At 47.5% G+C, this 285,983-nt stretch overlaps 8 protein-coding genes and 3 pseudogenes across 21 annotated transcripts; 5 read left to right on the top strand and 6 right to left on the bottom strand.

Moving 5' to 3' along the window:
• Positions 1–95,006: 95,006 nt before the first annotated feature.
• On the top strand, positions 95,007–173,910 carry SLC2A1 (solute carrier family 2 member 1). 7 transcript variants are annotated; one of them, XR_013827874.1, is made up of 14 exons: positions 95,007–95,272; positions 106,749–106,844; positions 117,997–118,157; positions 118,311–118,551; positions 119,207–119,369; positions 119,456–119,643; positions 119,903–120,007; positions 120,439–120,540; positions 121,742–121,945; positions 122,302–125,558; positions 127,120–127,209; positions 134,920–135,000; positions 168,504–168,615; positions 173,776–173,910. XR_013827874.1 is itself a non-coding variant. In XM_079918866.1 (10 exons), the coding sequence occupies exons 1-10, from the start codon at positions 95,255–95,257 to the stop codon at positions 122,500–122,502; spliced, it is 1,479 nt and encodes a 492-aa protein (XP_079774992.1). In that variant the 5' UTR covers positions 95,007–95,254; the 3' UTR covers positions 122,503–125,795. The 7 variants fall into 7 exon arrangements, 1 of the variants encoding a protein (XP_079774992.1); XR_013827876.1 differs by having other exon boundaries at positions 122,302–125,595; XR_013827873.1 differs by lacking the exon at positions 134,920–135,000 and having other exon boundaries at positions 168,534–168,615.
• LOC307193023 (protein BEX3-like) lies at positions 128,436–128,746 on the top strand (annotated as a pseudogene). Its single transcript has one exon. The product of its transcript is annotated as a protein BEX3-like (transcript).
• ZNF691 (zinc finger protein 691) lies at positions 139,348–179,202 on the bottom strand. Of its 2 annotated transcripts, XR_013827879.1 has the most exons (3): positions 179,146–179,202; positions 143,667–143,726; positions 139,348–139,462 (listed from the first exon to the last, which is right to left on the bottom strand). XR_013827879.1 is itself a non-coding variant. In XM_079918899.1 (2 exons), the coding sequence occupies exon 2, from the start codon at positions 174,876–174,878 to the stop codon at positions 174,021–174,023; it is 858 nt and encodes a 285-aa protein (XP_079775025.1). In that variant the 5' UTR covers positions 174,879–174,887; positions 179,146–179,193; the 3' UTR covers positions 174,007–174,020. The 2 variants fall into 2 exon arrangements, 1 of the variants encoding a protein (XP_079775025.1); XM_079918899.1 differs by lacking the exons at positions 139,348–139,462; positions 143,667–143,726 and adding an exon at positions 174,007–174,887 and having other exon boundaries at positions 179,146–179,193.
• Positions 179,203–182,511: 3,309 nt separating this feature from the next.
• Positions 182,512–190,661, bottom strand: ERMAP (erythroblast membrane associated protein (Scianna blood group); the record flags this gene model as incomplete). Its single annotated transcript, XM_079933223.1, has 8 exons — positions 182,512–183,708; positions 184,909–184,935; positions 185,043–185,069; positions 185,162–185,182; positions 187,780–187,836; positions 188,838–188,870; positions 189,727–189,843; positions 190,577–190,661. 8 exons carry the CDS (start codon positions 190,659–190,661, stop codon positions 182,984–182,986), a joined length of 1,092 nt encoding a protein of 363 aa, XP_079789349.1. The 3' UTR covers positions 182,512–182,983.
• A 6,467-nt stretch (positions 190,662–197,128) lies between these two features.
• LOC307191817 (adapter SH3BGRL-like) lies at positions 197,129–198,774 on the bottom strand (annotated as a pseudogene). The gene is made up of 2 exons: positions 198,770–198,774; positions 197,129–197,473 (listed from the first exon to the last, which is right to left on the bottom strand). The product of its transcript is annotated as an adapter SH3BGRL-like (transcript).
• Positions 198,775–198,796: 22 nt separating this feature from the next.
• On the bottom strand, positions 198,797–199,462 carry LOC307192259 (peroxiredoxin-1-like; annotated as a pseudogene). Its single transcript has one exon. The product of its transcript is annotated as a peroxiredoxin-1-like (transcript).
• A 15,141-nt stretch (positions 199,463–214,603) lies between these two features.
• Positions 214,604–221,465, top strand: SVBP (small vasohibin binding protein). Of its 3 annotated transcripts, none has more exons than XM_079932959.1 (3): positions 214,604–214,655; positions 215,300–215,474; positions 220,571–221,040. In XM_079932959.1, the coding sequence occupies exons 2-3, from the start codon at positions 215,361–215,363 to the stop codon at positions 220,655–220,657; spliced, it is 201 nt and encodes a 66-aa protein (XP_079789085.1). In that variant the 5' UTR covers positions 214,604–214,655; positions 215,300–215,360; the 3' UTR covers positions 220,658–221,040. The 3 variants fall into 3 exon arrangements, with proteins under 3 accessions (XP_079789085.1, XP_079789086.1, XP_079789084.1); XM_079932960.1 differs by lacking the exon at positions 214,604–214,655 and adding an exon at positions 214,683–214,959 and having other exon boundaries at positions 220,571–221,465; XM_079932958.1 differs by lacking the exon at positions 214,604–214,655 and adding an exon at positions 214,684–215,028 and having other exon boundaries at positions 220,571–221,038.
• Positions 221,466–225,193: 3,728 nt separating this feature from the next.
• Positions 225,194–239,711, bottom strand: TMEM269 (transmembrane protein 269). Its single transcript, XM_079913218.1, has 6 exons — positions 239,213–239,711; positions 234,426–234,564; positions 230,649–230,746; positions 229,811–229,954; positions 228,971–229,171; positions 225,194–226,442 (listed from the first exon to the last, which is right to left on the bottom strand). Exons 2-6 carry the CDS (start codon positions 234,515–234,517, stop codon positions 226,306–226,308), a joined length of 672 nt encoding a protein of 223 aa, XP_079769344.1. The 5' UTR covers positions 234,518–234,564; positions 239,213–239,711; the 3' UTR covers positions 225,194–226,305.
• Position 239,712: 1 nt separating this feature from the next.
• Positions 239,713–253,745, bottom strand: LOC307182101 (uncharacterized protein C1orf50). Its single transcript, XM_079913230.1, has 5 exons — positions 253,610–253,745; positions 253,366–253,481; positions 248,246–248,332; positions 247,613–247,744; positions 239,713–247,248 (listed from the first exon to the last, which is right to left on the bottom strand). Exons 1-5 carry the CDS (start codon positions 253,713–253,715, stop codon positions 247,048–247,050), a joined length of 642 nt encoding a protein of 213 aa, XP_079769356.1. The 5' UTR covers positions 253,716–253,745; the 3' UTR covers positions 239,713–247,047.
• Positions 253,746–254,036: 291 nt separating this feature from the next.
• Positions 254,037–273,306, top strand: P3H1 (prolyl 3-hydroxylase 1). 2 transcript variants are annotated; one of them, XM_079942175.1, is made up of 15 exons: positions 254,037–254,543; positions 259,457–259,609; positions 260,949–261,138; positions 261,352–261,483; positions 262,329–262,468; positions 266,999–267,088; positions 267,394–267,446; positions 267,620–267,741; positions 269,359–269,486; positions 269,653–269,748; positions 270,178–270,328; positions 271,458–271,575; positions 271,957–272,032; positions 272,281–272,421; positions 272,836–273,306. In XM_079942175.1, the coding sequence occupies exons 1-15, from the start codon at positions 254,079–254,081 to the stop codon at positions 272,989–272,991; spliced, it is 2,211 nt and encodes a 736-aa protein (XP_079798301.1). In that variant the 5' UTR covers positions 254,037–254,078; the 3' UTR covers positions 272,992–273,306. The 2 variants fall into 2 exon arrangements, with proteins under 2 accessions (XP_079798301.1, XP_079798302.1); XM_079942176.1 differs by lacking the exon at positions 254,037–254,543 and adding an exon at positions 259,200–259,288.
• A 6,924-nt stretch (positions 273,307–280,230) lies between these two features.
• Positions 280,231–284,783, top strand: CLDN19 (claudin 19; the record flags this gene model as incomplete). The annotated part of the gene is made up of 5 exons (XM_079926368.1): positions 280,231–280,466; positions 281,703–281,867; positions 281,980–282,064; positions 283,857–284,009; positions 284,735–284,783. Exons 1-5 carry the CDS (start codon positions 280,244–280,246, stop codon positions 284,781–284,783), a joined length of 675 nt encoding a protein of 224 aa, XP_079782494.1. The 5' UTR covers positions 280,231–280,243.
• Between the last annotated feature and the right edge of the window lie 1,200 nt (positions 284,784–285,983).

Here is a 285,983-nt window from a genome sequence, read left to right as displayed (position 1 = left end):
CTGAAGCAGCAGGACAGCTGGCATCACAGCCTGGATCGGCTGCAGAGTCCTCTTTTCTCAGGGTTGTAGTCAGAACTGGAAGCCTCCTGAGTCACCTGATTAAGGGTCAAAACAATACTCCCAAGTGTGGTCAATGCTACCATCAAAATACAACCAAGTGTTGTGCCCCTTTCTCAGCGGTAAGAGGAGTGACGAGCAACAGTCTGTCCTTTACTTTAGAAGGAGTGTCTCCTCTAGGGTGGGGGTTGGCCAACAGCTATCCACAGACCAAATATGATCCCCCTCCTATTTTTGTAAATGAAGTTTTATTGGAACACAGCCGCGTCCATTCATTTAACTATTGTCTATGGCTGGTTTCACACTACAATGGCAAAACTGAGCAGTGGTGACGGATGCCTTATGCCCTGCAAAGCCTAAAATATTTATTAAAGATAAAATTTGCCAACTCCTGCTCCAGGATAAGAGGGGCCCCGAAAACTTCACCAAGAGGCAGACCCCCGAACCTTCATGAAGTTTATCTCCCATCAGAGGGCATCTAGAATTCTTGCGGACTATATATAAGACAGAGAAAAGCAGAGTTAATTAACTTGGCCCTGAGGCAACAGAGTAAACATATACCGGTATCTTTGCCATGAGTGCATGTCTGTGTTCAGCTGCAGCCACGCCCTTCTAAGACTGGGAACTGCATTTCCCGGAGTCCCCTTTCCTATGTGCTTCCAGGTTAGAATTTGCCAAATAAGAGAATTCACACAAGATTGGGAAGGTACAGCCAACGTAGAAGCCATTAATCTCTAGCTGTGGTTGCAGCCAAACACAGGAACAGACAAAAGGGTCACAAAACCTTCACACAAGCTCGTGAGAACTGCCCCCTTTACCACTGCAAATTGAGATGCCTGGAGCTTTCCGGAGGTTTCTGAGACTTGCAGTGGTTTCCAGGCAAGCTTTTGGGAACTATGCACTTCACTGCTTGAAGAAGAGATCGCGTGTGTCAGCCTCTCTGGCCTTTAGCCACAGTTTCCTTGATTTCCACTCCCTCAGCTTGGCTGGCTCTTCCCACAGCTGTGTGAGCCCCCAATTCTGTATTAAAGCCTTTATTCCCAGAATACATAGAATTGCTCTGTCTTCCTAACTAAACTCTGAAAGTCATTAGTACTGCCAATGGCTCTGGAATTTGTTTTCCAATCTGTTTAGATGCAAAAGTAGTAATGAACTCACTGATATTGGAAAAAGGGACACTACTACCAGTCCATGGCATGCGGTTACGTAAATTATCACCTGTAATTGGCTAGAGTCGGTGGCCTATAGAAGGCAAGCCTTTGGAAGACCAAGTAGCTGTAATAATGGAAAGTTGCGGAATGCCCCTTCCACAGTGAAGGATAGTTGTTGCGTCTGGCACCTCCAGTCACAAAGAAAGAAGCACAACATCTTTGGATCTGGAAGACAACTGGGCCCGCTGCTACGGCCTATTTGCCGAGTAACCCACAAGGCTGCCACAGGGGGGCAGTGTGGCATCTTGCAAAGTTCTTTGGCTTCAAACAAGTTTGGATGGAGCTCGAGCCTATTTTCTCATATGTAAAATGATCATAAAAAACTTCTTCATAAGGTTATGGTGACTATAAAATGAGCTGAGAAAGCCCTTTAAAGCACACATCCTTGAGTGTTTCCTGAGCCACTTTGCAATCTGGTGCCAATCCAATGACAAAATTTTCATCAGCCCAGAGTAAAATTTGCCCCATAAGGATTGGCAACAATTCTATTTTTTTTTTCTGTTGTGTTGTAACATAGATACAGAAGTGCCCGTAAAACATTAATGCAGGGTTTAAAGAATAATAATAATGCAACGCCCTTCTAACTAGCACTCGAGTCAGAAATAGAACGTGGCCACTTACCCTGCAAAATGACACCAGGATGAGAGGCAGATGGGGGCTGAAATTGATGAAACTTCTACCCAGAGCCCTCTGGGGCACAGCCTCACATCCAGTAAGTTGTGGAAGTGCACTCACTTTCCCTGAACCCCCAAACTCTGAAAGGACGAGTTGGGGTTGTTCCAAGCTCATCCCACCCTTCGGAGACAGGCAGGTTGCCAGCTCTCCTCCCTGAGAGGACAAGTCACATTTAGGACACCAGAGGGCGGCCACTCCCCACAGATGGTGGTGCCTGGGACAACAACAGCTGAACCAAGGGTGCAATGGGCCAGACTCCCAGGGCCCTTCTTTTTTTGTTTAGAGATTCTGTGGCCCACAAAGCCTAACATGATTTATTATCTGGCTTTTTTTTTTTTTATTTTAACATCTTTATTGGAGTATAATTGCTTTACAATGGTGTGTTAGCTTCTGCTGTATAACAAAGTGAATCAGCTACACATATACATATATCCCCATATCTCCTCCCTCTTGCGTCTCCCTCCCACCCTCCCTATCCCACCGCTCTAGGTGGTCACAAAGCACCGAGCTGATCTCCCTGTGCTATGCGGCTGCTTCCCACTCGCTGTCTGTTTTCCCAGGGCGCTTCTTGTCCCTCTTCCTGCTCAGGCCCACACCACACATCAGAATGGTGCAGTGTAAAGATCCATGGTGCTGGTAACTGGGAGACCTGGGCTTGAATCCAACTCTGCCGCTTCCTACCTGTGACCTTGAACAAGTGACCTCACCTCTCCAAGCCACGGTTTCCTCACCTGGAAAAATAAGGTACAAAAATAGTACCTACCTCATAGGGTTGCTGGAATGGCAAGTGAGATCGTGTGGCCCAAATATTGTCCAAATATTCGTTGTTTTTAGGCATCATAACAGTTCATCTAACTGGATTCTCACCAGAGTCCTGGCAGGCAGAGTAGGTAAATGTGATTCTCACTTTTCAGATGAAGAAACTGAGGCGTAAAGCAGTTATCTGACCTGCAGAATCATGATGGTCAGAGTCGTTTGATTTTCTAAGCCTCTCTCTCTACCATTTCACAGTGATGGCAGCTGGCCTGAAGAGACTTGCTCATAATCCGTTTGTGATTCTGGTATTCTGAGATCGACAGAGGGCAAATATATTACCCAAGGCTACATGGTGAGCCAGGGGCCAATCCAGGACTGCATGAGCCAGTCCAGCGGGCTCCTGGTCTGGTGCTCTAGCCACAGCCCCAGACACCCTGATAAGACACAGCCTCATTGTTCTGCCCTGACTGATTGTCAGAGGATCCCATCCTTGTCCTGTCTCCCTGACTAGACTGTGAGCTAAAAGAGAAAAAAAAATAGTCTTAAGGAGTATATATTATTGATACTATGGAAAATCGTCCATGACGTGTTGCTAAACGAAACAAGGGATCTACAAAACAGTAAGTACATGACCCCAGTGTCTATTTCTGTATATCAGCAGAGGAAAAAAGTAGAAGGTCATAATACACAATGGTAAAAATGCTTATCTCTGGGTGGTAGAATTACAGGTTAAGTTTTGTATTTTCCCCTTGTACTTTTGTGCATGCGTTTCTAGGTTTATCCAATAAGCATGTTTTATTTCTGTGATCAAAACAAGTGTGTGTGTGTGTGTGTGTGTGTGTATGTGTGTGTGTATTATACAATTTCAACTGTTCATTTAAAAAAATTGCTACATTAAGAGTTGGAGATCCTGGGCTGTCTTTCACATTAATTTATTGTAACTCTGTGTACGAATGAGCCTCAGTTTCTCTACCTGAAACATAGGGAGGACCCCCCGCCCCCTTTACCCAGAGGCTCGGAGCCTTCCTGGTCTGGCTGCTTCAGGTGGCCCCCTCTTCTCCTCAAGCAAGCTTCCAGGCAGTGTGACACCTGCCTCCATCTCCGCTTCCCCCACTCCATTAATTACTCCCTCACCTCCCTGCAGCTTGCGTTTTGCTCCCTATTCTCCAGGCTGCATTCTGCAGGGGTCCCTGGTGGCCTCCAAGCCCCCCTCTCTCTCTCTCTCTCTCCCCAAGCCCCTCCCCGGGTCCCCAGCATGCAGCTCTCTTGGGCTGCACTCCTCCTTGGAGCCCAGCCTTCCCTTGCCCTCTCTGCCCACAGCTCGCCTCGGTTTCTTTAGCCCTCCGGCTGCTGCTTCTCCCAAGGTGCTGCTTCTCAGCAGGGGGTTGGCTGGGCTCCAAGGCCCCTGTCTCTATCTTTAGCCTCCCTGGGATGACCTCGCCCACACCACGAGCCTATCAAATGGTCCCCACACCCATCGCCAGCCCAGGCCTGGCTCCTGAGCTCCGGGCCTGATAGCAAATCCCCAGGGGGCTCACCCCACACTCAGCACAGCTGAGCCCCTTCTCTCCTCCGTCCCCTCCCACATCTCACTAACCCTCCTCCACTGTCCACTCTGAAGATAGCTTCCCAGGTGCCAGTGACTCGGAGCCTAAAACACAAGTGCTCAGCCCGGACTCTGCCTCTCCTCCTCCCTGGCCACAGAGACTTGTCCCCAGGTCTTGGTCAACTCACCTCTCAAGTACCTCTCTAACCTACCCTCCTCCCCAAACCCTGATGGAGGTCCCTCCCCGCCTCTCACAGTGAAGCCATTCTCAACCTCTCCCTCACATTCCCCAGCACTCAACACGAGTTCTGCCCACCTTCCTGCAACAGCCCAGACCCCCTTGAGCCCTCTGCCTGGGTCCCTTACTCATTCAGGGGACCTCACCATGGACCTCCATACCTCTCATCCACACGACGTCCTTAGAATCCCCACTGGTCTCCCTGCCTTCACTCTCTTTCCCTCCAGCCTGGCCTAAAATATAGGTTATATCATCGTACCATCATAACTATTACTGAGCCCTTAGTATGTGTCAGGCATTGAGGGCTTTACCTGTATTCTCATTTATGCATGTATTCCTTACCACAAGATGAGAAAAGTACCACTGTTATTATCTCCATTTCAGAGATAAGTGAGGTACATAGAGTCTAAGTAGCCCACTCACAGTTATACAGTTAATTATAGTTACTAAAGTCTTGGAACTGGGATTTGAATACACACAGTCTGATCTGACTGCAGAGCACCTGTCTTTAATCACTCTGCTACACTGCTAATTGGCCTCTTCTGCCAGAAACACCTAGCGGATAAAGTCCACACACTTCTGCCTGGCCTCCGGGGCGCCTTAGGCACACCTTTTTCAGTCCCATCACCTACTGTGCCCAACTGGTGCCTCCCAGCTCTCCATCCTGACCGCACTCCTTACCGGCCCACTTCCATATCTCAACCCATGTCTTCTTGCCACCGGCTGCTTGTCTGGCTCGACCCCATCTCCAAATGTCAAAGCCCTCCCATCCTTCAAGGCCATCTCAAAGGCCTCTCCTTCCATGCTGATTAGGCCGAGCTGAAAAGCAGCCATGATGGCGGAAGGGCCGGCAACTGAGAGACAGGAGACCTGAAAACTTGATCCCTGTCCTTCCGGAAGGTACCTGGGGGATCTGGATCCAGGCCTCACTTTCTCCCCGTGTATAAGATGGAGGGAATAGGATGAGGCCATTCTTAGGAGCCTGTCTCACTCTAATAGTCTAGGGCCCTATGCTTTCACGATCCCTGAAATGGGGGTGAAATTGCCCTCTTTAAATCCCTTTAACGTTCACAGAATGGAGAGAATGTCAGGGCTGGGAAGGGCTTCAGAGAAAATATAATCCCACCGCCTCACTTTTCCCCCTCTCCAAGGGATGCTTAGGCCCAGGGAAGGGCGGAGGCCCGGCTAGCCATCTGGGGAGTGGTGGGAGGGAGGCCATGCTCTCTGCTTAATGGAAGACCCATCTCGGCAGGTCCCCAGCCCTGCAGAGAAGAGTGGGAGGAGCCTGGGAGGGCAAAAGCTGCCGAGCCAGGCTCTGGGCCGGTTTGGCCAGCCCATCCCCAGGAGGCCTCAGTAGTTTTCCATAACCAGCAGGCCCGCAGCCCAGTACGTGTGCTCCCCTCGCCCCTCGCCCCTCACATTCCTCAGCACACTTAGGCAGCAAAGTGGCATTCGGGGCCCTGATGCGGCGGGGGGGGGCCGGGAGGGAGGCCCACACACAAAGACTCACTGATACCAGTAAAGCCACAAACACGCAGACCCAGAGAGATAACATAGATCCAGATGAAGCAAAAGGGATCACACACAAACAACACACGCAGAAACAATATGCCTGTCCCGCCAGACAGGCTCATTCTCAGAGGCACACGCACATAAGACCGTCACACAGAGATATGCAGCCCGTGCGCAGACACACACAGGCACGTTCACCCCGGGAGACTCCCGTGCACACTCGGCAAACACCCCACCCCCAGCCCCTGCCATCCTCCCTCCTCCCCTGGCCCCCCACACTGCCTGTCTAGATCAAACATTAGTCAAGGAAAGGGGGGAAAATCCTGAGCTGCCCCAGTCCTGGGAGATAGGACAGGGGCTGGACAAAACCCAGGGCCTAGCCAGGCTCCCCCTGCACTAAGAAGGTGCCACGTTTTAATTCCAAAGAATCCACCGGACAATCCCCATCCCGTTCCCAGAGGCCAGGGTGAGGCTGTTCTAGAGCATCACCCCTCCATGACCCTTCCTCCAGCCTCTCAGATTCCAGCTTTGTCCCCAGCTGTTAAGGGCAGAGCAGAGGGGCACTCAGCAGGCATCCCCCTGGTTCATTTCCCTCCAAGCCCCTCTCCATCCCCACACCTGTCTCCCTCACTCTGATGTCTCCCCACTTCAGCCCCACATCCGTCCTCCAGGAGATTAACTCCACACTTTCACTGGGTCCACCACACTCAGGAACCCAGAAACACAACTCCTTGACCAGATGGACCCAGGGGCTTACACCCTCCCCAGAACCTCCCATGGGATGTTCCATGACTACCTGGTGGCCAGGGGGTCCAGCAGGGGGACTGCATACACATAGCGCCCCGCGTTGAGTCAGCAGAGGTGGCTTCAGTCCCCCCCTCACTCCACCTGTCTGGGAACCTTGGACAGGTGGCTTCAACTCTCTGAGCCTCAGTTCCCTCATTTATAAAATGGGGATCGCGATGCCGCCCAGCTCTCACCATGTATGTAGTTTATCACGGGGGCTTAATTTAGATTCCTGGTTTTAACCAAGAAATGGGCTAAGACTACTGCTCACTACCGCGAGCCTCAGTCTCCCTGTCTGGGAAGTGCGGTGACTCTTGTTACCCTCAGGGAGCGAAATACCCTGTCCGGAGCAGACGGCCTCTGGGCGGGGGCGCCGCCACTAGATTCCGCTCCCCTGGCGCCCACCTCACCCCCGGCCCCACTCGACCCGGTTCCCACGCCGCCGGGCCCCAGCCGGCGCGGGCTGTCAGCCGGAAGGGATTTGGGATCAGCTGCGTCGGCACAGAGGCCGCCTTGTCCCGGTGGGGACCCGAGGCCGCGGTGGGGCCGCGCGGTCACGTTGCTCGGCGGCTGCGGTGCCAGCGGCCACCCGCCCCCGCCCGACCTGGGGCCGCTTCAAGGGCCGGCGCCGGATTTCCTGGCCCCGCGCCCAGCGCCCCGCGGGCTGTTTGGGGGGCGCGCGGCGCGGAATCTGCTGGGCCTCGCAGGGCGCACGGTTTCCGCCCAGCGCTGGGGGCGGCTGGAGGGGGCTGCCGCGCACTCCCCGCCCGTCCGCTCCCACCCCGCCCACCAGCAGGCAGCAGCCAAAGCCCACTCCTCAAGCTGGACCCCCAGCCCTCCCTGCAAAGGGCGTGGGCCTCGCCTCCTGCCCCCTCCTCATCCCAGGCATCCCGAAGGACGACCACAGATTTCCCCCAGAAAAAGCCCTGGAACCTGGGAAAGCCTCTCGGGATGAGCTCATCCGAAGATGGATTGGGGGCGGAAGGGACGGAGCGGGCAGGGGGGGTCTGTTAGGTGTTGGGACCAGCTCCGGGTGTTCTGGGTCAGGCTGCTGGGATACAATCAGGGTGTTCTGTGTCTGAGTTGGAAGTCAATCAGATGTCATCTGGTCCCGTGTTGGGATCTCGTTGTTCAGAGTTCAGGTGTCGGGACCCTCTCTGGGTGCTCTCCTCTAGATGTTGGGACCTTCACTCAGTTTCTGGATGGAGTTGTAGGGATCCACTCAGGCAAAGTTTGCAATGGAAGCTGGTCCAGAGGTACCTGGTCCAGGTGTGGGGATTGTTTCTCTGGGTTCAGAGTCTGGGTGTGGTGTTCCTCTCCAGGTCAGGTTGTTGGAGCCTTTCCTGGTGTGTCTTGGAAGCCCATCTAGTACCTGTGGTCCAGTGTTGGTGATCTTCTCTGGGTGTCAAGGATCTGAGTTTGGCACCTGCCCAGGCAGATTAGGTCCAAGTGTGAGTAGCTGCTCTAGATGAATGTTTAGCCCCAGAGCCTTCCATTGGCCTGAAGACACACATCACGGCTCACCATCTGCCCCAGTTCATCAAGAACCCTGTGGGACCAGCTAAAGGAGGGCCCGTGGCAGCTCAGCTTGACACCCCTCTTCAGAACCCAGGAATTAAGGGCAGACCCTAAACTCCAGTTGGGAAGCAGAGTGACTGCACTCTGCCCAGAGGCACATCCTTATCCTTTCCCTTCTCTACCTTCATTTCCTCACCAAGAAATGGAAGATTGGATCTGATGTTCTCCAAGGTCCCCTACACCACCCTCTTCCTGTCGTCCCCTACACACACACATATACACACACACACACACACACACACACACACACTCACACACACACGTTGCTCATTCCCATCACTCCACATTTGTTCACACTGGTCTTCCCATCCAGAAGGCTCTCCTTTCTCTTTCCAGCCTCTACAAGTCCCTCCAGCCTGCTTCCTGCTAGAAAACCTTCCTTACCCCCGCCCCGCTTTCGAGCCTGACTCTCCTGGCTCTCTCCATCTGGCTGGGAGCTCTCTGAGGGCAGGGCCCTGTCTGTTCCTGGCCCTCCACTCTGAAGCCTCATTCTAGATGGGCATGGGGCTCAGGGGTTCACACTCAGCTCAGCCACCATCCCAGGTTGGCAGTTGACCCTCTAAGAAGAAGAAGAATTTCTTTAGTCTCTAATACCCCGAATAGTGGGGTGGGCACTAAGCGGATTTAGGAGGCCTGTCTCCTGCGCACACCAATCCTCCTTTCCAGGCCACTGCGCCCATGTGACAGTCTGGGGCAGCCCTCAGAATCACGTGGGTCCAGGTGGGTAGCTGGAAATTGACTGCCCAGCTCTACCTCTCCTGGGTGGCTGTGTCCCAAGCAGTCAGAAACCTCAGAGGGCAGGAGTGATCTAGATCAATTACTCTGTTTTCCAGACCAACCTGCACAGTCAAGCATGTGAGCATGGCCGTCCACGTGCACACACGCATATCCACACAGACATGCACACACACACATGCATGCACACATGCATCTCTCGCAGAGGGAACTCAGCCAGATTCCAAGCTAGACCCATTGCAAACAATATTTCCTAGTCCTCACAGCAGCCCTGTAAGAATCACTAGCATCTGCAGACGAGGAAACTGAGGCTCAGAGAGGGGAAGGGACTAAGCTGAGACCACATAACTGTTAAACGTGGAATCAGAATTCAAAGCCATGCCCTTTGCACAGCACCACTCTGCTGCTGCGCGTGCGCACACACACAGGTGCACACACAACGTTCACACACTTGTGCTCAACTCCTAAACTGGTCACTGAATATCAAAGCTAGAAGGGAACTTAAGAGATATCTTGTCTATGCCACCCCATTTTACAGAAGGAGGGGAAGGGATTTATTTAAGTTTTCAACACATTTAGGAAATGGCAGAACCAGGACTCAAATTCACATCTCTGCTGTCACACAGAGTCACGTGTACACACATCCACACACCACACAGCTTACCCAGAAACTGTTACACACAAACCCATGAATGTACACATGGACACAGACAGCCGTTCCCACCCGCATCCCCAGCTGGTGTGTCTACCTGCACACATGGCACTGCACACGTCCACTCATTACACGCACATGGTCATATGTGGTCACACACAGCACACACTCACCTACACTCATCACACATGATCCTTTCACTCGTCTGTCTACTCACACACACGTACTCACACACCCACGTTCTCTCACTTTCATACTCACATGCACCACCCTCCTGCTGCAGAAGAGATGAGCTGACCCGGATCAGGGACCCTGCGCAGCTAAGGCTAGACCCTGGGGTGGGAGTTACGCGCTGAGCCTTTAAGAGGGGGCGCCTGAACCAGCATGGTGTTGCACGGCTGCACCCCGGCATCGTCATCAGCAACCCTGGCAAGTGTGTGCTGCCAGCAGTTCCCCACAGGCCCAGGCAACTCGCCCTGGCCAAACCCAGCAGGTTGCCCCAGAAAGTGCCAAGTCACAGGCCAGGAGGGGCCTGGCCGGGCCAGGCAGTACTGGTCCCAGCTTGAGAGCTAGTATTTGTCTTCTGCCTGGGGACGCTCCTCCCTGAAAGGGCCAGACCCTGAGTCATGAGGCCTCTTCCAACACCCACTGAAGTTGAGGATCAAGGCGCCAGGATTTGGGGGCAAAGCACCCAGAGCTGCTAATGGGATTTACCAAAGTTGGTAAGCCAACTAATGTATGTATCTAATACAGACTAATCCCAAAGCCTAGCCCGTGAACAGTGACACCTGTCAGAGTCCTCTAACAGATGCGCTGAGCTGGACGGACCAGACACGTAAACAAATAATTACAATGCCAGGATGGGGGGCTATAACACAGAGACAGACACAGCATGTGGGAGCTCAGAGCAGGGAGCAGCCGCCCTGGACCAGAGGCGGGGCCGCTTGATCTGGGTCTGGAGTGGTGAGTTGGAGTTCCCCAAGATGCTTTCCAGATGGAAAATTGTGTTTCAGAGAACAGAGGCCAGCATGGGTGAAATAAGGAGTGGAGGGTGGACTTGAGGTACAGGAAATGAGGCAAATTGGAGTCAGCTCTTCAACACATATTTATCAATACTTACCACATGCTAGATTATGACACATAAAATATACAAGCCTCTCTCGAAGAGCTTATGCTCAAGGGTCCCAAATCAAGTGCTTTCTGGTGCCAAGAAGGTGGTGTAGATGGACGAAATGGTACAGTGTAAATGATGGTGGCGGGAGGGGAGTGTGTGTCTAATGGGAGCATTCCTGTCCTGTCAAAAGCATTTCTGTTCAAGAGTATGCGTCAGTCGAAAAAACTGATTTGTGGATGCGTTCAGATGATAGATCGGGAATTGGAAGGAAGCCTTACATGTAGAGAGGAGTTTGAGCCTGACCCTGTAGATGGACCTAAAACCCACGGGAGGTTCTTGCCATGAAAAGACATTTGTCAGAGGGGCCTCCCAGAGATGCTCTCACACTGTGGTCACTGGACAAAAAGGGGCTGCGTTCCTGTTACCCAAGACCCTGACGACAGGGACAACTTCTGCTTTGCCCCATCACAACCGCTTCCTGGCAAGGGCCACTGTGTCCTCACGTGAACCTTCATCTTCAGTCCTTCCTCCTACCCCTGCCGAAAATCCTCCTTTTTCTTCCCACATCATGCATAGAAAAACTGACTAGGTTGAGTCCTCCCACATTTCTCTCTCTGACCCAAGGCCCTCACAAAAGGACACACACACACACACACACACACACACACACACACACACACACCCCTCTGTAAGGCCAGGGGCTTAGACTAGTTGACCCGGGAATGATTCTCTGTGTGTTCCACCTCACGGAAATGTCAGAAGGGCCTGAAAGATGAAAATGCCTGAGTTGCCGTCCTGGTTCCCCTGAAGTTCCTTGGGGAGACTGGGGGCTAGATTGACATCCAGGCAAAAGCCGGGAGCCTGAGCCTGGGCTTCAGATGCAGCTCTGCCGGTGCCCAGGGAAGGAGGGCAGCGTGGCCAGGTACCCAGCACAGCCTTTCCCCTCCCTGACACACATGCAGACCCCAGATGCTTGGCGGTGGAGCCTGGGAGCTGCGCTGGGCACATATTGGCAACCCTCACCAGCCGCAGCCTCCCTCCTGGACCCTCATTAAATTATTCCGCCCCACTGGTCCCAGGCTCAGACTGCCTTTGATGTGCACCGTTCACCTTCTGAGGCCAAGGCCAGACCCCTCACACCAGGCCAGGCTAATGGGCTCTGACAGCTTCCCTGGGGCCCCAGGAGGGCAGGACACCAAGGCCCACTCTCATGCCCACAGGACACATGCTCAGACCCATGGGCAGCCAGAGATTCCCACACTTACATGCAAGTGTGAGATTCTCTCACACACACGCACACACACGCACACTCACCGAGTCCTAGTGGGACTGGCCCTGTGGCACAGACATGTGCGCCCTGGCACACTCGAGCACACAGCCCTCGTGCACTCCTGTGGTCTCCACGCTCACCACGCGGCACGGCTCTCACGTGAGGCTCCCGTGCCTTCTTGCTTGCCCCTTGTCGGCCTTCTCACTGACCTCCTCACCTTCCTCAACTTTCAGAGGTCATAACATTGTGACTGCGAACCCAGACAGCCTGGCTTCAGTTCTTAGGGATCCCATCTACAAGCTGTGACTGTGGGCAAGTTACTAACCTCTCTGGGACTCCATTTCCTTTCCTGTCAAAGGGGAATGATAATGGTGTCTTCCTAGGGTTCTTGTGTGGCTTAAAATAGGTTCTGTACTTAACCACTTCAACAGTGCCTGGCACATAATAACTCAACAAACAGCTCTTGCCTCTGGCCTCTTCCCTTTCATATCCTTTGCCTCAGCCATAACAAAACCATGAAGTTTCCTAAACCTGCTGAGCTGCTACATGCTTCTGACCCTTTACCTAGGGTGTTCCTTCTATTGGAAACACCTCTGCCCCATTTCTCTCCCTGCATCTACCTGGTGAGCTCCTACTCAACTGTTAAAACCCTACGCTGGGGGCTCTGCCCTCCACCAGCAGAACTGATCTCTGACTCTTTTGCAACCCACCCCTGCCCTGAATGGCCCATTTCCTAGACTGCGAGACCCTTGAGAACATGGGGCCTGATGAAAGTCATCTCTTCAATCCTGTTCCCGGCACTGGACAAGGATTAACACGAGCATCAGTGATACGTGAAGGAGAAAATTGTGCTACATCATAATGAGAGCGTAAGAGGCCCTCGTGCAACTGATTATGAAAGATTATGGAAACTCTGTAGCCTAAAGGCCTGATGGAAGCAATCATAACATCCCTGTAATGACAGCTGACTTTACAGAATGGGAAATTCGGGCAAGCTCAGCATTAAGGGCTTTCTGCTTAACGCTTCAGTAATGCTGTGAGGCTGTGCTGGTGATACATCTATCGCTCGGGGGAATGAATGAGGGAAGCATGTGGATGCTTCTAATGGAATACTATGCAGGAGCAAGAAGGAACAGAGCAATCTACGTAGAGGAACCTGGACAGACCTCAAAATCACGGTGTTGAGTAAGAAAATTAGGGACCAGAAAGATTTACTGCACAGGACTATTTTTTTGTGTGTGGTACACGGGCCTCTCACTGTTGTGGCCTCTCCTGTTGCGGAGCACAGGCTCCGGACACACAGGCTCAGCGGCCATGGCTCACGGGCCCAGCCGCTCCACAGCATGTGGGATCCTCCCGGACCGGGGCACGAACCCGTGTCCCCCGCATCGGCAGGCGGACTCTCAACCACTGCGCCACCAGGGAAGCCCCACAGTACTATTTTTGTAAATGAACCCCCCAAATGCATATTTTATAAAGATAAACACATTTTAAGGACATAGTTTTAAAAAATACATATTGGAGTGGATTCCTGGATTGGGGAAGGGAGTAAGGAATAGGAACGGAAATCTGGGAAGAGGGGACAAATTAAACTGGCACAGAGGACTCAACTCTGTGCATCTGAAGGCCAATGAAACGGGGGAAAAAAAGTTAGATCCATGGGAGTGTGTCATTTTTGTCTCTTTTACAGCTGAGAAAATAAACTATTCATACAGTTGATTTTTTTTTCCTTTTTTTCCTCCGCCCTTTTATTTAGCTGTTGATTTTATGGTACCTAAATAGCATCACTGTCGACAGTTTTCCTCAATGTAAAGTTTGATTTTCATGTTATGCTTTCTCTCCCTCTCCCTCTCAATCCCCCTCTTCCTCTCTTGCTCTCACTCTCAGAATCATTCACTGAAGCCCTGATTGAAGCCTGAACTAGATTCTCTCTGAGACAAAGGCAGACCCCACGACCTCCATGTCCTGTAGAGAAATGAATGAATGAATGAGTGAATGAATGAATGAACAAATGAGGAAGTGAAGGAAGAGAAACAGAGAGGGAAGTAGGGATGAAGGAATGAGAAAAGATTCCTCAGAAGCCTCAGCATGGGAGGACTCTCCTAGACTATTCTCTTCCTTTCTCCACCCCATCCTGGGCATGAGCTGGGGCTGGGGCAGGGGGGGAGGAGGGCAAAGGGCTAGAAACTAGATGGCTGATCTCCTCAAACGCCCCCATCACAAGGAAGAGGAGTTGCTTCCAGGAGGCAGCTGGCGCTGGCACAAGGTCCTGGAGCCGCAGGCTAGCATCCATCGCTCTAGGGATCCAAAATCCCACATGACATGAGCCCCCTGCTCCGGGAGGGACCCTGGGACTGGCTCTTATACTAACAACAAGGACAGTAACAACTAACGTCTTCACCTGTTTACTCCTTTTCCATTCTCTTATCAAGCATGCGCATTCAGGATTATCTCCATTCTGCTGGTGAGAAAACTGAGACCCCGAGAACTTAAGGGTCGCTTAAAGTGACTCAACTCTCAGTATAGTAAGAGCAAGCACTTTCTGAATGCCCGCTCCATGCCAGCACCTCAAGCACTTTGTAAGCCGTAACTCATCTGATCTCACCGCAGCCTATGAGCTGCACGGTCATTGCCCCCATCTCACAAACGGTGAGCCAAGACGCAGAGAGGGCAAGTGACTGTCCCAAAGTCACACAGTGACTGCGTGGGGGACCTGGAAATTGAGGTTAGACGGTCTGGTTCCAGGGCTTCCTCTCCTCCCTCCCAGGCTGTGCTGCCTTTTGTACAGCAGAGCTGGGATTTGAACGCAGGGTAAACCAGCCATGTGGAGTGGGTGAGGGGGTGGGGGGTAGGGTAACTAGATTCCTTGACACCTGGGGACCCAGTCAAATGAGGGCCCACTGGGAATGAGGTCAAGGACACCCTGCTGGGGCCCCCGATTCTGCCCACAGCCTCCCCAAGGGCCCCTAAGCCCAGGGAGATGGGAGAGGCGATCTCCCTCCCCCTTTCCCAGCCAGAGCTGAGTGAGCTAATCCCAGGAGAAGACACATTAGTCAAGGAGAATCAGCCCCAGCCTGCTCTGCTGAGTCAGCAGGAAGTAGAGCCCTTGTTCTGCCAGCTACGTGAGTCCCTGCACGGCCACTACGGCTGCCTGCCCGCCTGTCTGGTGCGGCCCCCACCACGGGCATGCCCTCATGTGCCTGTTTCCTGCTGACCTGCCCACTAGAGTACTCTCCGGCTCAGCAATCCTGGGCCTCCCTCCCTGCCCACTTTTCTAGCAACAGACTTGTTTCCCCGCTCCATCCCCACTGGCCCCAAAAGACAGCCAACTAATCTGGCACAGACAGCTAATCCTCGCCAGAACTGCAGCAAGTGGGACGGAGGGCTTTGGGGGAATGTACTGAGCCTTTTCCCCACATCCTGCACACGGTCAGCTCCAGAGAGGAGAGCTGCGGGCAGCACATGTAATCTAGGGGTCATTGCCAGAAGTGATACCACTCTCAGTGTAATCACAGGCAACGTGGTCATCACCCCTGTCTCCACTAACACCCTCCCTATTACTGCCACTATCACTGGGACCACCATCATCATCACCACAGCTGTCAGCCTGACAGCAAGGCTACTGTTAAGTTCACCACTGACGCCAGCACCCGTACCACCACCGCTTACTTCCATCAGTTAGTTCTACCAACTAAGACAGGCAGGTGTCACCAACACCATCAAAAACAGTACTGCCACTAGCACTGGCACCAATACCGCTACCATCATCACCAACACAAGGCATCAGTAAAATCATTTTGACCAACACCTCCACCATTCTTATACCAACCCCACTGTCACTGTCACCACCATCCAAGACAATTGTCATTTTGCCACCAAAACTATGACCACCATTTGCAACACTGACACCACCCTCGCCTTTACCGCTATCACCACTACCGACGTCATTACGACCACCACCATCACTATCACTCTTACCACTACCATAATCAATACCACCCTCACGGGCTTCCCTGGCGGTCCAGTAGTTAAGACTCTGTGCTTCCACTGCAGGGGGCATGGGTTCAATCCCTGGTCGAGGAACTAAGATCCTGCATGCTGCAAGGCTGAAAAAAAAATAAATAAATAAATACCACCATCACTGTCACCTTAACCACCACCACCATTATGGCTTCCATCATCACCATAACTGTACTCAGCACCTCTAAACTGGACACCACCAACGCCAACACCACCATCATCATCATTGCCACCATAACCGTAAACAATACCAGTGTCACCATAACTTTAATCAACACCACTAAAAATGGTACTACCAACATCTATACCATCATCACTATAATCTCCACAGAGCTGTCAGCAATACCTTCCCCAATATGAACACTCCATCATCCCCGAACTGTCACCACCACCACCGCTCTATTAGGATGAGAAACATTTGCTCTGCACCTGAGCCTGTTTCTATGCCAGGCAGAATGTGAAAAAAACAGTTGGAGGAAAGCAAAGTTCTTCTTATTGTTCTGACTATATAATTATATGCCCACTCACTTCCCATTAATGTCCTCCTCTGAACAGACTTGATTGTTTGCTAAATTGGTCCGTTTAGCGATTCACAGAGGAACAGCCATGCATGCCTGAAAAACACAGGAGTGATTACAGGAGTAACCCCCTACTGTCTGTGACATCAAGAAGTCCAGCTCCTAGCATCACACACCCTTTTCCCTCCGTACCTCTCTCAGACATTCTGGGGCTCTGTAGATAGAGAGCCCCAAGTCTCCAAGGTAGACTTAATCCCTTCGCTTCCCCAACTTCTGTTCTGCTCCTCTAGAGCAGAACAGAATGTTGGAAGAGTGTTAGTCTGAGAGCCCTAGATCCCAGCCTCAGTTTCACCTCTAACTCTGTGTGGCCTCAGCAAACTCACTCCCTTTTCTCTGCCCCAGTTTCCTCACCTGTGAAAGAATGACCTTCAACTCTGGTTCCTGAAAGGTTTTTTGAGCTGAGACACTTCCAGGACAAATTTGAGCCCTTTTTCCAGAAGGTCCCTTCAAATGAGAAAACACAGACTGTCTGTCAAGTCATCTATTGATTCCCCCAGTAGACTCCCCTGGCCAACATGTCCCAGGATCTCCAGAGAGGCATCCTCAAGCCCTGAGATGCTGCTGCCTAGGCAGTGTGGGGTGTGAAGAGTTAAACGGTCAGGGCTGTGCGTGAGCAAGCGTCTCAGATGAAAGGCTGGTCCCCGAGAACGCCATGAGGCTGTTGTGGTTGGCAGGCTGGGGCAATGGGGCCAGGCTAGGTCCCGAAGGAAACCCCCTCCTGGTCTCACCAGAACAAAGTGGTGTTTTACGAAAACGCCATTGTTCTTGGGCAAGTCTTTCTCATCTCAACATAAACCAGGAAGCAGTGCTTCCTTTCCTTGGGCGAGACCCCAAGGTCCCCCCACCGGTAGGAGTGGGGGGAGAAGAACAGAGTTTTTCCTGCCTGCAATGATCTACCACAAAGCCCCTGCCCAGCTATCTCCAAGGCTCCCCGAGGCTGGTATGTGTGTATGAGCGTGCAGGGCATGGGCGCATGTGCGTGTATGATGGGGTGAGGAGTGCAGAAGCAGAGAGGCACCTAGCCCAGTATCTTGCCTCCAAAGAGAACTCTGTAGCAGGAGCCAGACTATGAAAGAGGTGTCCCTGCCCATCCATCTCCCCACACCCCTGTGCCACTGAGGCTTTCTTCTGTGCCCACCAACATGGCAATCTTGTTTCTGCCTGTGGCCTTTGCACATGCTGTTCCCTCTGCCTGGAACTCTCTGCCCTTCACACACTTGCTCCTTCTCATCACTTTGGTCTCTATTCTAACATCAGTGAATGTATAACTGTTGAATTACTAGCTCAGTGTCTGCCTTTCCTGACTCCATGAGGTCAAGGATGAAGAATTACATCCATCTTGCTCGTTGCTGCATCCCCAGCGCCTGGCACAGGATAACCCCTGTGTGTGTGTGTGTGTGTGTGTGTGTGTGTGTGTGTCCCCACCTCCACTGCACCACTCAGCCCCATATAGAAAACAGGTTACAGCAGTCTCTCAGGCAAGGAAACCATTTCCCTTCTCAAGCTGGAAAATCAGAAGCTTTCAGCCCTTGGAGAGCAAGCATCCTGGCCAAAGGCTCCACTTTCTTGAAGGGGAAACTGAAGCTTAGAGCCTGGAAGGTCCTGGCCAGAGGCCCATGGTTGGTCAGTGGAATTCCTGAGCTAGGCTCCAGGTCTCCTGATGCCAAAGTTACCAGACAGGACCTATCACCTGCTTCCCAAGCTTGGCCACATCCTGGTGCTAATTCTCTCACCTCTTCAGATACAAGACCTGGCTCCTGCCACAGTTGAACTGTGCCCAACCTGCTTTCCCCACCTCCCTGAGAACTGACTTATTGAAGGCCCAAAGAAAGAAATCCCTCCATGGGGCTCGGAAACTTCTTCCTCACCACCATCACCCCCGAACTTTCCATCTCTCACGTTTAGCAAGGGACAGGTGAGGGCTTCCCTGGTGGCACAGTGGTTAAGAATCCATCTGCCAATGCAGGGGATACAGGTTCAAGCCCTGGTCTGAGAAGATCCCACATGTCGCGGAGCAACTAAACCCGTGCACCACAACTACTGAGCCTGCGCTCTAGAGCCCGCGAGCCACAACTACTGATACCCGCACGCCTAGAGCCCACGCTCTGCAGCAAGAGAAGCCACCGCAATGAGAAGCCTATGCATCGCCGCAACTAGAGAAAGCCCACGCACAGCAACGAAGACCCAACACAGCCAAAAATAAACAAATAAAATAAATAAATAAAAAAAGAGGGAGAGGGGTGAATCACCCTCTGGGCATCCCTAGTGGCCAAGGAAGCAGGGTTCCGGCTTTAAACTTCCATTTAGAAGTTCCCTTTAAACTTCATTTTTTCTTTCTTGCAATTAATATTTCTGCTTTTGTTTCTATAGCTTTTGCTTGAATCAGCAAGGCTCATTCACTTAAATCTTTGTGGATAAATAGAGAAGGAGTGTTAATACCTCCTTGAAGGAGTTGATGGGAAGATGAAATGGGATGCTGTCCCTAGCACAAGTAGATGCTTGATTAATACCAGATCCTTTCAGCAGTCTAAAGAGCTATGTAAAGGCAAAGAGTTACTTTGTAGGCAAGGAGTATTTACAGATTGTTCCTTTTAAAAATGTGTGTTTAGGCCTTCTGAGGAAAGGAGGCAAAGTCCCTTTTAAGAAGTATTCCCTGAGTGGGCTAGGCTGGGAATGGTTAGCTTTTTTCTATTCTTTGCAAAATAATGTATACTCCCAGGTAGGACGTGAAAGCAAGCGAACGAAGTGGAGATGAACAGGTGAACAGAGTTGATACTCATACCAGTTCCCAAAGAGACAAAGAAACAGAGGAGGGAGCTTGCTGTGTTCATTCCATTCCTTTGAGGCTCCTACATTTATCTCTTAACCCAGGCTGGTGGAGAGGACACAAACAGATGTATTTTGTGCCTCCAGGCAAGAGCAAGATAGGGAACAGATAAAATTCCACCCAAAGAAATTAAGATAAGCAGCTAGTAAGGGATTTAACCCCCCTGGGGTGGGAAAGAGAGAGAGGAGAAGAGGCCTCTCCCAGCTCAAGTGCCTCTCAGAAAACCAAACAAAGAACTCATTGCCCTGATTTCTCACCCTGGGAAGGGAGAGCAGTTAGATTCCAGCCCTGGAACAAGAAGGGGTTAATAACCCTAGAATTTCACATAGAGATGCAGCCTAACCTGGACTGTGGCTATGCGTTTGCGGCCACAAGCTGAAGGGTGCTTGTGATTCTTTCAAGTCAAATTAAAACTAGTGGGGCATCTCTTTAGGCTGTGCTGTTGGAAAATTCCAGTTCCATGACGAGTGGGAAGGTCTTCCCTGTTCTAAGGATGCACAAGAGTCTGGAAGGCTTAGGTTGTGTCCAGAAAACCAGGGAACGACCCTTGGAGCTCCTCGTCGCCCAAAGTGTGGTCTGAGGGCCAGCCACATCAGAGTCCATGGGAACCTGTTAGAAATGCAGAATCTCAGGATCCACTTCAGAGAATCAGAATCTGTGTTATATCGAGATTCCCAGGTGATTCACAGGCACATTAATATTTGAAAAACCCTGCAGACCACCCCCACATACCCCTCGACGGCTGACAGCACTGTGGCTTTGGTGGATGGAAGGAGCGTGGATGCCTGGGGTTCGGCCTCCCTAAGGGAGTCACACAGCAGACACTACCCTCCAGAATTCTGCCAGTTCCTCATTCCTCCCAGGACCTACCCAACCACCTCCCTTTTGTCCCTCCTTCCCTGTCTTTCATCACAACTCCCTCCATAATCTCAGGCTTTCCATCAACAAAAGTCTGAAAGACCAGTTGTCTACAGGGGACTTCTAACTGCAGCTTCCGCAACACCCCCTGAGGTGATGCAGCACAAAGGCAGGGCTCTCTGCCCTCTGCCTGGGATGCAGGATGGCAGGATGGGGAGAAGAAAAACCAGCCACCGACACAAATAACAGCACAATCTGTTATCCTGCCACCCTTGTAATTCTTTAACTCTTACTCTCAATTATAGCTGGATTTAAGAGCGCAAAACAAAGGCTTATGCTGTAATTTTAATGGACTTGTTTTTATAGGAAAAAAATGAGTCCCAGAATCCTAGAAATGATTACTTCTAAGACTCACAGGGATTTAATGAGCTCCTAGTTTAAAGATTAAAAAAAAAATTTTAGCATCAGTGGAACGTGTCTCCTGCCCTTCTTCCAAAATAAACCACTTGGGGAATCCCACTGTATAAAACAGAAATGGAACTGCTATAGTTGTCAGGTGGGGGGCACAGAACCCCAGCTGGATGGTTTCCTCTCCAGCCCCACAGCAGCCCTTGCAGTGGGGTGAGCAGACCCCAGGCTCAGCGGAACATGGGGTGTAAAACCAACCTCAGCCCGCCCCCACTCAACACTGGAAGTTGCCTCATGGCTCCCCTTCTCCCACCTCTGCTCACTCACTTCCAGAGAGAAGTCTCACAGGCAGCTGGACCCAATGCCCAGAGGTACCCAAGACTGGAATACACTTCCTACGTGATACCCAAATTCACTTCCCTGTCACTTTCACCCAGAAGTCCCAGTTCTACCTAGGGGACTGCAAGGAACAGGTCCAGTTCCTCTTTCACATGATGTACAGAGCATATCTCTCCTGGAGTCTCCTATCCAGATGAAACAGGTGCTTAAACCTATGATAAATGGCTAAATGGATGAAGAAACCAAGAAATAACCAAATAGGGGAGTGGATAGGAGGCAGAAAAGGAAGGAAGAGGAAGAAGAGCTGAATGGAATACCCTGCCCATTCTCTTCCGGACATGCTATAGCTTGAAAACAGCTCTCTTAAAAAGTGATATGTGTAAAAAAAGTATAGCTTTTGGAATCAAACACAATACTCCAGAAAGACCTTAACCTGGTGTTTTTCAAACGATGGGTGGTGACCCATGTAAATAGTAAAAATCAGCTTAATGGTTCTCAACCATCATTTTGCTGAATGAAACAACAGAATAGAATAGAACAAAAAATATGATAGTTCATCAACCAGCACTAAGGTTAGGAATTGTTTGGAAAACTTTTTTTCCAGCTATACCTACACATGTATGTAGGTATGTATGTATATATATGTAGGAATGTGTGTACTGGGTCTTGATGCAGAATGTATTTCTTACTGTGGGTCACAAGTCAAAAATAAAATGAAAACCAATGCTCTAACTCTATGAATGAGGCACCACAATTATCCCCATTTTCAGGTAAAAAAAAAAAAGAGACACAGATCAGTTATTAACTTGCCTAAGGTCACCCAACCAGTAAATGGCAGAGCTGAGACTGGAACAGGATGGGAGGGTGGGGGTAGGAGGCAGTCTGCCCCCAGAGCATGAACTTAGAACCTCTCCACTCCATGGCCTCCCGAATAGAAACAGCCTTGCCATGGAGGCAGTGGGAGGACAGTGCAGGACCAGTCTTGGGACCCGGCACCTAGCAGGGTTTTCCTCCCACACATTAGACTCGCATTCTCTTCCTCTGCACAGGGCACACAGAGACAGCCACCAGCGAGCTTTAGTGGAAGGACCATATGCTCTGGCTCATAAAAGAGGAAGAATCCCATCCAACAGAATCACTGTTATTCTTCTACCCTGGGCAGAGGGCTTCAACCAGCCATGAGAAGGCTGAACGACCCTAAGATCTGGTCCCTATTTCTCCACTGACCCGCAAAAATATGTGTGAGAGGCACTTCAAAAGCCTCATCAGGGCTTCCCTGGTGGCGCAGTGGTTGAGAGTCCACCTGCCGATGCAGGGGAAACGGGTTCGTGCCCCGGTCCAGGAAGATCCCACATGCCGCGGAGCGGCTGGGCCCGTGAGCCATGGCCGCTGAGCCTGCGCGTCCAGAGCCTGTGCTCCGCAACAGAAGAGGCCACAACAGTGAGAGGCCCGCGTACCGCAAAAAAAAAAACAAAAAACCCTCATCAACAGCAAAATTGACCTTGGTGCTACTGGTGCCTGACAAGGAAATCAGCCTCTCCATAATCCATGTCACATATTCTAAGGGATTCTTGATATTTTAGTCCTATGGGCGAAATAAAACTTTCTAGGTCCTAACTGCTATATTGGACAAATACTATCACTGTCTCTCAAATGTAGGTTACCAACATTCATCACCTCAGCACGTCTCATCTTTCTCACTCGGTGTCCCAGGGCTCCTCCTCCATCACCGACCACGAGACAAATTCTGGCAGCACTTGAGTCTCCTCTGCTATAAAGGGAAGCTTATAATTTTGGTATGTAAGGGACTGTGGTGACCCTGGCTGATGAACCCTCTCTTTTCTTCCTCAATGCAGCTCTTTTTTTTTAGATTTATTATTTACTTATTTTTGGCTGCATTTGGTCTTAGTTGCGGCATGCGGGATCTTTGTTGAGACATGCAGGATCTTTCGTTGCGGCGTGCAGGCTTCTCTCTAGTTGCGGTGTGCCTCTCTAGTTGTGGCGTGTGGGTTTTCTCTTCTCTAGTTGTGGCACTCAGGCTCCAGAGCACGTGGGCTCTGTAGTTTTGCGGCACATAGGCTCTCTAGTTGAGGCACATGGGCTCTCTAGTAGTAGCACGCAGGCTTAGCTGCCTGGCGGCATGTGGGATCTTAGTTCCCCGACCAGGAATGCAACCCGTGTCACCTGCATTGTAAGGTGGATTCTTTACCACTGGACCACCAGTGAAGTCCCCTCAATGCAGTTCTTATAACAGCAAAGTCTTATTTTAAAATTCCGTGTCTGTGGTCCTTTTCCCACAACATGCTCTGATCACCCTTCCTACAGGGAAAGTCTGTAGAGTGAGGCATGCCTTGACCTACGTGAACCCGTCTTGGCTCCCAATAATCCCTGCTTAGAAAAGGAACTTCTGGAATTTTGCCTAGGATTATCATAAGCTCAATGTACCATATTTTTCCCATGCTCAAATTGAGGCAGCATTTTTTTGAATTCCTTCCTGGAAACTCTCACCTCCCCAGAAGGGCCCCTGGAATGACCCATCTCTGCCCAGAGGGGCCGTGAACAAAGCAAAGGAAGCTGGGGGTAGCTAAGTCTTTTAACTTACTGTTAGCCAGGATTGTTCTACTTCTCGGTTTAAAGAGTGTTTTCCACCATAGAGAAGGCAGGGTCCATTGGGTTATGTTCTGTTCTATAACATTCTGTTCTGTTCTATAAACATTAAGCCTGTGCCTTCTTTTTTCTCTCTTGCTCTGAACAGGGTTCAGAAAGTCTCTTCCATCTCCTTTAGGTCTCAGTGGTTCAGGAAGATGGGACTCAGTTACACCTAGGAAGGGTTTATCCTTTCCATGGTCCAAGTCCAAAACCTGGGGCTTGTCTGAGGAGCCAGAGCAAGGGAGGAGTGGTGGACAAAGCAGGGATCTGGCCAAGGTATGGTCCGCAGGTGCGAGGACACATCAGTCATTACCAAGGGGAGATGCAGACCTGCATCAAGGAAAGTGCATGAGCTTTGGAGCCACACAGGCCTGGATGGACAATTCTGGAAAACAATTCTTCCCTCTCAGAATTGCTGGGAGGGTTAAACGAGATCATGTTTGTTAACCCTACGTGTCTGGCACGTAGTAAGGATTTAATAAATTGCAGTCGATCTTGATATCATTACTTTTGCTGTGATCCAAAGAGCTCTGGTAGGGACTTCCCTGGTGGCGCAGTGGTTAAGAATTCTCCGCCAATGCAGGGGACACGGGTTCGAGCCCTGGTCCGGAAAGATCCCACATGCCATGGAGCAACTAAGCCCGTGTGCCACAACTACTGAGCCTGAGCTCTTAGCCCGCAGGCCACAACGACTGAGCCTGTGTACCACAACTACTGAGGCTGTGCTCTGCAGCAAGAGAAGCCCCTGCAATGAGAAGTCCGTGCACTGCAACAAAGAGTAGCCCCCACTCGCCGCAACTAGAGAAAGCCCACTCGCAGCAACGAAGACCCAATGTAGCCAAAAATAAATAAATAAATTTATTTAAAAAAAAAAAAGAGCTCTGGTAATCCCAAACACTCCAGAGAGCCTTCAGGGCCTACCATGACTTTCCTGACCCCAGGAGGTCCTCCAGCTGCCTCTCCAGCACATAAACATCACAAGCCAGAGCAGGCCAGATTCACTGTGGCCCTTTGCTAAATTTCAGCCCTGATAGCTGAGTGCCTGGCCTCCTTCTGAGAATTAGAGGAGGCAGGTATTCTGGGGGGTGGGAACGAGGGGGCAGAGAGAGAATGGGTGGTCTTGGAAATGGAGACTTTTCCTCAATAGCTCATTGGCAGTTACTGTCAGAGAATCTGTCCCTGAGGGATTCTGGCTGGGCCTGTACTATGGAGGGAAAAGAGCAGGCATGCAGTGTGGAAGAGAAAGAGAGAGGAATCAGAGAGATGATAAAGGTGAGGCCTCTTCAGGAGGCACAGAGACCAAAGCTCCATGACCCGTCAGTGCAGAAGCTGGGATTGCAACCCAGGTGTGTCTGACTTTAAGCCTATGCCCTTTTGACTTCCAGAGGCTGTTCAAGGGGAAGGTGTGGCCTTCCAATGGGGTCTGAGAACAACTCTCTCACTTTCCAGATCCATCAAATGGACACTGAAAGCCCAGGTTACCTGGTGTGATCCCAGATCCTGAAAGTTACTCAGGCTGCTGTCAGACTGTGATGCAAAACTGACAAAGTCCAGCCAACACAATGGGGAGGTCCCGAGCAAAGACTGCCCATCAGAAGAGTCCCACACTGGGTAGAAAGGGCCAGATCCTAGGACCCACATGCTTCTCATTGGCTGGGAGCTGCCCAGAGAATATGGCCTTGGCCTGAAGTCTCTGCAGCTGGAAGCTGTCACCTCCTGCTCCCCTCACAGATGAAGGGCAAGTTCTTCACTGAAGGGAGGTCTGGGGGGTGCACCTTCAAGACTCCCACAGTCCACCTATTCCCTGCAGGGATGCACTTCTCCAAGCTTCCAGTGGACCACTCTTCTTGAAGGGAGGAGACCTGGAAGAGGGAGGTTAGTGGGACAAACTTCAGCGCCCATCACTGCAGCTGATCTTGGAGCTTCAACTGGTGCTCATCATCTCCCTCCTCCAGTATCCATTCTGAACCCCCTCCTCTTCCCTGAGATGTCACCTTGACAGGTCAGATGATGTGACCCAAGCCCTCGATCCTCGTCCCAGGGCTTGCCTTGCGATTCTTCTTCTGGGGCTTGCTGCAAACTTCACTCCACACCTTCTTCTGCACTGGCATCTCCCAAACCAAGATCGGCTGATCCCAAACCAAGTGGCAGGGCTGCTTGTACTGCAGCCTGGACTTGCTGCACAGCCCTTCCCAGCTCTGGGTCCCACTCAAACCTGGGAGCCTTTCCTGTCACCATGTATATGGACTGGAGCAGTAACCCTAGACATGGAACGTGTGCCTCCAGAACCGAAAAAATCTAACTGGCACTGTGTTTCCTTCATGGTGGCAAAAGCAAAATGCAGCCATTCATGAATCTTCTCAAGGCTTATCTCCCACTCTCTATAGCACATGTGTCTTATCAAAGCCTCCAGCGTGCTAGCCACCTCTTGCTCATCCTCCTGGTTACAATAATGTCATCAATATCACGGGTTCCTTTGATGTTCTGCGGGATGTCCAGGTGGTCTACAACTATTTGGACTATATTGTGACAAGGAGCAAAAGAATTAACATGGCCCTGGGATAAAACTACGAATGTATATTCTTGTCTATCCCATGTGAATGTGACCTGTTTCTGATCTTCTTTCCTGATTGGGATAGAAAATAACACATTTACCAAGTCAACAGTGGCACACCATGAACCTGAAGTCATCTTAATCTGCTCTAGCAAAGACCCTAGATGAGCATGGCAGTTGCATTTGGGGCTACTATTCAGTAGAACTTCCAGTTGTCTACAGTCACACTCTAGGATACATCCAGTTTCTGTAAGGACCAGACTGGTAAACAGAGATATCATAGGGACCACCACTCCTAAATCTTGAGATCCTCACCGATAGCATTAATATCTGCCACATCCCCTAGGATAAAATACTGGTTTTGATTTACTATCTTGGTGGGGAATGGAGTGTGGAGAACAGAGAGTGGAGAGGGAAAGAGAGAAATGAGGATGGATTCAGGGGCTTCTACTTGGTCTTCTCCACTATTACCCCACAGGTCAAGGACCCAATGTACATATTACTCTATCTGTCAAGTAAGTCAACCCCAATAATACATTCAGAGATCAGAGAAATGAGTGCTTAGTGGTCTCACATCCCAGTGTGTCTACTGTAAGCTGGACCCTGGACAGGACTCCATTATTACTTGGCCCTCATATATAGGTACATAATGACACTTCAGGTTTCTGGGTATCAATGTCAAATCACACTCTGGGTCCAATAGTCCCAGAAATATCCGGGTATGCCTATTTCCACAGTAGACAGACTCTGAGCAAAAGGCCATCAGTCTCTTTGGGGAAGGACTGGGAAGATGCTTAGAGGATATGCTTACTGTGATATAGCACAGTCTTTCCTCCTGGAGGAAAGCCACTGGAGAGACAGGTTCTCCCTTCTACTAACATAAAGATCTAAACTCTGGATCACATCCAAGAATTGGGCAAGGGATTGTGACATTTTATTGGGGCAACCACCCTAAACCTGCTGCTTAAACATTCTTGCTTTCTTTTGATGATACCCTCATTGATTACCCATCTATTTTGCCTGTAGGGCAACTTATTCTATTAACCATCTCCACTGTTCTCTGCAGGTCAAGTTCCGTTGGCTGCCACCCTAACTTTGCCAGTTTAACAATAATTGTGACCTCCTGGGTTTTGTAGGAGCCATAATCCCCATTGCTACCAAGAGGCCAAGCTCTATGACAGTCATCTTCTACCATCACCTCCTCTTAAAAAGGAGAGAACCACCATTGAGCTTAGTGACACTGGTGCCCTCTCACCAACACAACCCAATGAACTTGGTGAGTAATGTCTTCTCTGAGCCTTCCTAAGGACTATTATCCTCTGATGGGTCTTTTGACCTCACGTAATATACTCATTCTAGCACACCTGCTTCCCTGACACTTTTAATCCCTTTCTCCTCCATTTGCCATGGCAACTCAGGCATTTCAACTTTGCTTGGCACACACCACCATTTTCTCCAAGTTGCTAGGAGCTTCCCAAGCAGCAAGTTCGCACTGTCCCCTCAGATCCTTGCCAGAGGGTTAAATCCCATATCCCCAAGTAAATAAACTCCCCTTTCCCAGTTGTCTGGGATCCCTTGATCCAGCACCCTTAAAATACAGTCTACGGTATAATTCTTATAGTTCTTCTGGAGTATAGTCCCTTTCCTCCAATGTAAGACTCTGGCTGGGTCATGATGCAACTTAGTTCTGATTATCAGCCTGGCAGCCAGGAAAGGAGATGGGGGCAGACTCTGGAGAAGACCCCTATTGCCGGGTAGGGGAGAAGCGTCTTCAGTGCCTTCCTGCATGCGGGGAGTGCTATCTCTTATTAGAGAGGAGTGGGCCACCTCTGCATGCTCTGATAGTGCAGAGTCTGGGGAGCCAAAATATACAGGTGTCCCCATTTCATGTGTCAGGTTCCAGTTTTTCCCAGCCAGGCTCCTGACCTTAGCATAGAGACTTGCCTCAACTGAGCATTCTTCATCTTTGAAACTCCATACTATTCAATCCTGATTTGGATCATAAACTTTTTCTGCCCTCCCTCTGCAGGAAATAAAGACTCATTTGTAAACCACCCAAAAGCATCTTCACACTTAGTTTTTGCTTTTTAAGTGCCCTCCGCTTTTCATGATCTCTCTGAAGGGTCAATATAACTTATGTAACTTAATACAACCAATTAATTCCATTGTCTTTATATGCATTGTCCCCTGTGCTTTTCAAACACCCACATTGTTGTATGGCCAGGATGGTTCCCTCAACTGGAACATTCTCCCAAGTCATTACGAATGAAAGTTTTAGCAACTGAGCTGCCATCTTGTACCAAGGACTATCGTGCCTCACGTACCCCTGGGGACGGGTTCTTCACTGACAGCTGGGCAGCAAGCGACCCAGTAAATAAATCCATCTTATTTCCTGTGCCAGGTTTGTTCCTTCAGGAAGCACGCACCATGATGGAGTAAGGAGTACAAAATACTTAATGGGAGACAATGTCTATGAAAGATGAAGGGAGAAGAAGAGGATTAGGCCTTCTGATTGTGATGCAGATCTGATAAAGCTTCTTCCCACTGGTTGAGAGCTGCCTGGGGAAAGCATGGCTCCCCAAAAGTGCTGCAGAAAGAGGGGGTCCACTAACTGCACTCCTGGTAGCTTGTCATGGGTTGAACTATGTCTCCGAACCCCCTAATAGGGATGTGTTGAAGTCCTAACCCCCTGAATGTGACCTTATTTGGAAATAGTGTTGTTGCAGATGTAATTAGTTAAGAGGTCACTTTGGAGTAGGGTGGGCCCCTAATCCAATATCTTTAGTGTCCTTCTAAGAAGAAGGCCATATGAAGACAGAGGAACACAAGAAGAACACCACATGAAGATGGAGGATGGAGTAATGCAACCACAAGCCAAGGAATGCCTGAGGCTACCAGAAGCTAAGAGAGAGGCATGGAACAGATCCTTCCCTCACACCTTCAGAGCAGCATGGCCCTGCTGATCCCTTGATTTCAGACTTCTAGACTCCAGAACTATGAAAAAATAGATTACTGTTTTTTAAGCCACCCAGTCTGTGGTACTTTGTTATGGCAGCCCCAGGAAACTCATTCACAGCTGACTAGCAAGTTATCTTTTGAAGGTAGAGCTGAGTGGTGCACCTCCATGGTTGACACAAATCTTAAACTGGCTCCAGAGCCCACATTCTTTACCTTCCCTGGAGGCCCATGAACTGGGGAGGGAGAAGGTCAAGGCCCCATGCTTTCCTTTGGAAGTCCTCCCACCACGACCTCTGCTCCACACTGGTCCTCGGCTGTGTGGACTCAAAGACTGGGGTGATGGAGACTTAGGGCAGCCCCCCTGGACAAGAGAGCCAAGGCTCTAGGAGACCTGAGCCCCATCTAGGCCACAGCAGCTCATCTGGCCCCATCACTTGGGTGACAGGGAAAGAACTTGATCTGCCACCTCTCACCTTGGGGCTTCCATATCCTGGGAAGATGGCCCCCAGGTCCTCTGAAGCTGGAGACACTCATGTGGGGAGGGGAAGGGGGTGCAGAAATGCCCCGTTCCAAGCCCCACACCTCTAGGGAAGAGCTTGCTGCAGTCTCTCAGCCTACATACATGTATATTTCTGGGGAGGGAGGTTTAGAGTTTTCAAAGATGTCTCTGACCAACCCTCCAAATGTAGGAATCAAACCTTCCTCTCAACCAACATCTCTTCTGAGCTCTGCACTTGACTCACTGACTTCCTCCCCTCCCTACAGCCCCAGAGACCTGCCCTTTGGTGACACCGTGGGGCCAGGTTCCATTTTCCTCCAAAGAAGACCTTGGCCACAAGGCTTGCCCCGTGCCTTTGGAGGTCTCCACAGACAAAACTCCATCCACTTGAGGTCTCAAGGGGGTGGAAGTGCCAAGTGACTGAAATGGGCAGCTTCTGCAACTGGAAAAGACTGACATGCCTTGAGTTGCCTTTGGGGATAGTTTTTAAGAAATGGGTCCCTGGTGGCGCAGTGGTTGAGAGTCTGCCTGCCGATGCAGGGGACACGGGTTCGTGCCCCGGTCCGGGAAGATCCCACATGCTGCGGAGCGGCTGGGCCCGTGAGCCATGACCGCTGAGCCTGCGCGTCCGGAGCCTGTTGCTTCGCAACGGGAGAGGCCACAGCAGTGAGAGGCCCGCGTACAGCAAAAAAAAAAAAAAAGAAAAGAAATGGAGAAGGAAGCCCCCACGTCCTGAGTTCCCAGTCTGTGCCAGGCCTGGTGCGAGTCCTTTGCCTTCTGCAGTGCCATGTTATTGGCCCCATTTTGTAAGTCAGAAGTCATGGGCTCAAAGAGAAGAGAATAGCCCAAGGCCACCCGATGACAGAGTGGTGAGGTTGGACCTGACGCAGATCTCCTGCTTCCTAGCTTGCCAGCATGCTGCCCTCTCTGGAATCATCTATATGGAGAAAAGGATGGAACTCTGCAATGATTCATCTCCCAATCTGATTCAAATAGAATCAAGTTTTTCGTAAAGTTCTTTGGATGCATGTGCCAAACTTGTTTTTCCAGTGTCGGGGAAAGCTGTTAGAAAGACTTTGACATGGGCAGAAAAGATTACTGGGTGTCTTGTCTGCAGTCGTCTTCCAGGCTGTTGTCACATTTTATTATCCTTGAGATAGTCTACAACTCTCTAAGTAGTGGAAAATGGATAATAAGGCAAATTATTCTTTTCCATGGAAATGCAAATGAATTGCATCCAGTGGAATGCGTTGATGATTGCCCCATGGATAAACCAATTTTGTAAATATTTTTAAATATATCAGCATTCTTATAATCTATATATGTAAGGTTCTCTTACTTCTCCTTTGAGCCAGTGGTAGCATCTTACTGGTTCCTTCATTCATCAGTGGGATAACCGACACATGTCCATTACATAATTGTAAGTGGCTAGGAAATTCGTACTTACTGGGTGACTTGGCCTCTTGACGCGAATCTGCTACTCATCACCTGAAGTGTGATAAGGTACAAGAAGCTAGACTTTGTATTACCCGGAACTTGCTTTCTAAGACCTCTTCCAGAGTTCATAAAGAGACACTCTTTTCCTTTTTGTTCTTTTATTTTTGTTACTATTTCCTGTCTTATTATTATTTTGTGTGTGTGTGTGGTACACGGGGCTCTCACTGTTGTGGCCTCTCCCGTTGCGGAGCACAGGCTCCGGATGCGCAGGCTCAGTGGCCATGGATCACGGGCCCAGCAGTTCCGCGGCATGTGGGATCTTCCCGGACCGGGGCACGAACCCGTGTCCCCTGCATTGGCAGGCGGACTCTCAACAACTGCGCCACCAGGGAAGCCCTCCTGTCTTCTTAATATTTATTCTTGTGTGTATCATAGGAAGGGCCACAAGCACAAGTCTACCTGTGTCCCTTAGTGGAAAGGCATGTGTGCTCGCCAAGGCCACACGGGAGACATTTATTGACACTGTCACCTCCTCTGTTTACTCTCACTCCAAGGACAGACTGTAACCCAGCAGGATGGGAAGGGGCCCGAGATTCAGACTCCTTCTTACACACTTGGGCTCTGATAACAGGAAAGGCTGTTGGAGGCTCCAGAACTGATAACCTCCTGGGCTAGCGGGAGCCAGACATTCCGGGAGCTGGGAGAGCAGATAGCTCTGACCAAGCTGAGGATGCACCAACGTCTGAGAGATGATGCTATTGGTCCCTGATGGTCCCCTGCAGGGACCCAGGCTGAGCTGAGCCCCAGAGCAGGAAGGAAGTCATCCTGAAAGGCAAAGTTCAGGATGGTTCCCCAGAGCTGTGGTCTCCAAACCTCTTTGATCTCATACCATTACTGGTTAAAAATAATCTAAGCATGCTGTTTCAAACATGTGTGCGTTTTATTTTGAAATATTGTATTTGTTTTCCTCTATGTTAAATAGCAGTAAAGCTTAATGAGTTTTTTGTTATGAAAAAAATGCATATAAAGAGAAGTTCTTCCTGCAGCCCAGAGAACTGTCTTGCCCTCCCTTTGAGTCCACACTGCCCTGGATCAAGCCCATCTTCACAGCACAGGACAGAGTGGAGCACGTAGGGAGCTTATAGCTAGCTCTACCACTGAAGACTTAGGACAAGCTGTGTCTCCTCTCTGGACCTGAGTTCCCCCATCTGTTTAAAATCAGGATTATAATACGTGTCACTGTCATGCCTCCCTTACAGAAACACCAGTTTATGTGGAAAATGTGAAGTACTATAATTATCTGCTGTGAGGTGTCATTTCCAGGAGCCTGAAATACTCATGCTTTTTGTTTTTGTTTTTTTTTAACAGCAGACCGACAAGAATCTGGGCAAGAATGAAAGCTCAGGTCTAAACAAGGAATACCCCCTGAGGGTAACACCTGGATGGTATAAACTCACCAGAGCAAAGCTGCACTAAATTACCACAAAGAGATCCTCTTCCAAGGGGGAGGGAATCCTGGAGGGGACAAAGGGATGTAATCAGGGCCCCAAAGTAAATGTAGTTGACTTCCCTTCTTTGCCTCCAGAAATAACTAAAATTTGTACTGATACTATTTGCTGAAAGTAATAATAGTAACTACTATTTACTGGGCACTCAGGATTCTAAGCGTTTTGCATGTATTATTTCATCTTGTTTTTGAAATTGTACCAGGGGTAAAGCATGATTATCCCAGTTTATCTGTGGGGAGCCTGAGACTCGGAGACATGAAGTAAGTTGGCCAGAGTCATCTGGCTGCCAAGTCTTAGACCCAGGTCCTCTGGCCCCAAGGCTCCCTTCACCACCACACTCCAGCACGCCATGCTGCCTCCTTTCCTGAGCACCTCCATCTTTGGCGAGACGTGGATGATTCCCTTCTGTCAGTTTCCCTTCAGACTTTCCCTTAGAGATGGGGGCCAGGTGGGCCACCAGCAGCTACGGAAAGACCCTGGGACCAAGGAAGGCTACCAGCAGCCCCAAGGCTGGCAGAGCCACGTTCACGGCCACTATAGAGCTTGCAGCTGGGGGGCATTTAAACTCGCACCCCGCTTGGGAACTCCAGCCCCGTGGTTGGCTGGTGGGTTAGAGAAGGCAGAAGCTGCTGCGATTGTTAGGAGCACCGTCCTTGGAATCAGCCTGAGGTTTGAATCCCAGCCCTGCCACTTAGTCACTGTGCCTTTCTAAGCAAGCAGCTTTATCTCTGGGAGCCTTGGTTTCCCTATCGTAGGATAACACCTGCCTCACGATTGCTTTACAATTCATTCTTTTATTCATTCAACGATAATAGGTTGAACAATTTGAAATTGCTGATGTTTAATCATTTTCTTACAGAAACAGCCATTTCGTACAGTTCAACTCTAGTATTTCTTGAGCTCTCTATCAGTCAGGGTTCTACAGAGAAACAGAACCAATAGGTTTGAGACAGAGAGAGAGAGATAGCTTTTCAGCTACTGGCAAATTCCCCTTCTTTTAACGGGCTGGCAAATCTGAAATCTGTAGGGCAGGCTAGAAGTCTGAAAACTCAGGTAAGAATTGACATTGAGGTCTTGAGTCCAAATTTTGCAGGATGGCAGGCGGGAAACTCAGGCAGCGTTTCTACGTGACAGTCTTGAGGAGAATTACTGCTTCGGGAAACCTCAGTCTTTGCTCTTAAGGCCATTGGATGAGGCCCATCCACTCATTATGAAGCGTAATCGGCTTTACTTAGACTCAGCTGATCGAAAATATGAATCATATCTACAGACACCTTCACAGCAACATCTAGATGTGCATTTGACCTGTACACCATGGCCTAGCCAAGTTGACAGAAAATTAACTTTGCAGGGCTTCTCTGGTGGCGCAAGTGGTTGAGAATCCGCCTGCCAATTCAGGGGACACGGGTTCGATCCCTGGTCCGGGAAGATCCCACATGCCGCGGAGCAACTAAGCTCGTGTGCCACAACTACTGAGCCTGTGCTCTAGAGCCCGTGAGCCACAACTACTGAGCCCGTGTGCCACAACTACTGAAGCCCACGCGCCTAGAGCCCGTGCTCCACAATGAGAGAAGCCACTGCGATGAGAGGCCCACGCACCGCAACAAAGAGTAGCCCCCGCTCACCGCAACTAGAGAAAGCCCGTGCACAGCAACGAAGACCCAACACAGACAAAAATAAATAAATAAAATAAATTAAAAAAAAAAAATTAACTTTGCAAGTGCCAACTATGTACCAGGCTCTGTTGGAGGCGCAGGGGGTCCGTGAGTGGATAAAACTGACAGCAGTGCCTGACTCAGTGTAGCTTAACGTTCTAGTCGAGAGACAGAGAGTCAATAACCAGCACAATAAATAAGTAACCGTGTATTATGTTAAGCGGGAAAAAAGGGGGCTATGGGGGATGAAAGCTCAGGGGGCTGGCAGGCACGGCCTGCAGGGTGGTCAGGGGAAGGTGGGTCTCACTGGGAGCCATGGCGTGAAGGAGTGAGGGGTCAGCCACGCCAGAGCCTTCTGGGCAGAGGGACACGTCAGTGTGGAGATGTTAAGGCCAGAGCATGCCTGGTGTGTTCTGGAAAGGAGACCAGGGTAGCTGGAGTGGAGCAAGCGATGAGGAGGGAGAGTGACAGGAGGTGAGTTCAGGGAGGTCCTGTGGGGTCTTATAGGTCATTGTCAAGTGAGAAAATGAGGATTAACTCAGAGACACATGCATGTCACGTACCCAGCCCAGTGTCTGGCCTAGGTGACCTAGGTCCTTGAGTGCAGCCCAGTGGACTCTTGAGTTAGCGCTTTTTCCTCCCCTCCTCTTGAATTCTGTGTCCTGGGCTCCACATTTTACCCACTTCATTCCTAAACAGATATTTTGGGAACCAGCGGACCACCATGACAGCCTGCAGGTCCCACAGCACCTGCCGTATACGTGAGAGAGCTGGACCCACCGTGAGAGGAGGCCAGAAATACCCTGGGTGAGCCCGGCTGAAAAGGGGCTGGCCCGAGACATACGGTCCACTTCCCCCACTGGCATCCCAGCCCTGACCTATCTGCCCAGGCCCGTCTGCAGCCCCAGCCAGCTCTGTCCCGGGCTTTGTTCCTGAGTTTCCAAGGCCCCTCTTCCTGCCAAACAAAGCCCCCAGCCCCCGCCTGCCGCCCAACAGGCACCTGGGGCCTCCGGGCCTGGGAATCAAAGCCTGTTTTGCAAAGGAGGCCCTGTGTTTGGAGAAACACCCATCCCCTGCTGCCCAGCCCTTCAAAGAGCTCGCATTGTTCTGCGCTGAGAAGGCGCCTCCTGACGCGAGGGCCGGGCCGGGGCTGACGCGGGTGGACCTCTGATCTCAGGCCAGGCCCTCCACACCACTCAGGGGGGATGCAGGGGCCAAGCCAGGCGCGGTTTGTCTCATGGCACTGTGCCCCTCTCCTCTCCTCTGCCCACCTGAGCCCCCATCCCTGGCTTCCCCGCCGCGGCCAGGACCCGGTGGCCCAGGCCCTTCCACCACCTGCCTAGACAGCAAGGTGGGCCGAGAGAGGCATCAGGACAAGAACTGAGGTGGGCCCCACAGGAGTGCGCCAGGGCGAGCGTGTCAGATGCTATGTGAAAAATGCCCTCATTTCACAGATTGCGAGACCGAGGCCAGAGAGGAGATGGAACTGGACCTGGGGCCCAGCTCCAGCTGGGGAAGACTGGACTTCACTCCACACCCTTAGTAATGAGAGGTCCAGGTCAAAACACAGACCTTCTGACCCAAAGCCAGGTGCTCTTTTTTTTTTAAAGAAATATTTCATATGTACTTTTTTTTTTCCCAACCAGCATTGTTTTACAATTACAGTTACAACTTAACTTCAGGTAGAAGTAAACTTAAATGCTCTTAACAGCGAGTGGAGGTCACAGAGCTAGCAGTGGGGCCCAGGCGGGTCCTGATCACTCACTCGGCCCTTGGAGGCACTCTCCTGTGCCTGCTTTCCTTCTCCTGCCATCATCACACAGCCCAGAGGTGGCCGTGGGGCCTCTTAGCCTCACCCCTGCCTTCCTGAGGTCTCTCGAGGCACAGAGAGGGTAAGTCATCTGCCCAAGGTCATACAGGAAGCCAGGGACAAGTCATAACTCAGACCCCCATCTCAGGGGCTACTTCCATATTCTTCTTTTCTCCAGCTACACTGGTGAAGCGGTGGCGTCCCTTTGCCACAGTGTCCCCAGTACCAATGTTGACTTTGCGTCCAGGATACTGACTAAGATGGATGGCTCTGCAATCAGACAGACTTGGGGTCCAGCCAAGGCCCCTTCACTGCAGAGGCAAACTACTTAAAGCAAACTACCTGCTCATTCTGAGCCTCGGTTTCCTCCTCTGTCAAACAGGAATGATGACAGCCCACAACTTAGAGGCTATTGTGAAGATTAACTTTGGGGGGAGGAAACATGTGAAAAGCCCTTAGCACATGATAAGTAATAAACGCTCAATAAGTGTTATCATGATCATTATTATTACTCCTACTTTCACTATTTGGAGCAGAGGGAAAATGAGGGGCCAGGGGAAGGTGTGGCATTGTCTCTTTGTGTGAGCTCTTCCTAAAGCAAACAGCAACGGCCTCTTCCTGTTGGGCTAAAGGGAGAGGGAAGGGCCACGCAGGGCGGGGGGAGGGGATGCTGCTGGGAGAGACTTCTGATCTCCAGCCTGGGATTCTCGTATTTCACCTCCTTGGCCTTCTGGGTCCCCGAGTGTGATATTTTGACAGTCAGGATATTGCTGTCCTGGTCATCTTCCTCAAGTGTCTAATGACTATAGAGATCACTTCCAGCCCCAGATTCCTGGAAAATTCCACAAGACTATTTGGGGAGGTAGTATGACAGAGTAAAAACTATGGTGACACCTTGAGCAAGCCACTTCTGAGACTTGCTTGAGAGACCGGCAAGCACGGCAGTTAAGGGTGCCAATCCCAGCCCTGCCATTTGCTCATTGTGAGAACTTGGGTAAGTCCCTCAGCCTCTGTAGGACTCAAGTTTCCTTCCACCAAACAAGGACAACAATATCTATGCGATAGTATGATTTAGAATATTCTATATGCCATATTTGCTGGACCCGAAATGGTGCAAGGTGACATTATCCAAAATTATGCAAAATGCCCACTGTAGCGTGTGGTACCTTACAGATGCTAAACAAATTCTAGTTCCCTTCGGAGGCAGAGTTTAGACTCTCTTAAACTTGTGTCAATGGGCAGGTCATTCCAGCTATTTGTTAGGTGATTCCTCATCTACAAATTGGAGCTAAACATAACTTCCTTACACTATTAATAAGGATAGTTGCCATTTGTTGATGACATACTACGTGCCAGGCATTCTCTGTGCTCGGCACTTTTCATATATTAACTCACATCGTCTTCTTGGCAAGTTCGTAAAAAGGTATTCTTATCCCCAGTTTACAAATGGGAAAACTGAAGAGTTTCCCTAACAGGCAGCCTGACTGACCTCAGAGCCCTGCTTTCCACCACCACACACACCACCCACCGCTCAGCACCTGCAGGGTAGGTCAAAGAGGGGCTTGTGTGTAAAGTAACACACGGCATCCATCAGTGCTAGTGCCCTTCTGGGCTTGCTAAGAGCCATATCAAATACTGGGGGACAGTGCTAGCAATACAAATATCGAGAGGGATTTTTTAATGTTTGTTTCTTAAATGATAAAAGATTTGCCTATGGAATATTCATACAATGCAATACCACACAAATAGTAAAATCTAAAGATGTCTTAGAAGAATTTGCAATGACATGGAGAGACATCCACAATATTACAAAGTGAAAAGAAAAATAAGACCGGTTCCCAAACAATAGGAAATTCCCAAAACAATGGATGTTGAAATGCGGTTGCTTAGAAGAACGCCTGGAAGGATCAATACGGCAAGTTATGAACACCAGTGGGTATGGCTGGACGGTAGGATTGCATGGGGTTGTTATTTTTTTCTTTTTGAGCAGCTGTATTTTCGAATTGTTTTTCTAGAAGCAACATATATTTCTTTTATAATTTAAAAATATTTACAAATGCAAGATGAATAGTGACTTAGGTCTACCAGTACAAAAAAAAAAAAAAAGGACTGATCTTTATTCTCTTACATTCATTTAGTCACTCAATAAATATTCAAGTATGTACTATGTGCTTCTGTTCAGCAGCAAGTTCAGCTGGTCCAGAATAACACTGCTGTGAAGGAGTAGATGGTGGGAAGCACTGGGAAAAGGGGTGCCGGAGCCCACATAGGGACTGGTCTCGTGCTGTAAAGGACACATGCCTTCCTTGTGACAGCCCAGCGAGCCTGCGCTTTTTCCTCCGCCGTGATGTAGCCCCCTGTCTATTCAAGGGAATCAGGCCTCCCTCCTGAATGACTCCTTGAGAGGGAGATACGGGAGCTCATACCACATGGGAAAGGACAAAGAACAAACATCTGCTGAGGACCTTTCACCATGCTGGGGACTTTCATGCCACCCAATGAGTCCTCCCATCCACTTTGCATCTCCATTTTTGCAGATGAGGACACTGAAGCTCAGAGAAGCAAAGTTGCTTGTCCAAGGAGACCATCTAGTCAATGAATGAGCTGGAATTTGAATCTAGCTCCTTCTGACTGAGACATCATCATCCTTCTACTGCAGGACCCACTGTCTCCCTCACTTCTCCTTCACCATCGTCAATATTCTGGACACCATGTGCTGGTGCCCTGCTAAGGGCATTGTCTCAGCGATCGATGTTCTCATTTACTCTTGCCCTGAGGTAGAAGCAGGAAGGAGGTGGTATTTACCAGTGATGAATCCCAGGCTCAGACAGGTTTCTGCCTGCCTGGTCACACAGCTCTGGAGTGGAGGAACTGAGATTTGCAATCTGTCCTTCTGGGTTCCAGAGCTCTGGTCCTGAGCACCCTCACTGCCTGCCTCTCCTCCTATCTTAGGTTAGACTCATCTGAACAGCATGGAGCACTTTGGGGGTAGCATTAGGGAACATAAACAAGTGTCAGCTCTTCTTTTCCTTTTCCTTGCTTTTTACAACATTTGAGGAGTCTGTAATGTGGAAAGATAAATTAGGTAGAGGAGTACAGCAAGAGGGAAGATGTAGGAGGAATGTTTGACAATTTGTCAAGCTGCAAGAATCAACACCCCATTCTTTGATAGAAAAAATTCAGTTTCTGAAAAATGAGCATGGAAGCATGGTGGGGAAAGAGAATGGAGAAAAGGCTTGAAACCAAGTTCTTGGAAGTACAGTTAAAGGAACTGGAAATGCTTAACCTGGAGAAAAGTAGTTTTGATCATTCAACTAACAAATACGTGACAGGCTTTTTTTCTGGGGCAAGAATTGTGTAAGGTGTGAGGACATGCAAATAAACAAGACAGACATGGCCTCTGTCCCTGTGGAAACCTAAAATGGATGGGATGGTCAAGGTCTCTGCCTGCAAATATCTGAAGGGGTATTGGGAAGAGTGAATGGCCTTGTTCTGTGGGGTCCAGAGACAGAGCATGGATTGTTGTGTGGATGCCCTGATGGGCAGATTTCCTCCCTGAAGATGGAGGAACTTACCCGTAGGCAGAGCTCTTCCAAGATGGATGGCTGCCTCAGGGAAGTAGTAAGCTCCCTGGCACAAGGGGAAAGAAGGTGTGAGCACTTTGAGAGGATATGGAAGAGGGACTGTTTTTGTCTGCTCAAGCTGCCAGAAAAAAATACCACTGAGTGGCTTAAATGATAGACATTTATTTATCACTGTTCTGGAGGCTGAGAAGTCAAAGATCAATGTGCCAGCCAATTTGGTTTCTGGTGAGCCCTTTTTTCCTGATTTGCAGATGGTGACTGTCTCACTGTGTTCTCAGATGGCCTTTCCTTAACGCATGTGCAGAAAGGGGTGGTGGGGGAGGGAGACAGAGCTCTGATTCTTGTGTCTCTTCTCATCAGGGCACTAATCCCATCATGAGGACCCCACCCTCATGACCTCATCTAACCCTAATTACCTCCCAAAGGCCTCATCTTCAAATATCATCACCTTGGGGGGTTAGGGCTTCAATATATGAATTGGGGGGGAGGCACACAAATATTCAATCTATAACAGGGGTCTCAGCATGAACAGGGCAGCTGGACTAGTTCACTGCAGAGAGCTCTTCTATACTTAGTTCTGTGTTTCTGTGGAAGTTGAGGGCAATATGGGCCCTGTGCTGAGGGTCAGGTGTGACTCAGGCAGCTGGAATTGGGCAGGATGAGAAAAGCAAACAGAATACCTGGGTGGTTCACCAATTATCACCCCTCTCTGCTCTGGGAGTAGAGATGCAAAGACGAGCAAAACCACTACTTGTGGTAACACAACACTCCCTCTTGTAGTATTAACTTTTTCATCTGATAAAGAGGGTGTCATCACACCCGAAAACCTATTGTGCAATGAGGATAAAGTAGGGAAATGTATGGTACAGCTCAGCACAGAGCTCGACACATAAGCACTCAGTGGTTGTGAGCTGCCATTTATGATTTCTTATAATAATTAGAACGAGTGTCTGCCATGGGGTTTCAACCAGGGTAGGGAACATATAGGAACACAGACGAGGAGATTATGGTGTAGGGTGTCCCTCTACCTCAGAGGGTGCTTAATTCTCACAAGTACCCCTCCTGGAGTAGGAATCAGGGAAGGCTTCTTGGTGGAAGGGATAATTTGAGCTGAAACATGAAGAAAGATTGAAAAAGTTGAGGGGGTTGGGGTCAGGTTATTGAGAACTAAAGGATTTTTAAAAATTTTTTTAAAAAAAAGACAGACTGTTGGGCTAACTGGAGAAAGAAAATGGCTCAGGTGGCCACATACGTATATTCACTCATTCACCTGCTCAATAATTCACCACTTCCCACGTCCCCACCTGCCACAACTACAATGCCCTCAGCTCTAAAAATCACAACTCGGACATCCCGCCCTCTGACCACAGTTCCACTCTCCCACCACATGTACTGCACAGGTCCCCTCCACCTGTTCTTCATCACACAGGCATCTCCAGCCACTGGCCCTCTTTGTTCTTCCAGTCCTTCACCCTCTTCTTCCTCATGTCTTTCTCCTTCCCCTCCCCCCAGCTGCTCACAACCACTTTTCTACTGTTTATTATGAGTCTGACTTTTTTGTTTTGTTCTGTTTTTAGATTCCACGTATAAGTGATATTGTGGAATATTTGTCTTTCTCTGACTTATTTCACTTAACATAATGCCCTCAAGGACCATCCATGTCATCACAAATGGCAGGATTTCTTTCTTTTTCATAGCTGAATCATATTCCATTGTATATATACCATATCTTCTTTATCCATTCATCCATTGACAGGCACTTAGGTTGTTTCTGTATCTTCGTTATTGTAAATAATGCTGCAATGAACACAGGAGTGAAGATATCTCTTCGAGATCTTGTTTTCATTTCCTTTGGATATATACCCAGAAGTGGAATTGCTGGATTTCCTTTGGATATATACCCAGAAGTGGAATTGCTGGATCATATGGTAGTTCTATTCTTAATTTTTTGAGAAACCTCCATATTATTTTCCACAGTGGTTGCACCAATTTACATTCTCATCAACAGTGGACAAGAGTTCCCTTTTCTCCACTTCCTCACCAACGCTTGTTACTTCTTATCTACTTGACAGATAGAGTCTAACACTTATGAGTCATGTCCTTCTTTATTACAGCTCACCGTCAAGGTCCGAAATTTCAATAACAGTCTTGCTAATGCCATGAATTCTCTTGCCCCTCTGTCTTTAGATCTCATTGGTTGAGCAAACCCCTCCCTATCTTTTCCTGTGGCTTCCTCTGCCCAGCAGCCGAACACTGCTGAGAACTGCACACCACAGGGCAGAGGCCTTCCCTGTAACTCTGGGACCCTCATATCAAATGGGCCTTGAACACTGCCCATAAACAACCACCGTCTAATGGCCACTTCAAACCTTCACCATGCTCCTGAAACCTGCTTCCTCATCCTCAGTGGTGACTCCACCTTCTACCTGACAGAGAAAGAAAACACTATTCCTTATCTTCACACACACACATACACACACACACACACACACGCGCACACACACACACACACACACACACACATGCAAGCCTACACCCATCCTCTTCACTTTCCCCTCTATTTCAGCACAGGAGCTGACATTCTCATCAAAGCCCAGTTCTCCACCTGGGTTTTGGTGCCCTGCCTTCCCCTTTCTTGGGGACCTAGTATTTCTTATTATCCTTTCTTTCTCTTGGATTTTCTAACTTTACTTCTCCATCACATCTTTCCTGTTAGCCTTTAAACACGTTCAAATCACCTTGCTAAACAAAAACAAAAGCCAACTCCCTCAACCTCACATCTTCTCCAGCAACCACTCTCTGTGTTTCTAACCTCTACCACAGACCTCTGTCTCCACTTTCGCAGCTCCACTCACCTTTCCTGACAGCTTCAGCGAGGTATAACTGATGTACAATAAGCTGTACATATTGAAAGTGTACAACTTGGTAAGTTTCGCCATATGTCTACACCCATGAAACCACCACCACGATGAAGATAATGAATACCTCCATCACCCCCATGAGTCTCTTTGTGCCCCTTTACAAGCTTCCTGCTCCATCACTCACTGAAAATGCTCTTGATAAAGGTACTTGTGAGCTGTATCTCACCAGATCCAATGAAGAATGGTAATTGCTCCTTAGACATCTCAGAAATACCTCAAATACAACCCATCCAAAACCTGACTCATGAGCTTATTCCCCCAAACCTGCTCCTATTCTGGTAGCACCAGTCAAGTGCTAGTGTGAGGCAGGAATCTAGAAGTGTCCTCGACACACTTGGACAATGCTGCATTTCACGTCCTCAGTTATCTCTGTCCCCTCCTCTCCATCTCCATCATCACTGCCTTAGCCCAAAACTCCTTCCTCAGTCCCGCACCATAGCAAGGGTCTCCCAAGAGCCAACTCTATCCACGTTGGTGCACACACTTCACCTCCCAGCTGCAGCCAGAAGGATCCTTTTTGAAAGCCAGAATGATCATGTGATCCCCACCCCCACTTAAAATACAGACAAAGACGAAAATCCATAACACAACCTACAAGGCTTGCAAGGTCTGGCCTCTCCTTTCCTCTGCACCCCCACCTTACCCCACGCCCTCTCGGTCCCTGAGTTCTCACCACACTGGCCTCTGTTCAGTCCCTTTAATTTACTGGGATTCACCCTATCACAGAGCTTTGCATATGTTGTTTCTTGTCGGGAACTCTTCTCGTTCATCCTGGCACAATTATCACCTCCTCAGGAAAGCCCTCCTTGATGCCCCTAAGTCGGCTAAATTATCTTGTCATATCTTCACTTAGCATTCTGTACCTATCTCTGTAATATGTGCCACTTGGGTGTGACTTGATTATCTGTCTGCATATCTGTTTCCCTTACAATGTCATTTCCCTCACTAAAGTCTTAGGCAAGGGAGGGGCTCTCTCTTTGCTCACCATGGTATTCCCGATGCCTGACCTGGTGGACCCAGTCTCCAGCATTAGCAAGAAAAATGTGTTAAATTAATGAGTATCTACTGTGTGCCATGCTCTTCTGTATGTTTGATTGCATTCAATCCTCACAACAACCTTGCAGGTGGATATTTTGCTCTTTATAGTTGAGGTCATTGAGGCTCAGAGAAGCTAAGAAACTTAGCCATGGTCACACAGTGGGAAGTGACTGAGCCTGAGCAAGAACCAGGTCTGTCCAACTCCAAGTCAGAGTCCTCGTCAGTTTCCCCAGCTGCCTGGAAGGGGGGAAACATTCTCATATCCACTCCCACACTTGGAGGGCCTGTGCATACCAGCTGCATTATCTCCATTCATCTTCAGAATCAGTCTCAGGTGGGTGTTCTAGCCTTTTCTAAATGCAGTAATTGAGGTACAGAAAGGTTATGTGAACGGCCCAAAATTACTCAGCAAAACAGCATACCTGGGCTTCTAACTCAGGGTAGCAGGGCTCTTTTCACTGCACCAGACACGACAGAACAGGCAAGGGAAAGCATAGCCAGGATGGAGTACCCGTAACCTCCCACTGAAGGACAAAACTGGCTTCTGGGCCTCTTCTCTGGTTCACACTTGCCAACTTGAGTCATCTTGGCTTTGAGAAATACTCATGCCTAGAATTGCTCTGTTGACCCAAGGCATCAGAGAGTTTCCAGTCGATGGGGAAGCAAAGGTAGGAGCCATGCCCCATCCCTGGTGCCAACTCAAGCCATGCCCCATCCCTGGTGCCAACTCAAGCCATGCCCCATCCCTGGTGCCCAGTGTCAAGACAGGAGGTGGCAGCACAATCCTGGAGCTGACCTTCCACCTCCACTTAAAAATAAACCGTCTGGTCTTAGGGTGGCTTTTCAAGGACAGCCTGTGTCAGCCATCACCCTCCCTCCAGGGTACAGTGTGGAAGCACAGGGCAGGTGGGGCCCTGACTGACAGCAGTAGGTGCCCACGGGGTCTGGACAGAATCAGCCACGTTCCAGCTGGAGTAGAACCAAGAACCCTTGGGCAGTGGAGCTGCTTGGGCCTGAGCCTCCTTGCCCGCCCTCTGGTAGGCAGGAGAGGCACGTCAGCTGCAGCGGCCTGCACTAAGGGTGGGGTTCCTAGGAAGGTTTCCCTTGCCAGCAGATGACAAAACCGCAATCGGAATGGTGGGATGGACATTCTGCACACCGGGGCCTCCCTGTGGAGGACCCACTAATGCCACCATGGTTTCCTTTGCTCATGCCTTAATACAAGAGATAACCAAGGACATTTCTCCAAAGAAGACAAACAGATGGCCAAAAGGCACATGAAAAGCGGCTCAACATCACTAATTATTAGAGAAATGCAAATCAAAACTACAGTGAGGTATCACCTCACACCTGTCAGAATGGGCATCATCAGAAAATCTACAAACAACGAATGCTGGAGACGGTGTGGAGAAAAGGGAACCCTCTAGCACTGTTGGTGGGAATGTAAATTGGTACAGCCACTGTGGAGAACAGTGTGGAGGTTCCTTAAAAAACTAAAAACAGAGCTACCATACGATACTGCAATCTCACTCCTGGGCATATACTCAGAGAAAATCATAACTGGAAAAGATGCATGGACCCCAATGTTCATAGCAGCACTATTTACAATAGCCAAGACATAGAAACAACCTAAATGTCCATCGATGGATGAATGGATAAAGAAGATGTGAGATACATATATACATACACACGATGGAATATTACTCAGTCATAAAAGAAAGAATGGAATAATGTCATTGTAGCAACATGGATGGACCTAGAGATGATCATACTAAGTGAAGTAAGTCAGACAGAGAAAGACAAATATCATATGATATCACATATGGGGAATCTATAAAAAAGATACAAATGAACTTATTTACAAAACAGAAATAGACTAACAGACAGAAAACAAACTTGTGGTTACCAGTGGTGGTGGAGGGAGTGGGATAAATTAGGAGTTTGGGATTAAAATATACACACTACTGTATATAAAATAGATAACCAACAAGGACCTACTGTATAGCATAGGGGACTCTACTCAGTATCTTGTAATAACCTATAATGGAGGAGAATGTGAAATATTTTTTAAAAAAGAGATAACCAGATAGAGCGATGCTTCTCAAATTATTTACAATGTACCTCAGACCTATCTTTTTGTACTACCACACTTGGATTTCAAATTGCTGCAAAATGTTTCTAAATGCTTACTCAGAACGTTGATACTTAACTCACAATGGACTGGTAACAAAGAGTGTGCAGACCAGCATATTCTATGGACCACATTTTGAGTAGCACTGGGATAGAGGACCCATTATGGGCTAAGATCTGGAGGGGGAGTGCAGGGGGAGACCCAGGAAGGAGAAAGACCGTGTTCGCTGCCCTAGAGGAGCACAGGTTACAGAGAGAGACACCTGGGTTCAAATTCTGCCATACCAGGGACTTCCCTGGTGGCGCGGTGGTTAAGAATCCGCCTGCCAGTGCAGGGGACATGGGTTCGAGCCCTGGTCTGGGAAGATTCCACATGCCGTGGAGCAACTAAGCCCGCAAGCCACAACTACTGAGGCTGCGTGCCACAACTACTGAAGCCTGTGCGCCCTAGAGCCCGTGCTCCACAAGAGAAGCGACCGCAGTGAGAAGCCCGCGCACCACAACTAAGAGTAGCCCCCGCTCGCCGCAGCTAGAGAAAGCCCGCGCGCAGCAACAAAGACCCAACGCAGCCAAAAATAAATAAATTTATTTTAAAAAAAATATTCTGCCATACCAGATACTAGTATAACCTTTGGCAAGGCACTTCTGTTTTGCTGAGCCTCAGTTTCTTTACCTGGAGAATGGGGGTGGGGGTCATAGTATAGAAGATATCTGTTGCTTCTTTCTGTTCAGTGTCTGGACAAAGATAACATCTGACTTCCCTTTGGGTTTGGGTGGGCTTACCTTTTCTCTTGGTTTCGGAGCTGGGTACATAACCTGTGTGACCAGTTAGCAGGTTCAATCACCCTACGTACAATATGCTTGGTCCAGAGATGGGCACATACCCCAACCGAGTCACTGAAAGTCTATCTTGCTGGATGTGTTAAGGGAGAAATGCTCTTTTTTTTTTTTTTTTTTTTTTGCGTTACACGGGCCTCTCACTGTTGTGGCCTCTCCCGTTGTGGAGCACAGGCTCCAGATGCGCAGGCTCAGCGGCCACGGCTTACAGGCTCAGCCGCTCCGCGGCATGTGGGATCTTCCCGGACCGGGGCACGAACCCGTGTCCCCTGCATCGGCAAGAGGACTCTCAACTGCTGCGCCACCAGGGAAGCCCGAGAAATGCTCTTTTTGTGTGGGCTGCTAAGCGCAAAGAAAGCCCTTCTAAAAATGAAGCCAATACAGAAGAAAGCTGAGCCTAAAGCTGGAGAGAAAGGCTCCTGATAATAGTGTTTGAATGCCTGGACCCAGATGAGCTTCCAACGCCCCCTCCTCTCCTTCTCCCAGTTACGGTCTTTGGTCAGACTCCACTGGCTCTCCTTCTCCTCTCTGACCTCCCTGCTGACATGTGCGTCCAGGATGGGAAATGTCCGAGAATGCAATTTGGGTCAAGTGGTAGGGACAAGCTTTGTGTCATGTCTCTGGACCTTGGCCTTCTCATCTGTCCAGTGGGGATGCTGTCTGTCTCAGACTCTCGAAGTTCTCTCCAGAACTTGGCACACTCATGAGCAAACATCCTTTAGAAGCTAAAAGGCTGAGTCTTGACCCAGGACTGTTGCTGGCATTTTACTTATTTCCCTGAGACCGTTATGACATGTGCAGGTAGATGGAGTGTAGAGAAAGAGCTTTGTCAAAAAGATCTGATCTCCACTTATTGTGTGCGACGCCGTGTGTGCCCATGATTCAGCCTCCCTAAGTCTTTGTTTCCCCACGTATAAAATGGAATAATAATAGTACCTACCTGCCAGTACGTCTGTGAGAGACAAGTGATAATGTAGACAAAGCACACGGCACATAGTAGGTGCTTTAAAATGGACTTGATAATTTTTTAAGGACACCAAATGTAGGTGAAACTCAGCTAACTAATTCAGGAACGATTTCTGGTGTGTTCAGTACCATGTTCCTCTTTTGATGCTTCCTGAACAAGACATGTCCTGAAGGTGTTACTATTCCTATGAGACAGAGCATCGTCTTGATAACCTCCTCTCTTTCCCCTGCTCCACTCCAACCCAATCAGTTACCAAATTCTGTCCATTTAGCCTCTGCAACACCCTTTCACCAGGCCAGCTCCTCCCGTCCATCTTCCTCTTCCCTCTCCCCTGCAGCGCATTGTGGGGCTGGCAGCAGCTTTGAGCAGCAGCCCCTGAAGTTCAGAAAATTCCCATGGCTTGCCATTTCCTAACAAGTAAACAGCAAATCTCTAGTAGGGACTGCAGGGGTCCCACGAACTCTTTTCAGCTTTTCTTTCTACAGCAGGTGCTACTGGTACCCCACCTGTATCCCCTCAGTGCATCTTGAACATCGCCTGCAGATTTGGCGAGGAGCTCCTGTACACACTGGTAGTGTCCTACGTCAAGCACCCACACCTCTTTGCCCAAAAGCTTTCTTTTGGCAGCAGGAACAGTCTCAACCATCTGAGCAGGATCACGGGACTGATCAGATTTGATAGACAAATACTCCAGCTTCCTCATGCCTCCGTAGGACACTTCTTTTTTTTGTTGTTTTTTTTCTGTGGCTACACTTCGCGGCTTGCAGGGTCTTAGTTCCCCAACCAGGGATTGAACCTGGGCCCTCAGCAGTGAAAGCGCTGAATCCTAATGACTGGACTGCCAGGGAAGTCCTGGGGACATCCTCTCAAATACAGTACTGACACCTAAATCCTAAATCAGCAACAGCTCTGGAGGGTACCCAAGTTAGAACACTTTCAAAGCTCAAGTCCCATCACACCATTTCATGCACCCTAAACTCTAGCCAACTTAAACTATAAACTAGATGCCCCATACATTCACCCTTCCATGTGTTTCTTCTTTCTGGGCCTGTTACCTAGAAGCGCTTCTTGCTTTCCATGGCTGTCATCCCCTATCTATTTTTCAAGAACCAGCTCGGGTTTCATTGATTCTATGATAAGCACAAAGAGTGATTGCTTAACCCTTTGAACTCAGGAGCAGTCTCTCAGGTCCCTCGGGATGCAATTTGCCCTCCAGGTCTCTTGACCATGTGGCGTCTAGGGACCATTTTCCCGCCACCCCCCCCACCCCCTACCCCCACTGCCCCACTTTCGTTCAGTGGCTTACTCCATGGCCACAACTAGACCTTATCATCACCCAGAATGGCTCAGTCTCTGGGATCTTCAACTCCAGGTCCCCAGGGTGACCACAGACACTTCTCACCCTCTTGCTTCAGAGGCATCTGCTCTAGGAGGTTATCAAGCTCTCCAATCTCCTTTTCCCTGTCTCTTGGCTCCTCCAAGCCACACCTACCCTACCAACCCCACAAGGCTTTCCCCAAACTCACCAGTCCCTTGGCCCCTTCCACCCCTCCAATTGTACAAAACACAGCTCTGGGTCAGTTCACCCCTCAGCCTTTTTGGCTCCCTCTCCACCAGTGGCCTGAGAAGAAGGGCAAAGTCGTTAAGGGCACCCACAGGAATTATCAGGGTTGGAATCTTGGCTCTACTACATGCTCGTTGTGTAAGCTTGATCAAATTACATAAGTTTTTGGTCTGCAGGCTCCTCATCTGTAAAAGAGAAAAATAATAAAACATACTGTTCAGGTGGAGGGTTCAATTTTTTAAATTATTTATTTATTTTTGGCTGTGTTGGGTCTTCGTTTCTGTGCGAGGGCTTTCTCCAGTTGCGGCTAGCAGGGGCCACTCTTCATCGCAGTGCGTGGGCCTCTCACTATCACGGCTTCTCTTGTTGCGGAGCACAGGCTCCAGACGCGCAGGCTCAGTAGTTGCAGCTCACGGGTCTAGTTGCTCCGCAGCATGTGGGATCTTCCCAGACCAGGGCTCGAACCCATGTCCCCTGCATTGGCAGGCAGATTCTCAACCAGTGTGCCACCAGGGAAGCCCCGAGGGTTCAAGTTTTAAATGCCAGAGACATGGCAAACCCTCAGTATCTGGTTACATGTTGACATTGCTTTTATTACTGCACATCTACTTCATTGTGTTGGGGAATTCAGTGAAGTAATACATGTAAGGCACTTAAACCTGTGCCCGGCACAGGGTAGGTACTCCATAAGGTTGGGGGCTCTTATCATTACTGAATTAGCTTCTTGGACTGCCTATAAGTCACCACAGCTGAGGGGTTTATAACCACAGCAGTGTATTGTCTCACAGCTCTCGAGGCCAGAAGTCTGACATTAAGGTGTCTTCAGGGTTGACTCCTTCTGAGCTTCTGCCCAAGAACCCCCTTGCTTCTTATGGCTGCCAGCAATCCTTGAAGTTTCTTGGTTTATGGGTGTATAAGTCCATTCTCTGCCTCTGCAACCTCATGGCCTTCCTTTCTGTACCCCAGCATCATATCTCCCTCTGCCTTCCTCTTGTAAAGATACCTGTCATCATATGTAAGGCCCACCCTAAATCCAGGCTGATCTCATCCTGAGGGCCTTAACTGAATTACATCTGCAAAGACCCTTTTTTCCAAATATGTTCACTTTCATAGGCTCCACAGTTTAGGACTTGGACATATCGTTTCAGGGGCCAGCATTCAAACTTCCACAATGATCATTAAAAATAGTTTCACGGGGGCTTCCCTGGTGGCGCAGCGGTTGAGAGTTCGCCTGCCGATGCAGGGGTCATGGGTTCGTGCCCCGGTCCGGGAAGATCCCACATGCCATGGAGCGACTGGGCCCGTGAGCCATGGCCGCTGAGCCTGCGTGTCCGGAGCCTGTGCTCCACAACGGGAGACGCCACAACAGTGAGAGGCCCGCGTACCGCAAAAAAAAAAGAAAAAAAAAGAGTTTCATGGGAGAGGTGGGAGTGGAAGCCAGATTGCAAAGAAATGAGACAAAGGGCAAAGGGAGAGAAGGGAAAACAGATTTTTTTTTTTAAAGACAAAGGGACGACACTACCCAAAGCAATCTACAGATTCAATGCAATCCCTATCCAACTATCAATGACTTTTTTTTTTCTTTTTTGCGGTACACGGGCCTCTCACTGTCGTGGCATCTCCCGTTGCAGAGCACAGGCTCCGGATGCGCAGGCTCAGCAGCCATGGCTCACGGGCCCAGCCGCTCCGCAGCATGTGGGATCTTCCCGGACCGGGACATGAACCTGTGTCCCCTGCATTGGCAGGTGGACTCCCAACCACTGCGCCACCAGGGAAGCCCTCAATGACATTTTTCACAGAACTAGAACAAAAAATTTCACAATTTGTATGGAAACACAAAAGACCTCGAATAGCCAAAGCAATCTTGAGAAAGAAAAATGGAGCTGGAGGAATCAGGCTCCCTGACTTCAGACTCTACTACAAAGCTACAGTAATCAAGACAGTATGGTACTGGCACAAAAACAGAAATATAGATCAATGGAACAGGATAGAATGCCCAGAGATAAACCCAGGCACATATGGTCACCTTATCTTCGATAAAGGAGGCAAGAATATACAACGGAGAAAAGACAGCCTCTTCAATAAGTGGTGCTGTGAAAACTGGACAGCTACATGTAAAAGAATGAAATTAGATCACTCCCTAACACCATATGCAAAAATAAACTCAAAATGGATTAAAGACCTAAATGTAAGGCCAGACACTATAAAATTCTTAGAGGAAAACACAGGCAGAACACTCTCTGACATAAATCACAGCAAGATCCTTTCTGACCCACCTCCTAGAGAAAGGGAAATAAAACCAAAAATAAACAAATGGGACCTAATTAAACTTAAAAGCTTTTGCACAGCAAAGGAAACCATAAACAAGATGAAAAGACAACCCTCAGAATGGGAGAAAATATTTGGAAATGAAGCAACTGACAAAGGATTAATCTCCAAAATATACAGTTCATACAGCTCAATATCAAAAAAACAAACAACCCAATCCAAAAATGGGCAGAAGACCTAAGCAGACATTTCTCCAAAGAAGATATACAGGCTGCCAACAAACACATGAAAGGATGTTCAACATCACAAATCATTAGAGAAATGCAAATCAAAACTACAATGAGGTAACACCTCACACCGGTCAGAATGGCCATCATCAAAAAATCTACAAACAATGAATGCTGGAGAGGGTGTGGAGAAAAGGGAACCCTCTTACACAGTTGGTGGGAATGTAAATTGATACAGCCACTATGGAGAACAGTATGGAGGTTCCTCAAAAAACTAAAAAATATAACTACCATATGACCCAGCAATCCCACTACTGGGCATATACCCTGAGAAAACCATAATTCAAAAAGAGTCATGTACCACAATGTTCATTGCAGCTCTATTTACAATAGCCAGGACATGGAAGCAACCTAAGTGTCCATCAACAGATGAATGGATAAAGAAGATGTGGCACATATATCCAATGGAATATTACTCAGCCATAAAAAGAAACGAATAGTCATTTGTGGTGAGGTGGATGGACCTAGCGACGGTCATACAGAGTGAAGTAAGTCAGAAAGAGAAAAACAAACACCGTATGCTAACACATATATATGGAATCTAAAAAAAAAAAAAAAAAAAACAATTCTGAAGAACCTAGGGGCAGGACAGAAATAAAGACACAGGCGTAGAGAATGGACTTGAGGACACAGGGAGGGGGAAAGGTAAGCTGGGACAAAGTTGGAGAGTGGCCTGGACATATATACACTACCAAATGTAAAATAGATAGCTAGTGGGAAGCAGCTGCATGGCACAGGGAGATCAGGTTGGTGCTTTGTGTCCACCTAGAGGGGTGGGACAGGGAAAGTGGGAGGGAGATGCAAGAGGGAGAAGATATGGGGATGCATGTATATGTATAGCTGTTTCACTTTGTTATACAGCAGAAACTAACACGCCATTGTAAAGCAATTATACTCCAATAAAGATGTTAAAAATAAATAAATAAAATGGGTAACCAACAAGGACCTACTGTACAGCACAGGGAACTCTGTTCAATATTACATAACAACCTAAATGGGAGAAGAATTTGAGAAAGAAGAGATACATGTATACATATATAAAACTGAATCACTTTGCTGTACACCTGAAACTAACACAACGTGGTTAATCAACTGTTCTCCAATATAAAATAAAAAGTTAAAAAATAAAAAGACGGGGGGGGGGTAAAGAAATGTAGATAATTATTGACAGAGATTTGGTGAAGAAAAAATACAAATAGAGAGGGAGCTGGAGGGGGGCTAAGTAGAAGAGGAATTTTTGTTCCTCTTTTAAAATATGGTAGAAACTTGAGTCGAGGTGGGGGGAGGGGGAAGGATAACAGAGAAAGGGGAAGACCTTGAAGACGCAGGGAAGAGACGGGAGGGACAGTGGAGCAAGGAGCAGGCCCCAGAACAGGGTCACCTTCAACACATCAAGTCTAAACGGATGACTCAGTAAATCCAGGGATGGGTCAGCCACAGACTGACGGCAGCCACAGAACAAGTCAGAACAGACACATCGTTGGAGGAGAAAAGGCTGAGCCAAGGAACCACCAAAGACAAGAGAAAACATAACCAACAAGCCTCTGGAAGAGGCTGAGACTTAAAAGGGCTGAGTCAGAGATCATCCGCTGGGCAGTTGATGGGGCACTTTCTGCAGCTTCTCATCTGAAGCTCTGACTACTGCTGCGGGGGCAGGCAGAATTATGATGCCCCTTGCGTGGAAGAAGAAACTGAGACCCAGAAAGGCCTTAGGGTTACTGAATGACACACAGGTGACTGAGGTTACCAAAGGACACACAGAGCCCCCTGGTGAGGAGGCCGGGAGCCCAGGGAGGGCCTGGGGCATCCTCTATCTGGACACATGAAGAGACACCCTTGAGGCCCCGCCCAGAAGTGGGCACTCTTTTATACAGTCGCCCTTTTTCCACTCTCCTCCCTGGGCTTCTGAGATAGTCTTCCTGGTTTTCTACCTCTTGGATCTTTCTCAAGAGACTTTCCAGAGTACTGCTTCTCCCTCCAACCACTTACAGATCCAAAACTGGATTCACCTTACTCCGCCCCAGACTCCTCCTTCCATGTTCCCTACTTGGTGATTGGCACCACCAGCCACAAATCTGCCTCTGCCTCTCCCCGACATCCTGCCAATCACCAATCGCTGTGTCTTCTGCGTCCTAAGTACCTTGTGAGCCTGCCCGCTCTCTCCATCCCCAGGCCTTGCCGCCCTGTCTTGCCTGAGCCCTGACTGTTGGCCTCCCCAGTCCATCCTCCAGACTGCTACAGCCTGAGTCTCCTAAATCACAATGATGATGTCCTTGCTCAGGCATTTAAAGATGGCTGGCTTCCTACCTCTGTTGGGTAGAGCACAAACTAGCATTCAAAGCCCTTTATGATCTGGCCCCCGCCGGATTCTCCAGCCTCAACAACCCTGAACACATCCCACCCTCCAGCCACACCTACAACTTGCCATTTTTCAAATGTTCCGCACCGTTGTCTAAGGTTATTTCTACTGCCTGGAAGATCCTCCTTCCCACCACCATCTGCCTTAAACCAGCTCAGGTATCTACTCCCGTAAGAAGCCCTCCTGACCCTCCATCCCATGGGGTTAAGCCCTCAATGTGCACTTTTCCCCACTCCTCTTGTCACACTCTCACACTCTACAGTGATTGTTTCCCTGCCTGTCTACCCATCAGATGTGACAGAGATTCCCAGGTGGCCAGGGGAGAGTTCAGGACCTGAAGCATGCTTGTGCTCAGTTACTATTGGCTGGACTGTGTTGATTGTCACAGTGTATACCAATCTACCATACTTTGTCATTTACTTACACATTGCTCTGTTATTGCCACTTTTCCCCACAACGCATAGTCAGCTCAAAACATCCTTAGACAAATGCGGGTTTTTCTCCTTTCCATTATTTACTTGGAATGTATTCCCCAAACTGCTTTTACTTGGCCAAAGGTTATACTTAAGTGTGGCTTTTAATAGGCATTGCCAGATAGTTCTCTAGAAAGATTGTGTTGATACATATCACTACTAAGTGTGTGCATGGATCCCTGCAACACTGTCAGCACTGGGTTTTACTATTTTCATTCATATTTACTACTTTAACAGGTATGATTGGTGATGGTCTCTTCCTTCAAGGAGCCTTCTCTAGTCCTAGAGAGGCAGCTATAATGCCATGACAGAAGGCAGCCAAGGAGACTGTGGGAGCCTAGATGGAGTGGAGGTGAGGTCTAATCCAGGTGGTGAGGTTCAAAGAAAACTTTCTAAAGGAGATGACACCCAACTTGGACCCAGCCAGTTGACGTTTCCTCTCACCTTGCCTTCCACAACATCCTGACCTGCTTTGGCTTTCCCAATCTTTTCTCCACCAGTCTTCATTCATCTCCTGCCATGAGGCTCCCATGTCCAGAGATAGCAAAGTACAACAGCTCAATGGGAATAGATATTTTTCCCATCTCACAAATGAGGAAACAGGTTCACAGGGACCATGCAGCTAGTGAGGGATGGGACTAGAATTTGAACCAAGCCCTATATGATTGTCCCTGGGCCCATGCTCACCCAGCTACCTTCACTGAGAAGGGAGAAGGAGGACACTTCCTGGAAAGACTATGTGCCAGGCCCCATGGAAGCCACTTCTCACCTATCACTCCATTCACAACAGCCCTGCAAGGTAAGAAATACCAGGCAGAATCTACAAAAGAGGAAACTGAAACCCAACAACGACCTTTCCAAGGTCACACAGTGGGGCAAGTCCAGTGGGACCCAGAATGTCCAGGAACATAGACTCTCCCTCCTAGGGAGGGCTCCCCACCCCCACTTCCCTACCACACTCATCTCAGAGGGAGCGACACCAGCTGAACAGTGTGATAGGTTGAATTGTGTTCCCACCAAATTCATATGTTCAAGTCCTAACCCCTCGTCCCTTAGAATGTGACCTTATTTGGAGGTAGGTTCTTTAAAGAGGTAATCAACTTTAATGAGGTCATTAGGGTGGGTCCTAATCCAATATGACTGGTGTCCTTATAAAAAGGAGAAACTTGGACACAGAGACAGATATTCCAAGAGAGAAGGTGAAGTCACACAAGGAGAAACTAGACAAGGAACACCAGAGGCTACCAGCAGCTAAAAGGCCTGGAACAGATCCTGCTCTCACAACCCTGAGAAGGAGTCAACCCTGCCAACACCTTGATTTCAGACGTCTAACTTCCAGACTGTGAAACAACAGATTTTGGGTTTGTTTTGCTTGTTTGTTTTTTTAAGCCACTGTTTGTGGTACTTCGTTACAGCAGCCCCAGGAAATGAACACTAAGAGAAAACTGCTACCCACCCCAAAAAGAAGAGATCCTGAAGATATTTTTGAACACATGATTGTTGTGATTTTTAAATTGCTAATGTTTTTATTATTATTCTATATTTCTACTGAAGAAAATTTAGAAAGGATCAGACAGTATAAATAAGAAAATTAAAACCACATGCCCTCTTTGGAAGTGAATTCTTGGAGGGGGCGGGTACACACATGCCCTCTTATTTTACTGTTTACATTTTATTGAATTTCCTTTTAGTCTCTTTTTGCCCCCTTGCAGTTACTAGAATCTCCTTTGCAAGGCTGCTGTGATGCTTGACTGAGAGACTGGGTGAAGTTCTTAGCACAGGGTAGAGCGCCCAGTCCAGCACTATCTACGGTACATAGAGTGCATATTTATATAGACATTGGATTCATGCTGCTTTATAACTTCCCCTTTTCACTTACCAGCACATCTTGAGTGTTTCCTCATCTCTTTAATGTCCTTCAAGAGCATGATATTTAATTTCTGCACAGCCTCCCACCTGTGAATGTGGCATCATCTATTTACCCAATTCCCTCTCGTTGAATATTTCAGGAATTTCCAATTTTCCCCAGTTATAAATAAGACTGGGATGAAAAAAATCTTTGATTTTAGGGTACATCCTGGAAGTAGAATTGCTAAATCAAAGCATAACTCTTTTAAAAAGCTTTTGTATATAAAATAATGTGCAAAAGTTCCCGCAGAAACGCTGTATAATTTATCTCCTCAGCAGAGAAAAGGGCACTGACTTCCCCACGCTTTACCAACATCTGGTGTTTTCATTATTTTTTTCTCTTGACCAATTCTATAGGTAAGAAAAGCCGGAATCTCCTTTTCATTTGTACTTCGGGATTTCTAACATTTTCATGAGGTTTTTGTATTTCCTCGGTGAATTACGTTAATCATCCTTTGCTTGTGGTGTCCCAGGTCAGTTCCTTTCATTGTTACGGGTTTAGCAGGACTTGAAAGGGCTGCTGCAGATGGGGCCCCGAGCAGCTTCCTCCCCGCCCTTCTCACCCTCCTCTTCCCACATTCCCATCCTCAGAGCTTTCCTCTGCTCCCCAGGGAACCTCTGTCATTCAAACTAGCCCTTGCTTTCCCTGGGAAAGCATCTCTACCACCTTTTGCTGCCTTCCCCCACCCCCACGTCCCACAGCCCAGCACGTTCACCCCTGAAATTCCCCAAGGAGGCCCAAAACCACAGGGGACCCAGACTGAGCCCTAGAGCAAGCATCCCAGCCCTGCTCTGCTCTGGCCTGAACACAAGGAGATGGTGAGCAGTTCAGAGGAACAGTTGTCCCCAGGGGAAGGCCTGGGAGAGCAAGGCAACAGTGTGAGGTGGGAGAAAGCATGCTTTGGATGTCTTTTGGTGTTCGATGTCTTTGTAGCCCAGAGCTCAAACCCCAGGTCAGCCACTGGAAGTCTGTCAACTCACTATCTTGCAGGGTCACAACGAGGGGAAAATGCAACGTGATGTGTACGGCACCAGGCACAAAAGCCGGTTGCGCTGATGACAAACCCCAAGGATCAGGTACTGCTTCTCCGGGAGAGACGGGCCTCGGAAGGGTCCAGTTTGCACTTGCGGCTGGAGAGGGAGCGTATCAGGCAGAAGGCACAGCCTGAACAAAGGCTGGGAGGCCAGAGGTGGGGCTGAGTAGGTCATGTAAATGGAGGGTCTCAGGGCACGGAGGAGGCCCCAGGGTCAGTAGTCGGGGCTGACAGGGAAGCTCGGACCTCAGCTCGGGCCGTGGAGAGGGCCACGCCTGGCTCGGGAAATCTCGGTTTTCCTTCCCACCCGTCTCCAACTTCACTCCTTCACTCCCCCCGGGAAGACACTTGTATGTACGGCGGTCGGGCCCCACCCTGGATCTTGAGGGCAGACGAGCCTCGACCGGAGTGATCAGTGCCCGGGGGGCACCCCGAGGAGAGTGGCTAAAACTGAGAGAGCTTCCCAGAAGCAGCCTTTGAGCCAGGTCTGGGGGTGCGAGTTGGTCAGGCGCTGGGAGGGCGAGGCAAAGCGGGCACTGCGTGCATAAGGGTCGCCTGGACCCCGACTGGCCGGCCAAGCCTGGCTCCGGGGATGGTCTGCGAGCACCACGAGGGTGGTGCGCGGGGGAGGGGCGGGATGCAGCAGGTGCCCAGAGACGCCCGGGAGGCCCCGGGCCGGCGGGGTGGAGGGAGCGGCAGGGGAAGGGAGATGGGGGGAGGGGAGATGGAGGGAGGCCGACGTCTCCCGCCCCGCCCCCGAGGGCTGCAGCACGTAGCTCTCGTCGCTGGTCTGCTGCGTGTCCCGGCAGGTACAAAGGAGGAGCTGCGGCGGAGCGGGGCCTGCCCGCTACCTACCGCGCTGCCCCCCCACCAGCCCCGCCAGGGTTGGGGGGTGCCCCACGGAACGAAGCGGGGGGCGGGGTGGGCAGGAGCCCAAGAGCACACCGTCCGGGCCAGGTTGGTCTCCTCCACCCGCAGCTTTCCCTCCCGCGGCCTCCCCAGGGCCCCTACGGCCCGGGAAGGAGGCGGGGTCCTTGTGTGGCCGACTGGATGTCTGAGGCCCAGACAAAGGGACCGCCCCGGTCCCACAGGGGTGGGGGCGAGGCGACTAGTGAAAGGCACGATCCTGTCTTTTGCAGGAGAGAAGCGAGGCCAGGGCCCCCTTTGTACTTGCCCCGACCTCACCCCCACCCCCAGTGTGAGGATGGGGACTGTGCCCCAGGCCCTCTAAGCGGAATTTGATGTACAAGAGCACTCAAGTACACAAGTCTGCGCTCCGGAATGTCTTATCTAGGAGTCAACCCAGATGGAACTGTCTCCAAGCAGCTCTTTACGCAAGATCGTCCAGTCCACATCAAAGGAAGGGAGAGGCGCCGATAGAGGTTAGAGGGAGACCAAAGCCTTCTCAAGCCATCCGTGGCTCCACCTCTGCACGTACCATGCCCAGAGGATGCCCTCGTGGGCGCTCACAGTCCCGCAAACACACAGGTAGCCCCGCCCGCGCATGCGCCTGGGTGTTGTCCCCACAGACCCATGTTCCCATCTGATTTCACACATGCACGTGTACGTTCGGGCTCCCCAGGAGCCACCCAGATTCTGAAAGTCAAGGAGGGCTACAGAATGAACCCTAGAATGATCCTTTGGGATTATCGCTCCTGTTCACTCCCCAGACCCTCACTTTGTCCTCCATGCAAGGCAATCCTGGGGCAGGTGGGAGAGGAGAATTGGGCCAGGCTAGTTGGAGATCAAAAGCACTTTGGGAGGGAATGTCCTCTGGATGGGAGCGGCTGCCCTCTTCCACCACACCAGCCCAGTGCAGAGGGACCTCCCATCCCCCATCAAAGCAGGCCAGAGGACCACCCAGGATAGGTGTGAAAGCCACAGAAGAACAGGAAGCTAAGAGACTAGGCCCCCTTGCGGTTGTAGGGGAGGCGAGGGAGTGGCTGCCTCACTTCTCTAATCATTACAGTGGGGAAGAGGGCTGTTCCCTGTGATTGGGGCCCCTCCAGTTCTGCCCTTCTGCTTTGGAGCTGATCAGCAGACCGAGGGAGTGGGGCCCTTGTGCTCACATACACACACACACACACTCCCCCCACCCTTGCAACCTGGCCTAGAGCCCCCATTCCTGGAGGAGGAACCCTGGGAGCAGCAGACAGAAGCTCTGAGGCAAGGCGCCACATAGCCTGGTATAGTCTCCCCTCTGTCAGCTAGAGAGGAGTGAGACCAGGCCCCTGCCCTGCGGGTGTCTAGACCATGAGTAATAGGCACGTACACACATGCAGGCGCCGGGCTGCAGCCCAGGTGCTGAGGACTCAGGACCAGTGTTCAGAGAGGGAGGGAAGACCGCCCCCCCATCCAAACAGGCACAGGGCTGAGTACACAGGTACCCTCAATACTATCTGGTGACTGAATGAAAGAACAAATGAGTGGGTGAATTCAGTGGATAAATGAATGAATGTCCGAGGCCATTAATTTATTTGGGTGGAAAAACCTTGGCATGCCCAGGCTGGGACTTTTTGTGGATCGTCACTGGTCTTGCCCTAGTATGTGTCATCACGCCAGCAGGCTACAGCTCCCCCAGGGGCCAGAAAACCCTTTGCTTGAGCCCCAGCCTAAGGCCGGACATTCACAAGGTGGCCAAGCGGTGCTCGCCGCCAATCAAGAATGGGTGTTGATGTGTCCACCTCCCCACCAGACTGAGAACTCTTCACAGGAGTCTTCAGTATCCGGCTCAAATTCCTTCCCATCCTCCACCCCAGTGTCCCCTCCAGTGAAAGGCCAACTGTGCCAAAGGAGAAGGACCTGGAATGAAGGCGGGCCTGGCCACTTCCTGGCTGGGTGGCCTTAGGTAGTCATTTCTCTCTGCGAGCCTTAATTTCCCTGTCTGAAGAATGGAGACAAGATGCCTTCTTTGGAAAATAAAAAAGGCCTTCTTTGCTTTGCTTTACAGGATGTGGGGTCACCTGCAGCACCACCCCTCTCTGAGCACCGTCACTCAGCACCCAGCGTTCTTTGTTCACCTACACACCTCTTAGCCACCACTCCCTTTATATCTGCCTTTGTACCTGAACTTAGCAGTTCCCCAAGGACAGGAATTGGGGCTCCCTCTGTCTCTCTGGGCCCTCTATTGCCCAGCAATGCCCAACACATGGTGAAGCACGTGACAGTGAGTGGAAGAAAAGGGTCCTTGAATGGTAAGTGATGAGTGAAAGCATTTTGTTAATCAGGCAGGGCTGTGCAAATATGAGGGCTTTGGTCATTATGACAGTAATTTAAATCATAGAGGTTCAGGACACGAACATATCTTACAGGTTAACTGAATCCTCCCGTTAGACGGATGAGGAAACTGAGGTCCAGAAAGGACTGCCAGAGATCACTCATGGAGGATGTCCTGCTTGAACCTCAACTAAAAAAAAAAATCTCCTAACTCCCAGGGGAGAAGGGATTTCTCCATGGCCCCTCCCCCAGGCCATTCTCCTCAGACCACGCCCCCTCCCCTGCCGGGCTCAAGCCGGCACAGACACAGGGAAGCCCAGAAGGAAGGGCCCAGTCTTCCTTCCTCCCGTGACTGCCTTCTTCCAGACACCCGAGAGTCATGAGTGTATCTGGGGTTCTTGAGGGCTGAAGATGACGAGGTGCTGCTGTAAAGAAGTTGTGAAGTCTGAGTTTGCACTTCAGTGGAAGGCAGCGGCAGTGACAGCAGCGTGTGGAGGGGAAAACTGGAGGCTTAGCTCGGAAGCTCCCAGTGGAGCCGGGGGCAGTGGAATCAGCATGGACTCCAGAGCCAGGCCAACCTGGTTTTGACTCCTGACTCTGACGCTCAGCTGGGGGGTCACTTGGCAAGTTACTTCATCCACAAGCCTCAGTTCCCCTCACCTGCCATATAGGAATACTAATCTCTACCTGACAATATAGTTGAGATGATTCAATAAGAACATAAGCAGAAGTGTCTGTTATGGACTGAATGTGTCTCCCTAAAATTCCTGTGTTGAAACCCTAACCCCTAGTGGGGCTGTATTTGGAGATGGGACTCTAAGGAAGTATAATAATTAAGGTTAAATGAGATCATAAGGTGGCCCTGATCTGATAAGGATTAGTGTCCTTAAAAGAAAAGACATTAGGGAATTCCCTGGCACTTTTTACTGTGGTTAGGACTCCGTGCTCTCACTGCCGAGGGCCCGGGTTCAATCCCTGGTCAGGGAACTAAGATCCCACAAGCCGTGCCCGTGCGGCCAAAAGAAAAGACACTAGAGAGCCTCCCCTCCACCCCCCGCCCCAAGTGCAAACAGAAGAAAGGCTATGTGGCGGGTGACATGGCAACAAGGCCGCTGTCTACAGCCCAGGCAGAGAGCTCTCACCAGAAACCAACTACACTGGCACGCTGACCTCAGAGATGCAGCCTTCAGAACAGTGAGAAAATTAATTTCTGTGGTTTAAGCCCAAGAGTCTGCAGTCTTTTGTTATGGCGCCCAATGTAATACAATGACTAAATGAGTAGGAGGCCATAATTGTTCTCCCTCTTGACATCTCCAGTTTCCCCTCTGCTCTCAGGATGGAATAAGGAAAGAGCCTGCTGCTCCTTCACCCACAGTTCAGAGGCCACTGGAAGGAAGGTAGTGGTGTCGGGGGGTGAAATTGGTACCCCCAAGATATCCAAATCAAATCCCTGGAACCTGTGAGTGTTCGTGTATCAGGCAAAAGATGTGATTACGGTAAGGATCTTGGGAAGAGGAGCTTATCCTGAATTGTCCAGGTGGGTCCTCAGTGTCATCCCAACTGTTCTTATAAGGGAGAGGCAGAGGGCCGGAGAGAGGAGAAGACATACATACACACAGAAGGAAGCACTAGGACAGTGGGAGATTGGAGCCATGTGGCCACAAGTCAAGGAATGCCTGCAACCACCAGAGGCTGGAAGAGGCCAGAAGCAGATTCTTCCCCAGCGTCTCGGGAGGTAGTGGGGCCCTGCCAACACCTTGCTTTCAGACTTCTGGTCTCCAAAACCGTGAGAATACATGTCTAGTTTTGTAAGCTAACCAGCTTACGGTACAGCAGCCACAGGTAACTAAGATAGGGTTATGGGTCCTGCCTCCAACTCAGCCAGCCCCCTGCCTCTGTACCTTTCATTTCCTAGCCACACCTGGACCTGGACCCCCCAGGCACTCGCCCACTAAGCCCTAAAGCCCAATCCTAAGTGGGATGGGACACCTGCCACCCACAGCGTAGGCTGAGTCACAGCTGCCACCTGAATCCACTGGACTCGGCACCAGTTCTCTGCGCCATCAGACCCCAGTGGGACTGGGAGGTGGTGTGCCTCCCGGGGCCACGTAGGGGTAGTGGGGAAAAAACACTAACTTGGGAAAGTCAGGGGGTCCGTATTTAAATTTTGCCTCTCTATGAACTTGAGCAAGTCACTTGAGCTCTCCAGGCCACAGTTTTCTCATCTGCCGGGGCCTGGATTGAAGTGCGTGATTTTCCTGGGCATGTGCAGTTCTGACTGTGAATAAGCAGAGAAAGGGGCAGGAGGGCTGGGGAGGGAGGAGGAAGGTAATCAGTGCCGAGCGTAAACGTGTTCAATTCTATAAGTGGGGTTTGGGTTTCTCGTGGATTGGACGAGAAGCGGTGTCACACAGGGATTCAAGGCTTGGAAGGAAGGAGCGCTTGGGGTTAGAGGTCTGCATGAGAGGTGTCCATCAAAGGCCCACCCTGTCACACCCCTTTCCAGGGAGGTTGCTCGGTCTCCAACCCCCGCAGCCCAAGTGGGTACATTCGGACCATGGAACTTCGTCTCCTGTGGACAGAACCAACTGGAAGAAGGGGGGACCTGAGGAGAGGGCTGCCCGGCAACCGATGACATGGAGGGAAAAGATGAGATGGGCCACCACATTGTCGTACTTGGGAACTTGAACTGGGAAACATGGGAAAACGTGATAGGAAAATGGAGACAAAGAAGTCACACTATAGAGAAGTGCAGAGATCCAAGCCTGGTCAAGCCAGTGACTGAAAAGAGAAATTAAAAGAAGTGAGTTAGTAGCCAGCAGAATGAGGTGAAGCAAACTGTGATGGTAGTCAAGCCAAGTTAATGTTAAGTCCCATTAACACACTGCGATGTGTTAATGTTGAGCTGTGAAAGTAAAAGTCCATGCACTCCTGCAGCTGGCTGTCCTAAAGGGTTCTAGCACTGGAGGGGAAAGGCCTCAGACTTAGAATTAGTAAGAACTCTATTTATTCAAAGTGCGCTGCAGGGAAGAAGGAAGAAATGCTCACCAGCCAGAATTGAGGACTACCACGCTAGTTTCTTTTCTTTTCTTTTCTTTTTTTCTTTTGTGGGATCTTAGTTCCATGACTAGGGATTGAACCGGGCGAAAGCTCAGAGTTCTAACCATTGGACCACCAGGGAATTCCCAACCATGCTAGTTTCTTAACATATCAAATCTACTGACTTCTAAGCTACTGGGACTGAGTTCAGCAAGGTCACAGGATATAACGTCAATATTCTAAATTCAGTTATATTTCTCTCTACTGCCAATAAGCAATTGGAAACTGAAAATTTTAAAACATCTTTTTAAATAGTATCAAGAAACCATCACAGACTAGGTGATACATTTATCAAGATAGATGCAAGATATGTATATTAGTTATCTATTGCTACATAACAAATTATCCCAAACTGAGTGGTTTAAAACAACATACATTTCCTATCTCAGTTTCCAGGGATCAGAAATTTAGGAGCAGCTTAGCTGCCAGATGGTCTGGCTCAGGGTCTCTCATGAGGTTGCAACCCAGATGTTGGCCAGAGCTGCAGTCATCTGAAGGCTTGATGTGGCTTTTAGCAGGAGGCCTCAGTTTTGCATCACATGAAATGCTCCATAGGACTGTTCACAACATGACAGCCGGCTTCTCCCAGAATGAATGATCCAGGAGAGAAAGGGCAGCCCAATTAGAAAGCCACAGTGCTTTTCATGACCTAGTCACTGAAGTCCCACACTGTCCCTTCTGCTTTATTCTGTTAGAGCAAGTCAAATCACTAAGTCCAGCCCATATTCCAAGAGAGGGAAATTCATCTCCATCTCTGGTAGGGAGGTGTATCAAATAATCTGTGAACTTATTTTTAAAATCACCATAACCAGTGCACTGGAAACAATAAAACATTGCTGAGAGAAATTTTTAAATGGAAAGATAAGGCATGTTGGGCTTCCCTGGTGGCACAGTGGTTAAGAGTCTGTCTGCCAATGCAGGGGACACGGGTTCGAGCCCTGGCCCGGGAAGATCCCACATGCCGCAGAGCAACTAAGCCCATGCGCCACAACTACTGAGCCTGCGCTCTAGAGCCTGCGAGCCACAACTACTGAGCCCACATGCTGCAACTACTGAAGCCTGCGTGCCTAGAGCCCACGCTCCACAACAAGAGAAGCCACCGCAGTGAGAAGTCCGCTCACCGCAACGAAGAGTAGCCCCCACTCGCTGCAACTAGAGAAAGCCTGCGCACAGCAACGAAGACCCAGTGCAGCCAAAAATAAAATAAATAAAAAATAAATAAATGAAAAAACAAAAACTGATGACAAATAAAAAAGAAAGGTAAGGCATGTTCATGGATGGGATGACTCAATATTGTTGAGAAATCACTTCTCAGATTGATCTATAGATTCACTACAATCTCAATAAAACACCAGCAGAATACTTTTACAGAGATTAACAAGCTAACTGCCAAACTTATACGAAAATGATCCTAACATAACCAAAACAATTTTGGTCCTATCATAACCAAAACAATTTTGTCAAGGAAGAACAAAGTTTGAGGATTATGCTACCTGATTTCAAGACAATATAAAGCCACAGTAATCACTTTGATGTAGGCATATTGATGTGTAGGATGTGTAGGATATTGATGTGATATAGGGATAGATATATAAATCAATGGACTAGAACAGAGTCCAGAAACAAACCCACACATATATAGTCAATTCATTTTTTATAAAGGGACCAAGAGAATTCAATGGGGAAAGGATAGTCTTTTCAACAAATGGGGCTGAAACAATTAGGTGTCCATATTCAACAAAACAAATCTCAACCATCATGTCAAATACAAAAATTAACTCAAAATATGTCCAAAAAATCATAGGAGTTAACACTATAAAGTTTCTAGAAGAAATGTAGGAGCAAATTAGTTTTATCTAAGTTTAGGCCACTGTTTCTTAACTTGGGGCAATTTTCCCCAGGGAACATTTGGCAATGTCTGGAGACATTTTTAATTGTCACAACTGGAGGGGTGATGCCACTGAGTTAGTGGGTAAAGGCCAGGAATGCTGCTAAACATTCTACAATACAAAGGACAGCCTCCTACAACAAAACATTTTCTAGTGTAAAATAACAACAGTACCGAAACTGAGAAACCCTGGGCTAAGCAAAGATTTCTTAGATAAGACACAAACGTCAGAAACCATAGAATTTGAAAAACGCAAAGATTAAACTTTACCAAAAAAATAATTTCTGCTCTTTGAAAGACACCATTAAAAAAGCAAAAGGCAAGTCACAGATGGGTGAAAGAATTTGCAAAACATATTTCTGATAAATGACTTTTATCCAGAATATATAAAGAACTCTTACAACTCAAAGTAAGAAGATGAACAGTTTTTTTAATGGGAGAAAGATTTGAACAGATACTTCACCAAAGAAGATGTATGAATGGCCAGTAAGCATACAGAAAGATACAAGTCATTAGAGAAATGCAAACTTAGATCACAATGAAATGCCATTGCACATCTATTAGAATGACTAAAAAATTTTAAAAACTGACCATACCAATGTTGGCAAGGATGTGGAGAAACTGGAAGTCTCATAAGCTGCTGGTGGAGATGTAAAATGGCACAACTTTGGAAAACAGTTGCTTGTAAAGATAAATACACACTTACAACCCAGTAATCCCATTCCTAGGTATTTACCCAAGACATACTTACCAAGAGAGGTATTTACCTAAAGACTTACAAGTGGATGTTCATAGCAACTTTATTCATGATAGCCAAAAACTGAAAGTAACCTGAACGCCAATTAAGAGATAAATGGGTTAACAATCTGTGGTACATCCATACAGTGGAATTTACTCAGAAATGAAAAGAAACAAACTGCTCAAGAATATGGATGAGGGACTTCCTGGTGTTGCAGTGGCTAAGAATCCGCCTGCCAATGGGGGGACAGGGGACACGGGTTCGAGCCCCGGTCCGGGAAGATCCCACATGCCGCGGAGCAACTAAGCCCGTGCGCCACAACTACTGAGCCCACGCTCTAGAGCCCGCAAGCCACAACTACTGAGCCCGCGTGCCACAACTACTGAAGCCCATGTGCCTAGAGCCTGTGCTCCACAACAAGAGAAGCCACCGCAATGAGAAGCCCATGCACTGCAACGAAGAGTAGCCCCTGCTCTCCACAACTAGAGAAAGCCCGCGCGCAGCAACGAAGACCCAACACAGCCATAAATAAATAAATAAATAATAAATTAATTAATTAATTTAAAAAATGGAAAAAAAAGAAAAAGAATATGGATGAATCTCAAAATCATTATGCGGGGTGAAGGAAGCCAGACACAGAAGAATGCATATGGTATGATTCCATTTATAAGAAATTCCAGGAAATTCAAAATTACAATGACAGATTAGTAGTTGCCAGGGGCTGGGAGGAGAAAGAGGGGACTGACTTCAAAGGGGCACAGGAATATTTTGGGGTGACAGAAATGTTCTGTATCTCAATTGAGGAAGGGGTTACACAGCTACATACATTTCTCAAGACTCATGATATTTTATACTTGAAAGTGAGGAATTTTTATTTCTATAAGTTGTACCTAAACAAAGACTATCTTTTAAAGACTACAGGTTTCGGCTTCCCTGGTGGCGCAGTGGTTGAGAGTCCGCCTGCCGATGCAGGGGACACAGGTTCGTGTCCCGGTCCGGGAAGATCCCACATGCCGCGGAGCGGCTGGGCCCGTGAGCCATGGCCGCTGAGCCTGCGCGTCCGGAGCCTGTGCTCCGCAACCGGAGAGGCCACAACAGTGAGAGGCCCGCGTACCGCAAAAAAAAAAAAAAAAAAAAAAAAACAAGAAAAAACATGGAAAAATAAAAATTATTAGATGTGTGAGGATAGTCAATAATGTACAGGGGTTGATTGAAAGCAATTTAAATTTTTTAATTTTGTCTTCCACAAATATCACAATGTTCGTATAATCATAAGAACCAATCAGAACAGAGTTTGAATTAGATTGGAGTAAATGCTGGGGTGAGGACTCAGTCAGATGACATTTCCTTGGAGAAGTAATTTAACTGCTCTGAGCTTCAGTTTCCTCATATGTAAAACAGAGTTAATAATATAGCATCACCTCACAAGACTATTGTGTGGGTAAAATTTAAAATTCTCTATGGTATTTAGCACACAGTACCTTGGGCATAATAACGCACTCAATGTACACTGGCAGTCAACATGGAGATACAGGGGCAGGGATACTCTGTAAAGACCAGACTGGCCGTGACTGCTCAGAACTGGCATCAGATTTTTAAAACAGTTTCATTGAGGTATAATTAACATTCAATAAAGAGCACATGTTTAAATTATACAATCTGACAAGTTTTATCACACGTATACACACTTGAAACCATTGCCGCCGCCGCCAAGATAACAAACATATCTGTCACCCCCAAAAGTGCCCTCTCACCCCTCTACCACCCTCCATCCCAGGGAACCCTTCGTCTGCCTTCTGTCACTGTAGATTAGGTCTCATTTCCTAGAATTTCTTATGAATGGAGTCATGCACATTACTTACTCTCTCTTTTTTGCTTGTTTTTTTGGTCTGACTTCTTTCATTCACCTTCTTTTGAGATCCATCTATGTTGTTGCGTAGATGAACAGTTCCTTCTTTTTCACTGCTGAGAAGTACCCCATTATATAGATATATCACAATGTGTTTATCCAGTCACCTGTTGGTGGACATGAGGATCGTTTCCAAGTTTTGGTTATTACAAATAGAGCTTTCATTTACCAGTCTTTGGGTGGACATTTGCTTTCATGCGTCTTGGGGAAATACCCACGAGTGGGATTGCTGAGGTGTAATGTTAGTATATATCTTTACAAGAAACTTCCTGGCAGTAAATGTGTTGTTCCAAGTGTGGAGTTCCCTTGGAGAGGGGTGGGAGGCTGGGTGGAGGTCAGAGTCAGGGGTCTCTCACACCCCCTCCCCACCTTCTCAAGCTCTCTGTTCAAATCTGGTATTCCAAAAGGGCCTCTCCCTGCATAATGACACCCTGTCCCCATATGGGGGTGGGCATCAGAATCTCCTGGGGAGCTTTAAACATGGTCCCACCTGAAACCTACTACTGAAAATATTGCCTGGTGAGGCCAGGTATCTGTGTTTTTTTAAAATGTCTCAGGTGATTCTGCCATGTAAAACGGCAAAGGAACTCCCCACCTACTGGAATGAGTTTAAACCCCCAGGCAAAGCATTCTGCACCCAATGCCCCCCCACCCTGCCCCAGAAGCCTCATGCCTTGCCCCTCACCCCAGACATGCAGCCTAATGAAAAGGCTCCGTATTCCCAGACATGCTCAGGCTCTCTCACCGTCAAGCTTCCACTCATCTCTCTACCTTCCCCGTTCTCTACCCAGGGAACTTGTACACGTCCTTTGAGACCCAGAAAAGGCCACTCCCCCACTACCCCAAGCCTTCTACACCCATCCCCCAGCCAGGCAGAAATTTTGTTTTCCTCCTGAGTCTCACAGCACCACCCCCACCTATATCATAGCATCTGTCACTCACTCTGCCCTGTAATTACTGTCAGCCCTCCAGTCCACGGACTCTGCATCCACAGCTCAATCTACAGCGGCTCAAAAATATTAGAACATAAAAATTCCAGAAAACTCTAAAAGGCAAAACATGAATTTGTCATACGCTGACAACTATTTACATAGCATTTGCATTGTATGAGGTATTATAAATAACCTAGAGATGATTTAAAGTATACGGGAGGATTGCCAATAAGTTATGTGCAAATACTATGCTATTTTGTATAAGGGACTTGAGCATCCTCTGATTTTGGTATCCGCAGGGCTCCTGGAACCAATCCCCTGCGGATACCAAGGGACGACTGTATCTAATAATACCCTGCCAGACAGTTTGCATCAGCAGCCTTGCTTAAGCTTTCTAGGAAACCGTTGAGGTAGGTCATGGTGAGGATGATGCAAAGACTGATTAGGTGAAAAGTCTGCTACAGTCCTTCTGCATATGCTGCTAGACCCTTAAATCCTCACAACAGACAGACGAGGTAGGAACTGTTATTATCAGGCCCATGTTACAAATGAGGAAACTGAGGCCCAGAGAGGTAAGTGGTAGAGCCAGGATCTAACTCAGGAAATGCTCCAGCCCTTTTACAGATAAGGACACTGACACTCAGGGAAATAATTTGCCCAAATTCAACATTTTCTTAAGTAGCACAGTCACAATTTGCACCCAGGAGCCGCTGATCCTACAAGGTCCTTGTTTAAACCTTCTACTTAGTAATCCACAGGCCAAGCCCTTCTTTTTTCCTGGTCCTGGGACAAGGATTGTTTCCAGTTTGGGACTATTACAAATAGGGTTGTTATGAATATTCATGCACAAGTTTTTATAATGCTTTCAATTCTCTTGGGTAAATAACTGGAAGAGGAATGGCTGAATCACATGGTAGGTATACATTTAACTTTTTAAGAATCTGTTTTTCCAAAGTGGTCAAACCATTCCACACTCCCACCAACAACATCTGAGAGTTCCAGTTGCTCCACATCTTCACCAACACCTGGTATGGTCAGTCTTTTTGATTCTAGCCACTCTAAAAGATCTGTAGTGGTATAATATTATACTTTAATTTGCATTTTCCTAATGACTATGATATTGAGTTTCTTTCCACGTATTTATTAGCAACCATATATTTTCTTTGGTGAAGTGTCTGTTCAAATCTTTGCCCGTATTTTAATTTTCGTTTTCTTAGTGCTGATTTGAGAGAGTTCTTTATGTATTCTGCAAACAAGTCTCTTGCCAGATATGTAGTCTTTGTTCTCCCAGTTGTGGCTTACCTTTTCATTTTCTTAACAATGTCTTTCAAGTGATAAGTTTTCATTTTGATAAGGCAAATTTATCAATTTTTTTATGGATGGTGCTAATTTATCTCAGCGATAGTTTACCATTTTTAGTGTATAGATCTTACATATATTTTGTCAGATTTCTCCCTAAATATTTCATATTTTTGACGCCGCTGAAATTTTTTAAATTTCGATTTCAGACTGTTCGTTGCTAATGTGTAGAAATATAATTGTTTCATATATTGATCTTATAGCCTACATTGTTGCTAAACTCACTTATTAGTTCTAGTGCCTTTTTTGTAGATTCCATAGGATTTTCTACAAACGTAATCATATTGTCTGTAAAGATAGTTTCACTTCTTCCTTTCCAATCTTAGTTGCTTTTTTTTTTTTTTTAAATATTATTGTACTAGCTATTTGGCTGTTCAAAGTTGTTCCACAGTTCACTAAAATCTTGGGGATTTTTTTAAAGTATTTTTTCTTTCTGTGTCTCATTTTGCATACTTTCTATAACTATGTCTTCGAGCTTACCGATCTTTTCTTCTGCAACGACTGATCTGCCATTATTTCCATCCACTGTATTATTTATCTCAGACATTGTAGTTTCCATCTCTAGAAGTTTTATTTGGATCTTTTTTAAAATTAAAAAAAAGTTTTTAATTTAAAATTAGAAGTGCCGCTTTTTTGTTTTTAAGTTGATTCATGTCTCTACATAGGCAACCTTTCTTCCGGTTAAACATATAAAATACATCTGTAACAACTATTTTAATGTTATTATCTATCAATTCTACCATCAGTGTTGCTTCTGGGTCAGTATCAATTGATTGATTGTCTGTTCATTATGGATGGTGTTTTCCTGCTTCTTTGCATGCCTAGTAATTATTGATTGGATGCCAGAATCTTACCTGTTTGGGTTCTGTATAGTTTTCTATTTCTATAAATAATCTTGAGTTTTATTCTTGGAAGTAATTAAGTTACTTGGAAACAATTTCATCTTTTTGATAGGTGGGACCAGAAATGTGTTTCGTTAGGGTTACTTTTTCCCCAGCACTCAGCCTAGACCCTTCTTAGTACTCTAATTGATGTCCCTTGAATTATGAGACTTTCCACTCTGGCTATCAGGCTGTGAGGAACAGGCTCTATTTCTCAGGCTTGTGTGAGCCCTGAGCACTATGCCCTCTTATCCTTTTGGGTGGGTCTCTCTGCAGCCTCAGATAATTTCTAGTTGATTAATACTCTGCTGAAGGGTGGAGGGGTACCCGCTGCAGATCTCCTGGGCCCTCATTCTTGCAGGCTCTCTCCCTACAAACTCTAGCCTCTCTGGCATCCCCCAGGTTCTCAGTTATGTCTCCTTTATTCAGGAGACTGTCAGGCTCTGCCTGAATTCCCCTACCCCTGTGCCATGGCCTGGCAACTTTCTCCAAGCAGTATGATCACTGTTTGTCATTGCCTGATGTGCAATGTCTTGAGTGCCATTTTGTGTGTGTGTGTGGGGGGGGGTCTTTTGTTGTTGTTATTTCAGATGGGAAGGTAAATCTAGTCTCTGTTACTGCATCTTAATCAGAAGCAGAAATTCCTGTCATCAGAGTTGGCACTGGAATTGGTCATGGTTGGCTCTGAGCTGCATCTAGGAGGTTTTTCCTCTCTTACACCACGTGGCACAGCTGGCCCCAGGGAAGGGCTGATCCTAGTGTGCTCTCAAGCTCTCAGGCACTGGGTGCCAACCAGAGCAGTAGCCAGGAAGAGGAGGTAACCAGTATGCCCCATGGGAAGTCGAGCTGGGCTATTTCATTATAACTTTGTCAACAAAATGATTCCGCACTGAGGTTCCAATGCCTTCTCCTCCTTCTGCCATCCCAGCTGGAGTCTCTGACAGCTCTGACCTCTCCTCTGGTTACTGGCCAGGGCTGGAAGGGGTTGGCACCTGCAGCCTCCCAGCTGGCAACATTAACTACTACCTAGCAACAACAGTAAGAATTTCCTTTTTTAAAGCAACTGCCATTTTCCTGACCCTGGGCTACTTAGTAAGAACCGGAGGCTGGAGGACGTAAAGTGACTCCGCTAAGGTCACATAGCTAGAAGGGGCAGAATCACGGTTTAGCACTTACCTCCAGAGACCTGGTGTCTTGCCTGCCCGGAAAGAGCCTCCATTTTGGCCCGGGCTCCTGTGTCTAGTTCTGACTTGCGTCTGCCTCTGGGCCTGAAGCCCTATCTGGAACCTGCTTAGTTATAGGAGGTGACATGGGGGGAGATGGGTGGGACACACACTGGCTTTGTAATCAAACAGACCCAAGTTCAAATCCTACTTCTAATGGTGTGAACTTGAGGGAGTCACGTACTCTTGCTAAGCCACAGGGATCGCTACTACAAAATCAAATAACGGTATTACTTCACAGTATTGAGGTGAGGATTAAATGAGATATTTCTAAAAAGTACTTACCACACCATTGTAAAGCAATTATACCCCAATAAAGATGTTAAAAAAAAAAATCCTCCACAACTTGTTCACAAAAACAAAAAAATAAAATAATAAAATAAATAAATAAATAAAAAGTACTTACTGGAGTTCCCTGGTGGTCTAGTGGTTAGGATTCGGTGCTTTCACTGCTGTGGCCTGGGTTCAATCCCTGGTCAGGGAACTGAGACCCCGCAAGCCCGGGGGCGTGGCCAAAAAAAAAAGTTTCCAGTCCAGCGTGCAAAGAGCTTGGAAGTCATCGCTCCATACTAAAAACAAGTTAAAAAGCTGGATAAACTTTGAAAAATCAACAACTCTTCTTAGAGTTGTTAGAGAAGTGAGGTCACAGGGCAAAGCACTGCACTGAAAATTGGAGAGACAGACAGGTGAATGCAGAGATTCACAATCTGCCGCAGTAGAAACCTATGTGTAGACACTTCCACAAAACTAGCACAGGATGGGAAAAGCTGAGCTGTCACTGAAGAACTGCTGAAGACTCCGTGCAGACACGGAGAGTTTAAAAGCCCAGGTGGGGGCCCAAACACAGGGGGACCCCACATGTTTGTGAATTTTACCTCCGGAGCTCTGCCCCTCTGCTTCTGGCAAGGGCAAGGGAAAAGGAACATTCTGCTCTCCTTAACAAGACCTGCCCTCGGGAGAAACTATTTGACCAATGCCTAACCTATTGGAGTTTTATCAGAGCCCAACCTACATGGAAGGGCAATACCCAACTCCAGCCCCCTCCAGCCATCCTATCCTGTCCCACCTAAGGGGAGAAAACTGAGAAGCACTTATGAAGTTCACAGGCCAGGGGTGCAGGTTCTCTAAAAGACAGAGACCTAACCATAGGGCTACAGAATGCCTCTCATCCCCCATACCTTTACCGCCATATCACTAAAGGTCTATGTACTGGAGTGCCCTCTACCCAGCACATCATATCCGGCTTTCAATAAATAATTACAAGGCATACTAAAAGGCAAACACAGTTTGAAGACACAGAGCAAGCATCAAAACCAGACTCGGACATGGCAGGGATGTTGGAATTATCAGACTGGGAATTTAAAACAACTATGGTCAATAGATTAAGAGCTCTAATGGAAAAAGTAGACAGCATACAAGAACAGATGGGCAGGGAATTCCCTGGTGGTCCAGTGGTTAGGACTCCACACTCTCACTGTCCAGGGCCCAGGTTCAACCCCTGGTCGGGGAACTAAGCTCCCACAGCATGGCTAAAAAAAACAAAAAAAGCAAAAAAACCAGATGGGCAATGTACACAGAGTTGGAATTCCTAAGAACAAAATTTGGAATTCCAAAAACAAAAGAACAATGCTAGAAATCAAAAACACTATAACAAAAATGAAGAATGCCTTTGATGGGCTCATTAGTAGACCAGGCACAGCTGAGGAAAGAATCTCTGAGCTTGAGGATATTTCAATAGAAACTTTCAAAACTGAAAAGCAAAAAGAAAAGACTGGGGAAAAAATGGGACAGAATAGCCAAGAACTATGAGACAACTACAGAAGGTGTAACATACATGTACTGGGAATACCTGAAGGAGAAGAAGAGAAAGAAGCAGAAGCAACATGTGAAGGAATAATGACAGAGAATTTTCCCAAATTGTCAGACACGAAACCACAGATCCAGGAAGCTCAGAGGACACCAAGCAGAATAACACCGCCCCACCCAAAAAACAACAACCCTGCACCTATTATGTTCAAACCACAGAAAATCAAAGATAAAGAAAAAACCTTGAAAGAAGCCAGAGGAAAACAACATCTCATCTGTAGGGGAGCAAAGACAAGAATTACATCCAAATTCTCCTCAGAAACCAGGCAGGCAAGAAGAGAATGAGGTGAAACTGAGTGCTGAGAGAAAAAAACCACAAACTAGAATCTGTATCCTGTGAAATTTCCTTCAAAGTGAAGGAGAAATAAAGCCTTCCTTAGACAAACAAAAATTGAGAGACTTTGTTACCAGTAGACCTGCCTTGCAAGAAATATTAAAATAACTTCAGAGAAAAGGAAAATGATGATAGGTCAGAAATTTGGTTCTGCATTAAAAAAGGAAGAGTATCAGAGAAGGAATAAGTGATGGTAAAATAATCATAAATTTAATTTTTTTAAATTGATCTTAACAGATAAAAGTTTCAAAATAATAACAGCAACAATGTGTCTGATGATGATAACATGTGTATATGAGATGAATGATGGCAACGATACAAGGGATGGGGAGGAAGAATTAGAAATATTTGTTATTATAAGACACTTGCACTACTGTAAAGCAGAATAGTGTTAGTTGAAAGTAGACCTGGATTAGTTGTAAATGTACATTGCAAACTCTAGGGCAACCACTAAGAATATTTTTAAAAATTATAATTGATATGTTAAGAAAGTAGAAAAAAATGGAATCATATAAAATGTTCAACTGAAACAATAAAAGGCAGAAAAAGAGTGGAAGACAAAAATAGGAACAAAGAACAGGGCAATGAATAAAAAACAGTAACAAATATGGTAGATATTAATCCAACTATATCAATAGTCACTTTAACATCAATGGTCTAAATATACCAATTAAGAGACAGAGATTGTGAGAGTAGATCAAAAAACAAGACCTAACTATATGTTGCCTTCAAGAAACCCACTTTAAATATAAAGATACGTGTAGATTAAAAGTAAATGGATATGTTTCCTTGGTGGTGCAGTGGTTAAGAATCCGCCTGCCAATGCAGGGGACACAGGTTCGAGCCCTGGTCCGGGAAGATCCCACATGCTGCAGAGCAACTAAGCCAGTGCGCCACAACTACTGAGCCTGTGCTCTAGAGCCCGCGAACCACAACTACTGAAGCCTGTGTGCCTAGAGCCCGTGCTCCGCAGCGAGAGGCCACAGCAACGAGAAGCCCGCGCACCGCAATGAAGAGTAGCCCCCGCTCGCCACAGCTAGAGAAAGCCCGTGTGCAGCAACGAAGACCCAACGCAGCCAAAAATAAAAAATAAATAAATTTTTTAAAAAAAAGTAAATGGATAGAGGAAGATATTCTATGCTCACCCTAATCAAAAGTAAGCTCGAGCAGCTATATTGATTTCAGACAGAGCTAACTTTAGAGCAAGGAAAGTTATCAGGGTTAAAGAGGGGCATTACATTGTGATAAAGAAGTCAACTCTCCAAGAAAACATAATAATCTTTTTTTTTTTTTGCGGTACTCGGGCCTCTCACTGTTGTGGCGTCTCCCGTTGCGGAGCACAGGCTCTGGACGCGCAGGCTCAGCAGCCATGGCTCACGGGCCCAGCCGCTCCGCGGCATGTGGGATCTTCCCGGACCAGGGCACGAACCCGTGTCCCCTGCCTCGGCAGGCGGACTCTCAACCACTGCGCCACCAGGGAAGCACCACAATAATCTTTAATGTGTATGCACCTAAAGAGCATCAAAATACATGAGGCAAAAACTGATAGCGCTGCAAAGAGGAATAGATGAATCCACTATTACAGCTGGAGACTTAACATCCCTCCATCAGAAATGGATGGATCCAGCAGGCAGAGAACCAGTAAGGACACAGTTGAACTCAATAGCACCATCAATCAGCTGGATATAATTGACATCTATCAACTGCTTCATCCAACAAGAGAAGAATGCACAGAATACACATTCTTCCCAAACTCACATGGAAAATTCACCAAGACAGACCACATCCTACCCCATAAAACATACCTTCACAAATTTAAAACAGTAGAAGTCATACAAGATCTCCTCTCAGACCACAGGGGGATTAAACTAGCAATCAGTAACAGAAAGCTGGGAGGGAAGTCCCAAATTACTTGGGGATTAAACAACACACTTCTAAATAACGCATGGGTCAAACAAGAAATCTTAAGAGAAATTTAAAAATATTTTGAAATAAATGAAAATACAACTTATCAATACATGGTAGCCATCGCCATTATCCTCATTCTCTGGCTGCAGCCCTGCCCCAATCATAGCTGAGCTCACCATGATTATCACGCACCGGATCACTCAGGTCCCAGCTCTCAGGTCTAGCTAGTACACTGCATCTTGGTCTTCCCAATTGTCATTGCTCTAAAAACTCGGCACACCTTGAGCTGGAGTCCACCTGTGTTATCACAGGTACAGAAGAAAGTTAATTAGGGACATCCTTATTGCAAGCATTTCTACAGGCAGCTGATGTCGTAATCTAACAATGGAATGGGCCACCTGGTCAGAGAGTGAGAGCTGTGTTTCAGTAGAGACGGCCCAGCAGTCAGAACAGCTGCCAGCCACGCTGTTATAGAGGAGATGCCTGCACCGAATAAGGTGTGGACTGCAGGACCCTCTATGGTTCCTTCCAACCACAAGATGTGGCAGATTCTAAAATTCTCCATGAGTCTCAGAATTTACAATCCTTGGGCTAGATTATTCCAAGATTCTTCTTCTAAGATTATTTGATTTTAAAGTTCTCTGAGTCTTGGGTTTCATAAGTGATACTAATGTGATGAGGTATACAAAAATTATTACCTAACACATGGCCCAGAAGTCCTTTTGGGAAGAGAAGGAACTATCTTTGTGGAGGAAATGATTTGATAAGGGTAGAGACCCCATAGAGAGCCTGGACTCCTGAGGAATGAACTGGAAGGGAGAGAGGGAGTGGGGTGGGGGGGAGATGTAAGGTGGGGAAAGGGAGTACATGACCCATCGTTCTCTCTAGATGCCAGTAGGCTGTGCTCCATGAGATGTGCTCCTTCTCTGGAGCATTCCAAAACCTCTGTAAAGTCTACTCTCAGGAATGCTTGGGAGGAGTGATTTTGGTTTTTATATGAAATCCAAATAAAAGTGTGAGTTTCATCACATTCAATTCAGTGTGGTTCAGGACAAAGCCAGCATGGTTTGCTGGGGGAAGAGAGTATGGGGGTTAGTGTGAACCCCTGACACTTAGCAGGCTTCTCTGGAGAAAGTGGGGCCTCCCTGTGCGGTGGGGCAGGCATCTAGGGGTCAAACGGCATCTAGGGGACTCCGTTCCTATCAAAGTCTATGTGGATGGCTCTCTCTAGAGCCATATAGGGCACAACCCGAGCAACTGAATGTGACAGCCCTGGCCTGAGGCATTAGAGGAAATTTCACCTCCATCTGAGAGAACAAGGAGACCCACCCAGCTAATATTCAGGCTCTATGTTTTCTTTAGGTTCTATTCTTAAGGTTGTAAGATCCTAGGGTTCTATGACTCCAAGAATCTAAGAGTATAACAGTTTTATAATTCGAAGGCAACAACCACTACCACCACAGCCGATGCTACTGTGTTACCACATGCCAGGCACTGTGCCAGGCACTTTACCTGTATTATCTCAATTAATCCTCAAAATCTATGACATACACATTATTCTCTCCATTTTGCAGATGTGGAAACTGAGGCACAGAGAGGTAAGTCATCAGTCCCAGATCACAAAGGCAGGACTGAAGCCAAGTATTCTGACCGTGGAGGCTCCTTACCTGTGCCCTCTACTGCTGGCATTCCTTCAAGCATCTTTGTCCCTCACAACCCTTTTGCCTATGAGCTGAGCGTCTTTCCAGCTCAGGCCCCAGAGATCTGGAAAACAGACCTGAGATCTGAGATGTGTTGAGTTGAGCTGGGTCCTGTTGAGTTGTGTTGTTATGTTACAGTAGGTTGTGCTGTGTTTAGTGTGTTTGTCTGCCTCCATTGTACTTTGACAGGACAAAGACTGGATCTGATTCAGTCCAGGGACTGGCACACTGTGGGTGCTTAAACAAATGCCTATAGTACAAGTGACTAATTGGCCAAGCGGGCTCTAGGTAGTGAGCTCTTCCGGCCATACACCCTGAGATCATCATCCTGTGATTGTATCCTGAGGGGGGCTGGCGAGGTGGGCACACTCCCAAAGGCACCTGAGCAGGTGAGGCCAAGCCAGAATTCATCCTCAAAGAACCTTGGAACCAGGGGTAGGCCAGATCCGTGAAGACTTCGGGTCCCTAGGCCAGGAGTAGATGGTAGCTGGAGAGTCTGAGGGGAGCCTTATGTGAGGGGGCCAGGCATGGGCAGGAAGACAGCCCCAGGTGCCCCCATAGTCCATCTTCACAGGTAGCCAGAGAAGGGAGGTGGTCCGGGAAATAAAGGTGCTGGAGCCAGGCATCCTCTGCTGCTTTGACTTGTAGCTTCTTCTCCCTTCAGGACCAGGGCACCATCGGACAGCCAGCCTGGCTCATGGGAACTCTTCTCTAGGGCTGGACCTGGCCCTGACTCCTATGTGTGGACTGGGGTCCTGCTGTGGACCTCTTAAGTCTCTAGACACAACCCAGCTGCATCTGCTGACCTTGAGCCTGCTCAAGCCCAAAGCCCAGGAGCTCTTGGAGTTCCTGCCTGCCTCAGCCTCTCTTTGACCTCGAGCCCTGGAAATGCCCAGCTGCCCTGAGTGGGGCCAGCTCTGCAGCCCATCTGCCCCGTGCCCACCTCAGTTCGTGCACCCAGAGGTGCTCACACCTGCTGAGCCACCTGCCCTTGCCTCGGCTGCTCTTCCCTGGACTATGTCGGGTCCTCTTCACTGGCTGCTCTGTCCGGCCTCTCCTTCTCCAGCCCATTCACCCACATCAGCTTCTGAGATGCAGATCTGAACGTGTCCCTCCCCCGCTCACAATCTTCCAATGGCTCCCCATTGCCTATGGCAGAAAGCTCTAGTCCCTTAGCCCGGCATTCAAGGCCCTTCATGGATGGCCCCTCTGAGTTCTCCAGCCTCCACTTCCTCCGTCCCTTGACCCTTCCCGGTGCCGGAGTCATTGCAAACATCACTCCTTTACACGTGCTGTTCTCACTGCTTGGCACGCTCTCCTGCTCATTCATCAAGGATCAGTCTTGCCTTCGTTCCTCCCTGGGTTTATAGCAGCCTGCGCACAGCTCCACAGTGGCCATAATCACCTTGTATCAGTATTAGAGCTCTTTGCCTGTGTTTGTTTCCCTACCCGGTGGGAGCTCCATGTGAGGCCCGATTGCGCCTGCAGCTTCATCCTCATCGTCTGGCACGTGGTACCTACGTGCTGAACGAATGAGGGAAGACATGAATGGATGGCAGTGAGTGACAGTGACAGCCGCAGCACCCACACTGGTGACGGTGAGGGTGGGGCTGGGGTGGGCAAGGGATGATGATGAAACAGAAGAACAGAACAAAAGCGTGAAGCCACAAGGAGACGGCTCCGAGACAGAGGCAAGGAAGTTGCCGCAACACGGTTCTAACTCTATCTCTCTGCATGGGTCCATCCTGTACCGGAGCTGCGTGCTCTGAAATCCTGGGAATCCCTGTCATTTCCTCCTGTTTGTTATTTCTGCTGCCCCTGTGAGGAAATGCTCTGCAAGTTGCTCAGGCCTTACCCAAGACTGTTGCCTTCTCTGTGGGCGGGGGGTGAGGTGAGGGCTGCCCAGATCACCCCCTCTCCTGAGCACCAGGACCCTCCTGGCAGGGGGTATACCAGGGATGGCCTGGGAGTTGGGCAGGCAAGGCCTGAGCCACCTGGGACAGGAGACTGGGCCTGTGAGACGAGGGGAACCAGGAAGCCAAGGGGCCTGGAGGATGGACCACTGCTGCTGCTGTTTGAGCCCCCGGGGGGGTTTCCTGTCCCAGCTCTCTTGTGCTCAGCCACATTCCCAGTGCACTCCAGGCTAGCCGGCTGGGGGAGTCAGGACTGATGGAAGGTTCTCTAGGGGGGCACGGGGCGTCCACTTCATTCACCCTGTACCTCCATGATCCGGCACCATGCCTGGAAAATGGCAGGGTGGGGAGCTAAAAAACTGCATTGGATGGATGGACAGATGGACGGATGGACAGATGGGCAGATGGGCGGAGAGAAAGAAGGTTGTCCTTCCTGGAGCTAGAGGGCTATAGGGCAGTAGCATCTCTAGGGTCCAGCCCTGGTGGCAAATGTGACCATCAAAGTGTGGACTTCCTTGGAAAGGGGTGGGAGGCTGGGGGTCAGAGTCAGGGGTCTCTTACACCCCCTTCCCATCTTCTCAAGCTCTCTGCTCAAAGCTGGTATTCCAATAGGGCCCCTCCCTGCATAAAGACACCCTGTCCCCATACGTGGGTGGGCATCAGAATCCCCTGGGGCGCTTTAAACAGTATAGAGTCCTGGGTCCCAGCTAAGGCCTGCTACTTAGAATATTGCCAGCTGGGACCATGGATTCTGTTTGGTTTTTGTTTCGTTTTGTTTGGCCACGCCACCTGGTTTGCGGGATCTTAGTTCCCCGACCAGGAATAGAACCCCGGGGCCCTCAGCAGTGAAAGCACGGAGTCCTAACCACTGGACTGCCAGGGAATTCCCGGATTCTGTGCTTTTTAAATGTCTCAGGTGATTCTTCCATGTAGACAGGCATAGGAACTCCCCACCTACTGGAGTGAGTTTAAACCCCCAGGCAAGGCGTTCTGCAGCCAGCACCTACCCCCTCCCCCAGGCAGCCTCATGCCTTGCCCCTCACCCCAGACACGAAGCCTAATGAAAAGGCTCCGCGTTCCCAGACATGCTCAGGCTCTCTCACCACCAAGCTTTCACTCAAGTTCATCTCTCTGCCTTTCCCCTCCTCCACCTGAGAACTTCTACACGTCCTTCCTTCGAGGCTCAGAAAATGCCACTTCTCCCAGGAAGCCTTCCACACCTATCTTCCAGCCAGGCAGAACTTTCATCTTCCTGAGCCTCACAGCACCTCCTACCATCTACATCGTAGCACCTGTCACTCTGCCCTGTAATTACAGTCGGCCCTCCAATCCACGGGCTCCGCATCCATGGCTCAACCAATAGCGGATCAAAAATATTCTGGAAAGAAAACGGCAGAAAGTCCCATAAAGCAAAATTTGCCACATGCTGGCAACTATTTACATAGCATTTATATTGTGCTAGGTATTATAAGTAATCTAGAGATGATGTACAACATGTGGTAAGATGTGTGTAAGTCATATGCAAATACTATGCCACTTTACATAAGGGACTTGAGCATCTTCCGATCTGGGTATCCACAGGGCTCCGGGAACCAATCTCCTGTGGATACCAAGGGGCGATGTATCTAATAACACCTCTGCCAGACAGTTTGCATCAGCAGCCTTGTTTAAGCTTCCCAGGAAGCCTTTGAGGTAGACGATGCTGCTGCTGATGATAGCAAAGACTGATTAGGTGAAAAGCTTGGAAGCCTACGAATGCTGCTACACCCATAAATCTTCACAATGACTGGGTGAGGTAGGTACCATTATTATCAGGCCCATCTCACACATGAGGAAACTGAGGTCCAGAGAGGTGAATTCACTTGCCCTGGGTCACACTGATAAGTGGTAGAGCCAGGATCTAACTTAGGGAACGTTCCAGCCCTTTTACAGATAAGGACACTGACGCTCAGGGAAATATTTGCCCAAACACACCATTCTCATAAGCAGCACAATTATAATTTGCACCCAGGAGTCTTTGACCCAGAGCTCCACATTCTCACATGGCCCCAGTTTAAAACTTCCACTAAGCAATCCGCAGACCATGCCCCATTTGCTGGCCTGTTCCAGGCTCCCTTCCTCTTCTCACAACCCCCCAGAGACCTGCCCTCTCCTCTTCGCAGACTGGCATGCCCTCTGATCTCACTTCTACCCAGACTGCCCCACCTTGAGTTCCCTGGGAGGAACACCCAGCCCTTGCGGAGGTCACAACTCAGCTGGTAGGCAAAGGTCCCGCCCTGCTGGCAAGTTTTTCCCTGCAACTTCCCCATCCGCATTCCAGACGGAGCAGGCTGAGGCAGTAGGGGGAGCAAGCCCCCTCCTCCCCCTGGGCCTCAGTTTCTCCATCTGTTGGGCAGACAATAGCAGGGCTGAAAGGAGGCTCTGGTGATCCTGGGGTAAAAGGCTTCGTAAACACTGGTGGTCCAGCCCTGACTGCCTCACTCCCGAGTCCTGGTTAGGAGGGTGGCGTCCCCTGTCGGCCTGGAATCCACCTCCGCCGCCCTGGCGGTTACCTGCCCTCCTCACGTCCCTGCGCCCCTGCTAAAGAACAGGATCACAACCAGAGCAAATACAGGGTGCTTCACAGAGTAATAGCTCCATAAGTAAACAGCAGCCGTTATTAAATGAAGGGCCTTGCCTCTCTCTGTGGAGAGAGCAGACCAAAGCCGAAGTAGAGCTGTGCAGTCAGGCACCTTCCTGGAGAACCTGATGGGAAACTTGGCTCTCCGAGGTCGGTCCCCAGCGCAGCCATCCCACCCACTGAGCATGACTCTAACCATCCAGAGGGTGACGGCAGGTTGTAACGGCAGCTGTTTTGGACACACGCTGCAGAACTCTTTCACATGCCCTTTTCTCCTCCACTCCTTTACAAAGCCTGTAAAAGGAGCTGGCGTGGGCTTTGGCTCCAGGCTGACCTGAGCTCATTTCCAGCTCTGCCACTTATTGGCCGCACGATCTTGGGAAAGTTATTTCTCTCCTCTGAGCCTCACTCTGCCTCATCTGAAAAGTGGGCACGATACTCCCAACCTTTTGAGGGTGCTGTGAGAGTTACAAGGATCAGGCACAGAGGAAATACATAATAATCCTCATCGCTCTGTTACCCCCACGTTCTAGATGAAGCAACTGAGGCTCAGAAAAGCTCTATTGTCTGTTCCACAGCTAGTGAGAAGCAGGGCTGACTCTGAGTCCAGGACACCTGCTTCCACACAGGAAGCTGTCCCCCAGTTCATGAATTTGTGAGGCCAGGAGGTATGCCTCTGGTTGCTCAAGACCAAGGACCGATCTCAGGATCCTGCTTTATACGCCTCACCTTACAACCGTCATTAGTCATAGCTGGCCAGGTTCCAGGCCTCAACATCAGGCCCTCCGGAGTGGGTCAGAGTGGACAGGGTCAGAGTCAAGATGGACTTGGCGGTCATGGCAGGTGGGGCCGTGTGCCCTGTGCACACCGGAAGACCCGCAGACACAGGACACGAAAGCAGCGGGCTTGTCCCAATCGATCCACACTGTGAGGACACGGTGACCTCATCTCCACAGCCAGGAGCTCAGCTGCCAGCCCTGAGTTCCTTTTAACAGCCTGAGTCAGCGGGCAGAGACACACCGCAGAGCACTGCCTTCTCCCTGCTGATTTATTAGGGCGCTTTCCCAGAGCAAGATAACAACTCTTCTTAAGCATCTGGCTCTGGGCAACTTACTTTTAATTTTCACCCTTTGAAGACAAAGATGAGATACCATTTCTCACCCATCCAACTGACAAAGATTAAAAAGATAAACCACATCCAGGATTGACCAGAGGATCGTGAAAAGGGTAGGTCCCTTTACAGCCGGTAGAAATGCAACAAGTAAATACTATGTTTTTGAAGGGCGATTTGGCAAAGTTTTAAAAATTCCCGTCTCCTTCGACTCTGACTCTGCAATCCCTCTCCTACAAGGATTTGTACCTAGTTTTTGGTACAAAGTTGATCTTCACTGTGTTGTTTATAACTGTTCCCAAATGAAAGCCACCTAAGTATTCATCAGTAGGGGATTGGTTGAATCAATGATGGGCTATCAGTCAGCCATTAAAAATCAGGCTGGGAAGAATATTTACTCAAAGAGAAAATGCTCATTATAGATTAAGAGACCAAGCAAGTCATATCCAGAATGATTTGCATTGATATGAGCAGGCTTGATAAGTTTTTCCACACCTGGGCTTGTTCTTGAGAAATTCTCCCATGTGGCCCCAGCCGCCATGTTGTAAGGAAGCCCAGGCTACCCTGCTGGAGACAGAGGAGGATGCAACACCATGTGTGGAGAATGGCCCCAGCCAAGTACCCCATCGAATGCAACTGCATAAATAACCTCAGCTGCATCACGAGGAACAGAACTGCCCAATCCCCCAAATCAAGAGAAATACATCATTGCTGTTTAAAGCCACTAAGTTTTGGAGTGGTTATTCGGCAGCAGTAGACAGCTGAAACACCCTGAAACACCTAAACACCCTGAAAGCTCCTAGATTTTCAGAACGTGTACAGACCATTAGTGCAGAAGCACCTGTGTCTCAGCACCCAGCCTGCTGTGCAAATCTTGGAGGGAGAGCCTTGGATGACCCCAATGGCTGAACCTCTACTGCTGGCCAGTCATCGTGCAGCTTTCACAAGCACCATCATGTACTAGGTGCTTAATAAATATTTATTGAATAAGTGAATAAATGTCTTAGTTAACACACACTGCAGCCCTGGGTGGTAAAAGTGATCATTTTATTATTGCTCAACTGACACTCATTCATTAGAGAAAAATGCAGGTATTTCAAAAGAAGAAATGAAAAATTACCCCTAATTCTACTACCCGTAATTTCAATGAACATTTAGCATCTATGTATGGAAATTCAATTACATTACATATGCATATTTACTTTTTAAAATGTGATAAACATACTGTGTTGTAACCCATTTTTTCAATTCAAAACTATCTTGACTCCCTTTCCATGTCAATGACCATATATCTCTGTTCCACATTTTTAACGGGTGCATGTGTTTGCACCCTCCTCCACCCCACCCTCACAACAGATATGAGCCCTGCCAGCCTTGTTCGTTTTCTATGACCCCACCGCCTAACCACAGCCAATAGGACCCAGGACAAACATCTCACCCAAACTGGGCCAATCCGCTTCTCTCTTCTAGAAATTTGGAATCCAGACCAGGAGAGAGTCAAGTCAGCCTTGAAGTGGTCCCAGGTAAATGCTGGCATTGTGTGGTGGTTACAGGCTACCACGAGGAGCAGAACATGCCTGTCTGTGAAGGGAAAGAGACATAAAGCAAGAATGAGGGATGTAGACCGTCCTGGTGGCACTCTACTAGGTCCCAAGCTTCGTCAGCATCTGACTGCACCCCTGCCACTGTTTGCCGGATACCTCTGTTGCCTTTAATGAAGTCACCTTTATTGGCTGAAGTTGGCTTAAATATATTGATACTGGCAACCAAAAAATTTCTAGCAATGATTACTCTAAGGAAATAAGACAGATGGGACTCTCAGCCACAAGGCCAGGCCTCTGGGAACCAATAAAAAGAACACCCAAGGGCTTCCCTGGTGGCGCAGTGGTTGAGAGTCCGCCTGCCGATGCAGGGGACACGGGTTCGTGCCCCGGTCTGGGAAGATCCCACATGCCGCGGAGCGGCTGGGCCCGTGAGCCATGGCCGCTGAGCCTGCGCGTCTGGAGCCTGTGCTCCGTGACGGGAGAGGCCACAGCAGTGAGAGGCCCGCATACCGCAGGAAAAAAAAAAAAAAAAAAAAAAAAGAACACCCAAGACAGAAGACTAGTGCCCCAGCACCTTCTATAAGCCACTTTCCAATACTGGGTACACAGGCTGGAATGCCAGCTGTTTGAGGGGAGTGCTCTAGAGCCAAGCAGTCAGGGCCCTCCCTCGATGACACGGCCCCCACCTTCCAGCCTCAACAGCAAACGTCTGTTGGGCACCTGCCACGTGCAGGGCACTGTGCGAGAGGCATAGATGCACACGATGTATAAAGTTCCGTGTGTGACTTTAGGCAAGTCATATTCGCCTCTCTAGGCCTCAGTCTTCTCATCTGTAAATGTGTTGAAAAGCACAATTCTAACGTCTTTCCAGCTCTCACACCTACCAGTCTAAGCCAGGGTCCCAGCCCCAGCATGCCAGGAAGAGGGCATATATAACAAGCTCTAGCAGGGGCATTGAACTTTCCAAACACCTCCCTATCCGCTGTCTCCTGTGAGCCTGCCAACAGTTCTGCAAGGCCGAACTTATTAGGCCAATCTTAGGGATGTGGAAATGGGAGAGGCAGAGAGGTTAAGCAACCTGCCTGAGGGTACACAGCTGTTGAACAGAAGCGCTGAAACTTCAATCCAAGCCCCAGCCAACTGCCCACTGGGAGAAGGATCAAATTACCCTTGACATTGGTTATCACAGTTTTGTTGTTGTTGTTGTTATCACAGTTTAAAGACAAGGACAGGGCTTCCCTAGTGGCGCAGTGGTTGAGAGTCTGCCTGCCGATGCAGGGGACACGGGTTCGTGCCCCGGTCCGGGAAGATCCCACATGCCGCGGGGCGGCTGGGCCCATGAGCCACGGCCGCTGAGCCTGCACGTCCGGAGCCTGTGCTCCACAACGGGAGAGGCCACAACAGTGAGAGGCCCGCGTACCGCAAAAAAAATAAAAATAAAAAAATAAAGACAAGGACAGTTTAAATGAGGCACCTAGAGTAGTCAAATGCAAAGAGACAGAAAGTGGAATGGTAGCTGCCAGGGGCTGGGGACAGGGGGAGTGGAGAGTTATTGCTTAACGGGTAAGGACTTTCGGTTTGGAAAGATGAAAAAGTTCCAGAAATGGATGGTGGTGATGGTTGCACAACAGTGTGAATATATGTAACGCCACTGAACTACTACGCACTTAAAAATGGTTAAAATGGTAAATTTCATGTTATGTGCATTTTATCACAATTTTTTAAAATGAGGACACTGAAGGGCTTCCCTGGTGGCGCAGTGGTTGAGAGTCCGCCTGCCGATGCAGGGGACACGGGTTCGTGCCCCGGTCCGGAAAGATCCCACATGCCGCGGAGCAGCTGGGCCCGTGAGCCATGGCCGCTGAGCCTGCGCGTCCGGAGCCTGTGCTCCGCAACGGGAGAGGCCGCAACAGTGAGAGGCCCGTGTACCGCAAAAAAAAAAAAAAAAAAAAAATGAGGACACTGAGGTCTAGCACTTATTATGACAAGGCTTCTCAACCCAGAGCTAGAAAGGTCTTGGAAGTCACCTGCTGCAACCCCTTCATTATGAAACTGAAGATACAGAGGCTTAGAAAGGGACAGTGACTTGCCTGAAGTCACCCAGCAAACCCGTAACTGCCCAGAGTGGAGTAGAACCACTGCCTTCTGAGTCCAGGGATGTCCACCTCCAGTGCTTTCCCTTTCTTAAGAGCTAAACTGCCGTGGGTTTCAAGCTTCAGTGAGGAAGGGAGGGCTTCTCCAGGCTTTCAGTGTCTCACTTTCCATCTTCTAAAGGGTGAGTCAGCTCCGGTATAATGCGGTGAGTCAGCCGGCTCCTCCGTGATGAATGTACATGTGACTGCCAGGTGGCATCCAGGTGGGGCTGGGAGTGGGGGAAGTGGGAGCAGCCGGATGCCGACTGGGCCATGGCCGCTCACTCAGGAGGTGAGGTCTGTGCTTTCTTTTGGCTCCAAATTGCTGCATAGTGGTATCTGGAGGTTAAGAGGTCCAGGTCTCACACCTTCTATTTGCTACCCAATTCCTCCTTTGGTGTGACCTCAAGCAAATGGCTTTAACCTTGGTGTGCCTCGGTCTCCTCACCTGTCCAATGGGCACATGAATAAATCTGGTCTTGACCTCCACACAAGGTGTGGGGAGGACCCAAGGAATGACACTGAGAAGGTGTTTTGCACAGTTAAAAAGTTGTACCAGCATAAACGGCATTGTTATTTCACTTCTCGGGAGAAATAAAGTTCTAAGAACAAAACAGAGCCCAGCCAGGCTATTTATTTGCTTTACCCATCAGTCCTTGGACTTCTTAGGGTCTGAGAGCCTCTGGTCTCCTTGCTCTTCCCCAGGGCGCCAACCTTAACGGAAGGCATACTGTGGACTAGGCCCAGGGACAAGCCACTGAACCCTCCCCAGAGCCCCACAAGGTCAAGATTATTCTGAGCCCCATTTTACAGAGAGAAAAGAGAGGCTCACAAAGAAGAAGCAACTCATCAAAGATGACGCCACAGGAAGGGTAGAGCTGGGCCCTAAAGCCAGACTTGTGGACTATTCCGGCACTGGTCCTCTCTGTGGGCTCAAGGAGGAAAGTTCCTGGGGTCTGCATCAGGTCCCCTGCTTCCAACAATACACGGAAATCGAAAGAGGTCGATCCCTGCCACCCTAAAGTAAATCAGGCTTTGAGAACGTGAAACACTGGAAAGAGTAACAATCGTTACCATTTTTCAAGAATGTATTATACGCCAGTCACCTGACAGTCATCTTCTCACTTCCTATTCTCACTAAATCTTTGAGGTAAGTACGGATATTATTCCCATTTTACAGGTGGGGAAATTGAGATTCAGAAAGACTGAGCAATAAGCCCAAAGACACACAGCTAGCAGATCTGCCTCCCCAGCCTGTGTTCCACCCACCGTATATCACTGCCGGCCTCCTCACTCATTCGTTCTTTGCTTCATTCATTTATTAAACATTTAGAGCCTCTTTTCTGTGCTCTAAGTAACTCGCTGGACAGAGGGAAGACAGGGATGCCTGAGCCCCTACCCCAAGGAGGTCATTATTGGGAGGAAAGATACGGCTCAAATAACTGTAATCTCAGCGGTAAAGAGCCAGGCCCTGGTGCACTGCTCGTGCTGGTGCTGGGCCAGGTGACTGAGCAGGTGCTACAGGTCAGAGTTTTTGTTTATTTTTTTAAATCAAGGTGCTAGGACTCATACCTACTACCTGTGTGATCTTGGGCAAATCACTTCACTTCCCTAAGTCTCAGTTTTCTCTTTTAGAAAATGGAGAGAAAAAGACTCATCTCACTGAGGTCTTGTGGGGATTAAACTAACTGGAAGAAGCCAGGTACCATTTTGGGTGCTGGGGGTGCTGGAAGAAGCAGACAGCGGTCATTCCCTTGCAACCACAGAAAGAATTTTTTTAAGTAAAAAAAATTTTTTTTAATTGAAGCCTAACATGCACACAGGGAAGTGTAAAAACTGGAATTGTCCAGCCCAATGAGTTTTCACAAACTGAACGCACACGTGTCACCAGCACTCTGATTACAAAACATCACCAGCAGGGGCAGGACTAGGACATGGCAAGTGAGACACTCACCTCCTGGGTAAAATTTAAGGGGGTACCGAAAAGCTCAGCCGTCAGGATAAATAACGTTTTAATGCAATATTTTAAAAAAATCAAAACTAATGCAAGAAAATGCATGATGACAAAATATTAAACTTTTAGATAAAGACAGGATTAGTAACAATGCTGTGTTGGGTCACATTAAGGCTCAGGGCAAAAGGGAAATATCAGTAATATTGATCCTGCCTCATCTGCCTCACCTTGGTCCCAGCCCTGATTACCAGACCTCCTGAGGGTCATTCCTCCCCCCAAGGGTAACTAATACCCAGACTTCTAATCCTATAAATAAGTTTTGCCTGTTTTTGAACTTTGCACACATGAAATCACACTCCTTTGCATATGGCTTCTTTCACACAACATTGTGTCTGTGAGCTGTAGCCACGTTGTTGTGTGCCAGGGAAAGATGCTTAAACAAGGAAATGGCCATGTGCTGGCTGGATGTTTGAGAGGGACCATGGAGGTGGCAGGTGGGAGGAAGAATGAGCAGAGCTAGCACAGGACCAGTGGAACGGAGAGAAGGGGATGGAGTCCAGTGCTATTTTGGAAGGGCAGAGTCCACAGGATTGGTTGGATATTGGGGATGAGGGAGAGAGAAGAGTCAAGGAAGATGCCAGATCTCTGACTTGGGCTATTTGGTGGATAGAGGAACCGTCTCTGCAGTGGGGGACCAGGAGGGATGCGAGAGGATAATGAGTTTAGACTTAAACATGGTGAAGGCCAGGTACCTGTGGGGCATTCAGAGGGCTGTCCTGGAGGCAGCTGGACAGACAAGCCCGGTGCGGGAGAGAATTGGGGGAAGGAAGTGTTCCCTCAATATCCCCCAGCATCGGGCGAGCAGGTGGTGGCCCTGATGAAAGCGTGTGCAGAGGGCCGGGGAGGGGCTTGTGAAAGGATAAAGGAGGGAAGCTGAAAAGTTCTTTGAGAGCAGGTGGTATGAACTGGTGCGCAAATCAGAATGAAAATATTAAACATACAAAACTGTCCTCCCTGGCCCATCAGGACTTTCAGGAGTCCAACACAGTGTGTACCTGCAGCCTGTGAGGATCGGGGTTGCAGAATATCCTGCGGATCAGGGGCTCTCCAATCCCAGTCCCTGCCAGCTCCACTTGCATCAGCGGCAGCTGACTCAGCAAAGCCTTTTCTGCTGGCTGCCAGAGACACTTGCCTTTAAAGGCAAAAAAAAAAAAAAAAAAAAAGCGCCTTTCCCCGGGCACCCCTTACTCACTCCAGACTCGGGAGCTGCTGCTACCAACCCCTACCCCCTCACCCCGCCCCGCCCCGCCCCCAGCGCGCACAGCGAGCCCAGCGCGGCTGGGGTCCCGGAGCGTGCGAGCGTGCGCACAGGCACGCACCAGGCCGCCGGCATCCGCCTGGCCACCTGGCACCGCCCCGCCAGTCCCAGGGAGCTCTTTTCCTCCGACTGGCTAGGGCTAGAGCTGCTTGGAATCTAAAAGTCCGAGTTCCTTCCTGGGCTAAAGCAGCCTCCAGGGAACAAAGCTGCCAGTGTGAGAGCAGCTTGGGGAGGTGGGCACTTGGTCCTTCCAAGCGGAGCCCAAGGGCTCCACCCCAGCCTCCTCACACTTCCCTTTAAAGCCTCGGGATAGGGAAGGCTTGAGAGGAGGCTGAGACTTCCTCAGGTCCTTCCCCGCTCAAAAACCCTCCATGGCTCCCCACTGCCCACTGAATAAAGCCCTAACTCCTATACCTGGCATTTGACCCCTCCTCAGGTTCTGCTCCCATCAAATTCCCCCTAACTTCATCTCTTCTTGCTCCCAATCCCCTGCACTCCCGCCGCAGGGGCTGCTTAGCCTGGCTCTCTGGCTTAAGCTGCACTTCCATGAGCCCGCTCTGGGCATTCGCTCTCTCTTCCCAGGCATCCCAAACTTCCAGGCTCACTTCCTTAGGCTTTCTCTGGTGCTTCCTCTCTGGTTGCAGTTAAATCCGGTTGCCCAGGACTCAGCCATCCAAAAACTAAACTAGCCCACCTGTGACTCTAATATCTGATCAGTGTCAATAGCTTCTGATGAATTTACCTCTATACTGTACCCTCCAGGGATCATAAAGCTTTTACACAAAGAACATCTAGAAATGCAATTTCAAGCAGTTAATGGGAGTCTGTTGGGGCAGGTATGATGGGGTAGGGCAAAGGTAAAGCTGTTTTTCTAGCCACTCTGCTCTGTCTTCAAGTCCCACCCTGACCATAGGAAGGGGGTTTGATTGGACTTCTGACATCATGAATTAGTACTGTTTATTTGGATAAACTTTTACACACAATCCGTTTTTCCTCTGGCCAAGTCAGGAGGGGATTGTTACACCCATTTTACAGATGTGAGTCTTGAGGCTCAGAAAAGAGAAAGGATTTGCTTGGTGATGTTTAACAAGTAAATAGCAGAGCTGGGACTCAGGAGTCCAAATCCAGGGCTCCACCATCAGTCTCTGAGTGTGGTCTAGAGATTCTTTCTCCCCTTCAGCAGTCACTCTCTGCCTGTCTACTGTCTTTGCACATGTTCTTCCCCTTGCCAAGGATGGCCTTCCCTCTGACCCACCTGATGAACTCATATTCAGCCTTCTAAACCCTGCTCAGCCTGCCCTCTCCCTTTTCTGAAGCTCTCTCCACTCCCTCTCCTTCCTCTGTGGTACAAGTTCTCTCCCATACACTTTTTTTTTTTTTTTTTTGCGGTTCGCGGGCCTCTCACTGTTGTGGCCTCTCCCGTTGCAGAGCACAGGCTCCAGACGCGCAGGCTCAGCGGCCATGGCTCACGGGCCCAGCCGCTCCGCAGCATGTGGGATCTTCCCGGACCAGGGCACGAACCCGTGTCCCCTGCATCGGCAGGCGGACTCTCAACCACTGTGCCACCAGGGAAGCCCCTCCCATACACATTCTTAACCATGCACACCCAACTTGGTACTGTTGCTGTGCATCTCGCCGCTTCATCCTCTCCGGTTTGGGGGCTCCATAAGGCTAGCAACAGGCTTGCCTGCCTCTGTCCCTGGGGAAGTGGCGAGCACAGGACTGGCCTGGAGAAGGAAAGGGAGCCTGATGGTGAGTATGCCCCATGAGCTGGGTGGGGTGTACCCACAGCTGGGAGGAGACATATGCAGTAGACTGGATGTGCTCGGAAACAGGGAGCGATGGAGAGACTTTGAGCAGGGACGTGGCAAAACCCAAAAAGTACTCAAGGGAACACTGGTGTTGGCAGGAAACAGGCAGACTAGCTGCTCATATGTTCATTCATTCCTGCCTTCTTCCTTCACCCCTGTGTCTCAGCTACAGAAGCCATCCTCGAGATGCTCAGTCTGGAGGGAGACAGAAAGGACAGCAGCACACTAAGAAGCATCGAAGGGTAAAGGAGAGAACAAGCTCTTGGAGGACTCAGGGACACTTCCTGGAAGGGGCCCCATTCTAGGGGTGCTTTGTGCCGTCAGAAGCATTTTGGCTTGGTGAGGTGGAGGTGGAGGGAGTCAGGCAGAAGAAACAATCTGAGCAAAGGTACAGATGTGGAAAGTGCTGGTGTGAGGGGTGAGGCTGAGCCTGTAAACTGCTGCCCCGAGGGCCTTGCTAGCCAGGCTGGACCTTGCTGCCTCTACGGCAACGGGGGACATACGAACAGGAGAGTGAGGGTCAGCACTAGAGGACATGAGGCCAGAGGCACTGGAGGCCCTGCAGACAGAAGGAAGGGAAGGAGGATGAGGTGGTACAGAAGGTGAAATCAACAGGACTCAGGGGCCCTTGGCACCAGATGAGGAGAGGGGTGGCCCTAAGCTTTCCAGGCTGAGCAGCTGGGAGACCGCAGAAATAGGAGCCATGGGCAGGGGTGTGCCCAGAAGGGGCAGGCCTTCCCTTCCAGGGCTTCTCGGTCAGCCAGGGTGCCCCCTCCCAAGGCCAGCACTGGACCCACAGCCCAGACAGAGGACTCCAGGGGTCATGGGGTCAGCTCAGGCTCCTCCTTCCCAACAGAAAGTAGCCCCTCCCTGGGCCCCTCCATAGGGAAAGGGACCCTCAAACTAACCTCAGGATTTTGTCCAGACCTTTGGACTGGGGGGTCTTTCCTTTCACCGTGTCTCGAGTAAGACACGGGTCTAGAAGAAGAAACGAGGTGAAATCAGATGAAATAAGGTGAAATAATACCACTACCACTAAAGGGGGACTTACCGCGAGTTAAGCCTGTGCTAAGTATTTCACGAGTTTATCTGGACATTGTATCTCTCATGATAGCACATGAAGTTGGTGGTCATGTTCATTCCGTTTAACCCAGAAGAAAGCTGAGCCTCATAGGCCACCACCTTGCCTAGGATCACTCGAGGACTGGTCTACAGTGGAGCTGGTTCGAATCCAAGTTCTCCTATGTTCCTACCATTCATATTTTTCACACTTACCTGTCACCATAGAGTCACATGTACTGTCAGGAGTGGAGAAAGGCTTCACAAAGGGGGTGATATTAAAGTGCAAAGAAGAGGTGGGCATAGATTTCCAGGCAGAGGGCCCAGCCTGTGCTAAAGCAAGGCTTGGCTTACAAACAGGAATGTGGGGATGGAGAGGGGAAGGGAGAAAATCGCGGAGCGAGACCTCCTGTAGTCTAACAAATACTTAAATACCACTTACCACGTAACAGAAGCTGTTCTAAACACTTTACAAATATTAACTCACTTAATCTTCATAACAAACCTATGAGGTGGTTCTATCAGTACAGCTAGTTTCCCGAAGTTATCCGGTGGCGGAGTGAGGACTCCAGTCCTTGCTCTTAAGCGCTACCCTTTGCCGCTCCTATTTTGTCTCACAGCCGGTACGAGCTCCTCCATTTTGCTACAGGCTGCCGAGGCTCAGAGAGGTGCGCACACTTGCTGAGGGTCACACAGCGAGGGAACTCCCGGGACCCAGAGAGCAGGGGAGACGCTCAGCCACAGCGAGGTGCCCGCGGGGCTCCCTCCCGCCCCACTACCCCGGCCCTGGCCCCCTCCCCGCGGAGCCCCGCCCCGGACGTGCCCCAGTCCCCGCCCCCAAGGCTCTGCCCACCCCTCCTCCCCCCCCCGCACCCCAGCCGCGCCAGCCAATGGCTGGGGTCCTATAAACGAGAACGTCCCAGCGCTCAGAGGTAACCCCAGCGAGCGTTCAGATCGTGGGCCGCAGGTCCCAGGAGCGAGCTCGCTAGGGAGCGGGAGGCCAAGCGACCAGAGTCAGAGTCAGAGTCGTAGTCGGAGTCTCGGGACCGGAGCCGGAGCCTGATCCGCAGAGTGCAGCCCGCCCGCCCGTCGCCGCCCGCGCACCCGGCGCTGCCAGAGCCTCCGGCGCAGCGCGGCCATGGAGCCCAGCAGCAAGGTGAGTCGCGCGCCCGCGGGCCCTCCCCACCTGGAACAAAGGCGCGGACCCCCGGTCACCCCTCCGCTGGCCTAGGCCTCCCCGGGCCTCCCCGGCGGCCCGGACGCTCTGTGAGCCCGTGGCCGGCGGCGCGCCTCTCAGAGCCATGCTCGGCGCGGGCCTGGAGCGCAGCGCCCTGCCGCTGCCGGGGACTTGGGCGGGGATGGGGTCGGGATCTGGCGGGCGCGTGGGCGCCGCGTGCGTTGTTGGCGCCCGCAGCGAGCAGCTGGCTTCCTTCCGGGGGCGCCGCGCCGTCCACGCGTCCCGGCAGGGCCGGGGGACCCAGGGCCCGGGCGCGGCACGTCGCTCACGATCTCCTCCTCAGCGGCCCTGCTCCGACTTCTCCCGGGGCGGGGGAGAGGGCCCGAGCGCGGCGCCCATTGGCTGAGCCGGCCGAGCCCCCGGCCGGGCCCCGGCCCGGGCGCTTGGAGGAGGAGGGACCCGCCCCCGCTCGGCCGGCTCGGAACAGATGCTCCCTTTTCCTGGGCGCCACGCTGGGCGCGCGGCCTGGTGTTGGGCGTTTTCCGCGGCCTCGCGCAGTCCCCGCGCCGGTCCTCCGGGGTTCCAAGGCGGAGGGCACTCTCTTAAGGCCCGGGCTCCAACCCCAGGGTGCCTGGCTACAGGGTTGAGGCGAAAAACCTGACTTCCGAGGCCCTTCTTTCCGCGTAGTGCAGGCCCCAGAGCTTTTGCCAAGACCCGGGGAGATGTGCTCTGAGGTGGCACGTTTCCCTGATCGGGCGGAGCTGGTGAGGGCCGGACGGAGAGAGTACCCCAGGGGCCGCCGCCGCGATCCCGGGGGGGCCGAGGGTCGGGAAGGGGCCCCTGGCTGGAGTGGAGTGGGAGTAGCGCGCGCCAGGGAGCTGAGGGACGCAGGACTGAATAGATGAGGACTCTCCCTTCCCCTGGGAGCAAGCAACTGCCTAGATAAGATCTCTTTTTTTCATCTGTAAACGGGCTTGTCCTACGGGGGATCTTTGTGACTTTCCCAGAACGGTTCCTTTCCAACAAATATCTATTGGGCCCCACCTTGTGTGTTGTAGGGCATTGTTTCTTTCCTCCCTCCCTTCCTCCCCTTTCTATAGAATATTTTCAAGTGACTTTTTTCTTTGAAATTCGGCAGGGAAGGCACGAGGATGTCTGTTTTTCCACCTGGCATGGGGGCTTAGCACTGAACTCTGCACTGCCCTTCCTATGGGCTGTGGAGGTGTCCGGTGGAACTGAACAAGGTCTTGGCTGGGCGGAGAGGTGCGTGACAGCGACGCCAGGCTGTACCCTCAGCGGGAAAAGGTTCCTTTATGCCTGATGAATCCAAACAACTTTTGCTTCACCACCCTGCCCTGGCCTGAAGAGAGACCCTGAGCCCAAAACACATTTCCTGACAGTCATAGGTGAGCCGTTATGCTGGGATATAACAAAATAAAAATAAAATGAGAAGCTATTTTAGCTAGTGGTGAGAACGTTGCCACTGCAAAGCTTAAATATTTGCTGTGTTACCTCAGGGCTCTGGCAGGTCACTTAACTTCTCTGGGCCTCAGTTTCACTGTCTGTAAGAGAGGGAAAACTTTTTTCACTCCTGCAAGGGTAAGAAATGTCTGTTCAGCATGTGATGCAGGACCTGGGTGTTCATCTGTTGAGTGGAGAAGTGAGTATTTTGAGAGGAGACAGAAAAGTGGAGGAGAAAGTCAACAGTCACTTGTAGTTCACTAGGCTCTGGGCTCAAATGCTTTTCAGTGTCACTGACCCTCCATATATAGCTCTGCTGGTTCAGGGGCCTAGAGCTCGGAGAAGGGAAGTAACTTACCTGAAGTCACACAGCTAGTAAGTGGCTGAATTGGATTTGAACCCAGGCCAGTCAGAAAGGGCTTTCAGTCTACACTATCCCTTTTCACCATAGACTTTCTTGAATTTTGAGCTGAGGGGAGAGAGTTTGCCTAACTTCAGGGGTGCCCATGTGCCAGCCAGTTCTGTAGCAGGTAGGTGCCTTTTCATGCAGTATCCTCCAAACTTTTGATTGCCGGCTCCATCAATAAATAATTTTGGAGCACCTCCTTCCCAGTGCTTTATCTGTATTTATAAATTCATGTATGTGCACTGTTATAATAATAGATTATATGCCTACATAAAGTAGAAATTTCAAAAGACAAATACAGATAACAGTTATAGTAAAAACATTTTATTTTTTATTTTATTTTTTTGCTAAACTTTCTCTGGATCATCCTGTATACATTCTAGAAAAAAGCCCTTCCCTTTGGAGCTGCTGATTCGATCAGCAAGCCCAGCCCTTTTGTGCAAAAGGTTAAACTGAGGCCTGGAGAAGTTATATCACTTGCCCAAGGTCTTAAAACCAGGTGTGTCTAGTTCTGAAGTTCCTTCGGCTATGTTCCTCCTCATCTCCGCAGTTGACTCAGCTGACTTTCCTGCTTTCTGTCGTGCTCCTCTGTGGCTCACTGTGCTGATTTTAACTGAGTAGGAAGTAGGGAGGAGACAGGTTGAAGACCCTCCTGTCCCAGCCAGCGCTTTGCTCATGCTCCGTCCTGGGCAGCAGATGAGGGTGAGCCCTGCCCCCAGATGTCTCACCCAGCCCTTTGTGAAGAACTCCCGACTAGTCCCTCCTAGCACCCCAGTCATGCCCCAGGACTCTGCCACTCCGCCCTCCAGACAAAGGAGAAATGAGAAATCCGTGGGGTTCCTCAGCCCCTCAGTGGTACGGAAGAGCATAGGCTTTTGAAGTCCTGCATTTGTGGTTTTGAATTCCAGCTTAGCTCAGTTGCCACGTCTGCAGAATGATGTCATTTTTGTCATTAGAGTGTCTGTAAGAATTCAGAAATAAATGTGTCTATCTGTCCCCATGGATGCTCCATAAATATCCCTTGCTTCTCTGGCTTCCCATGATGCACTGCACCTACTGGGCCCCAGGTGACCTGCTACCTGGGTTGCAGCCTCTGTCCAGAAGTCTGGCATTTGGGCAACATGAGCTTTTGGGGAGTCCCAGGATGCTCGGGCTATATCGCTTGGTTGGGTAAATCATTAAAGTTTCTGCTGGCTAGTTCTCCAGTAGGGGTTTTGTCAGGAAGCTGGTTTGCAGAGTAGCCCATGGGTGAGAGTGCCAGGCCCAGAGATGGGACAACTGATGTGGCTACCCTGCCCCCCGCCCCCGTGAGGGTGATAACAAGTCATGATGACATCACAGTCCAATGGAAAATGACTTTTCCAAGGTCACATACTAGCCTCCCACCACAAAACACCTGCTAGCCTTTCTAGGATGGCATAAGAGGATAAAAGAAAGTCCCCAGCAGGAAGGGACCTTCCAGTGCATGTCCCAACCCTGTTTGACAAATAGGGAACTGAGGCCAGAGAAGGAAAGAGGCTTAGCCAAGATAAGGCTGTCACAAAAAATTTGAGATGTTCTTCAGTATTGTTTTTAAAGAACATGTTTTTTTCTGCACACCCCTGTCCTATGTGCCACCTTCCACTCACCCCAAATGAGCAGGAGTTCCCCGACTCCCAGACTTTCCAGCCACTTTCTGGGTACAGTCTAATAGTTGGATTAGATATAATTTGACAACTGAAAGCCTTCTGTGAATGGAAACAAAACACATCCTCATAAAACTATGACCTGGGGGAAGTGGCCTTCCTCAGAGCCTCGGTTTTCTTCCCCGTAAAATGGAGGCTCACTCCGCAAGGTAGTTGTGGCGACCGCCCAGTGCCCTCAAGCAGGGTGGCGGCTATTTTCAGTGGAAGGACCCTCTGCACGTCCAGTTTGGGTGTACGGACATCGTCGACATCTCCATGATGATCCCTGTCCCATGCTGGGCCATTCCGGGACCAACCCTACCTGGCCTGGAGCTGGGTCAACCCCCAATCCCCCTGTAATCAGCTTGTGACTTCAAGGAGCTCAGCTTTACCCAGTGCCTCCTGGTCACAGGATGTCAGGGCCTAGAGCTCTGCTCCAGCTCCAAGGGTACAGGCATCCAGTTCTCTCCCCCTCCCACCCTAGCTGGCAGAGCTGGGGAGGCCTGGGACAAAGGGGAAGCATGCAGTGTTGGCTTGGGACCTGCAACCTCACCCCTCCCCCACCTCACTCCTGGGCGGAGCCGCTCAGTTTGGTAACCTGCGTCCCAGAATGGTAGAGGTTGAGAAGGCTCCTGGTTGGACCTATGGGCTCAGAGAGGCTGTGCCTAGGCCTGGTCACCAAAACAAACCTCCAGTTGTTACCGGCCTCTTCCGTGGGAGGCATGGAGTGGAGCCTAAGGCTCTGCCATCCAGCCTCCAGGCCAGGGAGGGAGTAGCTCAGTAGCTAATGCATAAACATTGGGGTTTTGCAGTAACGGAGCAGGGCTCCCAGACCTTGAACTCGTGCAGAATGAGGGCAGTGTTCACCCTTTCTAAGACTTCAGCACCACCACCTTGCTGGCTTTTGCCTCCCCAGGGCCTTGGTACCCTGGAAGGGGAGAGAGCTGTCGCCAGACCCCAGCTTAACGAGCCTTTGGCTACTGAGGCCTCTGCTGGACAGGACATCTGCCCAGAGCGCCTAGCCCAGAGTTCACCCCCACTATTTTGGCACTGGGGAGTGAGGAGGAAAGGGCTCCACCAGAAACATCTCTACCATTTGACCTCAGACCAGCCACAGCTCCTGTTGGAGCTAATTTCCTCAACTGTAACAGGGATAATACCTGCCTCTCTAGGTCAGGTTGCAGGGGTTTTTTTTTAAATTACAGAAGTACTGTAATGGAGCCAACTGTAGAGAAGCATGCAAAGGAGGAGAGTAAACATCTTCTCCCAGTTGTAATGGTTTGGTGTTTACCCTCACAGACCTCTTTTTGTGCATGTGTGTATGTGTGCCTATAAATGGAATTCAGTGTAATCGGATCACGCTTTCTACATAGTTCCGTGCGGCCCAGTGCAGCCCATCCTGTTCACCCACCAATACGTGCAGTGTTTCTCTCTGCACATATAAGGAAGTGCCATTATACAAGTTCATTATCTCCTCCTTCCGTACGCAAAATGTACATTCTATACGTTGTTTAGTACTTTGCTTTTTTACCCGGCACTCTTTTCGTATCAAGTACATACAGATGTGTTGCATTCTTTCCAATAGCTGCATAATATTCCATCACAAAATGTCCCACCGTGATTAAGAATTAAGTGATTGTCCTCGTCACTGTCTCTCTTCATACCACTCACCACCTGATGTATTTTAGGTGTTTTTTCCTCTATCCTTCCACCCTACCCGCCGCTGCCAGCCCCCAACTAAAATATCAAGTTCCATGAAGCAGGGATTCGGTTGAGTTTATTGCTGAATCTCCATTGACTAGAATAGCGTTGGGAACATGCACTCAGGTATTGTCCTTCCTTAGTAATATAATTTCTTATTCTTAGGAAGCCTCTCTTATGGAGAACAGGAGGTCTTAGGGGAAGAGAATTTTTCAAGGTCACACAAGTGGGGTACTTAAACTTGTCTGCTGAGAGTGTTGAGGACCTTTACATATTCCCATGGTCTTATCAAATTAATCTTATCATAGTCAAATTGGTGCCCACCTCTCCACTGAATGGGTACCTCTCTGGGGTGTCAGCTTCTCCAGATGCCCGGGTGCTGACTGACTCTCAGGGAGTCATTTGTTTGCATTTAACACCTTTTTGGAAGACGATTTGGTTTTGCCTGGAAGGCTTTGAAAAGTCCTGTGCAGCTCGTGTGTTGGGTTTGCACTTGGCAATTCAGAGCACCTGGAGCTTAAAGCAGAGATGGGCAAATTTTTTCTGTAATGGGCTAAATTGTAAGTAAATACCATCGGCTCTGTGGGCCATACAGTCTGCTGTTGTAGCACAAAGGCAGCCATAAACAATATAGACTTCTGGTCCCCAAAGGAATGGGGGACAGTTTGGCTGTGTTCCAATCAAATGTTATTAATGGAAACTGAAATTTGATTTTTTTTTTTTTTTTTTTTTTTTTTGCCGAGCCACACGGCTTGTGGGGTCTTAGTTCCCCAACCAGGGATTGAACCTCAGGCCCACGGCAGTGAAAGCACTGAGCCCTAACCACTGGACTGCCAGGGAACTCCCCTGAAATTTAAATTTAATACAATTTTCATGTATCACAATATATTAGCCTTCTTTTTTTTTTTTTTTCCCCCAGCCACTTAAAAATGTAAAACCCATTCTTAGCTGGCAGGCTGGATTTGGCCACGGACCATAGTTGACCAACCTGGTCTTAGAGCAAAATCTACCCAAGCGACCGAGAGGTTTCTGAGCTTGGGCCTGGGCTGTCCTGGCTCAAACTGGGCAAGGCCCAGCGAGTTGCTGGAATGGAATTTGACCTACATAGGAAGGAAGGAGCAGATAGAAACCTTGCTTCCTTTGGGGACCAGTACCCGGAAGCAGGGGAGGACGTGAGCAGGAAGGGTTTGGCAGCAGAGACCCCTCAGTTTGAAGCTTCCAGCAGCCGAAGGCCTCCTGATCATCCGCCTTTTCCTCTCTGAGTCTCCCATTTTCTCATCCGTGAAGTGGGAGCCATCTCTCCCCCAGAGCCTGGTGATGGTGGTTAAATCAGGATGTGGATGCAGCCCCTGGCATGTTGCCTAGGGCCTGCCCGGTGCTGCTGGTGCTGATAAAAGCGGCAGCTCCCTCTCCTCCCTGCTTTTAAAGACTGATGAGCACCTTCTGCCTCCAGGGCCACTGCGGGGTGCAGGGGAGGCTCAGCCATGCAGAAGTCCTGACATCACTGGAGGACTTGAAGAAGATGGCTGGGAGGAGTAAATGCCTGAGGTCACCTGAAGGTCAGGCGCCACATGGTTATTACTCTTCTTCTTGAAAAGACCTGACAGGCTGGAAGAGTTCAGAGGGTAAAATGCCTTGTCCAGGAATCCAAAGAACTCAAGTCCCAGAATTAGCTTTTGTTTGCCGAGTATCCTGGGCCCCTACCCTCTGACCTTAGGCTCCCCATCCATCGCATGAGGGTATTACAGCAATTCTGCAGTTTCTTGCGCTTCTTTTTTCATCTCTCAGAATTTTGTTCAAATGAAATCTTAGAAAATTAAAGTAAAAAATAAAAAAATAAAAAGGGAGCTGTCACGGATCCCATAAACCCCTGCTCCACCCTGCTTAGAACTGGGGACCACGCAGTTACAAGGTCCTTGTCCCATGCTCCAGTGCACCCAGGGCTACTCAGGAGCTGTGGGAGGAGGAAAGGATGTGAGTGACATCTGGCTCATCCCGGCTCCAGGACCCTCCTCCCATTGGGAGTAACCTACCTCTGAATGGCGTGGCCACATGCCCTCCCTCCGCCAGTACTGACTGGTAGAGCCCGGAGCTGGAGTACATGCCAGGGAAAGGCCCGGCCCACGGACGCAAGTTGAAAGGCCACGCACGGTGCTTGGCAAGTTACATGACCTGGCTAGGCCACCCGGCATCCCCGTGTGTGGGAGGAGAGGTTCTGAAGCCAACATTTCATCAGTGGCTTTCTGGGAGGAGGAGAGCTCTAAGTGGGCCTCAAGACCCCCAGAATTGGGATGGGGTGGTGAGGGGTGAGGGCATGAGAGCCTCCTCGTGCAGGACCCCGAGCCCAAGCGCTTGCTGAACTGAGAGGCCTGGGGCACCCCTAGGAGAATCAGGATTTGAACTCGGGTCAGAGGTCTTTCCTCCACAGCCCTGTGGGTTGGGGTGGGGGCCTGGAGAGTTACTTTTAGGCTGTTTCCAGCTCTCAGAGCTGATGTTCCAGTACTCATCAGGGGTTTGCTACATGGCCGAGTTCAAATCTGTTAGGATGAACACTGTTCTCAGAGAACAGATACATGCAGAGCCAGTTTTGCCCAAAAAGTTAATTTCAGAAGTGACAGGTTTGCTTTGTATAAATATTCAGCGCTGCGCCCTACTCTGGGCACCCTAGGTACCATTCTTAAGGAGTTCCCAGTGTGGTGGGTGGACAGCAGATGGGTATTCCCAACTGCTTGGAGCAGAAGCTGGAGACTGTAGAGCACACAGCAAGGGCAAAGGCCTGGAACAGCACGGGATGTTCTAGGAGGTAGCCCCATCCCCAGGGGTGGTGATGGGTGGCCATGGTCCCAGATTCTAGACTCTCCCTTGCTCCTCCACCCCTATAAAAGGCTTCCACAAGAAAGCTGTGAGCTGTGGGGCTTGTACCCCTTCTTTAAGGCATCACCAACGAGTCCATCAGCTTGGCACGTAAATATATACATGTTGAATGAATGGACTTACCGCCTTTCAGTTCCAGCCACGGGACTGGTGGAGGCAGATGGTACCATGGGGACTTCCCATCCCTCCTTGATTCAGCGAACACCTGTCGAGTGAACCCTGCTGGCTCCATGATGCAGAGCTTGACAGCAAGCTTTAAGGGAAGGCACTCTTATCCCCATTTCTTATGCGAAGAAACTGAGACCCAGAGTCAGGGCTACCACATATCTCAACTCCAAGGTGAGGGAAGCAGCTCGATGCCTTTCAGCCTGGGTCTTCAGATTCCAAGTCCTGTCGTGAGCACGCTGGGTGCGGTGGGGGTGAGAGGTGGTGGGTGCCTCTTGCCTACCCAGGAGCGGGGGCCATGCTTCTCCCCTGGATCTAGCATCCAGCCACACTGAGCACCCCGTTAGATCCGGCCTTGCAGGGCCCCCCCTTCTTCCCCCTGCACGTACTGTTCTGTCTACCTGGAATGCAGTCTTGCCACCGCTTCTCCACTTGGCAGACTCCCTGCATGTCCTTCACGGCCCAACTCCAGTGTCACCTCCCAGGAACCCACCTTTGATTGACTGTCCCAGGCAAAATTACAAGTCTGTCCCTGCAGGGCTCCCGCAGCGCACCAGCTGAAGCTCGGACCACACTAGCCTCCCCTTCCCAGTGGACCTGATGCCTCTTCCTTGATGTCAGGACCAGGGCCCAGGGCGCGAGTCACTGAGCCTTTTAGTAGTTCCTGACGCAGCAGCCTGCCTGGGTGGATGTGGATGTAACCCAGCCGGTGGGTGGGCAGGTTTTCTAAAGCAGAGTTTGACCTTGACCTGCCAAGTGGCAAAGTCCAGCAGAGGGCTTTGTCCTTGGCTCCCAGCAGCCCCCGCTCTCAGAGGCACAGCTGCTCAGCAGGGCCCCAAGACTGACTTCAGAGGCCCAGAGACCCCTGGCACACCAGAGCCAGACTGGAGACAGGGCTGTAGTAACAGTACTGCCGCCCAGCAGAGCCCCTTCTGCGAGGGCATTCGTGCAAGGGCACGATTTTTACCAGAGCCGCATATCATCTGTATCATTTTTCACTTCTATTTTTATTTAAATTGCTGTGTTCTAAATAATATGAAACCACAGGGCTTGTAAAAAATATTTTGAATAGGTGATACATTCATGTGGTTCAAAATTCAAAAACGTACAAAGGGATATAAAATGAAAATTCTCCCTTCAACCCTGCCTCTGCCACCCAGATCCCCAAGGTACACTGTTACCTTTCTTGTGCATTCTTTTAAGGAAGTAGATGTGTATATTCTCCCCCATCCTAGCCTTTTTTTTTTTTTTCCCTCCCACACAAAAGGTAGCATACAACACGCTGTTCTGAAGCTTTGCTTTTTACTTAATATAACTTGGGGAGTATGCCAAATCAGTACCTAAAGAGCTTTCTTTGTTAAGTACTCCATTATATAGCTATGCCACATTTTTTCAAATCCTAGGTTTGCATTGCTAGTTTTCTATTTATTCGAGTGTGTACTAGAATAATATATACCTTGTATACCATTAGTATCAGACGATGGCCAACCTCAAGGCCAACCCTGAGCCGTGACACCTGTGACTCACCAGGCAGAAAGCCCCCACGTGGGGGTTCAACAGCCGCTGTCGTGCCGTCCTTGTGACCTCCTCTTACTTAATCCCAGTGGTCACCCGAGGAGTTGGGCTTGGCCGGGGCCCACCAGAGGAGGCCTGTCAGGTGCTCACCACCCACTCGGAACCAACAGCCTTGGGTCTGAAGGCTCCCTAAGGAGTTGGGAGGGAGGCTCTGAGGGGTGCTGGGCAGGGTGGGCTGTGACAGACAGGATTTACAGGGAGTGTAGCCCGCTGGGAGGAAAGGCCCAGCGTCTAGGATGAATGTCCAGAGTCTGGCCAGGAAGGAGCCCGTGGGAAGGAAGGATCCAGCTCTCCCTTGACAAGGAAAGGGCTCTGAACTCCTGCTGGCTGAAACCTTACTCTCAGCCTCTGACGTGAGAACCTTAGCTTTCGCAATCGATGGCCTGACGGCTTCTAGAGAATGAAAAGAACATACTAGGAATGTGTCTGATTAACAGCTAAGCCCAGCGCTATCTGTGAGGATCTCGAAGTCAGGGCTGCTTCTGGGTCCTGGGGGGAGGGGGGGAGACCAAGGCCATCGCCAAGCTGAGGCTCTCCCCTCCACAGGTAGGTGCGGCTCAGGATCTGTGCCTCCACCCCTCCCCTCCAGTGCCCAGCCTTGTGTGGTGCACCTGGTGAATGCCCGCCCATCATTTCTTTGGCATCCCTCCCCCCGGGCCCCGTTCTTTCGGTCAGTTAAGGGCCTGCCTTAACTGTCATACATCTTGGCGTCTTCATTTTAAAAGAAAACAAAAGTCCTCTCCCTAGCAAGGCACCTTGCTCTCCCCGGGCCCTCCTGCCTGCTGGCCTCCTCCCTCCCTGCTGCCTCCGGCCCTTGGCTTCCAGGTGACAGAACCCACTGCCCTTTTTCTCCCCCAGCCCTCTGCCCATTGGAAACACCTCGACCCAGCACTCTTACTCACCTTGTGTCGTGTACTTTTCCAAAGCACATTCCTGGCTGGTATGTCATCTGTGTCCTAACAACCCTGGGAAGCTCGTGGTCTGGGGATGGTTGCCCCGAGCTTCAGCCTGGCTCTCTGCAGACCCCTGAGTAAGCTGGAACTTGTCTCTGCCTCAGTATGTACCCTGTGAATGGAGGCGAGGGTTTGCAGACAAGCAACCAGACGGGCCGGGAGGAGTGGGGAAGGGGACTCACCTGCTGGAATTCGCAGAGCAAGGAGGCAGGTGGGCTGGAATTAGAAGCCGGCATCTTGGGCTCCAAATCCAGGGCACTTTGCCCATCCATGCCGCTCCTCCCACGTAACTGGGCCCCCCTTGCCTTGGTTCCTGGGCCTCCCAGCCAGAGAGGCTGGAGCCACCTCAAGCCCAGGCATGGCTTCAACAGGGGAATGAGACCCCGGAGAAGGCCAAGCCCTGGCTACAGAGAGGGGGAAGACCCTAATTACCCTCTCTCCCCAGGAATGAGTCTGGCCAGCCCGGTGTCTAGAAGTTGGCAGGGCTGGTTTGGGCACCTGAGGTCAGGAAGTGGCCAGGTTTCTTCAGAGAAGGGCTGGTGTGGTGCCAGGAGTCAGGCAAGCTATCTGAACAAGGGAACCTGCCAGCCCAGGCCCTGCCCTCTAGTCACCTGGGCCTGGCGTGCCTCCAACAGTGTGGGCTTTTCTCTCTGCAGAAGCTGACGGGCCGCCTCATGCTGGCCGTGGGAGGGGCAGTGCTCGGCTCCCTGCAGTTTGGCTACAACACTGGAGTCATCAATGCCCCCCAGAAGGTGAGTGCTGTGCTGTCCTAGGCTTCTCGAGACCAGAGGGCTCTGCTGTGCACCCCTGCCCCCATCACACACACACACACACACACACACACACACACACACACACACGTGCTCACCCTGCCTCTTGGACATTGGAGTCATTTACATCAACTCACCATCTGCCTTACCAGCCAATATTCTGGCCCTGAATGGGTTAGAGACTCTTAGCTTTGGCCTTGGAACCTTGGGGCCCACAGAACCACGGGGTCTTTATAGGTTACCTTTTTTTTTTTTTTTTTTTTTGTGGTACGCGGGCCTCTCACTGTTGTGGCCTCTCCCGTTGCGGAGCACAGGCTCTGGACGCGCAGGCTCAGCGGCCATGGCTCACAGGCCCAGCCGCTCCACGGCATGTGGGATCTTCCCGGACCGGGGCACGAACCCATGTCCCCTGCATTGGAAGGTGGACTCTCAACCACTGCACCACCAGGGAAGCCCTTTATAGGTCATCTTGACCAACCTCCCACCCGACACAGAAATTTGTAAAAATTGAAGCCGTGTTCGGTGTAGTGATGCTGCATTCGTGCGGCCCTCTGGGGCTACAGAGGGCTTCCGTGGTGCTTTTCTCACCTGATCACACCGAGCCCTAAGGCAGGCAGGCAGCCGTGCCCACTCCTACCCTGCAGGTGTGGGGAATGGCCAGAACCTGCCCAGCATGACCAGCTAGTCAGGGATGGAGCTGGTATACGACACCAGTCTGTCTTGGCGCCCTCCCTGCCAGGTGGTCCCCAAGCCCGTGCTCTCACCCATCCACATGCAGCACACTCCCTTGTAAGGGAGCCCATTCTAGGCTGAAACTGCCTATCTCCCTGGAGGCCCTGGGCCAGGCAAAGCAAAAATGGCGTCTTGCCCTAGGGAACTGGAGGGGTGCAAGTGTGCGCTTATTCCCTTCTCCCCACAGCACAACCCAGATCTGTCCTCACGTGCTCACCAGTGTCGGGACTGGGGGGTGCCCCGGTGAGGGCCTCCAGCGTAGCCAACCCACCGCTCTGGGGAGGAGAGCGGAGGATGGGGGCAGGAAAGGAGACCGTAACGAGCCCCTCCTCTGCGCCAGGCCTGTTGTGTACATTCATAAGGTCGGGCGGTGATTTCCATTTTATACACCCGAAAACCAAGGCCCAGGGCAGGTCAAATGACCAATGGGCTCAAGGTCACATAGTTAGGGGATGGTGGAGTCAGAAGCCAAACTCTGTTGTTTACACAACCTCAGGCTGTCTTCCGGACCAGCCACCTGGTCAGTTTAAAAGTCTCTACCTTCCCGGGCAGGACAAGATGAGAGTGGATTGTCCTGTCAAGGCCACATTCATGGTCCAGACAGGTGAGGCCAGGAAGTGAATGTGGCTGCTTCCCGAGGATTGGGGCCTGTTTGGGGGAGCTGGGCCTCCTCCAAATAGGTGGAGGGTGGCCGTGGGGGCCACACCCGATGCTGGGGAGCAGGTCACCAGAGCGGCCAGGCCTGCTGAGTCATGCTCAGCTGCAGCGGACGTGATGGGGCTTTTCCAAGCTTGTGGGAAATGGCGACCGTGGGCCCATGCTTGAAGCAGTTCCAAGCCCTGCTTCTGCTAAGTGCTCTGAGCAGATCTTGCCAAGGTGTGTGCCTCGGAGCTGGCTTCCTTTGGGAATCCTTACAGATGCAAAGTGTGTACAGTCTTAGAGACAGGGGACACAGTGTCCCCTGACACTTACAGAATCTGACCTCATTGGTCTGGGATGCTGTCTGGGCATCAAAGTTTTAAAGCTCCCCAGTTGATTCTAATGTGCAGCAAAAGATGAGAAGCACTGGATTAAGTGATCACAGGGGTGGTCACGTGACTGTGATCACATAGTGAGTTACGCATGGTGACAGAACTAGGACTCTAAGAACAGGATAGAGGTGTTTTCCGGAAACAGAACAGGGTTGTGGTAAGCAGGGGCCCACAGGTGGGGATAAAATGCCCAGAGGAAAGAAAGTCTGTGTGTCACTAGGGTAAATGGGAGGAGGGAGAAGGATGAGAGGGCGACGAGGTAAGCCAGAAGCTGCCCACAAGGGGCTCTTGTGGTCGGTAGTTTCATCTGCAGAATCTTCAGCCACTGGCAGGGCGTGGCACAGCAAGAATGGGCAGGTGGGCACCAATGCGTAGGCCGAGCTGGGGAGTGTGGACTTCAGAACTCCACTAAAGAGGACAGATAGGATCAGATTTGCATTTTAGGGAAATGATTCAGGCGTCTGGTGCAGTGGGATGGGTCTCAGAATGTGAAACTAGAGACAGGGAAATAGTGAGAAGGCTGCTGCTGTAATAGGGGTAGAAAAAGCAACACTGAATAGGAAGAATGGGCAGGAGCTGATCATCGATTCAGCCTGAGGATGAGAGAGTGGGGTTTAAAACTGGCTTCTAGATTTCTGGTTCGGGCGATGTGGGTCTGGAGGCAGAGCAGGGAGGTGCCGTGGGATATGCAGGAACTGAGGTTTGGTGACACGGCGGGACAAGCACTTGGACACGGGGGTCTGTTTCTTTGGAGGGTAGTCAGTGGGAGAAGACCGATAGGTTGGTCACCGGTATCCATAGTGATAGAGAAGGATCTCCCAGAGGGACTGCAGAGTAAAAAGAGAAGTAAGGGTCAAGCCCTGGAGAGCACACCCACTGACAGAAGATCCTGGGAAGGAGGAGGAGAGCTGGCACCTCTACGCCAGGAGACAAGACCCTTCTGAGCCAGAGGAAGAATGGAAGCGCCTGAGGATGAGCGTCCATGGCCATGTCCTTCGTCCCTAGAGCAGTGCCCGTCCATAGGAACAGGCACTCAGATGTGGACGGAGTGAAGGGATGCTATCTGGTGCTCCGGAGGCTGACCTGGGCAGATCAGCTCCATATTGCCAAAGGCAAAAGACCCTCCGGTGACCCTGCTGTGGCAAAGGCTGTCCAAGTGGAGTCCTGTGGGTAGAGACCTCCCTGCAGTGGGTTGAACAGGGAGAAGGGAGATGGGGGAGAGCAGAGACAGCCCTTCCAAGGGACTCGGTAGAGAAGGAAGAAAGAAGGGTGGTCACCAGAGGGGTTGTCTGGCTAAGGTTTTTTTTAATACGAAGACTTCAGTTTTAAACAGCTTGTAAGGAATCAGCAGAGGAGGAGAGGGTGAAGATAAGGAGGGGGGGGTGGTCCTTCAGGAGGCCGGTGGTGGTGGAGCAGAGGCAAAGGGGTCGCATTTGGCCGGAAGGGACTAAGACACTTCCAAGGGTGCAGTTGTGGACAAACCCAGAGTGATGTTCTCTAATTCTTGGGACTTCCCATCTAATCAGAAACAGGCGAAAGGTGAGAATTACAGTGGAAGATGGGCGGGGCAGCGGGCAGGGGATCCGGGCAGCACAGACGGCCCAGCGGTAAACATTTATAGGAGGATTTGCGGGCACCTGTCCAAAGGTCACTTGGGCAGCCGGCCTCTGAGGACTGAGGTGAGAGACCTGCGTGGCGTTTCCGGGGGCGTGTGCTCAGGCACTCCTCCGCCTGTTTACTCTTGTACTTTACAGACACTTCTCATAAGCCTGGCCATAGTTTTCCCAACCCGGAGCAAACAGGATAAACTTAACAGGTGAAGAGGGGAGAGGACAACACTAGAGGAAGAGATGAAAGCGGGGCTCAGAGCCGACAGCCATGCCTCGGGAGGCACCATAGCCATTGTCCTGGGAGGGCCCAGTGATTGTGCCAACACCGTCACTCAACGTGGACTATGCCAGGCACTGCCCTAGATGGGGGGAGGGATAGAGCCGAGAACACCTCAGGAAGCTGCCTGACACATGGTCAGAGCTGGGCCCTGTCCCTGCCCTCCAGACATTCAACCATCCAGAGTGCAGAGGCGGGGTGGGGAGGGGAGACCCCTTGGGAAGAGCCTCAGTATTATTAACGGAGGGCTTCTCGGTGCTATGGGAACGAAGAGAAAGGAATGACTAATGCTGGGGGTAGGGCTGATGGCAGAGACAGAAGGGGCCTCACGAAGGAGTTAGCAGCTGTGCTAGACCTTGAGGGCAAATCGGCCCCAGAGGGAAGGAGGGGCGGGTATCCCAGGCAATAGGAACGGCTTGTGCAGAGATGCGGTGGCATGAAGTGTTCCACTGATGGGGAATTGCTAACGGCCCGCGCTGACCAGGCCGACCCCCCTTGTCTGTCTAGAGGCACTTCCCTTAGGAAACTGCACTGCGCTGGCCAGGTTGGCCTACTTGCCAATGGAGACTTTGTCCCACTAGAGGTGAGGGTGCCAGTACTGCTGTTAATTACCGGAAGCTTGGTCTCCTCCATAAAACAGGCCCCAAAGGGCTTCCTCTTGGAAGTGGTTAATTAATCATAACATCATCTTAAATGTTTACAAAGCACCTCCTAATAAGTTGCCTCCTCACAGCAGCCCCACAAGGTGGGTGGGGCCGGGCTTATCTTCCCCTCATAAAGGAGGCACCGAGGCTGGGAGAGGTCGCCTGGAGAGTGAGAGGCTGAGTTACAGATGGACGCCAGGCCTCACGCCTGATGACGACATCCCTGCCAGGCCTCTGGCCTCTGCAGGGTAGGAGGGGAGCCCAGTCACACAGAGAGCAGATAAATGAGCAAGGGCGTCCTGACCATCATACTGAGTGGAGAGAACTACCTCTCCCCTCCCCAAACGGCTGAGCTGCCAACAGAGGTGACTAAAGGCCATTGAGGAACCATGAGTTCCCGGCCAAGGGACAGTGTCAGGCATGTCTGAGGCATCCTCAGAAACCAGACCGCTTGGGCTGGAAGGGGCCTGACAGTCCGCAGGCTCAACGTTCCTTGTTTGCCAAAGGAAGAACTTGGTCTAGAGAGCAGGCAAGGTCTGCCCAGGACGACCTGCTTGGTGAGTGAAAGTACTGGAGGCAAGATGGGCTTCCCAGCCCAGGCTCCAGGCAGCCTCTCCTTACCTCTGCCTAGATCCCAGAGGGCTCTGGGCCCCCTCTCCCCTTCGCCCATCTCCGCTTATACGGACTCTCACAGCTTACAGCTCACTTGTCACGTGCTAGGCATTGTTCCAAATGCATTAGAAACAATAATTCAATTGTTCCATATAATATAACCCCATTAGGGAGACACCATAATCCCTGTTTTATAAAAAACTAGGGCACAGAGATGTTAAGCAATTAAACCAAGGGCACACAGCTAGTAAGTGGCAGAGCTGGGATTTAAATCCAGGGAGTCTGGCTCCAGTCTACATCCTTGACCACCACAGAAGAAATGGCAGTTACACTTACAGGCACCGAAACACCCTTTTACATGCCAACAACTGCTACCCTGCTGCTCTCTCCTGCTCTTACTTCAAGCTGAGTCACGCACAGACGTCCCAGTTTCCCACGCACAGTTGCACAGCCTCTTACACCACGACACCCTGCCACAGCTCCCTCATCTCTTAAGCCTTTCCGGTTCATGGCCTGTTCATCAATTAGTGACAATGCTTTCTGCCTCCAGCCCTGTGCTGGGACCCAGATGAACCAGACTGTCCCCCTGTTGGAGTTTAGTCTAGAGGGAGCACACAGTGCCTCATAGTTAGCTGTCCGGGGCGGTGATGGAAACAAGGACAGGCTGGTGTAAGCGGACAAGGGGGAGGGAGAGGGTACCTGGCCCATAGAGGAGGGTTTTTCTCAACACCATAGACATTTGTGGCCAGATAGTTCTTTGGCATCACGGAGGCCGTCCCATGCACTGTAGGACGTTTAGCAGCATCCCTGGCCTCTACCCCTGCCAGTGTAACAACCAAAAATGTCTCCAGACGTTGGGGGGGGGAGCAAATTGCCCGTTTGGGAACCACTGCAGTAATGAAGAGGTTATGAAGGCTTTCCAGAGGAGGGATGGCGCGTTCTCTAGAAAGAGACCAACAGCTCACCAGGCAGAAGGCGAAGCAGCAGCAAAGCGAAGGTGCAGAGGTGTGGGGTGCCTGGGCAGCATGGGGGTGTTGCCATGTGGGGTGGGAAGAGACACTTCATCCTGAGGGTGGTGGGGAGACAAGAAAAGCTGTGAGCAGGGGAAATGAAGATCCTTCTGTTTGCAGGGGAGACCCCAAAGGCCAGGGACCAGTGAGGAGGTCAGAGCAAAGGCTTGGAGAGAAGCCCTATCAGGGCTCTTCCAGAAAAGCAGCCAGGGTGGTCCGATCATCTGCTCTGGGGTTGGGGCCCAGCTTCTAGCTCCATCTGGCTGCCTGGGCCTCTTCACCAGGCCCCAGGGAGAGGCCCTGAGGAACCCAGAAGTTATCTGTCCAGCCCCACCTGTAGCATCTGTCTCCGAACTCCCAGCTGACCCTGGGGCGTGGCTGAGTTGCTATGGAGACATACCACCTGGGGCGAGGGGCGGGGGCAGCCCCAGCTGTGGGGGAGGGGTAGGTAGGGAACTGGAAATAGGGGTCAAAGCCAGGCTGAGGGGCTGAACTGGACAAGCTGGCCCTTTCTTCCTCCCGACTGGACCTCGAAGCTTGGGCGGCTGTTTAACCCCTTCATCCCCACAGTATATCTAAGAGAAGAAAGGGTTGAGAGAGAGCTGATTCCCTCTCAGGATGATCTAGAACAGGGGGCCCCAAACCCCGGGCCGGGGACCAGTACGGGGGCCTCACAGCAGGAGGTGAGCGGCGGGCGGGCCGGTCAGCCGCTCCCCACCGCTCGCGTTACTGCCTGAATCACTACTGCCTGAATCACGCCCACTGCCACCCCCGGTCCGTGGAAAAACCCTCTTCCATGAAACCGGCCCCTGGTGCCAAAAAGGTTGGGGCCCGCTGATCTAGGAGACCAGGCCTCTGCAGGGAATATGTGGAGAGCAGCCAGCAATTCCAAAACATATACCCCTTCTCTTGGCAGTGGTCTGGAATTCTAGAACACGGGTTGGCAGGGGGACCAAATCCAGCTAGCAGCCTGTTTTTGTATGGCCTATGAGCCAAGAATGGGTTTTACGTGTTTAAAAGGTTGGGGTGGCGGGGAGGGAGGGAAGGGAAGAAAAATAAGCAGTCATCAACAGACTCTAATATTTTCTATCTAGCCTTTTACATAAATTGTTTATATCAATCCCTGATCCAAACTTTGACTTGTATGCTCCCTGCTGACAGGGGACTCACTAACTGTAACATGGGTAATCTCACCCTCTGAAGCCTAGAAAGCTCTTCTTTCCCCTGAGCTGAAGTCTGTGCCCTGGGGCTCTGCAGACCTGCTGGGTCCCTCGGCCTGGGCAGCCAGCAAGTTCTGAAGATAGAGCTTTACTCCCCAGGGCAAGCCTCTAGTTCCTTCAGGTTCTTTCTTGTACTATAATTCCTAGGTTAATGCTTTGTCTTGCAGTAATTAAAAAATGGAAAACTCTGTCCTTAATGTTCCTCTCAAGGAGATGGCTTCTCTCCTTGAGAGAACAGTGACACAAGGAACAGCTTACTCCATGTGCCAGGCAGTGGGCTCCGCCTCACACCCAGAGCCTCACCACAGACGCTGCCCTGACACAGAGGAAGTCAGAACTTCTGCTCTAGACAGAGAGACGTGTGGTCCTTCAGCCACAGTTACCCAGGCAGGGAAGGGAGGGGGGATGACAGACATGATACAAGCCTCTCCCCACCCTCACCCCCAGGAGAACTGCTGGGATGAGGAATAGCTCTTTACTGGAAACCATTCAGTCCAAGGGATGGCAGCTGCCCAGGGCCATCCTGCTTCTCCAGGCTGGCCCCTACAGTGTCGCCAAGTGAGCCTCTGCCCTAGGTTCAATGAGGGGATGCTTAGAGAAAGAGCTCTAATAGCCCCTCAGCTTCCAACAGCCTGATGCCATGGCTGACCGGGACCTGCCTTTTCTCCCCAGCACGCGGGCACTCACACCGACCCTTGGCAGGGAGAGGGGTTGGGAATGGGCTGGCAAGGGAACAGAGACAAACGGAGAGCTGAGCCTGGTCTGCTTGACGTCCAGGGCTCGACTGCCAAGTCAGGGAATAATGGTGGGAATCGGAATCTGGCTTCGGTGGATGGGAGGAATCAGGAGCAGAATCCAGGTGAGACCTAGGGCAGGTGCTGCGTGAGTAGAGAGGAGGACCGATAAGGAGGTAGGATTTTATGGACAGGACCTGGTGAGTGACTGCATGTGGGGCAGTGGCAGGATCAAGGGTAGCTCCCAGGCTTGTAACCAGAATGTGAGCAAAGAACATTCAGAAGAAGCACGCGTGAGGCCTCGCCTCAGACAGGAGCCGGGGCTGAGGAGGCCGCCAGGAAGCTCGCTGCCGAGACCGGGCCTGTGGGATCCTGTTAAGGGTGCAGAGCAGTAAGGAGGCTCTTCTTCCATGACGGGCACCCAGCCACTGCTGGGTGATGCTCAAGGCAGCGGCTGGGTGGAAGAGGTGACCCCAGAGCTTCTCCCCACGCAGGGTTCTCCTGTTCTCCAGGGACCCACCGCCTTTCCTGGGCCAAGGGCCAGCTTCACCCCCACACAGGGCATGGACCCGAGGGGAGAGGACAAACAGCCCACGCACCGCCCGCAGGAAAGGAAAACCACACTTGGCTTCTTCCCACAAATCTCAAGCACCAGATCAAGAGGCAGGAACCCAGCGGGCAGCCTCGGCTTGGCCACGAAGTGCTGCTGGGCGGTGAAGAGGATGAGCCTGGGGCCAAGGTGGGCGGTGCTGGCTGCTCACCGCGCCTCAACCCCATAAAGTGGTCTAAGCAGCAAGGGGCTCAGGAGCCATAAAGGAGCTAGCCATGGCCAGGGTTTGGCCCCTCTGACTTGTTACCACATGCAGGAGACTTAACTGGGGAGGCTCTGGTAACACCTCACTTAACACATGGTTCCTCAACATCTCCAGCCAGATCCCAAGGAGAGGGTTAAAGACCTCAGCCTCACACCCTTAAACCCATTTAGGTAGTAAGCACTTACTGCCTAAATACTACACGTATTGGCTCTGCGTACAATTCAGGCAAGTTCCATTAGCCGACTTGACAAATTTTAAAACGAGATGTGGAGAGCTCTGTGAGACAAGCATCTGAAACACAGGGGGCAGGGGGTGAGCCTGAGAACTACAGCATGCAAAAATTAAGTGTCATCTGGGGCAAACACCTCTCCTTGCCCCTGCAGAGAGCCCCAAGGACATCAGTGCCCTGGAGCCCTGCTTGTAGGTCTGGTTGCTCTGGGCGGCAGAGTGTGAGGGACAGGAGGGAGAAAGCTTTCCAGCCAGATGATGGGCCCTCCAAGGGGTGAGGGCCATCTATCTGGACAGTTCCCTTATCCAGGACAGCTTGCTCTCTGCAGAGCCTGATAAGTGGAGCATTACTGTTCCCAACCAGTCCTCCTCTGGGGTTGGTTTTGTCCCTTGAAGAACACAAGCACTCTGTGTTTGTTTTGTTGAAATCTGCCTTCTCTGCCCCTGGCAGAAGCAAGGGCTGCTAGGAGGGAAGCCTAAGGCCCTTTCATTGCTCCTCCATCCACTTGCTAGGCCCCCCTGCACCAGCTCTGGGACAGGCCCTGGGGTGAATCCACTGGGGTCCCTGCCCTCAGGGAGGACAGACTCTTGGGACCCTCTGAGCTGGGTCTCAAAAGGTTTCAGCGTGGTAAGGCAGGTGGGCCCTCCAGGAGGAGTAACCGTGGAACTGGGGGAAAGGGTGCATAGGGCAAAAGTAGAGATGCTGGGAGGTGGGACTGATACCTGGCAGGAGCCTTGACTTTGAATTATGGGACGCAGGCTCTGTTAGCCTTTGTCAGTGGCCTGCACTGCCCCTGGGTCAGTACCGGAACGTGGTGGGGTCCCTCAGCTCAGTGGTGGTACCAAGCACCGTGTGAGCACTGCCAAGGGTGTTTCATTAACTTCCCGCAACACTATGGAAGTGGATATTGCTAATGTCATTCAAGATAAAATCATTTGCCTTCGGTCACACTGGAGATGAGTGGTAGAGCTGGGTCTGAACTTGGTTGCGTCCGGGTTCCTCACCCCTGAGCTGTCCAGCTTCCCTGGGACAGACAAGTAGATAACTCAGTGGGCACTCCTGGGACTGTGGGGCTTGGTTCCCCATTTGGCGGTTGCGGCTACCCACAGCCTCCTCTTCTGCTGGACCCCTGGAGCTTGGGAGGGTTATGGAGGGCCAAGAGCAGTGCCAGTGGAGATCGTACTGTATGAGAGGCTGCATATTGCCCGGTGCACACAAACTTGCAGTGGGGAGGGGTGCCAGATGGGTTGGGCTCGCGCGGAGTTGAGTTTGAGCTGCAAGTGGGGAGGGGAAGAGGGGCATGCAGGTTTGTGACTGGCGGAAGTCGGGAATGTTCAGATTATGTGAGCGCGAGCTCGTGTGTGTGATGGCGTGTGTACACAGGAGGCTGTTTCTGGGTACGGTGGGCCTGTGGCTGCGCGTGTTGCTGGGTGGGTCTGGCTTGTCCCGAGGCACTGGGCATGTATCTGCATCACCTGAGAGGAGGGGTGAGTGTGAGCAAGCAGAACCAGTGCTGCCCGCCTGCCACATTCCTGGGCCTGGGCCAGCCAGGCCCTCCCTTTGGTGGGGGCAGGGCTAGCAGGAGGCCTGTTCTAGGACAGGTGTCTCCAGTTCCTGGAACTGCTTCCTTGTCTGTAGCTTTCCCTGTACCGCCCAACTGGGCACCTGAGAGAGGGGACGAGGCCATGGGTCCTTCAGAGGGGAACTCCCAGGCCAGCCGGGGGTGGGTCTCACAAGCATTTGTGTGCAGGTTGCTCACACCAGGCCTGAGTGCAAAGTCAGCCTGCCCTTCCCTTCCTCGAGGGGCCTCTGTCCAGCTGTATTTCCTCCCCAGCAAGGGGGATTGGGGAGGGGCATGCGGGAAGAAGCACTCTCTCTCTGAGCCTCTCTCTGCTATGCCTGAACTTCCACCACTGTTCACTTGCCATCATCCCCAGAAAGTCCTGTTGAGCGCCTGAAACCACGGGGCACTGGAAACCACCCCTGGGGGAGGTGTGAGAGCCGGCGCCACTCTCCCTCGGTGGTGTGGGTGGCTGAGGCCCACAAAAGGGGTGGCACCCGGCGTAAGAAAGCAGCGAGTTTGGGGTTGGGCCTGGTGCTGGGCCCCTGGGCCGCCTCTAGCATCCCGTGATAAAATGGTCCTCTTTGAGGTGGGGGAGTGCAAGGGAGAAGGATGACTGGGTCCTGGCCTCGCCCACCAGGCTGCTTCTGCTCCTGCAGGTGATTGAGGAGTTCTACAACCAGACATGGATCCACCGCTATGGGGAGCGCATCTTGCCCACCACACTGACCACGCTCTGGTCCCTCTCTGTGGCCATCTTCTCCGTGGGGGGCATGATTGGCTCCTTCTCTGTGGGCCTTTTCGTTAACCGTTTTGGCCGGTGAGCAGAAGGGGTCCTGGCCCTGCCCAGGGAGTGGGAGGTGGGGGGCCTTCCCTGGCTGTCCTAGGGTCTACCTATGACCCAGCCCCTGGGGCCTCCGGGGGGTCCAGGGACCTGCCTGACCTGTGACCTCCTCCCCGTCCTGCCCCCCAGGCGGAATTCAATGCTGATGATGAACCTGCTGACCTTTGTGTCCGCTGTGCTCATGGGCTTCTCAAAACTGGCCAAGTCCTTTGAGATGCTGATCCTCGGCCGCTTCGTCATTGGTGTATACTGCGGCCTGACCACTGGCTTTGTGCCCATGTACGTGGGGGAGGTGTCCCCCACGGACCTTCGCGGGGCCCTGGGTACCCTGCACCAGCTGGGCATCGTCGTCGGCATCCTCATCGCCCAGGTAAGCCCCCACCCGTGGCTCCAGTGCCTCAGGTGTGTGTCCTGATTCAACTCCTCACCTGGCCTTCCACAGCCCTGCAAAGGGCAGCCTCGTAGACACATCCTAGGCGCAGGTCCCGAGAACACCGCTCACCATTCTCCCGGGGCCCCCCCGGTGGGAGAGCAAGTCCAGATGCCTGGACCCTTCTCATCCCAGCCCACTCAGCCTCGCGTCCTTTCTTCTCACTGTGGGGATCCAACCACAGGGCAGCCCACTGGTTCCTCAACATGCCGACCCTCTCACACCTCCACGCCTTGATGCTTGTATATATATATGCACTCCCCTCTCTCGAGGCTCTCCCTGCCCCATCCCTAAATCCTCCTGTGGCAAAGTAGCAGCCCCCATCCCCCTGCCAGACATGTCTGTAGCCCTGCCATCTTATCCCCCACTAATGCCGTGATGTAGGTCCTACTTCCCCCTTGTCACAGATGAGGAAACCGAGGTTCAGAGAAGTTAAGCCTCACGTTAGTGGCAGAACTAGACTGAGAACGAGAGCCCTCTCTCGAAAGCAGCAGCTGCCACAAAGCAGGCGAAGAAGGCCCCTGGGTGGATCGGGGCCGCGAGTGGGCCCAGGGCAAGGTGCTCACAGCTGCTGCTCTGGCCCTGCCGCCCCCAGGTGTTTGGCCTGGACTCCATCATGGGCAACCAGGACCTGTGGCCCCTGCTGCTGAGCGTCATCTTCATCCCAGCCCTGCTGCAGTGCATTCTGCTGCCCTTCTGCCCTGAGAGCCCCCGCTTCCTGCTCATCAACCGCAACGAGGAGAACCGGGCCAAGAGCGGTACGGCGGGCCCTGCCCCTCCCCGCCCCCGGCCCCGGCCTCCTCCCTGCTCTGAGCCACCCCCGCCTTCCCTCCGGCCCCCCCAGTGCTGAAGAAGCTGCGCGGGACCTCGGATGTGACCCGCGACCTGCAGGAGATGAAGGAGGAGAGCCGGCAGATGATGCGGGAGAAGAAGGTCACCATCCTGGAGCTGTTCCGCTCGACCGCCTACCGTCAGCCCATCCTCATTGCCGTGGTGCTGCAGCTGTCCCAGCAGCTGTCTGGCATCAATGCTGTGAGTGCCCTCACCCACCCTTTCCTGTGGCCCCAGCCAAACCCTGCAGTCAAGTGTGTGCTGTGGACAGGTCCCACACTTAAAACAACAGACGAGCCCCTGCCAGAGGAGCAGCTGTCCTTTAGAACCAGAACCCATGAGGGCACTGGTGCAGTGTCCCCTTCATTCTTTACTGACCGTGTGTCCTGACCCCACTGGGACAGAGGCCGGGGAAGAGCCACCGCACCTGGCTGAGCTCCGCGAATTCTGTGTCCCGTAGGTTTTCTATTACTCCACAAGCATCTTCGAGAAGGCGGGGGTGCAGCAGCCTGTGTATGCCACCATCGGCTCCGGCATCGTCAACACAGCCTTCACTGTCGTGTCGGTGAGTCTTTTGCATCGTTGCCCACAGCCAGTCGGCAGCTGGGGTCCAGTTTGGGGCCTCAGGGCCTCATGACCAAACAGCAGCCTTTACTGTGAGCCAGGCACGCATCACGGGCTCCCTAAGTGCTCTCTCATTTCATCTTGGACAATTCATCAAGTTCATTACTCTATCAAACAGCTGATGACACTGGCGCTCAGAGAAGTGCAATGGCTGGCCCAAGGCCACAGCCAGAATGCTCAGCTGTCTGGCTCTCGGGGGCCAGCTCGCATTCCCTCAGATCCTGTGTAGTCCCCGAGCTGAGCCCCAGGGAGGAGGCATCCATCTCTGCAGTGCCACGTGGCTTTCCCAGCACTGGGGGCCACCCTCCCGGAGGAAGGGGTATGTTCAGAGGGGCACCAGGCAGGCTGCACTGACATCCTCTCTGCCCACAGCTGTTTGTGGTGGAACGAGCTGGCCGGCGGACGCTGCACCTCATAGGCCTGGCCGGTATGGCAGGCTGTGCGGTGCTCATGACCATCGCGCTGGCGCTGCTGGTGAGTTGCCTTGCTCGGGGGGCCAGGCGGCAGGTGGGGGGAGCTCACGTGGGCATCAGACCCCAAAGTGCCTGTCTCAGCCCCAGGCTGGCGAGCAGCACTGGAGGCCAGGTGTTGGCAGGGGGGGCTGCCCTCGCCCTGGTTCTGCACCCCTCACAATCCCGGGCGTGGGCCTGACCTTCTGCCTCTTAAGGCTGGCTCCTTCCATCCCGCTCCCATCCTGTCTTCAAATGGCTCCTCGCTGCTTGGTGCTTTCTCACCACCGCACCTCCAGCCCCAGACTTCAAGTTCTCTCTCCCCAGGAGCTACTCTGCCTGATACTAAATTTTTCAAAGTCTTCTCTGCATCTTCAATTCATCTTCAGAACAGCCCTAGAAAGTAATGCCCTCCTCACCACAGAGGCGTGGAAACATCCCTCATCTCACTCAGTCCTCACGACGCACAGGTGTAGTTCAGTCAATATTCCCATTTCTCAGGTGAGGAAGCCTCCCCCAGTGAGGTTAGTAAGGTAGCAGATAAAGGACGAAGCCAGGAGTCAACCTCAGGTCTGCTGGCCCCAAGCCCGTGACTGTAATCTCTGTGATGATCCTGTCCCAGGCACTTCACACACAACGCTTGATTGTCCAACACCTGGGCAAGGAAAGCACCAGTGCACTCATTTTACAGCCGAACCAAGGCTTAGAGTGCGGTGATGGCCGAGAGGCCTGGCAATACCGTAGGCAATGAGCAGCTGATCTGGGATCTGGAACGAAGCCCATAGAACTTTTCTACTGCAGCTTCCTCGAGAATGATTATACGTAAAACCACATGCCTGCTCTGTGCCAGTCCCGAGTAGGGCACCTTATAAGCCTTCTGACACCCACCCCCAGGAATGTTCTTCCACATCCTCCTACTGTAAGCAGACTGCTCCACAGCCAGAGCCAGGGGACCCCAGGGACCTCTTCTTAGCGCCTTCCACACGCAACTACATGACCATTCTGGGAGGGCAGACCACACAGGACTTAAACTGTTTTGTTCAGATGAGGAATCCGAGACCCGGCACAGGGTACCTAAGTCACACGGCAAATCCAGGATCAACCCTGGCCTCCTGCTTTCCAGCCTAGAGCTCTTAGGCCTGCCCTGGGCTGCCTTTGCAGTTTGTTTCTTCTGAGGATCCAGCACAGCCCAATCTAACTTTCCTCCCGTCTCTCGTCCTCAACAGGAGCGGCTGCCCTGGATGTCCTACCTGAGCATCGTGGCCATCTTTGGCTTCGTGGCCTTCTTCGAAGTGGGCCCCGGCCCCATCCCATGGTTCATTGTGGCTGAACTCTTCAGCCAGGGCCCTCGTCCAGCTGCCATTGCTGTCGCTGGCTTCTCCAACTGGACCTCAAATTTCATTGTGGGCATGTGCTTCCAGTATGTGGAGGTGAGAACTCCCAGAGTGCCCACACTCAGCATTTCTCTCCTGCATGCAGGACCCCATAGTACTGTGCAAAATGCTGTCCCTACCGTTCTTACGGGAATCATGCTGGGGCTTAGAAGCCCAAGTCACACAGGGTTCTTTCCTTATCTTTGAATTTTCTGTTTTGCTCTGCTGTGGGAAACTGCTCCTATCACATGCCAGCTGCCGCAGAGTCTAATACTAACATCCCAATGCTCCTGGGTTGTCGGTGGGTGTTCCCTTTTTCAGATCAAAGGCCCAGAGGTAAAGTGACTTAGCCAAGGTCCTACGGCCCGATGTAGGGTCAGGTCTCCAACCGAGTGTTTCTGTGTATCTTTCAGCAACTGTGTGGTCCCTATGTCTTCATCATCTTCACCGTGCTCCTGGTTCTGTTCTTCATCTTCACCTACTTCAAAGTTCCCGAGACGAAAGGCAGGACCTTCGATGAGATTGCTTCCGGCTTCCGGCAGGGGGGAGCGAGCCAAAGTGACAAGACACCCGAGGAGCTGTTCCACCCCCTGGGAGCTGATTCACAAGTGTGAGGTGCCCCACACCACCAGCCCGGTCTGCTCCCAGCAGCCCAAGGATCTCTCGGAGCACAGGCAGCTGGATGAGACTTTCAAACTGACAAGATCTCAGCAGAGCTGGGCCTGGGGCTCTTTCCTTCAGCCAGTAGTGATGTCCAGAAGAATATTCAGGACTTTTAATGGCTCCAGGATTTTAACAAGACTGTTGCTCAGATCTATTCAGACAAGCAACAGGTTTTATAATTTTTTTATTACTGATTTTGTTATTATTTTTTTATCAGCCAGAGTCTCCTTTATCCACATCCCTGGCTTCACCCTGAATGGCTCAGTGCCTGAGGGTGGGGACCAAGCCCTGCCTAGACACTTGCCTTCTTTGCCAAGCTAATCTGTAGGGCCGGACCTATGACCCAAGGACACACTAATCGAACTACGAACCATGAGTCTTCTACCCTAAGAGGTGGCTCTGGCCACTCCTTCTGTGGGCCTGGGTCTCCCCACCTAGGGATCAGGCTCCAGGATCAGGCTCCATTAGGATTCGCCCATTCCTGTCTCTTCCTACCCAACCACTCAAATTAATCTTCCCTTGCCTGAGACCAGTTGGGAGCACTGGAGTACAGGGAGGAGAGGGGAAGGGCCAGACTGGGCTGCCAGGTGCTAGTCTCCTTTGCACTGAGGGCCAGACGGTCACCAAGAGAGGAGGGCCATGGGAAACTGAGAACTCACTATTCAAGAAGACGTGAACACTCCTGCCCTGCTGTGTATAGTTGGAAGATATTTATATATATTTTTTGGTTGTCAATATTAAATACAGACACTAAGTTATAGTATATCTGGACAAACCAACTTGTAAATACACCACCTTACTCTGTAACTTACCTAAGCAGATATAAATGGCTGGTTTTTAGAAACATCGTTCTGAAATGCATATGGGTTGAGGGTAGACAGATTTGGATGGGAATGGGAAAGAAGCAACTATTAGAGCGGCTTCAGACTTTTTGACTCCAAGATTCAGTCACTTCCAAGCACCTTTGATCAACACGCTCTACTGCTTAAAAATCTGTTTGATCTCTATTACCTAGAGAAAAATCTAAAAATCTTGGCATTCGAGGCATTCCCATTTTCCTTCATGTAGGATAGCTGGTATTCAAAAAAATGACAGCTATGTGCTGACCTTGATGCTCAGGCATCAAGATAATACGCGTTATCTTGAATGTGAGGTAGGTACTATCTCTGTACAGTTGACAGGCTCAAAGAGGTTAACGTGCCTGAAGTCTCACAGCAAATACGCTAAAACCCCTGCTTTTAACAATTATACTGCAGGAATTGCCTAGTGGTCCAGTGGTTAGGATTCGGCGCTTTCACTGTGGTGGCCCAGGTTCAGTCCCTGGTCAGGGAACTAAGATCCCGCAAGCCGCGTGGCCAAAAAAAAAAAAAATTATACTGCACACCCCCCACCCTATACCCCACTCCTCACCCCAAACCCCCAGCCCCTCCAAAGCAAAATGAACCATGTTCACTGCATGGGCAGAGTGAGCTGTCAAGCTGCCTTCTCCCATCTATTTAATTCAGAATGCCCCCTCTGATCCAGCTTATAGGCTACTGCACACCCTCTAAAGACTTCTAACCGCCTTCTCCCAATCCCTGAATTTCAAGAGCACTTCATTTGTTCCTTTCTTGTGGCACTGTATCTTTTATCACATGTCTTTTATCACCACCTTTATCACAAGTTCCTATTTCCCCCACTAGTCTCAATTTCATGGAAAGAAGTCAATTTGGTTCATCTGGGTCTTCAGTACTAAATACAGTGCTTGGCACAGAGCAGGCACTCAGAAAACAGTTGAAATAAAAGCACCAAGGATATTTGTCCCTAGAGGCTCGGCTGACAAAATCGGGGGGTGGGGTGGATATGCCTGTCGAAGTCTTCATAACTGCACACAGGTTAAACTATAAAATCTGCTTGCCATGAAGCGGGGTTGTACGGAGAGGGTGAGAAGGGAAAACGGGTACATCGTAATTGGCAGTGCCTGTGTGTATTATCATTCGGTACAGAGAATCTGAGGAGTTAGCCATCCCCATCTCACAAATCAGGAGTGAGGCTCGGAGAAGGGTTGTGCCTTGCCTGAGCCTGGGGGCAGGGTGGTTAACCGATGAAGGGCTGGGACCAGGTGCGATGGAGGAGGCCTTATCACATGGCCCCAGCAGGCTTCTGTTGAAAGGAGTTAGCTCTTGCTTCGCAGGGGCCCCGGGAGGGGTAATGCAAAGAGGAGTCAGGGGCCCAGGATGCCAGGTGCGCACTCAGCGCTCTTAAAATCCTATGGTGGCACCCCTGCTGCTGTTCCCACCGGATGGAAGGAAACGGACTAGGGGTGGGGTTGGGGCGGAAGGGGCACGCTAGAGGCCTGAGCTTAAGGATGCAAAGCAGTGGCGCCCGAGGAGGCCCCAAAGCGGGGCGGCGCCCGGTAGCATCCCGGCCCCACCCCAGCCCAGGGCTCCACACCCTGGTCTGAAAATGCCCGAGAACCCACTCCCGGGTTCCCGCCCCTCACAGGGCTTACACCAACGTGCCGGGGGCCACCATTTCCCAAACTGCTAGGTGCACGCAGGCGCCGGAAGACCCGGCCCACCCCCGCCTGGGCCCACAATGCTCCGGGAAGCACAGCTTCCGGTCCCTTGACGCCTTTTCTCTAGGGACTGCAGTCCATCGCGGGTGTAGAAGATTTGGGGCCGGGGAGATCTTCCATCTCTCCCAGACCGTAACAGCGGTGCTCTAGGGCCCCCTCAGCGGTCGCGCACCCACCTGGGTAGCCTCCTTTGCCGACTGGCGGGAGAGGCGGGGCTACGCTGTTTCTCCACCAATCAGAACCGCAGTTTGGGGCTGGTGAGGGGCGGGCCCCAGGCTCCCACCAATCACAGCCTGTCTGCCCTGGGCGGTGGTCCAGGAGCCTCTGAGGGACGCTAAGCATGTCTGTCTTCTGGGAAGTGAGTTTGCTCCAGGAGCTGGCGACCGTGGCTGGGTTAGCGCTTTCATCCTGGAGAATGTAGCTCACCTGGGACACCTTATCGCGCATAAGGTGACGCCTACGGTTTGTGACGAAAAGGGGTAAACAGGTAACGGGGCTGCTCCCAGACTCCCTTCTTTTCCAGTGCTTAGCTCACTGACAGTTTTGTGAGATCCTTTGCATATTTTGGGCTCACAAGTCTCCTCTCTCTGGAAACCTACATCAGGTTCCCCCGCTGGACCCCATACTGTCCTGTATTTCCTCCATCAAAGCCCTCACCACACTGTACAGTTGACTGTTATTCCACCAGTGGGGAGGCAACTGCTAAGTCATTCCTTTGTCGCCGGTTCCCACCACAGACTGAGTGAATTTAGACCTAAAGAAGTTCCACGATCTGAGCTCTTCCACTGCAGTTTTAGGGAGAAAATCCAACAATTCAGAAAGTGTTCTTAATAATGGGGACAGAATATTCATTCTCTTCTGTGAAAACTACATTTTTTTTTTGAAAACTACATTTTAATGCCCTCTTTCTCATTCTATGATTTTTATTTCTTAAGTCACCTACAAATCTGACCCCTTCTGTCCACTTCAATTGCTGACCCTAGTTCAGACCACTCATCATCTCTCTGGGGATCACTGCAGCACCTCCTCACTGTTCTCTCTGCTTCCTGTCTCTTTCCCCTCATTCTCCACACTGCAATCTTGGTGATCTTTCTAAAAGGCAAGTCTAGTCATGTTTCTCTTCTACTTAAACATGGGTTTCCTGGGTCCCCATTTCCCTCAGGATAATGTCCAGCTTTCTTAGCCTGGAAATTCAAGGCCATTTGCAATCAGTTTCTACCTCTCAGATGCAGCCTCCCCTCTCACCCCTGCCCCCCATCCCACTGCAACCATCCTCCAGGCATTGATCACCCTGTCCTCTGACCTCCACATACTCCTTCCCCTGTGGGTCTTTGGGGTTCCCTCCACACAGGCTGTTCTCCCAACTACTCTTGTGTTCCACCAGGTGACCATACCCCATCACAGCCCAAAGAGCTGGCTGAGGAAGCTCCTACTTGGAGGCTGGCTCACCTGTTTCTTGGGACATTGCTGCCAACTAGTGGCTGTTGTGTGAATGTTTAGGTCAGGGCTGGTTTTAACCTCAACCTTTCATGGGTTCAGAGAGAACTGACTGCTTTGCCGATAACTCTTCACTGGGACTATTACAATAAATCCATTTGGTAATTTCATCCCCAGCACCCCAGAATGACTTCCTAAAGCAGTGTCTGAGCACATTACTCTACAGCTTAATGCTCCCCACCGTCTCATGGTAAAGTCCAAATTCCATAACCAAGCAGTCAAGATCTTTCACATTTGGGTCCTTGGAGACCTTATCTCCCAAAATGCTCCATTAACACTCTAAGATCCAGCTAAGCTGATGTACTCAGTGTTCCCTGGACAGCTCCTCACCTAACTATCTAATCTTAAAACTTTTTGTTCAATCTCCTTCTTTCTCCAGGTCTGCCTTTGGTCTCTCCATAAGGCTGTTTGATCTCAAAAAAGACCAAATTAACACTTTCGCTATGAAGCATTTGTTCATTCCTTCAACTGTTACTTAACTGAACACACACTCTTTGCCAAACTTTCTCCTCAGCTGTGTGGTGTCTTGAAAAGAACATGGTTTCTAGAGTCAGACAGAGTTGACTTCAGATCGAGGCTCTGCTACTTAGCTGAATAACCATGGGTAAGTCACTTCACCTTTCTGATCTTCAATTTCCTCATCTGTTGTGATATTAAGATGAAATAAGATAATGTGTGTGTGATGCATGTGTCAGTTAGAGTTACTCCATATTCCCCCTTTCACCCCCTTCATAAAGTCTGGTACTCACCCCCCAGGTTTCTGTGAATTCCCAGGGATCTCTTCCCTTCTCAAGGTCATCTCTGGCTCTGATGGTCGGCATCTCCTAAACCACCTGGTGCAGGGTTCCCAGTGCAAGCTCTTTCCTGTCATGGAACCCATATCTTTTCATTAGTTTCACTTCATTCATTTATTGAGCACCTGCTGGGTGCCAGGCATTGTTCTAGGGCTGGGGATACAGCAGCAAACAAAACAAAGATTTGCCTTCATGGAGCTTACATTCTGGTGGGGAAAACCCAGCAATCAACAATCAACAAACGTATAATAAAGTATCAGATGATGATTTGTGTTATGGGGAAGAAGAGGCAAACCAAAGAATAGAAGATGATGGATGTGAGGGTGAAGTGGGTGGCTTGATTTTAGATGAGATAATTTGAAGGTCTCCCTGGGGGTGTGATATCTGAACAAATGTGAATGAAGTAAGGGAGCAAATCATATGCATAATCTGGGGGAAAGGCTTTTCTAAGCCAAGAGAACAGCAAGTCCAAAGGTACAAAGGCAGGACCATGTCTGGTGTGTTGAAGGACAAGCAAGGAGGCCAGGATGGCTGGACCAGGGCGACAGGGAGATGAGGGCAGAGAGGTGGCAGGATGCTAGATCGTGTAGGGCCTCATATATCACATGAGGACTTTGGGTTTTGTTTTGGGTTTTTTTTTTAATGTAAGAAGAAACTTCCCAGTTTTGGTATTTTGTTTGTGTTCATTATAATATGCAGTTATGCTTAGCAGGTTAGTTATCATAGAGTTAGTGAGCAAATCCACCCTCCTGTGACAGACTTTACAACTTGGAGGGGACCTATATTGCAACACATATAGTTTTCTGTAATGAAAATATATTGTAAGGGGAAAACAACCCATGGAAAATAATTATGAAAACAAACCTCTGACTCTTACAGAAATTTCACTGCCTTTCCCAGTAACGAGTCTTGGAAATTTCTACTGCTCTGCAAGATAGAAATAAGTATAAAGTATAAGTACTAAGTTTCACGGTGGCGCACTTGTGGCGGGAATCGGGAGGAGCAGGAGACAGCAAGGAAGGCCCAGGGAAACGAAGAAATGGAGCAGCCTGTGCAAAAAGGAAAGGAAAACCGCCTTTTGGGAGGGGGCGAAGGCCACCAGCCGGCAGGAAATAATAGACGGGGACAGGCTCGCCAACTTGCCCCTAATTTCTGATGAGCCATACCCAATAGGCAGGTCAAAGATGGGATGGGTGGAGATGGAGATTACATGGAAATGTTCATGAAGAGATGAGCGAAATCAGGAGAAAACTTAGGGAGTTGCAGTTGAGGAATTGTCTACATATCTTTATGGGGGAGCTCTCTAATCACCATGACCATCATGATGAATTCTGCCTTATGCATTGACTCCTGCCATTTTCCATGAGATTAGTACTGTGATTCCCACTGTTGTTCTCTTTTTTCTTGCATTTTCCTGATACACCTTTTCTGATCCATTTGCTGTGAACCTTACGTAATTTCCATGTCAGGTGGGTTCTGTGTTACCAGCTTCTAATTGGAGATTGCCTTGGCACCCAATCTGAGTTTCTGTCAACAAACTCAGATTGAGAGGTTCACCCATTTGCATGGAAAATGTGAAGTTAATAAAGCAATTAAAAAGCAAAAAAAAAAAAAAACCCCAAAAAACAAGAATAAGTATAAATTTAACCTAAACTTTATAAAACCTGGGAAGTAGATATTCTCTGTCCTCCCTCCTTTCTTTCTAAGCAGAGGGTACAAGATCTATTGGTGTTTTGAACTTTCAAAAGCACTTGTGTCAACAGGCTTCAATCAGAGTTTCTCAGAAAGTACCATTGATACTTGTGGCCTAGAGTTTAAAATCTGATTTTAAACGAGGAAACTCAAAGTACTGGGGGCCTATAATTTATTTCCTTAAACCCTACTGCAGACTGTGGTGTAATTATGGCGTGTCTTAGTTCCCCCACCTCCACCCCAGCCTGTTGACCCCCCACCTTGACGTCTGGTTCCCAGTGGTAAACCCTCAAAGAAGCTGAGGGTAGAGGTTAGAAGTGTGGGCTCTGGGGTCATATTGCCCAGGCAAGAATACCCATCACTTTTTGTTTGTTTGTTTTAAAATGAATTTATTAAAGAATAGTCTTAGGAAGGCAACAGTGTTTGATGTGTCATTAAAAAGAAAGTTCTGTTTCTTCATGATGTATAATAAATGTAATGTAAGAGGGTACAGAGTTATAAGCTTCTTTCTACTGGAATTCTCTGATAGTACGGCACAGTGTAGTCATTTCTGCAATGCTAGAATAAATTTTTTAAAAAGTCTCCTATGCTTCTCTTCGAAAAGAGATGAACAATAACAGGATGGCATTAAAAAGCCAGTTTTTTTCTATTCATTCTGTAGTATTGGAGCCAGAATTTTTACCATCGCAGGCTACACTTTTTAAAATTATTTATTTATTTATTTGGCTGCGCCGGGTCTTAGTTGCAGCACATGGGATCTTCATTGCTGCGTGCAGGATCTTTGTTGTGGCATGCAGGATCCTTAGTTGCAGCCTGCGGGATCTATTTTGGTTGCCGCGTGAGGAAACTTTAGTTGCGGCATGCGCAACTCTTAGTTGCGACATGTGGGATCTAGTTCCCTGACCAGGGATCGAACCCGGACCCCCTGCATTGGGAGCACAGAGTCTTAGCCACTTGTCCACCAGAGAGGTCCCACTCACAGGCTACAATTTTCACTTTATCAAGTTCTGTCACCTCTCTGAATTCAACATCATTCAATACAAAAGTCCATACATTATCGCAGAATCTGTAGGTATTTAGAGAGCCCTTCAATCCTGCAGATGATGTTTCAGACGTTTGAAATCTCAGTAACTCTTTAGGGAAGGTAGCCAAACATACACAGGCCTGGAATTGACTCTGTTCCTGACCTTCTGTACCAACACTGAATATATAGCCTTATCAAACTGAAGTAAAACTTGAAGGGCAAGTTGGGGGGTAATCTGTTGAGATTGTATGAGCTCATCGAGGCTCTCCTGAAGACTGTTTCCCAAAGTGGTATTTCTGTGCAACTGATGTGCCATGGCTTAGGAGGGAGAAATTCTTTTTGTTATTCAGGCTTACACTGATGTCCTGTGGAAGAGGCGCTTCCTTGGCTCTCGGAGAGAGCCAAGAGAAGCTGCTCGGCCAGGAGCCCAGCAGGACTACCCTCCCCCCACCTCTCCCATCACCTTCTATTGTCTTTTTACAGAGGTGGGAGTGGAGGCTGACAGAGGACACAGTTAATAACACCTACCCCACAGAACTGTGAGGATTAGGCAAGACCAAGTTGGTATACTCTTAATGTGGTGCTTGATTGTAGAAATGGTAAAAATTAGGAGCTATTTTTATTTTCTGATAACGTTATTTCTCCATCCCTGTCATTTTCTTTGCGCTCTGCTTACTATTGGCCAAGATTATAGCTAGCTAATCTTCCTAACTAAATGCCTACTGAGAAAAAGCCAGGGTGAGTGAGGCTTCTCCCTATCTCTGCTTGGAGGTTACATATATTTATGGCCACAGTGATCCCTGGTAGCCAAGTTTCTATCTTTAATACCAGTAATGGCTAGTATTTAGATAGCGAGTGCTATTTGTCAAGCACTGTCCTAAATCTGTGACATGTATGAATACATTGGATCCTTACAAACATCCTAGGAGGTGGACACTATTATTATTATACCCATTGTATAGATGAGGCAGCTGCACTTGGGCCACCAACACAAACCACACTCTGTAAGTGGCCTCTTATTTCCATTCACACCTATGGGGGGACATGGCCTCTTTTGCAATCAAACCAAGAGAGAAAAACAGTCTTATCTCCCGTTACTCTGCCTGATGAAAAGGCAGTTATTATTTCCACTTATTGCTGAACAAATCAAGACACAAAGAAGTCAAGCAGTTCTTTTCTTGTCATATCATCATCCCTAGGGGCAATGCTATACGCTGTCTGCCAAGCACAGCTGCTTAAGCACATGAAGTGCAATGGGTAAAGACATGATTTTGAAATAGAAAGCACAGCATTTTAATCTAAGTAATGCTGCATATTGACTCTGACCTCTCTTAGACTCAGTTTCTTTATCTATGAAATGATGATAATAAGTGAATCTACATCACAGGTTTGTGAGTATTGAATGAGGAAAGACTTACAGTACGTGGCTCATAGCAAGTGCTCATTCAATGGTTACTATAATCATTTTGTTTGTTTATTTGTTTTTAATTCTTTTTTTTTTTTTGCGGTACGCGGGCCTCTCACTGTTGTGGCCTCTCCTGTTGCGGAGCACAGGCTCCGGACGCACAGGCTCAGCGGCCATGGCTCACGGGCCCAGCCGCTCCGCGGCATGTGGGATCCTCCCAGACCGGGGCACGAACCCGTGTCCCCTGCATCAGCAGGCAGACTCTCAACCACTGCGCCACCAGGGAAGCCCTTTAATTCTTTTTTTAATTGAAGTGTTGTTGTGTTTTATTATTATTGTATTATTATACAGCCAACCTATGCTGGCTCTCTTAAAAACCAATTGGAACAAAAGCAACTTGGTCAAAATCTGTACATTTGTTTGTTCTTTTATTTTGGGGCAATAGGTGCTGGAGCTTGGGCCAAGCTTTAGCCTTTCATTTTATACTTTCAAAAATCATGTCTAACTCTTTGAGACATATTTTCAGAGGCAGGCCCTATTAGGGGTATTTTATATCAGGACATTTATGGAAAAAGGTATATTGTTCTCTGAGTAAACTGAAATAACTCCTCAACCAAGTTGACTTCCTCCACACTCTTCTCATTTCATCCTTCACACTCAGGTCTAGGATTATGGCTCCTCCCTGCTGGATGGCCTTGATGACTGCACACTGCAGAAAGAATACCTAGCCTGCCATTTAAAACTCTGTACTCTCTGGCCTGCTTTTTCTTACACCCTTACCTCTGCTAATACCCCTAGTAATCTGTAACCTTTTTTGATATAAAGTCTATTTTGTCTTTTTGCTCTCTTTTGCTTACTATTTCCATGGAATATCTTTTTCCATCCTTTCACTTTCAATCTACTGTATTTGTGTCTTTGGATCTAAAGTGAGTCTTTTCAGAGGAATGGATAAAGAAGATGTGATACATATGTATAACGGAATATTACTCAGTCATTAAAAAGAATGAAATAATGCCATTTGCAACAACATGGATGGACCTAGAGATTGTCATACTGAGTGAAGTAAGTCAAACAGAGAAAGAGAAATATTGTGTGACATCCCTTATATGCAGAATCTAAAAAGAAATGATACAAATGAACTTACTTACAAAATAGAAACAGACTCACAGACATAGAAAACAAACTTATGGTTACCAAAGGGGAAAGTGGGGGGAGGGATAGTTAGGGAGTCTGGGATGAACATGTACACACTGCTATATTTAAAATGGATAACCAACAAGGACCTTACTGTATAGTACAGGGAACTCTGCTCAATGTTATGTGGCAGCCTGGATGGGAGGGGAGTTTGCGGGAGAATGGATACATGTATATGTATACTCCAATATAAAATAAAAAGTTAAAAAAAATAAAAAATAAATAAAATAAAGTGAGTCTTTTGTAGGCAGCATATAGTTGGATTATGTGTTTTCTATCCATTCTGCCAGTCTCTGTCTTTTGATTAGAGAACTTAATCCATTTACATTTAAAGTAATTCCTGATAAGGAAGGACTTACTTCTGTCATTTTGCTACTTGTTTTCTATATGCTCCACAGCTTTTTGTTCCTCATTTTCTGTGTTACTGTCTTCTTTTGTGTTTAGTTGATTTATTTGTAGCAAAACATTTGCATTCCTTTCTCATTTTCTTTTGTTTATATTCTGTAGTTCTTTTCTTTGTGATTATCATGGGAACTACATTGAACATCCTTAACTTATAACATTCTAATTTTAATTTATAACAACTTAACTTCAATAAGATGCAAAAACTCTGCTCCTTTCCATCTCCATCCCCACCCCTTTTGGTTGTTGATGCCACAGAATTACATCTTTATACACTGTGTGCCCCAAAACATAAACTAATAATTCTTTTAAATTCATTAGTCTCTTAAATTATGTCAAAAATGAAATTTGGAGTTTCAAACCAGTTACAAGACTACTAGCTTTTAGACTAATTAGATTTTTTTCTTTAAATGTATTAGTCTCTTAAATCATGTTGAAAGCAAAATATGCAGTTACAAACCATTGTTACAATAATACTAGCTTTTGTAACTGCCCATGTATTTACTTCCGTTGAGATTTCTATTTCTCTATATGGCTCCAAGTTACTGTTTAATGTCCTTGTATTTCACATTGCAGGACTCCCTTGAGCATTTCTTGCAGATCAAGTATAGATATTGATTTCTTCAGCTTTTGTTTATTGGGGAATGTCTTAATTTCTCCCTCACTTTTGAAGGCCAGTTTTGCCAGATATAGGATTCTGGTTCACAGTTTTTTCCCTTGAACACTTTGAATATGTTGGCCCACTGCCTTCTGGCCTCCAAAGTTTCTCATGAGAAATCTGCCAAAAATCTTATTGAGGCTCACTTTTGTGTGATGATTTGCTTCTTTCCCGCTGCTTTTATATCTCAGTATGAGTCTCTGAGTTCATCTTACCTGGAGTTCATTGAGCTTGTTAGATGTTTATATTCATATTTTTCATCAAATTTGGGAAGTTTTCAAACATTGTTTTCTTCAAATTTTCTCTCTGTCCCTTTCTCTCTCTCGTCATGCTGGGTCTCCTGCAATGCATACAATCAGTCTGCTTGATGTTGTCCCACAGTTCCCTTAAGCTCTGTTCACCCTTTTTTTTTTTTTTTTTGGCGGTACGCGGGCCTCTCACTGCTGTGGCCTCTCCCGTTGCAGAGCACAGGCTCCGGATGTGCAGGCTCAGTGGCCATGGCTCACAGGCCCAGCCGCTCCGCGGCATGTGGGATCTTCCCGGACCAGGGCATGAACCCGTGTCCCCTGCATCGGCAGGCAGACTCTCAACCACTGTGCCACCAGGGAAGCCCTCTGTTCACTTTTCTTTAATCTTTTTTCTTTCTGTTCCTCAGACTTAACAATTTCTATTGTCCTATCTTCAAGTTCACTGATTCTTTCTTCTGCCTGCTCAAATGTGACTTTGAATCTCTCTAGTGAATTTTTCATTTCAGTTATTATAACTTCTGGCTCCAGAATTTCTTTTTGGCTTCTTATTAGGTTTTCTATCTCTTTATTGATATTTCCATTTTGCTCATAGATTACTTTCTTGACTTTCTCTACATCTCCCTTTAGTTCTTTAAGCATCTTTAACACAAGTGTTTTAAGTCTTTTCTAGTAGATTCGCCATCAGGCTTTTTTCAGAGACAGTTTTTGTTGGTTTTTAAAATTATTTTATTTTTTGAATGGGCCATGATATCTTGTTTCTTTGTATGCCTTGTGATTTTTTATTGTTGTTGAAAACTGGGCATTTGAATCTAATAATGTGGTAACTTTGGAAATCATATTCTCTCCCATCCCCAGGACTTGATGGATTTGTTTGTTTGTTTTGTTTTATTGTTGTAGGCTATCTCTGCACCACAGATCAGCCTGAGATGTAAACTTAAGGTCTCCTCAGGTCTTTTCTGGACCTGCATCTTTCCCTGGGTATGTACAGTCACATTCTAATTTTCCCCATATATGCAGTTGTTTTTGAATCTCCTAGTCTTTAATATCTGGGCTCCAAAAGGAGAAAAAAAAAAATGAAGGGCAGGAAAAGGGTGCTGGTCCTTTAAATCACCTGGAAGTCACTTGAACCAGAGGGGGAGTGGCTTGTGACAGTGGGGGAAGATACAACAACAATAGCTGCCCTTCTCTTTGCACCTCTGTGATCAGAAGCGGCAATCAAATGCCATTTACAGCAATATGGATAGACCTAGAGGCTGTCGTACTGAGTAAAGTAAGTCAGACAGAGAAAGACAAGTATCTTATGATATTGCTTATATGTGGAATCTAAAAAAATGGTACAAATAAACTTATTTACAAAACGGAAATAGAGTCACAGACATAGAAAATAAGTGTATGGCTACCAGGGGGAAAAGGGGAGAAGGGATAAACTGGGAGATTGGGATTGACATATACACAGTATTTTTTAAAGATTTTTAAAATATTTATTTATTTATTATTATTTATTTCTGGCTGCATTGGGTCTTCGTTGCTGTGCACTGACTTTCTCTAGTTGCGGCAAGTGGAGGCTACTCTTTGTCGTGGTGTGCAGCCTTCTCATTGCAGTGGTTCTCTTATTGCAGAGCACGGGCTCTAGGTGCGTGGGCTTCACTAGTTGTGGCACGCGGGCTCAGTAGTTGTGGCTCACAGGCTCTAGAGCACAGGCTTAGTAGTTGCTCTGCAGCATGTGGGATCTTCCCGGACCGGGCATGAACCCGCGTCCCCTGCATCGGCAGGCGGACTCCCAACCACTGCGCCACCAGGGAAGCCCCTTATGTGAGTTTTGATAGTTTATATCTTTCAGGGAATTGGCCCATTTCATCTAGATTATTAAATTTGTGGGCATAGAGTTGCTCATATTCCTTTATTATCCTTTTAATGGTCATGGGATCAGATGCCCCCTTTTTCACTTCTGATATTAGAAATTTGTGTCCTCTTTTTTCTCAGTTAGCCTAGCTAGAGGCTTATCAACTTTATTCATCTTTTCAAAGAACCAGCTTTCGGTTTTGATCATTTTCTCTATTGATATCCTGTTTTCAACTTCATTGATTTCTGCTCTAATTTTTATTATTTCTTTTCTTCTGCTTACTTTTGATTTAGTTTTCTCTTCTTTTTCTAAACTTCCAAAGGTAGAGCTTAGATTATTGAGTTTAGAGTTTCCCTCCTTTCTAATATATGTTATTCAGTGCCATCAAAGCACTTCTTTTGCTACATCCCACAAATTTTGATAAGTTGTGTTTTTCATTTAGTTCAAAACATTTAAAAATTTCTCTTGATATCTCTTCTTTGGCCTGTGTGTTGTTTAGAAGTTTTGTGTTATTTAAAGTTTATTTAATACTTTAAATTCCATATATTTTGGGATTATCTAGCCATTTTTCTGTTGCTGATTTCTAGTTTAATTCCACTGTGGTCTGAGAGCACTCACTCTATGATTTCTATTCTACTCCTGAGTGCTCCAAGCCGTGCCAGCTTGGGAGAAGGGCTATTGTGAGTGAAATGAAATGGTTCCTCTTATCTGTTTCAGTGTAGCTGTTCTTGGCTTTTAGTTTGCCTGGGTACTGTGAGTTTCTTCACTGGTTTCTGGAATTCTCATAAAGGCTTTTTGGACTGTCTATTATTGTTACGTCAATGTCTCTGTTGGGGAAGAGAGTCTGAGCTTCTTATTTTACCATCTTGCTGTCATCACTCCTCTTAGTCAGATTAATTTTTGTAAAGAGTACACCTGGAAGCTGAGGATCTTTACATTGATTCCCTGTAAGCTAAATATGCTCACATACCTCTTGGAAAGTTTTTGTGAACCCCCAGGGGTATGCATACCCAGTTTGAAGACAACTTTTCTAGAGGGTCTAGATTAGTATTCCTCTGGCTTCCCTTGGGGTTGTGTTTTCTAACTCTGCTCCTGTTGTGCTGACAGGGTACCAGCTCCCTATTCAGGTTCTCTTCCATCCCCTACCTGGGGCATCTGGGTCAAGGGAACTGTCTGGCAGGCCTTGAGTGATGAGTGATGGGCAGCCGTCCTGGGCCCATATGTAACAGCAGCAGGGTTACCATTTGACCAGGAGGGCAGGCTATTCCCTGTTCACCCTTAAGAAGTTCTCCATGTTTACCTCAGACCCACATACACTGAGAAATGAGTATCATGGTGGGCTGCCTTCTATCACTAGCCTCTCCCTCCAGGAAGGTAGGAGGGGAAAGGAATGAGCTGTTCTCTCATAGAGCCTGAATGGCTCCTTCTCTAGCTCTACTCCTGTTTTCCCCCACTTCCTATGCAAGCCTTGGCTTCTGAATGACCACAGTCAGGTTTTCAGAATGGGTGCAGTTTGATAAAGATGTCCTTCCTCTGAACAGCCAAAGCAAAAAGTGTGATCAACTCTATTTCACAAAGTCTCAAGCTCAGGCACCCTGCACACCCCCGCTCTGGAACTAAGCAGTACCCTTTCCATGTCTGTAGACATGCTGTCTCTGGGACAATGCTCCATTCCTTTGGGTGTCTGGAAGCATGGTCTCTGCTTTGTCTCAATTTGCCCCATATGTCTGTGGTTTTGTGGGTATCTTGTGGCTAGGTTCTTCACACTCTGAAGTGGTGGTTTTAACCCTGAGCCAGGACCTGGGCCTACTCTGGGAGCCTTTTGACCTGCCTACTGCCCAGGCCCCAGGCCTTGGGTATAAGTAACTTGACGGGGGTGCTCAATAAATGGAAACTAAAAACCTTAAACCCAATCAACATTACACTTGATAACCCCAACCCTCTCCAGGACTCAACCCATTACCAAGGGCTATATGGTGGCCCATTCTAACATGGATCTGGGCCGAAACCAAATCACAGTAACCAACACCTTCCATCTGTCTCTTCCTCTAGGCTGGTTGCTCCTTGAAGGCCACTGGAACACTGTCCCCAACAGGAATCAGCCTAACACAAAGAAGTTATCAATAAGTGTCTGGTGAATTTGACTTACCTTCCTTATACTACATAGCTACCACCCACAATACCATAAAAACACTTTCCCATCTTCCTTATTTCTCTTCTGAGGTAACAAACCCAGGCTCCTGTAATCTGGGTTTCATTCATTTACATAAATGCCTGAACAGCTTTTATTTTGGTCACTGATGAAAGGAAAGACAGATATCCCTGCTCTCAAAATGCAATAATGGGCAGAATAAAGGATACACAGTTAAGTTATAGTGTTGTATCGTGATTCCTGGCCAAAAGGAAGAGACTATGTCAGCAGTACATGTGAATGATATAGTGAGGTACTTAAGTAAGAGAGAAGTTTGCCCACTGTAATGGACATCTGTTTTTTCTGACTGTCATCCAATCCCCCTTCTCCAGGACTGCTCCCTCCCTACTCTCAGCCCACGTGTTTGTGGTGGATTTGACGCCACCTCCAACTCTAGGGGTCAACCTGAGACGCCAGGCATGGCCATTTAAAACATCACATTTTCTCGGTCACAGTAATTAGTTCCAGAATAGACCCATGAGCTAATCAGAGTCAGTGAGATGCAATGATTTCTTTGTGGGAACACTGGGAGAGAGGCAGCCACATTTTCCAGCTGTCCTTGAGCCCAGAGGGATAGCACCAGTCATCTTGCACCACAAGAAAGCCTGTGTCTGAATGGACTCAACACAGACTGATGGACAGAGAGAAGCAGGGTTTGAGTCTGTAGCAACCCTGCCTGAAGCCAGAATTTTCTGTCACATGAGCCAGTAAAGTCTCTTTCCTTGAGCTGAAATTGACCGCTTAGCTGTGAAGTCAACCTATAATGCATATGAGCAGACATTGCTTAAGTCACTTCAAAATAGTTTACTTAATTATTCCAAAGTCATTTGACTTTTCAGGAGGTTGATCCATCAGGGAAACCACATGCACACTGGTTAAGAGCACAGGCTTTAAAGCCACACACGCATGGAGTTGATTCCTGTTTTCTTAACCTTTCTGAGCTTCCATTTCTTCATCAGTTAAATGCAGATAATAATAGTGTTGATGTGATTTTTTTTTCATGTCTGAGGGCAGGTTTTGTGAGCACAAAAGACTACAGCATTTTAAGTTCTAAATTAATATTAAATTTTTTCATCTACAAACTCAAAACCTTGGCTTTATTTAAAACTTAAAAGTTCAACTTACAAATATATTATTCTATTTATAAATTGATTATATTTATATAAAAATAATGATTAGGCTTAAGGAGATCTTTTATTATTGTTCGGGTAACTCAGGCAGAACAATTAAACTCTGTTAAACAATTCCATTTTGGGGGGCTTCCCTGGTGGCGCAGTGGTTGAGAGTCCGCCTGCCGATGCAGGGGACGCGGGTTTGTGCCTGCCGTCTGGGAGGATCCCGCATGCCGTGGAGCGGCTGGGCCTGTGAGCCATGGCCGCTGGGCCTGCGCATCTGGAGACTGTGCTCTGAGGCGGGAGAGGCCACAACAGTGAGAGGCCCGGGTATCACAAAAAAAAAAAAAAAAAAACCATTTTAAAATTTATAAAATGTAATTTCATTAAACATTGTAAACTGAATGTAAATTTCATGTATTCTCTTTTCATTTTACACCCATCATATGCCTGCGCAATCAAGTTTCATCTCTGGTGAGCAAATTCTTCCCAAGTACTTAACAAAAATTTGTTACATATATATAAATAACAAATAGATCAGGATTTCTCTGGTGGCGCAGTGGTTAAGAATCCTCCTGCCAGGGCTTCCCTGGTGGCGCAGTGGTTGGGAGTCCGCCTGCCGATGCAGGGGACACGGGTTCGTGCCCCGGTCCGGGAGGATCCCACATGCCGCTGAGCAGCTGGGCCCGTGGGCCATGGCCGCTGGGCCTGCGCGTCTGGAGCCTGTGCTCCACAGTGGGAGAGGCCACAACAGTGAGAGGCCTGCATACCACAAAAAAAAAAAGAATCCTCCTGCCAATGCAGGAAATACAGGTTCAAGCCCTGGTCCGGGAAGATCCCACATGCTACAGAGCAACTAAGCCCATGTGCCACAACTACTGAGCCTGCGCTCTAGAGCCCACAAGCCACAACTACTGAGCCCGTGTGCTGCAGCTACTGAAGCCCATGTGCCTAGAGCCCATGTTCCACAACAAGAAAAGCCACGGCAATGAGAAGCCCGCACATCGCAACGAAGAGTAACCCCCACTTGCTGCAACTAGAGAAAGCCTGCAAGCAGGAACGAAGACCCAAAGCAGCCACAAGTAAATAAATAAATAAATTTTAAAATAAATAAATAACATATAGATCTAGTAGATCTAGTATTCTAATATTATTTACATGGGAATTCCCTGGTGGTCCAGTGGTTAGGACTCTGTGCTCTCATCACCAAGGGCCTGGGTTCAATCCCTGGTCGGGGAGCTAAGATCCCACAAGCTGCACGTCATGGCCAAAAAAAAAATTTTTTTTTAAATAATATTGTTATTGGGCTTCCCTGGTGGTGCAGTGGTTGAGAGTCTACCTGCCGATGCAAGGGATGTGGGTTCGTGCCCCGGTCCGGAACGATCCCACATGCCGTGGAGCGGCTGGGCCCATGAGCCATGGCCGCTGAGCCTGCGCGTCCAGAGCCTGTGCTCCACAACGGGAGAGGCCACAACAGTGAGAGGCCCGCGTACCGCAAAATAAATAAATAAGAATATTATTATTTACAAACAATTAAATTTCCTTACATTTCATAGGTCTAATCTACCAAACTAGGCTAATCTCTTAGATTCTTCAATATGCCATATTATTTCAAAATTACATTTTAAGTACCAAACACATACACACAATTATTTTAAACACAAAAGTATTTTATGTGATAGGTTTGATTTATTTATCATTTCTATATTTATTTATTTATTTGGCTGTGCTGGGTCTTACTTGTGGCATGTGGGATCTTTAGTTGCGGCATGCGAACTCTTAGCTGCAGCATGTGGGATCTAGTTCCCTGACCAGGGATTAAACCTGGGCCCCCTGCATTGGGAGCATGGAGTCTTAGCCATTGGACCACCAGGGAAGTCCCCATTTCTATATTTAATTCTAAGCCTTTTCAGACTTGAAAAGCCACTTACGCACTGAAAAAGAAGTTCTACCATCTCCAGGGATTTCAGATTACTGGGTCAACAATTCACAATCATGATAGAGTTACCATCTAGGGAGGCCACATTGAGGTAACCAGCTTAACAGTTCCTGGCTGTGATATAGTTACCTTCTTAGGAAGGCTGAGATTGACACCTTAAACAAGTCAAGGCTATTGGGTTGACAATTTATTAGCACAATAAGTCATTATCAGTCAGAGATTTGACACCTGAGCTTTGCAGGGTTCAGGATGACTCTATCTGAGCCACATGTGGATACACTGAGACCTTTTTACAGTCTCCACCACAATGTGGGACTTCTAGTCCCTATCCTTCTCCTGGGTTCAAATTACACCCTTCTGTAATTCATCTGCTCAGAGTGTGCAACCTCACCCAGCTTGCAAGAAAGGAAACTTACACCACAATTTGAATTCTTGAGTTCTCTTAAGACATTTTAATGCAATTGTTCTTTAAAAACTACCGAGGCCTTTCCACCCTTCTTCCAAGATTCAGATGTAATTGGTCTGGGTGCACGCTGGGCATCAGGATTTTTCAAAGCTCTCCAAGTGATTCCAGTATGTAGCCAATATCGAGAACCACTGTTACGCCTTCTCCTCTAGCTCTAAAGACATACTAATTTTATTGCATTGGCTCTTGACTACCTCTCATACCTCTCTTTGTCGCAAGTTGTGTTGATGACAGTAAAGTTATAATATAGAAGAGTGATTAAAACTTAAGGGCCTAGAATTAGACTGCTTTGGTTGATCTTGAGCGAATTTCTTACCTTCTCTGTGCCTTAGTGTCACTATCTGTAAGATGGGGATAATAGTTATACCTATCTCCTAGGGTTGTTTTAAAGTAGGATTAAGTGGCATTTATACATGTAATGCTTACTGAACAGCTCCTGCAATATATTAAGTACTCAATACACATTAGCTATTCTTATTATGATTATTTTTATGCAAATGATCATATAATCTGCAAATAAATCTCTTCCTTTCCAATACTTAGAGTTACTCTTTCATTTTCTGGTCTTATTGTGTTGGTCAGGACCTCCAATATCACACTGAACATCAGTGGTGATATAAGTACCCTGCATCCTAATGGTCTACTTCATTACCACTATTAAAGGAAATGCTTCTAAGGTTCATAAGCGTACTTGTACTTTAATGTATGAGGTTTGATGGAGGTTTTGCTACAGATGCTCCTTTTCATATTAAGGAAATTCTTTTCTCACTTTTTAAGAGGCACTGAATTTTATTGTGTGCTTTCCTTGCACTGAGGGCAACAATCATATAGTTTTCCTCCTTTAAGCTATTAAGGTGAATTTCACTTGTTGAAAGGACAGCATTGATCAATGGGGGCGAATTGAGAAGGGGAGTTTATTATATAGCAGGTGGGAAAAGCATCAAGGTTAACTACCAAGAAATAAATTCACTAATAAGTAAATTCAGGAGAAGCTACTCAGATGAGTCAGACCTTATGAAGAGAGAGGAGAAAAACAAAAAGTATGGAATGTTTCCATTTTTGTGACCACAAAAGTGAGGGTTTCAAGAACACAGTGGGTGATTAACCAAGTAAGATTAAAGTTTCTGTAATTTTGCACTGCATATCATTTCTCCCTTGCTGCCCTTGCCTTTTGCCAACTGTAGTAGTGCATTTTTTTTTTAGTTTTTTCTTTTTTCTTTTTCCCTCAACTTTTTATTTTGAAAAATAATCCCCAGAAAAGGTGAACTTATGGTATAATGAATTAATAGCTTATCCATTACCTAGATTCACCAGTTGTTAACGTTTGGCCACATTTTATTTATCTGGGTATCCATCTACGTACTTTTTTCTCTTTTTGCTGAACCATTTGAAATTTCCAGACATGAAGACGCTTTATGCCTGAACACTTCAGCACGTAGTTCTTTAACAAGAACATTCTCCTAAATATCTGCAATACCATTATTACATCCAAGGAATTTAACATTAATATATTTAATATACAGTAACATGGTAAAATTTCATCAATTATCGCCAATTTCCTTTATAACTTTTTTCTTATTTGATCTACGATCCAGTTAAGGATCCCACAGTGCATTTGGTGGTCAAGCCTTTTTAGTATCCTTTTATCTTTATCTTTAATCTAGAACAGTACACATACACATGCATGTATGCAATGCACACACACATAGGTGGTCTTTCATGACTCTACTGGTTTTGAAGAGTCCAGGGAAGTTGTCTTTTAGAATGTCCCACAATCTGGATTTGGTCACCTTCCCCTCAACAATTAGATTCAGGTGAATCACTTTTGGCAAAAATACTATATGTGTGATGATGTGTACTTGCCATCACATCACATCAAGAGGCACATAATGCCAGTTTGCCTTGTTATTGGTGATGGTAAATTTGATAATTTGTTTCAGGTGGTATCCATCAGAATTCTACTTTAAAGTTACCTTTTCCTCTTTATAGTTAATCAGTTAACCTATGGAATGATACTTTGAAACCATGTAAATTTCCTGTTCTGCAGCAATCTTTCACCCAATAGTTTTAGTATATACATTGATGATCCTTACCTGGATCTATTCATTACATGATGGTTGTAAAATTGTGATCTTCTAAGGCAATAATACCACCTGCAAATGAAATAAGTGGAAGTTAGAGATGTTAACTCTACCTTGGGGGAAGATCTGGGGAGGCACCTACAAGGGATTTATGCAGAAGACAAAGACATGATGTCCTGAAAGAAAAACATTATCCTGAGCCTTTACACCCAGGAGAGCTTCTGGGTTCTGGATCCATAAGACAGGTGTTTTCCCTGTCAGCTTCAACCTAGTTAAAGTTAATAAATCATGCAGCTGCACATCTGTTTTATCCGTATGTTGAAATCATTAGCCTTGCTGTATGAACGAACCCCAGACATTCATTCCCTGGTCCTCCATATAATTTGTCCTGGTTCACAGTAACTGTAGTGGCTTACTGCTTGGATTGTTCTCCTTGCCTGTGCTATTTATTGCCTACAAATAAGTAGTGGGACTAGGTTAGGAAGCCAAAAGCACCGACAGTTTTTAATTTTCAAGAATCCTTACATTCCTAGAATAAGCTGTACTCTGGTTGTATGTAATACATTATTTTTAAATTTACTACTAGGTTTAAATTTTATTTAGAATTTTCGCTGCATGTTCACAAATGAGGTTGTCCATTCTACTGCCCTTAAGTGGTCTTGGTATCAGTATTATATTAACCTCTTAAAAATGAGTTGGATAATTTCTCCCCTTTGGAATAACATGTATAAGATAAGAATTATCTGTTCCTTTGAAAGTTTAGTCAAGATTCACCCGTAAAACAGTCTGGCTTTAGGGCTTTTAATGAAAAGAATAGGTAAATAAGTTGTGGCATTTCCCCCCGTACAACAGTATTCATACAATAGAGTGGTGAAAATCAAATGCAGCTTCATGCAATAACATAGATAAATCTCAAAATGATGAAGCCATCATTTTTGTTATATTTGTTTGTTTGTATGTTTTGCTATTATAGGCAATGCAGCTATAAACATTCTTCTACATGTCTCTTGCTGCCCATGTGCAAGAGTTTCTCTAGGAAGTATACCTCATAGTAGAATTCCTAGCTTGTAGAGTGTATGCATTGTTCAACTTATTAAGGTAACGACATACTATTTTCCTAGGGAACTTTTCCAGTTTACACCAATATCAGCAACACGTGAAAGTTCCCTTTAGTCCATATTCTAGCTAACATTCACTATTATCTAACTTTTGCATTTGGTGGCTGTGTAATTGGGTTTTATTATGATTTCAACTTTCATTTCCCTGATTTCAGATGAACTGGAAAATTTTTTCAAATGTTTATGGATTATTTATGCTTTCTCCTAAGTGAAAATACCATTCATTTCTTTGTCCATTTTGCTAGTTGAATTGTCTTTTCTTATTGATGTATCGAAGTAACTTATATAGCCTAGATATTAAATCTTACTCGGTTTTATGTGTTGCAATTATTCTCTCAGTTTGTAGCTTATCTTTTCACTCTCTTTATGTGAATCAAAAATCCTTAATATAAATGTAGTCAAGTTTATTGATTTTCTTCCTTTTGGTGTGCTCTTTTTTGAACATTAAGAAATATTTTCCTAGCTTGCAGTCACAAAGACAATTTCCATACTGTCTTCTCTAATAATTTTCTATTCATATTAAAGTCTTTAATACTCTAGGGGTTGACTTTTATATATATTGTAAGATAGGGATCCAATTTTATTTTCTCCCTAATATATAATCAATTGTCCAAACACCATTTATTTTAGAAAGTCTGGGGTTTGTTTATTTTCTTTTTAATTTTTTTTTGAAATAATTTTAGATTCACGGGTAGTTGCAAAGATGGTGCAGAGGCCCTGTATACCCTTCACCCAGTTTCCCTCAGTGGTTATTGAGTTAGAAAAACCCAGTCTTCCTCCTGTGTTTCTCCTTTACTTTCACACCACTACCACACTCACAACACTTCTGACACCAGATGTGTGCGTGTGGCGGGGGGATAGGTTCCTCACAAGCAATTCTCCGCAACACCAGCTGGTTGTCCTACAGCTTAACTCCATTATGACACAATCAACCTGGAGACGCATCAAATCCCACAGGTTAAGGGCTCATTCCCATGAGTCCTCCCCCCGCACACACATGCTTTAGAGGCCAATGGCAAATAGTAGGACCCCATGATTAGCCACAACTTCTGTCCAACTTAGCTACAAATCGGAGGCTCCCATGACTTCCTCCCCCTTGGATTCCGTTATTTGCTAGAACAGCTCACAGAACTCAGGGAAACACTGACTTAACGTTTACCAGTTTATTAAAAGATATGATAAGGGACACACATGAGCAGCCAGATGAACAGATAGATACATAGGGCGAGGTCTGGGAGGGTCCCAAGCACAGGAGCTTCTGACCCTGTGGAGTTGGGTTGCATCACCCTCCCAGAAGGTGGATGTGTTCACCAAGCTGGAAGCTCCACGAAACCCTTCTGTTGAGATTTTTATGGAGGCTTCCTCATGCAGGCATGATCAATTATTAACTCTATTTTCAGCCTCTGTGGCAGGGGAGGGGGGGGGTGCGGGGGTGGCGGGCCGGATCCCAAGCTTCTTATTATGGCTTGGTCTTTCTGGTGACCAGCCCCCATCTAAGAGCCATCCGGGAGTCCACCCAGAGTCATTTCATTAGAACAAAAGACCCTCCTATCACACAGGAAGTTCCAAGGGATTTAGCACCCTATATCAGGGATGGGGTCAAAGACCAAATATTGGAACAAACGGTGCTCCTAGTGCTCTTATCACTTAGGAAATCACAAGGGTTTTAGGAGCTCTGGGCCAGGAACCAGGGGCAGAGACCAATATATATATTTCCTATTATCTCACAGTTATATCTTACATAATTATAATATACTGTCAAAACCAGGAATATTAACATTGATACTATGTATGTTTTATTTATCACATGTACATATTTGTATAACCACCACCACAATCAAGATACAAAACTACCACAAAGATCTCCCTTGTTCTACTGTTTATAGTTACACACACACAACCTGTCCTCAACGGTGTTTTTATTCTCTTAACAGTGTCTTCCAAAGGTCAGAAGTTTTGAGTTGAAAAGGAAAACAAACAACCCAATAAAAAATGGGCAGATATTCAAACAGACACTTCACCAAAGATGATATATGGGTGATGGACAAATAAGCTCATAAAAAGGTTTTCAATGTTATTAGTCGCTGTGGAAATGAAAATCAAAACCACCATTGTACACTTTTGTAAAACAGTTTGGCAGTTTCTTTACAAGGTAAATATACAGCTACTATCTGATCCAGCCATTCCTGGGTATTTACCCAAGAGAAATGAAAGCATACGTCCACACAAAGACTTCTACAGGAATGTTCATAGTAGCTTTATTTGTAATAGCCAAAAACTGGAAACAATCAGAATGTCCATCCATGGGTGAATGGATAAATACATAAATGTACAGCTATATGACAGAATACAACTCAATAAGTATGAACTATTTATGAACCCTACAGCATGCATGAATCTCAAAATAATTGTGCTGATTGAAAGACAAACAAGAGTACATACTGTATGATTCCATGTATATAAAATTGCAGAAAATGCAAGTGATCTACAATGACCACAGCAGATCCAGTGGTCACGTGGAACCAAGCAGAGGGTGAAGATGAGAGGGGGGATCACAAAGGACATGAAGAAATTTGGGGGATACTGGATGTGTTCACTATCTTGATTGTGGTGATGGCTCTACAGGTGCATATGTGTGCCAAAACTTAACAAATTGTAGACTTTAAATATTGTGTGCTGATTTTACCTCAATAAAGCTGTCAGAAACAAGCAGCCCAGTAAAGATTTATTTCTTACTCATGCTCCATGTGCATCATGAATTGCTAGTAGTATTTTCATTAGCCTCACTCTAGGACCCAGGCTGATGGAGAAGGTACCATCTGGACAGTCCTGATTGCCGTGGTGGAGGAAAACAAGGGCATGTGGCAAAGCACGTGCTAATTCTTAGAGCTTCCACCCAGAAGCAACAAGGCCACACCTAACTTTTGAGGCTTTACTAGGTTCTCATAGCATCAGGATCATTATATGTTTCTGATGAATTATAATTCATCATTATGTGGTCCTTTTTGACCCTAATAATACTTTTTCCCTTATAGTCTGTGATTTCTCATATTAATGTAGCTACACACTGGCTTACTTTTGGTAAGTAATTGCCTGGGATATCTTTTTAAATTACTTTCGATCTTTCTGTATCCGTACATCTTATTTATTTATTTTTTATTGTGGTAAGACCATTTAACATGAGATTTACCCTCTTAAATTTTAAGCTTACAAATGGTATTGTTACCATAGGCACTGTGTTGTACAGGTACTATGTTGTACTGTTGTTACTAAGGCACTATATGTGTCTTTAGAACTTGTTCATCTTGCATGATTGAAACTTTATACCCATTGAACAATACCTCCCATTTCCTTTGCACCTAGTAACCACCATTCTACTCTCTGTTTCTATGAGCTTGACTATTTTAGATAAATGGAATCATGCAGTATTTGTCCTACTGTGACTGGCTTATTTCATCTAGCATAATGTCCTCAAGGTTCATCCATATTATTGCACATGGCAGAATTTTCTTCTTTTTTAAGGCTGATCAGTATTTCACTGTATTATATACTGCATTTTCTTTATCTAGGCTACATTAATGGACACTTAAGTGGTTTCTGCATCTTGGCTATTGTAAAAAATGCTGCAATGAACATAGGAATGTAGATATCTCTTTGAGATCTTTCTTTCAATTATTTTAGATGTATGCCCAGAAATGGGAGTGCTAGATCATATGATAGTTCCATTTTTAATTTTTTGAGGAATCTCTCCACTATTTTCCATAGTGGCTGTACCATTTTTATATTCCCACCAACAGTGTACAGGGGTTCCAATTTCTCCACATTGTCACTTTTTTTTTTATAAATTATTTTATTTAGTTATTTTTGACTGCGTTGAGTCTTCGTTGCTGCATGTGGGCTTTCTCTAGTTTTGGCGAGCGGGCGCTGCTCTTCATTGCGGTGCACGGGCTTCTCATTGTGGTGGCTTCTCTCGTTGTGAAGCACGGGCTCTAGGTGCACAGGCTTCAGTAGTTGCACCATGCAGGCTCAGTAGTTGTGGCTTGCGGGCTCTAGAGCGCAGGCTCAGTAGTTGTGGCACAAGGGCTTAGTTGCTCCATGGCATGTGGGACCTTCCCGGACCAGGGCTTGAACCTGTGTGCCCTGCATTGGCAGGCGGATTCTTAACCACTCTGACACCAGGGAAGCCCCTCATTTTCTTTATTTTATAGTGGCCATTCTAACAGGTGTGAGGTAACATCTCACTGTGGTTTTGATTTGCATTTCCCTGATGATTTGTGCTGTTGAGCACCTTTTCATATACCTGTTGGCCATTTGTATGTCTTCTTTGTAGAAATGTCTATTCAAGTCCATACCCATTTTTTAATTGAGGTTTTGGCATTTTGCAACTGGGCTGTAGGGCTTCCTTATATATTGTGGATATTAACCCCTTATCAGGTATAATGTTTGCAATATTTTCTCCCATTCTGTAGGCTACATTTTCATTTTGTTGATTGTGTCCCTTTGCTGTTCAGAAGCTTTTTAGTTTGATGTGGTCATAGTTGTCTATTTTTGCTTTTGTTGCCTGTGATTTTGGTGTCATATCCAAGAAATTACCAAGACCAATGCCAAGAGGCTTTTCCTCTATGTTTTATTTTAGGAGTTTTACAGTTTCGGGTCTTATATTTAAGTCTTTAATCCATAAGGGTTCAATTTCATTATTTTGTATGTGGATACCCAGTTTTCCAAAACAATTTATTGAGGAAACTATCCTTCCCCATTGTGTATTCTTAGCTCTCTCTTTATAATATTATTACTGAAGTAGAGTTAATTTACAATGTTGTTAGTTGCAGATGTACAGCAAAGTGATTCATACATATATTCATATCATATATATTTTTTCAGATTTTTCCCATTATAGGTTATTACAAGATATTGTACATAGTTTCCTGTGCTATACAGTAGGTCCTTGTTGTTTATCTATTTTATATATAGTAGTATATAACTGTTACTCTCAAACTCCCAATTCATCCCTCCCTCCTCCACTCTGCCCGCTTTGGTAACCATAAATTTGTTTTCTATGTCTGTGAGTCTATTTCTGTTTTGTAAATAAGTTCATTTGTATCATTCTTTTAGATTCCAGATATAAGTGATATCACATGATATTTGTCTTTGTCTGACTTACTTCACTTGGTATGATAATCTCTAGGTCCACCTATATTGCTGCAATGGCCTTATTTCATTCTTTTTATGGCTGAGTAATATTCCAATGAATATATACCACATCTTCTCTATCCATTCATCTGTTGATGGCCATTTAGGTTGCTCCCATGTCTTGGCTATTATAAACAGTACTGCTATGAGCATTGGCATGCATGTATCTCTTCGAATTGGAGTTTTTGTCTTTTCCAGATATATGCCCAGGAGTGGGATTGCCAGATCATATGATATCTTTATTTTTAGTTTTTTGAGGAACCTCCATACTATTTTCCATAGTGGCTGCACCAATTTACATTCCCACCAACAGTGTAGAAGGGTTCCCTTTTCTCCACACCCTCTCCAGCAGTTATTATTTGTAGCCTTTTTGATGATGGCCATTCTGACTGGTGTGAGGTGATACCTCATTGTAGCTTTGATTTGCATTTCTCTAATAATTATCAACGTTGAGCATCTTTTCATGTGCCCATTGGCCATCTGTATGTCTTCTTTGGAGAAACGTCTATTTAGGTCTTCTGCCCATTTATTTATTTATTTATTTTTGCGGTACGCGGGCCTCTCACTGTTGTGGCCTCTCCCGTTGCGGAGCACAGGCTCCGGACACGCAGGCTCAGCAGCCACGGCTCACGGGCCCAGCCGCTCCGCAGCATGTGGGATCTTCCTGGACCGGGGCATGAACCCGTGTCCCCTGCATCAGCAGGTGGACTCTCAACCACTGCACCACCAGGGAAGCCCCACATTTATTTTTTAAATTTTTATTTATGTATTTAGTTTTGGCTGTATTGGGTCTTCGTTGCTGCACGCAGGCTTTCTCTAGTTGCAGTGAGCGGGGGCTACTCTTTGTTGCGGTGCACAGGCTTCTCATTGTGGTGGCTTCTCTTGTTGTGGAGCACAGGCTCTAGGCACGCAGGCTTCAGTAGTTGTGGCACACAGGTTCAGCAGTTGTGGTTTGTGGGCTCTAGAGTGCAGGCTCAGTAGTTGTGGCGCACAGGCTTAGTTGCTCCACGGCATGTGGGATCTTCCCAGACCAGGGCTCGAACCCACGTCCCCTGCACTGGCAGGCAGATTCTTAACCACTGTGGCATGTGGATTCTTAACCACTGCACCACCAGGGAAGTCCCTTCTGCCCACTTTTTGATTGAATTGTTTGGTTTTTTGACATTGAGCTATATAATCTGTCTGTATATTTTGGAAATTGATCCCTTGTCAATTGCATCATTTGCAAATACTTTCTCCCATCTGAGGGTTGTCTTTTCGTTTTGTTTATAGTCTCCTTTGCTGTGCAAAACCTATTCAGTTTAATAAGGTCCCATTTGTTTATTTTTGCTTTTATTTCCATTACTCTAGGAGACAGATTCAAAAAAATATTGCTGTGGTTTATGTCAAAGAGTGTGCTACTTATGTTTTCCTCTAGGAGTTTTATAGTATCCAGTCTTATATTTATGTCTTTCATCCATTTTTAGTTTATTTTTGTATATGGTGTTAGAGCATGTTCTAATTTCATTCTTTTAATGTAGCTGTCCAGTTTTCCCAGCACCACTTACTGAAGAGACTGTCTTTTCTCGAATGGATATTCTTGCTTCCTTTGTCACAGGTTAATTGACCATAAGTGTGTGGGTTTATTTCTGGGCTTTCTATCCTGTTCCATTGATCTATATGTCTATTTTTGTGCCAGTACCATACTGTTTTGATTACTGTTGTTTTGTAATAGGGGAGAAGTCAGGGAGAGTGATTCCTCCAGCTCTGTTCTTCTTTCTCAAGATTGTTTTGGCTATTTGGAGTCTTTCATGTTTCCATAGAAATTTTAAATTATTTGTTCTAGTTATGTGAAAAATGCCATTGGTAATTTGATAGGATTGCATTGAATCCATAGATTGCCTTGGGTAGTATGGTCATTTTAACAATATTGTTTCTTCCAATCCAAGAACACAGTATATCTTTCCATCTGTTTGTGTTGTCTTCAATTTCTTTCATCAGTGTCTTATAGTTTTTGGAGTACAGGTCTTTTGACCACTTAGGTAGGTTTATTCCTGGGTATTTTATTCTTTTCGATACAGTGGTAAATGGATTTGTTTCCTTAATTTGTTTCCTTAATTTGTTTCCTTAATTTCTCTTTCTGATATTTCATTGTTAGTGTATAGAAATGCAGATTCCTGTATGTTAATTTTGTATCTGACAACTTTACCGAATTCACTGATGAGTTCTAGTAGTTTTCTGATGGCATCTTTAGGATTTTCTTTTCTTTCCTTTTTTTTTTTAAATTGAAGTACAGTTGATTTACAATGTTGTGCCAATCTCTGCTGCACAGCAAAGTGACTCAGTTATACACATAGAGACATGCTTTTTATATATTATTTTCCATTATGGTTTATCACAGGATATTGAATATAGTTCCCTGTGCTATACATTAGGACCTTGTTGTTTATCCATTCTAAATGTAATAGTTTGCATGTACCAACCCTAAACTCCCAGTCCATCCCTCTCCCTCCCTCCCTCCCCCTTGGTAACCACAGTCTGTTCTCTGTCTATTTCTGTTTTGTACGTAGGTTCATTTGTGCCATATTTTAGATTCCACATGTAAGTGGTATCATATGGTATTTGTCCTTCTCTTTCTGACTTACTTCACTTAGTATGATAATCTCTAGTTGCATTTAGGATTTTCTATGTATAGTATCATGTCATCTGCAAAGAGCGATAATTTTACTTCTTTTCCAATTTGGATTCCTTTTATTTTCACCTCTGATTGCTGTGGCTAAGACTTCCAAAACTGTCAAATAAGATTGTTGAGAGTGGGCATCCTTGTCTTGTTTCTGATCTTAGAGGGAATGCTTTTGGCTTCTCACCATTGAGTATGATGTTGGCTGTGGGTATTATTGGCTCTCTTGTCAAAGATCAGGTGACTGTATGTGTGTGGGTTTATTTCTAGGCTCTTTATTATGTTCCATTGTTCCATGTGTCTGTCTTTATACCAATACCTTACTATTTGATTACTGTAGCTTTATAATGTATTTTGAAATCAGAAAGTGTGATGCCTCCAGCTTTGTTTTTCTTTCTCAAGATTGCTTTGGCTTTTGGGGATCTTTTGTGGTTCCATGTGAATTTTAGGATTTTTTTTTTTCATTTCTATTTAAAATGTCAGGATTTTGATGGGGAAAGCACTGAATCTGTATATAACTTTGGGTAGTATAGACATCTTTAAAATATTGTCTTCCCCAATACGAACATGGGATGTCTTTCATTTATCAATATTTGCATCTAGTTTCTTTCTGTGATGTTTTGTTTTTTTCAGTGTATAAGTCTTTTGCCTCCTTGGTCAAACTTATTCCTAAGTATTTCATTCTTTTTGATGCTGTTGTAAATGGGATTGTTTTCTTAATTTTCTCTTCAGTTAGTTCATTATTCTAGAAATGCAACTGGTTTTTGTATGCTGATTTTTTAATTCTGCAGCTGTACTGAATTTATTACTTCTAACAGTTTTTACGTGGTCTTCAGAGTTTTCTACATATAAGATCAGTTCATTTGTAAACAGAGATAAATTTACTTCTTCCTTTCTAATGGATGCCTTTTATCTATATCTATCTGTCTTTCTATCTATTGATCTGTCTATCTATCTACCCAGTTTCTCTGGCTAGGACTTCAAGTATATGTTGGATAAAAGTGTTCAGAGTGGGCATCCTTGCCTTGTTCCTAATCTTAGAGGAAAAGCTTTAGTTTTTCATCACTGAGTGTGATGTTCCCTGTGGGCTTTTCATATATGGCCTTTAATATGTTAAGGTACATTCCTTCTATACCTGGTTTGTTGAGTGTTTTTAACAAGATAGGATGTAGAATTTTGTCATATGCTTTTTCTGCATCGAGATGTTCATGTGATTCTTGTCCTTTGTCTATTAGCGGTATATACATTTATTGATTTTCATATATTCAACCATCATGTATCCTGGGGATAAATCCCACTTGGTCATGATGTATATATAATACTTTTGATATGATGTTGAATTCAGTTTCCTGGTATGTTGTTGAGTATTTTTGCATCAAATTCATGAGGGATATTGGACTATAGTTTTCTTATAGTGCCTGTCTGGCTTTAGGATCAGGGTAATGCTGGCCTCATAAAATGAGTTTGGATGTGTTCCTCCCTCTTCAAGTTTTTGAAGAATTTGAGAAAGATTGGTGTTAATTTTTCTTTAAATATTTGGTAGAATTCTCCTTTGAAGCCATCTGGTCTTGGACCTTTTGTTGTTGGGAGCATTTTGATTACAGATTTAATCTCCTTAGTAGTTATTGGTCTGTTCAGATTTTCTGTTTCTTCATGATTCATTCTTGGTACATTGTATGTTTCCATACAATGGAAAGAAAGAATTTATCCATTTCTTTTAGGTTATGCAATTTGGCATATAATTGTTTACAAAAGTCTCATATGAGTCTTCTTATTTCTGTGGCAGAAGTTGCAGTGTCTCCTCTTTTGTTTCTGATTTTTGTTATCTGTGTCCTCTCTTTTTTTCTTACTTAGTGTAGCTAAGGTTTTGTAAGTTTTGTTGCTCTTTTCAAAAACTAACTCTTAGGGACTTCCCCTAAGTGGCACAGTGGTTGAGACTCCATGCTCCCAATGCAGGGGACCAGAGTTCGATCCCTGGTCAGGGAACTAGATCCCACATGCATGCCACAACTAAGAGTTCGCATGCCACAACTAAGAGGCCTGCATGCTGCAACTAAGGAGCCAGCAAGCTGCAACTAAGAAGCCAGTGAGCCACAACTAAGGAGCCCACGTGCTGCAACTAAGGAGCTCACCTGCCACAACTAAGACCCAGCACAACTAAATAAATAAATATTTTTAAAAACTCTTAGTTTTGTTGATTTTTTTCTATTGTTTTCTAATCTCTATTTCATTTATTTCTGCTCTAATCTTTATTAGTTCCTTCCTTCTGATAAGTTTGGGTTTAGTTTTGGGGTTTTTTTTTTTAGTTCCTTAGAGTATAAATTTAGGTTGCTGATTTGAGCTCTTTCTTCTTGTTTAGTATACACATGTTCTGCTATAAACTTCCCTCTTAGTACTGCTTTTCTTCATCCCATGAATTTTGGTATGTTGCATTTTCATTTTGTCTCAAGATATTTTCTGATTTCCCTTATGATTTCTTACTTGACCCATTTGTTGCTCAAGAGTGGTTTGTTTAATTTCCACATATTTGTGAATTTTCCAATTTTCCTTCTGTTACTGATTTCTAGTTGTATTTTATTGTAATCTGAAAAGATACTTGGTATGATTGTTTTGTGGCCTAACATGGTCTATGCTGGAGAATGTTCCATGTGTACTTGAGAAGAATGTGTATTCTGCTGATGTTGAATAGATAGAACATGATAGAATATTCTGTTTATACCTGTTAGGTCTGTTTGGTTTATTGTGTTGATCAGGTCTTCTACTTTCTTATTGATCTATCCATTATCAAAAGTGGGGTATTGAAATATCCTACTATTATTGTGTTACTCTCTATTTCTCTCCTCAGATCTGCCAATGTTTAGTTCATATATTTCAGGGCTCTAATGTTAACTGTATGTATATTTATAATTGTTATATCTTCCTGGTGAATGGACACTTTTATCATTATATAATGTCCTTCTTTGTCTCTTGTGACAGTTTTTAACTAAAGTCTATTCTGTCTGATATAATATGGCCACTTCTACTCTCATTGGGTTTCTATTTGCATGGAATATTTTCCCTTCTTTTCACTTTCAGCCTATGTGTATCTTTACACATAAGATGAATCTCTTGTAGACAGCAAACAATGAGTACAGGGTTTGTTTTTTTTTTAATCCATCCAGCCACTCCATGTCCTTTGATTAGGGATTTGATCCATTTACATTTATTTATTTATTTACTTGGCTGCGTTGGGTCTTCATTGCTGCGCATGGGCTTTCTCTAGTTGTGACGAGCAGGGGGTCTACTCTTTGTTGCAGTGCATGGGCTTCTCACTGCGGTGGCTTTTCTTGTTGTGAAGCATGGGCTTTCGGCGTGCGGGCTTCAGTAGTCGCAGCACGCAGGCTCAGTAGTTGTGGCTCATGGGCTCTAGAGCACAGGCTCAGTAGTTGTGGCACATGGGCTGAGTTGCTCCACAGCATGTGGGATCTTCCCAGACCAGGGCTCGAACCCGTGTCCCCTGCATTGGCAGGTGGATTCTTAACCACTGCACAACCAGAGAAGTCCCTCCATTTACACTTAAAGTAATTACTAAAAGGAAAGGACTTACTATTGCCATTTTGTTCATTGTTTTCTGCCTGTCTTGTGACTATTTTGTCCTCTTTTACTCTCTTTCTGCCTTTCTTGTGTGTTGTTGACTTTTTGCATTGACATTCTTTGATTCCTTTCTCATTTTCTTTTGTGTATCTTCCATAGGTATTTTTTGTGTGCGTGGTTACCATGGGGCTTACACAAAACATCTTATAATAATCTGTTTTAAGCTGATAACAATTTAACTTTAATAGTATATATAAACTCTTTTGAGATTGGATCAAGATGGTGGAGTAGAAGGACGTGTGCTCACTCCCTCTTTCGAGAGCACTGGAATCACAACTAACTGCTGAACAGTCATCAACAGACACTGGAACTCACCAAAAAAGATACCCCACATCCAAAGACAAAGGAGAAGCCACAATGGAATGGTAGGAGGGGCGCAATCACAATAAAATCAAATCCCATAACTGCTGGGTGGGTGACTCACAAACTGGAGAATAATTATACCACCAAAGTCCACCCACTGGAGTGAAGGTTCTGAGCCGCATATCAGGCTTCCCAACCCAGGGGTCTGGCAACGAGAGGAGGAATTACCAGAGAATCAGACTTTGAAGGCTAGCAAAATTTGACTGTAGGACTTCGACAGCACTGAGAGAAACAGAGACTCCACTCTTAGAGGGCACACACAAAGTAGTGTGCACATCAGGACCCAGGGGGAAGGAGCAGTGACCCCATAGGAGACTGAATCAGACCTACCTGCTAGTGTTGGAGGGTCTCCTGCAGAGGCAGGGGGTGGCTGTGGCTCACCGCGGGGACAAGGATACTGGCAGCAGAAGTTCTGGGAAGTACTCCTTGGCAGGAGCCCTCCCAGAGTCCGCCATTAGCCCCACCAAACAGCCTGTAGCCTCCAGTGCTGGGTCGCCTCAGGCCAAACAACCAACAGGGAGGGAACTCAGCCCCACCCATCAGCAGACAAGTGGATTAAAGTTTTACTGAGCTCTGCCCACCAGAGCAACACCCAGCTCTACCCACCACCAGTCCCTCCCATCAGGAAGCTTGCACAAGCCGCTTAAATAACTTCATCCACCAGAGGGCAGACAGCAGAAGCAAGAAGAACTACAGTCCTACAGCCTGTGGAACGAAAAACACATTCACAGAAATACAGACAAAATGAAAAGGCAGAGGACTTTGTACCAGATGAAGGAACAAGATAAAACCACAGAAAAACAACTAAATGAAGTGGAGATAGGCAACCTTCCACAAAAAGGATTCAGAATAATGATACTGAAGTTGATCCAAGACCTCAGAAAAAGAATGGAGGCAAAGATCGAGAAGATGCAAGAAATGTTTAACTAAGACCTAGAAGAATTAAAGAACAAACAAACAGAGATGAACAATACAATAACTGAAATTAAAAATACACTAGAAGGGATCAACAGGAGAATAACTGAGGCAGAAGAATGGATAAATGACCTGGAAGACAGATGGTGGAAATCACTGCCATGGAACAGAATAAAGAAAAAGAAAAAAGAATGAAAAGAAATGAAGACAGTCTAAGAGACCTCTGGGACAACATTAAACACACCAACATTCGCATTATAGGGGTCCCAGAAGGAGAAGAGAGAGAGAGAAAGGACCCGAGAAAATATTTGAAGAGATTATAGTTGAAAACTTCACTAACATGGGAAAGGAAATAGCCACCCAAGTCCCGGAAGCACAGAGAGTCCCAGGCAGGATAAACACAAGGAGAAACATGCCGAGACACATAGTAATCAAATTGACAAAAATTAAAGACAAAGAAAAATTATTAAAAGAAACAAGGGAAAAATGACAAATAACATACAAGGGAACTCCCATAAGGTTAACAGCTGATTTCTCAGGAGAAACTCTACAAGCCAGAAGGGAGTGGCACAATATATTTAAAGTGATGAAAGGGAAGAACCTACAACCAAGATTACTCTACCCAGCAAGGATCTCTCATTCAGATTCAACAGAGAAATCAAAAGCTTTACAGACAAGCAAAACCTAAGAGAATTCACCACCACCAAACCAGCTCTACAACAAACGCTAAAGGAACTTCTCTAAGTGGGAAACACAGAGAAGAAAAGGACCTACAAAACCAAACCCAAAATAATTAAGAAAACAGTAATAGGAACATACATATCGATAATTACCTTAAATATGAATGGATTAAATGCTCCAACCAGAAGACACAGGCTCCCTGAATGGATACAAAGACAAGACCCATCTATATGCTGTCTGCAAAATACCCACTTCAGACCTAGGGACACATACAGACTGAAAGTGAGGGGATGGAAAAAGATATTCCATGCAAATGGAAATCAAAAGAAAGCTGGAGTAGCAATGCTCATATCAGATAAAATACACTTTAAAATAAAGAACGTTACAAGAGACAAGGAAGGACACCACATAGTGATCAAGGGATCAATCCAAGAAGAAGATATAACAGTTATAAATACATATGCACCCAGCATAGGAGCACCTCAATACATAAGGCAAATGCTAACAGCTATAAAAGAGGAAATCAACAGTAACACAATAATAGTGGGGGACTTTAACACCTCATTTACACCAATGGAAAGATCATCCAGCCAGAAAATTAATAAGGAAACACAAGCTTTAAATGACACAACAGACCAGAGAGATTTAATTGATACTATAGGATATTCCATCCAAAAACAGCAGATTACACACTTTCTTCTCAAGTGCACATGGAATATTCTCCAGGATAGATCACATCTTGGGTCACAAATCAAGCCTTAGTAAATTTAAGAAAATTGAAATCATGTCAAGAATCTTTTCTGACCACAACGCTATGAGATTAGAAACCAATTACAGGGAAAGAAAACGTAAAAAACACAAACACATGGAGGCTAAACGATACGTTACTAAATAACCAAGAGATCACAGAAGAAATCAAAGAGGAAATCAAAAATACCCAGAGACTAATGATGACGGAACAAAAACATGACGATCCAAAACCGATGGGATGCAGCAAAAGCAGTTCTAAGAGGGAAGTTTACTGCAATACAGTCCTACCTCAAGAAACAAGAAAAATCTCAAATAAACAATCTAACCTTACACCTAAAGGAATGAGAGAAAGAAGAACAAACAAAACCCCAAGTTAGTAGAAGGAAAGAAATCATAAAGATCAGAGCAGAAATAAATGAAACAGAAACAAAGAAAACAATAGCAAAGATCAATAAAACTAAAAGCTGGTTCTTTGAGAAGACAAACAAAATTGATAAACCTTTAGCAGACTCAACAAGAAAAAGAGGGAGAGGACTCAAATCAATAAAATTAGAAATGAAAAAGAAGAAGTTGCAATGGACCATAGTAATACAAAGCATCATAAGAGACTACTACAAGCAACTCTATGCCAATAAAACAGACAACCTGGAAGAAATGGACAAATTCTTAGAAAGATATAACTTTCCAAGTCTGAACCAGGAAGAAACATAAAATATGAACAGACCAATCAGAAGTAATGAAATCGAAACTGTGATTAAAAATCTTCCAACAAACAAAAGTCCAGGACCAGATGGCTTCACAGGTGAATTCTATCAACATTTAGAGAAGAGCTAACACCCATCCTTTTCAAACTCTTCAAAAAATTGCAGAGGATGGAACACTCGCAAACTCATTCTACGAGGCCACCATCACCCTGATACCAAAACCAGACAAAGATACTACAAAAAAAGAAAATTACAGACCAGTATCACTGATGAATACACATGCAAAAATCCTCAACAGAATAGTAGCAAACGGAATCCAACAACATATTAAAAGGATCATACACCATGATCAATTGGGATTTATCCCAGGGATGCAAGGATTCTTCAATATATGCAAATCAATCAATGTGATACACCATATTAACAAATTGAAGAATAAAAACCATATGATCATCTCAATAGATGCACAAAAAGCTTTTGAGAAAATTCAACCCCCATTTACAATAAAAACTCTCCAGAAAGTGGGCATAGAGGGAACCTACCTCAACATAATAAGGGCCATATACGACAAACCCACAGCAAACATCATTCTCAATGGTGAAAAACTGAAAGCATTTCCTCTAAGATCAGGAAGAAGACAAGGATGTCCACTCTCACCACTATTATTCAACATAGTTTTGGAAGTCCTAGCCACGGCAATCAGAGAAGAAAAAGAAATAAAAGGAATACAAATTGGAAAAGAAGAAGTAAAACTGTCACTGTTTGCAGATGATATACTATACGTAGATAATCCTAGGGATGCCACCAGAAAACAACTAGAGCTAATTGATAAAGTTAATTGTAAAGTTGCTGGATACAAAATTAATGCACAGAAATCTATTGTGTTCCTAAATATTAACAACAAAAGATCAGAAAGAGAAATTAAGGAAACAATCCCATTCACCACTTCAACTAAAACAATAAAATACCTAGGAATAAACCTTCCTAAGGAAGTAAAAGACCTGTACTCAGAAAACTATAAGACACTGATGAAAGGAATCAAAGATGACACAAACAGATGGAGAGATATACCATGTTCTCGGATTGGAAGAATCAATATTGTGAAAATGACTCTACTACCCAAAGCAATCTACAGATTCAATGCAATCCCTATCAAATTACCAATGGCATTTTTTACAGAACTAGAACAAAAAATCTTAAATTTGTATGGAGACACAAAAGACCCCGAATAGCTAAAGCAATCTTGAGGGGAAAAAAACGGAGCTGGAGGAATCAGACTCCCTAACTTCAGACTATACTACAAAGCTACAGTAATCAAGACAATATGGTACTGGCACAAAAACAAAAATATAGATCAATGGAACAGGACAGAAAGCCCAGAGATAAACCCATGCACCTATCAACTAATCTATGACAAAGGAGGTAAGGATATACAGTGGAGAAAAGACAGTCTCTTCAATAAGTGGTGCTAGGAAAACTGGACAGCTACATGTAAAAGAATGAAATTAGAACACTCCCTAACACCATACACAAAAATAAACTCAAAATGCATTAAAGACCTAAATGTCAGACCAGACACAATAAAACTCTTAGAGGAAAACAAAGGAAGAACACTCTTTGACATAAATCACAGCAAGATCTTTTTTGACCCACCTACTAGAGTAATGGAAATAAAAACAAATATAAACAAATGGGACCTAATGAAACTTAAAAGCTTTTGCATAGCAACAGAAACTATAAACAAGATGAAAAGACAACCCTCAGAATGGGAGGAAATATTTGCAAACGAATCAATGGACAAAGGATTAATCTATAAAATTTATAAGCAGCTCATGCAGCTCAATATTAAAAAAAACAAACAACCCAATAAAAAAATGGGCAGAAGACCTAAACAGACATTTCTCCAAAGAAGACATACAGATGAAAAGCTGCTCAACATCACTAACTTTTAGAGAAATGCAAATCAGAACTACAATGTGGTATCACTTCACACCAGTTAGAATGGGCATCATCAGAAAATCTACAAACATCAAATGCTGGAGAGGGTGTGGAGAAAAGGGAACCCTCTTGCACTGTTGGTGGGAATGCAAATTGATACAGCCACTATGGAGAACAGTATGGAGGTTCCTTAAAAAACTATAAGTAGAATTACCATATGACCCAGCAATCCCACTACTGGGCATATACATCCAGAGAAAACCATAATTCAAAAAGACACATGCACCCCAATGCTCATTGCAGCACTATTTACAATAGCCAAGTCATGGAAGCAACCTAAATGCCCATTGACAGACAAATGGATAAAGAAGATGTGGTACATATATACAATGGAATATTACTCAGCCATGAAAAGGAACGAAATTGGGTCATTTGTAGAGACGTGGATGGACCTAGAGACTGTCATACAGAGTACAGTAAGTCAGAAAGGGAAAAACAAATATGGAATATTAATGCATATTATGTGGAATCTAGAAAAATGGTACAGATGAACTCGTTTGCAAGGCAGAAGTAGCAACACAGATATAGAGAACAAACATATGGACACCAAGGGGGGAAAGCAAGGGGGCGGTGGTGGTGGGATGAATTGGGAGATTGGTATTGACATATATACAGTAATATGTATAGAATAGATAACTAAGAAGAACTTGCTGTATAAAAAAATAAAATAAAAATTCAAAAAAAAAAACTCCTTTGCATCTCCCCACCCCTACTTTATACTGATGTCAAATTACATCTGTATATAAATTGTATCCATTAACATAGTTTTATAGTTATAGTTATTTTTATGCTTTTGTCTTTTAAATTCTATACTGAATTAAAAGTGCTTTTCGTAACACCACTACAGTATTATAGTATTTTCTATTTGTCTATATTTTTTATCTTTACCAACAAGCTGTATATTTTTATATGCTTTTTTGTTTCAACTTGCAGACTCCCTTTAGCTTTTCTTTCTTTCTTTTTTTTTTTTTTTTTTTTTTGCGGTATGCGGGCCTCTCACTGTTGTGGCCTCTCCCATTGTGGAGCACAGGCTCCGGAGGCGCAGGCTCAGCGGCCATGGCTCATGGGCCCAGCCGCTCTGCAGCATGTGGGATCTTCCCGGACCGTGGCACGAACCCGTGTCCCCTGCATCGGCAGGCGGACTCTCAACCACTGCACCACCAGGGAAGCCCCCTTTAGCTTTTCTTATAAGGCAGGTCTAGTGGTGATGAATTTCCACAGCTTTTGTTTATCTAAGAAAGTCTTTGTCTTTCATTCTGAAAGACAGTTTTTCCAGATACAGTATTATTGGTTGCAAGGTTTCTTTTTATCTTTCAGCACCTTGAATGTATTATTCCACTCACTTCTGGTTTGTACAGTTTCTCCTAGAAATACATCAGTAATCTTATGGGAGCTACCTTTGTATGTAACAAGTTGCTTTTCTATTGCTGCTTTCAAGATTCTCTCTTTATCTTTGACTTTTGACAGTTTGATTATAATGTGTCTTGGTGTGAGCCCCTTTGGAGTCATCATACTTGGAGTCCTTTGAACATATTCGAATTTGGATGTCTAATTCCTTCCTTGGTTTTGGGGGATTTTTGACCATTACTTCTTCAAATATGCTTTCTGTCCTGTTCTCTCTCTTTTCTCTTTCTGGAACTCCCATAATGCATATATTGGTCTACTCTATGGTGTCCCATAAGTCCCTTAGGCTTTCTTCACTTTTCTTCATTCTTTTTTATTTTTGTTCCTATGACTCTAAATAATTTCAAATGACCTTCTTTGAGTTTGCTGATTCTTTCTTCTGTTTGATCAAGTGTGCTGCTGAACCCCTCTAATAAGTTTTCAATTCACTTACTGTATTCTGCAGCTCCAGAATTTGTTTGGTTCTTTTTTATAGTTTCTGTCTCTTTGTTGATATCCTCATTTGGACGGGCTTCTGTGAGGGGAAGATCTTTAATAATTAACCTGACTAGAGAGTCTGGAGAATCTCTGAAAAATCTCTTTTTTCGTGGATGCGACTTCTCTGAGCTTGTGCAGCTAATTTTCCAATTAGAGAGGTCTGCTGGTTTCTTTTTCAGGTTTCTTTTTCATAATCTCTTGCTCCCTCTGGTGTCTGTCTGTGGTACTGAAAGTTCTCTGGTGCTACAGCGTCAAGCCACCTCACTCAGCAGCATCCCAAACTATGTTGTGCTTAGTGGCATCCGAAGTATTTTGGCTCCCCATCAGTACTGCAAGTCAAGAGAGACAGAAACCAGTCCCTCGGGAAACCCTCTGAAAAGCCAGAATGTTGAATGCATATTCCACTCTTCTTCCCACCCTCACCCCAACCCCTTGAAAAACAACCCAAGTTGAGATGTGCCTGCTTGTGGGTTTCTGGAGTTCTCAAAAAGATATTTTGGTCCATACATTGTTGTTAAGCTGGCGTCTCTGTTGAGGACTGACATTTGGGACGTTCTATTCCACTATCTTGCTGAAATCACTGCCTTATCTCTTTCTTGTAATATGGTATTTTATTTTATCTAAAACAGCATCTAATTTTGGAGATGTTAAAATGTGGAGGAAAAATGACCAATGGCAAGAGTAAGACATCATACATAGTAAGATGAGCCACAGTCTTGTTATGGCAGAAATTCACTCTAAGTATTAGGATGAAAGATTAGGGTGCTGTAATAAAGAGACCAAACAACACAGTGGCTTGGAGTACAAAAAAAGTGTGTTTCTCTGTCATTAACCGTTTTGAAATGTGTATCCAAGTGAATGGGGTAGCATTGCTACATGTTAAATTCAAAAACCCAGTTCTTTTTATCCTGTTGTTCTGCCATCCACTAAGATGCAATATCTGGGACATACTTATACTAAAAATGATTCATTGTTTATCTGAAATTCAGATTTAACTGGGTGCCTTGTGTTTTATCTGGCAAGTCTACACTAGGTTGTAGAGTCTGCAACCTAGATGGTTGTATAGTCTGCAATCATCAAAGCTGGGCTCCTGCAGGTTACAGCTGGTAAAAAGGGGAAAGAAAATGATGTGAAGGCATGCCTGCTTTCCTGAGGGTCTAGCCCCAGGAATGTCATATGCCATTTCTGCTCATTTTCCAGTGGCAAGAACTTAAATTATAGGATTATACCTAACTACAAAGGAGACTAGGAAATGTTAGTTAGTTAAGTGCCCCCAATAAAAAAGGTGAACAGATTTTGGAGGACAACCAGCAGTCTTCATCATAAGAAGTTGATCTTCTGTGTCCTTTATTTCTTCTTTCCCTATCTCTGTATTTTTGCCTTATATTTTAGGGGCTTTTCTTGATGTTATCTCCCAAGTGGTTTCTTGAATATCTTATTTTAGCTATCATATGCTTAATATCCAAAAGTTATTTCTAATTTTCCAGTTGGTCTCTTTCCACTAGCAACCTTTCTTGTTCTATAGAGGTAGTCTCTTCCAAGATCTTCCTGAGGATATCATTAGAGTTTTTAAAGATTCTACTGTGCCAGAGAGCCCAGAAATAAACCCACACCTTTATGGTCAATTAATCTACAACGAAGGAGGTGAGAATATACAATGGGGAAAAGACAGTCTCTTCAATAGGTGGTGCTGGAAAACTGGACAGCTACATGTAAAAGAATGAAATTAGGACATTCTCTCACACCATATGCAAAAATAAACTCAAAATGGATTAAAGACCTAAATGTAAGGGTAGAAACCATAAAACTACTAGAAGAAAACATAAGTAGAACACTCTTTGATATAAATCATAGCAATATTTTTTTGGATCTCCTAAGGCAAAGGAAACAAAAGCAAAAATAAACAAATGGGACCTAATTAAACTTAAAAGCTTTTGCACAGCAAAGGGAACCTCAACAAAATGAAAAGACAACCTACTGAATGGGAGAAGACACTTGCAAATGATATGACCAATAAGGGGTTAATATACAAAATATATAAACAGCTCATACAACTCAATATCAAAAAAACAAACAATGCAATTTCAAAATGGCCAGAAGACCTAAACAGACATTTTTCCAAAGAAGATATACAGATGGCCAACAGGCACATGAAAAGATGTTCAACATCATTACTCATCAAAGAAATTAAAACACAATATCACCTCACACCTGTCAGAAAGGCTATCATCAGAAAGACCACAGATAACAAATGTTGGCGAGCATGTGGAGAACAGGGAACCCTGTACACTGTTGGTGGGAATGTAAATTCGTGCAGCCACTGTGGAAAACAATATGGAGGTTTCTCAAAAAAACTAAAAATAGAACTACCATATGACCCAGCGATTCCACGCCTGGATATATAGCTGAAAAAACAAAAAAAAAAACAAAACAAAACCCCACTAATTCAAAAAGATACATGTACCTCAATGTTTGTAGCAGCATCATTTACAATGGCCAAGGTGTGGAAACAAGTTAAGTGCCCATCAACAGATGAATAGATAAAGAAGATGTGGTATATATATATATATATATATATATATATATATATATATATATATATATATACACACAATGGAATATTAGCCATAAAGAATGAAATTTTGCCATTTGCAGCAACATGGATGGACTCAGAGGGTATTATACTTACTGAAATAAATCAAATACTGTATGTTATCCCTTATATGTGAAATCTAAAAAAATAACACAAATGAATGAATATAACAAAACAGAAGCAGACTCACAGATACAGAAAACAAACTAGCGGTTACCAGTGGGGAGAGGGAAGAGGGAGGGGCAAGATAGGGATAGGGGATTAAGTTACTAACTACTACGTATAAAGTAAATAAGCTACAAGGATATATTGTAGAGCACAGAGAATATAACTAATGTTTTATAATAACTTTAAATGAAGTATAATCTCTAAAAATTCTGAATCACTATGTTGTACACTGGAAACTCATATAATATTATAATCAACTATACCTCAATTTTTAAAAAAAGATTCTACTGTGCCATTACAACTTTCTGTTGTCTAGAGTCACTTATTCTGTTTATCTTGTCTCTCTCTTACGCTTTTAGTTGTCTTTATAATTCTGGTCCTCCTGGTTGCATGTTTATGGAATAACAGACCAACAATCTTAGTAACTGAGCTGGTGTCTTCTGTTGCTGTATATTTCCTCTGTTTCCCTGTATCTGTTTCCCTGAGACAGAACATGAAGGACTTTTGGCAGTAGGGTTTTCTGGCAGGCAGGTAGGGTGAATGTGTGGGTGATTGTTGGGGGAAAGGGTGGGGGGAGGGTTTATAAATGTCACAATAACAAAAGTTTTATTCTGGGATGTCAACACATTAAACACCCTAGATTTCTCCTGGGGACTTACTGGATTTCTATAGAATAAGCCTTCTTGGTTTTGCTGTGTGTGTATGTGTGTGTGTGTTGCTTGTCTGGAAGTAAGTACCAATCACTCTCCATTTTGAAGGTAAAGGGGTTAGGGGGTGACTGGTACAAGCTTCTGCATAGACAGACCTTCTACACACACCCTTGTTTTTAGGTCCACTTTTCATGTCTGTCTCAGCACTTGCTGGTTATGAGTTCAGAGTCTCTCTGGGATCTTGCCAGGAAGACTGGCTTTCACTCCCATTGCCTACCTTCTGGGCTATGGCTTCCTCCACTCTGCTGAGCAACCAGTGTGCTGTCATTTACTTCTAGAAATTTGTTGAAACCTCTACACTTGCCACCCCTCTTCCCTGCCATTCTCTTTGCTGTTATGTGTTTACATTCCTATTCTGTCATTTTAATGAAGGTCTCAAAAGGAAGGGGAAACAACCACTTGTGCTCACACTACTGTCTTGAACTTTAATATGTTTACATGCTTTGCAAATCTTCAAGGGTATTTATTTGTTTGGGTTTTTTACAGCTGCTTTTTTTGGGGTGGGTGTACCACCGTTAAGTGGTGAGACCTTGTTCTGCTGAGCCCCTTGATGTGTTTTTGTATACAAATTAGTATCAGAGGCTGAGGAAAACTAAACAGCTTTTTATAATAGAGTAAAACAACCTGGAATTTCCGTGGCAATCTGGGGGAGAAGGGGTAAGGACAGCGATGGGAAGAAAGAAGAGCAGGGACTTCCCTTGTGGTCCAGTGGGTAAGACTCTGCACTCCCAATGCATGGGACCCGGGTTCAATCCCTGGTTGGGGAACTAGATCCTGCATGCTGCAACTATGAGTCCGCATGTCGCAACTATGAGTTCTCACGCCTTTGCATGCCACAACGAAGCGTGCCGCAACTAAGACCCAGCACAGCCAAAATAAATAAATAAACTTTTTTTTAAAAAAAAAAAGAAGAGCAAGTTAGTCACACACCATGATGTGACCTCTCCCCAAGATTCCCAATCTCTTCAAGGGATTCTAAATGCACAAAATGCTTGGTGTGACAGAACTTCTCAGGGAACCCATGAAGGTGCTTAGTTCTGTGATAAGGCAAATGGGGACAAAACAGATGATGAAATAAAATTCATGTTTTATGGTAAGACAAGAAAAATTAAAATAACATTTTTCTTTTTTCCTCCTCCCTCCCCTTTAGTGTGTGTTGTGCACCTGCACTAACCAGACTTCATTAGGAGATAACATTCCGTCTTAATCTCATCAAGGGTCATGACTCCTTGGGAGATAACGTTCCTTCTTAATCTTGTAAGGGCCCATGATGACCCATGACCCGCTACTTGCTTTGTACACGTAGATCTGGATTGTGTAAACTGTCAATAATACGTCACTTAATGTACAGCCCTCTGTCTCAGAAACCTATATAACTGAGCTTTGACCTCTAATGGGTGGAACAGTTCCCAGAGCTTTCTGAGAGGCTGTTTCCGGGTCATAATACCCAGTTTGGCTCTAATAAAATTTTCCATTTCTTTCTTAGATCGACTGATTAATTTTTTTGTCAACACAGAGAAGGACTGCGCAGACCACAGGAACCTCAGGCAAGAGACCATGAGAGCCTAAGGGCCAGGAATCTGCAGAAATTGTGGCAGGTTTGGACTCTCCCGTGCTGTGGCTTTGGCAAGGCTCTGAGGCAATCAGAGAGCTCTCTGTGGGTTGGGAGGCCCCAGCTGGCACCTGGCTTCTATATACACGTTCCCGACTTACTTGCCCCCTTTAGTTCGTACTCCACACTAGCCTGGTGTTCTTCCTAGAGGGTGAATGCGATCATGCCATCCCTCAGCTTTAAAATTCTCTACTGTCCACAATCTGAAATTCTTTATCCTGGCATCCAACACCCTTCATGACCCGGCCTCCAGCTACGTACCAAGCCTCATCTCCTCCCCACACAGGACGATCTTCACTACCTCAGATGTTTCACCGTTCCCTAAAACACTAAGGCTTCCCTTCCGTCGGAAATAGCCTTCCTCTTCTTTACCTAGTAAACACTTACTCATTCTCCAAGACCAAATTCAATCCCTCTCAGTCTTCTCCCCTGCAGAGTTAGCCATCCCACCTGTGTTCCCCCAACACCTTGTTCAGAAGGGAGTTTCTCTTCCTCTGAGTTCCTTGCAGGAAGGACTGTGTCTTACTCACTTTTGAGGCCCAATGACTAGTACAGGCCAGGTTAGGGCCCTCCCCGGGGCTCCTACAGCACCCGCCCCCCGCCCCCCCCCCCCCCCCCCCCCCCCCCCCCGCACAACTGTAATGACACCTATCATCCTGCCTTGGAACTCTGGGTTTAAGTGCCAATCTCCTGCACTCAAAGGGAGAAACTTGGGAAAACAGAGTAGAAATTACTTTTTTGAGAGGGCAATTTATGCTTATAAAGGAAATCTCCATTTGTTAAGGGTGTCTACCTCGCTGCACTTGGAGGAGGAGATGACTAAATCTTAAGAGAATGTTATCAATGGAGAAGGCAGAGACTTAATCGGCATAACAAACCTTACCTTTGTTTACCCTGCTTTTCCTGGTAACTTCCCATAACTGCCTTCCTCTCCCACCCTCACCTTTCTTTATTTCATATGTGGCTAAAGATGGTTTAGGCCACCTGGGCAAGTTAACTCATTTTCCCTGGGTGTCTCCCAGGTATATGTGAGGTATACACATGAATAAACTTGTTTTTCTCTTGTTAATCTGTCTCTTGTTACAGGGGTCTCAGCCAAGAACTCTGAAGGGTAAAGGGACAGTTATTTTTCACCCCCTACAAGGGGGACAGCTACCTGGGGCCGAGAGGCTCCCCCCCTCCCACCTGTCACTAGCCCGCTACTGCAGGTGAAGGAGCTCTGTGGGCTGTACCCTGGTCCGGCGTCTCAACCCAGGACTTGAGCGCATTATTGGTGGAAATTAAACCCAGGGTGGGAGCCTCAGGCCAGTAGGTTGAGGCCCTGGACAGTGTGCCCGCGCAGGGGGAAGAGAAAGTCCTGCAGCTTCTCAGTCAGATAAGGAGAAAGGAGAGCAAGCCTCGCTTGTCCTCGGGTCCCAAAACACCCTGGGGACAACAGCAGGACTGCACTGCCCTGGAGATGCCCTATGGGGAGGGAGAACACGAAGGAGCTCCACAGGGCTGCAGCTGACCCCTCTGTCCTTGTCCAGACTTCTCCCCAGCAGACCTCACCCGCAGCAGCTTTGCCTTGGCTCTGTACACCCCACCTTTCCCAGGAGCATCAACTCCTAGGCCCAGCCAAACAACCATAAGAGAGACGTGACAGAACTACATCCTTCTGGGACGGGACCGCTCTAAGGAGTAGCGGGAACTGACAGGGAGCGGGGCTCCAGGGAGCAAGGCTTAACGACCATGCGGTCATTAAGAAGGCACTAGTATGAGGCCTGGGTTGGTTACAATCCCAGGTGAGCCACCTAGTAGCCATGTGACCTTAAATGAGCAAGTCGCTTGATCTAACTGAACCTCAATTTCATCATCTGCAAAATGGAAACAATAATTACCTTGCAGAACTGTGAAGATTTAGAAATTAGGCTCAATAGTAAATGCTGTTATAATCACTATTTTCCAATACTCAGACGTGTGTAGGACTGGCTCCAGGCCTCTCTTCCAGGCTCTGACAAAAGCAATCCTGTAATTTGCCTGCACTACTGTACTGTGATAGTGAATGGGAAAGAAGTTATGTTACCCAAACAGTAATGGGTTAATGTCTCCCTGTTGACTAGAGACTGGGGAAATGCCTTGATTCCAAGGAGCGAGTATTGGATGGTAGGCGGCAAGGCCTGTGGGTAAAGGTGCACGTGGGTCCCTCCTTTCATCTGGGATCTCATAGCAGAAGGAACCCAGAACTTTCAGAGCAGAAAGAGACCAGGCATGACTTCCTGTTTCAACAGAAGTTGGGGTCCAGGGGCTCTGCCTATGGCTGTACTGATGTCCCTTGTACCTTTCCTATCACGGGGGAGAAAGTTCAGGGGTCAAGTTCCTCCAGTGCAGAGGGAAGAAAGAGGGCCTGAACATAGGCTACGTGTGCACAGCTTTTCCCTTCTCCCTGCCTACCCCCAGCCTCCCTTCCCTGTTCTGGACCCTGCCGGGCATCCAGTTAAAACTCCCTTAGGTGAGGCGGGGAGAACCTCCTGCTTCCTGACACATAATAGCCACGTGATAAATGTTGGTGGGTGGAACTGAATTGCATGAAGGCCATAAGGTTGATGGGAGGGAAAGGGCTTCATTTGAATTCAGGCTAAGGGCAGGGAGCCTGTGGGTGGTCACCACACCAGGATCAAGTGCCGGGAGTTGACGAGGGCCCCACCCTTCCAGGTTTGCCTGCTGTTGAAACCTGACAGCCACCCCACATCAGAGAACACGGGAGCCACATCTTCACTGTCAGTATTCCTAGTAACTAGGAGGAAGAGAGAGAGGAAGGAAGTGGGGAGGGAGGAAAGAAGGGGAGAGGAAAGGAAGGAAAGAAGGGGAGAGGAAAGGGAGAAGAAAGGGAAGAGGAAAAGGGAATGAAGGAGAAAACAAAGGAAGCTAGCAAAAAAGGAAGTCAGAGGGTGAATAAATGGACTAGTCAGGACTCAATAGCCTGGACCAACACAGAAAACCTAGCCTATGAATTTGGTCAAAAAAGGGCAAATGAGATCGGCCAGCAAGTTATGTCCCAAGATCAAAGCAGGTCCTGGGTCTCACTGGCAGCAGACTCCAAAAGAATCACAGCAGTTGTCACTAAGGCTCTGGGTCTGGAAGGATTACCAAGCTCCCCAGACTGAGAGGAGAACAGCAGACCTAGCTTGGTAATGAGCAAAATGAAGAGCTGGCCTTGGAATCAGAGGCACCTGATTGGAATCCCAGCTCGGCCATTAGGTCAGGTCATTTAACCCCTCAGAATTTCCTTATCTTGACAATGGGGATACTACTACTTTGCAGACTAGTCATGGAGATCAGAAATGATGGTGTATAGTAACTGGCATTCAGTAGGTGTTAGATGGCAACTTTTTAAAGTTTTATTTATTTTGGCAACATGGCATGCGGGATCTTAGTTCTTCAACCAGGGATCGAACCTGTGCCCCCTGCAGTGGAAGCATGGAGTCTTAACCACTGGACCTCCAGGGAAGCCCCTGGCAACTTCTATTATTAGGGAGCAATTCATACATGCAAGTTGGGTGACTATATGTTTAAAATATTTTGTATGGAGATTTTCAAGGAGCAGGAAAATGTATATGAAATAAAAGTGCTTTGTAAGCTGAAAAGGATCCTACAAAATGTCAGGGAATTGTTTGGGAAGTCGTCTTTTATGGTCAGAAAAAATACAGGCTTTGGGTTTGGGTAGAAGTAGGTTAGGTTCCTGACCCTGCCACTGACTTGCCATGTAAGCCTGTTTCTGCATCTGTCAAATGTGGGTAATTCTTACTTCACAGGGTTGTTGTGAGAATAGGATGACGACTGGCATATCCCTTCCTGGGTAGGCGGCAAGATCCCATGTGATAGGTCAGGTCATCAGCAGTGCCAGTCACATTCTGCCAACTGGCTACAAATGAGGAGGGCCCCTCACTCTGGAAGAGCAGGGCTCCAGATTGGCAAGAGAGATAGAGAGGGGTCTTTTGTATTTGTTGGAGGAAATCTGGATGAACACTAAACCTCCATGCAGAAAACACTGAAAACTGCCACGTGGAGCCAGGCCTTCAGAAGGGCAGAAAGCCAGGCACGATCCCTAACTAGCAGTTCAGTTAGGAACTGCACTACTGCTACTAAGGGCAGACCTTAGGTTCATCTTGTCCCACCCTTCACCCCCTATTCCGTCACTGTCATTTTTCCTAGGCACCGAATAAGTGTCAATCAATAATCAATCTAAAGTTGAAAAGGTTCTCATGCTTGGCACTGACATCCCACAGGGCAAAGGGTCCAGGGCTGTATCAAGAGGCCACACTAACTCCCACTTACAGGGAATCACTTGGTCCCAGGCCAGCCCCCTAAGTGGCTCCTCCTTCAGAAGCCAGCAAGGTGAATGTAGTGAAAGAGCATCAGCTCAGAATCAAGGGAGGCCCAGGTCTGAACTCTGGCTCCGCCACATACCTGCTGTGCGACTTCACAGCGAGTGACTTCACCTTTCCTCACTTGCCTCATCTTACTCCCTTGCGGTTGCTTCGACAACTATATGAGATAAAGAATGTGAAAGTGACCTGCAGAATCCAGGGCATAGAGTGCATGCTCAGTTAATATTACTTCCTTCCCTTTCCCCTTCCTCCTCACAGACCTCAGAGTCAGCTGCTTCCTTTTGCTTTTCAGAGCAGCCACCCATTCTTTCTTGGAATTCAACTCCCTTCCGGAGTGGCTGTGGTGCAACCACCTCCCCACTTCTTCGATGCCCCCAAATAAGTACACGGGTCCTTTTCATTAAAGGGTTTTTACTGCTAACCCTGGGGAAACAGATGCACGTTGGGGCGGGGGTGACAAGTCACAAACGGAGGGAGTGTGAGGGTCCCTGGATCATGGCTCCTTGAGGGCTTCCCTTTCATTCCGAAAGTAGGACCTCAGACCTCTTCTCTGGGCCAAGGGGGCCCCTTTCTCCCCTGCTCCTCCCAGCCCAGCTGAGGCACAGCAGGTGGGAACTAGTGGACCACCGCAGTGTGCCCTAAGCGGTCCACATACTATACAGAGGACCTCCAGACAGTGATGCCCACCTCACAGGTACTTCCTCAAAGGCCAGGGGACAGTTGCCCAAATGATATGAGCATGTCCTAAGCCTACCTTATTTCTCTTTCACCCCAAGGAGGTGAAGCCAAGACGGGGTCCTCTGACTTTCTACCACAAGAAATCGGCCTGGAAAAAAAGTGAAGATTTTTACTCAGAGTCCCTTCTCAGGACTTCCTGGAGATCCTGGCTTCAGAGGCAACAGAAAACCATTCTCCAAAGTGGGAGGAAGGGCTTGAGGTCAAGGGGGCAGCAGGAGATCCTAAAGATCTTTCTGCACTAGGTTGGGGTCCCAGGCTCTGCTCTCTCTCTTCCTCGCCCTCTTCAGCTGGAATCTTTCCCAGCCTGCTCTCCCTGGTGAGTTTTCTGGTGGCGGATGAGATTGGAGCTGCGGGAGAAGTGCTTCCCGCACAGCGTGCACCGGTAGGGCTTCTCGCCCCTGTGGGTCCTCTGGTGCGCCCCGAAGTTGGAGATGTCGCTGAAGGTCCGCCCGCACTCGGCACACTCATAGGGCCGCTCACCCGTGTGGGTGCGGTGGTGCACGCCAAAGCTGGAGCTGTTGCTGAAGCTCTTCCCACACTCGCAGCAGATGTAGGGCGCCGGCTCCAGGTGGGTCCGGTAGTGCACGGCCAGCGCCGAGCTCTGGCTGAAGCTCTTGCCGCAGATGTCGCAGCGGAAGGGCCACCTGCCCAGGTGGTCCTGCTGGTGCGTGGTGAGGTCCGAGTGCCGCCGGAAGCTCTCCTCGCAGTTGGGGCACTTATAGTGCTTCTCCTCCAGGTGGATGCGCTCGTGCCGGATGCGGTTGGAGCTTCTCGAGAAGCTCTTGCCACACTCAGAACACTTGTAGGGTTTCTCGCCTGTGTGGATCCGCTGGTGTGTTCTCAGGTTGGAGGTATTATTGAAGGTTTTGCCACACTGGGCACATATAAAGGGCTTCTCATCAGCCTCGTGCCTCGGATGAGCAGAGAGGTCCTCTGGCTCTCCAGCGGGGACAGTGATGTCCTGCGGTGGCTTCTCTGGATAGAGCCCTTGTGGCCCCTCTGGCAGGCTTGCTTGCCCATGCTCTTTCTCCCCATCTGGGATCCAAGAACCCTCTGAGTCATCCACTCTCCATGGCTTATTACCCCGTTCCCCTTCCTCAGGCAGGTGCCGTTCTGGGCTCTGCTCCTTCTCACTGCCCATCTCTGAACCCTGAGAATGAACACAAATGGCCAACACCTTTATTCCTTGGGTCAGGCCAGACCCCAGGGAATCTTTCGTCCTGGTTGAAGGGGTGGGTATACACCATCCCTTTGGAACCATCCATCAGAAATAACCTCAATTAACTGGAATACTCGGATAGAATGCCTTTACTTACTTTCAAGTGACAAACTTCCACAGATATTTAAAGCTACCCACCAGAGCAAAAAGAAGGCCCCAGCTCTGTCCAGCCCCAAAAGATATTTGTATGATTTGCACAATGTCACTTTTCTTAATACCACAGTCTAGACTCGAATTCACCTACAAGTAAAGGAGCTTCCATTTGGGGATGCGTTCGATTTTTCTGCCTAACTGTTAAGTTAACTGAAATTCCCATTATGTTTAATCGTTTCTGAAAAGCCTTCCTTAAAAGTATCCACCTATTTGCCTGTTTTCAAAATGAAGATAACAGAATCTCTAATTCTTGAGGCTCTCCTACTCGTTTACAAGGCCCAGCTTTGAATCCTCTTACGTGTACACTCCTCCCCTTCCCCAGACCTCACCACAGTCTAGCAAATAAAGGCTTAACATCTGGGTCCTCCAAGACCCACTGAGGGCCTAGGCTGTGTCTGTTCTGATTGGTCAGTACCCACTTCCACTCAAACACCACACACAGCAGTGCATACAGACAGTCTCACACAGACTCACACCACACACAGCCATACTCACATACCAACACTCAGCCACTCTCACAACACACATACACATCACGCATTCACACACATACATACCACACACACCCCTCCCACACACAGAGCCACATTCATGGCTATCCAATTACACACCATACACACATCCAGCTATACTCACACACCACACACAGTCTCCCAAACACACATTCCCTGCCCCCCACACACAGAGTGCCCAACACAGGGCCTACTTATGCAAACATCAGCAAATGCTTGCTAAGCTGCACAGACTCCTTTGAGTTCTGACAGCCAAGGACAGGGAATGAGGGGAAGAAAGTACTGATAAGAGGAGAGTGGTAGTTCCTCTGAACCTTGAAGAAGTAACAGCATTTCAAAAGGCAGCATGGGCTGGTGGAGATACTGTACAGAGTGACATGAACAAAGGGATGAGGGAGGGAAGCACAGACTATGATGGGGCATTGATGATAGAAAATGAAAGCTTCATAACTGCTCCAGGTGGGGTCTGGTAATGGAAGGGACACCGACTGAATTTAGGGTTGGATCCCTGTAGTGACACATACAGTCCTTACAACTCTGCAAACTACTCAACCACTCTGAGCCTCAACTTCCACATCACTAAAACTGTGATACCAACAGACACAGCAGGACTTTGTTAGAGAAAATGCCTATAATATGCCCAGTGTAAAGTGTGGCAGTACTAGTCATTCAGTACATGACAGCTGCTACTACAATTGTTGAAGACGCTACATGCTAGCCCTGTGAAGAAGGCAAGTATGAAAAAGATCCCTTACATGCTATTGTCGGGAAACAAAAAAAATTCAATTAAAAAATGGTACAGTACATATAATCTAAAATGTGAAATACGGACAGTACCTTAAATCTTTAAGGAGTGGGAGGTCAGCAAACTTTCTGTAAAGGACCAGAGAGTATATGTTTAGTAAATTTTGGGGGCCATAGGATCTCTGTTGCAGCTACTCAACTCTGCCATTGTATCATAAAGCAGCCATAGAAAATCTGTAAATGATTGGGTGTGTCTGTTTTCATAAAACTTTATTTAAAAGCAGGGCAGGGATAAAGATGTAGACATAGAGAATGGACTTGAGGACACGGGGTGGGACGGGGAAGCTGGGGCGAAGTGAGAGTAGCATTGACATATATACACTACCAAATGTAAAATAGTTAGCCAGTGGGAAGCAGCAACATAGCACAGGGAGATCAGCTCAGTGTTTTGCGGTGACCTAGAGGGTGGGATAAGGAGGATGGGAGGGAGGCTCAAGAGGGAGGGGATATGGGGACATATGTACGCATATGGCTGATTCACTTTGGTGTACAGCAGAAACTAACACAGCATTGTGAAGCAATTATACTCCAATAAAGATCTATTAAAAAAAACAAAAGGAGGTGAAGTATAATTTACCAATCTCTATTAGAGAGTGCTTTTTCAAGAATCTAGATAAGTGATGTGAAAAATAACAGGCTTGCTTCACCTTCAAAAATGTAAAAAAAAATCAGGAACAATTTATTCCGATACTTATTCACTGTCTCCTGACCATCCTTTTAAAAATTACAACCCCTCCAAAAAAATAAATTAAAAAATTACGACCCCTTCCCCTTCACTCAGTCTCCCCTGCCCCACAGCACTTCTCAACTCCTAACAATGTTTTTTATGTCTATTATTTAGTATCGGCCTCCCCCTGCAAAACCTAAGTCCCGTGAGGGCCAGGTTCTTTGCTTTATTCATTAATATAACCCCAACTCCTACAGCAGTGGCAGTCATACCTAGTAGATCCTTAATAAATATCTGCTGAACGAACTGAATGAAGGCTGGGCCTGTCTCCAGAACCCATTTCATGCCTACTTGTGTCTATTCTCACCCACTATTCCTTAACAATCTCCTAATTCCTGCCCACTTCCTCCTTTATGCACCCACAGAATCTTGTACTTGCTTTTACAGTGATTTGCAATTATCTGTTTACATGTCTATTTCCACTATTAGTTTATAAGCAACTTGAGGGCAGGGACTGGGTCATTCTGGCAATCTCTCCAGCACAAGGCCTGGTGCTCAAAACTTTTTTTAAGTACAAGGGAATGGATATGATCTAATTTACTTCCTACCGCTGCCCATCCCACCTAGGGCTCCAACATCTGTCTTTATGCAATGAGCTACATGGCCTCCATTCACTACCAATCCTGCTATCCTGAGAACCCACAATATACCAAGCTGCGACTCTACCCACGGCTGAATGCTGGGTCAAAAAAGAGCAAAAAGATTTAAGATTATAGTCACCACCCTAAAAGAGTTTATGGTACAGTGCAGTGAAATAGGCCATGAACTCCAGAAACTCATACAGTGTAGAAGGTTAAGTTCCAGTGGAAGCAGGGAAATCGTAATTTGCCCAAGGGCACACAGCAAGTGAGTGGCAGAACTGGGAGCCATGCCCATCACTCCAAAGCCAGTGCTTTTAAGCACTACACCAGTATCGGAGGAAGAGGAGAGAAAGAGGGAAGGAAGAAAGGAAAGAAGGAACAGCGCCATGGTAGTTCTGATGACACAGGCATATCTCCCTGAAGAGCTCAGAGATGAGCAGCTTGACGGAAAAGGTGGTCTTTGAGCTACGACTTGCAGGATGGGTGAGCAACGTTGGGACTTAGTGAGATGGGGAGCCCACCATCTACTGAGAAGACAGTGGCAGGTAAAGTAAAGAGGCTCTTACATATTACATTTCAGAGATTTCAGAGGAGAAAGGGGCCCATGGGGCTTGTCTTCCCAGGAGGCTCAGAGGTACAGGGAGGACCAAAGGTGGAAGGGACTGAGGCAGTGGTAAAGGAGCCAAGTCTAAGAAGTTAGCGCCAAGAAGGTGGGGTTGTTGATCACTGATGCTGAAGGCCAAAGGCCTGGGTTAGAGGGAAGAGGCCAAGCTGGAAAGCGGGCTGAAGGGCCTTAGTTCGGGGTCTTTGGGATCAAGTCGAGAGCTGGCGGGGGAGGAAGGGGAGAGAGGAGCTTGGAAAGATCAGGGAAACTGTGTTAAAGAACTGGGAATTGTACAGGGGGGGGTGGATAAGGGGTGAGAGATAGAGAAGGACCAAAAGAGTCAGAGGGTCCGAGGAGACTGGTCAGGGGACCCGGCCCTAGAGGCCGGGTCGTGTGCAGCGGGGCGGAGTCTGAGGGCACGAGCGTTGTAGAGCACAGGAGCTGGGTTCAGGCTTGCCGACGGGCTTGGGGCCGGAGCGGTGGGAGAAAAGAAGCTGACCCCAAATGTATGGTCAGTGGAAGCGGGGCTGGACTACTCAAAGGCCAAGAGAAGGGCGGGAAGGTAGTGGTTTGGGGCCAGCAGTCTGGTCGTGCAGGCCGGGGGAAGGGGTCAGGAGTTAGGGCGGAGGGACCACAGGGGCCCGTTTGCTCCCCACTGGGTCCGGGGAGCAAAGCCACAGCCCCAACTGCCCGGTGAGAGGGAAGGGGCCACGTTTAGAGTTCTCCGCGACGCCATGCGCGCGCCCCCCCCCCCCCCCGCCGCCCCCGTCCCCCCGCAACCGCTACCCCGGGCCCGACGCCGACCAACCTAGCTCCAGCCGTACGCTCAGGGACAGCACCGCCTCGGGTGGCCGGGGGAAGGAGTCGGAACCGGAACCCTGAAAGGATCCGCCCTGCCTCTCCAGGACTGGTTCCTGAGGGTTGCCCTTCCTTGCTATTGGCTATACTGGCTGCCACACGGCAAGAAACTCGGGCAGGACCGCCAGTAAGCTTTGGCCTCGGGCGTGGCCTGCTGGGAGTTGTAGTCCTGTGGAAGATGGTAGCCGCAGAGAAGAAATTTGAGTTTAGAATTTAGTGGTGCAGACTGGATTCCCTCCAAGGTCGTCGGATTTCCTTCTGCGCTCTGGCGTTAAAAGCCCAACGTTCAGGGCCACCGGTCTGGGAAGTTGTAGAATATGTAGAGCTAACTAACCTCCATGACCTCCAAGGGGTCATGAATTCAGAGCTGCTTGTTTACTCTGAGCGGGCGACCGTTGATGGTCCTGTAGACACCCCGCGAAGCCAGAGTCCCGCGCCTCACTGGTGGTAATTTAAAGCCAAAGGATTGTGGAACTGGAAGGGAGTCTATTTATTTATATTGATGTATAGTTGATTTACAATACTGTGTTAGTTTCAGATGTACAGCATAGTGATTTGGGGTAGTTGTTTGCAGATTATATTCCATTATATAGGTTATTACAAGATATTGTGTATAATTCCCCGTATGATATAGTAAATCCCTGTTGCTTATCTATTTTTTGGATACTAGTTTGTATCTGTTAATCCTATACTCCTAATTTGTCCCTCCCCCTGGAAGGGAGTTCAAAGATCAACTAATCCAATACATTTGTCAGAGAAGCTAAATGTTCTCTGTCCAAGGAACCACCTCTGGTTTCCCAAAGCCCCCGCACAGGGTTTTTTCTGAGTGCTGTTTAATTAAACCTGACTGTAGTTCGTCAGTTCAGACACAAGACCACTAAGGCACATCCAGGATTAGGATTTTTTTTCCAGGTTTAACTTAAAAAAAAAAAAGTCTAATTAATCAAATATGTATGCTAAAATTCTACACGCCTCTCATATCTTCAAGGTATTTCAGTGCAAAGAGAAAACGGTATTGTCTTCAGAGCTACATACACTGGATTTATGCTCCCAGTTCTACTACCTAGCCATTTAGAGCATTATTTCCTTATTGTAAGGATTAAATGAGTCAGGACTTCCCTGCTGGTCCAGTGGTGAAGACTCCACGCTTCAGCTGCAGGAGGCATGGGTTCGATCCCTGGTCTGGCCTGCATGGAGTGCACTGCAGCCCCCCAAATAAAGAAGAAGAAGAAAAAGAGTTAACATATGTAATGCTTCTGCCTCCATAAATGTCAGTTCTCTTTCCTGCTGGTAAGTTTCCTTGGGTGCAGCCAATGTGAATAATGTGAATTAGTTTTAAGACTGGGATATTCACAAAAGTATGTTTGAAATTTAATATGGATGAGTGAAATGTAAATACCCCATACACGCTATTACTTTATAAACTGATATAAATGAAATACTGAGAAGGCAGATGCAGAAATAAAGCTGTGGCTTTATTTTTAACTGTGGTTAAAGCTTGCATGGGTGGAATCAGGCTGTTCAAAACCAATCCCATAAGGTGCCCTTCTCTTACCAGCCCAAAGCCTTTCCCCACAACTTCTCATTCACAATGAAAATAAGAGCATGCCAAACAATGAATAACAAACTTTTATTTAAGGACTGTACAAAAGCAAACAAAATATTCCATTCAGGAGCTGTGATGGTTAATTTTACTGGGCCATAGGGTGCCCAGATATTTGGTCAAACATTATTCTGAGTATTTCCTTTAGGGGTTTTTAGATGAGATTAACATTTAAATCGGTAGATTGAATAAAGCAAATTGCTCTCCCTAATGTGGGTGGGCCTGATCCAATCAGTTGAAGGACTAATGGAACCAAATAGCTGACCACCCCCCAAGTAAGAAAGAATTCTTCCTGCCTGACAGCCTTCAGACTGAGTCATCAACCTTTTTCCTACTTTAGACTCAAACTGAAATATTGGTTTTTGGGTCTTAAGCCTGTCAGCCTTTAAACAGGAATTACACCATGGGATCTCCTGGGTCTTGGGCCTTCAGACTTGGATGGGAACTAAACCATTGGCTCACCTGGGCCTCCAACTTGCTGACTAACCCTGCAGATCTTGGGACTTGCCAGCCTCCATAATGGTGTGAACAAATTCCTTATAATAAATAAATATATATATATTCTTCCTGCTGTGTGTGTGTGTGTGTGTGTGTGTGTGTGTGTGTGTGTGTGTGTGCGTCTGTATACACACATATAAAATATATATTCTGGGGCTTCCCTGGTGGCGCAGTGGTTGAGAGTCTGCCTGCCGATGCAGGGGACACGGGTTCGTGCCCCGGTCCGGGAAGATCCCACATGCCGCGGAACGGCTGGGCGCGTGAGCCATGGCCTCTGAGCCTGCGCGTCCGGAGCCTGTGCTCCACAACGGGAGAGGCCACAACAGTGAGAGGCCCGCGTACCACAAAAAAAATAAAATAAAATACATATTCTGTTTCTCTGGAGAACCCTAATACATGCACTAAGAGAACTTCTGACAGACACATAGAGCCACTTTCTGTTGGGCAGAACTGTGCACCCATCTGCAAACTGATAGCCAACATCACCACAGAGAGGTCAGATCACATATGTGGTGTGACTTGAGAGTGATTAGGGTTCTTTCTGAAACCCACACCAAAAAAGCAAGTTCATTATTTTATCCTCACGCCTGGTCTACCAACTTCCTATGTGAGATCAATACTCTCTGATCTAAGAGGCTGTTTGCTCCACAAATAGTCCAGTTTTCCAATATTATGGTCTTATAGAACAAAAGCTTCTGCACTGGTGGTTAAAACTGCCACTTCTTCTAGCTGGGCCTCTCTGAATCCCAGAGGGGATTCAAAAAGGCCAGTGCAACAGATGGCCTAACCCACTGCTGCCTTTTCAAGGCCACACACAGCTGAGCTGCTCTGTTTGAAGCCATACCTCCCAGCTTCCTCCTGAGGTTTTTCAGGATTACGGCTACCACGTTTAAAGTCCCCATACCTGGTTATCACCAGGTTAGCTTTGAAAACATGTACATTAGCACTGAATGTCACCAAACTATGCTGTAAACAGGATCAAGGAAATAGAAAAGGGTGGCTTTTTTTTTTTTTTTAATTCCCCTGGCCTTCTGCCCTATATTCCAGAAGAAAGAAGGAAGAGTGTGTGATCCAAAACATGTTTACTTTTAAAAAGCTGGCTATGGGGGCTAGAGGCCTGAACAGAGAAAAGGAGAAAAGCAGTTCTTGACAGGATAAGTAAGAAGTCACTGGTCATCATAACTTCATGACTACAAGCCTGAGTGCAGGATGAGGCAGGATGAAGTGCTTTTAAACAGCCCCTCGAGTAAAGAGCCCCTGTATCTCAGTGACACACATTCAACACCACCACCTAAACCTAATCTGATTGTTCATTTGGTTTTCCTCCCATCTTTTTGTTTTTTTTTTTTTTTTGCTCACACCACACGGCTTGTGGGATCTTAGTTCCCCAACCAGGGGTTGAACCTGGGCCCTCAGCAGTGAAAGCACGGAGTCCTAACCACCGGACCGCCAGGGAATTCCCATCATTTGGTTTTCAAGAATTCTTCCAGGGCAATGTAAACTTCAAGTCCCCAGAAGGAAGACACGGTTTAGAACTGAGCCCTGGGAGAAAGTTGGTACAAGAGAAACCACAAAGGGGCCTGGGGGAAAGGAGGAGAGATGGTCCAGAATCAGGTGGTTAGGCCAAGAGATTGAAATCCAGGGCACTGGGCTGGAGCATCTGGGGAGCAGGTGATGAGGCTCATCCCTAAAAAGAAGGAACCTTGAGCCCCTGCAGGGCTGGGCCAATGTCAGAGGGCCAGGACAGGATCATATCTGTGAGTGGGAGGAGCTCTTGTGCCTGAGCGGGGAGCAGAAGAGGGTCCACCTGCAGGGCCACGTCTCCATTAGCAAGACCTTTTTCTTCTGGCTTGGGGACAGTTGATTCTTCCGGTTTTTGGAGTTTAGAACAGATGATTAGAGGTGCCATGTTTTTCCCTCCATCATGAAGGCAAGGTTCAAAGAAAGGGCGAAGGGGGCCAGAGAAACTGTGGGTGAAAGTAAAGATGTGGGACTGGTTGGTCACGTTGTAGAAGGAAATGACTCCTGCTTCATAGTCCAGAAAAATCCCCACACAACGCGGGGACTCTTTCAGGCGGAAGGAGGTCTGCGGGGATGTTAGGGCCTCGTACTCATTCTTGCGATTCTGTCGCAGGAGCCAGTGTCCATTGGCGGGCGAGGCGGTGACCTTCCCCTTCCTGCTCACCGACTCACTACACACCCCCAGGGCCCATTTGCTCTTGTCTGCCACAGACACCTCCCAGTAGTGACAGCCAGCTATGAAGTACTCAGAGCCCAGGACACTGACGACGAAGTCAAATCGCTGAGGGTTGTTGGGCACAGGCTGCCTTGTGTCTCCAAGCTTCACACACCTGCGGTCCTCAGACAGGATGAGTTTGGGATGCGCTGTGTCTGGGTCCAGGGTCACAGTCACTGCAGAGAGTCACAGAGATGTGAGGTTTGAGACGGCTAGGTCTCAAGGGATCTTTGAGTAGCTTTGGAGGGAATAATCATCCCTAGGTCTGCAACCACTGTCATCGGCCCATTTTACTTTATGGTGCCCTCACCTTCACATGTCCTGGAACTAAAGAAAACTGTCTTCCAGTCTCCTAGATCTGCTGGTGGTCTGCTAAGTAAAAGAGGAAATGTTTCTCACCCATCTGTGAAGCTGCCTTAATCCTTAGGAAATACTGCCTTTGTCTTTGCTGGTCCAAAGGAATCTAATGCATGATAATAAACAGGCTTTGATGTTAGACCCTGTAGCTAGATAGCATGTTTTGAGTCCCAGCTCTGCCACAAGCTAGTTATGTGACCCTGGGCTTCTTATTCACCTCAAAACCTTAGTTTCTTCATCTGTAAAGAAGGAATAATAGCACCACTGAATAATATGCTGGAGAAGCTGTTGTGCAGATCTGATGAGCTAATGCATGAGATAGTGCCTTGTTCACACAGTGAGTGTGTGACGCTCATTTTCTTAGCTAAAATTATTGCTTATAACTATCATTTTAACATGGTAATATAGAGAGACTTCCCTGGTGGCACAGTGGTTAAGAATCCGCCTGCCAATGCAGGGGGCATGGTTGGATCCCCGGTCCAGGAAGATCCCACATGCCGCGGAGCAGCTAAGCCCGTGTGCCACAACTACTGAGCCTGCACTCTAGAACCCACAAGCCACAACTACTGAGCCTGTGTGCTACAACTACTAAGGCTGCAGAAAAATAAAACACTCATGCATCCAAAAAAAAAAAAAAATACAATGAGGAAATTAACGTGCAAATGAAAAACTCAGAAAAATATTTTGTGAAAAATACGACAAGAGTTAATATAGAAAAAGTCCCCACAAGTCGAAAAGTAGCCAGAATAGGACAGGCGCAGACAAGCCATAAAGATAAAATACAAGTAACCAATGAACTTAAGAAAAATCTCAAAAATCACAGAAAACCCGTAAGAAGAGTAAACCAATTATTTACCAGTGTTCTAAAAGAAGGGAGACTTTCTGAATCAAAGATTTTTTAAATTTGATAAGCAGATAAACAGATTTGGCTTAATTTTTTTTTTTAATTACAGTCTGCCCTCCAAAGGAACAGAGCAATGGGCTCTGAAATGTGGATCCATTAAACTGGTGCAACTTACCAAAGTGTAGCCGGGCCCTTCTCCAGCCTAAAAGACAGAAAAAGGGATTGTTAAAGTAATGGAGAAATGGAGACCTCCTGGTGCAGTTGGAGTGGGGGAAGGTAGAGTGGGGGGACAGGGAGAGTGCACCTCACCTGAGTTTGCTGCAGCTCTCTTTAACTCTACAAAAGAAGAAACAAGGGGAGTGAGCTTTCACTGGAAACATAGAATCAACAGAAGTTGGTATAGAAGTTATAAGAACAGGGGAACTTACTCAGTTCATGCCGGAGTTTCTCTAAAGAATAACAATTTGACAAATCAGAATGAGGGCTTGTACATGCCTGTGATGCTCCAGTCCCATCCCAACCGCATTCCCAGAGCAGATCCCCACTAGCAATACCCTGAACTTTCCCCTGACAGTGTTTCCAACAGCAATGGCTCCCAGCCACGGTCCTGGGGTCCCCAGAGATACTGCAGAGGGTCAGTGAGTCCCTATGGGAGCCAAACCTGACTTGCAGATTGAATCAACAACACATCTCACACATGTAAGTGATGGCAACATAAACGTATGTAGATGTTGTGGGAGAAGAATAAAATATAAGTTCATTTAAAACTATTACTAATTTCCATTAGATTTTCTTATGCGTGTTTTCTCAATGTAAAATCAAATAGACATATCACGTGTCTGAAGATTTGGGGTTGTTGTTGTTATGAAGAGGGTCTCATACATGAACAGGTGGAGAAGCACTGTTCCACATATTCAGCTGAATGAGGATCCATCTACCTTGGATCCCACCGAAGGCAACGTCATGCCTGAGTGATAGAAGTGTCTCCTAGATGTCTTCGCCTATGGAGGGTATCTCTCTTCTTGCTAAAACATTTCCCATTTAGTGACTACATAACAATTGTGCAGGAAAGAGGAGCACAGAATATTTGAGGAAAAAGAGGTTTTAGGGAGCCAGGAAATTCCCCACCCTCATGCTTGAAGTATCCTTGCCCTTGGCCCCTCTCTTCTGCCCCAGGAGGTGAATCTGAGAGTCTCATCATAAAGCAAAGATGTCAGCAGAAGGAGGTTTGTGGCACGGAAGAGGAGCAGAACTTACTGAGGGCTTTATAGAGACGTCCTAAAAAAACAGAGAAACAGGCACGAGTGAGCAGATCCTGCCGCTTTATCCCCAGGGCCCAGGAAGTCTCATCACTCCACCCCTATGCCCCCCAGCCCCCAAACCCCACCCCTGGCTGAAAGAATGATGACAATCCTATCAGCCCCCAATACAGTCACATCCCGCTAAGGGCAGACTGGGGAATTCACCGGTGCTGGTGCCACTTTCCAGATGACCTGGACTACCCTGACTTTGGTTCCTCTTCCCTTCCTTTTGTCTGTCTGGTTTCATTTCCGCTGTTCATATGAGTGTTTCCAATATGTTTGTAACCGAGTGTCCATGAGTGTATGCCTTGCCGCCCTTTTATAACTGTTTATAATATCTATGGTGTAAAACTAGCTGAAGGCCTACCATTGACTTACTGATGTGGGCTGTTATTCTCTACACTAACCTCCCCCCACCCCGCTGAAGTACTGTGGAGAAACACAAATTTGGAGACCCCAGAAGGTCTGGGACATGTGCATATGCTTCTGTGCTTTGGGGGAGTACTTGCAGCCTCTCTGGTAGGGTCATCTGCCCACATTTTCCCCTTAGCACTGGCCCTGCCACAGAGTTGAAATTATACATTTGAGTTCACTGCCAGGCCCTGTGCTAAGGGCTGGGCATATGTTAGGTGTTGGGCATTGGGGCAGTGAAGCTGAATATGATATGGTCCCTAACAAGGTAACGGTTTATTTTTACCATTCCCACTACCAACAGCCTCCATTTAGTGTGTCCTGTTTTTATGACGTAGGCCCTGAATCTGCTCAACAATATGAGGTGCATATAATTATTATTCCCATTTTACAGACTGGTGGTCTGAGGCTCAGAGGGACATGGAAATTTATCCAGATTATCCAGCTGGTAAGTGGCCAAGGAGGCAGGATTCAAACCCAAGTCCCTCTGATTCCTAGTTGGAGGCCTTCCCCACTACACCACACTGTTCCTTCCCTTCTAGGACACGACGGTCATTGTGTCCCTGAGGTGTGCACCCCTATGCTTTAACTAGTCTGGAGCAGATGTGAGGGGGGGAAGGGAGGAGATGCCGAAATCACTGCAGGTGGAGCCATTTCTGAGCCAGTGACTTGTCTTCCCAGCTAGACTTTCAGAGGGCAGAGCCCCACCTGCTTTTTGTACCTGGGATGTCTGTCTTTTACCCTCAGTGGCCCAGAGCAAACATTCAATTAATGAAGACAAAATGGCAATAAGGGAAAGGTTTCAGGCACTGTAGTAGGAGTTGTGTGGGTTTTTTTTTAAGTTGTCTCTTTTAATCCTGAAAATAATCGGGTGAAGAGATCTATTATCCCCATTTTACAGATGAGGAAACCAAAGCTCAGAGCAGTAAACCCAGCCAGCAAGTGGCAGATCTGAGCCAGGTGCTGCTGACTCCAGAGCCTATGCCCCTCCCACTGTATCACACCACCTCTCTCAATGCAAAGATTGTATGGATCCTCCTTTAATACCATTTTAATATATGTTAAGATAGTATATGAATCTTCTTTTTAGGTTATTGGTGGGAAAGCCAATGAAGGAACCTATGAATTTTGACCCCAGGCATCCCTTTGGCCACTGCTACCAACCCTATAACCCCTTGATATTAAAAAATAAATTCCAATGGTATTAACAGAGAATATATGTGTGGGGTGTGTGTGTGTGTGTGCGTGTGTGTATACACATACACCACATATATATTGTATGTATAACAACCACCAGCATTTATGTAGGAGAAAAAATGTTATTTGTTCCTTACCCCTTATCCTATATATATAATTACCTTTTTCTTTTGCATGGTCTGAGAGAAGATTTTCTAGAGGAAGGAAAGTAAAAGAAAATGAGATTCTGTGACATTACCTTGAGGGTCCCTGCTTCCTATTGGGTTTATGGGCTCTTGAACCCGTCCCCCTCTATCTCCACCTCCACCTCCCTGATCCAGGCCCTCATCTCTCTCATTTGGATGCCAGAAAGAGCGGCCCAAATTGCCCCCAAATTCTGTTTTGCTCCCTCTGGTCTCCTCTCAACAGAGCAGCCAGAGAGAGCTTTCTGGAAGCACAATTCTGGTCAGGATAGCCCATTCGCAGCTTCTCCACAGCTCCAAAGAGAAAGACGAAAACCCTTCATGGGATCTGCAAGGCTGCACATGCTGATCCCCGCCTAACTCTGCAGCAGCACCTTCTGCCACCTTTCCCCTCACTTTTGCACCATGTTTCCTTCTCAAGCTGTTCTGCTGTGGGTGATTTCCTATTCCCTCTTCCCCCATGCCTGTCCGTCTTCCAGATCAAACATCACTGGGAACATCATCTGGAAACTCCTCTTTCATCCCTGAAGTTTGGTTGGTTCCACCCAGTCACCGTCTTCCCAGCCTTCAGAACTTCCATTTGTGGCTTCTGTACACATTTATTTGTGTAATTATTTAATGCACGTATACCCCCCTGACTAGACAGAAGTTCCAAGAAGGCAAAGACCGTGTCCGCTTTCACTCACTGTTGTGTCCCCAGCATCTGGTATAGTCTGCACTGCTTAGCAGAGAATTATCAGTTATTTGTTGGGTGCCCTACCTTAGACCTACACGACTCCCCCAGGATAAGATCAAGCCATGAGCTCAGAGACAAAATCACCAAACATACTGGAAGGCAAGCTATTACAAGGTAGAGTCAGCGGAAACTGGGAACAACAGGTTTTGACACCACCACCACCGTCACCACCCAGCAGATGCTGGGATCTTCAGGTCTGGAATTTAGATTAGTGGGCCCTGGGGACACAAAAATGAACAAAACAGAGAAACATACCTGCCCAGCCCAGGACACTCACCTACCTCCATTGCGTGTTCATAGAGAAGCCTCTCTGGAAGGGAGAGAGAGAGAGAGAGATGTAAGCTCGGCTTAAGGAAGGGCCTTTTCTAACAGGCAGAGCTGTCCAAGGGACCACAAGCTGCCTGAGCAGGACTTTGCTCCTTGTCGCTGTGGGTGTGTGACCATTAGAAAGGACTAGAGGGTCTTCAAACCATCAGACAGGGAAAGGAGTGTTCAGTCATGTGACTTTCAAGGTCCTTGGCAACCCTGCGAGCCATGAAATGCAACCATATTAATGAGGGTTTTATCTAATGGATATGATTGGATTTCTTTTTTTTTTTTTTTAAGATGTTGGGGGTAGGAGTTTATTAATTAATTAATTTTTTTTTTTTTTTTTGCTGGGTTGGGTCTTCGTTTCTGTGCGAGGGCTTTCTCTAGCTGTGGCAAGCGGGGGCCACTCTTCATCGCGGTGCCTGGGCCTCTCACTATCGCAGCCTCTCTTGTTGCGGAGCACAGGCTCCAGACACGCAGACTCAGTAGTTGTGGCTCACGGGCCTAGTTGCTCCGCGGCATGTGGGATCTTCCCAGACCAGGGCTCGAACCCGTGTCTCCCGCATTAGCAGGCAGATTCTCAACCACTGCGCCACCAGGGAAGCCCTGGATTTCTTAATTAATTAGAAGACTGGCATCATGCCAGTCTTCTAATTAATTCACAGCTCTGCCCAGGAGATTTCTGCACTTTCTTTGATCCTCTCTTCAATGTGGGTCCCCAGAACACAGCTCTACCAGTTTTCTCCCAGACAACCTATAGATAACTGTTAAGTCTCTGTCTGCTTCCTCCCAGCCTTTTCCTAGAGAGGCTGCAGTACCAATTCCTGCCAGCCTGGGCTCCCTTACCACTTAGTTACCTTTTGACCTTCTTTGCTTCCAGATGATGTAAATGCCCACCATGATGAAAATCCCCAGGACAGGCAGGATCACAGCAAGAGCCACTGCTGATGAGGAGAACCTCCCTGGAGATGGGGCTGAAACAGAAACCACCTGTGACCACCCTCTGAGAGCTTCTCCGTGGCAAGGGCCCCACCTCGAATGGCAGGTGACTCAGGCACATCCCAACTGCCTCTATCACCTTGAGAGAGACCTCCAGCCACGTTGGTGAGGCTCTCTGCTTCCCTCAGCGACTCAAACCCCAGATGACCCAGGAATGACTTTAAAGTGAGATGTTTATCTCTCAGGATTGGTTTCAATGGTCCCGCCTAAAGACATTGATTCAAACTCAGCATCTCAACCACAATCTCATCCTGCCCGAGACTTTGGAGAACTGGAGGTGCTTCCTCAGGAACCGCTATAGTCTTCTCATGAGCACCCATCTGCTCCCCCTTCAAATCCTCACTCTGAGATAGAGCAGCAGTCAGCGAACTCTTTGCCCGAGCCCTATTAGCAGGGGCAAAACTATTTCTATGGTGTCACAGCAGCAAGCCAAACGTCTAGACAGGAGAGAAAGAGGGACGGAAGGAAGAACGAGCGAAGAAAAGAACAGCAGGAGAGGCTCTAGGACAAGTGGCGAAGAGCCTAAGCTGGATGTGAGTTCTTGCTCAGCACTGCGTGACCCCCGGAGAGAGACTGAGGCTCGCCAAGCCCGGCCTGCCCTCTGGAACATGCACCCGAGAAGAAACAAGGCCTTGAGCCTGGCCTCCTTATTCTTGGAACCCCTTTGTCAGATGTCGCAGGCAGGGAAAGAGGTACGGAAACTCTCACCTGACACACGCAAAGGCAACTGGAGGAAGACGAGTGTGATGAAGCATCTGGAGAGCGAGGAGCCTGAGGAACTTGCCATCTTCATCCAAACTAGGAGGACAGACACAGGGAGGCATCAGAAAGAGTTGGCGAGCTTGATGGGAGAAAGGGTACCACCCAGGAGGTAGGGCAGTGATGGAGGCTGCATTGGGTACACTCTGGAGTCACAGGCCAGGTATTGAATCCCAGCTCTGCTGCTTACCTCCATGTGGCCTGAGTTTCTGGGACTCAGTTTCTCCATCTTTGAAATGGGTATAATAACTGTGCCTCCTGGCAGAATCATTGTGAAGATTGAAGGAGGTAAGTGCTCAACACAGAGGCTGGCATCATGGTTAAGTCTATAAATGCCATGAGTGAGCACTGCAGGGTGACACTCTGGGTGTGACTTAGAAGGCACAGGGAGGAGTCTAGAAGAATGAGAACCTATGCCCAGAGCTAGCCAGGTAAACACGGGAGGACTGGCTTCTTTTTGCATTTAGTGTCCCAGGTCAGGCTTGGGAAGTGCCTATTGCAAGCCAATCGTGGACCCACAATGTAGCCTGGAGCTCTTCCCTGACAGCTTTTCAAGTTTGACTATTGAGAAACAAGAAACCAGGGCAGTGAAGTTCCTGTATTTCATTATGAAGGCACTAATCCTACAAGTTCAGGGTCTGCAGTTAGAAAGACCTGGGTTCAAGTCTTAGCTCCACCCGTGTACTAGTTCTGTGTCCCTGGGAAAGTAGACATCTGTGGGTCTTCAGTTCTTAATGTATAAAGGGGAAACTTCTTCACAGGCAAATGTGAGGGTTCAAGGACATGATGCATGTAGAGCACTTGCCACATATGCCTATTGTTATTATTACTAAACTAAAAGAGGACGATCGTCCCTGGGAGGTGTGGGTCACTGTGTGCACTAAGCACAGGGAGACCCTAAGGGATTCCCTCCTGTACGACTCTTTCCCCTCCTACTTGCTACTGTCTGAAATTCCTTGAGCAGGAAAAAAATCTTTCATGCCACCCCTGGGGTTGAAGTTCAAATGCAAATCTTTGAGGAAGAGAGAAACTGCCTCTTACATTCTCTCCAAGACTTCAAACCCTTTCCAAAGAAGAGGGTTTGGGGAATTCCCTGGCAGTCCAGTGGTTAGGACTTAGCACTTTCACTGCAGAGGGGCTGGGTTCAATCCCTGGTCAGGGAACTAAGATCCCACGAGCCATGTGGCACTGACAAAAAAAAAAAAAAAAAAATAGAGGAGAGTTTTATGGAAGTCATAAGGCCAGATCTCTGCAGGTCTTGGAAGATGGCGAAGTGGGGCTTGGAGGAGGTGGGGCAGTCAAAGCAAGATGGGGAAACTGAAGATGGACTCAAGCTTTGAACACGTTTCCAGTTCTGTTTTTCTCACAGTGAGCAGCATACTGCTTTAGGGTTGTTTTCTTTGTTCGTTGTTTTAAAATCATGATGCATGCATATAACACCCCCCCAATCCCATGATGTTGCAAATGGCAACATAACGCTAGGACATTGTAAGGTTAGGAATACGGTTAGGATGGTTTTGTTGTTGTTGTTTGTTTGTTTGTTTGTTTTGCCTCCATCCCACCCACTTTCCTGCAGGTTACCAGCTACTCAGAAAGTGAACAAGACAAGTTAGGTAAATGAGAAAGGCTCTCTACCTTATCAATTAAGGTTGAAGGTGGAAGTAGGCAGGGCCCTGGATGCCCTGGAATTACCCCAATCCCCAAACCCTCAATGAGAAGGTATTTTTGAAACACAACCTGGGTAGCCACGCCCAGAGTGATGTGGAGCTGCAAGCTGAACAAGGGCTGCCTGAAATTTAATAAAAGGAGACCCCCAGGGCCCCATCTTCCTAGATTCAGATAGTTCATTAAGTGATTAAGAGGATGGGCTCTAGAGTCAGCCTGGGTTCAAGCCCTGGTTCTGCCATCACCTCCCTGGTGTGACCTTGGACAGACTAGTTTACTCCAAGTCTCCTCTCATTCACACATGAAGTGGAGTTAATAATAGTACCCACCTCGTAGATAGGGCTATAGTGAGCATTCATAGAAAACATGTGGTGCAATGGTCTGCACCAGATACTAAGAATAAAAAAGCAGGGCTTCCCTGGTGGTGCAGTGGTTAAGAATCCACCTGCCAATGCAGGGGACACAAGTTCGAGCCGTGGGAAGATCCCACATGCCGCGGAGCAACTAAGCCCATGCACCACAACTACTGAGCCTGTACTCTAGACCCTGCGAGCCACAACTACTGAGCCCACACGCCACAATTACTGAAACCCGCGCACCTAGATCCTGTGCTCTGCGACAAGAGAAGCCACCGCAATGAGAAGCCCGTGCGTCCCAGGAAGAGTAGCCCACCCCAGCCCTACTCGCCACCACTATAGAAAGCCCGCACGTAGCAACGAAGACCCAACATAGCCAAAAATTAAAAAAAAAAAAAAGTTGGAAATAAGTGAGGAATAATTAAAAACTGACAATGTGGGTTGTTAAAATACAAATAAATGTAATATATATTTCTATTTTTTTAAAAAAGCAAATGAAGTCCTTCCATCCAATTGTCACTCTGAGTAATGAGGGCAGGTGAGGTAGCTTCGGGAGGAGAGCTAGAAAGGATGACACCAGATACAGGACTTTCACTCTCCAGTCATTAGAGAAATGCAAATTAAGACCACAGTTAGATATGCTTTGTCTTCCTTCAAATTATCAAATATCAGGGGGAAAAATACCCAGAGTCAGCACACATGTGGGCAAACTGACTCCCTTGTCCATTGCTAAACTACTTTCACAAGGAAAATTTAGCAATAAGTATCAAAAGGTTTACATGTAGGCAAAAGTTTTTTAGCCGCTCCACGGCATGTGGGATCTTCCCAGACAGGGGCATGAACCCGTGTGCCCTGCATCGGCAGGCGGACTCTCAGCCACTGAGCCACCAGGGAGGCCCTAGGCAAAAGTTTTAATCCAGTAATTTCACCTCCAGAAAAGATTACTACAGAAATAAATAAAGATGTGCATGAGGATTTGATGGTGCGGATGCTCATCACAAAGTTATTTACGAAAAGAAAAAACTTGAAGACAACCTAAAAGTCCACTAAAATGGGAATGATTATTTATGGTACATTCTTGCAATGAAATACTATGCAGTATTTCATAATCACATGATAGAACAATCTTTAATAGCACTGGGAAATTTTCACTATATCCCAAACAATAAATTTTTAAAACGAAGCATAGGATGATACAATTTAGGCAGAATATACTTAGAAAAAAGGCAAAAATGTAGATATTAAGCAGTGGTTATTTCTGAGGGTGGGAGAGGGGAATGAAGGTGATCTTTATGGTTTTCGCTGTGTATTTTCTAAATTTTCTACCTTGAACATGTATAACTGTGATTATCAGGAAACAAATATATTGAAAGAATCAGGAGGATGACCAGGAAGGGAAGGAGAAAGAGGAGAAGAAACAGAGTCCACTTTGGGCAAAGGCACACACAGTCCAGGAGGCAAAGAAGCACAGCAGGAAGTGCCTCCCGAGGTCCAAAATCAGAAGCCACAGCCACAGTTGCTTTACAGCATCTCTTCTCAGAGCTTTGAGTGGAAAATCAAGTGCTGCCAAATCTTTTATTTCCTATTTTCTTACATGGATGTAATAACCCTCTATCTGGTCACCGTACTGAGCTCCAGATCTATTCTTCTGATCTGGTTGGCCAGGATGGCCTTCTTGCATCATGTCCTCAGTTAACTTATATTATAATATATCAATATTATAACAATCAACATTGTGTTACTGTAAGATTGAATTAATACTAAATCATAAATATATTTTTGAGTTATTAATATTGTTCTGTATCCATAATGGCTCCAATTTATTGCACCTGTAGGTACTCTACATATATTATCTTTGCTATTGACAACAACCCCGAAAAATAGGTATTACTGTCCTCATTTTACACTCAGAACAAGGCAATCTTGCACATATCAGGGTATCATGCAAGCAAACTGACGGGATCCTTTCTGGAAGCAGGTAGAATGTAAAACATGGATAAATAGATGAGTGAATGAGTGAATGCACGGCCTTGTGTCATGAGTTACAAAATACGCAAATCACTTCCTTCCTTCTCAGTGTGGTTATCATGAAATTCCTTTATGAAGAAAGCTCCCCTAATAAACATAAAGCATCATTTCACTTCCTAAAGTTCAATGTACATGACACAATTTGGGGACCATTGATATCTTAACAATATTGAGTGTTCTGGCCAAGGAACAGTTGATCTCTCTAGTAATTTAGGTCTTCTTTAATTTCTTTCAGCAGTATTTTATAGTTTTCAGCATATAGATCTTACACATCTTTTGTCAGCTTTATTCATAAGTATTTAATATTTTGATGTTATTATAAATAGTATTAAGTTATTAGTTTTAATTTCTGATTTTTCATTACTAACATATAAAAATACAATTGAGTTTTGTATATTTTGTCTTATATCCCTGACCTTGCTAAACTCATTCACTAATGCTAGCATTTCTGTAGATTACATAGGATTTTCTGTATAGAAGATCACATCACCTATGAGTAAAGACAGTCTTACTTCTTCCTTTTTAATCTGAATGTCTTTTATTTCCTTATCTTTTGCCTTGTTGCCTTGGCTCCTTGCCTTGTTCCTGATCCTAGGGAAAACATTCCTTTTTCACCATTAGGTATAATGATAACCATAAGGTTTTCATAGATGCCTTTTATCAAGGTCAGGAAATTCCCTTCTATTTCTAGTTTTCTGAGAGTTTTTATCAAGAATGGATGTTAACTTTATCAACTGATATGTCTGTATGTATTGAGATGATCACACAATTTTCCCCTTTTTTTATTGAAGTATAGTCGATGTACAATATTATATAAGTTTCAGTTGTACAACATAGTGATTCAAAAATTTTAAAGGTTATATTCCATTTATAGTTATTCTAAAATATTGGCTATATTGCCTTGTTGTACTATATATACTTGTAGCTTATTTATTTTATACATATTTTTTTTTATGTTTCTGAAAGTACTGAGTTTATTTTAAAGATTGCATCAAGTTTGAATCTCAGTAAACAAAGCCATGTCTTCATTATATGTTGATTTTGTCAAAGAGCACAGACTTGCATACATCAAATGATATGATAAAGTACTTTAAAGTAAAAGGTGTTTGCTTTTAGTACTGTGGAACTAAAGTATCGATAAAAAGTTAACGTGGAACTAAAATACAATATATATGTCTTCTGGGTGATTTAGGCCATAATGTTTTGGCTTCTTAGAAGTTTTCAAAATTAACAGTTTTCAAATGGATCCTTTTATCTGATTATTATTAAATAAAATAATATTTAATAATATTACATTATAATGAAATTATATTATTATTAAATATAAAAGGATTATTATTATCCTTTTATCTGCTATTCGCTAGAATAGAGGCATAGAAAGATTCTCTCTGCTTAGATTAACGTACTCATACAATATATGCCTAAGCTGAAACAAAAAGGTCAAATATCTGAGAGATAATGGCATTCGTGATCACAAGTTGTTTTAAAAGGGGAAAAATGAGTTCCAACCTATTTCTTTTTTGGCCATGCCACACGGCTCACGAGATCTTAGTTCCCTGACCAGGGATCGAACCTGTGCCCCTGGAGTGGAAGCGTGGAGTCCTAACTGCTGGACTGCCAGGGAATTCCCAGTTCCAACCCATTTTAAAATAGTTCATTAAAAGTCTGAGCTCTTTGCAAAAGGGTGCCATTTTAAACTTATCTGCCATCCCACTTCCATAACATTTATAAGCATATTTCACTGGGCAAGCAAATTAGTAACGTGATTGCATCATAGCTGTGTAGTTAATCCAGAAACTTGTCAACTGAATACAACTTTGTGTGTGTGTGTGTGTGTGTGTGTGTATGTGAGGTCATCTGTTCTGACCACTGAAATATGCAATGAAAGGCTACATTTAGAAGCTTAGAAAACCTGTGGTTCAGTACATAGAAGTTTCAACTTCAAAAGAATACGAATGTTATAATTACTATAGGAAATTATAATGTCTGAAATATCATAAACATCATTTGGAACTACTTTTTAATCACAACGATTTCACATCAGAAGGGTACATATTTTTGTTCACTAAAACTAATGAGGCAATTTGGCAACAAGAGACAGATTCTTTCTTTCTCACCCTCCTTTTGAAATTACACAGTGTAGAGCTACAGATATACTTAAGCTGCAATAATAATACCAAAAAAGGGAACAGGCGTTTGCTTTTCAAAATCACCGAAGTACATAAAATGTCAGCAGACAACAACACTATTCCATGACATCTACTTAAAATTTGATGTTCATCTCCCACTCTTCTCATCATAACGTTCACATTTTAATTATGTATTCATTTTGATTGTTTGCATGTGAAAACACCAACTAATCTATTATTTCAACATCAAGGCTATTTCTTTTGAAGCCAAGATAATTTTGGAGACTCTTTTTTCAGGATTCTTAAGGCAAAATGTTTAAGGTTCATGGCTGCTGCTTCGCCTGCGCTTCTGCTTGCTTTGAACCAGGTGGGGCTGTTAAACCTAAAAAAGGCAAACACTGCATTATTTTCTCTGGCTTCAAAGAAGACATCTTAGTCCCCATGGTACTGACTTTCATTGAAAATCTCAGGTGGCAGGGGGTACCCTTTGGCTGGTCGACTTTTCAGGAACATTTTCTCTCATCCACTTCCAGTTGTCTTCACTGGCTGCAATATCTTTTTCTTCAAATCCTATTTTGTTAGCTTCTAAGAAATCAAGCGCATCTTGCTGTTTCTTCTTGATCACCATGGAGCCAGAGGAAGGTGCGATGTACATACGGATCACTATCCTGGGAACAACGGTTGTAGCTGAGTCCTGCAAATGGCCGAAGAGCCTATTTTTTGCGTATGATTTTTAGTTTGTTAATATAGTAAATGACATCGGTTGATTTTTTTGAATATTATACCAACCTTGCATTCTAGGGGTAAACTCCAGTCAGTCATGAGGAAGTGTCCTTTTTATATATCTTTGGATAAATTTTTTTAATTTAAAAAATTTTTGCCTCTATGTCCATGAGGGATATGGGTACTTCTTTTGTAATATCCTTTTCTAACTTTGGTAATTAGGGTAATGCTGGTCACAAAGAATGAAATAAGAAGTATTCCCTCCTCTTCAATTTTCTGGAAGAGTTTGTACAGCATTAATATTATTTCTTCCTCAAATGTTTGATGGAAATCATCAGGAAAGCACCTGGGCCTGGAGTTTTCTTTATGAGAAGGTTTGTAAAGGCACATTCAATTTCTTTAATAAGTATAGGGTAATTCAGGTCATCTATTTCTTCTTGAGTGATTTTTGGTAGTTTGAGTTCTTTCAAGGAATTTGTTTAATTAACTGGAATAAGTATGTTCATAATATTTCCTTATTATTCTTTTACTATATATAGAATCTGTAGTAATGTCACCTCTCTCCTTCTTGATAATGGTAATTCGTGTCTCTTTTTTCTTGATCAGTCTGACTAGAGGTTTATCGATTTTATTGATCTCAAAGAACCAGCTTTTGGTTTCATTGATTTTCTCTAATGTTTTTCTGTTTCCTATTGTATTTGTTTTTGCTCAGATCTTTATTACTTCCTTTCTTCTGCTTACTTTGGGTTTAATTTGTTCTTTTCGTTGTTGCTTAGGTTGTTGATTTGTGGTCTTCTTTCCTAATACTGTCATTTAGTATAATACAGATGACTTTATTTGTCCTCTTTTCTAGTATAGTCATTAGTTGCTTCGTCATAAATTTCTCCGTAGGTATTACGTTAGTGACATCTGGAAATTTTGATATGTAGTGGTTTTCATTTTCATTACATTCAAAATATGTTCTAATTTCCCTTTAAATTTCTTCTTTGACCTATGGATTATTTAAAAATGTGTTATCTAGTTTCCAAATATTTGAAAATTTTCAAGATTACTTTCTGTTATTGATTTCTTTTTTTTTTCTCAGTTCAAGTTTAATAGAAACTACAAAAGATCAAAAGTGATACCCTACTACTGTACACATCAGTTGGCCTGCCCCATAATACAGCTCAGACCATTCCCCCCAGAGGAAGAAAGGGTGGCCTCCCCAACACCTGCAGGAAAGGCCTGTCCTGTCCCCGCACCACATCTGGGCTGAGTGTAAGGTCTTGTATTTTAAGCATGACAATAGTACAAAAGAGGTTTTGTTCTCATGGCCACCTACTGCAGCCTGGCCCTAAAATGGCCCAGCGCTCACTTCTGCTTAGAGAAATATTCTTTGCTCTTCTGGACATCAGGCTTAATGGTATCACAGCCAGGCTTCCAGCCACCTGGGCACACTTCCCCATGTTTGTCAGTTAACTGGAAGGCCTGAACTAGTCTCAGTGTCTCATCCACAGAGTGGCAGACAGGAAAGTCATTTATGGTGATCTGTCAAAGGATACCTTTATCATCAATAGTAAAAAGGCCCCCGAATGAGATGCCTTTGTAGGCCTTTAATATCCCACAGTTCTGAGCAATGTTGCGCTGGGGGTCTGATATAAAGACAATGTTCATGGGTCCCAGTCCTCCTTGTTTCTTGGGTGTGTTGATCCATGCCAGATAACAGAAGTGAAAAGCCACAGAAGCATCCGTCACTTGGCAGTTGAGTTTCTTAAATCCATCTGCCCTATCACCTTTCTGGGGCACAAAGTGAAATCAAGAGGGTAAAAGAATAACCCAACACATTTTCCTTTGTAGTCAGATAGGCTGATATCTTTTAACTGACCATCTGGCATAATAGATGTTGCTTTGAACTGGGGGGCAAGGTGCCCAATTTTCGCATGTCCTGAAAACATATTGCTATCAGCAGTTCTCAGACAGAAACCACCAGGACCAGTCAGGAAGAAGACAGACCTCTGTTATTGATTTCTAATTTAATTCTGCTGTGACCAGAAAACATACTTTGTATGACTTGAATCCTTTGAAATTTATTGACTTGCTTTGTGTGCTAGCATATAGTCTATTTTGGTAAATGTTTCATGTGTATTTTGCTGTTGTTGGGTAGAGTGTGACTAACGTGATATGAGATCTTAGCTTTTTTATTAAAGGTGTGAATTTCCTTCCCATAATCTCATCCAAGAAGACCAGAGAGTAAGCTAGTGGCAACATTCCCAAAAATCTAAGGCTAAATAAAACAAAAAGGTAAAGAAAGGTTTACATCCCTACTGAATTGAGGACTGGAGTCAGATGGCTTGGTTTTAGTCTTGGCTTGGTCTCTACTATCTGTGTGACTTTGTAACTTGGAGCAAGTCACTTAAACTCTTAGGTCCTGATTTTCCATCTTTAAATTGAGAGATTCATTTACATTTGCTGAGTTCATTGTAAATTGGGAAACAACAAGAAGTAAGGAAATATATTTGCCTTTTGATCCAGTGAGAAATAGTCTGGAAATCTACTCTAAGGAAAGAATCTGAAATACAAAAGTTTACATGATGTCAGTAGTATTTGTATAATAGTGAGAAACTGGACCATCTATAGGTACATCGATAAGGCAATGACTAAGTAAATTATGGTTCATCAAACCTATGTTTCAAATGAAAGCTAATGATGTGTTAAAAGCAAAATACAAAATAATACATTTACAATGATTATAACTACATTAAAGAGTGTGTAGGAAAGGAACTAAAAGTAAGTCCTATAAAATATGAATAGTTGTTAATAATTAAGGTGGTTGGAAATATGGGCAATTTTTTCTCATCTCTATTTCCTAACTTACTGATAAAGTGTAATATATTGATGAACAAATGTGCAAAATGTAACTAAATTTAGCAAAAATGAAATTTATTAATTAAAGAATTTTGACAAGTTGAAGCTTTAAATTCCTTTCCAGCTCCAATATGCTATAATTCTGCTTCATGGAAAGGAAAAATAACATTTCAAGAGTGTTTGTCTAACTTTCAGTTCTCCACTAGAAATAACCTAATTTGGAAACTTGATGCTTCAGATTACAAAATTACTGAGTTAAGAGGAGGATTAGTCAGATTCTATTTCTGAGAGTGCCTTCCATGGGCAGAGCAACAGTGAAGGAGAACCATGGTATTCAATGGAAGTTTCCAAGCCAGGCAGGGAGAAGAAACCAAAGAACAGGAGAGGAAACTAAAAGATGGTAGAGGAGAAACAGGGTAGAAGAAAAAGACTGAAAAAATAAAAGGGTGAACAGATGGTGAGTGAGAGTTTTCCATCATCAGCGGTCTAGATGCCACCTTTGCTGTAAGTCACCTGTAGGACACTAGGTCCCAAAATTGTTATATATAAATATATATTTTTTCATTGCTATATATAAGATTTTGATTTTTTTCTTGTATCCATCCTACTTCAAGGAACTAAAAGCCCTCTCTTCTCACTACCTCTCCTAGTATTTTTTTAAAAATTTTTATTGGAGTATAGTTGATTTACAATGTTGTGTTAGTTTCAGGTGTACAGCAAAATGAATCAGTTATACACATACATATATCCACTCTCTTTTAGATTATTTTCCCATATAGGCCATTACAAAGTATTGAGTAGAGTTCCCTGTGCTATACAGTAGGCCCTTATTAGTTATCTATTTTATATACAGAAGTGTGTATATGTTAATCTCAAACTCCTAATTTATCTCTCTCCACCCCCTCTGTATCCCCTTTGGTGACCATAAGTTTGCTTTCTGTGTCTGTATTTCTGTTTTGTAAATAAGTTCATTTGTATCACTTCTTAGATTCTACATGTAAGTGATATCATATGATATTTGTCTTCTCAGTCTGACTTACTTAGTATGATAACCTCTAGGTCCATCCATGTTGCTGCAAATGGCATTATTTTGTTCTTTTTATGGCTGAGTAATATTCCATTGTATATGTGTACCACATCTTCTTTATCCATTCCTGTGTCGATGGATGTTTAGGTTGCTTCCATGTCTTGGCTATTGGAAATAGTGCTGCAACGAACATTGGGATGCATGTGTCTTTTTGAATTAGGGTTTTCTCCAGACATATGCCCAATAGTGGGATTGCTGGGTCATATGGTAGTTCTATTTTTAGTTTCTTAAGGAACCTCCATACTGCACCAATTTACATTCCCACCAACAGCACAGGAGGATTCCCTTTTCTCCACACCCTCTCCAGCATTTATTGTTTGTAGATATCTTGATGATGGCCATTCTGACCTGTGTGAGCTGATACTTCACTGTAATTTTGATTGGCATTTCTCTAATAATTAGTGATGTTGAGCGTATTTTCATGTGCTTTTTGGCCATCTGAACTGCCCTAGTCTTTGGCTTCAAATTCCCTCAGGCTCTGGAGCCCCTCTCGTTGCCCTCTGGGATGGACACTCCCTGCCCTGACAGGCACCCACGGTCAGCCAGCTCCAAGTCACCTTCAGCACAGCCCTGTGGCATTTCAGTTGTTATAAAATTTTTATCAAATAAAATTTATTGCTTTTTTTTATCCTAGCTATTATAGAAAATCTGGAAATTACAAGAAAAAAAGGACAAAAATGTTTGAAATCACCTGTAATTCCTCCACCTGAAGACAATATGGTTTTTCAAATATTTTTTCTGTGTATGTATATAACTTTTTTTTAAAGTAGGACTATACTGTATATATATTTTTTAATACCCAACATTTTCACCAAGAACTATATTATGTAGTTTTCCCATGCCATCAAATATTCTTTTAATGATTTCAGTGTTCCATCATGAATATGCAAGAATTTTAAAAATAATTCCATATTGTAGAATATTCAGGTTTTTTCCCAATGCATTGCTATTATAAGCTTTTTCACTACAATTGATAGTGGATTGAGGGCCAAATTATAAGGCTTAGTTCTAGACTTGGCTTGGTTCCTAATTGTGTGACTTTGTAACTTTAAGGAAGTCACTTAAACTCTTAGGCCTTGAGTTTCCCATCTCTAAAATGGTGAGACTTTTAATTTGCATTGCCAAATCGCCCTCCAGAGAGGTCATATCAATTTACCAAAGTGTATGAAATTGTTTGTTTCTCCACAACCTTGCCACCACTGGGTGTTTTTTTTTTTTTTTAACATCTTTGTCATTTTATTTATTTATTTATTTATTTATTTATTTATTTATTTATTTATGGCTGCGTTGGGTCTTCATTTCTGCACACGGGCTTTCTCTAGTTGCGGTGAGCGGGGGCTACTCTTTGTTACAGTGCACGGGCTTCTCATTGTACCGGCTTCTCTTGTCGCGGAGCATGGGCTCTAGGCAGGGGGGCTTCAGTAATTGTGGCTCGCAGGCTCTAGAGTGCAGGCTCAGTAGTTGTGGCGCACGGGCTTAGTTGCTCCGCAGCATGTGGGATCTTCCCAGACCAGGGCTTGAACCCATGTCCCCTACACTGGCAGGCGGATTCTTAACTACTGTGCCACCAGTGGAGTCCCTTTGTCATTTTAATGAGTAACAAAACTGGGTTTTTTTGTTTTACATCTTTATTATTTTAATGAGTAACAATATCTCTCTAAAAATAATTAATTGTGTTTCATCTTAATTTGTATTTCTTTGATTATTCCTTTGTCATTTGGACTTTGTCAATTACCTGTCTCTACTTTGTCCATTTTTCTATTTGAGCATTTGTCTCTTTAATGTTTTGTAAAATTCTTCATATAGTAACAAATTTTTTTTCTACTACATATGTTGGAAATATTTTTCCCCACAGGAAGTCATTTACATTTAAATTTGAAACAGTTTAATTTCAAAAACTTCTAAAGCAGAAAAAAACATGCAGTGAGGACTTCCCTGGTGGCGCAGTGGTTAAGAATCCACCTGCCTGGCAGAAATAGAGACACAGATGTAGAGAACAAATGTATAGACACCAAGGGGGGAAAGTGGCGGTGGAGGGGAGATTGGGATTGACATGTATACACTAATATGTATAAAATGTGTAACTAATAAGAACCTGCTGTATAAATAAATAAATAAAATTAAAATTTTTTTTTAAAAAGCAGGAAAAAAAAGAACCCACCTGCCAATGCAGGGGACATAGTTTCAATCCCTGGTCCGGGAAGATCCCACATGCCGCAGAGCAACTAAGCCCGTGCACCGCAACTACTGAGCCCACATGCCACAACTACTGAAGCCCGTGCACCTAGAGCCCATGCTCTGCCACTAAGAGAAGCCCCCACTCATCTCAACTAGAGAAAGCCCGCACGCAGCAACGAAGACTCAATGCAACCAAAAATTAATTAATTTTTTTAAAAAGTGTTTCTTTCTAAAAAAAAAAAAAAAAACATGCAATGGAAGTTCCCTTGATAACTCCAAGCAGCTTAAGAAGACCCAGCAAATCTACAGCTGTTCTGTCTGAAAGCACATGGCCAGGACCTGGCTAAGAGTAAGGGCTAAATAAGTGACAGCTGTCATACTTAATGATGATGATAATATCTAAAGGAGTCTTTTGACAAAACCCATCCAGTCCCCTTGTCACTTGTCCCCTTTTGCGCTCCTCATTTCCTGTCACTCCATTTCATCCCCTAAAATGTTCTTGTGAGTATGAAGAAAGGGGATAGTTTCTCCAACAGACCTGAGGATCCTGAGAAAATCAAAGGACTAAAAAGAACGACAAGAGGGGAGAGGGAGGAGGACTCACCACTTTGGAATTAGGGGCCTTTTGTCCCTCACCGGCTGAGCTGGAGTCTCCAAGCTGGGAACATCCCTCTGCCCGTTCAGGGAGATGAGGCATCAGGCAGGAACATCAGGAAGGACTCTGGAGGTGGGCCCGAGAAAAGTTCATCTTTTATTCTAATGCCTGAAGCCCTCAGCCAGGGGCTCCATCTGCCCGACAGACTCCCTTCCAGCTGTTCCTATACACCAACAAGCCACGCCCTGCCTGTCTGCCCCGATAAAGGAACAGAGCAAAGAGGAAGCTCCCTAAAAGCAGGGAAGCCTCCCAGTGCCGCCGGGCTAAGGGACTTCTGCGCCTCAGCTCCTTCTCCCGTCCAAGCCAACTGCATAGTGACTGCTTTTGATACATTGTGATCCTATCACACCCTTTCTTAAAAGCTTGCTCCTCTTTACTTTCCAAATCAGAGTAAAACTGAAGATTGGTTTCAAAGACACCCACCAATTAGCCACCTTCTTTAACTCACTACCTTTATCTCCAACTGCACCCTGACATGTGCTTTCTGATAAACAAACTTGCTGACTGTCCCCCAATATGTGATAAACCCTTTCCCGCCTATCTTGCTTTCAGAATATCCATAATTTTATATGCATAATATCCATGTGTTTCCTTAACCAGGCATTATATACTTTTATGTATTTTTGAACTTTATAAAGATGGAGCACGTTGTACATAATTCCCTGTGATTTCCTTTTTTCACTCAACATTAGTTTCTGAGTCTGGCTGACACCTATGGTAGCTCACACCATGTCCCCGCAGCCCACTCAATTTCGGGGGAGCTGAGACTTGAAGGCAAGCTGCTAGCATGCCGCCTCGCAGGCCACAGCAGCTCTTCGCTTATCTGACTGGGGCTCTTCACAAAGCTTGAGAAGGCTGTTCAGCCTGTGTGTAACCCAGGAGTTCCGGAAAGTTATTGCCCCAGGGGATCGATCAGTGGGGCTTGGGGCAGGGGGTGGGGGGTGGAAGTAAGTGGAAAATGGTCCAGTCCCCACATCTTCAGAGGGACAATTCTGAGCTGTATTCCACACAATTCCTCAGGGAGTTCTCAGCGGGAATGAGCACAGTGGCCCACTGTCATCAGTAGCTCAATAACGCACATCTTATTGGTTTGTCTTCCTTTTCTTTAATAAATTTATTTATTTATTTATTTATTATTTTATTTAGTTTTGACTGTGTTGGGTCTTCGTTGCTGTGCGCAGGCTTTATCTAGTTGCAGTGAGCGGGGGCTACTCTTTGTTGCCGTTCGTGGGCTTCTCATTGCGGTGGCTTCTCTTGTTGCAGAGCACGGGCTCTAGGTGCACGGGCTTCAGTAGTTGTGGCATGTGGGCTCAGTAGTTGTGGCTCACGGGCTCTAGAGCGCAGGCTCAGTAGTTGTGGCGCACGGGCTTAGTTGCTCTGCGGCATGTGGGATCTTCCCAGACCAGGGCTCGAACCCGTTTCCCCTGCATTGGCAGGCAGATTCTTAACCACTGTGCCACCAGGGAAGTCCCTTTCATCATTTTCTTCTCACTTGCTACTTCTGATTCCTGGGATCACTTCCTAAATAAACTCTTGCACTGAAGAATTTGTCTCACACCCTGCTTTGTGTGGAGTACAAATTAAGACACTGAAATCTGTCCATATTGATTGATAGAACCTGGGACGTTAATCCAACACTGTGAGGTAGATCATTGTATGTATATACCAAAAATTTGTCCATTCCCTCATTGATAAAAGTGAGGGCTATTTCCGGGCTTTTGCTTTTACAAATAGTGCTGATATGAACATTCTTTTTTTTTTTTAATTTATTTGGTTGCGCCGGGTCTTAGTTGCAGCAGGCGGGCTCCTTAGTTGTGGCATGCGAACTCTTAGTTGCAACATGCATGTGGGATCTAGTTCCCCGACCAGGGATTGAAACCCTGCATTGGCATCGCGGAGTCTTATCCACTGTGCCACCAGGGAAGTCTCCATGAACTTCATTCTTATCTGAAAGTATAACCAACAGACAAACTATTGTTATTCAGACTTGGGTATTTGGCAGGTGTTTTCTCTAAAATGAACAAAGGGCACCTGTCGCTTGAAGGAAAACAACTGACAGTATTTGTTGCCAAAGTGATTTGATATTTTGGCTGGAAATTAGCAGTTTTATCTGCTACTGTGAGCTTGATAGTTTCCCAGTAAAGGAAGATTTTTCTGATGAGATTGGTAGTGACATTAGTGAATGCGAGTTTTTTATGTTATACAGTGAAATGTGTCAACATTTGAAATATCTGCACAGTGAACCAATAAATTCTAAATGACTAATATATGTCTTGACAACTATGCATAAGTAAAAGAGCCACCAATATGCAAGACAATCTGGTGCATTTTACTGGAACAGAGTGTAAAGAGTTCATTGGTGTATTATATATTTGAAGGTTGCTAAAAGAGTAGATCTTAAATGTTCTCAGCACAAAAAAGAAATGGTAATTATGTGACGTGATGGTGGTGGTAGCTACCTTTATTATGGTCATCAGTTTGCAATCTATAAGTGTATCAAATCAATGGATTGTACACCTCAAACTTACACAATGTTATATGTCAGTCATATCTCAATAAAGATGGGCAGGGGAAGAAAGGAAAAGTTCACTGGTATGGTTTTAGATTCCATGCTGCATTAACCTTTAAGCAACTATCACTTGTCAAGTTTCTTCTTGCATCAAAAGAAAACTATCCGTAATTATCTGAGGTGATTGAAATGCTCCTTTTCCAGGGAAACCTCCTACACCCTTGGGGGAATGTAAGATGGTGCAGCCACTATGGAAAGCTGTATGGAGGGTCCTTAAAAAACTAAAAATAGAGTTGCCATATGATCCAGCAATCCCACTCCTGGGCATATATCCAGAGAAAACTATAATTTGAAAAGATACATGCGCTTCAGTGTTCATAGCAGCACTATTTACAGTAGCCATGACATGGAAGCAACATAAATGTCCATCAGCAGATGAATGGATAAAGAAGATGTGGTATATATATACAATGGAATATTACTCAGCAATAAAAAAGAACGAAATAATGTTATTTGCAGCAACATGGATGGACATACTAGACAACATGGATTGTCATACTGAGTGAAGTAAGTTAGACAGAGAAATATCGTATGATATCGCCTATATGCAGAATCTTAAAAAAATTATACAAATGAATGTATTTACAAAATAGAAACGGACTCACAGACTTAGAGAATGAACTTAGGGGGAAGGGTAGAGAGAAGGGATAGTTAGGGGGTTTGGGATTGACATGTACAAGCTGCTATATTTAAAAAGAATAACCAGGGACTTCCCTGGTGGCGCAGTGGTTAAGAATCCGCCTGCCAATATAGGGGACATGGGTTCGATCCCTGGTCTGGGAAGATCCCACGTGCTGCAGAGCAACTAAGCCCGTGTGCCACAACTACTGAGCCTGTGCTCTAGAGCCCCCGAACCACAACTACTGAGCCCACGTGCCCGCGCACCTAGAGCCCATGCTCCACAACAAAAGAAGCCACACAATGAGAAGCCCACGCACTGCAGCAAAGAGTACCCACCGCTTGCCACAACTAGAGAAAGCCCACGTGCAGCAACAAAGACCCCACGCAGCCAAAAATGAATTACATTAATTAATTAATTAATTTAAAAAAGTTTTCCTTACACCCTTGACTGTTGATAAATTGTCTTGTACAATGTCCTGCATTCTGGATTTGGCCAGTTGCGTTCTTGCAGTAACATTTAATTTATTTCTTTATCCCTCAGATTTCTGAAACTGGAAAGCTACAGGTTTGATCAGATTCAGGTCCACTTCTGAGCTGTGTGACCTGGATGAGAGGCTTAACCTTCTTGTGTCCCAGTTTCCTTACTAGCAAATTTTTTTTTCTGGTTGCGCCATGTGGCATGCGGGATCTTAGTTCCCCTTCCAGGCGTGGAACCGTGCCCCCTGCAATGGAAACTCAGAGCCCTAACCACTGGACCACCAAGGAATTCTCCTTACTAGTAACTTGTTTTTACGCTTTTCTTGATATTTTCGGGAAAATTGACTTTTTAGAATTTTATCATAGTCTCATACACCAGAACAATAAATAAACCACTTTTTTAAAGGTTATATTCCATTTATGGTTATTATTAAGTATAGGCTCTATTCCCTGTGCTGTACAATATATCCTGTAGCTTATTTATTTTATACACAGTAGTTTCTACCTTTTTGGTAAATTGAGGATAAAAATGGTAACTCACTCATTGGGTGTAAGGATTAAATTAGTTAAAACATGTAAAATACTTAGAACTGTGCTTTCCACCCAATAAATGGTAGCTAGTATTATTATCTGAGGAAAGTCTCTAACTTGAAAGCTAGAGACCAAAATAAACAACAAGAGACAATCTAAGAAATGGAAGAAAATGTCAGAAAACTACAACTGATATCCTCAGAAACATGAAATAAGAGAAGATCCTGAGTCCACAACACAAAAGCAAGAGGCTACCAAAAGGAAAGTCAGGGAACCAGGAAAAACACTTGGAAATTAAAATTTTATAGCAGAAATGAACAAATTCAACAGAAAAACTACAGGATAAATTTCAGAAAAATCTCTCATACAGACTTCCCTGGTGGTCCAGCGGTTAAGACTCCACATTCACTGTGCAGGGGGCCCGGGTTCGATCCCTAGTCAGGGAATTAGATCCTGCACGCCACAACTAAGAGCTTGCATGCTGCAACTAAAAGATCCCGCATGCCGCAACTAAGACCAGCACAGCCAAGTAAATAAATACATACATACATACATAAAAATGTAACTACTAAAAAAATCTCTTATAAAGTTAGAATAAACAAAACCAAGGGATGGAAAATGAGAGAAAAATGATGAAAAAAACAAGGGAATCTAACAGAGAGAAAATTTCCCAGAATTGAAGACAGTATGTTTCCTGATTGAAAGGGACCCCTGAGTACCTAGAGCAGTGATTGAAAAAGCCTTACATTATTATTACTTATCATGATGAAGGTTCAAAACATCAAGGATAAAGGAAAAATATATGTCCTAAAAGCTTCCAGAAACAAGTGAACAAGCAAAAATTACATAAGAAGTAAAGGAAATCAGAATAAATCAGACTTCTCAAGAGTCTAGTCACATGAGAAGCTAAATAACAGTGGACCAATGCCTTTAAAATTCTGAGGGAAAGGGCTTCCCTGGTGGCGCAGTGGTTGAGAGTCCGCCTGCCGATGCAGGGGACACGGGTTCGTGCCCTGGTCCGGGAAGATCCCACATGCCGCGGAGCGGCTGGGCCCGTGAGCCATGGCCGCTGAGCCTGCGCGTCCGGAGCCTGTGCTCCGCAACGGGAGAGGCCACAACAGTGAGAGGCCCGCGTACCGCAAAAAAAAAAAAAAAAAAAAAAAAAAAAAATTCTGAGAGAAAATGATTTCCAACCTGGAACTCTGTACCCGGCCAAACTGTCAATCAAGTGTGAGAGCAAAATAAAGCCATCTTTAGATAAGCAGGGTTTCAAAAATGTACCTCCCATGAACTTATTCTGGGGAAATTACTGGGGAATGAGCTCCTTCAAAATGAGAGACTAAGCCTCAAATAGGAATATCCAGGAGACAGGGGATTTGGTACAGGAGAGGAGATGCAAGTCCCCAGAATGTGGTTATGGGAAGTCTCAGGACAACAGTTGGATAGCAAAGCCAAGACGACAGCTTGGAGCGAGAGGAGGATAGGCCTAAGGAAGAATGTCTCTAAGGGAAAAAAATGTTGAAAAGTATCGGATTCATGAGACCAGACAGAAAGACGTTTTATAGTCCTGATGGAGAGTTTATGGAATAATTAACAGTAGATGCATAGATAATTACACAAATGAAAAAAGTAGGCAATTTTTGACTCCAGGAAAAAAAGAGTTGTAGAGTTGTTTAGAGTTGTTTAATAAAGTGAATGTAATCTTAGTATGGTATACACTGTAAAAATATTCTTTTTTACTCTTAGGAATAGTTATATTCATGTAAACACTGACTCAATCAACCAGGGAATTTTGTAGACTGTCCAAGCGTCTGTTGATGGTCGAGAGAGAGAGAAAGAGAGATCATAAACTCATGGAGGAAGAACAGAGAGGGGACTTTCACTCCCTCCTGGCTTCAGCCTTCACCTTCCTGATGAAGAATCCCAAACCAGTATCTACACACCTGTGATTTTCTGCAGCCCTATACTTACTGGACAAATTGTCTTGCTTATTGCCACCTATAAGTGTAAACTAGCACGCTCTGTCTCTGTCTCTCTGTCTCTGTCTCTCTTTGTCTCTCTCTCTCTCTCTCTCTCTCTCTCTCTCTCTCACACACACACACACACACACACACACACACACATACACACACACACTCACACACCTCTGACTTATCCTCTTCCTCATCCTTTCCCAAGCCAACTCATCATAACTTTTATCAGTGGCTCCACTCTTTTTCCAATCTTCCAGTTTGGCTTTTCCACTACTTAATACCTGATATCCAGTCTGTTTCTGTTGGCTTTGTAAAGCCTTCCAAAGTCTCTGCCTTGTCTCCAGCTGTAATCTAATCCAGAGTTTATATGAACTTTATAAAGTGTACAATGTGACAAAAATGTAAAAGAAAGTATAAATCTTGCTAAAGTTTAAATGTTCATTGTAGAAATTTTGGAAAATATAGAAAAGCACAAAGAAGATAAAAATAATCTCCATTCTTAATTTCAATTTGTAATTTGGTGTGTTTCCATCCAGCCCCTTTTTCATGTGTATATAATAATCTTTTCTGAAACAATAAAACAAATATTGTGACTATGTTGTATATGCCTCTTTGTAACTTTTTCATTTACTAAAATAAAAACATTTTATTACATAAAAAATTCTTCTGTGTCATTTTATTGGCTGCATAGAATCCCATTATAGCTATCCTATAATTTATTTAATTGACCCCATTTATAAATATTTTCATTGTTTTGGTTTTTTACTCTTAGGAATAGCACCATCTCTGATTATTTAGTTAGGATAACTTAAAAGTGTAGTTGCTGAGTCAAAGTTGTGCTTATTTTTTTTTTCAATGTGGTTAAAAAAAAACCCCACATAACATAAAATTTACCATCTTAAGCTTTAAACAAATTTTTTAATGGAAGTATAATTGATGTACAATATTACATTTTATAGGTGTAAAATATAGTGATTCACAATTTATAAAGATTATATTCCATTTATAGTTACTACAAAATATTGACTATATTCCCTGTGTTGTACAATACATCCTTGTAGCTTATTTATAGTTTGTACCTCTTAATCCCTTACCCCTATCTCGCCCCTCCCCACTTCCCTCTCTCCACTGGTTACCACTAGTTTGTTCTCTAATTTGTGAGTCTGTTCCTTTTTTGTTATAGTCACTACATTAGTTTGTTTTATTTGTTAGATTCCACGTATAAGTGATATTATACAGTATTTGTCTTTCTCTGTCCGACTTATTTCACTTAGCATAATACCCTCCAAGTCCATCCATATTGCTGCAAATGGCAAAATTTCATTCCTTTTTATGGCTGAGTAATATTCATTGTATATATATATATAAAACACATCTTGTTTAACCATTCATTTGTTGATGGACACTTAGGTTGCTTCCATGTCTTGGCAATTGTAAATAATGACACTATGAACATTGGGGTGCATGTATCTTTTTGAATTAGAGTTTTCGTTTTCTTCGGATATATACCCAGGTGTGGAATTGCTGGGTCATATGGTAGTTCTATTTTCAGTTTTTTGAGAAAACTCCATACTGTTTTCCACAGTGGCTGCACCAATTTACACTTCCACCAACAGTGTACAAGGGTTCCCTTTTCTCCACATCCTCACCAACATTTTTTTATTTGTGTCTTTTTGATGATAGCCATTCTGACAGGTGTGAGATGATATCTCATTGTGGTTTTAATTTGCATTTCTCTGATGATTAATGATGTTGAGCATCTTTTCATGTGCCTGTTGGCCATCTGTATGTCTTCTTTGGAAAAATGTCTATTTAGGTCTTCTGCCCATGTTTTTGACTGGGTTGTTTGGTTTTTTGATATTGAGTGTATGAACTGTTTATATATTTTGGATATTAACACTTTATTGAACATATCATTTGAAAATATTTTCTCCCATTCAGTTGATGGTTTCCTTTGCTATGCAAAAGCTTTTAAGTTTAATTATTTTCCAGTTGTTTGTTGTTGCTTTTATTTCCTTTCTTTAGGAGACAGATCCAAAAAAATAGTGCTACAATTTATGTCAAAGATGTTATGCCTATGTTTTCTTCCAGGAGTTTTATTGTTTCTGGTCTTACATTTAGGTCTTTAATCCATTTTGAGTTTATTTTTGTATATGGCATTGGAGAATATTCTAATTTCATTGTTTTACATGAAGCTGTCCAGTTTTCCCAGCACCACTTATTGAAGACACTGTCTTTTCTCCATTGTGTATTCTTGCCTCCTTTGTTGTAGATTAATTGACCATAAGTGCATGGGTTTATTTCTGGGCTCTGTATGCTCTTCCATTGATCTATGTGTCTGTTTTTGTGCCAGTACCATACTGTTTTGATAACTGCAGCTTTGTAGTATAGTCTGAAGTCAGGGAGCATGATTCCTCCAGCTCTGTTCTCCTTTCTCAACGTTGTTTTAGCTATTTGGGCTCTTTTTTGTTTCCATACAAATATTAAAATTATTTGTTCTAGTTCTGTGAAAAATGCCCTTAGTATTGTGATAGGGATTGCACTGAATCTGTGGATTGCCTTTGGTAGTATGGTCATTTTAACAATATTAATTCTTCCAATCCATGAACAACACAGTATATGTTTCCAATGGTTTGTGTCTTATTTCTTTCATCAGTGTCTTATAGTTTTCCAGTACAGGTCTTTTACCTCCTTAGGTAGGTTTACCATCTTAATTATTTTTAAGTGTGCAGTACAGTGGTATCAACTATATGCATACTGTTGTGCAGCTGATCTATAGGACTTTTTCATCTTGCAAAACTGAAACTCTATATCTATTGAACAATTCCCTTTTCCCCTCCCTCAGCCCCTGGCAATCACCATTCTACTAAGAGTTTGACTATTTTAGTTATCTCATAGAAATGGAATAATGCAGTATTTGTCTTTTTGGGGGGTCGTGTTCATTTTCAAGGCTTTTGAAATGCTGTGTTAAACTGGCTTCCCAAAATGTTGTGATAATTTACACTTTGACTGAAAATATGAGTGTCCATCTGGGCTACACTTTCGCTGTTGCTTAGAATCCATCCTTTGTTTCAATTCTTGCCCAATCCTTAAAGGAACAAAAGGAGTAGGCTTGAACACGTTTTCTTTTGGATAGGCCATTGTCCTATCCTCAATCCTAGATGAAATACTTGCTAGGGCACTTACTGGGTGTGTGACCTTGGACAAGTCACAAACTCTCTGTGCCTCTGTTTCCTTATTTGTAAAATGGGAACAATAATAGTATATTATTATATATTCACACTATTATACGTACTTATTATGAGGAATACATGAGTTAATAAATGTGAAGCTCTATGAACAGTGCCTGTAATATAAGTCCAGAAGAGAGGTAGTTATTATTGTCGTTGTTATTATTAGACTGTACAAGATTTCTGCTGTCAAAGTACTTATCTACCATTTTGTCCAATCCTTGATAATCTAATAAATGAAAAATGATAGCCAGCTATTTCAATTTGTAAAATTATTGTGAATAGTTATAAAATTGTAATTTTAAAATTATCGATTATCAGTGAACTTGAACATTTCTCTTTGTTTATATTGGCTATTTATACTTCCATCACGATTTCCCTTTTCAAAGCACTATGGTAAACAGGAGTTCACTTGATCTTCCTAACAAGCTTCTGAATCAAGAAGGCGGCAATCAGGCAATTGGGATTGACATGTATACACAGATGTTTATAAAATTGATGACTAATAAGAACCTGCTGTATAAAAAAAAGTGATCAAATGTATTCTATTGGAAAGAAGCAAAAATAGACCATGTTTACTGCCTAAATTACATAATAATAATTTTTAAAAATGCAGCAATCATCATCCCTACTTTCCGAATTGAAAACTGAGGCTCAGAGGGTTATAATTCTAGTCCCAGGTTTCAGATCTCACCTTTCAAAGCCTAGCGTCTGTCCCAGAAAGTATTCCCGGGAAAAGCTTTTGTTACTGGTACCCACCCGACCCTGCCCCAGCTCCAGCTCCAGCTCCAGCTCCAGCTCCAGCTCCAGCTCCAGCACCAGCACCGATGCGGCGCGTCCAGACACGTTCTCCGCGCACGCGCGGCCCTTCCTGTGGGCGGGGCCTCGACGCTCCTGCCCGCCCTCCACCTCCCAGCCCCGCCCAGTCCGAGGCGCGGCAGGCTCGTACTGCAGGCTGGGAGGTAGGGGAAGGCGGGGGTTCCCCCTTGGGCCCTTGTCCGAGTCCCGAGACCCGGGAGGGAAGGCCCCGACTCCCGAGCGCCGCCCGCCTCCAGCCGCCGTTTTGGACCGGGAGTGGGCGGCGGCGGGAGGGGAGCTCTCCTGGGGCCGGGCTTGGGCCCGGGCGGGGCGGTGGCGGAGGGCGGGCCCCTCGGGCCGAGCGGGCCGTAACCCTCTGGGAGGGCAGAGGTGGGAAAGCCCTGGTCCGGAGGCTGGAGGCCGCGCGAGTCTTGGGCTCCCCGCCCACCCGCTTCGAGACTTCGGCCGGTCGGTCCCTCTGGGTCGCGGTGTCCTCGTAATTATGGCAGTCCCACGCTGGATGCAGCGCGCTACAGTGTAGGAAACCGTTCACAGGGCTCTTCGCATTTGGTGCTCACACGGCAGCTCGTGGGAGGGGGCCAGGGGATGGACTGTTGTCCCATTGTGCAGACGGGGAAAACTAAAGCTCAGAGTGGGGAGGAGATTTGCCTAGAGACACCCAGCGAGGTGGTGGCAGTGGGACTCCCCCCTTTTCCCCGGGCCCGTCTGCCTCCCCTGCCAAAGGAAGGGGCTGAGGTAGGGCATTAGTGAATGGAAGTTCGTTCGTTCATTCTTTTTTTGTTTTTAGATCCGCCTTCTTCTGTACCATCCAGGTCGGAGCTGACTAAGAAGTATACAGAAGCCAAGTCATGGATCCACCTGCACGTAAAGAAAAAACCAAAGTTAAAGAGGCTGTCAGCAGAGTTGAGAAGGCCAAGCAGAAATCAGCCCAGCAGGAGCTGAAGCAAAGACAGAGAGCAGAGGTGAGAGTAAGGAGGGCCTGTATGCCTGTAGTCTGCTGGAGATGATGCCGGTATAGAGAGATAGAGCTGTGACGGGGAGCCCTACCTGCCTCCAGCCAATCCAGCCAAAACAGGTGTTATCCCAGGTTTCCAGAGGAGATCACTGAGATTCCGGAGTCACATGCCAAGTGTCAGAACCCCGACCGGTACCAGATAGCCTCCAGATGACTCCTGGCGCAGAGCTTTTGTGGTAGGACCTGAGGGAAGGAAGAAAGGAAAAAGAGAAGGGACGGGCTTCCCTGGTGGCGCAGTGGTTGAGAGTCCGCCTGCCGATGCAGGGGACACGGGTTCGTGCCCCGGTCCTGGAAGATCCCACATGCCGCGGAGCGGCTGGGCCCGTGAGCCATGGCCGCTGGGCCTGCGTGTCCGGAGCCTGTGCTCCACGGCGGGAGAGGCCACAACAGTGAGAGGCCCGCGTACCAGAAAAAAAAAAAAAAAAAAAAAAAGAGAAGGGACATGTAAGGGAGGGGTCCTGTAAGGGAGTGAGAGAGAGCAAGTGTCACACACCCTAGTACAGATGTCCTGGATTTGGCCTGGAGAGTTGCTCCTCCTAATTGTGAAGTAGAGGCCCAAGCTCTACACCCAACACTATGTTCCTTTGTTCAGTCTGCACTTAAAAATCAACCTGAGTGTTTACATGAATATTTTATTTTAGCATTTAATATCAGGAAAAAGCTTCCCGCAGTCTTCCCTCTTTCTATTTCTTTTGCTTGTTTCTTTTCTTTTTTTTTTAGAAATTTAAAAATACAGAAAAGCAGAATATTATAACAAACACCTGGGTACTCAGTACCCCAGATTGATAGTGTTTAACATTTTGTCATATTTGCCTGGAGTCTTTTTTAAATAAGATAAGTAAAAATTACATAAAAATTTGAAGTCCCCTTTCTCCATTTCCTTTTCCCCTCCCTGTGGGCAACCACTATTTTTTTTATACTTTTACACTCAAATATTAGTAGATATTTTTGAACAATATAAAATGTTCTTTTGTGTTTTAAAATCTTATATTAAACTAATTCCACGTGTTTTATTTTGTTTATGTTTTTTAGAACTATTCATGTTAATGTAAGTAAGAATCTAGTTTATTCCTCATCACTGCTAATAGTAGTCTAGTTTATGAATCCACTTTAGTATATTTACCCCGTCTTCTGGTAACGGATGTTTAAATAATTTATAGGGTTTTTTTTTGCTGTTACAACCAATGGTGTAGTGAAAAACTTTTAGATGTCTCCTTGGGCACCTGTGCTGGAATTCCTGAAGGGCATATATAACTAGAAGTAGAATTATTGGGTACATTTTCAAATTTACTAGACGTTGCCAAATTGTTTTCAGAGAGATGTACAAGTTTGCACCTGCATTAGCAGTGTGAGAGAGTTCTCATTCTTCACTTCTTTTCCAATGCTTAATAGTGTCAGACTTTAAATTTTTGTTAATCTGATCCATTCACTCACAATATTGAACTGCTACTACATGCCAGGCACTGTTGTAGGAACAGAGGAGTCCCTGCCTTTGTGGAGCGTGCATTCAGCGGGGGAGGCCGACATAAACATAATAAGTAAACTTAATAGTGTGTTTGAAATTAATCCATAAACTGAAATCTGCCTTTGGATTAAGGCAGACTGTCTGAGAGCTGTGGACCTGGGTTCTAACAGATTGTGCCCCTCTTTCCTTCACCTCCCCATCTTCACCTGGACACAGGCCCCCAGACGGTTTTACTGCTCAGCACTTTGGTGAAAGTTGGAGGGCCGCTGTAAGAAACAGCCCTAGGAAACTGTCCTTTGTGCACACTGCAGCGATAATGTTGTTGAGGACATTGTTCATGTGTTTACTGACACCCTGCCGGTGAGGTTCCACAGGTTACACTTACTTGTCTGACTTCAAACCCCAACTCCTCCATAAATTCCAGTTCTTCCCAGGTCACCTTGGACAAGATACTTAACCTCTCTGAACCTCAGTTCTTCAGTTCCTTTTTGGTAAAATGAGGATGATAACATCAATTACACAAGATTGTTGTAAGGAATAGAAATGTATGTAAAACACATAGGACAGTGCCTGGCCCAGAGAAAGCGCTCAGAAATGGCAGCGACTGGTTGTTGTCAGGAGTCACTGTGTTTTCATTGTGCGGACTTGAAGGTGAATTGTGCTGATTTGCCAAGATGTCATACCGGACTTGCACTGTCGTTGCAGCTGGCCCTTGTTGAGCTCCTCAGATGTGCCAGGCACATGCATCACCACATGTAATCCTCACACCAGGGTACATTATTGTTGCTCCCACTCTGACCTTTGTAAATCCTTCCTGGAATAAGGAAGGGGGATACCACATACATGAGCTTGTGAGGTAGAAAGTATTATCCTCACTTCAAGTGAAGTGTTGGGACCAGAATTCCTAGGTAGTAAGGGATAGAGGGGCAGGGCTGCCATCTAAACAGGTCTCTGGACTTTCTCCCCTGCTCCCTGCTTTGCCCCACAGTTGCCTTGCTGTTTTGTCTGTGTTGCCTGGAATGCAGTTTCCTAAGATAGGAATGTGACAAGAGCCCTTGTGGGGAGGCGGAGACACAGTTTCCCTTCAGTTCTGTATAGATGCCACATTCCAGAAAGTGAGATGAGAAGGAGAGATGAGAGGGGTGAATGGGAACAGAGGCCCATTTGGCAGCTGAAGCAGCATTTGGCACTGTTGGTGATCCTGTCCTTGAAAATCTCGTTCCTTGGCTTGGACCCTTGACCCATTTTGAGTCTCTTCTTTCTCTGCTTAATGAATTACTTAATATATTCTTAATACATAATACTTATAATACTTAATATATTAAATATATTCATACTTAATATATTCTTAATTATATAATACATATAAATAATATATATAAAATGTGTTTGTGCACTTAAAGAAGATGAATAAAACAAACACCCAACTACAGAAATAGAACATGACCAGTAACTTAGAAGCCCTTCAGGCCTCACTCTGGTCATGTCCCCAGCCTTCCCACTAGCAGTACCCTCGGTCCTTAATTTCATGCTAATCACTCCCTTGCTGTTCTGTATTAATTTACTATTTCTGTGCGTACCCCTAAATAATATTTTATAGCATAACACTATACTGTCTAGTTTTGCATGTTTCCGAACTTTATATATGTTACCGTATTCCGTGACTGGTTCTCTTCACTCAGCATCTTTTTTTTTTTTTTTAACCATGTAGATTTATTTATTTGTTTGTTTGTTTTATGGTAAAACATACATAAAACTTGACCATTTTAACTATCAGTATTATGCTTTTTGAGAATCATTTGTGTTGTTGTTTGAGACATTTTCATCACTGTGTGGAATTCCGTTTTACTTAAAGATTATAGATTTTTTTTTTCTTTTAATGTATTTTTGGCTGCGTTGGGTCTTCGTTGCTGTGCGTGGGCTTTCTCTAGTTGTGGCGAGTGGGGGCTGCTCTTCATTGCTGTGCGCAGGCTTCTCACTGCAGTGGCTTCTCTTGTTGCGGAGCACAGGCTCTAGGTGCGTGGGCTTCAGTAGTTGTGGCACATGGGCTCAGTAGTTGTGGCTCGTGGGCTCTAGAGCACAGGCTCAGTAGTTGTGGTGCACTGGCTTAGTTGCTCCACGGAATGTGGGATCTTCCCTGACCAGGGCTCGAACCGATGTCCCCTGCATTGGCAGGTGGATTCTTAACCACTACGCCACCAGGGAAGTCCCAAGCTTATAGAATCTTATCAAAATTTTTTAAAATTGGGAAAAAAAAAGATTGTAGGATTATTCAAGCTTTCTATTTAGTCAGTTTTGATCATTTAAGTTTTCAAACTTATTGACACAGAGTTCATAAGTTTTGTTTTAATCTCCATTGTGTCAGTAATTATGGCTTCTTTTAAATTCTAATAATGTTTGTTTGTGCCTTCTCCCTTCTTATCTCGACCTGTCTTGTCAGAGGTTTGCAGGGTTTTCTTTAGTATTTTCTAAGAACCATCTTGCAGTTTTGGTGATCCTCTCTATTGTACATTCGGTTGCTTTTTCATTCATTTCTGCTCTTATTTTGTATTTTCTATTTGTCTCACTTCTCAGGTTTTTTTCCCTTCTTTTTGATTACTCAAGTTTTATCCCCTACACACAAACACGGTCCTTCTTTTTTTTCTTCTATACAAATGTGGAAACTTTATGTTGTTTCTCTTCCCTTGGTGGATTAATTGATTACTGCAAGGTGAGCAATAAGGTAGACACCCTGCCTTTCACCTTAGAATGTCTCTCACAGTTTTCTTTCCACCCCACTGCCTGCCCTGGGTCATGTTCCTACTATCTCCTCCTGGACTATTGTAATAGGTGTCTCCTAATGCCTATAATCTCTCCTCCCCAACTCCATCTCTCACATGGTCTCCAGTTTTCTTTCTCAAAGCACAGATATAATCAATTTGCTTCCCTGCACACTACTCTCTCCAGAGTCAGCCCGATAAAGTCCAGATTCCTTGGCATGGCATTTAAGGCCCTAACATACTTTTCTTGCTTTCTCCAGCTCCCCAAACCCCATTCCATGATATCTTTTTTTTTTTTTGCGGTACGCGGGCCTCTCACTGTTGTGGCCTCTCCCGTTGTGGAGCACAGGCTCCGGACGCACAGGCTCAGTGGCCATGGCTCATGGGCCCAGCCGCTCCACGGCACGTGGGATCTTCCTGGACCGGGGCACGAACCTGTGTCCCCTGCATCGGCAGGCGGACTCTCAACCACTGCGCCACCAGGGAAGCCCCATGATATCTTCCATATTAGCATACTTGAAGTTTCCAGAACTAATGCTGTACTTTTGCATTATATTTATTTAATCATAATATCCACTCCCCCATCACCTATGTCCTTTCTCCAGTCTCTACCTGTTCAAATCCTACCGATCCTTTAAAGGCCTGATCAGTCACCTGCCTCACTGCTTCTTATCTGATTCCCCAGTGGAGTTACTGTCTACCTCTCCTGCCCCTGCGTTACCAATGCAGTTCTGGCATTTTCAAATGACACAGCCTCTTGTGTCTGAAGATACACTAAGCATTTGCCTCCATTGCTAACATGTCTTTTCTCCCGTTCAGATCTATGCCCTCAACAGAGTCATGACAGAACTGGAGCAGCAGCAGTTTGATGAGTTCTGTAAACAGATGCAGCCTCCTGGAGAGTGAGCCACCCCTGCGTTCACACTCGATGGGACCCTGGAGGCTTTGTTTGTGTTTTGTTTGTGTGTTACCAGTCTTAAGCTGAGATGGCCCATTTGGAGCCTTACACAACTGGACAAGAAGACATTTGTGTTATTCCTGAAACGATAAATCGGAACTTCCTATATCTAACTTACTTCACTAGTTCCTCCGATCTGAATTGGCCCATTGCTTGCTGAAGAGACTTGTTCTGTTCTTCCAAGACAATAGATTTTTTTTTTTTAACTTTTTCTATTTTTTGAAGAAAAATCAGTGTTTCTTGTGAAACTGTAAATCTCCAAAACTACAAATAAAATACTAATAGGGTGTTTGTTTGCTCATACTTTAGGGTTGGGGCGCCTAGCCATAGATGGTGGAGTCCAAAAGAACGTACTAGGCAGGCAAAGTTGAGGTGAGCAGAGGGGACCCTTTCTCCTTCGGGAGGAGAGCGGAGAGGAGAGGAGAGAGAGAACATGGCTGCTTCCAGATTTCATTCTTCCTGGGCCTAAAGCTCTGCAGACCCTAAGGTTTTAGCCACACGGGTATAAATATGTGGCCTCTGCTCCCAGGTGAGCCACAACTCAGGTTAGAGGCTTGAAGCTAGGATTCCTGTCACCCTATGAATGTGGACAGCTAGTGGCAGGCTTGTACCAGCAGGGGGAGGGGAGTGAGGCGCTTTTGGTTTTCCATTTTCGTTTTTGGTTTTTCATTTTCATCTTTCACCTTGTCAGGCCTAGAAGCAGAACACATATGGAAATGAGTCAGATCGCTCAGCGAGGGCACAAGAGCCAACACTGCCACCTCCATTACTCTCCACACTGGAAATGCCTGTATTTTCCCTAGTGGTGCTGGGAATATCTCCAGCAATTCCCATCTCCTTTGTCTCCCTGCTGCTCTGAAGTCACTGAGAATTCTGTTCCCATTGTTGTGTTTGTTTTAGGAATAAACTGCGGAGTTAAGGAGCTTGCTGTCCCTGTGGAGAATGTGTTTTGAGAGCCTAAGTTATAGTCAAGGATTACCTCTACATAGATTATCCCCATAAGTAGTAATTAGGTTCTATAGGATCCTACTGAATTTGGGTTGAATGCAGATTTTTCAGTTTCGTGTTTTGGAGAAATGGGGGTTTGGAGTAAGCTGTCATAAACCTAAGGAAATGATGTATTAGTATGCTAGAAAGAGCAGTTTTTGGAGTCAGATGACTTGGGGTCAAGAGCCATCTTTACTGCATTGGATAAGTTATTGACCTCTCCAAGCCTCACTCTTCTCCCATCTGTGTAACGGAATAATATTTTCTTCTTCTCAAGATCATTCGTTGAGAAATAAGTAAGATAATGTATTTAATAACTACTCAGTAAATATTACTTTCCTTCCCAACTACCTTACTTCATGGGATATGTTTCAAATTTCAAATAACCAATTAATATATGAGCATTGGTTGGAAAGATTCTGATCCTTAGTTGGGAACTGCTTGTATTAACATATCGCAGCCCTGGATATAGTTCATCCTAGAGAAGTTTTCTAGTATTGCAAACTGTAGGTGGTTGTAAAATCAGTTGAATAAATTGTGACCAGCTTTTCTTTTTAATGAAATAATAGAACAGATTGTAAAATAGCACATGTGGTAAGGATATTGTTTCATGAAGCTTTTGTTTCAGTTTTTCACCATCGAGTATAATGTTAGCTGTGGGTTTGTCATATATGCACTTTAATACGTCAAGGTACATTCCTTCCATACCCACTTTATTGAGAGTTTTTATCATAAATGGGTGTTGAATCTTGTCAAATGCTTTTTCTGCATCTATTGAGATGGTCATATGGTTTTCATACTTCGTTTTGTTAATGTGGTGTAGCACATTGATGGCTTTGTGCATGTTGGACCGCCCTGCCATCCCTGGGATAAATCCCACTTGATCATGGTGTATGATCCTTAATGTATTGTTGTATTTGGTTTGCCAATATTTTGTTGAGGATTTTTGCATCTGTGTTCAGTAGTGATACTGGTCTCTAATTTTCTTTTTGTGTGTTTTCTTTGTCTGGTTTTGGTATTAGGGTGATGTGGGCCTTGTAAAATAGTTAGGAAGCGCTCCTTCCTTTTCAACTATTTTTTGGAATAGTTTGAGAAGGATAGGTATTAATTCTTTGAATGTTTTGTAGAATTCACCTGTGAAGCCATCTGGCCCTGGAATTTTGTTTTGGGGGAGGTTTTTGATTACTGTTTCAATCTCTGCACCAGTGATCGATCTATTCAGATTTTGTTTCTTCATGATTCACTCTTGGAAGACTATATGATTCTAAGAATTCATCCATTCTTTCTAGGTTGTCCAATTTGTTGATGTATAGCTTGATCATGATATTCTCTTCTGATCCTTTGTACTTCTGTGGTATCTGTTGTTATTTCTCCTCTTTCATTTCTGAGTTTATTTATCATTACCTTCTCTCTTTTTTTCTTAGTGAGTCTAGCTAATGGTTTGTCAGTTTTGTTTATCTTTCAGAGAACCAGCTCTTAGTTTCATTGATCTTTTCTATTGTCTTTTCAGTCTCTTTCATTTATTTCTGCTCTGATCTTTAATATTTCCTTTCTTCAGCAGACTTTGGGCTTCATTTGTTCTTCTTTTTCTAGTTTCTTCAGGTGTAAGGTTAGAGTGTTTGATATTTTTCTTGTTTCTTGAGGTAGGCCTGTATTACTATAAACTTCCCTCTTAGTACCACTTTTGGTGCATCTCATAGGTGTTTTTTTTTTTTTTTTTTTTTTTGCTGTACGCGGGCGTCTCACTGTTGTGGCCTCTCCCATTGCGGAGCACAGGCTCCGGACGCACAGGCTCAGCAGCCATGGCTCACGGGCCCAGCCGCTCTGTGGCATGTGGGATCTTCCCGGACCGGGGCACGAACCCGTGTCCCCTGCATCGGCAGGCGGACTCTCAACCACTGCGCCACCAGGGGAGCCCCCATCTCATAGGTTTTGGCATGTCAAAATTTCACTTTCATTTGTCTTCAGATAATTTTTATTTTTCCTTTGATTTCTTTGTTGACCCAATAGTTGTTCAGTAGCATGTTGTTCAGTCTCCACATATTTGTGATTTTTTTTCCCACCTTTCTTCTTGTAGTTGATTTCTGGTTTCATACCATTGTTATCAGAAAAGATGCTTGAGAAGTATGTTTTCTAAGTCTTGGCCTTCCCACTTGTTCCTAAGATCTGTTATATGTTAGAATATTTTATTTTATTTATTTAGTTAATTTTATAACAAGTTCTATTTTAGTTCTATTTTTTATTTTGATTCCTGACTAAGGACGTAAAGACATTGAATGGTTAGCATTAGCATCCTGAGACCCCAGAGCCAGAGTAGAAGTGTAGCCTTACTTTCATATAGGTAGAAGGAAGCACACGTCCCTCTGTTAAGTCAAGAGGCTCTTAGCTGACCTATAACTATCCTCATATTGCTAACCTAAACATTTTTTTGAGGCAATGTAGTATGATTATTATTGTTATAAACAAAGTACAAATTATACAATCAAGTGTGTATTTTCCCGTTCAAAGCAGTCCTCTTGGAAGTCTACATATTTATTTTAGCTCTGCTGCTATGGCTCAAAATGGACATGGAAATCCTCTTTCAGAATTGCATCTTTTTCCTCTGAATGTAGTTCAAGTTTTAGATATAGCCAAAAATCATTTGAGGCCAAATCTGATAGCTAATGTGGTTTTGGTTTAAGAAGAGGACATCACGGGCTTCCCTGGTGGCGCAGTGGTTGAGAGTCTGCCTGCCGATGCAGGGGACACGGGTTCATGCCCCCATCCGGGAAGATCCCACATGCCGCAGAGCGGCTGGGCCCGTGAGCCATGGCCGCTGAGCCTGCGTGTCCGGAGCCGTGCTCCACAACGGGAGAGGCCACAACAGTGAGAGGCCCGCGTACCGCAAAAAAAAAAAAAAAAAAAAAAGAGGACATCATTGGCTAATATTGAATATTAGGTTTTTGGACTAAATTTGGTTGGTTCAGAGTAAAATAAGTATTTTTTGAGTACCTACTATGTCCAGGCACCGTGCTAGGTGCTGGCCTCTAAGAGCTTATGTGAAGACATTTCTCGACCTGGAGTTCCTAAAATATTTTGATGAAGGATAGCATCAGTGAAATGAGGGTTCAGCATTGAAGGACATCACACTAAAATGTCTGAGCCCATGTATATTTGTAAGAGTCTTACTACATTATAGTAACTTGTATATAACTCACTAGAATGCACAACCAAATCAATTCATCAACAAAGTAAATGTTTTTGAGTGTGGGGCACTGTGGCAGGCAGCAGAAATATGAAAATGTAAACTCAAGGAGCTTAAAGTCTAGTGGGAAACAGACATATTCATCTAACCATGAAAAAAAGACAAATGGTGTAACAGAGATACAAACAGAAAGCTGTGGAGAAGAGGAGGGTGCTGTCTGTTCCTTTAGAGTCAAATAGCAATGTGGACTTCATTGGACGTTTATTTTTCATTTAATTTTAGATTTAATGCATATTTGCCATACACTTTGTTCTGCAAACTTCAAGAAGTTAGATCCGGGCTTCCCTGGTGGCGCAGTGGTTGAGAGTCCGCCTGCCAACGCAGGGGACACGGGTTCGTGCCCCGGTCCGGGAAGATCCCACATGCCACACAGCGGCTGGGCCTGTGAGCCATGGCCGCTGAGTCTGCGCATCCGGAGCCTGTGCTCCGCAACGGGAGAGGCCACAACAGTGAGAGGCCCGCATAGCGCCAAAAAAAAAAAAAAAAAAAAAGAAAAGCAAAAGAAGTCAGACCCGAGGTAAAGGTGCTCTGGTGCCCTAGTTGAGGAAGGGGCGGAACTAAGCCAATAATCTGGTTCACCATCTGGAGATGGAAAGTCCAGAGGCAGTGCCGGGGGCATGGCTTTCAGTGGGCCTGAGTTCTTTGTGAGGTGCCGCTTTAGGGCTGCATACAATTTTATTTCTATTCAATTTGGATTTTAGAATATGAAGTGCCCTTTGAATATCTAGAGTTTAGTATTTTAGAGCTTAGGAAAAGAACACATACTGAGATCCTGGAGACCAGACGATGGCCTCAGGATGCCAATGTGTCTAATCTCTAAACAAAGCAAAAGGCAGAAGCTTTGATTGTGGAAATATGGAATTTTAAGTTACAAAATCCTACACACAAATTGGGCAATGTGATTGGCTGCTATCAGCTCCGCGCTACAGAGCCAGAGTCTGTAAATTTAAGAAACGCGTTAGTAAGCCCCACCTCACCACTGGAGTAATTACATTCAGGCAGGACCAAGGTGGAGGCTAGACCAACTCTGAAAGGTTTCACTCATTTCCAAGGGACTAACCTGAGTGCACAAGTTCACCCAGCTGGTAACAGGGATGGAACTCAAGCCCAGCCCAAATTTATCTTGGAAAAAATTCTGTTCTGTATGACATAAACAACTCGTCCCCAAGAGATTCAGAACCCTGAATAAAGAGGAAGAAGTATATAGGCCGCTGGCCCTACTGTGGGTTGCTGTGGTTCAAGGCAACATGTATCTAGCACATACACAACATAGGGACAAGGAAACATTTAGTAAGGGTAAGGCGAGGCTTGGCCCAACATGCTGGCAGAAACCCCACAGAGGCCAGCGGGAGTGCGTAAGGCTGTTTAGTGTCTTCGGTGCTGCTGCTTAAGATGTGCTGCCTTGTGCCACAGAGCATCTGGAAAGAAGATGTAGGAGAGTGACCACATCAGGCAGTAAAAAGCAGTTAGTGACAATGGAGACAAAAACACCATGATGACACCTGGAAGAGAAAAGGCAAACACTCAATTTTTATGAAGCTGTCTTATGTGTCTTTTCCACCCTGTACTTCCCATTCCCATCTTTCCAGCCTTCAGTTTTTTGGTTTTTTTTTGCTGTACGCAGCCCTCTCACTGTTGTGGCCTCTCCCGTTGCGGAGCACAGGCTCCGGACTCGCAGGCTCAGCCGCCACGGCTCCCGGGCCCAGCCGCTCCGCGGCATGTGGGATCTTCCCGGACCAGGGCACGAACTCGTGTCCCCTGCACCGGCAGGCAGACTCTCAACCACTGCACCACCAGGGAAGCCTTGGCCTTCAGTTTTTACTCACAGAGCCTAAGACACTAAAACCAATGACACGTGATCCCTGCCTTTGCAGAGTTTGTCCCTGTGTAACTAGACAATTACAATCTAATGCAATCTCAGGCTCCACTTTGTCAAATTCAGATCAGAAGTCAGTCTTAGCCAAGAATAAATCTGAGTTGCCCAGATCTCTTGTTAGAAAAAAAAAACAAAGAAAAAAAAATATTCCTAATTGTTTCAAGTTTAACATGAGATAAGGGTCAATAAAATATTTTATGCATGCAGAAAAGAATTAACATAGCAGGCCTGAGACTGCTATCCTTAGAAAGGCCTGCTTGCAAGGTGGGCCTGGAAACTTGAATAGTGAACAGTTCCCTACGCTGACACTTATAATATTCTGACTGCCTAGGACAGTTGGTTATTACCCCCCAGAATACAGATTTGTTGGTTGTCCTGCCTCCTCTGGAATGGAAATGCATGAGTGATCCTGTAATGGATACCGCTGTGATGTAGTAGAATGAACATGGGATTTGAAGTCCCAAGACATGGATTTAGAAAAGTCCATACTCTGCCACTTATTAGCTGTGTGACCTTGGGCAAGTCACCTAACTTTTAAAAGCCTGTTTATTACCTTAAGAGAGGAATAATAATGCCTCTCACCCTCTGTCATAATGAGATCGACTGGGTAATGTGTGAAGGAAATTTATGGAAGTACTACAAACGTGAGATATTATTCTTCCCCTTTAACTTTGTTGCAGAAGTCTGGAGAACAAGTAACAATGTGAGATTTAATAGCAGAAGCTAGCCCCACACAGGGCCAGTTTAGATGACAGGTGAGTTTAGCTTTGCATGCTTCAAAGTTGACCAAACCAACTTTGTCCCTGTGTTACCATATCAAACTCAATTACAAATGTCAACCAAAATCCCTACCAACCTGACTGTGGTAATACTTTGATGGAGATGCAATTCACATGAATTAACTATGTCACTTTGACATTTATGCCAAATCTCTTCATCTCCACTGCAACCATCACCTCTCATCTGCCAAAAAGCTGGTTTTCCTACTTCTATTCTTAGTCTCCTACAATCTATTCTCTTCATTACAGTCCAAGTGATCGTTTAAAACTGTGGCTCAGAAATCCCTTCAAAGGCTTGTCATTTGCCTACAGGATCCAATCCCCAATCCTGCCCAGTCTGCTCACGTCGCCGGCCTCAGTCTGTCACAAGCCCTCTCTCAGCAAGTCCAGCCACACTGGTGCACTAATGCATCCGGCTGTTCTTGCCTCAGAGCATTCAAAAATTGTTTCCTTTTCTGAACCATCCTTCCCACCACTGGGCCAATCATCTTGCAGTTTTCATGTATTTTAAATTTTTTTCCAGTTTTATTGAGATATCATTGACATATAGCATTGTTATTAGTCCAAAGTGTAACAACAACGGTTTGATACTCGTATATATTGCAACATGATAACCATAATAAATTTACTTAATATCCGTCACCTCACATAGTTACACATTATTTCCCTGTGATGAGAACTTTTAAGATCTACTCTCTTAGCAACTTTCAAAAAGCCAATACAGTACTGTTAACTGTAGCCACCATGCTGTACATTACATGCCCAGAACTTGTCTTGTAACTGGAGTTTTTACCTTTTGACCACTTTAACCCAGATTTCGTTTAAATGTCACTTCCTTAAGGATCCTTTCCCATCCTTAAGGCATTCCAGTCTAAATTAGGTCACCCTCTGATGCCCTCTGAGAGCACCCTATAGTTTCACAGCACATCAAAACTATATATTTTTAGTTATTTCTGCCATGATTTGTTTGGTGTCTGTCTCCCCTATCGGACTGTAAATCCTGAGGCAGGAAGTATTTGTCTGGTTTACCGATTTGATTCCTAGCACCTCACATATGGTCAGTGTTCCCTAAATTTCTATTGAACTTAGTGACATCCAACAAATATTTATTGAGCATCTACTATGTGATTGGCACAATCCTAGGTACTAGGACTTATAGCACAAATAAAAAAGAATCTTCTATGGGGGGGTGGGCAGGTTTAGTGTGTATAGACAACAAACAAGTAAATACACATCAGGTGATGATAAATTCTATGGAGAAAAGTAAAGCAGGGTGAAACAGAGGGGGAATGTGGGGACGAGGTACAGGGTAGCAATGAGCAGCAGTGACAATAAATGATCACTAGTGACATTTAAGAGCAGTATTTTCACTCACCTCCCAGATAGACCATTTTTTTCCAGTTCTCAGACTCCAGGATTTCGTCATGTGGGTAGTAGCTCTCGTCCATCATGAATAGAATCATGAATGTGGCCATGCAAGAGAGAATGAATGTGTTGCCTTTGGTCAGGAGGGAGGTGGAGGCCAAAACACAGGAAGCATAGGGGCAGGGTAGACCCTTGTATGTGAAGGGAACGCCTGCAGGGAAAGAAAAGATGGGGTTTGCTTCACTGCTCTAAAGCACCCACCAGAGGAAGCCCTTCTCTCTTTGGGTCTTCCCTGCCCCACATTCCAAATCCCCTAATCCCAGGGCAGTGGCCAGCCAGAAAGCACTTAGTTATTTAGAGATGATGTGTGGGTTTTGCACTAGATCCTCAAGGTAGAGCAGGCAGCTAGGACCAGGCCTATGCCTTGGCCCCTAGGAAGCCTCTGTAGAGGGGTCCTTTGAGATCTTTCTGTCTGCATCTGCAATCCCTTGCGTTGTGAACTTAGGCAAGGTAATTACCCTCACCAGAGTTCAGTTTCTCCATCTGTTATGGGAAACTGGAGTATGACCTCTAGTTCTAGAGTCTGTGAATTCATATGCTCCATCCAAAGGTCACACTACAAGAAAAAGGCACAGCTGGTTCAAGAACCAAGGGTTCCCGCCCCCTAGAACAGGTCTCTGCCAATGCAGCCTTCAGTCTCCATTGGGCCCAGAGCAGGGGAGAAGGAAGGAAGGGGGTCTCCGTAAAATGAAGGAAAGGAGTCAATTACTGCACCTCACGCTTCCGGCATCCAACAGCTTCTCCCCTCCATGGTTCCCTACCCTCAGCCATAAGGCTGGCTTCCACTCACCAGCTGAATAGAAACAGAGGCGGACTGAAATAGCCAACACATAGATGATGGCCAGGAAGCCATTCAGAGGCCCATCCATGCCTAGAAGCAGGGCTGAGGCCAGGCCAAAGGTGGTGAAGACAGCAAAGTCATTCAGCTTGGCTCCTGTTCCAGAAGGCCAAGGTTAGAAGAACTTACACTCATATGTCTTATACTTTAGTCCCTTCTAGTGGGGGAGCTGGAGTGAGGACAAGCGGGATCCTGTTTGTCAGGTCCCTGAGGGGCCAGAGGGCAACAGCTGCTCCCCAGGGGGGCCTGTTGATCAAAGACTAGGATCTCCTTCTGGCTCTGCCTCAAACTGACCACATGGCCTTAGACAAGTCTTTCCCTGTCGAGGTCTTAGTTTTCCCATCCTTTAACACGCAAGGGTTGGACCACAATTGGGAACGTATCGATAAGCTGTGGAACCCTTTTTTTTCAAGCAAAATCTTGCATGGAAATATTTTGTCATATTTTAAACCAGCAGTTCTGCTTGGGGTAATTTTTCATTTCCCCACTCCCCCGTGACCACAACCACCACTCCCACTCCCAGATCCGCCCTGAAGAGAGAGAGGGGGCAGATAAGCCCACTGAAGGCCAGGACAAAGACAGCCAGCGATCAATAAGCGAACCAGCAGAGGAGCTAGATCTAGACTGTGGGGCTCACAAACTCCTGTTCAAGGGCTGCTTCTGCTACACTCAGAGGGATGTGAACAGGAGTGGTGACTCAAGGAAGCCTGCTGTATTTCAGAGGATGGAGAAGCTGACCTGAATGGGTGCTCCTGGGGTCAGGGATTATGAGTCTGAGGCCTGGACTCACCTGATGTGGAGCAGATGTTGAGGTGTCTCGTCATTGCCCCGATAGCCATGTCTAATAGAAAGCTGACCAGAAGCATCCAGGAGGCACAGGGGGACTTCCTAAAATGCAGGCCAGCAGGCCCCAAAGGGCGGCTCTTTCATAGTCTCCACTGGACTCCACCCCCCTCCCGCTATATGCTTCCTACGCTAGCATACATACACACACCCCTACGTGTTCCCCACACTCACATCCTTTCTGATATGTGCTGCTTTACACACACACACACACACACACACACACACACACACACCCTCACACATATCTACATCCCTTCCATACTCATTCTCAACCCACAGTCTTAAAGGGGTGCCCTCAACCCCCTCGCCAATCACCAAGGTCCCTTTCAGTTCTAAATTCCAGGCACATTCAGTGGCAAGGGGGGTCCTAGGCCTTAGTCCAGCCTCTACAACCATCTCAGATAAACCACTCCTCCTTCCTAGGTCTCTGTTCCTCCATCTATAAAATGAAGGGTTTGTACCAAATGATTTATTTAATAAGTATAGGCCTATTTAGATTATCTGTTTCTCCTAGGGTGAGTTTTGGTAGCTTGTATCTTCTAAGGAGTTGGTCTGTTTCATCTAGGCTATGAAGTTTGTGGACATAGAGCTATTCACGATATTCCTTTCCTATGCTTTTAATGTCCGTGTAATGATTCCTCCACTTTCATTTCCGACACTGGTAATTTGTGTCTTGTCTTTTTTTTTTGGTTAGCCTGGCTAGAGGTTTATTGATTTTATTGATCTTTTCAAAGAACCAGGTTTTGGTTTCATTGATTTTTTTTAATGGATTTCTTGTTTTCGATTTCATTGATTTCTGCTCTAATTTTTATTATTTCTTTCCTTCTGCTTACTGTGGATTTAATTTGCTCTTCTGTTTCTAGTTTCCTAAGGTGGAAGCTTACATAATTGATTTTAGATCTTCCTTCTTTTCCATTTTTTCTAAGACTTTATTTTTTTAGGGAAGTTTTAGGTTTACAACAAAATTGAGAGGAATACAGAGATTCCCATATACCCCTTAGCCCCACATATGCATAGCCTCTCCCATTATCAACATCACTCACCAGAATGGTGCATTCTGGCCTTGGTACATACCAAGGATGAACCTACACTGACACACTGTAGTCACTCAAAGTCCATAGTTTACCTTAGGGCTCACTCTTGGTGTTATACGTTCTATGGTTTTGGATAAAAGTATAATGATATATATATATCCATCATTATAATATCATATAGAGCATTTTCATTGCCCTAACAATCCTCTGTGCTCTACCTATTTATGTCTTCCTAAACCCCTCTGGAAACTACTGATCTTTTTATTGTCTCCATATTTTTGGACACATATTATCTTTTCCAGAATGTCATATAGTTGGAGTCATATAACATGTAGCCTTTTGGGATTGGCTTCTTTCACTTAATAATATGCATTTAATGTTCCTCCATGTCTTCTTAGGGCTTGATAGCTCATTTCTTTTTAACACTGAATGATATTCCATTGTCTGGATGTACCACAATTTATCCATTCATCTACTGAAGGACATCTTTGTTGCTTCCAAGATTTGGCTATTATGAATAAAACATCATAAACATCCAAGTACAGGTTTTGAACGTAGTTTTCAATTCATTTGGATAAATACCAAGGAGTGTGATTGCTGGATTATATGGTAAGAGTATGTTTAGTTTTGTAGGAAACCACCAAACTGTCTTCCAAAGTAGCTGTACCATTTTGCATTCCCTCCAGCAATGAATGAGGGTTCTTGTTGCTCCACATCCTCAGCAACATTTGTTGCTATCAGTGTTCTGGATTCTGGTCCTTCTAATAGGTGTATGGTGGTATCTCATTGCCATTTAATTTGCATTTCCCTGATGATATATGATGTGGAGTATCTCTTCATATGTTTAAATGCCATCTGGATATCTTCTTTGGTGAGATGTCTGTTAAGGTCTTTGGCCCTTTTTTAATTGGGTTGTTTTCTTATTGATGAGCGTAAAGCTTTGTATATTTTGGACTGTAGTTCTTTATTGGATGTATTTTTGCAAATATTTTCTCCCAGTGTGTGGCTTGTCTTCTAGTTCTCTTGATGTGGTCTTTTACAGAGCAGATTTCTTTTCTAATATATGCATTCAATGCTATAAATTTCCCTCTAAGTACTGCATTTACTGCATCTCACAAATTATGATAAGTTGTATTTTCACGTTCTTTTAGTTCAAAATATTTTTTTAAAATTTCTCTTGAGACTCCTTTTTTATCTATGTATTATTTAGAAGTGAGTTGTTTAACCTCCATTTATTTCGGAATTTTCTAGTTATTTTTCTGTTATTAATTTCTAGTTTAACTCCATATGGCCTCAGAGCATACTTTGTATGATTTCTATTTTTTTTAATTTGTTAAGGTATGTCTTACAGACCAGAATGTGGTCTATCTTGGTGATCGTGAGAAGAATGTGTATTCTGCTACTGTTGGATGAAGTATGCTATAAATATCAATTAGATCCAGTGGATTGATGGTGCTGTTCAATTCAACTATATCCTTACTGATTTTCTGCCTGCTGGATCTATCAATTACTGATAAAGGGGTATAGAAATATCCAACTATGATAATACAGTCATCAGTTTCTGCTTGTAGTTATATCAGTTTTTGTCTCATGTATTTTGATGCTCTGAATGACTTCTAAGATACCTTTCAGACCCTACATTCAAGGATTCTATGTTTCTTTCCAGCACATGCTCCCAGACTCCTGAAATCAGCTACCACAATCTCAGACCAAACTGCCCTAGGAGGCCATACGCAAGTTGACACCCTGACTGCAATGCTTGGGTGGCCCAGCAGAAGCAAACAGAGAGCCTGACCCCAGACCTCAGCTGTCCCCAAACAACCTTAGTATTTCCTTTGTTTAGACCCATACCTATGTGTCTAAAGGGAATTGGGCCCACTATTATGGCATAAAAACTACACTCCTAGAAGATTAGGTTGAACTAAGAAGACAGCGATTTTCTGCTGCAGGTATGCCCCACTTTATGAGACCCCAAAAACCCAGACTTAGAGAATCATATAATTTTCAAACTGGAAGGGAACTTAAACATAATCAGGTAAAATCCTCTTATTTTATGGTTGAGAAACAGATCCAGAGAAGTCACTTGGTCATGGTTATAAAGAATCAAACAGATTAGGAGTATGTTATTTGCATTATAAAGGACTTATCTTTAAAGAGCTGATTTCCCAAAGCCATTGAAATATGATTCAATTTATAGAAACATAATTTGCCTACAGCTTTTTTGGGGGGGCCATATACATGTCTCAGAGTTTCCAGAACAGTGCTAATTTCAAATATTCTGCCGGATCATATGCTCTAATTTAACAATCAAAAAAATTTAATGGTCGCCTGCCTACCCAAGGATTGTGCAAAGGCTACCAGAATAGAAATCTCAAAATCTCTTGATTTTCTCATAAAACCATTCTAGATTGACATAGCTGGAAGGAACTATAGAGATCATAGTGTGAGCTGCTTGTTTTAAAGATGGAGAAACTGAGGCTCAGGATATGACCTAGCTAAGGTCACATATCAGGCTGGTGGTAGAACTGAGGCCAGGATCTTGACCCCTTGACTCCCAACCTACTGCACTCTCTCCTGCCCCCAGTTGATCTGTACGCCTCAGAGCTTGGCTCTCTAGACTCCTCACTCCTTCCCTCATGCCATTGGCTCCAGCTCTTGGCTAAGAGCTTGCTGGGCCCCAGACCTACTTGCAGAAACTGCAGAAGATGGATAAGAGCCCCAGGATCATGTTGGCCACGGACAAGGCACTGGCAACATCCTTCCAGGAAAATTCATTCATCTGGGCGTGGCTCTGCTCTTTGGTCAGGAAGAAACTGGTGTGCTGACCTGGGGCCCAGGGGAGAGGGACAAGGGGTTGTCAAGGTCAAAGAGTCCCAAAAGAGGTTCCCAGGGACCCAGTAGCTCCTGTTCCCCTAGACCTCATCCCAGAGCTGCGCCCTCCCAACATGGTTTCATATTGGTAGATGGAGGAGACCCACGAGGTAAGACAAAGGTGCTGAAGATGAGCGCCTGGGGAAGTTCAATAGCAAAGTGAGTGAACCAGCACGACCATAGCTTCCACCCCTCTATGACTACACCCCTTGCCCTACAGCACAGACCTCCCTCTAGCCCATATGCTGACCCTCCTGGCACTCCCATGGCCCAGGGTCCAAGGGGTATGCGCCCTTCCCCCATCTGAGAGAGGAGCCCTTGTCATGAGACCTTTATCATAAATGAGCCCTCCTTTTTTTTTTTAATTATAAAGCTACTTTTAATACTTTGGAGTGAGCCCCACAGGAACAAAAACACTGGGAAGGGGTAACCCCCTCACCCCCAGGAGTGGCCCAGGGGGAGAGAGGCCACCTGAAGGGAAGGAAGCACAAAGGGCCCGCTGCAGACTCAGGCTCCTTTGTCCTGGAGGCCACGCTCACTCCCTCAGAAAGACAGGGCTGTGGCTGAGGTGCCCCAAGTGTTAACAGGGGAAGAGATGAGCAACAGAAAATGAATATGGACAGCGCTAAATAATTCACATGGCACTCCCACCACGTTCTCTCTTCTGATCCTGACAACCTTAGGAGATGGTGCTATAATTCTCCCCGTTTCATGAATGAGGGAACTGAGGTCCTGAGAAATGGAGGTATTTGCTCAAAGTCACACATTAGGTGAGGAGAATCAATCCCTCCTGTTTTATTTATTTATTTATTTATTTTCGGTACGCGGGCCTCTCACTGTTGTGGCCTCTCCTGTTGTGGAGCACAAGCTCCGGACGCGCAGGCTCAGCGGCCATGACTCACGGGCCCAGCTGCTCCGCGGCATGTGGGATCTTCCTGGACTGGGGCACGAACCCGCGTCCCATGCATCGGCAGGAGGGCTCTCAACCACTGCGCCAGCAGGGAAGCCCAATCCCTCCTGTTTGATTCTAAATCTGGTGCTTCTTAAAGGGGGCATAATCTCAGCAGCAGGAGGTTTGTGGGGTAGGAGGTTTGTGCGGGCAATGAGGGAGCTCGGATGGCCAGTCTGGCTGGGCAGCTACGGCCTCCCCGTGCAGAGTAGGCCCTGCCCAGGCCTCCTCCCTTCCCTCAGCCTCTCTCAGCAGCAGGGAATCAGCTGGCCCTGGCCATTTTCACAGTCTCTCTGTGTCCGTTTTCGCTCTAAGACCAAACATGTGCACTCCTTACACATACACTGTCTGTGAAACTTTCTTTTGGAGAAAGAGCCCCAGCGTTCTCTGAAACAGGGAGGCCCCACTGGTTGTAAACACACTACCCACAAATAGCAATCCTGCACGTGAGTAAAATGTACAAGTTCCAAGGTGTTTTCTCATTTAATCCCCACTCATTTTCGAGGTGAGGAAGCTGAGACTCTGCCTCCATACAGCCCCTCTGTACAGCCCCAGGCCCTTCTGGTCTGGGCAAGAGCTAAGACAAATCATGGTCCTTTCCCATAAATACTGCCACCAGTATGTCAGAGGCTGAGAGGGGGCCGGACTTGGAATTTGGGGCTGGGAGTTTATCAGGCAGCACGGTGGAGCTAACTGCTCCCATAGGCCAGCTTCATTCACCAAGGGTATCAGTAGCTACAATGCCAAAGCCACTGGGACTCCTGAGACCTTGTCATGCCAGGTCCCCTCAAAACCTAAGACAGGGAAGCAATGCTAGTCCGAGAAATCTGGGATGGGAGGGGGGCAAAGGATTGGATGCCTGCTCCCTCCCTATCAACCCTTCCCTCCTGGTCTGTCTTGAGTCTCAGGGCTGACCCGAGCAAGACCAAGCACCTCTGTTCCAGCCTAGTCTGCACCTGGAAGAGCAGCATCCCAGCATCTCAGAGGCAGTCAGCAGATACCTGGGGTGTGTCCACCAAGTACGAGACACACCTCATCTATACTACTACATGGTTTGGTTTTTTGGTTTTTTTTCTTTTGTGGTACGTGGGCCTCTCACTGTTGTGGCCTCTCCCGTTGCGGAGCACAGGCTCCGGACGCGCAGGCTCAGCGGCCATGGCTCACGGGCCCAGCCGCTCCGCGGCATGTGGGATCTTCCCGGACCGGGGCACGAACCCGCATCCCCTGCATCCGCAGGCGGACTCTCAACCACTGAGCCATCAGTGAAGTCCCTGGTTTTTTTTTTAATTAATGTGCAATTAATTGTCTACTATAGTATCTCTTTCATTCACAAAGCACTTTCACCTCTGTGGTTTCCAATGGCCCTGTGAGGTCTGCCAGGTAAGGCAAAGAAGACTCAGAGAGGGGAAGAACCTTGTTCAAGGTCACACTGGGAGTGGCAGAACAAGACTTCCAACTTCACCGTAAGTGTTCTTTCCTGTGTACTCTGCTGTCTACCAACCAACAGGACTGATCGTAGTATTCGTTGTAAGCTCAGACTGAGCAAGGTGCTGGGGAAAGCCCTTGGTCCCTGCCTGGACCATTGAATTTACAGTCTGTTCAGGAAAACAAGACTCATGCATGCCTGTGGAGACTTACAGACAGTTCATGGTGGTAACTCATCTTAACAATGGGGAAACTGAGGTTTCAGAACAGTTAAGCAACTTGTTCCAGCAAATGGTGGAGCTGGGATTGGAACTGGGCCTCCTCTTTCCCAATTAAAAGCCGTTTGCAGCACAGGCCCCAGGTATGGAAGGATGTGGAGCTGAGAGTAAGAGCTGTTGAAATTTAGAGAAAAAAGGAAAAATCCATTCATTCAGCACTTGGTCTTGGGACAGAGAAGATTAAGACCTGGTCTCATCTCTCAAAAAGCTCAGTCTGGCAGAGGCATTCAACCCTGCACAAAAGAGGAGGTGACAAGGCTGCTGAGGGAGCACAGAAGAGGGGCCCCACCTGTCAGGGGGCTCAGAGGAGGCGTCTCAGAGGAGGGGGTCAGAGCTGAGGCCTTGCCCAGCAGTGGCCTGCAAGACTAGCTCACGTCACTCCCCGGCTCCTCGGAAGCCATCAGTGGCTCCCCAACACCCTCAGGATGGAGTCCAGCTCCTTCATGTGGTATGCAAGCCCTTCATGACGAAGCCTGCTCGACTCTCAGCCTCCTCTCTCCATCGCCCCATGACCCCTTCTCTGCCCCGCTCTGGTCTTGGGTTGGGTGGTGGGCCTCTTTGGGAAGCCTGACACCCCCTCAAGTCTTGAGCTGCTCCTCCTCTGCACTGCCACATCTGCTTGTGCTCGCCGCGTGACACTTGGCACTCTGTATTGGCACCGCCTATGTGGTCTTCCTTCTGTACTACAGGGGAAGGAACTTGAGTGCCGACCGAGGTCCCCTGTGCCCGGCATGAGGCCTGACAACAGAAGTTGTTCAATGATTGTTAAATTAATAGAGCACTCTGGTGCTTGCCCGCGATCCTCTCCCTGCACGGAATCACTCAAAGCCTGTCTAGTCTGTCCTGTGAGAAGCCTTCTCAAGTGAGCAATCCAGCCCCTCAGCACACCCAGCATCTACCCAACGTTTATGAGCTTTATTTGCCGATGCCTGCTGTGCGCCAGGCCTGTGTGTTCTGGGCACCCTCAGGAGGCTGGGAGTCTGGTAGGGGAGGCAGATGTGTGTAGGGACGGTGACGGCAGTGTGGCAACTCTGGTTGGACAAGGGGATGTCCGGTTGCTGAGGGTGTCCAGGGAAGACTAAGTCTGGGGTGGGGGCAGGGGAAGGCTTGGCCAATGTGATATTTACGGAGGGTCTCCGGGCATAAACAAAGGCGGGTGCTTCCTGGCAAAGGAAATTGCAAGGGCGCAAGCCCAATGAGGAGGCTGGGTCTCAGGGAGACAGGGCTGCCGGGAGGCAAAGCCGGCAGGGAGGCCACAGTTGTGATAGCTGCTGTGAACTTGCCTTGCCGCTGTGGGCGGGCAGTGATGTTTATTTGGTAAGGGGGTGTCTTGATCAGATGTGGGTTGGGGGTGGAGGGTGGTCTCGAGGGGAGAGGCTGAAGAAAAGGAAACCAGCCATGAGACTGGTGAGTGAGGAGAACGAGGTGAGCGAGCAGAAATGTCCGACGCTGGGGCTGCTAGCGGAAGAAGAGAGGAGAGTTGCGTGGGACCCGGCGATTTCTCAGGAGAGGCAAGGCGTGGCGAAGTCGGTGCCTTGCCTGGAAACCCGCGCAGCGTTGGAGCGAGAAGGCCCCAGGCGGCGCTCCCCCGCGGGCGGTGAGCCACGCGCACAGCCCCTCGAGTTAGAAACGCCCCGCCCCCCACTGGCCGCCCCCAATCCATCCCGCCACCCTAGAGGCCAACAGCCCGACAGGGAGCCGGCCTCCTCCCGACGCCGGTCTGTCCGAGCTGGAGACACCGGCGCTCCCCTCCTCGCCCCTCCCCTGCCGGCTGTGCCGCGTCGGTCCTGGACAACAGCGATGGCGACGACGCCCAGGCGAAAAGATGGAAGAGACGGAGCCAGACGGAGCCGGGGCTGGGCGCCCGCGCTTCGGAACAGCTCCTTCCCCCCAGGGCCGTGGTCGCCGACAGCACCCTGGGGGAGGCGCGTGCGACGCTGCGGCTGCTTACCTGGGGACCAGACATTCTTAGATGGGGTGGGGGCCCGCACTCCTTCCCCGCTTCCTGGGCGGTGGAGAGGGGCCAGCCCAGGAGAGGGAGAGCCGCGCCGTCCCAAGCCTCTCACCACCCACCCTCGGCTGTTAGCTCACAATCCCCGAGGGGCAGGGGAGGGGCCACGGGGCTTTAGTTGGCAGGAAGAGGGGCCTCAGTTTGCCGGGGAGCCCTAGGTCTTGCAGCGGCGCGGCAGGGGGAATGGAGGGATCTGAGAGGAGGGGACTAGTCTAACATGGGGAGCGTGGGCAGGCTTGGCAGGAGAAGAGACCAGAGTGCCCGGCGTGTGGGAGGGAGGTGGGCTGCAAGGGAGTTGCGGGGAGATGAGGCTGTAAAGGGATGCTGGGGTCCAGACTGTGAAGGGCCCCTAGAATGTAAGCCCCCTCCGTGTGGGCAGGGCTTTCGCTGTGCTCGGTGCACTGCTGTATCTTCGTGCCCATAAGAACGCTTAGGCATAAAGTACGTCCCCCAGCCCCCATACTTGTTGGATCAATGACAAGCTGAGTAGTTGACACTCAGTCCTGAAAACAGGAGATTTTAAGTAGGGAAGTGACATGGTCAGGTTGGTTTAGAAAGATTATCCTGGCAGCCAGCATGGAGGAAGGCTGTGTAACACTGCATGAGCTGAGGGGGGCTGGAGCAAAGACATACTGTTGGACAGCAGCAGAAAGGAATGAGAAGTAGTCAGACCAGGAGCCACTGTGAGATGGAATGTCAAGAGTGTGGGAGAGGAGTGAGAGGCAGGAGGCAAGAGCCTCTCTGAGGCGTTTAGGTTCCGCAACTGGATGAATATGTGCCACAGAGAGAAACGTGTTAGTACTGGGTAGGATCCCAAGCACCAGTTCTAATACCTGCCCCACTTTCTCCGACCTACCCAGTTGCTAAGTTCCAGCAGCAATAGCTTCCAGGGCCCCACAGAATATGCGAAGAGAAGGGGTGGAGCTAGGAGGTCAAGTGACTCTGCTTCACCTTGCAGCCTGGAGGGGGAAGAGAAGTATAGCACCTAGCCTGTCCCGAGTGGCTACTAGCCACTGGGCACTGTGCTCAATGCTTTACAGACGTTATAGTCATCTTACTGGATTTTCTCAAATGCCCCTGATGTTAGTATTAGCATTCCCATTCTCCAGAAGAGGAAATGGCATTACTCGATTTTACTGAAGGTTACACCGTTATTAATTAGTGGATCTGAGACCTGAACACAGTTTGACACTGAAGTCACACCTAAGGTGTCTGAGAAACTAAAAGGGAGACTCAGGATGGAAGCAACTTCAGCTGTGCTGGGAGTCCAAGCCCAAGAGTCAGGTCAGCTCCTTTCTATCATTTGTATTTCTCTTCATTTTTCCAGGCGACATGGACCGTTAAAGTGGCAAAATAAAAATGGTCACATAACGATCATAATACCGGCTTTAACGTTTAGCCAGATTTACATTCCAGCTCTAACACTTGGCAGATGTGTAAATTTGAACAAGTTACTTTGGTTTCCGCAACCAAATCTGTAAAATGGGATTGCCGTGAGAATTAAATGAGCTTATATGAAATGCTCAGCACAGCGCAGCAGCTCAGTCATCATCATCACCATCATTCTAAGGACGTGATCATACCTCTGTTAGCCTGGACATCCCCAAGGCTCCCTTCAGAAGAGGGAGACGAAGCAGGGAGAGCTAAGAAACACCCTCCTCCCCAACCACCAGAAGTTTCTAGCTTCCTCCCGTTCTGGAAAACAAGAACAGTAGGGTGACTGTCTACACTTGTCCTAACATGATAGCCACTAGCCACATGTGGCTCGAGTGCATGAAATGTGGCTAGTCCGAATTGAGGCAGCTGTACATTTACCAGAGTTTGAATACTGAGTTTTAAAAAAATACGTAAAATAACTAATTTTTAGTATTGTTTGTTAAAATGTTAATATTCTTATATACTGGGTTAAATTATTAAAGTTAATTTCACCTGTTTTTCCTTATTTTTTAATGTAGCTGCTAAAAAATTTTAAATCACACACGTGGCTCACATTCTATTTCTCTTAGCTGCATTGACTTAGACGCCCTGCAGGATATAAGTACGGAGCTGCAGATGTCCATCCATCCATCCATTACTAGAGTATTTATTATGTGCCAGGCACTATTTTAGGTGCTAGGGATATAGCAATAAACAAGACAGACACTGTTTCTGCCCTCAGAGAACTTACACTCAAGTATGGGGCAAAGGCAACAAATGTCTAGTCACGACAAGCGCCATGGAAATCAAAACAGGGTCAGCAGTATTTTGATGTGAGAGGAGCTGGTACTTCTGATAGGGTAATGAGTGAAGTGATATTTGAGCAGGGACCTAAATGTTGAGAAGACACAAACCATGAAAAGACCTTGGGGGAAAGGTTCCAGGCAGATGGAGCTACAAATGTAAAGATGCTGGAGCAGGAACAGGCTTGATGTGCTGATGAGCTGAGCACAGTCAGTGGGAAATGCAGTGAGTACTGAGAATGGTACATCACATAGAACCTTGGCAAGAGTTTGGACTTTATTCTAAGTGTAATGAGAAATTTGGGGGTCATTTTTTACAGAGGTATTATAACCTGACTCACATTTTTAAGAGAATGACTACAGTCTCTGTGGAAACAGAATGAAGGAGGGTGAGAGTGGAGGCAGGGAGGCAAGTTAGGAGGCTCCTGCATTCGTCCAGGCTAGAGATGTTGGTGGCCTGGACTAAGGGGGGAGGGGTGGAGGTGGTGAGCAGCAGTCAGATGTGGGATGTATTTTGAAGACAGAGCTGAGAAGACTTGCTGATTGGTGTGGGCAGAACAAACAGAATCAGGATGACTTGGGTTTCTGGCCTCAACAGCAGTGTGACACAGGTGCTGATGGAAAGAGAGGGACTGGTAACAAAACAGGTTTGGGGTATAACTCAAGACTTCCATTTTGGGCACGTTAGGTTTGTAATGACATCAAGTGAAGCTGTTTGTTCGATAAATGAAGTCTGCATAAAACTCAGGGAGGGATCAGGACTGGAGACACACATGTGAGTCAAGAGCATACGGGTGGCATTTAAAGCCATGGGAAATGATTAGATCACCTAGTAGAGAAAGAAAAGAGGGCCAAAGACTTGGCCCCAGAGCAGTCCAAACTATAAGTGTCAGGAGACAGAAAAGATGCAGTCAGTGAAGCAGAAGACGATAATATTCCAAATCAAAATGAAGAACAAAGCTTTTCAGTAGGAAGTAGTCCACTGAATCAAATGCTGCTGGGACCACGGAAGTCTAATTACTCCAGGCACTTAGTAGCTCCTCCCTCCCAAGCTCTGACTCCTTTAGGGAATGAACCCTATCTTGTATGTGGGGGGTTTGCACATGGGCTTTAGTGCCAGAGATGTGGGCTCAATTGTTTTTAAGTTGTGTGACCTCAGGTAAGTTACTTATCTTCTCTGGACCTTGATATACATCGTCTGCATGCTCATCACTAAATACTCAAGTGAACTACTCCTATAGTATCCCATATGCACATGTTACTCTGTCACTTTTGTATTTTAACTTCTTCACACCTCTATGTAGAGATATTCTAGGACTGTCCTAATCGGCCAAAACAGGTTATGGTTATAGCTATGGTCAGACTTTAATCAAATAGTAATGTCTGAGCCTGACCTCTGCCACTTTTTATCTGTGTAACCATGGGCCAGTTGCTTAATGTCTGAGATGCCCCAGCTCTGTAAAATAGGAATACTGTATAATACCTCATAGATGGTGGATTATATAAAGATTAAATCAAACAGTTGGCTATGCTTGGCAGAAAAAAAGCTCACTTAACAGTATTTATCATCTTTGTGTCTACACCACCAATACTCTCAATACTTGTGGACTGACTGATAACTTGAGAAGGTAAGGACACAAGCAAGCCTTCTTTCCCTCCTTCTGGAATGCTAATGTGGAGAAAAGGAGGTAGTGTTAGCTGTTACACCCAGTGAACCAGGCAGGGCCAGCATGGTGGATTATTGAGGCAAATACAGATTGCTAATTATTTTGGAAAATAGCAGGGATGTCTTCCTCGTCCACATTTTGTTGAGTGGATTCCCACCATCCACACTCTTTTTTTTTTTTGCAGTACGCGGGCCTTTCACTGTTGTGGCCTCTCCCGTTGCGGAGCACAGGCTCCGGACGCGCAGGCTCAGCGGCCATGGCTCATGGGCCCAGCCGCTCCGCGGCATGTGGGATCTTCCCGGACCGGGGCACGAACCCGCGTCCCCTGCATCGGCAGGCGGACTCTCAACCACTACGCCACCAGGGAAGCCCCATCCACACTCTCAAGCCAGAAAGTCAAGCATTATCTAAGATTCTTTCCTTCCACTCATTGTGCCACATCGTATTCATTAACAAGATGGCGATCTACTGTACTTTCAAAATGCCATACTTCATCAAGCCTAAGATGCCATCCACTGTTAAGACAAACCATTATTAAATGATGACATACTACTGACATCTAGAAGCATCTAGGTCTGAGAGATTAAAACGTGGGGGAAGAAAAGTACATTTACAATTGATGAAATACAACACCTCTCAGTCCATCACCATCTTTGTTCAAACCTCCAACATCTCTTGCTTGGACTGGGCTGGAGGCTCCCAGTGGTTTCTCCCCCGCTCACCCTCCACTGCCAAGATGAGCCTTCTAAAAAGGCCAATTTTACCAACTCCCTACCGCCAACCCTTCAATTAGCTCTCCTCTCCTACCGCCTGGCCACTATTCTTCACTGTAGCTACAATTCCCCAAATGTCGTATTGCTTCTTGTCAGTGTCCCCCACGTGCTATTTTTTGTCTAGAATTGCTTTTCATCCGATTCCTCATCTACCTACCTCCTAGCTGTTAGAAGTAAGAGTGTTCTGAAAAAAAAAAAAAAGAGTGTTCTGGCTGGGACCTATCTCACTCCACCCTTCCTGACTGGCAGGATTACTCTGGTCGATATGGCTTGTTAAGTGGATATCCCTTTGTTCATTCACAAATAAACTCCATCCAAAAATAAACCCTGCCCTAACCCCCAAAGACAACCTTCCTACAGAGACGACAGTTGGAGCCTCCAAACAAGCTCTAACTCTTGCTTCTTTTTCAACACCCAAGCAGGTGTCAGCTCTTCCAAAAAGCCTTCTCAAATTCTCCAAGCTGAGTTAAGCAGCCCTCCCCGGTGCTCCATGATATTCCATGTGCACCTCTATCATAGTCCTTCTTATACCATGTTGTAATAGCTGACTTGCTTTCTCCCCCACTAGACCGTAAGCTTCCTGGAAATAGGGGCCTGTCTTACTCACCTGTGTCATTCTCCAGAATCTGGAACCTGGAAGGCACTTAATACTCAATAATTAAGTATTACTCACTTATGGATGGATAGATGGATGGATGAGTGAAAAATGGTTACTGTTTATAATCACTGGGTCCTAGTCCCCCTAGGAGATGCTACCTCCAAAATCACTTCACAACGCCACTTTCTCTAAGCTTGGTAACTGGCTTAATCAGGAAAGCACAATGGCACCACCTGGTGGTCAGTGCCAGGAGCACACCTTATTGAACGGAAGAAAGTTTGCTCCTGAATCACACTGCTCTCTGTTCCAGTGGTTAGGATAGATGTCAAGGGTGAGGTGGATTTGCATTTTCAAAAGATCAAGCTGATGACTGAATACAGAATGGACTGGAGAAGGGACCAGAGGAGGAAGCAGGAACACTAGGGGAGGTTATTCTGTCAGAGCTGAGAGTCGTGTCCAGATCTGTGACTTCAAAGCCACCAAGCCTAACCACTTTGTAATACTGCCTCTTCCAGCCACAGCCTTCCTTCTCCCTCTCAACTGAGCAGGGCGGCACACAGCTTCTAAGATTCAAGGATTTCCACCTCCTGGTATTCACACCCTTAGGTAATTACCTCCCTCGAGTGTGGGCTGGCCTAGTGACTTGTTTCTAATTAACAGCACAGCCAAGGTAGGAGATGTCACTGCCGTAACTTCCATCCTGCTAGCAGACTCTCATCCTTGTTGGCTTTGATGAAGACAGTTGCCATGTTGGTAAGACTCATGTAGCAAAGAACTAAGGGCAGCCTCTGGCTAACAGTTCATTAGTAAACAGAGCTCCACAGTCCTACAAACCCTTGAGGAACTGAAATTCTGCCAACAATTTAAGTGAGCTTGGAAGCAGATCCTTCTTCAGCTGAGCCTTCAGATGAGGACACAGGCCTGGCCAGTAATTCGACTGCAGCCTTGTGAGAAAAGAAACCCTGAAGCAGAGGACCCAGTTAAGTGTGCCTCAACTCCTGATCCACAGAAACTCTGAAATAATAAATGTGTGTTTAAAGCCACTAAGTTTGTGGTAACTGATGCAGCAATGGATAACAAAGCACCTCCTCAAAATGTCATTATCATGCAAAACCTTCTGAAAATCTGGGAAACTTTCTGTAGTAAGAATCAACTACTATACCACTAGTGTGTGTGTGTGTCCCATTTCCTGCAGCCTCCCAGCCAGAGGCTTTCGCGGCTGCCTCCAGAGCATCCTCCTGTGAACTGAGTGACCAAGTATCATCTGTGTGACCTTGACAGAATCGAGTCCCAACCTCTGCTAGGCCCTTGTGGACCATTTACAGCTCACAAGGAGCGAAGCTTATAAGGAAAGGCCTTTAGCACCAGGATGAGATTGTGGCATCACCAAGCAGATCAACACAAAGGACATTCATCCCCAGAAAGGAACTTGGGCAATTTGATTTCAAGTACAGATCTCTCACTCCTTTTACAGCATGTTGTAATAGATTATATGGCACTGAAGAAAGTACAGCAATGCTGGCTGTGCTATCAATTTAGCTAATTCCACTGAACAAACAGGAAGTGAGGTAGAGTCCCACAAGAGCTCAGTCAGAATCAGCATAGAGTAACTCAGCCGAAAAGCTTCTGTTAAGTTCCTGAATAATTCAGGTCAAAATGAATTTTGATCCGAGTTAACTCATAATCAACAGGTTGGCTGTTTTTCTTGTTTCTCACCCACTGTCCTACTCTCTTTTCCACAATATTCTAAAGTTGCCACTTAATGGATTCTTCCTGCTGCAGATGGCGGAACTCTGGATCTCCTGCTCAGTGGGGCTAGAGAGTGGATTCATAACGTTGTTAGTGGTAGCCTCCAAAATCTCTTCCAAGTCTAAAATCCTGTGAGTTTAGAGGCTGACTGTCCCGAAACCTGGCCATTGCTGCTGCCTTAAATTCTCCAGTCATCCTAGCTCGGCAGAAAGAGCAGAATGGGACAAGCCAAACCTTATCAATCGTGCAGAAATACCAGAACCACATACTCGCTCGCAAGCCAAGCCAAGCTGTTTATCATCGCCAGTACCCAACATTCTGGTTCCCAGACGAATCTGAAGCTGGAGTTGCACCAACTGTTCAATAGCCACAACCCCAATCTCAAACCCTTCTAGTTACTAAGAGACTAACAACAGTCCTCTCTGGAAAATGACCTGCCAATCTTTTCGAGGGAAGAAGAAACCCTTCTTTCTCTAATGCTCTGACTTATGGGAGAACAGATGGAGATAAAGGAGAAGGAAAGTACACTGGCCAATACTCTGAAACTGACGAGTTGCGTATCTGTGACCTGGAGAGGATCCCAAAAGAGACTGATGTGATTCTTTACCATCCCAACTAAAAGTAATAACGACAGCATTTACATTCACACAGGACCACTTTCAAAGAAGTTCATGATTCCCCTACATGTCCTCGATTCTCATGCCACCTCCCATCAAGGCAGAGATTGGGGCAACAAGGAGGTGACAGGTCCTAGCCATGACAGCCTTTGTCAGAGTCCACTCTCAGTGGAAGTGAAGCCCTGGATGCTGGGTTCAGTGCTCGGAGGCAGAGCCACTGGCTGGCTTAGCAACTTGGTCACGATGCTGATTCTAGCATCCTGCTTCTCAGCGTCCTCATACGGAGTCCAGGACAAGTCGTGCTGTAGCTTGTACGCACCAAGGAAGTCATGTGGACAACCTGTCCCCCATTCCTAGAGAAGGCAAAGGAGTCAGTTCTGATCAGGGCAGGAGATAAAGAAACTGAGCTTGTGTCCTAATTCTACCACAATTTTCTTTTTTAGCTTTTCACTCCAGACCAGTCAGAATCATTCTTGGAAACCATTACATTACACATCAGATACCTCCCTTAACAGAGATAATGACTGTGAAATAACTTAAGCACATGCATATTTTTCAGTCATGTCTGGGCTCATGCCACCTCCAGTTTTCTAGAAAACCACTTCCCAACCCCTATACCTACATTTTCTCACACACACCACACACACACACCAACACACACCCAAGAATTTCTCAAAGACAAGAGTAGATTTTTGTGCAAAAATTAAATGTTCTTACCTTTGGAGAAATAATGGAAAAATACCGCTGACCACTCTCCCGTTTATAAAGGTAGTAAATGTTGCCAGGTTTTTTCACTATATTACAAGCTACATGGTGCAAGTCAGCATCTCTGCGAGCATCCTCCAATACCTAAGAACCGCAGAGGTGTAACCAATTAGGTATTAGGTAACAGGCACTCATACTCAATGACCATCCCACTCAAAATCTGGAAACCGTTCGATGCCTAGGGTCCTGCTCCCCCACAGCAGTGAATCATGACTGAGATCCAGATGATACTGAAGAGAAAAATTACACGATGTTATGCTACTATGCTGTAAAAATGCCTTTAGGAAAATTGTATTTCAAAACGTTGAGTGTTACTGGCTTTTGAATGGTTTTTACATTTCTTTCCAATTTTTCTGTGGTCAGTACATTTCTTTCATAGTTTCCCCTCAAAATGCTTTATCTCACTGAACTTTCTCCCAGTGAAAACACTTATACTTAACCTCTTGGGCTTATTCTATTTTACTCAACACTTCTATATTTCTAGGAGGTACTGAAACAAGTAAGTTACAATGATTATAAGCAAGTTCAGTCAATCCTATGAACTAAGCGAAGAAAACGAACGCTTACCTAAAAGCCACTACTTACTTTCCTGGCTTGTTCTTGCAAATGTTCGATTTGCTCGGCTATGACTGTCAGCTTGTTGGTGGCATTTGCTCTGACAAATTCATTAGCCTAAGGTGAGAAAAAAACTGAACTGTGGATAAGGATAAGACTTCTACGATGTTCTTATTTAGATCCCAATGTTATGTCAACATCTTTGCTTATGCCTAAAATACTCTTCCCATTCTCACCATTCCCCCATGAACGCCCACTCATCGCAAGGCCCAGCTCAAACAGTACTGCTTACAAAAAGCCAATGCTGACACGACCCACACCACAGAAGTAAGTGCACCTTTTCTTTTTTTTCTTTTTTTGCGGTACGTGGGCCTCTCACTGTTGTGGCCTCTCCAGTTGTGGAGCACAGGCTCCGGACGCACAGGCTCAGCGGCCATGGCTCACGGGCCCAGCCGCTCCATGGCATGTGGGATCTTCCCGGACCGGGGCATGAACCCGTGTACCCTGCATCGGCAGGCGGACTCTCAACCACTGCGCCACCAGGGAAGCCCCATAAGTGCTCCTTTTCTATTTCCCAAAATGTCTACCTTGTACACTCTAGATTCTAGTCACACTCAAAGTTTTCAGTCTTCCAACATGCCCTGCTCTCTCTTGCTTCCAAATAATATGGAATATGCCCTCTCCTCCACCCAATATGTTTCCTTCTTGCTCTTCTGCCTGACTGACCCCACTTATTCCTCAGGTCTCCATTTTTTTTTTTCTCACATTTAAACATTTCTGAAATCTGGGATGGGTTTTACAATGAAAATCCAAAGACACTTTTGGTATGCCTCTTATCACCTGCTATATAGGATCCTAACTATATATAGAAAGTATCTGTTAATCTGACCATTACCTCAGTTGAATTATTTACATCACGCTTAATTATATTTCAACTTATATTTGCATTCCTAATTGTTACTTAAAATGTATTTTCAAAAGATTGCACTATGATGTAGACCTGAAACAATTATAATATACACAGAGGACTGTCTGCCATGTGCTAGGAAATTCAACTGAAGGCACTGGAAATTGCTTAAAATAAATAACTTTCAAAACTAGGAGAGACAGGTGTGACCAATTCATGTATCGGGAAGGATTATCACTCAGACATCAGAAATCCATCAGAAACTTCCAGATTACTTTTCACAAAAAGCTGATTAACTATTTTTTTTTTTTTGGCCACACTGCACAGCTTGCAGGATCTCAGTTCCCTGACCAGGGAGTGAATCTGCGCCCTGACAGTGAAAGTGCGGAGTTCTGACCACTGGACCACCAGGGAATTCCCCCCAAAACTGATTAACTTCTAGTGGCATACAATTAAGTTAAGGAAAAGAAAGTAAGAGGTTAAATTTGAACTAAGAAATATTAAGAGAATTTGCTGGTTAGTTGTGGAAGCTTAAGGTAAAGGTCAGGTATAAGCCATGTTATGAGTGAATAGAAACAACTGAGTAAGCTGAGTCAAGCCTCTATCTGTTCCACGAATATACACTTAGCAATTACTGTGTGTCAGACACCATGCTAGGCACTGCACACATTGGCAAACATGAGAAAGAGGTCCCTGCCTTCATTAAGATTACAGTCTAATGCAACTATCCTTTAGAATATGAAACAAGTCACATATGTAATTTAAAATGTTCTAGTAGCCACGTTAAAAGTAAAAATAAATAAGTAAAATTAATTATAATAATAGACAGAATTCCCTGGAAGTCCAGTGGTTTGCACTCGGCACTTTCACTGCGGTGGCCCAGGTTCAGTCTCTGGTCAGGGAACTAAGATTCTGCAAGCTGCGGCCAAAAAAGATAAAAAAGAAAAATCTAATATTTTATTTAACCTATCAAAAAATATCATTTCAACATGTAATCAATATAAAAATTGTTAAGAGATATTTTACATTTCATATTAAGTGTATATTTTATATTCACAGCACCTATCAATTTGGATGCTGAATTTTCTTCGGAAAAACTTGATCTGTATTGAGACTTCATAAAATTTACAGTTGAAAGAGTTGATTCACATACTCAAATTGTTCCAAACATACTAAAAAGTTTCCAGTAATTGAATCAATTACCAGGTTTTAAAATTTAAATTAATTAAAATTGTTACAGGGAAGAACAGAATCTGACTCCATGTTGAATCTGTTTCTTTTACTTTAACCTTTGCTTTTCACTGCTTTTGTTACTATAATCCCTAAAATGATGCTGTCTATAGCATAAGCATACATAATGGCTTGCCTCAGGAACCCTGCCCCTCTGCCTGAATGTTAAACTAAAGTGCTTTTGTTCTGCTCACAAGGAGACATTCTGACCCTGCCCACCTGTGAATGGCTGCAAAAAAGAAGAAATTAACACATCCCCTCCCCAAAACTAGCCAAGCCAGGAGATATTTTGCAAGACTTATGGCCTCTTTACTTCCTCACCTCTTCCCTCTCTCTGTTCTATAAACGAAATCGGCATCCAGACCCCGATAAGATGGCACCATAGGACGTTAGTCTGCCAGCTTCTCGGACACCCGGCTCTCCGAATAACGTCACTATTCCTTGCCTCAACACCTCGTCTCCCGATTTACTGGCCTGTTGTGCAGTGAGCAGAGCAAGCTTGGGCTCGGTAACAAATTTACATTAAAATTTAAAACTCAGTTTCTCAGCTGCATGCACTAACCACACATTCCAAGGCTCAACAGCCATATGAAGCTAGTGGCTACCATATTGCATAGCACCGCCCTGGGGAGTGATACAGACACCAAAAAGAAAGACAATTAGTGCTGTATGTACTTGGAATAATGATGCACTATTATGAAGGAAATAACCATAATTATGTGCTAGAAGCAGATCAAAGATAACGAATGAAGCAACTGGTTTAATAACAGGGAGTGGTGAGGACTGCAGGAATTAGAATGCATGTGTAGTCTAGAGGCATTCAAATTCAATTTAATAATACTGTCATTTGGATGGGGTGGGGTATAGCCTTCTACAGATAAGAGGGCCAGGGCTTCCCTGGTGGCACAGTGGTTGAGAGTCCGCCTGCCGATGCAGGGGACACAGGTTCATGCCCCGGTCCGGGAAGATCCCACATGCCGCGGAGCAGCTAGGCCCGTGAGCCACGGCCGCTGAGCCTGCATGCCTGGAGCCTGTGCTCCGCAACGGGAGAGGCCACAACAGTGAGAGGCCCGCGCACCGCAAAAAAAAAAAAAAAAAAAGAGTGCAGGGACCAGATCATGTAAGGCTTTATGGCCCTTGACACAAGAATTTGCATTTTGTTCCAAGGACAATAAGGCACCTTATGGCCAAGGAGAGAATAGGTGGTTCCTAGAGTTAGGATAGTTCTGGGTTAGGGTTAGGAGTGGCCTTACAATAAATCTCCTTTCTCTTAAGGGGGCAACAAATCTGTCACTTGTGCACAAATGAGCCTAATTAAAACAGAAATGAGAGAAAGAGTACCAATAATGATAAGCACAAACTCTGGCCCTAATCACTCTGAGGCCCTTTGCATACTGTCTCATTTAATTCTCATAACACCTTATGAAGTTGGAGATGATGAACTCCAACTTCACTTTCTCATTTTAGGAATTAGACTCAGAGAGGTGAAGCAACCTATCCAAGGTTTCATAGCTAATAAATGGCAGTTAAAGATTTCAACACAGATCAGTCTGATTCCAAATTTCATGCCTTAAAACCAGGGTTCCCGAGCTTTCACACACGAACGCCTAAATGGCATGTTAAGAAGTCAGTCCTGCTAGAAAGTACATTTCAGTACACAGATTGAAATATGCTTGATTCTCTTTATCTCCATAGTGTTTTTTCTTCAGCTTCTCAAAGACTAATACTGGAAAAATGGAAGCAGCACAACGATGCATCCTCTGTATTTCACTAAATTGATTATAGGCTAAAGGACAAAAACCGTGTTCCTTCTTTCTTTGTTTCAGGCCATTGTAATACACATAATGGTCACTCAGTAACCCACTGAAAATGTTTTGCCTAAGATCTGACTTTGGGAGCCTCCCTCCCAATAGGTGATCTGATTAAACAGACACATAATGTTCTCCTAATCCATAAAAGTTTGACCTTGCTTCCCACCTCTCTAGAAAAGAGAAAGCACATGATTTGAATCAAATGAGCTTTCCTAAGCATTTGAAAATTTCTTAATTAAAAAGAACAAAACTGAAGTAGAGAGATGTACATGTAAGGGAATTTGAGCACATTAATTATTAAATTTTTTTTGAGCAAAACGAAGGCCCTTGACCATAACCAAGGCCAAATGTGATCGTGTATACAAGGACGAGGGGAATAGCATAAACTTTAAAGTAGCAAGGCCCTGTACCTGTACATATCAAAGAGGATTCTACAACTGGACGTATTGGTAAGAAAGATTAGATGAAATCTGGTTTTTCAAGAAATTTAGATCTAGGAGCTCTCCTAGTTCACACCCTACACTTTATAGATAAAGAAGCTGAGGTCCAGAAAAAAGTAATTTATCTCAAGTCACAATGCAAGTTAATATCATAGCTGAGATTAAAACGCATGTGTCCAAACTCCCCGTGCTATTTCTGTTACATCATATTTCCTCCTTATTTTACTTCTTTCGGCAACCAATGTCTAAGCACTGGGCTTGGGAATACTGTGTCCAGTGAATGAAGACAGAGGGCAAAACTTAGAGTCCCTGCCCTTCTAAAAGATGTTAAGCTGTACAAGCCCTCAGGTCAGAAGTAAAGATCTTAGGGAAGCAGTTTAAAGTAAGCGGGCTATGCATCCCTGCAGAACTGCGTTAGAGTGATCTTGAAAGGTCCCTGGAAACTTCCTTTCACGTGTCAAATAGGAAGAATAACTGTACTGCCTACCTGACAGGGCTGTCCTAAGGCCCAAATGAAATCATGAATATTTAAAGTACTGTGCAAACCTTCCCACGAAGGGAGATTATGGGCACTCACTTTGCAGCTGAAGGGGTCTTTGGTCTCAGAAGATCATTTGGAGTCAGGCCACCGACTCGCCATGACCATCAGTTTTCCCCGCGTATAAAATGGAGACGAGAACAAATGCTACCCCACACTAAGTGGTTTGGAAGACCAAACGTGCACGAAGCTGGTCATTTACTTTCCCAGCCGCACCTCCTCACCTTCTGCACCTGCTCTGCGAGCGCCACGAGGTCTAAGGGGTCTCCGACCCGGTGGGTGTGGTAGGGGCTCACCAGGGCCAGGCCGCCAGGGGTCGGGGTGAGCTCCACTAGGGCTCCTGCGACACATACCCAGGAACACAGGCCGTGAGCACCCGCCCTCGGCCTCCCGCGGAGCCCGGCAGACTAGCTACTCCGGGAGGGCTTCTTTTCCCCAACTGACTCCCGCCCCGCCTAACTCCCCAACCTGCCGCTGACAGAACTCCTTGGTTTTCTATGACTCCCTGAGTCGTCCCGGGCGTTGCAGCGTCTTCCACGACAGCAGCGTCATCCACGACAGCAGCGTCTTCCATGACAGCTGGGTTTCCGATGACAGCACCTTCTCCCTACTACCCGGGCGGCGCGAGGCTGCAGAGCATGCGCAAAAAGGCCCATGGGCGGAGCTTCCGTGTTCCCTGGCCATTGGGCGTCGGAGTTGCCCGGAGCTCGGAGGCGTGGCTGCGGCTGGCGCTCCTGGTTCCGCTGGGGGGCGGGGTCCAGTCTGGGGGAAGGCCAAAGAGGCGGTGCAGCCTCGTGGGCGTGCGCTGCCGGGTTTGGGAGGCGGGGCTTCACTCGGGGCGGGGCTTCACTCTGGGGCGGGGATTCCCGGGGGTGGGACTCGGGCTTCCCTGGCCTCCCTGGCCGGTGACCAGCGGTTCCGTTAGGTCTGAGCGGCCATGGCGGCGCGCTCGTTGAGGCTGCTGACCACATTGCTGGCGGTCGCCACCTCTGCCTGCCGGGCCGAGGCGGAGTCCGAGGTGGAATGGGACATGACGGCGCCTGATCTGCTCTTCGCGGAGGGGACCGCGGCCTATGCTCGCGGTGACTGGGCCGGGGTGGTTCTGAGCATGGAGCGGGCGTTGCGTTCGCGGGCCGCCCTGCGCGCCCTTCGCCTGCGCTGCCGCACCCGGTGTGCCGCCGACCTCCCGTGGGAGCTGGACCCGGACTCGCCCCCCAGCCTGGCGCAGGCCTCGGGCGCCGCCGCCCTGCACGACCTACGCTTCTTCGGGGGCTTGCTGCGCCGCGCCGCTTGCCTGCGCCGCTGCCTCGGGCCGTCGGCCGCCCACTCGCTCAGCGAGGAGCTGGAATTGGAGTTCAGCAAGCGGAGCCCATACAACTACCTACAGGTCGCCTACTTCAAGGTGCAGATCTGCCTGGGCCCCGGGGCGGCCGGGGTCCTTCTGGGTGTGGTTGCCCCGGGGGAACTTGGGGGGCCAGGGAAGTGCTCGCGGAGAGGGAAAGTGGCGTCTTGGCCAGGGAGCTCTTCCCGGATCCAGGGAGAGCAGAGACCCTGCCGGGAGACCAGGCTCTCCGGTTCGCATAGGCAGATGGTGACCCCAAAGATCCAGCCGGGGTTAAGGCACAGACCAAGCAAAACTTGGTCTTGTGTTCCCCGAGAGGCCTCTTAGAGGGAACTACAGCGACAGCTTGGGTCTCTGATCCTAATTTTGTTGTAAGTTACCGAGTGAGAAGCTAAGACCTTTCTACAGTATCTTCCTTCCGGTTCGCTCTTCAGTGATGCTTTTCCTGCTGCCCGAGTGCAACAGCTTTCTTTCAGGACATGAGGTTGCCACGTCGCCAGTAGAGGCTGTCTGGCCCCTCCCTGTAAGGGACCCTCTGGCTGGTCGTCAGGTTTCCAAAGAAAATGAGTACTTTTAGGAATTCCAGAGTGCCTTAAGTCCAAGTGTATACATAGATTTGGAGTGCTTCTGATTTATGATGATAATGAGAGCCAACACATACTTTCAGGCACTATTAAGTACTTTACGTTTATTAATTCATTTGCCCAGATTCTGGCAATATCCTGTAAAGTAAGTGCTGTTATTAGCCCATTTTGTTGGGGAAAAAAGGAAGAAGGAGGGACTTCCCTGGTGGTGCAGTGGTTAAGAATCTGCCTGCCAATGCAGGGGACATGGGTTCGTTCCCTGGTCCGGGAAGATCCCACATGCCGCGGAGCAACTAAGCCCGTGCACCACAACTACTGAGCCTGCATGCCACAACTACTGAAGACCGCGTGCCTAGAGCCCGTGCTCCGCAACAAGAGAAGCCACCACAATGAGAAGCCTGCACACTGCAACGAACAGTAGCCCCCGCTAGCTGCAACTAGAGAAAGCCCGTGCGCAGCAATGAAGACCCAACGCAGCCAAAAATTAATTAGTTAATTAATTTAAAAAAAAAAGGAAGAAGGAGCTGTGCCGGGTATCTATTATATCTATAGTTTAACAGACCTTCAATTCAACCTAAAGAGAGACTTAGAAAATCTTGGGGACCTCAAATTTCCACCTTTCCACAAGCATTATGCTTACACAGTTCTGGTCCATTCCTCCTAGTTTCCCAGAAGAGTGCTGGACTTGAAACCAAAATAATTGGGCTATGTCTTTGGTCATGTCACTTAACAGCACTTTTTAAAATTCTTTGACATTTACTGAATACTTACTACATCCCAGTTCTTGTACAGGTAATTAAAATGCTTGACTTTATATTTTTTTGTGTTACCTTGCTTTGCTGTTAAGAGTCACTTTAGTAGTAAGGGCTACTGAAAGGGTATGTATATCCAACTGTGGGAACACAAAGGAGGAGGAATCTAGCTTTGTGTCAGAGAAGTTAGACTTGAAAGAAGAGGTGACATTTGAAGCTGATCTCAAATATTGTTAGAGGAGAGGAAGGATGGCCATTCACGATAGAGTGGGGCCAGACTGGGAAGAGAATTCTGCAGGCTTCAAGGAGCCATCGTCAGAACTGGGCTGTAGAATGCTAATTCTGGAAGCCATGTGACGTAGGCCTTGGGAGAAGGAGAAAGTGGTGGCAGGGTGAACCGTTAGGAGATGACTTCAGTTGTCCACATAAGAGAAAGAAATGAGGTGCTTCGTGCTTAGAGGGTAAAGAAGGGCTGGGGGTGGGGTGAGAGGTGTGGAGATGGAGAACAGAGAAAGGCAAGAGCAGTGCTGAAAGATATGGGAGAGAGAATCAATCCATAAAAGGGACAGACTTGAGAGAATTTCTAATTTTATAATTAAGGCAACTGAGGTACAGAGATGGCGACTGTTGACCGTGGGTCACCTAGCTATTTGGGGGTCACAGCCAGGGCTGACTTCTTGTTTAGTGTGCATTTACTAGTACTGATGATCAGAAAAGAAAAAATATTTTTCTTAGCATATTACTAATGTGCTAGGATTTACATTTATTGAGCTAACATTTATTTTATTTTATTTTTTTAAAGGGAATGCTATTTATTTATTTGGCTGTGTTGGGTCTTTGTTTCTGTGCGAGGGCTTTCTCTAGTTGCGGCGAGCGGGGGCCACTCTTCATCGCGGTGCGCGGGCCTCTCACTATCGCGGCCTCTCTTGTTGCAGAGCACAGGCTCCAGACGCACAGACTCAGTAGTTGTGGCTCAAGGGCCTAGTTGCTCCACAGCATGTGGGATCTTCCCAGACCAGGGCTCGAACCCGTGTCCCCTGCATTGGCAGGCAGATTCTCAACCACTGTGGCACCAGGGAAGCCCGAGCTAACATTTATTAAGCACTTAATATGTGTCCAGAACCATGTGTTAGAAGCTGGATATATATCCTCTCATTTAACTTTCCCAGCAATCCTGTGAGGTAGTGAGTACTATCTTCAGATAACCAATTAGAGAACTGAGTTTAGAGAGTAAACTTTAACTTGCCTAAAGCCCCAACAAGTGAATAATTAAACCTACCTTTGTCACCAGTCTGACACCACAACCCATGTAATTAATCATTAGATCATCAGTGATTTTTTTTTTTCAGGTAAGAATCATGTTTTCCTTTTAATTGATACCGTTTCCTCTCTCGGGTGCTACTTTGGTAATGATTAGGTCCCCACCTCTCAAGAACATTGCATCTGAACAGGCTGAGACAGAGCCAGTGTGAACACAGACCCCAAACCAGGGCTTTTGGAATAACAAGAACAGAAAAAAACAGCCTTTCTCTTCACTTACAAAGGGAGTCACTCAGAGGGTCCAAAGCTCTGTTTTCCAAACGTAGAAAACCTGGAGCTCAATGCAAACTGGAAACCAAAATATATCAGAAATGGAGCATAGCGCTTCGTCAGATACTCAAGGGCTGATCATCCTGCCTCTTCTACAAGGAATGGCCCTGCTCCAGCATTTTTTTTTTTTTTTTTTTTTTTTTTGCGGTACGCAGGCCTCTCACTGTTGTGGCCTCTCCTGTTGCAGAGCACAGGCTCCAGATGCGCAGGCTCAGCGGCCATGGCTCACGGGCCCAGCCGCTCCGCGGCATGTGGGATCTTCCCAGACCGGGGCACGAACCCGTGTCCCCTGCATCGGCAGGCAGGCTCTCAACCACTGCGCCACCAGGGAAGCCCCGCTCCAGCATTTTTAAAGGAAGATGTTTTGTTTCTATTTCATTTTCCAACTGGGTATAAAATCTACTAAAAGGGATACAATGAATCAGAATAAATCAGCTCGCTCACAAGAGACACTCTCAGATAATGATTTTTGGTTGCTGAGATTATTCAGTACGTTATTTCAAAGTGGCAACATTCAGGACAATCTGAGAAGAGAATTCAGAAGTGGCAGCTACATTCGCTGTTAGGTTCATGTGAGATACACATACACACAACCCATTTTTCAGTGTATATGTCAAGGGGCCAAGACCCCTGATCAGCACAATACGTTATTTTGTACATTACACGCACAGAACAACAGAGGGAGAGACACTTCCTTGGAGAGGTTCATACACTCTGAAGGAGGCTGGAGCCCAGCGCCCCAGGCCTTCATTAGCTGGACCCCTTCTGTTCTTTGGTCGCGGCGAGCTCAGAAGCAGCCGATTCCTCTAATGGATCTGCTGGCTTCTCCTCCTCGTCCTCCTCCTGGGGATAGAGGTCCGGGTACTTCTGCATGCACTCCTGCATGGCCTGGAACTGGTCTACACAGTCCGACCCCTTGACATCCTCTGTGCTGCAGTGGAAGCAGGAAAAGGCTGCCTTGAACTGTTGCCCACACGGGCCGCTGGCCATGCCCCCAAGGCACAGGCAGTTCCAGCTGAGGTCTCCATTGGGCAGGATCCGTCAGTGCTCCTCTTACAGATCATTGGGGTCGTCGGCCACCAGCCCCGCGTTGCTTGGAGTTTCATGGTCTTCTTTGGTCACAAATATGATTCGATCCTTCCCTTCCTGCCGGCAGTAGGCCACAGTGCAGCCCAGCACTCCGACCTCGCGGCGACTGTGGCGGCGGCCTCACGCCGTGACCTCTCCGCTGCCAGGCAGGCGGCTTGGAGACCCGCGCAGACCCACCTAGTGATTTATTTTGGATTCTACATATGAAGCTGTATAATTTTGATATGCTGGAGTCCATTGCTATGGGCATGATTGTGACCTGTAGCGCATTTTCCCCCCTCAGATTTCTGTATAGCCACTTATTTTAACCTCATGAGCCCTGGGCTTTGAAAAGTCAGAAGATGCCATGTCTGGATTTTGTATAGGATCTTAAGACTTTTCAGCCACCCACCTTTTCCCTGAATGTGTCAAAAACACGTACGCAGAGGAAAAAAAAATATATATATATACATTATATATACATTTTATATATATATATACATACATTATATATATTCCCCCCACCCCAGGCAGCTTCTTTGGCATGGTCTAATTGTTAACTGCTGTTTCTCCCCTACCCCTTAATCCTTGACTCCTTAGACTTTCTTCAGCTTAGTCGCCTCATCCAAGGCTCAAGAGTATATTATTTAGGCAGTCAGTCTTCCATAGCATTCCCCCTACAATACCACCTTTGTTTTAGAATAGAATGTTTACACTTCTGAAGCATTGCCTCCTGTAATTTGAGGAATCTCTAATGCTGATTTGGGAAATAGCTGAAAACCTGCCCAGGGCCCCGCGCTTCTAATCTCTGGTATGTAGTTCCTGCAATAGGTGTGTTTTCTGGGCTTGGCAGGGGCTGAGGCACACTGAGTGGAAGGCTCGGGGAGGCGGGGATTTCCTGTTTACTGTGAACTGCACATTTGGACGCAAACCATCAAGGTTTGGATGTGGCAACCATGTTCTTGTTCTTCACCCTTAGATAAACAAGTTGGAGAAAGCCGTAGCAGCAGCTCACACCTTCTTCGTGGGCAACCCTGAGCACATGGAGATGCGTCAGAACCTGGACTATTACCAAACCATGTCTGGGGTGAAGGAAGCCGACTTCAAGGATCTTGAGGCCAAACCCCACATGGTGAAAACAAAAAACAAACAAGACACGCTATCCCTTTCTCTCGCTCTTTCTGTTTATAGTGACATTCACTAGGGTTGCTTTCTGATTACAGAAGTAATGTATGTTCATTGTACAACATTAGAAAAATGCAAATACGCAAAAAACAGAAAGTAATCATCTATAATAGTGCCACCTTCAGAAAACCAGTAGTTGATATTTTGGCCTATTTTTTAAGTCTTCAGTATTTCTAATTTTTAAACCTAATTTGGCGTCATATTGTGTATGTATTTTTCATCATCCCTTTTGAACTGACATATGATGCTGATGCGTCTTTTCTCATGTCTTCAAATTTTCTTTGAAAACACAATTTTTAGTGGCTGCATGACAATCCTTCTTACGCACACATCGTATTCATTTACTTGTCAAATTTTTTTGGTCATGTAGGTTTTTTCTTTTCACTACAGTGAGTGGTACAGTATTCCTCAATGTTCTTATTCTATTTATTTAGCAGGAAAAGTCTGTGTCCCATAAGAGGTATTGTCTATGATGACATAGCATTTTTTAAAAATATTTATTTATTTGGCTGCGCCGGGTCTTAGTTGTGGCCTGCGGGGAATCTTCGTTGCAGCACACGCGATCTTTAGTTGCCACAGGTGGGATCTAGTTCCCTGACCAGGGATTGAACCTGGGCCCCCTGCATTGGGAGCACAGAGCCTTAGCCACTGGACCACCAGGGAAATCCCGATATAGCATTTTCATAAAGGGCATATGTTGTAGTTTAGAAATAGGCATATTAGAAACAACATCAAAATGACTTTTAAAAGTAAACTGTGTACATCTAGTACATTATACAACTCTACACAGTTTGGATTTTTTTTTCTTTTTTAGTGATTCTGTGACAAATGAAAATGGTTATTGTCCGCAAGAAGGGAGCCATGTCCCACAGAGAGCAGAAGCAAAGTCTGTAATCAGCTGCAGCAGCCCAAATCCGTCCTTACTGCTAGAAAGATTGCTTTCATCACCTCAAACCACATTCTGATAGCTCAGAGTTAAAATTTCTTTTATTAAATTTTTATTTTGAAACCTTGCAGCCCCACAAAAAAAAGTGCAAGAAAATGACAGTGAATTCCCATATATCTTTCAAGTAGATTGAGTTAAATGTTTTCAAATTTCAAAAGAAAGTCAGATGTAAAGACTGACTAAGTAAAGACCATTTCCAGCAGGCTTTCTTTGTGTAGCAGCCACCCTTTCCATCCGTAACCTGAGAGGGCTACGGGGATGCCCGTGGAGGTGGCCGTGGGCAAGGAGGGAGGGCTGTCTGCAGTCTGCCCTGCATCTGAGTACCCCTTCCTCCCAGTAGCATGAGTTTCGGCTGGGAGTGCGCCTCTACTCCGAGGAGCAGCTGCAGGAAGCCGTGCCCCACCTGGAGACGGCGCTGCGGGAGTACTTCGCGGCAGACGAGGAGTGCCGTGCCCTCTGTGAAGGGCCCTACGACTACGACGGATACAACTACCTGGAATACAACGCCGACCTCTTCCAGGCCATCACAGGTGCGGGCCCCAAACCCAGCCCTCGGCCAGGCCTCTGGGTTCTGAGGGCAGCAACGTGATTCTGCAGACACAGCATCTTCAGCCTCATTCCTGAATCTCTTAAATCCGGGAATCTGACTGAAAATTGCTTCCACTTGAATTTGTTCATCTTAAGCAGCATTTGAATCCTGGAAATTGACCTTATGTTTCTTCCCTCTCCTCGATTCCTTTCAGACCATTACATCCAGGTCCTCAGCTGTAAGCAGAACTGTGTCACCGAGCTTGCTTCCCACCCAAGTCGAGAGAAGCCCTTTGAAGACTTCCTCCCATCGCATTATAATTATCTGCAGTTTGCCTACTACAACAGTAAGGCCTCCCTTCTCTCTCTCAGCTGCTTTTCACTAAGCCAAAAGCAAGGAAGGCAGGGATTATGGCCACTGTGCTTCTTCAGGCTGTTTGGTTTCTCTCTTGGGCTCTGGCAGGCACCATGCCAGGCGATCCCTGAATACCTTGTTACAAGCCACCTTCCAAGAAGCAGTACCAGCAGCCTGAGAAGCTGGGGGAGGGAGACTCTAGGGCCTCACCCTCTGGTCCCCTCTATAACATTTATAATCTCATTTTGCACCTGAGTTAAGTTATAGTAAAGGCAAGGGTGTGCTTCCATTTAAACCAGCTCACAGGGCATTTCCCCGCCCTTCTCCCTCATGTAGCACTGATGCTCTGGGGTGGGGTGAGGGGGCTGTCAGTATCCAGAAAAGCAACAAGTCGGCAGGTCTTTACTGAGTCCCCACTGTGTGCTAAGCACCACAGCATATTCAAGAATATACACTTTTATGGTTGAGGAGACCAACACATATTAGCAAGAACTCTGCGAAAGAGACAATCTGCTATTGGAATCTTCCCTTCTCTTCTGAAAATCCATAGGGAAGAAAAGGTAGGAAGACAGGGGAATAGTCCTGAAATTGGTCTACTGATTGGGAATATTAGGGCCAATGTTTGAATTACTTGCAGGCACTGAGCACCTTAAAAATCAGTCGTATATTCTATCATTTATTCTGCAACTTCTCCCGCAAATCAGGCAGTCGTGTTATGTAGCTGGTGCCACCTTGCCGTGTCATCATTGCCTCGAGCTGTGCTGAGACTGAACACTGGGCGGTTCACGGTACCCAGGATTCGATGCTTTCTTCTCAGCCATTTTTTCCCCTTTGCAGTTGGGAATTACACACAGGCCATTGAATGCGCCAAGACCTATCTCCTCTTCTTCCCCAATGATGAGGTGATGAGCCAGAATCTGGCCTACTACACAGCCATGCTTGGAGAAGAGCAAGCCAGATCCATCGGCCCCCGTGAGGTGAGAGACTTGCATTACTTTGGGTGGCTGCCAGCTGAACCCAGACCAGAAAGCAGAGAGTGGGGTAGAGGAGGAGGAGCCGGGGCTGCTCGGGCAGTGAGGGGTGGGGGCAGGTTGCCTGGGTGGGTGTGAGTGCACAGAAAGCGGGGAATAAGCCAGTACCTTAATTAGCACAATCTGGGCCCCGAAGTCTGTGCTCCGAGTCGGCAGGGAAAAGCAGAACTGCAAAGCAGCCATGTTCTTTCCCTTTCTCAGCACCTCCACTTTGAGACTTGACTTGGCCAAGATATATCATTTTCTACTTCATGCTAAATTTTTTTTTCACTCACCTCTTTTCTGCCTCGGTTTTCTTCCCCGCCCCCGCTTCTTTCTGCCATTGTTCTGTCTCTCCCTGTTTCAGCATTATACCCATCTCACTCCCAAACAAGGAGAAAAATCTATGTAATAGAAAGACTAAAACGAAAGGCACTGAAGTGGAAGCAGACCCACGCCTGCACTGCCGGGGGGACTGCACTTTGTGCTGTTCACTTCACAATGGCTATTTCTGGAATTACGGGTGATTTTTGTGTTTTGCTCCTTTATATTTTCTAAATTCCCTGCAGTGAATGGGTATCATTTTTGTATTAAAAACAGGAAAAGTTCTCTGTTTTTAACTTAATGAAGTTCAATACTGCGAACCTCGATATTTGTACATATGCCTTGCACAGGCCCTAGATCCTCTCCTTCTTGAGCCCAGAACAATGAGGTGGATTTGAAGTCACTAATCTGGACTCAAGTCCTGGCTCCTCTACTTACTAGCCATGTGATTTTTGACACATCATGTGGGATCTTAGTCGTGCTGCACTGCCCTTCTGAGTCTCATTTTCTCCTTCTGTAAAATAGGATTATGGTTCTTCTCTGTCTTCAACACGGCAAGTGTGAGGGTCAAATGAGATAGTGAGCCGACAGGTGCTGTACAAAGTGTTGTGTGGACAGGTAGCATCACAGGGGTCTTGCTGATGGTACATAAGTAGCAGGTGGTGGGTTTTCTTACCTCTAACTTCAGCCACCTCCTGAGATGGGGTGGCTTGTCACTGTGGCCCTCAATCACTTGTGTCCTGCTGGCCTCTCCAAAACCCAATCTTACAGTCTGTAAAAATAGCTGTAACTTTGGATCAGTTTTTCCTTTTGTCAAAGAAAAAAAAAAGTTAGATAGCTACAGTTACTCTAGAGGCCCCTCAGTTGTGTATGCAACAAGTCTATTGGACACATGTAGGGGGTGAGAAAGCAGGCACACCCGTGGGCTGTTGGTAGGGCTGCAAACTGTACTGTTCATGTACCCAGAGATCTGGCTGCCGGGGATTCACCCTTGGCTGTACTACACAAGCGTGCAAAGGTAAACGTGCACAGATGTGCATCAGAAGTCCGCCGCTAAAAGCAAAAAACTGGAAACAAGCTCAATGCTATCAATTTGGGGAACTGGTTAAATAAAATTGGCACGTTCATTCAATGACGTACAAGATAAGCATTATGTTGCTTGAGTGGATTCCTACGTACCAATATGAAATTGTCTCCATGATGTAATTTTAGGTAAAGAAAAAGAAGACATAGAACTGTAGTGGTATCCTATTTACATTTTTTGGTAGTACATATATATTTTGAAGTTTTTTAACTTTCTGCACAGATTGGTAAGAAACTGTTCATCAGGATTAACCCCCCCACCCCCAGGCATGGGCCTGTGGGTCAGGGGCTAGGTGGGGGAGGACTGAACATTTCTATGTATGTCTATCGATACTCCGGGGGTTTCTTTTAGCTACATTTGTACTACTTTCATGTCTTTTTGAATGCCATCTAAAACCGCCCTGGAAAGGTGTACAATCCGAGATTTGTAAAATGCTGTGGTGAATATCATAGTAGAGGGGTCCGCGAGCTAGAGTGGGAGCACGGAGGAAAAGTAAGCAACTGGCGGGTCCGGGAAGGCTTCACCAGAGGCAGTGGTGTTGACAATTGGTTTTAAAAGCCTTCAGTAGGTGAATGAGTCAGAGAAGGGCCTTTTAGATGGAGAGCAGCATGTGCAAACCACCTGGACAACAGTCCCATGTGAACGGAAGATGGTGCTGGGGAGTTGCAGGCAATGAGGCCCGGGAGGGTCAGATTTTTGAGGAGTCTTGAGTGCCTCTCCAGGACCTTGGACCCTACTGTGTGAGGCAGGCAATGGTGAGCCGTCAGAGGGTTTTAAGCAGCCTGATGTGATGTGATGGGGCAGGGCTCAGAATAGGAGGTGCCGGAGGCCGTCACGGTCCAGAGAGAGCCACCGAGGCCTGAGTGAGGTGGGGGGCGGGAGGAGGGGAGAGGTGGGACTGGCGGTGGGCCAGGGGGTTCGTGCCTCCCTCCTCTCAGTGTCTAATTAGGCACCACATTCCCAGCCTGGGAGACACGTGCAGGGCGCTGGCCGCGGGGCACGCAGGTGGCAGGATTCCGCCCTCACAGCCTCCTGCCCTGCCCGCACTCCAGCCCAGGGTGGCTCATTTTTCCTCTGTTCACTGGGAAAAGCAGGTGGATGATGCGGCAGTAACAGACCTCCCCTTCTGGTTGTGTGGCGCTTACTGTGGAAAATAAGCACCCTTCAAATGTGCGTGGCATTTTATAGTTTACAAAAATTTTTCATAGCTTTTCTTTCGTTTGATTCTCATAACAACCCAGTGAGGTGGGGTCATCAACCTACCCTGAAGTTAAAAACCAAGGCTCGGGCTTCCCTGGTGGCACCGTGGTTGAGAGTCCGCCTGCCAATGCAGGGGACATGGGTTTGTGCCCCGGTCCGGGAAGATCCCACATGCCGCGGAGCGGCTGGGCCCGTGAGCCGTGGCCGCTGAGCCTGCGCGTCCGGAGCCTGTGCTCCGCAACGGGAGAGGCCACAACAGTGAGAGGCCCGCATACGGCAAAAAAAAAACAAAAACAAAACCAAGGCTCTTCCTTCTTGGATCCGCAATCCTGAGAGTCTCTAATAACCCTCCTCTTGCCACCCCCTCCCATATGGAGACTGGTTACCTTGTCGTTGTCCTCTTGGGCCGCTAGATGGTGACCGTCTGGATTTGAGATGGCACGTCTCCTAGTCTCTGCTTGGTTAAGATCCCTCCCCCTGACCCTTTATAGTCATATTAGTGAGTCTGGGGCAGAAAGGGAAAATAAGTGGTCAGTCTACCATTTCTAACTAGAACTGCCCTTCTGGAAAGAAGGTAACTAACATCTGTTGAGCGCTGTCCCAGGCCAAGCACTGAGCTAGGTGGTTTATACCCATCATCGCGTTTAATCATCACAGGCACCCCGTGAGGTGGGCGCTATTCTTGCCATTTTCGAGATGAGGACATTTAGGCTCCAGGAAATGAGTTAACTTGCGTAGCAGCCTGTGGCTGCCCATGGTGACCGGAATCTCTGTTTCCCTGATTTATTCCAGTGCCGGCACAGTTCTGACACATAGCTGATACTCAGCACATCAGTGTTGAATGAGTAGATGGTAGAAGTGGGACTTGCTCCCTGGCAGGTTCATAGAGCAGCTGGAGAGGGTTAAAGGAGATGACACATGCCTAGCTTGGTGTCCAGTACTAGGTGAGGGAGGCCAGTTGTTTAAACTCCTTAGGAGAAAATTTCCATCTTCCTCTTGGGTAAATACAAGAGGTGATATAGGCCTCATTGACGCCTTCAAAGTTTTCCTTATTGCCCTCATCTTTTATTTCAACTGATGATGTCTTCTTTTTCTTTTCCTTCCTTCTTCTGCTGCTGGGAGACTAGCAGGGCACCTAGGGAAAGATGTGACCCCGGAAGGTACTTAGTTTCCCTGCCCTGGGTAAGCCCTACCACTGAGCACGTGTGGGAATGGCCGGATGCTGGACCCAGCTGCTCCTGCACTGGCCCAACTCCCGGGAGGGATACCGTCCACTCCAAGTCTGAGGGGAGGCAGATGGCATAGGAAAAAGCACGTGGGCTTTAGGATTGGAGAGACCCAGGCTTGGATGTAGGTCCCTGCTCTATCATCTCCTATAGTGTCACCTCAAACAAGTCGCATATCCCCTCTGTACCTCAGTGTCTTTGTCTGTAAAATGAGGATAATCTCATCAACCTCCAAGGTGGCTGTAAAGATTAAATGAATAACGCAGGAGTCACCTAACACCTAGGTTTTTCTTCCCCTGTGTGTTGAACTCCTGCGGAAGTCAAGAAGGAGTAATTTTCCTTCCTTAAAGAGTATTTCCTGAGAATCCTCAGGTTTTCTGCCTCAGAGATTAACGGCAGGGGAAGGAAAGGGGGCTGTTTCCCTATAAGGGAAGCCTGGCTATGCCACCCTCAGAGGGGCTGCTTGTGTCAGGCAAGAGGAACCCTTGAGCACAGACGTGAGAGTTTTGTCCCAAACGGGGGGACGGACACACTAGTGATAGTGGGAGAGGAAGCCTTGGGTCGCACGGGGGGCAACAGTGTGGCACGTAGGGGTGGGGAGTGCGGACTAGAGTCAGCGGCAGGGCTACGTACCAGGGCGTCCCTCCCACTGCGTTTCCTCAGAGTGCCCAGGAGTACCACCAGCGAAGCCTGCTGGAGAAAGAACTGCTCTTCTTCGCTTATGACGTTTTTGGAATTCCCTTTGTTGACCCGGTGAGCCAGGGTGCAGGGAGCCGGAGTGGGGCGGGGATGCAAGGGATAGGCTGAGCTGTACACCGTGTGCCTCTGGGGAGAGGGCCGTTGCGGGGTTGAGCCAAAGAGGAGATCTGCGTGGACGAGAGACGGGGAATTCTGGGCAGCCAGGTACAGGTGACTCAGTTCCAGAGACCTCTCACTTTATCTCCTGAAAGGAGGCCGGTGAGAAGGTGGATTCCCTGTAGGCCCTAGTATGTGCATCAAGACCTGGAAGATTCAGCAGGTCACCCGACACTGTTCATTTTTTCCTACTCTGCTTTTAGGATTCATGGACTCCAGAAGAGGTGATTCCCAAGAGACTGCAAGAGAAACAGAAGTGAGGGCCTTGAAGAAACTGCATGATTGGATCAGTGTGATGAAGCACTTGAGGCTTCCTGAGCCCAGGCAGAGGCAGATGTGAACTCCTGGCAAGGGGTGGGCAGGTCCAGTATGGGAAGCTGGGGTGGGAGCCTGGCTGGAATACAGCCCTCAGACTGGCTGTGCTCACAGGTCAGAACGGGAAACAGCGGCCCGCATCTCCCAGGAGATCGGAAACCTTATGAAGGAGATTGAGACCCTCGTGGAAGAGAAGACCAAGGAGTCGCTGGACGTGAACAGGCTGACCCAGGAAGGTGAGAGGACGAGCGTGGGGCCACCTCGGCTGTCGTGGAGGCAGCAAGGCTGGGGGTCCCCATGTTAGCTGGGCAGCTCCCCTTAGAGAGCAGCCTCAGGATGCGAGCTGGCACGGGTCAGGGCTCACCCCCGCCGTGGCCCTTCTTCCCTCACCCACGGGACTTCCACCTGCAAAGAGCACTGAGAATTGGCCTTTGGTTAAGAAGTAAGACTCCTGAGTCACAGTGACACTAGTTTAGTTTGCTTCAGTAAGTATTTATAGGAGACAACTTGTCCTCTCTCCTTACCCCCAAACTGTTTTCTCCCAGCTGCCATCATTTGTCCTGTTACCAAGCCTCAAAATCTTCAGGTCTCCTCTGGTGCCCCCTTGCCCATCCCCTCCAATCCTCTGCCAGTTAGGACTCTGCTCTCTTTCTCTCTCCCCAACCCTTTTCTTGTCCCATGGCCTCAGGCGTGCATCAGGCCCCCAGCCCCTCCTCTCTGCACTCATCTTTCCTCCTCCAATCTGTCCTTGCCCCTTCCCACCTGGGGGCTAGACCAGTCTTCCAAACACAGGGACTCTGATGCCGTCCTCCCTGCCTGCCCCTGTAACCGTATGTTCTACCATTCCCCATTTATACCTTCTCTTTGTCCTTGGGCCGCTCTCTGCTCACAAGTCTTTGTTCAGGCCTATGCCTCCTCCTAGACACTTCCCATCATCTCTCCCCGTGAGGCGTCTCGGATCCACCCTACAGAGCCTTTCTTAAACTCCAGGCCAGTTGGGATCCCCATCCCCGTTTCTGTTGAACTTCCAAGGCACTTTGTACTTTCACAAGGTCTGCCTTGTGTTGGTCGTTTGTGTAACTGTTGGAACAGGTGCTGTCTTCAGGTGTTAATCCCTTGCCTTTTCTAGCACAGTGCTTGGCACACGCTGAGGCCTCAGTAAATAACAGATGGAGTGGAATTGGGTCTGTGGTATGTCCCCAGCACAGGGAGACACCAGGAGAAATAGAAGAGAGAAAGGCTGGCCTGTACTCTACAGTTGCTTCAATTAACAAGTGCTTAATTTAATGAGATTAGCATGTTAAAGAATTTGTCCAGCATTCCTTTGTTTTCAGAGAGCTTTCACCCTGTTATTTCTCTTGGTTCTCATAATCGCCTGGGAAGTGGGTTGGGCAGATTGTAAGATCCTCATTTTAAATAGATGATGATATGATGGTAGCTAAACTTTTAAGTTACATCAAACTTACGAGGCAGATGCTGTTTTACAGATGAGACAAGGCTCAGGGAAGTTAAGTAACTTGCCAAGGTCACACAGCTAGTAAGTGGAGGATCCAGGAGTCAAACCCAGTTCTTTCTGGTTCTGAACTCATGTTTTAGGAATGTCTTTATGATGTTTCCTCAACAATGCGTGAAAGCCCAGGAGTCAACAGCTGTGGACCAGGACTTGGATCTCCTGCCCGTCAGCTCTAAGTTCCATCCTCTGGACCACCCTACCTTTGGAAGCGACCCAACGGGAGGTTTCTCTGGTGAACGGGAAACAACTGGAATTTCTCTTCCTTACAGCAAGGCAATATCTGATGGAGAGTGTCTGGACAGAGCTGCTGCTGGATTTAGCCGGTGTTATTGCTTTGCAGGTGGCCCCCTGCTTTATGACGGTATCAGACTCACCATGACCTCCAAAGTCTTGAACGGTTCCCAGCGGGTGGTGATGGATGGTGTAATCTCTGAGGATGAGTGCCGGGAGCTGCAGAGACTGACCAATGTGAGGGAACCCGGTGACCATGCCATCTCCCTAAGGGCCCAGCCTCCCCCGACTAGGTGCCTCTTAGGTGCTGAACGATTGCCTGCCCCTTGCTGCGGGCAGTCGACCACCTCTTCTTGAGCCCTCAGCTGCCTGGCTAACTCCACCTGTTTTTGGGGCCTCGTAGGCAGCAGCAACTTTAGGAGATGGCTACCGGGGTCAGACGTCCCCGCACACTCCCAGCGAAAAGTTCTATGGCGTCACTGTCTTCAAGGCCCTCAAGGTAGGGTCAGTACTCTGTTCTAGAGTGTGGAGAAGGGGGAGGGGGAGCGCAGGCTCTGGGGAGGAGTTGGAGATGGTGGTAGGAAAGGTAAAGTGTCCGCCTGTCAGCGTTCCAGCTGCCACGGAGGCAGGATGAACCATGCTGGGTGAGCTTGACTTCTGAACCGTGGCTGTTAGTGTAATAATGAGGCAAGCAAGCAAGACTGATACCCAAGCTTGAGAGCGCTTTCTGAAGAACCGCTCTACTTCTGAGCAGGTTACTCAAAGAGAAATGTGAAGGCGAGGGGAGGGGGCGGTGGCAGAGAGTCGTGGATGGGAAGCAGAGGGACTGGTCCTTGGTGGGCACGAGGAGCGGGGCCTGGCGCCCCTATGGTCTCTGTTGGCCCGCAGAGGAGCGTGCAGCGTAGCTGACCACTGGTCTCCTCGGCAGCTGGGACAGGAAGGGAAGGTTCCTCTGCAGAGCGCTCACCTGTACTACAACGTGACGGAGAAGGTGCGGCGTGTCATGGCGTCCTACTTCCACCTGGACAGCCCCCTCTACTTCTCCTACTCCCACCTGGTGTGCCGCACCGCGATCGAAGGTGGGCCTCCCTCAACCCGCAGCCCCCGTGCAGCACACACTGCCCACCCCGGCACCAGCTGGATGCGGAGGACGCGGAGAAGAGCAGGATATGGTCCCTTTCATCCTGCTGGGGAACCAACGTAAACCACTGCGATGAGTGCAGCAGAGGAAGTTCGAGTCAGTCTCCCCGGGGAGTCGGGAGGGCTTCCCAGAGGAGGTGATGAGAGCTGCGCAGGATGAATAGGAGTTGTGGAGTAGACGGGGCAGGGGGAGGACGTTGGAGCCGGAGGCAGCAGCATGAGCAGAGGAGTGGAGGCATCGAGCAGCCGGCAGCTGGGGGACTAAGAAAGTGGCCACTTCTGGAGCGTAAGGTCAAGGGGGGACGGGGGGCAGCCACGTAAGACTGGTGAGGCCCTCAGAAGCCAAATTACGGAGTGCTGCATTCAAGAGTATTTTGCATCCTGTAAGTCAGTGGTTCTCAACGCTGTTACTGGGCATACGGGTGTCCTTAGGTGAATCATGATCTGCGTTGCAAGTTCTCTGTCACTAATTGTTAAATACCAAATTTCTGAGAGAACTACTTATTTTACAAGTTAGGGCAGGCTGGAGGTTGTTCATCGTTCACTCTCCCTCTGTCACGTTCCCTTTTGCATTCCCTAGGAGGGGTGAGGCACGGCCAGTGTCCAGGAACCACACGTGACCCACAGCCGGGTCTGTCATGCCAGAGCCTTCAGCGGCCCCTGGTGCCGATATGACCCTGATGGGCAGCAGAGATTAGAGGGCTTTACTCTCCCTCAGAAAGTTTGGAATTCTATCAAAATCTGGGCACACCCAAGGAATGTGCCAGACTCGCAACTGTGTGTGTCCCGTCCTCCAGGTGGGGGCCCAGGGGCCTGGGCAGCGGGAAGCCAGGAAGCCAGGAAGAGTCGGCAGGCAGTGAAGGGCTGGGTGAGGCCTTGTTTTTAGTCACCGAGGTTAAGGGTTTAAGGTTAGGCCTGCTGCTCTGTGTCTAAAGACTTGGAGAGCGTGGATCCAACCAGAGGAAGGGAAGCTGGTCAGCAGTGACCCCCCTGCCCTCGCATGCCAGCAGGAGAGCTGCAGTGTCCCCTGAGGTGCCCCAGTACTAACGTGTGTCTCCGTGGCCGCAGAGGCACAGGCCGAGAGGAAGGACGGTAGCCACCCCGTCCACGTGGACAACTGCATCCTGAACGCAGAGGCCCTCGTGTGCATCAAGGAGCCCCCCGCCTACACCTTCCGGGACTACAGGTGCCAGCTCTGCTCTGAGGCCCCCAGGGCCCTGTGCCCTGCCCCCTCCCGCAGCACATGCGTGTTTGGGACCAGCTCCTCCCAGCGTCCAGGATCCTCTGGATTGGGAGTCAGATAACACGGGAATCATTACAGAGCAGTGTGAGAGTAGGACAGGGAAAGGTAGACTTGGTACAGAAGCACCCCAGAGAAGGGCATGGTGGATTCTCAGGGGCGAGGGTAGGGAGGCGGGAAGGTCAGGAGTCGTGTCCGTGAGGCTTCAGAGAAGGCCCCCCCTCCTGCTGCTGGTTGGGAGCACTTGGAGATAAAGGCACTGGAGCCGTGGGTGTCTGAGGGGCGGGAAGAGGAAGTCGGTGTCGAGGTGCTCTCTGCCTTTCCCAGTGCCATTCTTTACCTGAACGCAGACTTCGACGGAGGAAACTTTTTTTTCACTGAACTAGACGCCAAGACCGTGACGGTGAGTGCGCCCTCGTCCGCATCCCTGGGAGGGGAGACACAACCTCAAGGTGCAGGGGGCCCTCCTGGTGGCCAGCACTCCCCTCCCCAAACCAGGGGGCCTCTGCCTAGTCGCCTGTTCTCTTTAGCCCTGGTCTTTGGGAAGCCAGGCAGAGGAGCCATCCCCTCCTGGACCTGAATGACCCCATGTCCCTTCTGAAGGCAGGTTATGGTCTCTGTCCTGTGTACCCCCCTCTTCGTCCCCTTTAGGCAGAGGTGCAGCCCCAGTGCGGAAGGGCCGTGGGATTCTCTTCGGGCACAGAAAACCCACATGGAGTGAAGGCTGTCACCAGAGGGCAGCGCTGTGCCATCGCCCTGTGGTTCACTTTGGACGCTCGACACAGCGAGCGGGTGAGAGCAGTTGGCGCTGCTGTGACCTGTTCCTGGCAGGGCCCTTGTTCTGCTTCCACCTTCCCCAGTCCCATTGCCGATGCTTAGACGTGAGAGAAGCACTGGGCTTGGGAGTCCAGAGAGACTCCTCGCTTCGGCACTGTGTCACCGTGGTCCCCGGCCCTTCTTCCTGCCTTGGGAATGGGGCTCCAGGTGGGGGGCAGTGGGGACAATATGGGGAGTGATCCTGGTTCTTGGTCCCTCGCTGGGTACCACCTCTGCTGCCTCTGCCCAAGGAGTAGGACCTGCTGGGATTAGGATGAGCTCGGAGGCCACTGGAGAAGAGCCTTCTTGTTCTCCAGGAAGTAGCACCTGAGAGATGGTGAGTGCCTGGTCCAGAGGCCTCTCTGAACAGCCAGGGGTTTGTCCTTGCAGGACAGGGTGCAGGCGGATGACCTGGTGAAGATGCTCTTTAGCCCAGAAGAGACGGACCTCCCCCATGAACAGCCCCAAGAAGCCCAGGAGGGGCCCCCCAAGCCCGTACAGGGGTCTGTCTCCAGCAGTGAGTCAGGGCACAAGGATGAGCTCTGACAGCTCACATGTGGACGGTGATCAGACCCACGTGAGGAACTCTGTCCTGCACCCTGGACTGGCCAGCCTCGGGTGAGGAGCGGTGGGGAACTTAGGTCTGCCCCCCAGTTGAGGGGACTCTGCTCATAGCCGTCCACATGGTGCTACCGCTTTTGGAGTGGACATAGCAGGACGGCCCTCTCCCCCTGGGCCTGACCAAGGGCTCAGGACGCAGGCCCAGAGCCACTCCGGGGGCCTGCACAGGCAGCCACGTGACAGCAATACAGTATTTAAGTGCCTGTGTAGACCACCAAAGAATAAATGATTCGTGGTTTTTTACTCGGTGGTTTGTTCAGAGTGGAAATATGCCCGTTGGCCCTAGAGGCCTCACTTGATAAACATTGCTCTGGAGGGGCTTCCCTGGTGGCGCAGTGGTTGAGAGTCCGCCTGCCGATGCAGGGGACGCGGGTTCATGCCCCGGTCCGGGAAGATCCCACATGCCGTGGAGCGGCTGGGCCAGTGAGCCATGGCTGCTGAGCCTGCGCGTCCGGAGCCTGTGCTCCGCAACGGGAGAGGCCACAACAGTGAGAGGCCCCGCGGACCGCAAAAAAAAAAAAAAAAAAAAAATTGCTCTGGGCAGGATGCAGCGGCAGGCATGGTGTGAAGAGGCTTAGCTCTGTACCCAGCTTGGCCACTTCCTGTGCAGTCTCAGGCCAGACCCTTAACCTCAGGGACCTCAGGGTTGTCATATGTATAACGGGGACCATAATCGCTGCTCTGCCCACCTCTGGGCAGTCGTGGGGCCCACATGCGACGCCGACGTGACAGCATTTTGTAAACTGGAACGCTCTGGGTGGATGGCAGGGATTATTACTAATCCTTCTCTGGCAGCTAGCAGCGGTCAGCAGTGCTCTGGCATGTTGCCCCCGTGTCGGCCACATGCATCCTGCTCTGATGTCTGGCCTCAGGGTCCTCATACCTCAGGGCTTCCATGTGCAGGACAACACACACCTCTAGGAGACGGAGTAAGACCAGACCTGGAGATTCAGCTCCTCGGGCCACAAGCCCATCTCCCTCCTGGGCTTGAGATGCAGTGGGGTCGTGAGTTGGGAACCTGCACCCTGAGAGCCCATTTATTCAACCAACCAGTGTTTATTTATTGAGCACCAGCTAAGTGCTGGTGCTGGGAATATGGTGTCAAACCAAACAAGTCCCAGCCCTCATAGAGCTTCTATTTTAGTAAGGGAGACAGGTAACAAACACATAAATGTGTGTGTGTAATCCTTTGAGGTAGAAAAGAAGGCACGTCAGGCCCTGAGGAGAAGGCAACAGCAAGGAGGCCGACGTGCTAACACAGAGCAGCCAGTGAGGTCAGGGTCCCTGGGGCCTGGTCGGCCACTGAGAGCACCTGGGCTTTGACCCAGTGAGACAGGAGCCCTTGGAGGGTTTTGAGCAGGGCGGTGAGAGCATCTGACTTACATTTGAAAGGCCTCAGTGAAGAATGTATGTGGAGAATGGGCTACGAGGGCAAGAACTGAGACAAGGAGAGCAGAACGGAGGCTGCTGCAAAGACCCCGGGGCAGATAGAGGTGTTGTGGATCAGGTGTTGCCAGCGAAGGCAGCGAAAAGGTCAGGTTCTGGATCTCATTAAAGTAGAGCTGACAGGAGTTGCTGATCAGTTGGATGGTATGGGGAGGAGCAACAAGAAGGATTAGGCCGGGCTTCCCTGGTGGCGCAGTGGTTGAGAGTCCGCCTGCTGATTCAGGGGACGTGGGTTCGTGCCCCAGTCCGGGAGGATCCCACATGCCGCGGAGCGGCTGGGTCCGTGAGCCGTGGCCACTGGGCCTGCGCGTCCAGAGCCTGTGCTCCGCAATGGGAGAGGCCATGGCAGTGAGAGGCCCGCGTACCGCAAAAAAAAAAAAAAAAAAAAAAAAAAAGAAGGATTCGGCCTAGGAAATTCCCCGGCGGTCCAGTGGTTGGGACTCCATGCTTCCACTGCAGGGGGCACAGGTTTGATCCCTTCTTGGGGAACTAAGATCCTGCATGCCAAGGGGCATGGCCAAAAATAAAAATAAAATTAAAAAAAGGAAGGATTCAGCCTAAGCAGTTGGGGAAGTGGAGTCGCCCTTTCCCGTGACGGGACAGACTGCAGGTGAGATGGTTATGGGGCGTGGAAAGCAGGGGTCTGGTTTTGCTATGTGTTAATGCTCAAGTTCGAGGAGCCTGTGAGACAAAAGGTTTCTGAGTTCAGGGAAAGGTGGAGGTAGGAGCCAGAACTTTGGGGGTCCCCATCAGCAGTTGGGGGGCGTTCAAAGCCAGGAGACTAAGGTCAGTGTAGACAGAGGAAGAGTCAGAAGACTGGGCCGGGCTGCAGGCAACTGGGGCTCTGGAGGCAGTGGGGTCCAACAGAGGACACGAGGACCAGCCGTGAGCAGGGGAACCAAGAGGCCTAGTCCTAGAAGCCGATGAGAGTGTTTCAGGAAGGAGGGGGTGAGCAGCGGTGTCTAATGCTGCTGAGAGGTTGAGCAAGATAGGAACTGAGAACCATCTTTTGGATTTGGTGACACGGAGATCAGGGAGAACTTTGGCAAGAGATGTTCCGGTCGACGAAAGACTGGAGTGAGTTCAAGTGAGAAGGGGAGGAGAATGAGTGGTGCTGGTGGGTATAGACAACTCTTCTCAGGAGTTTGGCTCTCCGTGGGGGGCAGGATGAGCTGGAGGGAGATGTGAAGTGAAGGAACAGTTGTTTTTTTAAGCTGGGAGTCAGTATGCTCATGGGAATGATCCCATAGGGACAGTCACGATTCCTTTAGTCATTGGTGATCCCGTGTCCTGTTTGGATGACCCACTCGCCGTATGAAGAGAGGACCACGTTAATGGAAAGAGCACGAGCTTCACCCACGTGCTGAGCTGGGCCAGACTCACTTCCACCACTTCCAGTTGTGTGACCTCTGAGTGTGTTTCCTCACCAGTAACATGAGATTACAGTCCTTTCCTCCCAGGATGGCTGAGAGTATCAATGAGGGAATACTCAGAGAGAGCCTGGCACAATGCTTAGCACACAGGAGATACTCAACATTACAGAAAACTCCATCAGCCTGATTCTGGTCTTCCAGAAGTTTCCACATCAACGCAGGTGACCTTCACAGTTCAAAGTGTACTAAACACAGAGAGACAGCAGACTATCTCAGTTTAGCTCATGAAAGGCCATACGTTTTCAAGGGCAACAGAACTGGGATAAGTGAATATAATTATGGTGGGTGAGTCCTCCCAGCAGCCGGAGGTGATGGCGGGGTCCGGGCTGAGATGCTGTGATTGCTTGGCCCGTTTGTAAAACACAGGCATGAGCAGGTCAGCCCTGGGGAAGTCTGCTTGAGGTGAAGGGAGAGCAGCCATGGGAGCATTAGAGGGGACGGGAGGCAACTCAGCAAACTCGGGGGAGATGTGGACGTGGAAGACGTCCATCTCTGGCACCCCAGGCAGCTGGCAGAGCTCTCAGCAGGGGTGCCAAAGAGAGCCAGTGCTCAGGGTTGTTTGGGGAAGAGAAGAAGGCACTACCAGACAGCCACGTGTGCTGCAGAGATGCCCTCACCCTGGGTTCGGCGTGGGACACAAAAATGGGGCCAGTGGTAGGGCTGGGAGATGCTTTCAGTCCTCAGGAAGGAGGCAAACGAACAGCGCACCAAGTGCTGTGAAAGGAAATATGCAAAGAGCATTACAGATCCCAGATCAGAGCACCTGACCCTGCCGGGGCAGGCAGGGCACTGGGGCGGCCACATTGCTGGCTGCACTGCTTTCTAGCTGTGCCACCTGGACAAGTCCTCTCCATTCCGAGCCTGGGATTCCACGGGAAAGTCAGACTCAGAGCTGGGGGGAGTTTGACCAGCACCACCTCCTGAGCCTCCAACGTTTCAGGTGGTGGCTTGCAGAGAATGTGCTGGACGGCAACCAACCGAGTCGGACCCCTGACTGGCAGTGGGCAAGGACCAGGGAGGGCGCTCCAGGGTTTCACTGGGAGGGAGGCAGAAACAGTTCATCCTCACACCCATCCGTCAGTGGTCAGCACAGATCTATCTACAAAGCACCCTCCCTGCCGGGCACTGCCAGGCAGGAAGGGGCAGCGGGTCGTCAGCCACCAGCAGTCGCCCGCACCCAGGGTGAGGGACCAAGGGGGAGACCGCCCAGGAGGCAGTCTTTTTGGAACGGAGCTTTCATTAGCCACATTCCTTCGGCATATTATGTTTCCAAAAGCACTTCTCGCCCATCTCGATTCACGAACTCCCTCATGACCCAGACAGGTGAATGCTATTATCCCTATTTGTCAGTTTGGGAACCAGGGCCAGAGAAGCTAAGGGACTTGCCTAGCATCACACAGCTTTTCGGTGGCAGACGTAAAGCTAGGACCCCAAGCTTCTCGTAATGTAATTGAAAGCACCTTTTAAACAGTGAAGCGTGACACCCCAGGGCGGTTTCTAGTTAGCTCTTAATGGAGGCTGGGGTGGGTCCTGAGCCTTCCTGCTCTCCCCGCATGCCTGGGAGTCGCTGGACTGCAGGGGGGCACTGGGGTGGTAGGAGTCCTACCTACCACCCCAGTGGAGATGGAGAAGCTACACAGGGTTAGGGAACTCTACTCCAGGTGCGGGATCTGAATTCCAAAGGGCTTTGGAACATGGGTGAGGGAAGGCCATCAAGGTAGGAGGGGCTGTTTTGGTAGAATGGACTCAAGACCTCAAATAACACAAGGGATAAACAGAAGCGCTTCTGTATCACAGATTCACTTTGCTGTACACCTGAAACTAACATTGTAAATCAACTACACTCCAATAAAAAAAAATTTTTTTTTTTTTAAAAGAAGCACTTCCGAGGGAGATGTGAGCCTCATTCTGGATCATAAAGTGGCTCAAGTCCTCGGTGTGGGGGAGGGCTCTGGGGGCGCCCAGGGTGGAGGAGTGAGCAGGCCCTGGGGGCAGCTGTGTGACCCTAAGAGGCTAGCTTCCCCTCTTTGGCTCCCAGCTCCTCATTTGTCAGCGGAGGGGCTTGCAGTCTCCGGTCTCCAGGGCTGTGTGGCTCTGACACTGTTTCTGTGTGGCCTTGAAGATCCCGAGGCTCAGAGGCCTGACTCAGGTGCTCCTCAGGACCGGAATGACCCCTGTATCCTCCTTACAGAGAGAGCCCTGCGGAAGGCTGGGACAGGGACACCCGGCCTCCGGGAATCACTGTGCTGCGCGCCGGCCCCATGCGCGCCTCACACTCTCTCAGACATTGGGCAGCTCCCTTGTGACTCCGCGAAGCCGACGTGCCCTTTAGAGGTGGGACGAGGCTCCACCGCCAGCTCAGCCTCGCCCCTCCCAGCGCTCCTGAGAAAGGCGGGGTGTGGGGGGGACAGATCTGATAGGAAAGCCCCCCAGCCCCCGGCTTCCTAGCGTGGGGTAGGTCGCCTCTCTCAGCCTCGGCTCCTTATCCGTGGAGGGACGCCCATCGTGAGGGGGCTGCCTTGAGGATTAGACGGTTAAACGCGTAGAAATGGAGCTCCCTGCGGCCCCGGAGAGTCTCCACTCTGGGCTCCGGCTGTGTGCTCTGCTCATCCCCATCGCACAGTCTCTCACCGTCCGTGGTAGAGGAATCGGAATTCGGGACTGGCTTCTGTACCACGGATCCAGGCCCCGCTAGCTTTGGGGGACGCGCAGGCCGCCCCAGGAAGCAGGTCTGCGTGTGCACAGATCCACGTGGCTCGGCCTTCCCAGCACGGAGGGCCGGGGTGAGGAGGGTGGGAAGGGAAGGGGCGCAGTGTCGGGAACCGCAGGCCCGCCCAGCAGAGCCCGCCGCCCCCTCGAGGGCAGGCCCCTCCCCCCGCTGGCCGCCGCGGGGCCGCGGGCCATACCAGGGCCCACGCGCGGGCGGGCGCACAGGGCAGCATTGTCTGCAGCGCCGGGCACCCTCTCGTTTGCATAGCCACGTGAAGAATGCGAGGGAGGGAGCGGGCGGGGCTGTCCCTGCGGAGGGGGTCTGGGTCGGGGGTGCAAGGAGGCCAGGGTCTGCGGCGGGACCCTGCCTTCCCCCAGTGCAGTCCGGCAAAGGGCGCGTGGGCTGCTGGGGTTGGAGGGGGCGCCGGGGGGCTGGCGGGAGCGGGGTTGTGACATTCCCCTGTACCCACGCCTGGCGAGCCGAACTGAACGTGAGGGGATTGCTAATGAGGTCGAGGAGAGTTAAACATTCCCCTGCTGCAGGGGGCTGAGCTGGGACGGGAGAGAGGAGGGGAGGTGGGGCGCTCGGAGGGGGCAGCCTGAACCCCGGGAATGTGCAGAGGCCACTGCTCCCCCCCAGGCTGTTCTGGAGCTGGGGGCTCAGGGGCCTGTGCCTCAGGCCCCAGCAGGAGCTGCTAAGCCAGCCAGCAAGGGGATTAAAGGGGCTGAACAGTCTGCCTTCCTTCAGGCTGATCCCAGAAGGTTGGTGCTGTCTCCCACCTCCCTGCCAGGCTCCTTGCTGGCTGGTGGCCAGCCCTGTCCCAGCCTTCATGGGGTCCCTCTTCTGCCCCCCTCAGATCTCAAACAGATCCCACGCTGAGTCTGGCCTCTGCTGTTTCTGATACACATGGGCCCCAGGTACCAAGGACCCCCACTCCCCAACACCCCTCCCCAACCCAGTCTCTCCATAGCTGACCTCAGAACCCGCTCCAAAAAGTTCTCCCCAGTGTCTAACCCTAGTCTTACCTCCTGCAAACTGGAATTCCATTTTCTTTCTGTCCTGCGGTCAGAGGACAGAAAACCCCAAGGGTCACATCAGCAGTGCAAGGGCAAAGTCCATCATCTCAGTGCTGGTGTCTGGGATAGGAATTAGGAGAATTTTAGGGCACTCTTATCAGGCCCCTAAAGGGGTTTCCCTAGGGGAAAGGCCCTGAGAGCCAGCCGGGGGTCACTCCTCCCAGCCCCTCCCTTCTCCATCCCTGGGGAGGGGCACCACCTTGGCCACGCCCCACCCCCCACCCCCCGGGGGCTGGGCAGGAGCTTTGCTGGGGACCTTGCCCTGGCTTAGGTGGCGGCTGTGGGCGGGCCCCTGGCCTTTCCAGCTCAGGCCTCCCCCAGCATTCTAGAGCCTGAAGCCACTGCCTTTGCTGCTGCCACTGCAGGGCTGTCACCTCTCCTTCTCAGCCTCTGACCACTTGCTGCACCCCACCCCCAACCCAGCTGCTCCTGTCACCTGGCCATGACCTCGGCCCCCCCAGGGACCCTGGCCCAGCCCTGAGCCCTGGAACCCCTATCCCCTCCCCTGGGCCATGGCCAACTCAGGTCTTCAGCTCCTGGGCTACTTCCTGGCCCTGGGTGGCTGGGTGGGCATCATTGCCAGCACAGCGCTCCCGCAGTGGAAGCAGTCCTCCTACGCAGGCGATGCCATCATCACCGCCGTGGGCCTCTACGAAGGGCTCTGGATGTCCTGCGCCTCCCAGAGCACCGGTCAGGTGCAGTGCAAGCTCTATGACTCGCTGCTTGCCCTGGAAGGTAGGCCTCATGCCCACTGGGATGGGGAGGTGGATATGGGGCTGGGAGGTCCGGAGCAAGCTTTCCCACGGTCTGCTGTCTGCACCGGGCTGCCCTCTGCAGCCCCTGCCTCCCGTGCACTCATGAAGATCCAGGCCAGCCTGGCCCTCCTGGGGGCAGGGGCTCTAGGTTCCAGCAGCCATGGGTCCACATGCCAGCTCTTCCACTGTAACCTTGAAGGAGTCACTGACCCTCTCTGTCCTCCTCTGGAAAGGGGACTAGGACTTTCACAGGACTCTGGGTCAGAGGAGACGAGTGCCCGGCACTCAGAGGCTCTAAGTCAAGACCCTTCCCTCCATTTCTCTCCACACTCTGCAGATACACTGTGCACACACACCTACTTGCCAGTCCTGCCATGTAGACAAGTATGCCGGCACCCGGGTACACCTACCCACACGCACAGACACACAGCCACACACGTGCACATGCAGGTCCGCACCCAGGCGCTTGGGCACACGGGTGGCTCTCCTCCCCCTGCGGTGTAGGGGTTGAGCCTGACAAGCTGACTCGTAAACAGGCGCCACTGCAGCTCTACCCCTGGCTGGGGGCCGACCCGTCTGCCCTCCGCCCCGGGGCCGCACAGGCCTGAGCTGGGCTGCTGTCACACGCCCCCCACCACTCCGGACCAGGCAGGTCATCTGGCCTCCCTCAGGGACCCAGATCCCCTGAGCTGCCCCCCAGGCCCGGGACTGACGCCGGCAGCAGACATACAGCTACCATGGGCGACTCAAAGGGCACAGGGGAAGGTAACTCGAGTCGGAATGGACAATGGGGGAGGCATCCCTGTCCAAGGGCCAACCTGGGCTGAGCTGGGCCTCAGACACCCTGGGTCCTCTTTCTGGTGAATCTGAAAGGCCTGAGGAGAAACTGCCCCCCGCTGCCTGGGAGGGGTGGGCCCCAAAGGGAGGCGCCTGGCCGGAAAGCAGCTGATGGGAGAACTCATACCACCCTGTCACCACACACGACCTGGCAGAACCTGCCAGGGAGAGCGAACGGTGGGGTTAAATGGTGAGGCTCAGCCTCCACACTCTGCCCTCACGCCCTGTAGTCACCTGAGCCCTCAGGATCCCGTCACACCTGCCGCAGGTAGTAGCCCAGGAGGAGCGTCCTGCTCTAGCTCCCGCCCCTCCCATCTTGGGCTCCTCCCACCCGCCCACTTCTCCCGCCCCCCCGCTCAGTCCCTCCCACCCCAACCAGGTCACATCCAGTCAGCGCGAGCCCTGATGGTGGTGGCCGTGCTCCTGGGCTTCGTGGCCATGGTCCTCAGTGTCATCGGTATGAAGTGCACCCGGGTCGGAGACAGCAACCCCATCGCCAAGGGCCGAGTGGCCATCGCTGGGGGTGCCCTATTCCTCCTGGCGGGTGAGTGCCTGGCTCCTCCTCCATCCTCTTGACCGTGGCAGGTAGCCCCATCCTGGGGGGCCCTCTGGAGGCCAGAGCAGAGCTGAGACCCCCCCCCCCACCCTGTCCTTAGGCCTCTGCACTTTGACGGCCGTCTCGTGGTATGCCACACTGGTGACCCAGGAGTTCTTCAACCCCAGCACACCCGTCAACGCCAGGTGAGCACCAGGGCATGGCTTGGGCCAGGGAACAGGCTGGGCCTCCCACTCCACCTCCTCTGGGACCACTGGCCTTTGTCCAGCAGGGCACTTGGAGGAGGAAACAGGGGACGGACGAGCCCCAGGTGCTGTTACTGAGAAGCTCTCTGGAGTGGGGAGCAGCTGTGGCTGGGCCCTGAATGCCACCCCAGTAGCTAAATGCCGTGGCTCTGGATTTAAATCCCAGCTCTGCATGGGCTGGCTGTGTGACTGGCAAGTTCCTTAACCTTTCTGTGCCTGGTTTCCTCCCCTGTAAAAGGCAGCTAGGACCAAGGACGGAGCTCAGTGTGGTTGTGAGGGTTCTGTGAGATGGTGCAGGTAAGGGACTTAGCACAGTGCCTGGGCTGTTATTTCTCTAGGAGGCACAGTGACTTTGGGCCGGAGAGATGAGGCTGGAAAAGTCCTAAGGGCAGATGGCAGAGGGCCTTGCAGCCATAGGAAGGTTTTTTTCCGTGTCCTGGTGTGGAAGGCAGGACAGTCCCTCTGGCTGTGGTGTGCAGAATGGTGGGGAGGGAGCAAGGCCAGTAAGGTGCTGATGAAAAGGTCTGGAGCAGAGGGCTTGGGGCCAGGGGCTAGCAGTGGAGAGTAGGCCCAGAGATATTTACGAGCTAGAGTGGTCAGGACTTATAAGGCCAGGGTATGGGGGCCGAATAGGGAGCTCTGTGAAGGACCTGGCCCCTCCCTTACCTCTCAGCTCTGTGGGGAGCAGAGAATGGGATAGTCTCAACCCCAAACATCCCAACAGGCCTTGGGCCCTGGGGTGGAAGGAGAATGAGAAAAGAGATGCCTGGGTTGTTGCAGTCAGGAGGGCTCCCTGGAGGAGGCAGCAGAGTGGAGAGGGGGAGGAAATGAAGACTTCAGGAGTGAGGTTCATTCCCTGGGGCTGGTAGCTCTAGCCATGAAAACCTGCCAAGCAAGAGGTAGCTCTGCTCAGAGATACCTGGGGAGCAAGCTGGTGCTTGCTCCTGTCCCTTCAACACTCCGCAAGGCTGCCTGAGTTGCAGGTCCTGTGCTGGGCCCTGGGGACATGGATGAATCCGGTGCTGTCTGCCCTCAAGTTGCTCCCCAGGGAGCCAGACAAACAAGGAACTGAACAGCCACCCAGTGAGAGTCAGCGCCAGGCGGCGAGCGGAGGGGGGTCAGGGGAAGCCTTCGGAGAAGGTGGCATCTGAACTGGGCCCTGGAGGCGGAGCACCGGAGGCGAGACGCTCCGGCAGGGGGCGCCTCGTGCAAAGGCACAGAGGTGGGGAGACCCGAACGCTGCAGAGGGGGCGCTGGGCTGGCCCGCTGGGCTTGTGGGTGGAAAGGCCGGAGTGCCAGGTGGAGTCGGCGGAGGAGTCTGGCCTTCTCCAGAGGGTGGCGGGAGCCCGGCGGCGAGTTCCGTGGGCCAGACCGTGACCGAGAGAGGTGGCAGGACTGCCCCGCCCCTCCTCTCCCCGACGGGCCTGGCGGGCCCCCCCCACGCCCCCTCATCTGGCCGGAGGAGGAAAGGGGCTCGAGGCTGCGCGGAGCAGCCCAGCCTGAGCTGGGTCGCACCGGGTGGTGTTGATGTGCTGGGGCAGGGGAGGGAGGAAAGATGAGCGCTCATCCCAACTTACCGGGCGAGTCCGAGGACGCTTGTGAGGCCCCAGCCTCAGCTCCCCACGTCCAGCCCGCCCTCTGCTCTGCCAGGGCGGAGGCCGGGAGCCCCCGGGGGAGGACGGGGCGGGGCGGAGGCGCAGGCACACCTGATGGCGTCCTCCACCCCTTGCAGGTACGAGTTTGGTCCAGCCCTGTTTCTGGGCTGGGCCGCCGCCGGCCTGGCCATGCTGGGCGGCTCCTTCCTCTGCTGCACGTGCCAGGAGCCCGAGAGATCCAACAGCAGCCCGCAGCCCTACCGGCCCGGCCCCTCGGCGGCTGCCCGAGAGTATGTCTGAGCCCCGCGCAGCATCCGCCGGCCCCTGCCAGCACCCCGGGCGGGGCCAGGAGGGCGCAGGGTGTCCCCCCAGCTCGGTTAGGTTCTGAGCAACTTGTCCCCAACCCAGGCACCCACCCTGTGCTCTGAGACTCAGACCCAGACACTCAGAGAGAGGTGGGAGGCAGGCCCCAGCCCTCAGGCGCACACGCACGGCCGGCACAGGTGCAAGCACGGCACGGACCTGTCCACACCCCGGCCAGCTGCAGTCCCTTTCACGACCACTTACTTACTCACTGACAGGCTGTGTGAGTGTCTTCTCTGTGCTGGGCCTCGAGGACACAGCAGTAAAGACAAGCTGGGTGCCCAGTGCCCTGGGGTGACCAGAGCCCATCGCCTCCCCCGGCCCATGGGCTCCTCACAGCAACCCCACGGAGGCAGTGCCGGGGGACCAATGTCCCCCACTTACACACGAGGAAACAGGTTCGGAGAGACCAGGAGGCCTGGCCCTGCTGCCTCTGAATTCAGGTTTCGCAGTATGCCTAGTGCTGCATGGACATCCACACAGATGGCTAAGCCAGGCCATGTCACCCCTGCCCCAGAAATGGGCCCCGGCAGGGCTGCTGTGAGCTGCACTGGCCAGTCCCTGGGTCCGTGCCTGAACCCCGTAGCCCCTGCCACCCCCCACTGCCTGCTGCTCCCCCTGCTAACCAGCTCTCCTCTCTTTTGACTTTCAGACCAGTTGTTAAATTGTCTGCCTCCACCAAGGGCCCCCTGGGTGTGTAATGTCCAGGTTCCCCAGCCTGGCTCTGTCCCACTGCCACACCTAGACCGGGTGCTTGGTATCTTTTGGAAAGAAAAGTGAACATCCAGCCCTGAGTGTGGTGTCATTTGATCTGTCCCTGGTATGATGAGGGTGGGGCCTGGCTCAGAGAGGTCAGAGCTGGTCCCTGGGGTCCTTGGGCACAAAGAGAGGGAGACAGATCCAGTGTGGGTTACACAGCGCATCCAAGCTGATCCTCCCTAGCTGTCCTTGGGTTGGCACCACGACCTCCTTGATTGGAGACCCCCAGTCAAGGGAAAATTAACCCAGATCAGCCCCTGCCCTCATGCTCAGGCCTCTTCCATCCCAGACATCCTCCCGGGACCCTGAGTCTCTCTCTGGCCTCTGCCCTCTGTCTCTCCTGACTGGAAAGAGCTGGCCACAGCTCTTGGAAAGAACTGTCCCTTGCCTTCCCATGCCCTCAGCCAGCTCTGTCCTGGCTTCCTCCACCACCTGTCCTGGGACGTCTCCCACCAAGTCACCAGATCCTAAGGACGCAGCTCAGCCTTCTCCCCTGACGTGCCTCTGAGAGGTGGTCAGACAAGATGACCATCGCGCATGCACTCTCCAGGAGAAGGTAGGGGTGGGAGGGGAGAAGCAGATGGCAGAGCTGCTGTGGGATCGTCCACAGGCGCCCCAGCGTGGCAGCGGCTGCACGTACACAGGGGCGTCTCAGGGGCTGGAGGGGGTGGGCCCCCGAGCCCTGGCCCCCGGAACTGTGAGCGAGAACTACAGAAGAGTGTCTCTGGGTACCTGACGCTATAAAGCAGCGGCTCTTGGCGCGCACATTCAAGTCACCTGGGGAGCTGATGCCTACCTCACCCCCCACCCCAGGTGTCCCAACCTAATGGGACTGAGGTGGACCTGGGCATCTGAGGTCAGCAGCACTGAGGGTACTTCTGTGAGGCCTGAAGTTTGGGGCTGGGGGGGCCACATTTCTTGCCCCTCTGAGGGGGTCTCATGTCCAAGAAGAGGCGGGACAGACGAGAGGAAGCCCGTTTCCCTCTGCCTTTCCTGGGACCGGGCCGTTTCATGAGATCCACACACCCTCTCAAGAAATAAACCCCTTTTGGCTGAAACAATTGTGCGTTTGATTTCTGTCACACACAGCCAGAAGAGCCCCGACTAATGCCAAATTTGGAACCTAGAAAATGAGCGTCGCA

Source organism: Stenella coeruleoalba (assembly GCF_951394435.1).
Source record: "Stenella coeruleoalba genome assembly, chromosome: 1".
Classification (NCBI taxonomy): domain Eukaryota; kingdom Metazoa; phylum Chordata; class Mammalia; order Artiodactyla; family Delphinidae; genus Stenella; species Stenella coeruleoalba.
The sequence above is the reverse complement of the archived record's forward strand: the minus strand, read 5'-3'. Positions and strand labels throughout refer to the sequence as shown.

Excerpts from the sequence above, each read along its gene's own strand:
- SVBP (XM_079932960.1), top strand. The coding sequence starts at position 215,361 with ATGGATCCACCTGCACGTAAAGAAAAAACCAAAGTTAAAGAGGCTGTC. Across the intron at positions 215,475-220,570 it reads AGCAAAGACAGAGAGCAGAG|ATCTATGCCCTCAACAGAGT; the intron begins GTGAGAGTAAGG and ends TCTCCCGTTCAG.
- ZNF691 (XM_079918899.1), bottom strand. The coding sequence starts at position 174,878 with ATGGGCAGTGAGAAGGAGCAGAGCCCAGAACGGCACCTGCCTGAGGAA.
- TMEM269 (XM_079913218.1), bottom strand. The coding sequence starts at position 234,517 with ATGAATGAATTTTCCTGGAAGGATGTTGCCAGTGCCTTGTCCGTGGCC. Across the intron at positions 229,955-230,648 it reads CAACATCTGCTCCACATCAG|GAGCCAAGCTGAATGACTTT; the intron begins GTGAGTCCAGGC and ends CTTCTGGAACAG. Across the intron at positions 229,172-229,810 it reads CCTCTGTTTCTATTCAGCTG|GCGTTCCCTTCACATACAAG; the intron begins GTGAGTGGAAGC and ends CTTTCCCTGCAG.
- P3H1 (XM_079942175.1), top strand. The coding sequence starts at position 254,079 with ATGGCGGCGCGCTCGTTGAGGCTGCTGACCACATTGCTGGCGGTCGCC. Across the intron at positions 254,544-259,456 it reads TACAGGTCGCCTACTTCAAG|ATAAACAAGTTGGAGAAAGC; the intron begins GTGCAGATCTGC and ends CTTCACCCTTAG. Across the intron at positions 267,742-269,358 it reads GAACAGGCTGACCCAGGAAG|GTGGCCCCCTGCTTTATGAC; the intron begins GTGAGAGGACGA and ends ATTGCTTTGCAG.
- LOC307182101 (XM_079913230.1), bottom strand. The coding sequence starts at position 253,715 with ATGGAAGACGCTGCTGTCGTGGATGACGCTGCTGTCGTGGAAGACGCT. Across the intron at positions 247,745-248,245 it reads TGCAAGAACAAGCCAGGAAA|GTATTGGAGGATGCTCGCAG; the intron begins GTAAGTAGTGGC and ends TGCGGTTCTTAG. Across the intron at positions 247,249-247,612 it reads TTTCCATTATTTCTCCAAAG|GAATGGGGGACAGGTTGTCC; the intron begins GTAAGAACATTT and ends TGCCTTCTCTAG.
- SLC2A1 (XM_079918866.1), top strand. Across the intron at positions 118,552-119,206 it reads TCGGCATCCTCATCGCCCAG|GTGTTTGGCCTGGACTCCAT; the intron begins GTAAGCCCCCAC and ends TGCCGCCCCCAG. Across the intron at positions 120,541-121,741 it reads CCATCGCGCTGGCGCTGCTG|GAGCGGCTGCCCTGGATGTC; the intron begins GTGAGTTGCCTT and ends CGTCCTCAACAG.